Raw genomic sequence first — 247,092 nt, forward strand, 5'->3', positions numbered from 1 at the left:
ATTATTAAGCACATAGAGAGCTTTATAGCAACAGGAGATTATTAAGCACATAGAGAAACAATTGCCTAATACAATTACAAATAGAAAGCAGAATATAACTCTCCCATCTGCACTGTGGATCTCTTTTGTATGCTTTGAACTTATTCCACTATCTAACTCCCAGTGCTGTCACATGCCATCTATTCAAGAGCACTCTGTCCTTCTCACAAGGGAGCTACAGATGGGTTAAAGAGGAAAATTTTGCGCTAATATGAAAAACTAAGTGAAGAAAAATCATGCACTTGCTAAAAGCTAATGCAAACATTAATAATTAAAGGTACATCCTTGATATCATTCAGCTATCCAATTTTCATATATCCTCCTATCATTTTCCCCTTAATGACTTATAGCAGGGTTAGAGGAAGGGTACCTTGATAGAATGACAGAAAATATTTTGTCCTGTGGTTTTACATGGACTTTGTCTTAGGAGCCACCATTTTGTTTCATCTAAGTAACAGACTACATTAAAATAGTTGCCCCAAGCATTAGAAAGCCTCTTGATGAAGTATTTTTTTAAAAAATCCTGTCTTATAACCATAAAGACCTTTTAAATGGGTAACTATAAAATAAACAATGACCTCTCATTTGCTCAAGGCAGATTAACTTCTGGAGTAACATCTGAATTCAATACAAAAAGCAAATTCCCCCAACCAGGTATTTCCTGGGGGACTAAAAAAACCACATATATACATTGCTGCATTTCTGAATCCTGATATGGCAAGCAAAGCAGAACAAAAAACATCTGTCAGTTCCACACAGCGGTGCCCAATTCCCATATGCCACTCCTTTTCCAGACAAGAATTATTGTTTTAATATGATGAGCTCACATCATCTCTTCCACACTCAGTGGGCAAAACAAAACAAAAAAAATCCATCTGTATACCATGAAAGAACTAACCCTGACCCCTGCATGCAGCCTCACAAAATGGACTTTGTGCGAGCAGATTCTGTGGAGACCGGGGGAAAGCAGCTTTCTTTAGGCTACCAAGCAACAGCAGCAGTAACTGTAGCTGCTACTAGTACTTCTGGCAAAACCTCTCACTGCTACAAATTGCTCAATGCCATTGTCTGGTCAGTGGGTCCACATATCCACAGACCCTCTGCCTCTCATATGATTCTAACTCTTCCCTGAAATATTTCATCATACTTTTGCGAGGAGATTTATTCAATGATACACCACAGGTCTCTGCTTCTACGGTGTGCTTTCTGTTCCTATGGAAGCAGTAAAACCATTCCATTATCTGTGTTCAGAGCTTATCAAAGCCTGGGAATAAAGGTAAATGTTGGTCCAGAGAGCACCCGGATAAAGAGATGATGACCTACTGTCTTATTTTACACAATGCACCTTTGCCAGCACACTAGACTATGAGGGAAAATCATTTCAAATTGTGTTTCTAATAACTGAGGCCGCTGCTCTCTGTCTGAGAAGTAGAAGGAAAGGTGCTTTACCTTGAAGCAGCTCCATTGATAATACTTCTTTAGCAGGGGCAAGGTTTTGTGTCAGTATGAGCTCTTAAAAATCAGCTTGGAATCTTCAGGGAAACCCACTGGTCGCCAATTTTTCTTTCTGTCGAGGCCAGAATAAATCACTCTTCCTAAAAGCTTATTTCAGCTGAGTCAGAAGAGGCCTATTCTCCATTTCTAGGATTTTTACCTTCTAGTTCCCCATTTTCTTAGGTACCTTTATTTTTCCCATGAACTCAATGGATTGTTTTTGCTGCAGCAGAGCATATGTAGTTTTATGCTTCAGGTTAACATATTTCTGTAACACTTTACTGTTACAGGCTAATTGAGGTGTGTAGAAAAAGCTGTCAGCATTGGTTCTTACGTATCTTATGCCCATCTGAATGCTGCTTACACTTCCAGAGCAATCCCAAAAGCCTTCACATAAACATAAATCAGTCCCATGATTTCTAATAACTACCCTGTTAAAAGAACTTTGGGGGACTTATATATTTCCAAATGTTAATATGTAGATGAATCCCTTAGTCCAAAAGCCAAATCATTCCACTCAGCAAGGGATTTTTCCATCAACATTCATGTGCTTGAAAAGACACACAAGAATCTAAGCACCAGTCCTGAGAGGCAGAGAAGAGATACTTTTACTCCATTATGTTAGCTCAGGATAAGGGCCAAATGACTGCAGCCCTATCTAGATACTGTAAGATGAAGAGATGTACATAGCACAGAATTATCTCTACAGAAGTCAGTCAAACTTTACCCATTAAAGGCTCTGATGTGTAAGCCACAGTTCAGAATATGTTGACAGCAGCACATCAATGGTGAAATGATGAAGTAACACCATAGCTGTACCGTAGTTACTTACTCTTGAGAAAGTGGTTGCTGTAGCTAGGTCTCAGAGAACACACGAAAGCACAATAGAAAGGGTGGGAAATGCAGCCTAGCCAAGACCATAACTGTCCATCAGTACCACCTTTGGCTAGAGCAAGGTAGATCTGCCACACTCTGGGACCCAGGCATTGCTGTTCCTTTTCTCCCTCTATTTGACTAGACAAAGGACAAAAGTTGTTGTCAAGGTCTGTCAAGCACAGATAAAAAGGAGCAAAGTGAGATCCCTAGCTGGTGGAAGCAACAGAAGAAGCAACAGAGCTGACAGTAGCTCAACAAGGGGAAAGTATTATGGATGAGACTTTCTACCATATGAGTAAATTCTAACAGCATTAAAGACCAAAGGCTTCTTCCTGTACAAGACAAAGGCAAAAGGAAGAAAAATACATAAAAAATTCAGTACATGAAAATAGCTGCAGAGGCAGGCAAAATTAGTCCCTTTACACCTAAGTGCAACATCTATACTAGTACTAAAAGGCATCAGCAAATGCTTCTGAACACTGGAAAGCAATCGTTTATATTGTTAAAAAACTTCTTGGCAGAATTTCAGCCCAGATCACCTAGCACAGTTTCTCACAAGTCCCAAGTGTGGTTCAGGAATTGCACAATCTAGGGACTGGGCCCAACAGATGATCTGCAGGCAGCCAACAGTCTGGGAGGCTAACAGAGCTCAATAGTAAGGGTGCAGGCTGTTGCCTTTCAGCCTGCCTCGGTTGCCACAGCGCAGCTTTCTGAAGTGTCAGATGGCTTATCACTGTCCCATGCTGACTAGCCACTTTTCTTCATCTCCCCACCATACCTTCACCCTTAATACATACACAACATACATTTTCTCCACAATTGCTTTACTTCAGCTATATCATATATAACCCCTTCCTCACTCCCTCTACCAGTAAGCTCACAAAATAGTGAGAAGAAAAACCAGAACATTAACAGGACTCCTCCTGCCCTTAAATCATTCACATCATAGCACACATTACATCCCTCCCACCACCCAGCAACCACCATCTATTTATAGTGAGAGCCTGCAGATCAAAGAGGGGCTACTGCTCTGTATTCTACTGTACCTAAAAAGCACAGCTGCATGCTTAATTGGTCTTTAAGGACTACTATAGTAAAATATAATTAATGACAGATTTTTGTCAACTTCTGAAGTTACAACACTATGTGAGTTTCTGAGTTCACTTCATCAGAGAAGCACTCTAACCCTCTGTAGTCTTCCATAGTGGAGCAATTCACCTGTGAAAGCAGGAGGCAAGCAAAGCACTCTCAAGTCATTTACAATGCTTTGTGTTCATGTTTTCTCAAGCCAGTCTCATGACTTCAGAACTATGGCTTCAGTGAAGCACATACAGTAAATGCAACTCTGAGTGGTATCACTCATTAACCATTCAACATTTGGCAGTAGCAACATCTAGCTGCACTTTGTCAACTTCTGCAGTTTTATTTGGAGTAATCCAACAGCAAGGCTAACAAAATGGACTTTTTTACTTAAAGGCTAGACCAGTAATGAGTAGAAACCACTACTGGCCACCCACACACTGCCCAGAATCATTTCCTGGAATTTAGCTGACAACCAGCCACAAAACCCCTCTGCTTACAGCTCCTCTACTCCCAGAAAACCTCCTCACCATCTGCTCAGCTCCGAGCCACCTTGCCTCCTTTTTACAGAGGTATTGCAATGAGCCTCTGCATCAGTGAGTCAGCAGAACCCCTTAACTATCTCCTCATAAGTCTAGGACAAGACTGTGTATTGGTGTGGAAACAGTACTAATGTGCCGCAGCTCTCAAAACTTTTCCAGTTATTTGGAATCAGATTATAGATTTGCCTTCCATATCTGCCTGCAGGCATGGGGAGCGAGGACTACATTTTTGCTTTTACTCTCTTATTATGAAGTGTTTTTGCATGTGTGCTTAGTGCAGAGCATGGACTTGGCACTCCCTCTATGTGTAAATGAGATGGGAACAGCTGGAAAAGAGAAGGCCTGGAGAGAACCTTCACTCCATTCCTATAACACACTGGCTACAGCAGCCAAAATACCATGGACTATCAGGAGTCCTATTCCCCCAAAGCAGGAGGAACAGGAGATAAATTATGACTGCTTGAGTCACACTTCTTTCCTAAAGCCTTAAAGCTATATACCACAACACAGGGCTACATTTACAAGAATAAGATAACCTGTAGACACTATAAATGTGTCACAAAAGAATGAAAATGTTGTCCCACATAGAGAGCTCCTGCAGGCCTTTTCCAGGTTACTGTCTCACTGACATCAATGGGAGCTTGCCTGAGAAAAGGCTGCGAGCTCAGATCCATAAATAGGATCTCAAAATAACACATTTCACCATGGAGACAATTGTTCACATTAATTCTGTTCTTTTTAAGATATTAGCAGAAATTGCACAAGATCCTTCGAGGATTAAATCACATGCCTCTATATTGCACGTGGAGCAGAAGAGCTCAGTTCTTTCCTTGGTCCCAGTCACACTACACCCTTTGAGGCAAGGCCAGGATCAGCTGTTACTAGCAATCTGAGCTCAAAGAGTACATCCACACAAAGATGCTGGCCATACAAGAATGCTATTCCCGGTGCCATTCCACTATTCTGTTTCACGGAAAGATTTCCCTGAAACAAGAAAAAGGCCCTAAATTCCTCTTGTGTCAGTATTCTACATTTTTTTTTTTGGTGGGGGGGAGGTTGGTTGCTTGGGCTTTTTTCCCCCTCACACCTGCAGGAATCTTTTTCATATTTCTCAGGCCTATATGTGGTCATTTGCTGATTGCTTGCTGCAGCCAAATTTCCTCTCAGAAAAGAAAATTTAAAGTTCTTGGGTTTACTGCTGATTTTTTTTCCCCATCTACTAAATGGGTGACCTAAAGAGGAGCAACTCCGGTTTGCTTTCAGGTCCTCACATACTACCTGACCTCAGTAAGGGTCCTTTCTGATCCAAGCACTTTGATGCTTAGAAAGGACTCCTTAAGCAGTTGCATACAGCTTTGCCTTGGAAGGATTTGCAGGCATTTTCAGCACTCCTCACTTCTTTCAGTTTACTGGCACCACTAGTTGCACCACTGCTGAAGACTCCCTTGTGTATAAAGCCCTATGAACAATTTTCCCCCATCACTACTCTCCACCTTACCCCAACACATTCCTAGAAGCTCTCTTCTCCATTTCAAAAGAGGTATTTAGATGATCCTCCCACTATCACTTCTGTCACTAGAACAAACGAGCAGCTTCCCAACACGAAGCTTTGCTACGTGCACATGGCTGGTACAGAGAGGCTTATGCAGTAAAATGAGCTGCAATTCATACTTGGACTCCAGGCCTGATGCAGAATCAGCTGTGTTGTGTGAAACATACTCAAGAGGGTCCAGTTTGGGGAACACAAGCATTTGTAGCCAAGAATAATTAACTCAAATTCTGTCTAAGCAACTTATAAAATGCTCTTTTTCTACTGAATGCAACAATGAATTATAGATCGCTCTAACAGAGGAAGCAATTATACCAACAGATGAGGCCTGCAAATTATGTGATCTCTCCAGCAGAAACACGCTCACATTTAATAGAAACTTCCTGAAGACTAACCTGGTGCCAGGTACCTAGCCACCTACGTGATCCAGCAGTGCACTGTCACATCTGATACACTCAAAAAAAATCCACAGAAAAAAGGAAAAAAAAAAAAAAAAAAAAAAGAGGGAAAAGAAGAAACTGCTGGTGGGTTCTGGCAGAGTAACTGCCAACTGCAAACCGCTCACCGGCCCCGCGAGGCTGCTAAGGCTCGTCCAGCACCGTCCCCTCCGGCCGCCTCAGCGCGCGGCTCGCGAGCGTTACCTCGGCGGACCGTTAGGATTTGAACTCCGCCCCCCAACGGGCGGCGCGCGCCTCCGGCCCCGCGCGGGCGGCGGCAGCGCGGAGCCGCCCTCCCTCCGGGGCCGCAGCCCTGGCGCGGCGCGGCGCGGCGCGGGGCGGGGCGGGGCTCTCGCCCGGGACAGGTGCCTGGCTGGGCGGCGGGCGGGGCGCTCCCCGCCTGCTGCGGCGGGGGCGCGGCCGCCGCCCTCGCGCTCCGCCCCGCCCGCCGTGCCCCCTACCTTGCAGGCGCGGCGCCCCGCCCCGCCCCGCCGCCTCCCCCGGTCCCTGCCCGCCAGGAGGCGGGAGCGAAGGAGTTAAGGCGGCCGGAGGAGCCCCCCGCCCGCAGCCGGGCCTCTTCCCCCTGCCCGCCGAGCGCCTTTCCTGACGTCAGGCCCGTGCGCGGCGGGGCGGGCCGCGGCCGCCGGCGCAGGGGACGCGCCAGCGGGGCGGCGGCGGCGGGAGCCATCGCGGCGGCGGCGGCGGCGGCCCGGCGGGCGGAGGAGGCGCCGCGGCGGCGGCTGTGAGCGCCGGGGAGCGCGCTGCCCCGCGGCCGCCGCCCGGAGCGCCCGGCCGGCCGGCCCGCGGCTCCCGGCGGCAGCCAGCATGTCCGCGAAGGAGCGGCAGAAGGGCAAAGTGACCAAGGACAGCGTCACCCTCCTGCCCTGCTTCTACTTCGTGGAGGTGAGCGGCCGCCTGGGGCGAGCCGGGCGGGGGGCTGGGCGCGGGGGGCGCGGAGCGCGGCTCCCTCGGCAAACCCCTCTTGAGGCTCTGCCGCTTCCCGAAGTCGGTGGCGAAGCCCGCCGGTGCTACGGACAGCCGGCATCAATTCGCCCCCTCTCTGCAGCCGTTTTAAGTGGGAATTGTGGCTAAGAGGGGCTCGGAAAATGAGCTGAACCGTGCTACGTACACAGCATCCTCTCCAGAGGAGGACATGTTTCGTGACAGGCTTTGGGCAAACACCGATTGCTTTTTTTGGTAGAATATAAATCACGTTCGTAAGGGACTGCCTAGCAAAACAGAGATGCTTGCAAAATGGTAATCAGCAGTATGTTTTAACTGACCCCTGGATTATGTGCTTCCCCCACTAGAGCTAAAAATGACTGTTTTGAAAATGGAATGAGGCTCTCGGCAGGTCTTAAATAGAGAAACCTACCGCGGCTGCTCAGATGGTAGCAGGTGGAGTTGCAGACACTCGCCGCTCCTGTGTCACTTGGAGGCATGCAGCCTCCTTCGAAAGCGCAGCTGTTTACGCACTTCTCGCGGATCGTGAGGTCATGAAGCACTGTTTAAGCCTCAAAATCACATCACGCCAATTTTCTGTCTAATGCTACAGCAGTAAGTGTGAGGTAACTACACCTTATGGATGGGCAAAGTGTTTCAGATGACCCCACTTAGGGGAGTAACTGAGGCACTTTGAAGTGCTCAATAACTTACCTTAGAGGCATAGTGTGAAAATATTGTGAAGAACTTTAATGGTAAAATAGGGTGTAAGAATTAATTAAAGAAGGATATAAAATTATCTATGATATTTAAAATGTATAAGATATAAAAATACTAAAAAAAGGAAAATTGAGGGAAAACAGGAAAAATCTTATCTTTCAGATCTATTTGAAGTGCTTTGGTGGTTCTCTGGTATGCAGAAGGGGTCATGTCAAGATGGGATTTTAGGTAACAGTGAGGTCTTTCTGTTCCTTAGGCTGTCTGTAGTTACCAGGTCATGGTTAGGCACTAGCTCAAAATAAGTAATACCTAGTGTAAAGCTTTGCAGAGGTGGTTTCTATCAAGGTATCAGGCATACATCCTATCTGTGTAACTAGGCCCACTTAGGAAAAGCCTTTTGATGAAAAAATCTTGCTATGCCATATAACTTACATTAGCTTTGTACCAGAGGGAGAAGAGCTTGGAGAAGCCCTTAAAAAAGCTAGGGTCTCATCAGCCTTCCTCACTCTGTGGGCTCTCTTTCATGTTTTTAGGTTCTGAACAGGAAAGATCAATGGGCCTCACTCAGGTTGGGTGAATTTCTCACACAGGGGGCTCTGTAGAGATCCTGCAAGACAAAAAAAATAACAGTGCTGTTTGGTAGGCTTTGGTTTGGCCTGCAGCAAGATGGGTGAATTACAGACAGCAGCACAAAATGTGTGCCTGCTGTTCAAGAGTTGTCTTATGTAATATTAATTCCATACTTGTAGTTCCCCTAGAAGCTCCCTGTGGCTGTTACAAGGAATAAGACAAATGATTCTGCAAGTGATGAAGAAATTAGGCTGAGCTTTGTGTGTAGTTTACACATGAAGCATGTGAGTTCTCCACTCTGGTGTGGTCTCTCTGAGATCTTCAGTAAACTGTTCACAGGTAGATTTAAGAAGAGGTGGAGATCAACACTACAAAATCTCTTCATCATCCAGTGGCACTGAGAGGGAGTCGCCATCCTAAGGGCTCCCAGTGAACTTCTGGCATTTCTGTATTATTCATTCACAGGAGCAGAATTTAAGCCCTTCCCCGCCAGGACTGATTTATTGAACTGTGGAGTTATGTCTCCCCTTGGGGCAATATATATTTAGGTATTCAATACAAGTTAAAACAACATAGAGAGGAAAAACTAAGTGCAATACACCTGCCAGCATACATTGATGAGGAAAGTCTTTGGTGAGCTATCAGTCCTCTCCCATTAGTCAGCAGCAGGATTTGAACGCATTTCCCACATTCTAAGTGAGGATACAGGTCACTTGGGTAAAAGGATGACAGCAATTCAGATAGTATCTGGAGAGAAACCTTGTGTTTCTTGGGAACATCCACTTTGCATACATCCACATGTGCACTAATTCTAACTGGACTAAAGAGAATGTCTTCCTAGAGCTTAGTAGCAGAGAAGGATACCAGCACTTCAGCAGCATCAGGAGGAGGGAATTATGGCTTAGATTCTTCCACTGTGATTGGCTCAAGGAGAACTAGAGGTAGAGTTGTACCCCATAAAGAGAGATTTAATCAGAGTTAATTTTATTGTCATTCGAAATTCCCAAGTGTAATGGATGGAGGGGTCACCCTGTGTGGTTGACTGGCATTACTCTGTTCTTTTGCAAGCAAGAAGTTCCTACTGAGATCCAACAAAAGCCAACTATTTAGAAACAAAACTTAGCAACTTAACTAAGGCTCTCTAAATTTATATAACAGCACATTATTTTAAAGCTTTTAATTTCATGAACATATGGTTGAATGAATGATGGGAAACAAGCTTTCAGCCTCTTTCCTTTAAATGCCTTCAGTCGTTTTATGTTTTTTTTCTTCTGCCATTCACTCTTCTTTATTTCCCCTGTCCCATTTAGAGCGAACAGACCCTCCCAAGTCTGAATTGCAACTAAGCAATATATAACATCATTTTGCACACTCAAACAAGAAAATTAGGGCCTGCTCATTTCTACTTTGCATTTAAATACATCACAGCACACTGAGGATCTAGGCCAAAGAAAAAGCATATTGTTTACAAAATACATTAAAAGATGGTACTGGTTTTGCGCTCAAATACTAGACAAAAGGAAAGAAGTATAAAAAGGATTTTGGGACAAAGAGGAAATGGAAATTCAGCAGTAGGAGAGGGACATGTCTATGTTATACAAATGAAAGTTGTTATACAGTTAAGGAAGGAAAAAAAATCAGTTGCAACTGGTATTTTAGGCATGCAGAATAAGTAAAGACAGATTCTCTGTTTTAGAAGAACCTGATCTTTTGAATTAGCATCATACAAATACTTACAGCCCTGACAATGAGTTTTTCCACTATTATGATCCTTACGAATATGTTATGAGTGAGACTACTCTTACTAGTAAATATGTTTGTTGACTGGAACTTCCAGGAGTGATAAAATATGATTACATGAACTTCATGCATGCCAATTGATGGTCAACTTTAAAGGAAATACTCTGGGCCTGAATTTGATTTCAATCTAAATTAAGAATAATTCAAACTAACAGATTTAAATAACAAAGTTCCAGCATAAACCCAATATGCCCTTCTTCAGATCACCGTTTTCACTAGAGCTATTCCTCATTTACACAGGAAATCTAAAGAGCTTTAGAAGACACAGAAATAAAAGGGAAATATAAAAATGAAAAGAAGAAATGGAGCTTCTGAAAAATATATGGGGGTTATAAATGAGCATTATGAAATACAGCGTAACACATTTCTAATAATAAGTTTTCAGTTTCATGGTTCATAAAGTAAAACCTTGATGATTTATTGTATATATCAAAAGTATGTATTAAAGGTTATTTTAAAATACTCGGCGCACACTCCTGAGAGCTGAATAGTTTTAGCTTGCCTTATGTGGCATACTGCTCACCTGAAGTGTGTAGTAATCAGCACTACCAGGCAGTCTAGCCTATCCTATTTCTAATTATGTTTGTGGCTTTTAGGCTCTTGTAGACTGAGTGGATAATCTGAGCTTCATTTTCATAGCTGAGAAAGGAAAAACTTGCCATGGAAATTCAAACTCCCTCTGGTCTAGCGGAAATTAATTTTCATGGTAAAAAGTCTATAAGCCTCTGAGAGAAAGAAATTGGATATTCCTGGAAGAAGTTCTGCTGTTTGTTACCTGCCTGTTTCTCTTCAGCATATTCAGAGTATATCATGAATAAATTCATTTACAGATGAAATTTGCATGTCTCACATTTTAAATATGTGTCTGGAAAACTCCCAGGTTTATGCACTTTATGTTCCTGGGAGAATGGGCACACTTGCAGAGGCAGAACAGATAGATACATTTCTCCTTGGTAAAGGAAAACAACTGTCTCATTGAAGGTCCGTGGTTGTTTTTCTTCTTCACACACATGCTCCTGCTTCAGAAACTTTTGGTTTAAATCCTAGTTTTACAGAAGTTACTATGAATCTTGCTTTTGACTTCAGTGGCACTAATGCTTCACCTTCTGCCCAGGATGTGGGAATGCAAAAGCCCAAGTGTTGTCAGTCTGAGTCACTTGATGCACTTATTCTCCAGGTAAAGATCTGGCCTCTGAATGTTTTGTTCCTGTGGCATAGTTTCCATTTGTTGGTTGCTTAACTTTCAGGGAGTATGATAGGAGACATTTCAGAGAGAATGACCACTGCACATTTAAATTTGTTCCTCACCTTGTCCTCTAGACTCCTGTGTATGGAGCAGGCATACAGATAGAGGTAGCTCTCTTCCTAGGCTTTCCAAGGCACAAATGGGAATTAATCAAGCCTAGACTGCTTGGGAATGTGCCTTTCAATATTGGTTTTACTGCTTACCTTTGTTGGTCCACATATGAGCTGGAATTCTCATGACAGTGGTCCTAGCAGAAAGCAAAGATCTGTTATAGTTGTAGGACTCCAGCAGGTCATCAACTGCCATTGAAATAAATGCTGTGCAGTAAGTGTTCACTATGTCTCAGCACCAGATGCTCTATTTTCATTTGTTTCTAATACATACTGACAGAGCTAGGTTTGAAATGTCAAATGTTTGTACAAATCACTAGGTAGCTCAGTGCCACTTCTCAGACACACCTGGATTTTTTCAGCTATTCAGCCATGTGTGAACCACCACATTTAAATTATGCACTTAGTTACCTGCAAGTCTGTGTACAGGCATGACTGCAAGAGACATGACTATTCAAGGGAAGTTCAGTGATTAGAAGCAGCGTGTGGAGAGAACAGGTTATAGGTTTAAGTCTTCCTAAGAACAGGATGTTAGTATGCTAGTGTAAGAGCTAAACTACACAACTGTTTCCTAGAGGCACAAGGTAGTCATATTTTTCTCTATGTATGTTTTCTGTTATGCTTAAATTAGTCTTGGGGGGAAAAAAACTATAGAAGCTGAAGTTATCCCCATACTGCAGCAGGAGACTGTGAAAGTAGTGTAATACTTCCTACATACATTGTCTTTTTATCTCAAAAGAGTCAGCTATGTGTGAGGTAGGGGAAAGAAGAGAAATACACTTAATAGTCTGCTCATTAAGCTGACCTTATGCCATGGCTGACTCATAAAGGTAGATGTCAGTTTTATTCATAACACGGCATTAGAGACCACCCTCAAAACAGTCAGGGGCAGTCTTGGGCCTGAGACGACTGCTCGTTCAAAGCAAGAACAGCATTCATTGGCAAAGCCAACAATGTTGCAACCTCCCCATCATCTCTAGGGGTACAGAAGAGCTGTAGAGCCTGCACACTAACAGCTTCTGGCAAAAGATAAGCAGAAAAGAGGAATGAAACGGGAGGGTTCAGGACAGCGCTAAGGCTGTCACCAGAGAGAAAACTAGCAAATAGTGAAGTTGCACAAGAGCATGGGAGTAACCCCCGGAGAAGGGCTGCAACCCACAGGGTGGGTTGGTTGGTTGGTTTGCTTTTGGTATGCATGGAAACCAGTGGATTTGGGAGAGCAGAATAAATCATAGTATTTTGTAGGGATTAGCAGTTTTGTCTGCTGCAGATAGGTTTTGAGTAAACCTCTAGCTGAAATTTGGTAATGCTCTGACCTGAAAACAACCACTTTTTTGAAATGTCACTTTTCTTGATTCACCTTAACTTTACAGCAGAAATTTTGTAATGAACAGTCAGTGCTAACCCTAACTGCATTTTTTATAATTAGTTATAGATTATACTTACTCATTAATTAATTGTATAATTAATTACATAATACAATTAATCATCAGTTATATTTGAAGTCAGAGCAAAAAGAAAGGTGCTCCTGCTATTTTTTTCATATGTTGTAGAACTTCTGCATAAGGGTTTGCTTTATATTTATGTTCTTAATGAAATTGATATCTCTTAGAAGTATTTTTAGATTATTCCTGCCTTAAAATACTTTTGTTAACAATTTTATTTGCTTGCTTTCTCTCTGTGTAATTGCTACTTCATACACAGGTATGAAAACAAATAAGCACTTTTAGGATTATTATGTATTCTGCATGAGTTTGAAATTTCTGGAAATTAATAGGAATTTCATCACTTATACATTGTTTTGGTCTTACACATTGTGAGAGGTTTTCCATTAAGTCTGGGCAAAAGATCAAGAGGTTTGAGGAGATATACTTAGATATCTGTTGTATTTCTAAAGCTACAATCTAATTGGCAGTAGCAGAACAATTCAATTAAACTCTAAAATCAATGCTGAAATTAGGGATAATTTAATTCTACAAAAATGGTAATGAAAATAGATTTCTATGGCACCTGGGATACCAAATTGGGAGTTCAAATTAAATCCAACAGAGTTAAATCTGGGAGAAGAAAGACTATCACATCATACACAAAACTTAGATAAGGGTGAGGTAAAAATCCTTTACAGAAAAGACCAGTTCTTTACAGCCTTGAGCCAGATGAAACCTGCATCCAGAAAAGGTGCAAGAAGCAGCAGGAACTGGAGTTCAGAAAGAAAAATTAAAAAAAAAAAAAAAAAAAAGATCCCCTTCATATAGACTCAAATTTCAGAGTATGGCTTCTCTTTCAAGCATGAGGGGGTTAAGAATTCTGTTTAAAGCAAAACAAACATATCTACAAACCTAACTGTTCTTTCAGAACAAGCAGGGGAAGAGGGTAGGTTCCCCATTCTACACCCATCGTATACCATCTCTTAAAAATCCTCATGATAGCCTAGTCTACAATGCAAGTAAACTTGAGTCTTAATCCCAGCTCATCACAGCAGTCTTGGTGAGGGTCTAGTACTGGTATGGCAATGAGGACACTGCAGAAGAGCCCACAGATTGTAGAAAGCAAAGAGAAAATGGCAGCATTTGGGCAAGCTTGGACAGAATCAGAACTGGGTCCTTCTTATTTTCTTCTTTTTTTTTTTTTTTTTCTTTTTTTTCCCATCATAGAGATGGCTGCAAATGCAGCTCTGAGCAACGAATTCAGAGCAGCCAGCAGTCTCCCAGCCAGCAGCTGCAACAGGCAGATTTGAGCAGTGAGGAGAGCAAATACTCCTGTCCTTCCTGCTACATTCCATCTGTTTAATATAGCTGGTTCCCAAGGGTCCAATAAAAAGATGCAGGAACATTTGTTTTCGTCTTTAAATAATTCTATTTAAAGGCATAATATTGCTACCATGAAGAGAGCCCAATCTTGAACGAGCATCCATGTGTACCCCACAAGGAATAATTTGCAAAATCAGGGTCTGTCTCCAGTAATAAAATGTTCATCAGTTTTGAAAAAGGGAATAGGACCAGTCTGAATTGTGTGACAGCTGCAGCCTTTGCTGTCCATCAGTAACCTCTCTGTTAGTGTACATGACTTAATCAGAGAGAAACATTTCCTGCAGGTAAATACTATAATCAAATCTTTTGTTTTAAAGTTACTTCAAATATGTTGCCAGGAACTGACTCTGGTCCCACTAGAGCAAGTTTGGAATCAAGTTTCATTCTTGCAAATCGCAGTGCATGAAAGAAATCTGGTGTCTTGTATTAATCGGAGATGCTGAAGAGCACCTAGAACTCAGATGCTTCAGCTCTCACTTGCATTAGGTTTCATAACCAGGCTGGATAATTACTTAGATATATGAAAATAACAACAATACAAAATAATTGCTGGAATCCACTCCAGTTCAGTCTCTAACTTTTCTATGGACATCTTTTAGCAAAATATCATAAACATTTGGGATTACTGTAAGTTGTATCATTCCCCTGTCTTTGTATATTTCAAAGTATTCAGCAATACTTTCCAAACTAAGCATGAACTCAAATACCTGCTGAAGTTAACCAGAACCCTGCCAACTTTTCATGACTAATCTTCACAAGAGAAGTATGTAATACAACATTCATGTTCACATAATCACAATGCAAATATTACTTCATGGGGTTGAATAGAAAACAGTTGTGTAAGAAAGGCACCATTTTTTCTGCTTACCCTGTTCCTGAAAGATGTTCAGACATCATAGTAATGACCTCATTTCTGTCAAGATAAGAGACCTGTTCTCCTTCAAGTCTCTCCTCCTGTCTTTAGTGAAGCATACAGCAGAGTGTAACAGGACAACGGCCGTTGAAAACTGTAACTGAGGTTAGTAGTTGGGTAAGAACAGGAATACCTTGTCTCCTCCAACCCACCACAGGCCTCTTTTTTTTGTCTTATCCATCTGTTGTGCCTTGTCTTTTAGACCATGAATTCCTTGGCATGAGGAGTGACATTCATGATACATTTTAATAGACTCTATCACAGTGCTATGGCCTTGCAGTGCTAACACAATGTAATTAGTAAATAGACAGTCCTCCAAAGCACTTGGCTGAAATGAGGATAAACCGATGGCATTCACTAGGTATCTCTTTGAGGTGGTCCTGTTTATTTGCTTAATTATTTATAAAGATTCCCTGATTCCTAAAAGACAGGAGAAACACCAAGAGGCAGCTCCCATGCTCAGGAACTCCTTGCCTGCTGCAGAAAGGTTGCAGAACAGCCTAAGGATCTAACAGTTTCTTGGCCTCCACTACTTGGCCAGCCTGGTTCCCCATCGAAGTCTAAAAATAAGAAAAAATTTGTTTTCAAATATGAACAATCTGTTCTCCAAATAGCCTATCAGACTTCCATTAACCCTTCTCAACAGGCGGATTAATCATGCTATCTTTTTTCCACATTTTGCGGATTGTATCTTAGCTTCCGAAAGCTACACACGCACATGTACATACTGCTTCTCTCTTTCTCCACCTATCTTATTATTTCATATAAAGGCAGCTAAAACAAATCAATTCCACAGTCTTTATATTTGCAGCCAGTCTCCAGGAAAACCAATCAAGTCATTTTGGCTTGTGCACTGAGCAGTGACTTCAGTATTTAACTATGATTGCACAAGAGGCAATTCATTTTTCCCTCACTTAGGCTGAGTGAAGTATAGCCCAGGATAATTACTTTTGTAGCCCATATTTAAAGACCGTCTGCTGGTAGCCGCCAACACAGTGACACAGTGTAATACAACAACAGTAGTGTTTTACAGCACAGGATCCGGATATGAGTTCACTGATAAAACATAAAGCCTGCACTGCATTGTAGTAAAACAGAGAGGTCGCGTAACTGCATCTTGCAGAACAGAGGTTCAGATGTTTTACTTGACTGTGTGATGCTCCATGGTTGCACTCTCACAGAGCCTATGGATTTTAAGATGTTGCTCACTTGATGATTAAATATGACTCTCTGGTTAGTTAAATACTAGCAAATATACGTATCAGATGCGTAACTACCAGCATACAGTTTTAGAGAAAGGGACTTTATAGAAGCTATGATTTTCCTAGAGTTTTGCAATGCTTTCGTGTATCAGATTGCATATTTTTTCAAAATAATAAAGAAATTGTGGAGGCTTATTTATTGCCTTTCTTCTGGTTTGAGCCTCACTGTCACCATGGTGTCATTTAGGAAACCATCAGTATTTGGTTGCTGCTGACTTGCCTATAAATGTTGTTGAGGAGAGAATGTAGTTTTAGGGAAGCTTTGATTATTCAGAAAGCCTGCAGGAGAAGTGAGCACCTTGAAATAGAAGTGTACGGCTCTGCAGAGACACTGTGGGATGGCAAAGTTAAAGGTCCTACGTTTTAACTCCAGGGCAGGGGGTTCAGCGTTTCACTCAGAACAGCGAGGTGTGTGGCTGGTGGAAGGCCAGAGGCGAAAGTCAGTGACCCAGATGCTGAGCTGTCTAAAGGACAACTTTGTGCTATTTAGGTTTCCATCCACTCTTGTAACAGGACTTTTCCACTGTGGCTTGACCTCCTCCCTGCCAGACCTGAACTAGTAAGAATAGCAATAACAGTATCTGAAGAAGTAGAGGACAATTAATGCTGTTCCTAATGGCACACAGTGAAGAATGATAGCTGCTTGGCTGGTTATGCCTGAAATCTTGTTCTGGGCAAAAAAGGGAATATATAAAGCTAGCAATTTATTGTTAGTATAACTTATACCTTGACAGTCTAAGCAAAGAATTATTATTAGTCCAAGTCTAATTATCACAGGAAAATAAAGAAAAAAAATAAAGACTATTACTATATAGAAGAAATCTCAACAATAATAATAGCTAAGATTGTTATACACGCACTTTTTAGTATCTTTCCCTTTTCCTAGTGTTATGTTTACCCCTTCTCTGCCCCTCAAAGTCCTAATGTTGATGGCTGGTAGAGGAGTACAGCAAGTAATTAGCATCCCAAATCCTCTGTTGGGAGCAGTATGACAGCGATGGTGATCACTTCCTCACTCTAGCATTTACTTGGGTTCATTTTTATGTTTGCTAACAGGCTTTTACATCTTACTGCTTAGTTATTGGTCTGCCAGTTCACATTACACTCCAATTTACGGTATGTGGTGTGGTTTACATATGTTGTATATGCTTCTTGCATACTTCTTGTTTGTACTCTTTGTTACCCCTAAAATCAGTTAGATGATTTGCAGCTGCAGGTCTGAATTTCTTTAACTGACTAGTTTTGAGTTGTTTATAGTCTTAGTGTCTCCAGTGCCAGCTTATGCCCCAGCCCTTATCATCTCATGCATGTACTCTTCACTGCATCCTGTGTCCTAAAAACGATGCTCCTGGCAGATCAAGACAAGTTCAGAAAAAGCGCATTTAACAGTCTTCAGTCCTGAGGCCTTGCAAACTCAGTACAAGGTCTGTGGCCTATTAACTAGATAACACCATATGACTGTCAGTGAACTGTGCTGACACTGTGGCTCCTGGATAATCTGACTCCTCACAAGTACGCCTGGAAGAACTACCAAAGCCAGCATCCCAAAACGGCCCGTCCCTGTGCAGCAGTGCCGGGGTGATAACCTTATCTCCCACCTCTGAACTGCTCTGAGCCATCTCTTCTTTCAGCAAGCTGCGGTATGTGATTTAGGTCATGTGGCTTTTGGCCCAGAACAAGATTTGTTATATATCCCTTAGCTTCAGAGAGGTAAATCACTCCCGGGCTAATGGCTGGTTTTCACTTTGTCCTGCAATATGTAAAAAATTAAGGCTTTGCACCTCTTATTGTTCTCCTTACAAGATCTCTAGGTATTTCTATCCTTGGTGAGAATGATTTTCATCCTTGCTTCATCCTTGGGAATACAGATCATCTGTTTTTATGCTTGCACAATACCTTGCTCAATGCAGCAAGATCTTTACAATAAAAATTCTATCATCTATATTAATAACACAGTCCTGTGGCTTAAGAAAGGCTCTTTGTAAATATATAAACCCCAGATCAAAACTTTTCATGGTCCTCATTCAAAGTCTCTGAGCCAAAGAGACTTTGACCCAAATAGATCATATGGTCATATTCTACCTTTCCAGGTCTAAGTTACAGACTACAAGACACATTGTCTATTAGCCAACTAAGGAAGCAAGAGCATAAAAATTTATTAGTTAAGATATGTAGGCTGAGGTCGGGGGGGTTTACTATTCTAATTAGGAATAAGAAAATTCCTATTCCACTTTGTAATTAAAACAATACACATTATACCATCTAATTATATTCGACATTTTCAAGGTGTTGTGAGCTAAAGTCTGTAATTATAGAGCAACTGCTGCCTTAAGCAGAACACTCAATAAATATTCATATATTAAATAGCCACTTACAATCTTTAGAAGACTGTAGAAGCATTTGCTTTTCTTTAGCCTTTTGAAGATGCATTTTATATTTATATTTTTAAAAGGTATGAAGAAAAATGTCCTGTGGGATCTGACATACTGTATATAGCAAATTGACTATAAACCTATTCATTAGTATTGTAAGCAGTTATGTTGGGAATTTACAGTCCTTTAGAATTATTTCTTTTCTTCTAGGGGAATGGGTAATTAGAGTCAGAAATAATATGGTAGTCCTGCAGTGCACAGCTCAGAGGAGCTATAAGACAGAGAAATGCAATTTTCATCATTCCTTGTTTTATAGTTAACAATAAAATTATAGTTAACACAAACAGCAGTTTTTAAAAATGAAAGTTAACCACATCTCTTATTTTAATAACTCATAATTAAATATCATTTCCTATATGACCTATTTATGATAGTTCAGTATTGCCACTTAAAACAGTTGCTTATCTAAGAATACCATAATCAGAGTAATTACTTGTGGGTAAGGCAGAGGCTGTTGTTCCTGGAGAGGGTTTCCTTTTCTTAACATTAGAGAAATGGAAAGATAAACAATGGAGAAGAAACTCTAGGTGAAAAGTGACCCATCAGTCTTCCTGGTTTATGTTTCCATCCCAGGAAATGGACTTTTGGGGACATCTGGATAAAAGGTCATAATTTCTTAAAATAATATAATAATAATAATTATTATTATTATTATTATAAATAAATAAAAATTAAAAGGTAATCCTTTGTTATAAAACTTACTTTATCTTGCCCGTTTAGCTCATTGGAATAGGTTTGTGCCTTACTGTAAGAGGCTTTGCTCTGTGAGATCTGGACCCTGCCTAAGTCATTAAGGTATGACTTTCAAATAATTAATGATAGAAGATGTTGCAAATCCCTGAATAGTTAAATGCTGTTCAGGAGTGAGGTTGCACAAGTTCAAATGTGCAGAATTTCAGTGCCCAGCAGGAATGGTGGAGACTCCCTCCCTCCCCAAGCTGCTCGCGCACCAGGGGAGCAGCACGCCAGCCCTTGGACAGGCCTCTTGGCCCAGACGCCTCCAGGGCTTCTGTGCAGCTGCGGGGAGAAGGGCAGGCAGTGCCACAGCTGAGTTCACAGTGTACTCACAGACATTAGAAGGAACAATCTTCATTATTCCCTGAATGGGGAAGTCCACTTTGATCCCTGCACTTCTATGAAGTGACTAGAGACAGTCTGCACTTGTTGATTGATTGCGCGTGGATGCATTACTGTCAACAGGGACTGCATCCAGCATGAAGAGAGTAGTATTAAGTAATGCATCTAGCTAAAGAATTTGACTTCTTCCTGTGATGGACAGGAAGCGTGATTCAAATTAGTTAAGTTTTATACAATTAATCCAATATATTATAAATATATATAATGCACAGTATTCATATTATATAATGCAAAATATGCATTATATATTGTATTATATATTGCATATGTTTATTATAGGTTGTACTATATTATGCATAGTAATACATATATATATATTATGTGGTACAATGTTATCAGTCTAAGCAAGTCTATTTAGTAATTGCAAGCGTTGTGCTTTGCAGCTGCAGTTAAAAGTGAGGAAAAGTTAATGTGGTAGCCATCTTAAAAAGGAGGGGGAAGAAGATGGGCAGATAGCATCCTATTATCTATAATCTAGATATACCTGTCTTTGTTGCAGCAAGGAGATAGGGAGGGAGTCATTGCATCCCAGTGGAGAAGTAGGCAGTGATTGGCATCTCCAAGTAGACAGGATAATATGGCATCTCCAGTGAGGACTCTGAGAAATAAAAACCAAAAACTTACTTGAGAATTTACCAGACATTCGGTAAGAAGATGCAGGGAACTACCATAAGCTACTGGTTCTCTCTGAATGCCCCACTACACACGGAGGCAGTGCTGCCTTGCCTCCTCTCCTGTAAACCGGTGGCTGCAGAAGGCCACCTTTGCTGTTGTTTCCCTTGAACAACTTCCTTCCACAGAGACCTACCGGCACAGTCTGTGCTTTGTGGAGCTGGTGGCAAGCTGGGGTGAGCTTATCCCCAGAGGGGCCAGCTTCTGTCTTAATAAATTAATGAGTAATTGTGAAGGGTAAAATCACTAAATACCTAGAAGATAAAAGAATTGTGAACTATGATCATTGTGGTTCTATGCAGACTGAATCTTGCAAAAGTTTTTTGTAAGACAGAATTGCAAAAATAAACAGGTAAAGGCAATACACTATATTATCACGTATATCATAGATTCCAGGGAAGCCCTGGAGAGTTTGGGTTTTTTTTTTTTTCATTAAATGTTACTTTGAAAGTTAAATCCAATTGGCTTGTGTATAAACACTGTCATATATATGACAGAGCTGCTAAAGGCTCAAACAGAGGGTGATGATGAACAGCAGAGCACCATGGCCCTGCATGGGAGACTGCAGTCCTCAAACTTTCATTTGTAAAAAAAAAAAAAAGAAAAATCAGAGTTTGCCTGTGAATGATGCATAGATAAAAAGACTAAATTATGTGGGTTGATGATTGAATCAGGCATCTTGACTAGCTAAGTTGACAATAGGGATACTTGATTATCAACTCAGTAGTATCATGTATCTGGAGAATTAATTATTTAAAGATGGTAAAATGGATAATAACAAGCAGCAGTAAGACGTAAATAACAAATTTTGCAGAGATTAACAGACTATGTTGTCTTTGCAAAAGCATTGCTATTCCATTTCTGAAAACTAATTTGTTGCTTTCTTCTCTTCCTAGTTGCCAATATTGGCATCTTCTGTTGTTAGCCTCTATTTTCTTGAACTTACTGATGTCTTCAAGCCAGTTCACTCTGGATTTAATTGCTATGACAAGAGTCTGAGTATGCCATACATTGAACCTACACAAGAGGCTGTTCCCTTCTTGATGTTACTTAGTTTGGTTTTTGCTGGACCTTCAATTACGGTAAGTTTGAGGTGCCACTGTCACTTATTAAAGATTCTGAATGGAGCTTCAGCTGGCAGAAAGAAAGGTGGCTTTGGCTTCAGTTAGGTTACAGAGTGTCATCCAGGCTAACTACCTTTCTTTAGAATTCTAACCTCAACTTTTACCCTTTAGTAGCAGAAAAAGATACCCTCCTTAAAACATTCCCTGTAACACCTCTTCCACTCATGCTGCCCTGACTGTGGGCATTAAAGTGCAGAAACAGCCTTGTGGGCATCACACTTGCATGCAAAATAGTTTTAATCACTGTTATGCTGCACAAACGTTTGATAGAGTTGAGCTATTCACAGATACACCATAAATTCAACATTTTGCTGGAAATGGGAGCCTTTCATTTACAACCCTTAACATGCCACTTTCTTTAGAGGTAGCTCTTTTCAGTGGAAGTTATATTGGTCTTGTCAGTGGTACTGTTATGCTTTCCAAAACAGCACAGGGACTCTTCTCAATTGTGAGTTAATCAGTCATTAAAATCAGGCATAAAGAAAACTGGTTTAATGGCTTGTCCAAAGGGAGAACATGATTTCTGTAGAACAGAAACTTCCTGTCAGAATATGAGCAGTTTGGACACTATAGTAAGTGAAATAAAGTGTCTGTTATAAGTAAGTACAGTCCCTACTCGAATTGCTGTGCCAAGTTAAAATGAAATTTAAAGACTTCTTCTTTCTGTATCCTAGAGGGGATTCACTGCACCTGACTTCAGGCACCTCTGCTAGGAGCATTATTCTCATACCACTCCTCTTCTGCCAATGGAGAGAGAAAGTCACCTCCAGCAGGTGATTCCAGGCACCTAAAATCTGAATCAGTCTTCTGAAAGGGTTTCTCCTCTTCCATGACTGCAGTGACTGTGCTCCTCAGTTAGGCACCTCCACAAGGCCAGCTACAAACACGTCTAGCCCTGCTGCTAACTTCACCAAATTCCCTTGAATTCAACTAGTTTATTCCTTCATGACAGTGGCAATTTGCAATTACAAAATCCCTTAAAATGGGATGCCCATATGAGAATCATCAGTCACTGTCCTCCCTACAGTCACCAATGTGTTTTGTTCTTTTTAAAACTGAACTCTTCTTACTCTGATTTTGGTTTCTTTGGAAGCCATTTTGAATGGTTTTGCATAACTGTCAGACTAAAAACTGCACTTGCTTAGGAACTAGAACCTAAGAGTTATAGTGCTCCAGATATAGGCATTTGCAGCCAACACCAAATACTCAGAGAGAGTCACTGCTGACTATATCAGAAGATCCGACTGCCTCCTCTACTGTGGCAGTCTTGTTTCCAGCTTCTGAATTTTCCTCTTGTCATAGGCCTTGGTCTTTCCCTATTTGCTCCTCTATCACACAAGTTAATCTACCTTTCTGGTGTTTCTCCCTATGCTAGACATAAAGTTTCTCAGTTTCTTAAATGTAAAATACTGCTGATCTCCAATGGAAAAGTTTCATCTGTAAAATGACCAAATGGAGACAGATAATAGTAACTGTAGTTCTCATACAATAAAACTCCTTAAATATCCCTTATCACTGACTTTTCCAAGAGACTACCTTCACTATTTCAATTTTTCTGGGAAAGAAATTGAAGCAGTTAATATTATTAACAAAGGGTTAGCTAAGCTTGCCCATTGTATTTCCCTCCTTCCAAGCCTAGGGCTGTTAATACGTACAAACTTAATGGATAATTACAGCAGATTCTTCATAATTCAGATGTTTTAGCATCTCAATGCATAGTAAGCTTTTTGCATTGTCTATGTTACTTTTCTGCTGCATCTGCAGATAGACACAATGAATCTCCTCTTACAGGTGAGAACTGCCCGTTTCATTTCAGCATTTCAACACAGCCTGGATTCAGCCCTGTAGAGATTTCCAAGTTGTTGCACTATTTAACAGGAAGAACACTCAAACCTGAAATTGCAAATTTGTGATTAGTTCCAGGGTTTTCAGCAAGTAACATTTTGTTTTCATTTATAATCTCCTCCTTATTTCTAGTCTAAGCTTTTCTCGGGCTTCAGTCATCATCTCTTTTGCTTGGTGTTTTCAGAGGGCCATAAGGACAGAACTTTTGTTATTTCTGTGGATCTGGTTAAAACCCAGGCCAAGTTAAACAATTAGGAAGATCAGCTGGCCAGGTAATTAGAACCTGCTAGGGATTGCTAGGCGTGTGGCCAAGGCTGAGAGCTAAAAACCACCTCAGAGGCATTAGAAAATCTCTCCTCCAAGGCAATATTTTAAATACTACTCTTTAAGTGTAGAAGCATCAAATTTCAGCTGTAGATCAAGAACACCATTCCACTGAGCACTTTATACACATATAATAATAATAATAATGTCCTTCCAAAACCTTATGCCACTTGCATTCAGTTTCAGTGCCACCTTCTCACCTGCTCCCACTCCTGCTAAAGTGCATTAGTGAATGTTTACATATTGATACAAATCTTTTAAAAGCAAGTACTTGTCAGTAGATGACATTTGTTGTGTTATAATTATATTTCAGTCCTTTAAATTCAATCACTGTCTTCTGAATAACAGCTTCATTAAGTTAACAACTCCTTTGTCATTGCAGATAATGGTAGGAGAAGGAATTCTCTACTGTTGCCTGTCCAAAAGAAGAAATGGAATTGGAACAGAGGCCAATATTAACGCAGGAGGATGCAACTTCAATTCTTTTCTTAGAAGAGCTGTCAGATTTGTTGGTGGGTTTCAAATCTTAGTTACAAGAAGAGTCTTCCTTGTACATTCAATTATCATCATGCAAGTTTCTTTTTCTGAAATAGCCTTTTAGAACAGGGCAGGACTGTCACTGGCACAGATCTTCTGCCAGAAAAATGTTAGAAGAAACTGTCAAATGGAATGACAGAACAACTCCATATTCAATAATGCAGCATCAACACTCTCCATTTTCCCTTTCCTCTCCTCTACTACTGTCAGTGTTGCTAAAAGAATTATTTGTTTTTCCTCTCTCCCCCTCCACCTTTAGCTGGCTTTCTTTTAATTGTTCCTGCATCTCTTCAATGCATTATAAGATCTCAACCCAGCTAACAGAGTATTCAGGAATAGCATGACAATAACAACTTGTCAGAAACTGTCAGTAGATTTGACATGCTTTTTCTGGGATGTGTTTATCTACCTCTTAAAAAATGGCTAGAGCCCATCAAGTTAATGATAGGGAGGAATTTAGTGAATTGTTCTATTTTACTTTGCTTTAATTGGTATTTACTAAAACTGTTTTTGAAAGGGCAACTGGATTTTGCTCCCCTCTTACAATTAAGTTCCTCTATCACTGAGTGGCCTAAAGAAAGGTTTTCTGTGTTGTAACAGACTTTCATTAGAGAGAGCAGCCTAAGCAAAAACAAGGATGGGCATAATGAAAGCCAAGAAGGAGGACTATACACTAGGTTTCTGTAGGCTGGCAAGCAGGGAAGTGCTGGAGTGCGTGACAGAAGAGTTTGAGCTACATAACCAGGAAAGCAAAGAGCGGCAAAGACTTGGTACACAAGAAATACATCACAGGTGTGAAGGTAGCCAAAGCTATTGCTAGTTCTGAGTCTCCAGTGGTAAAAAAGAGAGCGGCTCCTCAGAGCAGTGAAGTACTGGGCAGCTGTGTTGTTAAAAACACCAATTTTAGTGGGCATATTCAAGGATTGAATGAGCACATGTGCGCATATAAATGGCTCTCCTTCAGTCAGCTCAAATTGCTTTCCAAATGTGCAGCTCCAGTGTATGTACAAAGACGCTGGAGAAGGCCAAGCCATCAGAACTAAATGTTAATTATTGACTAGAAGAAAACAAATTCGATTTCCTAAACGTAAGTAAATAGATCCTTTTTTTTTTTTTATGTTATTCTGCTCTGCAATAAGATTTCATTTAAAAAAATGAGTTTTCAGTTAAATCCTCTCTAAATCTCCAATGCTATAAGCCACCATATTGGAAGTCTGTGTCACCATGAATTTATCCAATTTACACTTACAAAGATCATAATAAAATTAACAAGTTCTACTGATTTCTTTCCTAGGTGTTCATGTGTTTGGTCTCTGTTCTACTGCTCTTATTACTGATATTATACAGCTATCAACAGGATATCAGGCACCATATTTCCTGACTGTTTGCAAGCCTAACTATACATCCTTAAACGTATCCTGCTCAGAGAACTCCTATGTTATGGAAGATATTTGCTCTGGAGCTGATGTCAATGTTATCAATGCTGGAAGGTTGGTTTTATCTTTCACTGTATACATTTTTAAGTATCCTTTGTTGTTATTATTTTCTGTCCTAGTTCCAAGACTTAATTAAAGTCTGTATGAGTTTTGCTGGTTTTTTAATAATAAAGCTGAGAATGTGTCTTTTTAGTGATGTTCAATTTTCTGTTTAAAGATTTTAGGCCAACAGGGGACTTTGGAAGCCTTTCTGTCAGATTGGGAAGCCCTGTCATGAGTAGCTAGTTATTTTCTCTGCTTCAGAAGAGACATAATTTTCTATACAATTATTAATATAATAATTCTATAATAATTGATGTTTCTAATGCTTTTCCCAGTAGGATGTGCATAAGTTCTCCATATCAACTGGTGAGAGAAGTTATCCAAGTACTTAATATCTGTATTCTATATACTGTGCATTACTGTCCTGGCATTTGGGGCTTAGTTTTTCAGGTTTGGCTTTGGGTTTTGTTTGGCTTTATTTGTTCTCCAATTCTATGCTTGATTAGATTTTTTGATACTGACAGCTATTGAGCAAATTCTTCATCAGAGAAAAGACCATAGCAGTAAACGTGTGTTCCCAAACACATGCCTCTGGTTTCACAGAATTCCTAGCTTGTGGTTCATCCTCCTCGGTCATTTAGTCTTTAGCCTTCCTACTTAGACAGCAACAGTAGAAATTAATATTGTTTGTAATAGAAGGTTTTGGAAATTGCGTATCTTTCAAGTTGAAATATAACCTACACTACATACCTTATTTTAAATAACTTAGATGTGATCAAATGGTGATAATTACTGATGACAGGTCATAGATTTAAACAAGGAATTTAGAGATTTAAGTCAGTAAGTTGCACACACACACACATGCACACACACACACATGCACACACACACACATGCACACACACACATATATATACTTGCTATATCCTAGATCAAGGACCTTATTACTGTGTGTCCTAAATATATGTACTACCCCACTGAGAAATCATAAAGCTCTTCTTTCCACTGAATATGATACCAGTCTTCCTTATCTTTTTCACACAAGGTTAACTTCTCGTCTATTAGTCATTTATATTGCATCCTTTTGAATGCTTTGCAGTCCTTCAAATTTTTTCCTATGCAGTGCTTTTTTAATTTCCAGCTCCCCCCACAAAAAAATACAGCAAAATTATAGAATGTTTGAAATGTTTGCAATTTCTGTCTCTAAGCTACATAATTTCTGTGTACCCAATTAGCAGGCATGAAGCTGTGTCATTTCTGTCATGTCTTCTCTAAAGCTCTGCACTACTTTCTTATTTTATATGCAGACACAGATGCTAGTTTCCATTTTAACTTTATATCTCATGATACTATATTTTTGTCATATGGATATTGTTAAACTGTTCTGTCTATAACATTAAGGCACCTCTCCCCCACTCTATTTTTTTTTCCATTAATTTCTATGGTTGGCATGCTTGTGAATCACAAAATCATTCACTACTTAAGTATCTTCCAGCAAATCTTGTAATCCATCTCCTTTCACTGGGACAAACCAATTTCACAGATGTCTAGAGACCCATAATTATTGCATGTTGTTTAGTTTTAGATGTGTCCAGTACGCTGAGACTTGTAATTAGCATTGACTAATTTGTTATATCTCTTCAACTTATGAATGTGGGCAGATTCAGAGGTGGCACAAAGGATTATAGCTTCATTTGGTCAACAGTTTGGTGAAAGTTATCACCAGAATTACTGTCAGCCTTCACTCCACTGTCTCTTTTCACATAACCATTTGCTATTACTCAGATATTGGCACCGAAGCCTAACATTTGCAAGCATTTCTATCTACATGGAGTCACAGTGAAATCAGTCTAGCTTTACCTGTGAGCAGGCATCTATCTTTGCAGAATTTTTTCCATTATTACATCCAGGTCATTTCATTATAATCTCTAATAGGGCATTTATTGCTACATCACTCCTAAGTTTAAATATCATCACTTCCCAAAAAACAGTTAAATTTGTTATAACAGATGAAGGCTAAGCAGTCAGTTTTTGTATGCTCATATTTCCTTACAAAGATGACCTTATATTGATATCTCTAATTCATTCCCATCATAGAGGGTATGTTTGGTATAATATTGTGGCACCACCCTCAGTTTCTCCTTAATTAAATTTTATTATATCTTCACTTTATTAAATTATTGCTTCTTGATGTCTGTCTCTACTTATACCAAGGTTGTCAGCATTTGTTACTGTTTCAATACTCCCTTCTATCATCTGTAACAGAGTTTGTGGTATGACTTCTCCAGTCCAGGAAGTTAATTTACTTTAGCAATTTCAGCTTGTAAGGCACTTGTCTTCATTTATAATTTGTGTTTCCTGGAAACTCTGGCTCCAGAAATTGCATCTAGACTTTCCTATGAAAAGTATGGAGAAGAATACGTAATCATCCAGCTGATTGTATGATTTAACTTTCTGCAACATCCCTGAATGTCCAGTGGTTTCCTTTGTTCATTTTTCCTCTGTTCAAAGAGCCTTTTCAACCATTTATGTTGAAATCCTCAATGAGTTCTCTATTCCCTGTCATTTCTGATGTTCTTGTTCAGTACAACTCTCTCTCATCTTTCTTCCCCTTCTATCCATCTTCAAGCACAAGCAGAGTGATACACTGTCTTCTGAGTTCTGGGCATGCTTTCTCTGAGACTTCTGTTTACCTTCTCAATATAGAGCCATACAGAATGGCTATATATTTTTACCTTGAATTATTTTCATTTTAGATTAATAGGTAACAAACAAAGAAGAACAAAAGTAATTTCACCATTAGAAAGCACACAGAGTGCATTTACTCTGTAACATGCTGTGCTTGCCCTAAAAGCATATAAATAGAAAGTAGAATAAATAGAAAATCAAGTGTTGCATAGTGACACACTTTATATACCACAGAAATGCTGTCAAATTAAGGTTAAGTTCTGAATGGTACTAAAATTCATAGAATCAAATCTACACATTTGCTCCACAGAGAGTGTACGTAGATTTATGCTTACAGTAAAACCTGCAAAGGGGAGGGGGTAGCTGATTTGTCATTATGAACATTTACAATCATTTCATGTCTTTAGCTTTCTGTCCTCAACCCTGAACTTGTTCCCCTTGGATTTCATTGTGAAAGGTTTGTTCAGATACAAAAAACGGAAAGATTTAGATCTCTGTCCTTATCAATGAAAAGGAATCATGCTGATTTTAACCTGGACAGAATCAAGGGCCTGCTGGAGCCATGGGCTCAAATTTAGGTCAGCAGCATGGCATTCACACCGAACTACATGCATACATTTAATTGCTAGTGAATTATTTAGAACAGACAAGGTAAAATGCGTAGGGAAGAAATTTAGAGTGCAGATGCTGCTTCTTTGGAAAAACGATTCCTTTGTCTAAGGACAAAGGACTGTATTTCAGTCCCTGCTATTTAAAAGTAGTTAATTTAGGTGCTGCTAGCAGAATGGCTGTAGGAACATGAAGCCCAGTTAGGACAGCAAAACACATCTGAGTAGCTAAATGACTGCTGAACCCGTTCAGATCATTCAAGTCCTTGGCTCTTCAGTGGGAGCAGAAAGCTCTCAACAATTTCAGGAATATACCTTGATCTTTGCCTTTTGTCTCACACAGTTTTGATATATTTTCATTTGCTCTCTTGATCTGCACCTCAGGAAGGGGCTTCATAACTCTTAAAACACCCTCTCCAAGTTCTTGCATTCCATTCACACCTACCAGGTTAGAAAGCTAGTAAAAGATAAACATGATGATGTAGCAAATAAGGATACCTCTCAATGCCCTGCATACCCCCATTACTAGAGCAAAAAGCAGGGCACAAAGCGTAAGTCTCACAGACTACGCAGTATCTCCATGTTGCCAGTGTGAGACATTTCAGGGGGGCAAAAGGGTGCTGCAAATCTTAAGCCTTCAGATTATAAGAGGTCTGTAGACCCACTTATGCCATTGGAGAAAAGGTCTTTATTTTACCTATCATTTGTGATACTCTCTTTTTTCATATTATTTCAGTTCCTGAAGTTAGGTAGGTCCTGATTGTCAAAGTGTATACATAGCTGATGAGTCCTTCCACTGAAAAGAGCCCCAGTGAAGGCTGTGAGAATAACCATAAGATCGAGGTCCCTGCATTAAAGAAGTTGAATAACTAGGTACTTACTAAAAAATGATTACAGAAATTTATGGAAATTTCTGTCTTAAAATCAAATATTCAGTCTTTCGTTCATTCACATTCTTTTCTTATTTCACAAAAAGACTTTCATGTTGAGTATTTAATTCAAAAAAAGCATTTTATTAACTTTGGTCCTTTCTCCAGACTATAGAAAAGAAATTTAGAAATGAAGTGTTAAGGATCATACATTGCTTAGGATGTGTAAGCTGAAAATGACTGTACCACCCAGTGTGTTTTTTTTTTTTTCCAAGTGAACGTTAGTACAGTACTGTTTTGAACTGAAAAGCATAATTTGAATCTCCTTCCTTGGCAGAAAGTCATTCCCTTCTCAACATGCCACCCTGGCAGCCTTTGCAGCTGTGTACATTTCGGTGAGTAATCAACTTTGTTCATTTTCATTTATACAAGAGAAAAGTCAGAATGTCATTTGCTGTATGTTGTAAAGTGGTGCCTTACCTAACGTAGTAAGGATATAAGTTCTTATCCTGTCAGTTTGACAGCAAAATCAGAATTACTAACAGCTAAAATAAAAGCAGGTTTCTAAGAATACAGTAAGGATATAACTGGTTCACACTCTTTGTTAAGAAGCAACATTATCTGTTGTAGTGGAGTGTAATATTAAAGTATATTTAATGCTTCATGTTATCCATGTATAAGATATAATGTGTACCTGTTTTATAGGGTGATAGTTTACCATTCAAATGAACTTTTATATGTTCTGCCTTTTTCTTTATTGCTGTCTTCACTTGACTCACTATCTTAAACTTTAAGAAGCAAACATTTATGTGATCTAGTTTTACTTGACTTCCATAGAATTGCAGCATGGATGAAATGGCACAACCACTTCCAAAGGCCTCCAAGGTGCTACCACAGAGCAAGTGACTAGAAAACAACAGTAACTAGCAAGGAATAGTAGGACATGCTGCAGGGATCACAGCTTATTTCCCACCTCTGACCAATGGCATTTCTGCAGTTCAGCGTCCCATGTTTGTATGAGTGACTCCTTATTTGAAGGGAAAAAAAAAAGAATTCATAATAAAAACTCATCAAACAACAACAACCAGTTAATAAGGTTTAGATAATGGAATTTTGTGTGTACTGGGAGTTTGCCAGAGTATATTTATTCTGTCCAGGGAAAGGCCAAAAGCTGGAATAATACTGATAAACCATCTCTACTTCTTGTAGCCTCCCTCACTTCATGGCCTCCAGCTGAGAAATGGTTCTCTAAAGCATCTGGTAGCTTTTGTTAGAACAGGATACTGCTGTCATCTGGCATGACATCTGCCTGCTGTATTTCAGAAGTGGTGACTCCTTACTCACATTTACAGAACATTTAAGCTCTGACTGTGAACAGTATTTAGGCATAAAATCCTTATCCTAATAAGCAACAATGCCTAAGCTTTCAGAAATCTGTCCCTTGTGATTTCAGATTTTCCTACAGTAAATAATCAAATTTAACAAGGATGTAAAACAAAATTAGTGAAACTGACTGTGCAATAATACCATATAATAGTGATCTATGTGTCAAAGAATGTATCAAAGAAATATTTAATGCAAGAAAAATCATCTCTTCTTGTGTAAACCTGAGTTTCTCTTCAACCACTTTTTTTTTCTATTCTTTTAAGATGTACTTCAATTCTACATTAACAGACTCCTCAAAACTTCTGAAACCACTCCTTGTCTTTGCTTTTATCATCTGTGGAATTATATGTGGTCTGACTCGTATCACCCAGTATAAGAACCATCCAGTTGATGTTTACTGTGGCTTTCTCATAGGAGGAGGAATTGCTCTCTATTTGGTAAATATAATATGGATGTAGTAAGTTTTAGAACATAAAATTTCTAAGTATATCATAGGAATACCAGCATGTTTTATGAAAATCTTTCATCATGGTCACATACAATAATTAAAGATATAGTAAAAATCTGTTAAAGATGACTATGTTGGGGTAGTTACTTCTAAAAATAAACAGGAAAAAGCAAATACATATTTCAATTTGAAGTGCCATCACAATGTGCATAGTGATGTATAATGGTCCAGCATTGTATACTGAAACAGCTCTAATATGATATACTTAGAGATACTCAGCTTTTCCACTCCACACTTTTTTACTCTACAAGAAAATTATTAATCAGTATTTACTGCCAGCCTGAATTTATATTGCCAACGTTAGCTTTATGATCTTCAAAAATAGTCAAAATTCAACTCAAATGGTCAGCAACGCAATTGAATAAACAGCTGAACTTGCAGGAAATCAAAGGCAGTATTACGCCTCTGTAGTTCTTTGGATCCCTTGGAGGAAGGATACATGGGAATGATGCAGGGGAAATGGGCTGCCCAGAACAGGTTACTCCAATGCTTTTTCTCTGTATTGGGTTGGAACAGAGGCAGCACCTCAGAAGGGCCCATAGGTAAGTCTCTCTGTATCCGTCAGTGGGAAACTCATCAAGCATTTGCCTTTGCTTGCTGCTCTCAGTATGTCTCCAACCTGACTGTTGTTGCCCTAGCTATTCAGCAGAATATCAACCCAGGTGCCTGAGAGCAATCAGGAACTTCTGCTGACAACATTTTGGGCTCCAGTGTGGGCAGAAGGGTCTTAACAGCCAGTTCATCCAGTTTTGCCCTCGAAGAAGTCAGTGATGAATTTTTGTGTAATGCTAAAATAAGATCATATCTTGTCACATTATTTTTGTGGAATGATAATCTAATCTTATGTGCAGATGGTCTACTAGGGTGACTGTGCGGTAGAAGTGACAGCAGCCGGGGCAGATAATAGAAACCCTATGAGCTACTTAAGTCAGTTTCTATGACTGCACCGTGAGCAGAAAAACACTCTCTGTTGGGAATATTATTTCAAATGATTAAGCTGTTGAAGATTTTTATAAATGGAGTTGTTGTTCCCATGTTTGAATTCCACAAACAAGTATGTTCTTTGTTAATCTTCTCCATATGCTGTTGCATGACAACATATATCAAAGAGGTGCATTGTTCTAGATACCCAATAGCCAGTAGATCTGTCCTGAAAACAACACATTGATAAGAGGAAGGGGAGAGGAAAAATTGTGAACTACAGATAACTCTGAAAGGAGTGTAAGGAATGTGTAAACTAATTGATTGAGTCAAGCATTTCAGCCTGTCATAAAATAAGCTCTCAATTTTTTTTAAATGGTACCATCTTATAAGGAGTCTGCTGAATTAGAAAATGTATTACAAATTAATCTTGTTACAGTCATGTACAGCTTGGAAAGCAATTGATTTAAAGTTGATAAATTGTTTTATCGTGTAGATATTATGTTACATGGTTATTATGCAGTAGAAAAGGCAGAACCACAGAGCAGAGAAGCTCAAGCTGGAACAAGATTCAATAAATCAGGATAGTAGTGCAGCTGTAAAATATCTTTAACTTGCTCAGAATACCCTAAACATTAATTTTGTTATTTTTGTAACAAAACATTCTTTCTTCGGCAGTATTTGTTGCCATATAAAACAAAGAACATAAAAGGAGGCTAAATATTTTTCTCATCTATTTATTGCCATGAACCATGTGCCCTAGTTATTATACTGAGACCACTTCATTTATACCTAGATGTATCAGAATGAGGACAGAATTTCAAATAAGAATAAGGATTCACTGGTGAGGAAAGGAAAGTGAATCTGTCCTGTCAGTTAAACTGGACTAATGCTACCACTCTGTATTTATTTAAAGGCAGAAGAGTATAATGAAAATATCTTAAAATGCTTCTTTTTCCATAATTGGTTGCTGATACTGCTATTCAAATATCAGGGTTTGTATGCTGTGGGGAACTTCTTACCAAGTGAGGAGAACGTGTTTCACCCGAATTTTCACAGAGAACCACTAAGGTCTTTTACAGACATTAGTCAAGACGCCAACAGAATCTTGCCCGGTAAAAATGGAAGCAGCAGCGATGGCATTGCCGCTCACCGTTCTGAAAGTATCCTGAATAGAAACCACAGAGATTCAGGGTCTCTGACTAACATCAAGAGAGCAAATGCTGATGTAGAAATCATAACACCACGAAGCCCAATGGGAAAAGAAAATATGGTGACTTTCAGCAACACTTTGCCAAGAGTCAACACACCATCCTTGGAAGATCCAGCAAGACGAAATGCAACAATTCATGCATCAATGGATTCTGCCCGCTCCAAACAACTGCTTTCTCAGTGGAAGAACAAGAATGAAAGTCGAAAGTTGTCGCTGCAAGTAATAGAGACTGAATCTGGCCAGTCACCACCAAGAGCTATTGAAATGAGATCAAGCTCAGAGCCCTCCAGAGTGGGTGTAAATGGGGATCATCATGGCCCAAGTAACCAATACCTGAAAATTCAACCTGGTAGCGTACCAGGTTGTAACAACTCAGGTCTCTCTGGTGGGCCAAGGGTCTCTATTCAGTCACGTCCTGGCTCATCTCAGTTAGTACATATTCCTGAAGAGACTCAGGAAAATGTGAACACATCTCCCAAAAGTAGTTCAGCTAGAGCTAAGTGGCTGAAGGCTGCTGAGAAAAGTGTTGCATGTAGAAGCAACAGTCAGCCAAGAATCATGCAAGTAATAGCCATGTCTAAGCAGCAAGGAGTGCTTCAAGGCAGTCCAAAGAGTTCAGAGGGAAGTACAGTTACTTGTACAGGAGCCATTAGATATAAAACCTTGACAGACCATGAGCCGAGTAGCATTGTCAGAGTTGAGGCCCATCCAGAAAATAACAGACCTGTAATTCAGATGCCATCAGAAGGTGAAGGAAGTGGGTCATGGAAATGGAAAGGTCCTGAAAAAGTCACCCTTCGTCAAACATATGAGCTAAATGATCTCAACAGAGACTCTGAGAGCTGTGACTCCTTGAAAGACAGTTATGGGTCAGGTGACAGGAAAAGGAGCAACATAGATAACAGTGAGCATCACCACCATGGAATCACTACAATAAGAGTCACGCCAGTGGAGGGAAGTGAGATTGGCTCAGAGACTCTGTCTATTTCCTCTAGCCGGGACTCAACACTTCGAAGGAAAGGTAACATCATTTTAATTCCTGAACGAGGGAGCAGTCCAGAGAACACCAGAAATATCTTCTATAAAGGCACATCCCCTACACGAGCTTACAAAGAATGAGAGAAGACATATCAGCTGGTCCACACCACCACAAATTAAAACACATCTTGATGCAGGTTCTGCTCTTTTTGTTTTGAGCTGATATTTACCTTTGATGTGCCAAATTACTGACCATCAGCCCAACTTCTGTTGAACACTGACAATGTGTAATGTGTATGAGCCTGTGCAAATCATGTGGTGGCGGGAAAAGCACAATGCCAGAACCTAACTAATGTGAAACACTTTCATGCAACTTGTTTCTTCAGACTGTAAATGTTTATCTGAAAATGATGATGTCAATCAAAACAATGGTCTTGAACACAGACACTTTATTTCCTGAATGTGCCAACTTTTTATTTTATTTATATTTGTGTCCAAAATTGACTGATTTTTTTTCACAGCAATGGCTGTATCAGTGTTATAATATTCACCTTTGCAGAGTTTGCACCAAAACTTTAATACAGAATGGTGCTGATGGTAACTTTAAATGTTTTAAAAATTTGCAAACTTACTAGACTCTACAAAACCATGACATATTGATGTGCAGTTACTTTAAAAGTAATATTGCTAATACTATGATGATGCTGGCTGCATTCATTTAGAGTAGGAAATATTTACAGCTTTGTTATAGTGGATCTGTCACATTCAAAGATTGCAAAGGTTTTGTGTAGTTCTTTAAGATGTCTACTGCAACAAAAATGTGTGGGTGACATTCCATTAGAATGGAATTACTATCCATTTTGAATAGTTTCGCTGCTATTGCTCAACTTTTGTTAAGAACAGGTGCTACTAATGAAGAGGCTGCTTCTTAGTGGGCTAACTTGTAGAACTGTTTTAAATATTGTTTTTAAAGGGGTCTTTTAAAGTACTAAAAGTAATTCAGATTTTGCATTTTTAAATCTGTCATTCTATCCTTCAGCAACCCTTCCATTTTTCTGTTAGTTTTTAACTACATGATACATGAAACTAGTAACAATGAGATGCACAATTGTGAAAGGTGAGCAATGAATAGATAAAAATAAATTACCACTTTCTGATCAGCTTCTAAGGACACCATAATTAATATTCTAGCTCACATTTAGAAGCAGTTATTCACCTCACTTGCTTAGCATGCCACAAGAACAATCACAGGTTTCACCCCAGTGACCATCATTTGGGGAATTTATGCTTCGCTTTAAAGATGAAATGCCTTGGTATTGCAGAATCCCTAAGAGTGTTGCACTGTACCTCCACTATTGTTCACCTCCCTGGAGATACCCTCCTTAAGCATTATATTTTTCCTCCCCTCTTAATAATATGGAGGGTGTCTGCATCTGAGAGAATATGTATTATTTTAGTAAAGTGAGTTCATAATATAAAAAAAAAATTACCTGCATAAATCTGTGTTGCCAGGAATTGATAAACTAGAGAACTCTAAAAGGAATAAGCACGGCACGTCCTGGGCATGCTAGAAAACAAACTCAATTTTAGTTTGGCTTGAATTTAAGTAACATAAACCATGAAGGAAGTCACTGGCAATGCTTGTCGAGTGCAGCTCCTCATTCTCTCCTAGGTCACTTCTACCTGAAGGAGAGCTGCATTCCGATGGTTTCCAGGATGGGGAGGGAATGGCTTTGCTGTCCCCTCACTGAATAGACAATAGCAGCTCAGGTCTGTCCTCAGGCTTTTTTAGTGGGGTGACTTGCTCCAAGTCCTCTTCTGATTCAGGGTATCAGAGAACCAGTTATCTACTGCATAGCCAGTACCTATCTACTGACTTTACTCCACAGACCTCTGAGGCAAAGGTGGAAAAGCCCACCATTCCCCAACCAAGCAGAAGGTAGAAGGAAGCATCATCCCATCCTAAGAAGGTAAATAGCACAACACACACACAAACCAGGAGAAAAAAAAAAGAGAGAGAAAGAATCCAAAACAAAATCCCAAATCAACCCTAATCCTTAGTAATCTCAGAAGTGGGAGAATGGTGTTTGCTAACCTGCAGAGAATTCAGAGGATTCAGAGTCCCTTTTCACAGAGAGCTTTATATACCTTCCCAGTTACACAGATGCTGCAGGCTTAGCTGGGTGCCATCAGCAACCCTGTCAAGCAATGCTTCCTTCACCTGCCCATCATCCACTGCTGTGGAAGAGGGTTAGACCTTAAAGAAATGACCACCCTTTTCCTGCTAGTAACAGACAAAAACCCCATCATGCATTTGATGTTAGGTAGGGGTGGAGTGCATTTTGCAGGCTACGTGTAAGGAAATAACCAGGAGGGTTGCAATTGGTTGTATATGTTGGATGTTGTCTCAATGCATGGTAGCTGGGAAAATTAAAGATACTAGGGGAAAAAAAATAATTTTTTTAGAAATTCTCAGTTTAGAAGTTTTCAGACTCAAGTATTTACAAGTCAAGATTTTTTTTGCTTTTTAAATAAATAAATGAATCTTTAGTCCTTGGTATTTAATACCAAATTTTTTACAAGGTTCCTAGGAATTACAAACACTTGACTTGGATTGTCATGAACAAAACCTTTTGGCTTGAGCTTAGTTCAGGTTCATAACAAAGCAGGTAGGATTAGCTTTAACAGAATGGTAAGACACAATCACTGTTGGCCTATCAACGCAGGGAAGTAAGATGCAATCATTTGTTAGTTTGTAAGTGCAGGGGAAGGAACATAAGTAGATGAACCTGGAAATAATGGAAAATTGAAATGGAGAATAATGGCAATAAAGCAAAGACTAGAAAATGTTCCCTCTGGCAATTTAGCTGTTTTGGAAACAGCAGGATTCCTGGTGGGAGTGTTTGTTCTTTATTCCTTGGTTTTAGTCAGATATATATTGGCATATGTGTTGCTTTTATTACTCTAAAACTTGCTGCACTATTTCAAGTGCAGTATGATATTTTTCCTAAGCTTTCCTATTTCTTAACAAAAGATTTTAAAGCACTTGTGTAATCATTGAAATTGTGTTCTTTACATAAATATTGATATATTCTTTTTTTACTCAAAGTGCCAAAGGCTACTGTTTTTAATAATGGCTTATCAAATTATATTACATTAGAGAACAGAAATATAATAATATATACATTGGAACTCAGACCTCTGCATGTATATTTGATATGGAGCCTTTTGTAAAATTACTCTTTGTTTACATTCCACTGATACCTTAATTTAAAATTAATCAGATAAATTGACAGGTGACATCTTAGTGTTCTAATTTTCTTACTTGCTAACAGGCACGAATTTCTTTGTTAGGCTGTGCTTTACTGAGAAAAGAAAATATTCAAAAATAAACTATGTTTTTAAATGAGAATTCTCTATATAAAGTATTGTGTTTATTAAAATGTTATGCAATGTTTTCAAATGGAAAAGAATTTGTAGATTGCTATAAATGTATTTTGTTAAATAAGTACAGATCAATGCTACTGTGTGAGTTTATTGTGCTAACATCATGAAAATAAAGATAAAATTCCTCACTGGTGTTCAGTCATTTCATCTGTGGTGAAGCAGAGCCCCATTCTCCCCAAAACTGTTTTTTAATATTAGGTATCCCATGGCATATAAAAGTGATCATCAGGTTTTGAGGCTTCTCACTATCACAGCTGTAAAAAGTCATGTGGATGATGTCCAAACAACATGTCTTGGTCTGAACAACATGGTACAAAAAAGGAAAGCAAGCGCATCAGGAACTTAAGGCCATGTCAGCAAACATCTACAAGCTTGTTCTGCAGGAGCAGCAGTCACCAGCTACCTGTGCTGCTCTGCCCTGATGTCGCTGCAGCACCCTGCCAGCATCGCGCAGGGCTGCTGGCATGGAGAGGCCCCTCCTCAAATTTGTGGAGAGAGGGCAGGTGTCAGGAGGACACCAGAGAGCCAGCAGCTAGGTCATACGACACAACCATCAGGTAATGCATACCTGATTCCTGGCAACCATCAAGAACATTACATGGAGCAGCTTGCTGTCAGAAACACTCTCTTATCTGGGAAAAACTGCTGCAGGATGCGATGGCACTGGGTGCGCGTGCGCAGGCGGACTCGCAGCATAGGCACGCTGGGGCCAGCTAGTGTCATGCCAAGCTGTGCTGGCAGATCTGGGTCACTTGGCAATCCCTGTCCCAGGACTGCCAGTTCATAACCATATGAGACCAGGGGCCTCAGGCAAGAGAGAGTTAGAAAAGGAATATGTTGCCTGTGAGTGGGGGTAGTGCAAGCACTGGCACGATGCTGCTCCCTCTGCAGTGACCTAAGGGGCTCCCTGCTTCTTGCTTAAGCTGGGGAAGGTAGGGGCCATGCCACAGGAGTAACCAGGTTCAGCAGAAGCCTCTCCTTTGGCCAGCAGTAGATGCTGGGGTGGCAGTGGGCTACTTGCCCATGCAGAAGGACGCCTTGAATGAGGCTGTATGAAGTCCAGCAGAACATCATGAGGGCCAGAGCTGAGATTACACTGTTCAATCGGTAGCCTGGGAAAGCTGCAGGGAGCAATGCCCCAGGTACAGGTCAGAAAGACCCTTTGTGGAGCCATCAGGGAAGGACTACAAAGCCCTGGCTCTCCCACACTTTCCAGGTAAGACTTTCTCAATAACACTGCAAGGCCCCGAAAGCGTGCCCAAAGCACCAAGAGAGGCCTGGAGCAATCTCCGGAGGTGCCTTAACTGGACAGGGATGGCAGCATGCCATTCTCCTGGTTGCATTAGGTCATGGTACAGCTCTTCTATAGTAATTTTGTGTCAAGAAATACCAACCTTCTTCCTAAACACACAAACCTAAGAACTAAATGCCGTCTCAGGGTTGCCAACATGAGACACACTGTCATCAGGCAGAGGCAAGACCATACCACACTGCACGAGTTTGTCACGTCTGAGGAAGTTACAGAAGCCGAGTAGGAGCAGAGGCTCCTATGAGGCACTTGCCAAAGCCCTTTTGCCTTTCCGAAGCAGAGCAAGATTCTGTGTCCTAAGGGGCCAGTCCATTTTTGGTCATGTAAAGTGGGGCAGATTCGCCCTTTCCCTGCACTCGCATCAGCTGAGTTTCTACCTTTATCCCTCCAAATCTAGGCCATTTTATTCACATTTTGTATTTGCAGCAATGACTGCATGAGGAGTAAAATAACAGTCCTGTTCATTTTCTCTGGATTTGCAATTTTATTTGTATATGTCCATATACAAATATCCTGTATATGTTCAAGAAGCTGATTTTGTATAAAAATTTGTGTAAAAAATCTTGTCTTTTTTATATGGAAAGACTAGAATTTATCCAAGCAAATCTCAGAGTAGATGTACATATCTGTGCTTGCCATATAGAGCCACTTTACAGCCTACAAAGTAAAACAGACCTTTCTGGGATATAACTAGTGAAAAGTGGTGTCTAACATCTATCTAATGAGTTCTCCTCAGCAATGCCCCTTTCCATGGGCTACAAAGGAGTCTAGACAATTAATTCAAATATTTTAAAAGGGAAAATTTTAAAGTTAGGTAAAAAGGAAGCCCCCCCCCCTTTGAAGGCTACCTTTGACATAGCAACTACATTGTAAATCCTGTAAAGAAATTACCTGTTTTGATAAACCACATCTTATGTTTTTAGACCATCCTGGCTACAGTAACACTATCACTAATTTAAGTGAGCTGACTCCCAGTCAAAGGTCAAAAAGTACGAGAGATTAAACTGAATCTTTTAAATCTATTTTGTGCTAGATTTTTAAAAAGCTTTAGAGGTCTTAGAGGTGAGAAGCCAAATGAGACAAGATTGCACTCTGTTTGGTATATATTTATGAAGACCTTTTACATGACAGATCAGTACACAGCTAATTTGGCAGGAACATTGTAAAACCGTTACAATCAGGTTCATAAAACTGTAAATAAAATGTCTTCACAAATCCTATAGCACAGGATGTATCAGGCATTGAAACTAATAAATGTATCAATATTGCACATACAAAAGGAAAATAAGGGAACTCACTACTCCAAACACACACGTGCAGAGACATACACACATGCGCACACACACACAAAGTTATGTATTCCTATACGTGTGCACGCACACACACACACACAAAGTTTATGTATTCCTTTCTTCAGGCTAGGCTTTAGAGAGAGAGAGAGCAAAAGCTAAACAGGTAGTTTAAATCTAGGAACAAATTGTGACAAGCTGTAACTACTCTTTCTAAAATTTCTCCACTTTGCCTGCAGTAAGCTCTTCAGATGCTCCATATATGCCTAATAACATCAGTTGATTGTATCTCATGTAGAAGAAATCTGTTCCTCCAGTGGCAGGCCATAAGGGACAATAGGAAACATGCATATTTCATGGCTTTACCAGCATACCGCTGCTAAAGGGAAGAGCTAAACTGAAGAAAAGTCATCCAGAACTCAGGCAAGACTGCTCAGACCTAGGCAGAAGTACCCCTTATGTTTGAGAAACACAAAGATTATTAATACTTAAAAAAAAAAAGAAAAAAAAAAGAAAAAAAAGGCTCTGCACACTGCCTGCCATCATTCCACTTCTACCTCTGCTGCTGGGAAGTGTCCATTTGTATGAGCCTGGATAAACTACGCACACAAGCTCCTTAAGAGCGGCTTTTATAAAAGTGTAGGAAACAGGACAATGCAGTCAACTGTCAACAAGAGTTTAATTAACCTGACATGTCAAAACGCACCCAATAAAAAGCCCCACAACGCTGCGTATCCGATCTTCTGTTACAACCAGCCTCGTCCCAGTCTTGTAAAGTTACCAGCCTGTTTCACCTAAAGTACAACTGCTCTTTCCGGAATCAAGGAATGCTCCGAACAAATAAAAACAAGCCACTGTGCAAATCACTGCAGAAACAGGGCTTTAAAGACAACATTTTGAAGCTCAAATGTTATATACCATTTTGTCAGTATCCCATTACATATAATTCTACAGTGAAGTGCAAACATATTTCTGTTTAGAATTATGGCATCATGTAGCTTTAGATTATCCAGAGGGAGTTCAGTATATCTATCTAGCTGATGCACTGAATTTTGAACCCACCAAATTCTCACTTCCTTAAAAGGATTTGACTATACGAAACAAAACAGTAGCGTAACAACTTACAAGGAGAGATATAAAGTCTGTTCTCTGTATTATTTTTAGGGTACAAAGATGATATTTGCTAGATAGAGAGACATACAAATATGTTATAATCTCCTGAATCTGTATTAATCTTTACTCAGTGCTGCCAGTTCCTGGAAGATTTCAGATGGTATCATTTAAAGGGAAAAAAATGATACATTTGAAAATTATTCAGTTTTGCTCTCTTCAGTGAGACCAAAATAAGGTGGTTCATCTAAACATAGTCCTACATGAATTTCACTGCATAACGGTATCCAGTGGCAGCAGGTTGCATACTAATGCTGCTTTGTATTAAAAAGCATGAGTTGACCTTATATAAACTGCAGTAACTGTTTCCTGCATTAATGAAAAGATCTTCCATCGTTCTAGAACAGGAAATTCATTTGTATTAAGCTGCTATTAATTCAAAAGTTCAGATACTCACATTATTTACACATCTCTGATACCAAAGACTTAGAACTTCTGCGGGCAGATGCCTCTGGATATGAATATCACAAATCTGTCATGTTAAGAGTAGAAGTGTTAAAAGTACCTTCAATCTATGTGTTTTTAATAAGATATATGCTTTCTAAATATGGAAGTAATTCATATTTTTAGGCATTTTAGCTGAGCATCCAGTTGATTCTGGAGCCTCTTCACTTTGCTTAGAAGGGGAAAGGCTTTTGGCTCAGCAGTGCTCGTCACTGGAAACATTATACCACCAGTGTCTACACTGGTTCTCCACAGAACACGAAGTCTATCTTCTCTCTATCCAAATCTGTCTTATTGCAATTGGTCCTAGCTACCTAAAAGGAGTTTTAAGAAAAAGAAAACTATCCTGGTTAGATTTACTCTTAGAAAGTATATACCAGAGTAAGGACTTCTAATTGAGAAGTTAAGACAAAAATACAGAAGTAGTGTATATTGTTCCTTTTCACACTGCCATCTGCATAACTTTGAAGGAAAAAAAAATATATATATATATATATATACATATATATATACACAGTGTCTCTTAGGCCAGTGAAGACCCAGGATTCATAACAAATAAGATTCTTTAACTACAATAGTAGACGTTGAAAACTTCTGTAGTTCTCTTACTGTTTATGTGTTAGCTAACATAATCACATAGTGTTTTCAAGATTTAAATTCCACTGAGCAGAAATATCCTGGTGAAGTGCATACTGTTGATTCAACCTGAGTGAATAAACTTATATTCATGTCTAGTTTCTGTTGAAATCTAACAGGGAATCTTCTAGGTGCTGCTGTCACCTACAGCTATGTCCAGGTAAGCAATCCTGACATGAGAAAGTGTCAAAATATAACATACACACACTGATGCATATATGATGGATGGGTGGATTACATTCATTTTTAACAGATTAAAAATAATTAAAAAATATTCTCTTGAAATGTCCAGAATTGTTTTATAACTGCCAGCAAGGTGTGACACTAGTGAATCCTTAACTGTCTTTATGTTGTTTTATGCGTGACAAGTGCAAGTCATCAAATCAGATGAAAGATGTTTATGAGCAGTCATAGATGTAGAACAGTCAGTTTGCTATATCTGGCGTGATGAAATCTGCTCTAAACTATTAGCAGCAAGAGGAGCAAGGAGACAATGCAATCATGCGAGCCTTTTGCCCTTAACAATGATAGTTCTTTCTTTGTAACAGCTGAGAAGTTCTTTGGTAGTGAATCACGTTGATATTCTCTTCTTTCACATTGCCTGCTTCTGTTTTCTGGAGACAGAAGTTCAGCAATAAACAGATGATCTTGTTTGAAGCTAAGAAACCACACACACTTCGCTTAGTATGACTACAGAGAATATCTGGACTTGCACAGGCTTCACATGGCCCTGGCTCTCCTTGATCCAGTGAAAGTAGCCGGTGCAAGGCTTCATGCTTTGCAAGTCATTAGCAGGAACAGACTGGGAAATGACAAACCAGAGTGGTAGCAACAAAGGCCAGCGATTAACCAGCATGGACATGACTGAGAGAAGAGCAGGAGATGACAATGAGGTCTGGAAACCTTACTGATGTCCAGTTTCATTTGTTCTCTAATTCTGTTAGAAATGTTGAAATCCAGATTTTTCTAAACCTTTATACTCCATGAAACTATCTGGCACTCCTCACATGACACTAATACCATGTCCTGGGTATCCTCCCTTCTTCTCTCACAAAAATCTGTGACTCCATAGAATAGGTAGTATTTACGCCTTTCTTTCTTTCACTCTGTCTTTACTTTTCTTCTTCCATAGAATACACACCACCTGGCAAGGACAAATCTCACCATGTGTTTGTCATTACACAGTGGAAAAGACAGTGAGTATAACCTATATAAACAGCTGTAATATGTATACCAAGAAGTGACCCAAGAGGCTACTGTATACCAAGCATTTAGGTGCTAGCAGTCAGAACACCACAGGTACTGCATAATCTGAGATAAACTACTATCCCACAGCCCACTGAGACTGTATTGGACCCTATAGTACTATATACTTTTGTCTACAGAAACAAAAGCTGACTGACACACCTCTGGCAAGCAGATGCTATTTCAAGGGAAGGACAAAAAGATAACTACGGAAGGGAAGTGCAAATAAGGTGCAGCATTATCATATGTAGCTTTCAAAATATTAAAGGATAGCATCTTCTAAGCAGATCAAATAATCAGCACTAACAAAACCATCAGAGTAAGCAGGGGCTAATTATTAACCCACCCTAGCAAATGCAAGTTGCAGCATTTTGTGTTAAAATTAAAAACCTTGAAATCAGAAACATTCTAGCTGGAGCACAGCAAATGTCCTAACATTCTGTCTCATTGGTCTGTCTCTCATACCCCTCAAATCCAATTGACTGACAGATAGTTTGTATGAGCATTTGTAGCACAGAAGGTCCAGTAACTCCTTTCAGAAGACCCTTCAGTCTGGCCTACTGTAAGAGAGGGGGGGAAAAAATGCATCTGTGTGGAAAGAACACCCAAATTCGCCAGAAATTAACTCCCATTAGCACTATAGTCAAACATAGCAGTTGAGATGGGCCAACGACTGTAACCACTCACTATCTCATCATTTTACTTAACATCTTAAGAAAAAACAGTGCGACCTCATTGGCTTATTTAACATCTAGGTCTTGTCAGACTATCTTAACTCAGGCTTAATCAAGAGTGTTTGGATAGATGAAGCTACAGAGCCAAGAAATCCTGAGAATGAGACATTTTATGACACGACATGACATGACATTTCTTCAGGGAAGAGTAAGGATTATTCCTCTCTTACTATTTCCCCAACAACAGGGAAAATGAGGGCTTCTCTCCAATTTATAGAAGAGCCTTGATTTCAGGATTGCCAGAAAATAGAAGCATCTGCTTGTAACCAAGGCATCTTTTGACCAGCACAGGACTTTCAGTTAAAACCCTAAGAACTTTTCAGTCCTTATGCTTTATTATGGCAATTATTTCAGATAAAAGGAAATTACAAATCCTGAGGTATGGCAAGGCTTTCATCACACCACATAGTGCTCATATTATAATCCATCCTTAGGAGGGAACCTGCTTGACAAATCCTATAAATAGGAGCCTACATAAGAGGATGAATAATTATTCATCTGCTGATAACTTCTGACAGATCATCCTTCCTATACAACTTAAGTGAAAGTCATAATCAGAAGGTCCTTGATCTGTTAATAGGGAAATGGCACGCTAAATTCAAGCTACCTTGAAAAATACTGAGAGCTCTAAAACATCAATTTACATTTTCTTCTTTGTCAGTGACATAACTGCACAGAGATGTAAGCAGCACACTGACATAAGACTGCCCTTTTTTCCTTTTCCATTCCATAATGTGCAGTAGAGTTATTTTCATTCTCATTAAATTGAACCCAAGTTCTCAAGCACTGCTTTCTGTCAAGGAAGTCAGCCACTCTGAGCTGAAAGGGTTAAAATGAACCATAATTAATTCAGTAAATCAATGAATTAAAAATAAATCTTACCAATTGCTACCACTGTTCTTTAGTCAGAATCTCTGTGTCGACGTCAAGTGGACAAGCAGATGATATTGGAGAAAAAAAGGCAAGAAAATCTTGCAACCTCTTACTACCATCCTGCTGTGTAATGACTGTGGAAGGCTTGCAGCTAAGAATTTCAGCTACTTTCATTCCTTACAGAAACCGAAGAAATTCTTAGGCAAGGCACTCAAATACCCCTACAAGTATATTCCATTAAATAGAGACTAGAAAAGGAAACAGATCTCCAGAGTAGCTTTACCTTTGTCCTGACAATTCACAGGGAGGGAAGGTGACTAGTGGTGAAAATGAGTAAGAGCATTTCTCCTTTTCCATGAGACCAATTATTTTTAGTATCACTGTGCTGCTGACAATTTTGGGCCTGCTACATAGCTCCTAAGCTAGCAGATCCAAAAAGATCAGAACAACACATCTCTAGTGTAGAGAAGGATAGTGTTTTTAAGAGATTTAAAAATACATAAATGCATTCTGTCTCTCAAAAATCTTCCACTGAAACCATGAAAAAACAACTTTAACATGTAATAAAGGCTTTAACCATGTGATATAGTCACATTTTTCAGATATTTATAAGAATCTTGTGGAATAACTCAGCTTTTTTCTTTTTTGTCTGTGAAATGACACACTTAAAATAACATTATAATTGTTCATATTCAAAATGAATCTTCCATGCCAGATCTCTGAAGAATAATGTTACTAAAAATAAATGTTACTAGGGAAACTGAATGGAACAGAAATTAGCAGTAGGGCCTGAATGTAAAGCCACTGAAATAAATGGGAACAGGATTAAACCACAGTGAAGAAAACAAATCTGTGTTCCAGAATTTCCTCCTTTCACATTTCAGTGATTTCTGTTCCATATTCATGAGGATATCAATTTGAATTGGAGTAATATATAACCTGTTAATAGGAGACAATTTCCTAAGATTCACTGTGCTCCATACTGTGAATTCAGCAACAGAGGCTTCTGCACAGACATTTGTAAGAGGCCTCTGGCCTGTTTTTGCTCCCTTCTCTAAGGCTACAGACTAGAAACAGGAAAGGGAACTTCCACTGAGGCAACACTAGAGAAGAGCAGGAAAGGAGACAGAGCTGACTGGATGGGAAACCCGTGAGGCACATCGCAGCTTGGACTTTACCTGCTGGAGCCCACCTGTGGAAGAAGTGCGATGGCAGGCACAGGCAGCAGGTGGCATCCTGCAGTGACGAAGAAGAACCCACGACCGGCTGGTGGATGAAGGGGGCCAACGAGTTGAATAACTGTCTCAGCAAGAACGCCAAAAACAAAAGATGCGCACAGCAAGAGTCTGCATGGGAAGGACGAGCGAGAGTAAAATCCAAGTTCCAGTGCTCAGGATGAGGTAGACACTGCAGAGAAAATTCAACTGTAAGATGTTCTTTATGCACATAAATACAAAGAAAGCAACAAGAGTAAATAGACCAACTGGCCTGATTGTGCAGTAGGGATTAAAGATAATCTAAGCGTGGCACAAAACCTGAAAGAATACACTGCCTCCAATGATAACAGCACCGAACAGGAGCCTAAAGGAGGGTTTAATTACTCCCACATACAGTGTAAACAAAATTGAAGCAGCACTATGATTGCAAACTGGAGAGGTAACTTCCACCCTGGAATCCCAAAAGAACTGAGTGATTACAGTTCAAATTTGCTAGAAAGGAATTTTAACAAATATATTGTCCTAGGATGATACTGCCTGCCTGGAGACTATCAAAATAGATACCTGTAGTATTGAAAAAACCCACAGCTTTCAAGGTTTGGGGAGGGGGGAATCATATCAGGACCATTTTTGCAGCAAAGATGCTAAACATAGGTGGTAGTATATTGAAAGTGCTCAAAATATTTGTCACTTCCAAAATAATAAATGGAGTATATAAATGGAGAACATACACAGGAAATGCACATCAATTCCAGTTCTCAAATAGCAAGTCAAATAAGCTATTATGAATATTTAATAGAGGACATATACAATATTTATAATTTATTTATAATAGAAACAGGAAATTAGTTTATAAATATATGAATGAGGACATATTTTGGACCGCCAGTGATTAAAATCAAAATTACTCTTATGTATACCACAGACTGGAGATATTTACATCTTATGGATAAATATCCCAGCAGATCTGGCTTGCATTTTTCACTGTTTCACAGATGATGCTAAAGCTCTGGAGCAGTGCATAATCTGAGTTGTTGAACCAGACAAGAAATTAAACTCAGTCTTACAAGTCACAGAGTAGATCCATCTTCTCCAGAACGTTCAGCCATATCAGAGGCAGTCCTGGGAGCCCACATCTCAGTTCATTCTCTCCAGTCCCAGGTGTCTTCTGTGGGAGCAGACACCATTTGCTCTTCTACGTCAGTGGTTATTTAACAGTTAACAGTCTTCAAGGCATAGTTTGCTCTCCTGCAAAGAGTAAAAGGTATTGTCCTTGAGAACATTATTTACCAACATGATTTTTGGTTCATTGACAGCTGCTGTTATTAATTACTTGGCTGACACTTCTAGGCCCTGGGGCTACAAGCCATAACTCTGCTTTGGAAAGGCAGAACATGAAAAATGGGTAAAATCACATTGAATAAAACCCACTTCATTTTGTTCTGTCAGTACTGGAAGAAAGGCACAGCTGAACACTGATACTCTCAGGAGCCCCAAAGCTCTATTCTTGCAACTCTAGGCCAAGCATACAGACCTCACAGATCTATTTAGCAGTATTCAGTAAACTCAGCAATTCTTCCACAAATTCTTCCACTGCAACATGCAGTAGAGATGATAAGCCATCTAAAATGGACAGCTCCTTTCACTTAAAAGGATTACTAAAATCTAAAGAAGTAAAAGAAAAGTGAACTGGGCAGAAACTTCTGAGCTTAGGCTCACGTCCTCCTTTTCACCACCCACTTCTGCGAAGCTTAGAAGTGATCTGCCAGCACACAATGTTAGACTGGGAGGAGAAAAAAACCTCAGGAACGTAGACTTTAGAGAAAGCTGTAGGCTTTCATGTATAGGTTACCTACAAAAGCAAACAGAATAGAAGGAATAGACACAAATTTCCCATTCATATATCTATCATACATAAACAGGGCCAATATTTCAGCTTCTGCAACTGCTGAAATCTCTGGAATTACCCGCATTTGCTTTAGCTGTGTCAAGCTTTACACTTGCACTTGCATCCATTTGGGGGTCAGGAAGCTCTGACCCTGCTGCTGGATCTCCGCTGCAGAAATGGTGTGCTGAGGCAGGGATCCTGCAAAGCCACAGAAACCTTGGTGTAAAGAACCCTCTGCAGTTGAGTCCTTGGATCACAGGAACTATGGGCATAGTCTGTTTTATACATGCACAATGAGTCCATAAGTCTCATCAGTATTTCTAGGGGCTGTGGTAACATAGATATCTATTAAACACTAATAATTACCATATTGTTATGTTTTTATTCTTGCAGTCAGGTGCATTATTTTTACTTTGAACTTTCTTGAAGTTTTTAAAGATGTCACTTCATCTTTAAGATAATCCTCTTTTATACATAAATTATTCAGCTTTCAAAATTAGAAGCAATAAAGAAATTGACAGCTGGAAAACAAAACTACTTGTCATTTCTATCAGTTTGAGTTTAGCAGTTACTGAAGCTAAGATATGGGATAGAAACATCCGAGATTTAAATCCAAAAGTATGAAATGTTTCTTCCTCTCAGCCCAGACATTTCCTTTCGGTCAAGGCAGGGTAGGAGTTTGGTCTTTTAAAAACATGATCCTACTCTCATGTGTCTGTGTGATTCACTGATAATTTGGCTATGATAAACCAACACCAGCTATTCCAGCTCTGAGAAGGAAACCACAAGAAGTAGGTTTGAGAGACCACACTGAAATCCTCAAATCTCAAAATACATGTACTTGAATCGAAATCAAAGACAGCTTTATTCAAAGTCCACTGAAGTCAAAGGAAACAGCATTTTAAAGGAATTTAGATCAAATCTGTCTGAAGTCAAGAGAGCTGCTCGCTCAATGTCATTTTTGTCATCAGCAGTTTTTTTTAATAGGAATCCAAACAATTATTCAGTGCCTGTATTTGTATTGTTGCAAATCTACATTTCTCAAAGTGATTTTGAGCTCTCAAGCTATGGTTGTGACTCAATCACAAGCCTGAGATTCCCATCAGCACTAGAACACTATTCTGAATCAGTCATCGTAAAACATCTACCACCGAGTGTTACAAGTCCAACTGTGTTTTAAAGACTGACTTGCATTAAAGAATCTACACAATAGTCAGAACTGAGACAAGGCTCCGTGCAAGATGACTGCGATATAAGTGAAAATTCCTTCCCACTGTTTGTTTCCATAGTTACCACCAGGAATGTTATGCAAAAATTAGCTTTTTTTCTATTTTTCCATCCTCCAAGTCTTCTCCATTCATTCCTTTTGCAAGATGATGTCAGGAAAAGCAGAAATGTACATTTCAGTGCAACATTTGCCCAGGGGAGTGCTCATTGTCCCCAAAAGATTTGTTCAACACATGATGAAGCCTGTACGCTATCTGCCCAGGTATGGTGATCAGAGCTGGGTTAACGCCAGCTCAGCTAGGCATAGCCATACTGTTGTTACACTTCCCAGCTGTAATGTGGACATATCAACAGGTTTATTCAAAAAACCCTCACCCTTAGTGTGGAAGTCATTTAGAATAAAGGCATTCAAGGAGCAGTCCACCTGGCTCTGATGGACACAGTATGTGTCCAAATCAAAGAATTGTTCCCGTTCTTGCACTTAAAATTCTTCCTCTCCTTCTTCTCCCTCGATCAGCTTAATTTTCTCCATCCTTGCTGTAATTTGAATTATGCTAACCTCTCCAAATCCATGGACTTAACCAGGTTACATATACAACTAGCTATGAAAAACATTGGCAAAAAACATTACCACATGTATTGGCTTATCTATTCATGACATCACCCTGGAATTTTTTTTTTTTTTTTTTTTTTTTTTTTTTTTTTTGTAGTAAAAGTTCTTCACTACTCTCAAAGTAGAGAGGAAAACCACAAAATTTCAAAATAGGTAGAAATACATTAGAAAATCTGGTTCAAATGTGCACCTCACTAGATATATTTGCTTTGTTTAAATCTAGGAAATACAAGACTTCCACCTCGCAAAAGCTATAAAATATTTGATCTTTGCACTATCAAATCAGATCTTTGCACTATCAAATCAGATGACAATGGCCAAATTAAGAATTAATTTATCCTAGCATAATCTGAAGCAACTTCACTGCATTCAGTGGAGCCTTACAAATTACAGCTGCTGTTATACCAGATTCATGCTCAATGATTTCATAATCACTTTAGTTCAGTCACCTAACAATTAAATAGTGCTGGCAGCTCTCTGAGCATTATTTTCACTAAAATGTTAATGAATTTTTGTTTTCTGGAATATGACACAAAGGATCACTATATAAGTGTAATCAGTGATTTTTAATTGCCTATTCATTTTACACTTATTTTTGGTTCTCAGGCCAGGTTTCTATTTCCAACCCAAAACACAGCTTAATATTGTTGTTATTATTAATCATTTGATCAGAGCTGTCATTGTGGTTTAAATTTCTTCAAGTTGATGCCCCAAGGTTCATGCATGCATTTATAAACTTAAGGGTAGATTTTCATTATGCATTATTGACAGCATTTGCATCTTTCATGTAATTACTCTAGCTCATACAAAAATATAGGCATAAGGACCTCAGAGTACAATATTTTACTTCCTTCGCTTTTAAAACATTTGTATTGACTGTCAAACTGGTTATTTTTTCATCAATTTAAATATAATTATTTTTGCAGAGACTCTATTTTATATTTATAAATATAACCACTTACTTTGGTTTGCCTGGCAACTCCTCTGCTTGGAAAGACAACAATAGGTGATTTATGTCTCCCTTCTGCGTGTCCCAAACACACCTCTTTGAGTGCCAGATATCAAGACCTGAGTGAGATCAGTTCAGCACCTTAAACTAAATTAAGAAAATAAAAAAAAAAAAAAAAGAAAGAGAGAGAACCCAAGTTGATCAACTGGCCACTTTTGAGTTGCATACAAATCTAAATGCTCACCTGTCCACTATACTTCAGTATGAAACGAGCTAAATTAATGATTTACATCTTATTTGTAAATATAATATTGCCCCCCATGGGTTTGCAATTATATTTGGCAAATGCTTTTGAGCATTGAGCATCAAGAGTAATCCAATATACTCAGCAGTATCTACTTCATCTCATTTTAATACACAAAAAACAAATATTTACTACAACCACCTTTTTGTCTACAGTACGGGCACTCGGCTGTTCGAAGTTTTAAGACCACATGGATACTTTGTCTCCGCTAGGGGAGGGAAAGGAGTTTGAAAAACTTCAACTCAGTTGCTGTGGTCCAACTTGTAAGAGACTGATACAACATGCTCATGATGATTCAGATATGTCCCCCTCGCTGAAAAGGTTAAACATTGAATACCAACAAGCTATATTTCTTCTGAGATTTTGTTTATAGCACAGGCAGTTAAGTGATGTCAGGAAGCTAAGTGTCTGATGGCTAGTTTCAAATGCACAACCTTCTCCATTCTTGCAAATTAATTAAGGCTGAATTTCCAACTTGGAGGCAGGTCACTTGCTACTGTGCCTGATTATATAGAAATGAACTCAATGTGACCGGTAGCACTGCTAGCATTCCCTCAGAAATCATCACACATTTTCCCCCTCCCCACTGGAACCCCTGTCAGATGTGCCCTACTTCTATGAGCTGTTCTTTAAGAGAAAAATAAGGTTGGATCTAAGCCAAGTCCTTAAAGTTTGAGCAATACAACCATAGTATTAGTTACTGAAAACCATTGTGTTCTCCAGCACCATGTAAAAACCAAAGGTGTCATTGCAATTAAAAATAATGAGATAATGAGGAAGTGAGCTTACAGCATTGCTGAAACATCTTGATGGACTTTAACTTTTACTGTCACAAACGATATAAATGTGTATAGTTGCAGGCAACATCTTGAAAAAAGTAATCAAGACCTTGTGTGTTTTCTGTGGCTTTTAAGTGTCGATGACCTGATGTACAGATGGAAGTTACCAATCAAAGGAAATGCCTGCAGTCATCTGCAATAAGCTGAGAGTACCAAAAGGAAAACAGGCAGATGAGAGTTTGCAACTTCATTTCATTTGATAGAATATGAATACCTGTAAAACAGCCGTATTTTTTTATTTATACATATTTACATATTTCATATGTATGTATGTATGTATGTATGCATGTGTGTGTGTGTGTGTGTGTGTGTGTGTGTGTGTGTGTGTCTGTGTGTGTGTGTATAAAATCTTTCTCTATTCTCCCATCTAAATGTATACTATGGGTCAAAATTATTTTCTGCAGTCATGTTCCAGTCATCACTGGATGCTGAAGGAATTCATTTCCATGAAATACCACATCTACAGCTTTTTTCTTCTCCATCGTTTGCAATATTGGTCTAACCCAACAGTTTCAAAGGACACTGGATTGTACCCTTACACAAAGCATTTAAACCTCTGCCAATTGAAGCACAAAAATCTCAGTAATTTCTGCATCTTTGTTGAACATCCACTGTTTCAGCTTCAGTAAAACGTTCACTGCCTTTACTGCACTAGAAAATATTCTTCTTTATATCCATTTTTGAGTCATGATTATATAGGTTATATGTATGCAGTTGGGAGACATTAAGTTGCATGAACTCTACCATTTGGGACAATTCAAAGCAAAAAATCAATTGCAAGTTCTTCATGGATTCAATAATCTTTTCATTCCATTGATACCTTTTTATTTTACTTCACATGAAATTGTTGGCAGGTTTTTTTGAGTCTGCACTGAGAAAATGAGTACTTGCATAAAACCAAAAGATTTGTTTGCATGACAGTATATTGCTGTAACTTTAAGTATATATTTAACATAAAGTTGAATAAAGTTTACCAAAAAACAAACAAAAGCAGGGGGCAGTCAGCTCAGCTGTTCCCTCTTGCTGCATTTTCTCTTTTGTTTATTCACCTGGCAAAGCACAAACAACTCTTTCTCAGCAAAATTTTGCCAATTTTATCTTAGCAGGAGGCCGGTATATTTCTGTATCATAGAACGTCTACATAGAACAATACCTACTAAGAACACTTGAAAACATGATATTTGTAACACAGTACAGACAATATATAGAAGAGGATATTACTATTTTGTGATATAAAATATCATTAGTATGCAAAATATAAAGTTATAAAAGAGACTGCAGCTTTTAGTACAAAATAGTCAGATCACAGCTCTCCAATACAAAGAACATTCATAGCCATCAATAGTCATAGAAAGAGCCATATGTTAGCTTTTCCAAATGGCTTAACTAAAGTTTATGAGAAACTGGGAGGCACTCTGCAAGAAAAACAAGCCATAGCACAAGTCCATGCAAATTATCAGATCCTGCATTGAACATCTAGTTGCACAGCCATCCTTATCTTTCCATAGCTACAGAAGATACAGCTCAAGGAGATGGAGACAGAAATAGCTTGAAGTGCCCCTTCAGTAGATCTGCGGTCTCTGAAGGCTGAGGCAAGGCTGAGAGCCTGTAAATCTAAACCTCACTCGACTTCTTGCACCAACATGCTCCCAAACCTGTCCTAGATGGAACAGCCAGACAACCTGGGTCCTCCAAACTAATACTCTGCTAAGCAGCTTTTTCAAGGCCTGTAAGCTACAGATTGAATCCAAAGAAATTGTGGCCTTAATGGCAGAAGCCAGGGTATGGACTATAAGACAGAAAAATAATACGTCACTTCCAAGTCAAGCTAATATTAAAAGGAAAAACGTACACCTCTATTTTAAATGTTTTGCTGACATTTAAATGAACAGAGTTAAGAGACACTTTCTTATTTTATTTTTAGGATATCAACATGATGAAATTAATCTTAAGGGTTATTCTGAACTGCTCAAGTAATATTATAATTAAGTGGTCTTCTATCATGCTATAGAGCACTGCACAGCTATGAAGAAAGATATATTTGCCTTTAAAAGTTCCTTTAGCTGTACATCAGGACTCAAAATGGCCCAACTCTGATTTGGCTGATTCCATTAACAGCTTATTTGGTACTTCAGAATGTAATAAGTTAAAAATATAGACATTATAAATTGTATTTTAATTTGATTTTATCTGTTCGTTATTTCAGATTGTAATTCTTATCTTATTTAAGGATACACCAAAAACAGTTGCAAGGTATAATTTGAAATACCTTTCCAAAATCAAGAAATCAAATGCTAAAACTGTAATATTGTGAATTTCCATTTGGGGGGAGAAGTTTTAAAAAGTTGTTTTGTTCCAAACCGAAATGAAAGCAAAACAACATCCTTCATGAAATGGAAATTCAGAGCGTTAACCAGCGCTATTCAGTGCCTGTGTAAGAGGTGAGAGTAGAGTGCTACAGAAGCTGTGTCATTATGCACGTCAACAAACAGCTGAAACACTGCTAACCGATATTCCACTTCCCTATATGACCAAGATGTGCACAAGCAGCATTGCTGCATGACATCTTGCATTTTATCACTTAATTAGGCACCCCAAAGAGAAAAAAAAATTATAACCGTTCATATCTGAATACAGTCTAAGTGATTTTCCAATTGCATTTGGACTTCTATTACCCTAAATGCAAGTCCAGACACTGAATATGTTAATGTATTCAAGTGCAGCAATTGTCGAGATTCCTCTCCTTCTGGAAAAGGCTACTGGCTTATCAGAAAGGATGAGAAAAATCCCATGACACCTAGCTTTTATTCTCTGCTTTTTTTTTTTTTTTTTTTTTTTTTTTTTTTTTTTTTTTTTTTAAGTACTGCAGTGCAGCGTAGTGGAAAAAGAAAGCTTACTGAACCTGACAAAGCCAGATTTCTCCTCAAGATCAAAGCAAATGTACAGTCTGCAACAGAGCAGCTTTGCCCTTCTCAACAGCCTAGCTTGATGAAGGGAAATATCTACAACATGTTCACAAAATGAACTGAGCAAAAGAACTGACTTCTGAAAAAGCCTGGATAGTCTCCAAGAGGGAAGGCACTGGTTGTTCACCGAAAAGTCTCTCTTTTTGGGCAGCACAGCAGCAGCAGCCGGGCTGAGGGCAGAACAGTCGCCAGCACATCCACCTGGCAGCTGAAATAATTACATCAACAAGTATTGCCGAGTTATAAAGGACACGGCAATACAAAAACAGCAACTAAAATGTATCCACCTACAAGTTTATACTGTCATGTACATTTTACATGTGCCTGACCTAATGCACACCACAGTAAGGACTGAGCGGCTCACTATTACAAGAGACATACAAGAACCAACACTCAAATCCAGGACCTACCTCTCCCTTTTACTCACCACCATCCCTCAGCATTCTTCAATTCTGTATTTCAGTAAAACTGGAATTCACTCTTTCCTGTTAACTATGGCTTGATACATACAGCACATGTCCCTGATGCACTATATTCTGTTTTCGCATCATTTATAATGTTCTTCGAGATTAATAATCTTTTGTGCTTGTGGATATTGTAATCGGGCTGAACGGAGGTTCAAAGCAAAAGCCAGATATGTCACAAGAATTAGTGCTAGAATGGCTTAGGGAGAAAAATCTCCCAAGAGATGGGAGACCAAGCAGAAATATTGATACAGTAACGTAAAAAACTCCTCAACTGCTCAAGTGTCCATGGTTCAGAGGATTCTCAAACAATGTCAATACACAAGGCCTGGATCAAAGTGGCTTGGTTATAATGCAGCCTCGTTCATGACTGTGATGTTTGAGACCAGGGCCAGGTTGAGGCCCTGGATCTGAGGCCTTGCAAGAACATCTAAAAACATCTATCATGCAATTTCCTAACAATTTCTATGCAATTTATTATCAGTTTGGTCATGGAAAGAAAGAACAATAAAAACTTTCTCCTTCAAAACACACAATACTGCTGCTCTTACGTTCTTCCTAAAAAACTGCAGCTGCCACTATGCCATTGAACACATGAAGGTTTCATATAAATCTGTCCTTAAATATCTCATACCTTTCTTCACAAAGAAGGCTGACACAAAGCTGTAATTTTTGTTTTACCTCTTTTCATCCATATCAGCTACAAATGAATACACTCACACAGACGTTTTGTGATACCTCTGATGAACTGTGCTACTCTGGTGGTACCTTTCACTTCAAAAAGCAAGCACAAAGCACCAAAAAGACATTAGGAATAAAAATGATCAAAGCGGACATGATATTTCTGTACTGCTCTTAATGGTTAAAAATTTATTATCACTCTCTTTTTACTTGCATTCTGTTTACTCTTGCAGACCAATTTAGGATTGCACCAAAATACTAATGTCAACTTCCACTTTCTAGGTCAAAATGAGACCTTGTTTATGGATCCTCCTGCAGAACAGCTCTAAAAGGCAACTTGGGAAACAAATCATTAAAAAGCTGTTCATGTTGTCTCATTTGAAGTAACAGCAATATATTAAAGCAGTTGTGTGCCTGACAAAGTAAGAGTTTACAAGTAAAGTACTTCAACCAGTTACCTATTTAAAAGATGGAGCTTTGTCAAAATACAAGCTGGATTAAAAGCCAATATACACTCTGCATCTCCATGATAGTTAAAATGTAGAACTCTTATTTAAAAAAAGAAAAAAAAAAGCAAAAAGCAAAAGTAGCAAAAGTTAGTTCTCCTAAAACATGTCTACTATGTCTCTGTAAGATGAGACAGAATTCCCAGAAATCTAACCAGTTCCATTAGGAAAAAATGCAAGTGACCAAGACACTCAGACAGAAACTATCCCAGTCAATCACACATTTTTGGCATGTGTTACCAGTGACTAACATCCTTATAAAATACAGTAACTTAAAACTGCATTCTTCATGTCCAATGTGCCCATGAAATTACACTGGAGTAACAGAAGATAACCACAGCTCGTGACTGCAGGAAATGCATTTGAATGTAGCATGTTGAGGATAGAGGATATGCCCATAACATGTCTTATTTTGGCCACAACATGGGATGATCTATGGGTTCACCTCAAACTTTGTAATAACCGAAATGAAATAGATTAAGAATAGCAGGAAAAAGAACAGATCTTTTTAAAAAATGAGTACAAGAAGTACAAGATGGGAAAATCCTCCAGTCTTGTTCAGTTTCAATACCAGAACTGTTAAAAAGAAAAAAAGAAATATCACCCCCCCAAAAAAAAAGCAAAAATAAAAAAACCCCCCAAAAAAACCCCCCCAAAAAACCCCCCAAAAAAAACACTTACAGCCACCCTGCAAGGAAACTTTGTGCTAGAATGAGGGGGGAAAAAAAAAGTCAAAAAGTCACAAGAAGAGCATGCAAAGGCATGCAGATTTAATGTTATTTCAGAAGTCTAGTAAGCTTCTACCTTGATGTAATCATCATCAGCTATTGTCAGTGCAGAGTATTAATTTAACGTGGGGTAAAGTGCCCAATACTAAGACTATTTATGCATTCTTTCTTTTCATTTTTAGGAGACATTTCAGAAGACAATTAATGAAACATTGCAAGAATTTCACAAGTAAGTTTGATACCTACTTCATAGGTCTGTATCTTAAAAATCACAGCTGTCATGGGATTCATTTTTGTAGTAACTTAACATTTACCATCTCTTAACTGGTCTTAGTTATGATTAAAATAGTTTCTATCTGTAACTAGCAGATGATGAGAACACTTTCACATGTTTTCATAATGGATGGACTGAAATCACACTTGCTTTCACTACAGTTTTGTCACTCCTATTTCTACATAGCAGAAAAACAAGCCAAACAAAGCCAGCATTTTCTTAGACCCACTGGGAAGACTTCTCTCCTAGTTTTGTTTTTATTATTATTATTACTCTTTCTCTCTCCATCTACTGCATCCCTGTAGCTGTCTGCTTCATCCTAACCCCTTGCTTCCCCAGCAACACTGAGGACCAGACTGAGTGCCATCATTTCCAGAAGTACAGCTCTTGGACGAGCTGTCATTCAAACAGGGAGACGGTCATGATTGAAAGTTCCCACTTTCTAGCAGATTATTTCCACACCATAATCTGTGAGTGCAGAGTTCTGCCTCTTTCTCTTTAGCATACTACATTTCTTCTTGCTTGTTAGCAGTGAATTTCACACTAAAATTATTCAAAACTTCAGACAAATCTATTCTAAAAAAGTCCCTCTTTTGCAAAAAGAAACAAAACCTAATTCACGATGGTCAGATATACACTTTCCTTTACCTTCTCCTTTACATTACAGAAAAGCCAAAAGACACTAAATTTAAAATACATTGTTTCTGTGGATGGCTTTTTTTTTTTTTTTTTTAATTTAAAACTTTATTCTGTTTTTTTTAGGGTGGATTCAGGTAGTTTTCCTTTACTTTTAGAATAGCACATACTTAATATGTTTATTCAGTGGTTCTAAATAAAACACACTCACTGAGGTGAGTTATTTCTTTAGCAGACCAGATGGCTCATTCAGATATGACATTTAATTTATAAAGTTTTGTAAGCACTTCCAGAGGGTTACACAGATACCATAATGAATCTCCATGGGCCCCATCCATGAAGGACAGGCTGCAGGCCCACATATAGACACAAACAGCTTGCTGTGAAATAATATACAGAGGTAGTCGAGCAAAAAGCAAAAAACAATTCATAGATACAGTTTTCCTCCAACAGTAATAAAAATCTTAATAGCTTCACATTGAAGAGGAATGGCTGAAAAAACAGAAACCAAAAAGCATTTTGCCAGCCCACCACAAGTGCACTTCTTCTGGACACATCTCCCCATTGATTATGCCTGGAAAAATGGAAGCGCAGCCGCGACATGAGTCTGCTCTGAGCTGCCGCGGTCTGCCACGCGCTAGCCCTAGGGAGAGGGTGTGAGGGTCACACACATGTGGTCATTAAAGTACAACATGTCACCTAAAATGAGACACTATTCAGTTATACAGAAAATTATATTGCTCAAGATACAGCCATGGTATCTGAGACTCAGCTGGGTGGCAGTTTACAGAATAACAATCCAAATACAAATTTGTACTGAAAGATTACTTTATGTTTAAATAATCCCATACTAACAATGTTGTGGAAATAAGGCATAGATACCATGCAGACTCTGAACAAGAATACCAATTCTCCTTTTTCCTGCACTTGATGCAGTCTCTCTCACTGTCACAGCAGGTAGCAAGAGTAAGTACCACACATTCTGAATAATATTTTCATAAACGACTAAAAAACATACAAGGCAATAGAGAATCAGATGGAACGGATCTGGGAGCACCAAGGATTTCAACACTGCAGGATTTCTCTCCTAAAATTTAAATAGAAATATGCTGACCAGTACTTTATCCGTATTAGTTACTTAGCGCATTGGAAAGTCTGTGATTTTTTTGGAACAAATGTCACCTGCACCTTCAGCTTTGCTCAAGCAGAGATCTTAAATGTCTTCTCTCCTGCCTTCTGCTGTAAGAACGTTCACGACAACAGCAGCCTTTCCTGGAAACAATAACACTAAAAGCATAAGCCTGACAGCTCTGTAAGGGTAAGTGCCTGTCAAACGCAATATGACAATCAGATATTCATCCATCCATCCATCATGACACAGCCTAAAATTATTATTTTTAAAGAAATCTTTGGTGTTGTTAAAATTTCTTTATGCAGAAACATAATTAATTTTTTCTAACATTAAAAGCTAGTTAAAAGAGAATTCTTACAGTGTGCACCTGTTCTTGAATCCGTATGAAAAGCCAGAATACCAAAGAAAAGACATTTTCCCTTCTGCGAGCCTGAAATGTGTTTTCTTTTCTCGTCCTTGTAACCACAGCAGAGAACAGAGCTAAAGTAACATTATATTAGGTCAGGATGTTTTAATAGCTTTCATTATTTCCTTCAAAGCCACAGTGGAAAGTGAGAATGTCATGTAATAACCAAACTGTTCAATCTTAGTAGTGAGGTATAGTCGGTTTGACCTTGACTGTTCCTCTGAGAGGTAACAATAAGCCCCCCAAGCACTGGTGAAAGGGCACAGGATCACCCTGATAATTTGAGAAAAACACTACACATCAGGAGGCGCGTTGCCTTCAATCTAAGCTGTCACATACTTCAGTATCTAATCCTAATTTTTATTGCATTTGGAATGTGTCACTCCCTTAACACAGTGACTACAGCTACTCCAAAACTCTCTCCATGAATGGGAGTCTTGCAGCTTTGCATACTATTGCAGTACTAATGCTGATAATGATTCTATTAAGAATCTTTTTTAAGAAATAGCATTAATAGAAAAATATAAGCCCATTTTTTGCAAGCAGAGATAAAAGAGAAGAGTACTTGGACATCTTTAATACTGATAGTTTTTACCTCAATTCCCTACAGAAACACTTCCCAACAGAGCCAATAATCTGCCAAACACTGTGCCTTTGACCACAGCTTTACTGAAAAATATATGAAAAAGCTATTATAAGTAACATAAATGAAAAGTGATAGCAGAGGAGGGGGAGCTGATAAAAAAGAATCTAGCAACAAGAACATGATTTAGGCTAGCTGCAAGTCCTGGAACACTTATTTTTTTTTCTCACCAAAAAGAACAGTTAATATAATATGGAGAGTGATTCTGATCAGAATAGAAAGAAGAAAAATTAATTCATTTTAGTCGATAAATAAACTTTGAGATTTTTACAAATGCTAGCAACTGCACTGTGTGTATGTGTGTGTGTGCACACCCTTGTGTCTTAAGAGTTAAGATTAAGTGCTCATTTTCAACCATCCGTAAACGGCACTGTAAGAACAGATTTTTCAGTTTTAGTGCAGTACCTTGCCCTAAGATCATCATGACTATACTGCACTTGACTGTGCGGTACCATGTTTGAAAATCATATACTTTATTATTTGAACATCATGAAGACAACTTTAGTACTGATAAAAACTTTGTAGTAAGCCCCTAAAATCTGAAGAATTCTAACAAGGAAGCCCAGTTTTAAATATTTAATTAGTAGGTTTGTTTTCCAATTGAGGAAAAAATATACATTTTAAGACATGGGCTCTTGAAAATGGGCTGAGGGCAGCAATTTCAAAGTAGAAATGGCAATGGTACAGAGCTGGTGTCCAGGCTGTACTACAACATGTTTAAACATCCAGACTTGGATTCATGATTCAACTAAAGGCAATTCCATTTTTCACTATTAATACCAATTAAGTGCAATTTCATTTTCTGAAGCACTGCATGCTTGCACCTTCTATTGAACTGATGAAAGCCATGGATAACATTTAGGTTGCTTATTTAGATATCTGAATTTGTATTAACTTCAAAAACAATGAGCTTCAAAGTATATTATAAAAGACTAGAAGGCACTATCTGAACTGGAATGGATCAAAAAAAGGAGGAAAGACTGGAAGTAAGCATTGTACAAGATTTAGTCATTACAGGACTTTCCCAGGCATTTGGCTAATGCACAATGGTTATGAGAGTGCTCAGAGAACCATATAGCCTCAGGTCTTGGGGGATTTGCTTTTCACAGTGGGCTGTCCCAACAAGCTCTCCTCAACTAATAACACCTCTCTGTCCCGTTTCTTAAAGATGGTACCTATGGGCAGCTGTGAGGGCCAGGGAGTAAAGACTTAAGGATTTAGGCTGATTAGAATTCACTTTAATCTTTAACACCCTTCAGTAAGGATTTACATAAAATCCTCTCTCTAATACTTTAATTCTAAGCCAAGAGGAACAAATTCTGACCCACGGAGTCCAGAAGACAAATTTAATCCATTTGAAGATTTGTCACACCTACAAAACATTAGCCAAGTTGCTGGTGTGAAACAGCAAAACTTTCATTAAATATTGTTTTTTGAGCAGAAAATTTGATATCAATCTGTCTGGGGACACACTGATCCAGGATATTTTGAAGAGAATCTATTTAAACTATAGGTCACGGAGCTGACAACGAGCTGACCCATAACAAGAAGTTCTTTTCTTCCACAGACACTAAAACCTCCTTGAAGAGTCATCCTCTTGCCAGGACTAGCACAGCAATAGCATGAGGAAGTGTCTAAAGGAGCAGTAAGAAATGGGAATAGAAGAGAGCCAGAACCACACGGGCTGGAACGCTGTATTGACACACAGACCAAGCACCGGTTACATCAGGCTTGAGCCCCAGAAGCATAAATAATTTCTGAACTGTAGCACATCTGGTATGTGTGAAACTTTCTTATCCTATCTCACTTAACCAACCCCTTATAAAATACTTAAGTAAATGCTTCTTAAGTGAATGCTTAAGCAAGGGGGCTGGGGCTTCACTTTTGCTTAGATGTCCTATAATTTAAGGACAAGTGAGGAACAACACTGACAGCTGATTGACTTCATGAATCAACCTAGGAGAAATATCTGGTGCAGCAGAATAACAGAAACCTTGGAACTAGTTCACAGCTAGCTTTCCACATAAAAACAGAGCGTGAGCCATGGTATGCAGCTAAACAATACGCAAAAAGAATACAGTTATAATCCTGGCCCTTGTATTTACACTAGCAAGAATCTGAAAACTCAGCAACATCGATTCATAGCAGTCCCAGCAGCTACCTCGAAGAAAGCGGTGTCACAGCTGTGCTGCAGACGCCCCCAGAAACCGCAGCGCCCCAGGGCAATGCCGACGGCCTCCAGCCGCAGCAGGAGCGCCTGCAGCGCTCCCGCGCCCACCCCTCACACGGGGCTCCGCCGCAGCTCACCCACAACAGCCGCTAGAGCGGGCGCCCAAAGCAAGCGGCGCCTGCTGACCCTCACGGGGGTGCTGACTCCCCTGCCTGTGGGCTCTTACCTCTGCCAGCTCACCCCAAACTCCCTCTGAAGTCAATGCAAAAATACAGGTTTATACAGAGGGTGATTCCGAGCTGCTAGCAAAGGTCTCGTCTCCACCGCGCTGCCCAACTCACTTTACTCTGCAGATATCAAGCACTAGCACTTTTATATTCAGGATAAAGGCACAGATTGTCCAAGATAATTCAGTACAGTGCCAGTATAAAAGCTTTCACAGAAGCACCTCTCTGAATAATGTCAAGTTTTCATTATAATATTTTGGCAACTACATCGCTCCAAAGAGCGACAAAACAGAAGGTCTGCTGGCTTTACTGAAGTCACTTAAATCACAAAAAATGTCTTATATTCTTTACAATAATATCAAAGTAAAAAAACAAATCTAGTATTAGTTAAATTAGAAATGAGTATGAGAGTAAACTTAACAGTTTTGGAGGCAGATGAGAATTATTTTGATCGAAGCATTTTCAATCAAGAACATTGAGTTGTCAGAGATGAAACATTTTGTGGAAAAGAGACACTAACAGATCTCTTAAATAAGAGAAATGGAAAAATATCTCCATAGATATCCAAATAGTTCTTGCTGCCATTTTCAAAACGCACAAACAACCCTATTTTTAGTTCAAAATTCCTTTTATAGCTAACAGTCAAAGTTGTAATAAAAAAAAATCAGGATCAGAGATAAAATTAAATATCCTAAAATCATTTAAACAAAATGTTTCAATTGCCTTGACTGATTTTTCCTGATTCTATGTTCATTAATATATCAAGAGTCCTAATTTCATTCTCCTAATAAAAGCATTTGAATACTAAACACTTCTCAAAGGGCAAAACAATTTCCTACTCTGTTGTAAAGAAATTGCTTTTATTAAAAATTGCTCTTCTTGGTTACAGCAGTATACAAAATCATGTTTCTCTTCTGTTCAAAAAAAATGCATCAATGAATAAGAACTCTGTCTCCACAATTATGCCTTTCATGGAATAAACATTCTGTGCGGGGGGGAAATTATCACAAACACATAATTGCTTCATTTCCAGTAGGTGAGTTGCCTGTAGAATATCTTATATACAAAAAGCTGCCTATATTGCTTTTCTTTTGCACTTGTGTAAAATGCACAACCATTAGAAAAAAGCTGATGGGGATAATGACAGGCAGGCTAAGCATACAGCAACTGGCAGGAAAAATTCTTTTCCAAATCCAATGTATTTGGCATGCAGCTCTTTGGAACACACATATTAGATGGCATTTATACTGGAAATCAGGGAAATGTTCTGGTAACAAGCACAATCTTTTACATTCTGAGAAAGCCCAGAATATTTATTTTGTACAGCCTGGTCACCCATTTCACAAATACTTTCTGCTAATATTTTCTGAGAGTTATCTAGAGACCCAACTGGTAGATATAGTAACATTAAAGCCAGGTAGAGGCACTTCAGAAACAGCTGAGAAAACAACAACTACAGAATCAGAAAACAGTTTTATTAGTGAAAAAGCACAGATGAGTTTTCAGATCCTTCCTGGTTTACAGAACTGCATGAGAAGTTTAGTTTTTAGAAAAAGACCAATTCCCTGAGAGCCTTAAGTTAATGTTTGACTTAGTACTTATTCAAGTAAATCAGTCCAAAGTTCTCAGCTGGAGTTTTCCTGCATGAAGGTAATGAACTCTATAAAGATTTGGTGGATTAAGCACATGGATTTTTAATCATATCTGTCTGAGTCCATACTGTAATTTAATTTGTATCCAATGTGCCATTCTCACCCTCCAAATCTAGCGTTTGCCATCCAGATGCTTTTTTCCATCTTTTCACTACTATTAAAAATAGATTTCCATACTGGGATCTCCCAACATGCTGTCTGCACTTGACAGTGTGCCACCCACACAGTTTTGTGCAAGTGGTAAACCTACAGTATTCATAAGCTCTCTGAATTGCAATTCAGAATATTTTCTACAGCAGATGTTTTTCCTTCATATTTAGTAAGATTAAAAAAAAAATCAAGCACAGATTAAAAAGAAAGATGATACTAATACAATTGCAGCCAGCTGAACAGTAGAAGGAAAATCTCCATTCAAAATCATCTAAGAGATCAGCACCCAGGACTAAGCCTAGACTCTAAGAAATGAGACCATCCTCTACCCCTACTTTTTAATTCAGCTGACCTGATTACGAGAGTGCGGATGGTCTAAGTTTTCCCAGCTTGCACCGCTCTAGTGGTTTAAGATGGCTTAAGATACAATGGCTGAACTTAGGTTTACAAAGCAAATAACCACAGGTGGGTTAACACAAGCGGCTTGTGCACCATGACCTATTCAGGTCATTCCTTGTAGGTGGCAGGATTGAGAAGAGCCTGTTTACCCCCCTGCCCTGCTCTTGAAAATGCAATCCACAGATTCTGCCTGATAACAATTTGTTCATCTTTTTTATATGACAATGCTTTTTTTTCCTCCCCTCACTGAAATACAAATTTTCAAAGAGTATAGTTTTCTGCATGCACTTAAACATTCATGAGTAAACATGGGCACAAATTTGGGGTACCCAGGATTTATACAAGTAAGTGCATCACTTTCTTCCTTTGGGGCAAAGCTGTCAGAGAATCAGCCAGATCCCATTGCAGATGAGGCTTAAAGTCTGAGACTCAAATCAACAATAAAATATGTTAGAGCGTGGCTTATACATGCCAACATTCAAAAACAACTAGTGTGTCATGTGTAGTTGACATACTACTATACACCGAGTTCATGTAACTGTGTTAATTTCTTTCTTTCTTTCTTTCTTTAATTCTAGCTACCTTTTTTGGAACTTGTGCAAATAACTCAGCTGATAGTGATGAACTTTTTAAAACTTCTGTTAAGACAAAGTATGTTAACTCATTAGAAAATGAATGTGGAACCATTGGTGACAGCAGTGGCAAGAGAAACTCCCTTCATAAATGTAGGGAACAAAGCACCCAGTTCATTTTGGATGCCATTTCCAGTTAGCCCCACAATCTATTGCTTAAGGAACCTCAAGAACACAGAACTGTAAATACGACCTGTAAGAACATTAGGACCACTAGAACTAGAAGAGGAGAGTCAATAATAAATACAGCAGGTAGAATATCATTTCAGAGATCACTGCAAAGGTCAGAAAGAGCCAAAGATTAGAAACTCCTGGGTGACCACATTCCCTGTCAGGTAGTGCTGGTCATTACCATACAGCTGTCACAGGGATTTTCATCTGCCACTTAGGAGGGATTTTAAGCAATGATTTTTCCTTCTTATGGTAGGAAGGTAAAAATACATTTAAGCAAAAACATTCTCTGCATAAAGTATCCATGTCCATCTCTACCGAAATTTTCACACAAGTTACTTGTTCTGTAGCTCAGACCTCTCCAGGCCAAGGGCCGAACACTGCTAAGCTGTGAATTAGAACAAGTAAATCTTTATTTACATTGAATTCAGATGACCAAAGTATTTTCAGTGCTAAGATGCAAGAGTAAAATCAGAGCTCTAGTTTAACTCCACTAGCTTCTGTGGCAGCTACATTTGTAACTAAACTTAGCTACTGGATTTTAAAAAATAAAGACTAGTACATTATGCCACTGCTTAACCCAACAGTCTGACCAAGAGATGTTAAAGGACATCAACAGCTTTAACTGAGACCCACAGGAAGTGAAGCCAAGTGAAGTGTGCTCTGAGCACAGTAAAGGAAAGATATGAGAAAAATGTGTTGAAACTGAGCAATTGACCTGTGTACAGCAGTCCTTGGTCCCTAAGTTCTGGCAAGAAAGTTACTGAAATGTTAAAGTAACAAGTAGTAGTAAAACGGTAGTGCTGAAAAACAGCTTGCTACTTGAAGAAAAAAAAAGTGTGCGTGAGAGAGAGAGAAACCAAAGGAGTAACCTTGATGCATACCTGACATTGTTACATGTATTGATGTAATTGCTACTTAGTTGGCAGAAAAAATTCAATATTCAGTTACTGTGAGTCAATTTTCAAAGACTGTGGTGTCTACTGCATGCACGTAAGCATTCAGGAGTAAACACGGGCACACACAGACTCTGGGTGCCTCAACAGACCCTCAACAGCACCATGCAGTGTACAGTCCCACCGCGCTTTTACTAGCCATCATAGGAATTTATGAGAACACAAGAGTTAAAAACCAAAAGGCAAGTACCCAGAATAGGGAGTCAGAAAAACAAACTCTAGAATCAGCTATCTGAAATACAAATATAGGAACACCGAACTGAAAGCACAGGCTCAGCCATTCATTTCATACGAATGAATTTCAAACAGGGCAGAGTCCAGCAAGTGCTGCCTACTGTAGCAATCAGGCACTCCAGTATATTTAATATTATTTGCTACAATCCTCAGAACCATTTTTTTCATCTTTTGCCAAAACTACAAACAGCACTGGTACAACACAGCAACAGCTGTGTCTATATCCAGCACAGTAGATAACTATAAAATTGTTTCTTTAAAGCCAGTGACTTGAATGGAACTGCAAGAGAGTATTCCTACTGCTCATGGAAAAATACAATATTCCTGTGCCGTGTACACAGCACTCAGTTTTCTAAGGCTTCCATGTAATTTCATTGTGTTTATATCTTACAGCCTACTTGTAAATACAAATATACTCAAGAAAAATGAGATATTCTGTGTTTGATCTTTGAGCCAAATCCATTCTTCACTTAGACAAGGCCCCTGTTGACATTAGCTGAACAAGGACTTCAGGAATTATCTCTGTCTTTCATCTTATCTTACAGATTTTATTAGAGCTGGCTTCCGACAAATATCGATTACTGTAAATAAATTTGATAATCCACCATGTCTCCACATCCAGTGCTGATGTAAACAGTTGCAATTCATTAATAACAGATTTAGGAAGTCAACCACTGATGTGCAACAGCAATGAATTTGTCTCTTTCTGATTTCAATACTGTTCTTTATCATTAAAGATATGATGGAAAAATGTCAGGCCTGGAGTGAATGTTATTTCCTATTTCACTGTTTTTTTTTTCACTGAGACTCAACCTGATCTAGAGTTAAAAGGCAAATGTAGAAGATTAAACATCAGTCATTACTTTGCAATACTTGAGACCCTAATTAGCAAAAGAAAATAAAAAAGAAAAGAAATAAAAAAATCTGCTACATTCAGGTACACCTAAGGTGCTAGGGAATCATTAAGACCTTAGTGATCATGCAGCACATTAATACCTGTGTTATGAGAGCAGTTTAACCAACACTCGCTCATGCACACTTCACAGCCAGACAGCATGTTAGTGTGAAAGGAATTACAAATCCAATAAGAAAAGTCAGAATTTTTTTTACATGAATTTTTAAAGTCAGTTTTGGAAGACAGCAAAACTCAGTAGTTTACTCCTTCCCTAAAATCAGAGCTTATTTAAGCTTGATGCACAAAAGAAAAAATATTCAGAGATGTTGAATATAAGTTTTCTACATCATTTAAATGCTGTTTCACATTAAAGAGCAATGTAGAAATATGGGTAAAATAAATCAACAGTGCCAAATATATTGCTTTGAACATATCTTTCAGCTCTGTTATATCTTCCAGTGAATCATGGCCCTTGCAACAGGGCAGGCTGGGGCCTGAGCAGCTGGGGAGCAGCTCTGCTGAAACACCCCCGGGGTCTGGGCTCGGGTTCTAGCCCAGCAAAAAAGACCTTAACAGGAGCACAGCCAGGAGAAGGAGGGAAAGAATTATCCCCTTTTTGTAGCTCTCGCTAGACTGCATCTAGAATATTGTGTCCATTTTGGGCTCCCCAATACTGGAAACACACCAACAAATTGGAGCCAGTTGAGCAGAGGGCCACCAAGATGGTTGGGAACTGAAGCCACATGAGGAGAGGCTGAGGGCAGGGGCTCATTCAGCCAGCAGACCTCACAGCAGCCTGCTGGCACCTGCAAGGATGCTATCAAGGAGATGGAGCCAGGCTCTTCACAGCAGCACATGGCAGGAGGACGAGAGACGACAGGCAAGAGGCTCAGACTAGATGTAAGGAGAAACTTTCCTACCATGAAGCAAGTCAGGCAGTGGAATAAACTGCCCAGAGAGGTCGTGCCATCTCCACCCTTGGAGGTTTTCAAGACTAAATAAAGACCCAAGCAACCTGGTCTTAACTTGCAGCTGACCCTGCTTTGAGCTGGAGGTTGGACTACAGACCTCCCAAGGTCTTTTACAACCTGAACTATTCCATAACCCTATGCTTGGCAATAGGGCACTATTATTACAAGGTCATTTCTTTGCAAACATAGTAAAAGCATCACGAAATTCTCTCTTCTATAACTAATTATGATTCTAATTCTAAAGGCTCAAAGTCCTCCTGAGCTTAGCTGGGTCATTAGACTGGTACAAGACACACTAGCCTGTATAGCCAACAACATACAAGGAAGTGGTATCAATAGCATCAGATCTGGTCATGTTTGTCTCCCCAGCCCAAATGGCCAGATACTCATTTACAGACCGTTCATACCAAGTGCTTACCACAAGTCCAAGTAAGGCTTGAGTTATAATGAGACATATTAACCATTCTGCTCTATGCATTTCTATCTATAACTAGTATTGCAGATCTGATCTGAAGGCAGTTACATGATTTATCTACACATTTTTCCCCCATCCCTTCATTGTCAGCCTCAGTGACCAGAATCTAAGAGCATTGATTCTATTTGATTTCCATTGCAAACATACCTGTTTAGTGACTGACGGGGTCCATTCCTGTGAAAGAGCTGCACATTTATCACAGATTTGTAATAAAAAAGTACAGCTTTTAGTTCCTACAGGACAAAAAGCAACTAGCATATCCATGTACCTATATTACCTACTTTCCCTTGAGCTTATACTAAGCACTGTTCCTCTTAGACATGCCATCCTGCCAAAGACCACCTAATACTTATTTGCTTAGAATTCTTCAATGTGTAGTTTGTATCATCTCACTTCTATGCGGAAGCTACAGCACTGACACTTTAAAATCCTAGGGAGACAAAAAATGATAAAATAATGACTATAGAAACAAATACCCCTCACAAGTGCAGTAAACTGTAGAAGAAATATCATTTCTTCTCATTCATGCCTGTAAGGATTGGCTGGGCAAACACAGGACTAGATGTTTGCTCATAATGGTTCTGCATGAGCTGCTGTGAAATAGGCTCTAGAGAAACAGGAATGAAGCTGAAGTGCTGTAAGAAAATCGCAGGTATTGTATATTTTATGTCTCCATAGAGATATCTCCTGGTAATGACTGGTAGGAAACAGCAAAGAACTACCAACTCTCTCCTGAATATTTCATCAGGAATGTCCATCCCAGAGCTCTTACCAAATATGGAACAATTCTGTTGAATTCATTTATAAAGTATGTTCAGTGAATTGCATTTCAGATTTACTCTGCCTAGTTGCCTAAATTAAAAAAAAAAAAAAGAAAGAAAGAAAAAGGAAAACAAAAAAACCCCAGAGTACTGTGTAAAACTCTGCCTGGAAGTATTCTCACTAATGAGCAGTGCTCTTCTACTCGGCTGACAAGCTCACATCTACTCACCAGTTTAAAAGAAATAATTTACCCTCCATTTTTTGTTAGTGTGAAATAAAGTGAAATAAAAGAATGGAAGAAATTAAGCTGATCCAGTGCTACAGAAAACAAAAGCTGAAGTAGCAGCTTAGGCTGGTAAAATTTTCAGGAGTGGGTAGAGATGTTTGCACGAACTTACACTCTTCACTGCCCATCTGATTTCCCTCCCTCCCCACTGCTGAGTATCAGTTAGCACCTCAGGAAAATGCAGTTCATTGTAAGGTTTTCATCAGGGAAGATTCTTCCTTCTCTTTTCATGTAACCACAAAGTTAACCAGTAGCAGCTAGCAGCTGACTTTTTTTTAGCCTCTACAGAAAACAGACACTGGCTACTAAACTAAAATGCCAGTTTGCTAAACAAGGATCAATTAAAAAACCACTTCCTAGCAATTTACAAGATAAACAACAAACTGCATTCTGTCAAAACATTGTCATGACAATAAAGAAGAAACTATCCAGCTTTGTTGCATTATCATTTATAATGGAACACAAGTGTAGATGCTATACAATCGAAATGAAAGAATGCAGATACCATCAAAACAGGTCAAATAGGGTTAAAATACTGCTTCCTTCCTTTGAAAGTATATTGCAGATCTTCCCTTGGGATAAGCATTCTGGGTTCTGACCGCTCATGTTCAGGATTCTTGTAGATCAAAAAAAACAAACAAACAAGTAATTAGCTAAACTCCCACCGCAACCATATGAATGGGAATTTGAGGACAAAATATTGCCAAAAACAGTATATTTTTCTTTCTATCTGCAAAAGGAAACAAGGATTTTTTACTGTGCTGGACAGACTTGTATAAAGACCTGCAGCAAAAACAATACTGCTGATTAATGTTCTGCTTAGAACATAATTTTAAGAATCTCTTTGAAGTGAGCCTTCTCTTACCATGAAATACCTTCAAAACACAGTGAGAAAAAGTAACAAATGAAATACCTTCAGGAAAAGTGAAGTAGGTCTTCTTACTGGTTGTAAAGGATAACATTTCTTTTTAGTAGCTGTGCAAAGCAATCAGCACAGATCTAAGAACATAAATGAATACAGAGAAGGAATATTAAAATACTTAAATGTGCCCTGTTCAGGCAGCCATAACAGTGTCTCTGGCATTTTGACTGTTTTTCCAATTCCCATATAAATAAGACTGCAAGTCTTTAAGAGTGACCTTGTATATGTCTTCATAATGACAACGTAAATGTGAACAGATGAAATAATTATCTTCTAAATTTCTGAAAATGATTAGGCCTTGCATCAAATCCAGAATACTATGAGGTCCTGGAAAGGCATATGGATTTACTCACTGTAATACTATAGAAAATGGTCAAATACCCAGACCTCATATACCACATGTCTATCATGAAAGGCTCGTGATGCTCGTTGCCCTGCACCTTCACTCTACGCCTGTAGGAATGCAGTGCGGCATGCATGGCCAGATCCCATCAGTTTTAAAGTATTTCATTCCATTTCATACCCCCTCTGTACCATTGCAGCCCGATAAAAATGTGGGAATTTGGACACATTTTGCACAGGAAGGGAGCATATGGGCCAGTTTTGTTTTGTTCTTTTTTCCAAGAGCATCTCCTAGGGAGAACAGTTTTGTGCACACTGCTGTTCAGAACAGCGTGTCCCAATAAGAAAAGATGACGCCAAGGGAAGACTTGTTTACTGCCACATAAAAAAAGATTTTAAATGAAGGCTGTTTTAATGGAAGCTATCATAATAAATAACAGCCAAGATATCCAAACTGACAGAAACATGGCCACAAAATTACTGAATTTAACAGCACATCATTTCTCAAAGGTTAAAAATGAGTTGGCAGATATCAAAGGAAAAACAACAAAAAAAGTGATGTGGCATATTGCATCTTTTTATGACAGATGGTTTCAAATAGATTAATGAGGTGAGTGCTGAATTTCCATGTTGTGGTTAATATTTAACCTCTAGCCAGCAGAAACCTCTGGACACCTCTACCACCCTCTACACCTGGGTGGTAAAGAGGCCTGTCTAATTGAACTTTGGATACACAGTTCTAATCGGAAGACTCTCTTCCTAAGGGGAAAAAAAAACAGATACTGGGAAGTAGAAAATAAGGTAGAGACACCTTGCAACTACACTTGCACGGAACTAGTTTTGTGGATTAACAGATTCTTTAAAGATGAAAAGACAAATGCAGCACTCTGTCCCCTGGAGGGCAGTGATTAGAAAGGACTAGGTGAGCTCATGTCATACTACATCAGTCAAGTGAAGAACAAGACAAGGACCAGTGAGAGAAAAAAAAAATCTTAATTTCTACACAATTTAAAATGAAAAAAAATAACCTTATCAAAAAACATTTCCAAAACTAAAGAAGCTTCAGCTACAATAATCAATCTTGTCAGTGCATTTAGGACATCACATCATTCACTTCTTTGATATAACCAGCACACATGGTATGTTGTCATAGCAAGTTTTACTCGTGCAAGAAATCCATTCCTAAACAAATAGGTTGTTACCAGTGAGGATAAGGAAGGTTCACAGAGCCATTGAAAAAATTTTCCAAAACCGTCAGTATTTTCTCAGTCTGTGCAACAACAAAAAAGATTTATTTAATGCTGACAAAACAGAAACATTCAAGACCCCACGCAGCACCTCTCTGATATTGATTCTTGCTGTTCATAGTAGTATAAAGTTTAAAAAGAGATCAAGGTGCCAAATCAGAGAGTATATGTGTTAGAATTAGCTAATAATGCTTTCTGATCATCAGTACATCCCTGAAATATCCCACGAGTTGCTTGATAGTGACAGACCCATTCAGCAGAAAACCCAGCTGTGGTCAGGAAGCTCGGAGTTGCATGAAAGCCCACGTTCAGTTTTCACTTGCCTGTTGACCCAAGCCCTCTTCCAAGAAGCTACTGCTCAGGGCCGTGTTATGATACAGGCTTCCCACATTAACAGGTCTGCCCAACATCCACTACCCAATGCCAAGCATTCTTTCAAACTCCAAATCCTATGCATTAAGGGCACCCACAGACACCCCTTTGAAATGAAGACTGAGAGAGACATGGCTTTTCCCAGATTTTCAAGTTCACCATCTAGTTTACTGGACACCTGGAATGTTCTACAGTTGGACATCCAGAGAAGCAGCTAAGATACCTGAAAGGTATAGTGTAAGACCCCTTACACTACACCTTTCATAAAATATAGCCTCAAAAAAGTGCATACATAGATTTCTCTGTTTGGGAGTGCAAACAGCCAAGTCTGTTCCTGAGACCTTTAAAACACACTACACGTCTGTTTCTACCTACCATTTGTTCTATATCCCGTATCTGTAAAGATGATCAGTCTTGCCTAAGTGTAGCATTTGCATTTGTTCTTACTGAACTACCTCCTTTTTTCGTTTTCAGATAATCTCCAATTTGCCAAGATCATCTTTAATTCTTACTGTCTTCCAACATCCTTGAAGTCTTTCCCAACATGATGCTGTCTGCAGTCTTAATAAGCATATTCTCTATTACATTGTCCAAGTCTGTCTAATTCTGGTTTTAGTGCCAAAGCTGTAAACCAAGAGATGCATCACTATGAGAAAGAGAGCAGAATCCATACACCTCTTCAATCTCTCCAAATGTTCACAGTTCTTTTGGCTAAGAAGTTACAGAAAAATACACCACTTTACAGTAGGCAGATTTTGTTCAGGCACTAAATATCAAAATAGCTGTAAGAAAAGACCTAATGTCAAGACTTGTAGCTAGAACAAATTAAATTGGGCTTATATGTGTAGAGTTGTAGGTTAAACACTTCAAGGAGGTTACTTATATTCACTCTTCATTTACATTTTGAAATGCTATTGGAAATGCATTGTACAATAACATCTACAAGAAGACAGAGATTAATGAGAGCAAATCAAATCAGAAATAAACAGTCTCTATGTAAATATTAAATATTCTAACAAAAAATTACCATTAGGCCATTTCATTTCACTATCTTTCTCCTGCAAATACTCTTCTCCTAGAATACAGATGGAGTCATACTGAAGTGACTTACTGTCACCCTGCATTTCTTCAAGAGAATGGAGAAAACGGTGCCTGATCATGTACTCTTATACTGTATTTACCTCCCCAGTATCTGGTTCGCAGACAGCCTGCATAGGCTATAGGTAACTCCACAGCATAACCTAATCTATGAAAGGGTGTCAGGAGGCATTCACTATTCTGTAGCACACTAGGTAAAAAGAAATTAAGAAACAAAGAATCTTTCTTAGAAACACAGTTAATGATCAGAATAAGACTCTTTGAAACCTAAAGAAATTTGTTAAAATTTAAACTTAAAATTTCTCATTATAGACCAGCACAAATTCATGCTGTGGCAATCACAGACAAAAAATACAGTCATGCAGACCTGGCCTACAGAAAACTAACTATAAATGGCTGAAATAACCAGCCTTGGAAGGACCCCTGCCTTGGTCTTACAATTTCCCTAATTAAATTTCTTGTTTTCTTTTTTTTTTTCTTTTTTTGACATGTATAGGAGAACTAATAACAAACATGCCACAGCTAGATACATCTTATTTTACAGATTATCACTGCAAATCAATAAAGGCGCTCAATACCACAGTCACAATCCTATTCCAATGCAATGAGTAGGGGTTTATATCACTGTCTTCAGGGCAAGCTACACAGTATTTATATACATATTACGAATAAAATGCCTGTAACATTTTTTTCTTGGCAGAAAAAGGTAAGAAACTCCTTAATATTGTACTAATATTGCCAAACAATTTGTGACAAATGAAAGACATACTCTAATTCAAATATAGTCCACTTATCTGTTCATCCTTCTTTACAAAGTCTTCATATATTCATGTCGATGGAAGGCTCTCACAGAAATTGCTGCATATTGTATTTTCGTAACTTTTGGAGACCAGATATATGCACATAATAGATACATACATAAATATATATACAAATACATTTTTTACATATGCTATCTAAAATATGTATAGAGTATTTTTACAGATTATAAAACGCAGGATGCTCCTTGACGACTGGCAGCATCTATGGCATTTGACAGATTTGTTTCATGTGCTCCATCTCAGCATATCCCGGGTAGACATTCATGAGCTAAAATAATTAGCCAAACCAGAATATACAGTGATTATCCAAAATGGTACTTATAATTCTGCTCTAATAAAAGGTGATGAGATCCTTAATGACTTCAAGCAGTAAGAAGGGACAGGGGGAAGAGAGCTAGAAGCTGTTCTCATTATGAAAACTGACAGCTCTTGGTTCCAATTTTGTCCCAAACTGCCAGACAGATTAATATTTTCCTTTCAAAGGCACATTTTTATAAGAGATTACATTTTCCTCTGAAAGCAGAACAGCTCCATTCAAAGCCGTTCCCATTTGTTGTTGCCGGTTTCTGCCTAGCTGGGCTGCAAGCCTACCGCAGCTCTGCGGATCTGTGACCTGCACTTCACTCCCTCTAGGCACTATAAATAATTTCCATGGAAACAGCGCTGAAGAGGATATCTGCAAGCTGAGAAGATATCTACAGCACTTCTGTTAGATTTATGTCTTGTCTTTTCTTCCCTCCATTCTTTCAGATAAACCAACATTAAACATATTTATTTTATAAAATACCGTACCACATAAAACTGAAGTTATTGAAGAAATAAAAGATATAGGAATATATGAAGGAGATTCCAACTCCACAACACATATGTATCTATTTTGGGATTATCGTCATACCCTGCATGCCCATTTCCCTGGAGGGAAGAGCACGTTGCACCTACACTGCACTTTCGTCACCCAGGGAAGGATTGTGCCTCACTCCTCGGGGCGCTGAGCTGGAACTACTTGTATACGTGAGGTCTTTAATGAAAACAATCTAATTTATACCTTCAGGAGGCAGAAAAGCAGAATAGAAGCATGTGAAATTGAAGCCACAGGGCCCTGAAATAACCCCCCGAGGTGCCCAAGGGAGGCCCTGGACGCTGCGGGATGCCCTGCAGCCCAGCACCACGCGAGCACATGAAACCTGCAGCTCTTTGGGCCTGGATCTGCATTTACAACACAGCAAAAGTCAGCTAACCTCCAGCCCCTTCCCCTCCGCGCAGGCAAAGGCGGCGCCCGCAGTGCGGGCAATAGCTGGGAGAGGATCTGGACGCCTCGCAGACGCAGGTGGCTGTGCCCGGCCCCCTCCCGCAGCGGCGGCATCGCGCCAAGGGCCGGGAGGTGCAGCAGCCTCCCCCCGCCGCGGCGGGCCGGGCACGGGGCTGCCTCCGCTCCCGCTCCCGCTCCAGCTCCAGCTCCCGCTCGGCTGCCTGCGGCGCAGCAGACACGGCAGCTCCATCAAAGCATCAGGGCAAACCTGCCAGCACAAGCTCCGAAGGAAAAATAACCACAACCGCTGCTTTGCTTGTTACTTTTCAGCATAATAATAGTTGTCACTGAACACGACAATGCATTTAAATAATCACCCTCGTATGCGTTACAGGAATTTCTGTAGCTCCTTCTCCCTTCCATGCTTCTCTTGCAGGATCTAAAATATTCTCACATGAGTTTCAAATGCTGGCTCTGAGTTTTTTTCTGTATTAAAATACAGTATATTCCACATCATCCTCTACAGCTTTACCAGCATTTCAATCTCTTTTTTATGATCCACAGTAGAAAACATCACCCTCACTTCAGCAAAAATTCCTGCGCTTCACAGTAGTACCAACACGATGGCACCAAAACAATGACTCAGGTTTCCACAAGCCACTCTGCTAAAGCAAACAAGGCTTCTTTAAGAAAAGATTATCTACTAATACATAAGCCATAAACTAAACTCATTGCATATTTTCAGGCTTTTCTTTGTATTAGAAATTTTAGAAAAATACTTGAAAAAGCCAAGATCTCCTGGAATTTATTTAACCAGAGTAGTTCAAAAAATATCAAATAGAAGATAATTCATCATAATAAACAACCGGTAATTACATCTTTTCCTATAGCTATTGAAGTCCAGAGATTACTATTCACCTAACATGTTTGACAGCTCTCAGGTCCAGTATTTAAACAAACAAGAGTTTCAAGATTAGAAAATGATTTGTTCTCAATATAAGATATCCTGAAGGTGGTTATTTTTTTCGACTGTTTTCAGGTCCCAACTCTGCTCATCAGAATTCACAGTGTAACTGGTTCAGGTACTAACATATTATTTAACATTCTGCATATTATTCAATTCTGTTCCTTGTTTTAGCATTCTAAAATAAGTATCATATAATACTTACCAATCTTCCCTCACAGAATTATCAAGAAGGTTAATTAATTAATGTTTCTAGCACTCTTGAGATCCTCAGGATATCCCAGAAGAAAACGCAGTACAAATACGAACGGCTTTGAAGAAAATTTGAACTAACTGACATAATCACCATTCAATCAAAGACATATTTTATACTGCCAGTCTTAGATTTTACTTAGTTTACTATTTATTTATTTAGGAAGAATATTTTCTTCCTAAAGTTACCATTTGCTGCCTAAATTTGCTTCCTAAAGTTACCAACTTCACTAATTTGAAATCCCTTATTATGCCTTCCTTTAGAAAAAGAAGCCAATTGCATTGATGACACATTAATCATAATTTTATCTAGGCAACATACGTGAAGCTAGATCATGTTTTTGCAATCACCTCTGTGCAAAGAGATGGACTCAGCACCTTTCACCTCTTTCATTCCTGGAAGCAGTCACAGGAGAGCAAAAAGGATGCATAACTATTTCTTAATTTGCTCATTGGGAACAACCACCCACAATAACAACATATACTTAATTTACCCTGATCCTCCTACCACTATAGTTACGTACCCTAACATTCAACCCCTTGTTTCCTCTATCAATCATTTTGAATTAACAAATGAGTAATATAGCCTCCTTAGGAAATACGATCCAGGTATTAAAAGAAAATAATTTTTTAAAAAATCAAGAATACGTGGATTAAGTAACAGTAAAAGTAAAAAACATGTATACTTCTACTCAACTGTGAAAATCAAATGCATTCCCATTTCTTTCTGACAGTTTTCAGAAGAAAGACAATCCTTTGATTTACTTAACATTTACAGCTGAATGCTCATGAGACACATTCATTTAATAACTGGAAAAATCATCCAATAAGAGAACTTATGAAGGATAGCAAAAGAAATAACTTCCAGAATCACATTCAGAATTTAAAATTGTGACATTTATCAGACTTCAAAAACTATTAGAAAAACGAGATAGTCTGTTTTTAAAATTCTGCATACCTGCTCTCAGCCAATAAGCTGTGTCTGTTCAAAAGAAAGTTCCCAGAAACCCAGAAAATGCAGTTTTGGTCAGTGAAATGTACACCCCCAGGAATGCAATGCAGTTATGTCAACGGCATACATGTATTCTGTATTCTCTTGATTTTATTTATAACTGAATCTGATGCAGGTTCTAATCTCTGTTGTATCCAGGGTAACCCCTCAGATTTATTCCACTAACAAGAATCTGATTTAGCTTTATAATTTGGAGTTTGGACTTACATTATCATCAAAGCATGCTTTAGCTATATTAAGATATTTCATTATCACACAACAGAACTATATTTGTCCAGCATGTAAATATTTACAAGACTCCAGTTCACATACTATCTGGTTTAGCTTATTATTTGATGTGGAATGGAGGCCAATTAGATATATCAAGGGGCTTTTATAGACACACATGCAATTGCCTTATGCTAAAAAATCCTTGCTCTTTGTTTAGTAACCACATCATTTTGAACTCAAATTCTGTGAAAGATTTTTCTGAATCCTACAATGTCTTTTTAATTAATAGTCATTGGCTGCATTTGTTTTGCTTTCTGTAAAGAATTTTAAGGTTGGATTTTATGTACATGTGCTTTCAGAAAACGCAGGCACCCCTGTGCAACACACAAGAAAAGCTGCTCACAGAAAGAACTGCATCATGCAAACACAAACCCAGTTAAACACTCACAGACCGTTACCAAGTCAACATGTGAAATCCATAATAACCAAGTAAAAAACCTAAAGCTGCACTTTGGATTACTAATGAAATCTGTTATGAGTTTTATTGTGTTTCAAACAAGTCAGGATTTTCTGAAGCGAATCTATTTGAAAATGTTTTGACTCTCTTTTGCCCAGTATCTCACACACCATTTCCAGCAAAACAAATTTAATATAAATGCTACTAAAGCTAAATGGCAATGATTTTATTCTTACAAATTTTCCTATTAGACTCTTAAATTTGCACAAATGTAAATGATCTTAGAAGGCAAAGAATAGCCTCACAGACCAAAACTTAAAAGTGGTTTAATTAATTTAAAATCAGTAACTTATCACTGAAATAGCTACCCAGTTAACCGCTCTGAGGTTAACTCGTTAGTCCTCAGTAACGAAATCCGGGGGGGCACCAAGGAGCTGGCCGGCTGGCCTCCTCCGGGGCGCGAGGCTGCCGCGTGCCCCGCGGCTCACCCAGCCTGCCCCTCGCCGGCGCCAACCACCGACGCCGACTCCCGTTTTGCACCTAGGCCGGCGACAAAATTTCCCGTTAACCAGTATATAGCCCCACTTACCAACAAGCTGTCACAACCCTCCTCCTCTCCATCTCCCCCTCCCCCCAAATTTCTCCCTCATTAAAGTTTTAGTTAAATCTTTCCATGGAAATTTTTCTTACCTAAAAAGGAAATATCCGAACACCCCAAAACTCAAGACCTTTACTTTTGGGGGCGAAACGCGAACAGACCAGCCTCAGGAGCGTTGCTTTGGCAAGAGGCCGCCGGCGGGAGCCGCGCTCGCCCCGCCGCGCGGCCGGCGGCCCCGCCACGAGCCCCTCGCTGCCGCGAGCCCCTCGCTGCTGCGGCTCCACGCGGCCCGGGAGAGCGAACGACCAAACGGTCCCTGGGGCTGCTTTATAAACTCCGCGTTTTAGTCTTCAGCCAAAGGTTTTTAGCTGAAAACTTTCTGAATTTCAGTTTCAGCCAACTGGGAAGCTCCTGCAAAAGCACTTTCTGAATTGTTCTGTGGAGGCAAAAATTAGTGCAAGACTTGTGTAGCTGTTCACACCTGCGGAAGTTACTCTCATTCTAACATACCTGAGGAAATTTTTCCCTTTATTGATTTTTTTTTCACTGTTTAGCTTACCCCAGGCCTTCATCTGCTCCTTGCTATCCCGTTCCTGTTGAGGGAAAGGGCTCCGACGGAGGTTCCCCCACCCTGCTGCGGCCCCTTTCGGTTGCTGAAGCAGCACAAAATCTGGAGAAAGCCGCAGTTCAGAGACCCCAGTTAAGGATGCTGACAAGTACTTCTGTGACAAATCTTGGATTTAATTTCTTTTAATAAGTTTTTGACTTTAGTAGCTGCTGAGGAAAGCTTAAAATATGAACAAATGCAACTATAAGCAAAAATGAAGAGAATCTTAATGTTTTTAATCTCATGGGGGGGGTGACATATGATGTTTCATGAATGAATGCAGCCAGTAATAACAATCAAACATTTCATTCTCAGTCTATTTATAAGACCATAATATTTTCAATACATTAAATCTAAGAGTTAGTTTTCTTCCCTTTTCCTATCAGACTAGAGATTTTTCATACAAGTGTCTACTTTTCTGCTCTTAAATGCAAGTGATTTCTGACTAAGTTTTAAAATGGCAATATAAAAACTGCTTAAACTTCTTGACGTGATAGAAATAAAACCTATTTATATCTCCATTTTATTGGCAAAAGAGAGATAAAATCATTTTTAGAAAACTCAATTTTTAATTCTGTTTTATAGAAGCAAATTCTGACCAAAAAAAAGTTAGTCAAATCTTTAAGGGGAAGTGACCATAATCTGAACCATAGCCTTTAAGACTAGCTTAGATTCTATCAAAATACATAGAAAATAACTAAAGATGTTATCACAGTCATAAAAGCATCACAGTCCAGGTGAAAAAAAAAAAAGTACGAACACAAATATTCTCCTCTACAGTACTGACAGAGAAGGTTTAGGGTGACTTAGCAGCAGCCCTTCAGTACAGGGCTATCGGGAAGATAAAACTCTCCAGAGATGCCTGACAGGAGAAGGAGAGACAAAAGGTACAAACTAAAATGGAAGGTTCTGGCCTGACATTAGGAAAATGATTTTCTCCACTGAGGACAGCGAAGCAGTAGAACAGGCTGCCCAGGGAGGCTAAGGAGTCTCCACCCTTAAGAGTCCTTCAAAACGCTGAGAAGCCTGGTGTGAACTCAGGATGGATCCTGCTCTGAGAAGGGGGTGGAACTGGATCCTGGGATCCCTTCCAACCTGCATTACAGAGTCTATGGGCATGCACAAACTGTAATTTCTCACACATACAGATTCCAAAGCACCCCGATATTATATATATATATATTCCCCTATATTTCTATTTTTTATGGGAAGAAACTCCAAGGATGCAGGAGAAACATGTTAGCGATCTCTGTCAGCTGTGGAAAGAATAGGCAGATCATCACAAACAATCATTGCACCATGATTCGGAGCTGCTACTTGTCTTCTGAGCTACATATGTTCTCCAGTACCACCCACTACTACATGAAAGTGCTGGTCTAAGCTTTGCCGGTGTGGACAGCCACCCCAAGGTTCACACACAGTATATGCCCAGCTTCTGTGCCACTGTTTACTCCTCTAAGCATTCACATCTTCCCCATCTGTTTTCAACCACTCTAACTCCCTGTTTGACATAACTGACCTATCTGAATATCTTCTCTCTTAAGCCAAATACATTACTGAACCATAAAGTCTAAATTAAAAACAAAACTCAAGAGATACTCTGTGTCAAGAGTGCAGTCTTTAACTACAGGTCTTAACTGACCCTCTTTCTTATGAGGGGCCTTTTGTTGCTGGTAGTTGCAGAAACTCATCCCCTATACTTGGGAAATCTTGTACTGACAACTTCCAGTTCCATTTTCACTGCCAAAGCAAAAAAGCAGGACAATTTCTCATGCTACCGTGAATGAAAACTCAGCTGTTCTCGCCATGCTTACTAATACTTGGTAATTTTTGTGTCTTTGGTAGCATACATGTAAAATCATGGCTGTAAGCAATAACATCCAGATACCCACAGGTTACAGCCACTGATTTCTGCTGTTACTCGCAGGTAACAGCCACTGGTTTCGTACCTCAGCTGTCAATTTGGAAGTCGATTTTATGAACAGTATTATTTTTACAACACAAACCTAGTTTCTGCAATAGTTTTTTCCACCTCACAGCTATTTGCCTGATAATTGGGCTAAATAGTCTTCAGTTAGGTGTCTTCTTTTTGTCATTGTACAAGCAGGTCATTGCCATATCTTAGAAAGTAGTTGTCTTTCTACATTATTCCAAGACACAAGAAACACTTAAGATGTCACAGTCCTTCTGTAATCGGGTATGGCATAAGCCTCAGGCTCCTACTACTGTTTTTTTACAAAGGACAATGTAATGCTGCAATCTTTAATTGTAGTATCTAGGACTGAATTTCCCTTTTATTTTCAAAGGATGGTCAGGAAAAATAATAGCTAACATGCTGCAGAGAGGATGTAAAACATCACTTTTTTTTTACAAGATGGGAAATGCACAATTTTTTTATGTAGATTTGTATAATAATAAAATGCTTGTTCAAATAAATCATATGGCTTGTGTGTGGGGACATACAGTATCTCAGACACACATCTACATGCAATACATATATTCAGTGAACTGGAAGCCAATCATTGTTTACAGACAACAGCAACAAGCTAAGCCCAGGAAATTCACTTTCAATCAGACATACTGCTGCAGAGACTGTAGTTTTATAGAAGCTGAAAAATAAATAAAAGCAGGGCTGTTGGGTTTTCTTCCGTCTTAATGACTCTGAAATTTTTATCTCGTCCTGCCCCCTTGTGGGAGCGTATGCCACAGGTTTGTTGATTTCAGAAAGGCAAATGGGTAAAATGCCATTCCAAAACAAACTAAATGGCATATATAGCTATTTGCAAGAAATAATACGAATATTACTTGCTCCAGGGAGAATATAATGAAGTAATAACACAAAGAATACGTTAATATTATACCACAAAAAGCTATATATTTTGTCTGCCAAAAATTAACAAAACACCTGCATTACTTTCACATGCTTTCATTTTGAACGTTACCTAAGAAGCAACAATGCTGCTTGCAAGAAATATCCTTTTTATTCTAGATGGATATTTAATATTCATAATTAAATGAGACTGGCTAGTAAATATATATATATATATATATATATAAACCTTACATAAATAAACATAAGATGTTCATTATTTGTGGGTGTTTTAGTAAAGGCCCAGGATATGATATTATCCACAGGGGGATAGAAAGTTTATTTGTTTATTTACAGATGAGATGAATTCTTCTCCTTTACATGTAAAATGATCAAAGATTGCAGAACTGCTATGGGCTACAGCTTGGTAGTGGAAAGGGTACTTTAGCTGAAAAAGTAGCAAGGATAAAGGCAGACTTAGAGGCCTTCAAAATGCTAGTATTTGCCACTCATTTATTTGCTACTACTTTACTCTCACTGAACGACTCCTCTCAGAGTTACAAAATAAGACACTATCAATACACTCAAATCCTAATTTACATCTCTTCAAATTATCCAGCCTTGTTTAGACTTTCTTTGACATACCTGTAGTGCAAACTCAATTCCTTCATCTCATTCCAGCTGAAGTCACTTCCATGTATTCAGGAGCTCCCCAGCCACCTCACACACTAGCATTTCTCTTGCCCTGAACTTCAGCTGCTGCAGACCCTGAACCCTACATGCTGCTCACTCTGTTCTTTCCTATACTAGGTCTGCTCAGGGAGTGGAGGGGAATCATTCAGCTCCCCTTGGGTCTGCAAAACACTAGCACTGCAGTCTCTAGCACACTTGAGCCTTTGAGGCGACAATGGTTGCATCAACCCAGGTGAATCAACAAAAATGATTCCTTTGGTATTCTCAGGTGTGGCAGAGATAGCCAAATCACCTAAAAGGGAGATTAAATGAGGGCAGAGACGGAGCCAGAAGAAAGAGTGGGATCTGCAGCTTCTTGAAGAGTAGTGTTGTGCAGGCTGCTGAGCCTGGTCCCAGGCCACTGCACCCCTGGCAGATGGCTGCAAGCAAACAGTAGAGATCCCGGGTCAAGTCCCAAACCAGCACTCTTTGCAGGTTCTCCAGGAAAGTCACAGAACCGTTTTCCTGAGCACTGCTGTAACACTTTCTCAGTATGAACCCTTATTTAGCAAGCTGCTAACGTATTCTGCAGGCAGTTCAGCCTCCAGCAGGTCTCGAGACACAACCTTGTGCACCAGGCACCTCTGGTCACAGTAATAATAGCAAGGTCAGCAAGCTAAATGGAGCACACTCACCTCCCCACGCTCCGATAATGACCAGGCCAGAGATAAGCTAGAACGGTCTCAGCAGCAGCCAGAGCTCTCTTCACCCTCCTTTTCTTCAGGGGCATCTGCTGTTGTCATCTGTCCAAGAAACAAATGAATACTCAACCCTTCCTTGGCTTCCTGCTGCAAATAGCAGGAGTCACTTTTTAACAAACATATATATGCAGTTTGGCAGAAGAGCTCTATTCTGATCTCATCCAGATATATAAATCAGGAGTAACTATGGGCATACATAAGTACAAAATACTGAAATATTAGAAAGGAGTAAAAAATAAAAGGATTTATGATTTCTATATGCACTGTGGCCTGGATTCTCAGCTGGTATAGATCAGTGAAATTTCCACTGCCTTCAACTTAACTGCTTTACGCTCAGCAAGAATCTAGCCATTTGTGATAGCTTTGGGCAAAGATTAGACATCTTACTGCAGTTACGTAACAATTTGCTATGTTGTCAATTTAAAGTTACAATTAGAATGGTCTTTCCTGCAGAAGCATACCTGTGTGCATGTGAAAATGCCCTAGGCTATGCAACATAAAGTTACATAATGGCTCTAACTGATCAAAAATGTCATAAGAAGGGGTAGATTACAGATGAAGATGATCTTCTGGCTGCAGAATAAAACAAGAATGTTTAAAGAAAGTTTTCCCGTGACTCTGAATTACCACAGTGCAACCTTTTCTCTACATATCAACCAAAGGCAGACTAATTTGTGCTCAGACATTCAGGGATTACATGCTTTTATGAACTGCATGCACTGGGATACAAACGATTGTGTTTTCAGTGCCATTTGACAGCTTATTTTAATAATGCTCTAACCACATAATAAAAACCTGATGAGATCTCAGTTTAGTTAAGTTCAGTTAAATTGCCAAGGGTACAAGTAAGTGCTACAGAATCTAATTAAAAAAAGGGTTCTCGCTCTGTTTTCATTGCAACACAGAAGGATTCTGGTACATCTCTACTGATTGTAACTGATTTAGCCCCTGATTTATATAAATTTATACTCTAAATAATTCAAATAAGGACCTGATTCTGCAACCCTTGTTTGTGTCAAATAGGGTACACTCAGGAGAATGACAACATCTATGTTGCTATTCTAACTAAACAGTGGAAATAAGTAAGTAAATAAATGAAGAAAGAACATTGAAAGGAGAGAAAGTGTCTTATTTTTTGTGATACTATAGACTATAAAATACTGCCATGATTAAAATGTTTTGTTGGGCCATTTGGCTCATAAGCCTCTTTCTTGGCACATTTTGGGGAGAGGCAAAGAGACAAGGCCTGCCTACTCACAGACTGTCTATGAATCAGAGAGCCAGAAGCCCAACAAAGCAAGGGCAATCTTCCTGAAGTAACCTAGAAGTAACACATCTCCACCCCATCTCTGGGCCACAGAGAGGATCCCTCCGAGAGTACCCTCAGGGTTACTTTCTGCTGGACCCAGAATGGAAGAAATTCTACCTAGTGAGCTGTGGGACTTCCAAGGCCTCTTTCTGTCACACCTCTCCTTTACCTGGTGTAGAGGAGCTGGACGCTGTGATGCTTTCATCCCCCAAAACATTGCTGAAGCCATGGTAGAAAGGCAGCAAAGCCTTTGCACACAGCTCCCAGTTAGGCTGCTTCACATCTGTGGTTCTGCTGACCAGATGAGCTGAATTCTTTTATCAAATCAACAGATACAGCTGGAGAAAGAAACACATTGTCCCTAACAGGTTTTCTGTGTCCAAAAGCTTGTCCTTTTTTCCAATCAACTGGTCTGACTGATACAAGGTATCACCTCTGCACGTCCATATTGCATCTCTACCAAGTCATCTGAATAACAGAAAAGCTTTGGCATTAGAAAGTAGATACTTTCATTAATGGATAGGGCTGGTCATTACCAGTGTCTTTGGTCTGGTCTGTTCCTGCTGCTGAAGGCTGGTCAGTCACCCTCATCTAAGCAGTGTGCAGCAAATTCATGGTGACACTTGTATCTGTCCCTTTTCACTAACATCATGCAGGATAGTCCCTGTGAGTTCACAAATTCTTTCACTCAGCCTGTAATGAGGAGGAGAGGGGGAGTGGACCTAAAGGAGAAAGATGTTTCAGTCATCTCGTAGAACGTGTGAAGAATTCTACAGAAAAGATTACTTCTCTATAACCACTAAATGGCTGAATATACTCTACAAAAAGATGAACTGCTTGGCATTCCAGTCACCCCACTGTGATATCATTAGAGGACTTGCTTTACTTGCGCAGGATACAGAAGTTAGCTAACTCCCAGACAAAACATTTAAGCTGCTTAAAGGAAAGAAGCAAAGTACACGTTTCAAAACCAAAAAATGATTAATGCATTTTCCTGCAGCGTTAAGCACAGCACAAACCGTAAGTGTGCCTCTGTGTGTGTGTGTGTGTGTGAGAGAGAGAGAGAGTACCAGTTGACTGGACAATGGAAAAAATAAAATAACTTCCAATCGTGCAAATTTTGAAAATCTATTTGAGCTCACATTCTGTAAGGCTGCATCAGACAAAAGATGTTACACTGTACAAAGCATATCACTAATATTTGTATTCAACATAGAAAGAAACAAACCATATCCAATTAAATATCACACTGCCTTTCAAAAAGAGAATGGAAAGAGGAGGCTAAGAGGGCTACCTGACTTGGCTCAGTGACCAGAAACTGTAAGTAAGGAACCTTCCTTGCTTCTTGCACATAACACTGATTTGCTTTTTCACTATGGACTGAGGTCTGTGGCAGAGATCTTGCTCTCTGCAGAATTTCAGCATCTGAAAAGACTCATTGAAGAGATCTTGTTGCAATGCTTAGTGGGGATGGTTGAGTTTTCCATGTCCTTTGACTCCAGTCAAGTGCTTTAAGCATTATGACCAAAAATTGAATGACCCAGTCAGAGAATGAAATATTCATAGTTGTGTGTTTTCCATCTCCTAAGCAACCACATTTGTCATCTTTCTTGTTTCTGAAGACCTAAAAGATAAATACGTACATTTTAATATTAAAGTTTGCATAATTATTTCCCACAGAAGGACATATGCTCCCCACTACCTGAGGAATTTTGTTTTTTTATCATGGCTTATTACTACTGGATGCTGGAAAGACATTTGTGTCATTTCATAGAAGAGGTGCAAAGAACCTGTTGACTTGTTTTAGAGAGCTGTCATCCCATTTACATTACGCTTTTTTAAGGAAAAAATGCCTTTCACTCTGGCTGGTTGTGGTGCCAGATTATTTAATATCTCTTTTGCCCTGACATTTGCTAAACCCAGAAGACAGTCCTGGAGCCCAGAAGACTTCAAGATTGTTACTGGATTTACTGCAGGATAGGAGGACCTGACTGTGCACTGTAAATTCCAGCTTGGTTCTCCTAACCCATATTTTTTCCTCCTGAGAGGGAATGTGAACTGCTAGGGTTTTGTCTTAATTCACGATGAAAAAAATATCTTTAAAAGAATCATTTGAAAGTTTTTCTGGAGGAAAACGCCTATTCCCAAATGACCAAAAAAGGCCTAGAAGATGCCATAGAGACACATGTAGAGACAGACTCCTATTTTTATGCACCTACTCCTTGATCCATGACAAACTTTTAATATGGTTAACACTTACCATCCACAAAGGGACCTTTGTAGCACAAAGGGATATTAAATCCTCTAATTTTATATCTAAAAGCTTACAGAGTTTCTTCATAACCAACAACCACTCAGTCTTGATTTGAAGCAGTCAAGCAATGGACAGTCCATCATCTCCTTCGGTAGTTTGCTCCAGTCATTAATCTCTCTAACTTAACAGGTACCACAATTACTATTTCTACCAGTACAGATAGTCTCTTCTTATGTTGCTGTTTGGTACATTTGTGCTTTCATTTATCATTAGACATCTACAAGCTGTATTACCTGAAAATCTAGACCTTCCCTACAATAATGAGGTAACTTTTATACCAGCATTCTGATATTAAAAAATACAGCTATTTTTAAGTAGCTGGTAAACCTAGGAGTGACATCACCATTCCTTCATTCCTGAGATGTCTCCAAGGGATAAGAAAAATCACTCCTTTACTACAGCAGTGATTATTTAGCCCCTGACAGGGGTCTGACTGTGCAAGGCACAGTAAATATATAAAATAATAAAGTGCCTTCCTGACTCAAAGAGATTACTCTTTAAGCATACATGACAACAGATGGAGAAAACCCTGGAGTATTACTATTGAATGCAGCAGAAGGGATTCTTCTCACAGCACATGAATTACACTGTACACTGTTGCTGTGTGTACTGAGAGTCTTTGGTCCAATACCGTACCTTGCAGGACTGGAGGCGGAATTAGATTTTCTTTCAGCTTTTGCAGATTGAGTGCTCCCTTCCACATATTTCATTTTACTGCTGTCAAAGTTCATTCTCACTGGTATTGTCATTTTTATTTTGAAAATGTTTACAGATTACAAGAGGCTGCAATGGAAAGAATCACCGACACAAACCTAGCGTGCTTTTCAGCAAGCAGTAGAAGGAAACTCTGCCTGCATTGCAGCCATGACAATCAGCACAGCCCACTGGCAAGACAACTTGTTTTCCTTCTCTGAAAGCAGCACAGAACATGGCTGCAGCAATAGTCATCATCCACTTCGGTATCTGCCCACTGGCAGAAGGAAAGGACAACTTAGCAACATCAAATATGCTGTGCTTAAATATGCAGGAACTAGAGTGTTTCTGCAGCAAGCTACTGACCTGAAAGCCCAGATGGTTTGTAAGTAGTACTGCTTACAAGCGATTTTCACTCAGGCCCAGCTAATTTAAGATCTGTTATGCTTGCCTGTACTGAGAGCAGCTTTTGGCATACCTCAAACACACTGCTTAGTGTTTTTCATTTTTGAGAGGCTTTGGTTTTTCTTATGTCTAACACATTTGAACTTTTATAGAAGGACTAATCAAACAAAAGAATACTCTGTCATAGCCTGTGGGTGGACCAGATGTGCTTCTGTTGATGCTGCTGAGAGATTTCTCCCAGTGGATTTGAATTGGGAAAAGGAACAGGCCATATGGTAGTAAAGATAATTTACATAGCACCTTTTATCACCAAATATCACAAAGTACCTTGCAAATCACCTATTGTACAGGAGGAATTTCACTCAGTACAGAAATGCAAATACCTTTGGGGTAAAACTTGGCAGATACATAACAGCACACAGTAACACTGTGAAACAACTTGGAACTAGCTGTGAAGTATAAAGTCATAGAAAACTGAAACCATGCAAGGAATGTAGGCTGACAAACTATAGGAACAAATTGCACAGTTTTAGTCTGTACAGTTTGACTCTCTTTAAAGCAAAAATTCATTAAAATTAATTTCTTCCTTTTGAAAGGAAATTAATTAAAATGATATGCAAATACAGACATTCAAAATAAGACACAAAACTGTGTTACTTCATACTAGTTTTGCAGACTTGTTGTGCATAGATGCCGTAAATGTGTATACATTATCTTATTCTGAATGTCCCAGAAGCTCAGATGATCAGGAAAAGTTACACTATTTTTAATATTGATCACTGTAAGGTAATATGGGAGACACTGACAATTTTTGGTACTATCAGGCATGTCACTACTTAAGTTAGAATAATCAAGAAAAAGCAACTGTTTCAAACGCTATAATTTTTTCTTTCTGTCTACCTCAGGAAAAGTGAACAGGAGAAAGAGCACATGATAGAGTCTAATATCTATTAGAGTCAACAAAGAAAATAATCACTTTAATTCTCAAATGAAACTCAACATAAAGTTGCTTTAATGAGTCCCATTTCCTGAAAATGTCACCATCTTTGCTTACCATTCTACCACTTCCAGACTGATGTTTTGTTTCACATGACATTGTCTTAAGCTAGCTAGCTTCAGTGAATACCTCTAGAGGTATTCATATTATGTTTATATGTTGTTAGAAGTCGATTCTAAATCGTGCTCAACAAAATAAATGAATATTAAGCAGACATAAAATATAATTTAATTTATGCTGTATATTTATAGATCTCCCAGAACAACCTCCCACATAATCATTCACTCGACTTAATAGGAAACAGGAAATTCAGTTTCATTTAACAAGATTTTGAGATTAGGTTTTCAAGGAACCCAGGAAGTTCAGCTGCCAGATCCTGTCTTTTGAATTCCTCCTTCTACAGAAGTGCTGTCATCTGCCTGCAGTAATCCCAGCCTGATCAAACAAAATCACAGCACCCTTAGCATCCTGTTTATCCTCATTACCTAAACCTAACCACAGTGGCCTTTCTCCTCCCAGAAAGGATCGAGATGTATTGACAATACTACTGATACTTTATTAAATGACCAGAAGGCTTGTCCTCAATGGGAGTACCAAGTGCATCAGCTTCCAGTATAAGTAACCTTCTGTAGCCCACAGCACAGCATTTTCAGCCTGGCCATATGACAGCTGCAAAACTTTTCCATATTAAATTAGTTGCTAACTGGGAACAAAGTGTTTTCTTGAAGCTGTTCAAGCGCTTAAAATTGACTGTGACAAGATACAGTCTTAAGATATTCCTATTCACTCCAAAGGAACAACAGCTGAGACTGTACACTATGAACACCAATATTTTGCTGCCTTGAAAATTATGGGTTAGAAGAGATGCCAAAGGTATCAGGAAATTCACATGTCTGAGGGGAAGCCATGTGCTGAGGTTCTGGGTGCTTACACCTGTCACACGCCTAATTCGTGTTCTTGGAAAATGTGCACCAGCAGTATCACTCCACAATTATGATGCCCATTCTCATGGTCATGTTTTGTTCACCCTCCTGATTGTAATACTTACAGAGCTGCAGACTAGCATGAACACAGTGCACTCAACCGCCAAGAGTGATCTGCTTTTTTATTCTTAAAGTAAGAATCAACATGCACTAAAAGGATGTGAAAAGACTATTATTAAACTACTTTTAAATATGTTTAATGGTACCATATGCTGACTCAAAAATTCCTTTCCTCCAAGACTATATAAAGTGCAGAGTCTAATTGTGAATGCTTTCATTACTGTGTTGATAGATGTACCATATCATTCATTCTTTTTCATAAAAATTTCACATAGACCAATGTTAATAAAAGGCTATGAAGAGAAAACTCCAATTTATCTATTTAAAAGAGCAATCTTAGCTTCTGTAGTAAAAATAACAATAATAGCACTTACAGTATTTTAGATTGTCCAAGTGTTGTATGGATATTAAGTAATTTATCTCTATTGGCAAGGTCTGATTTTAGTTTGTGTTGGACAATAGGTAACAAGAGGCATCTTACTTCTTTATTCCATTAAGGTATTTTTCCCTTCCCATTTTCTGCACATATGCCACATGAGGGCTCAGCCTCTCTCTCAATGGGAATTCCAAATATCACACACTGGTGTCACTGTATGGTTTGAATTTGCTTACACCAGCCACAGGAACCCACCTGAGACCTACTGCCTGTAAGATCTCTTAGGAACAGAAAGGAAAAGCTTTCTTCTGAAGCCTGCTTTTTTGCCATAACACTGAACTGTCCTAGGCATAGTTCCACAAGGGAATACCCCAGAGCTCCAAAGTCCATGTTTTTCTACCTCCAAAGCCCTTAGTTACCATCATAACTAATGGAACTAGAATAAGCCAGAATCATGCTTCCAGAATTCAGCGTTAGGGTGGAAACTCATGATGAACATGATGAACACAGTCCAAGGTGCTTACACACAAATGCAAGAAGAAAAATCATTTTCGTTGTTTTTTTCAGTGTAGTCCAATTAAGCAGGGCTTGACAATTCCTGCTGCGTATGGGAGACCACTTCCCTTGCAGGTAGCAGGAAGCATAGGCAAAGAGAGTTAATTCTGTTCCACTCACCAGGGTCAACTGGGCAATAACTGCAATTTGTAAAGCTGGGGCCTGTCACAACAGCAATGAAAGAATCTGCCATTACAGAAAATATTGCACTTAACTATCCCACATTCCCATCGCACCCAGAAACTAGGAAGTCAGTACAGTCATAGTTCCTCTTCAATTACACAGCATCTCTTCTTTTGAAGGGCTTCAGTAATGTAAACTACCCATGTTCCTGAAATTTCAAATTAAATCAAGAAGATGGATGAGTCTACAGATGTAAGGAGCATTAATTTAGTCATCTCTACTGGCAGAAGAGCATTTAATGTTCAAATGTATTTCAGACACTTATCTTTTGCTTATCCAGGAAACTTACTTCTATGAGTTTGCGAGGGGAACAGTGCCAACAGACATTAAAATAAAACCACTGGAGCTGCCTAGCTTGTAGCACTTCTCCCATGGTTGAGAACTACTAGCAAGCAGAGATGGAATCTCACTTCCAAATGCTACCAATGTAGAAGTGAGGCATGTCGAGGGTCCCCAGTAGCTGTGAATGTGCTCTGACCTCGTGTGCTGTCTCCCCTATCTCATAATAGTGCACGTCCTGAAGGGCTCCACCACACGCTTGCTCCTCTGGATCTGTGTGGCTGCCTCTGTAGAAGGACTTCTGAAAACCCAAAGTCCCTTCTGTGGTGGGACAATACAAACCAGTGGATCTAGAGAAAATAGCCCTTACCCTGTGATCATCTTGTCCTTTGCCTGTACCAGTAGACAGTGATCCACTGACACAGGTCTTAGGTCTTGGGAACTTTGCCACAGAGACGGCAATTCTCTATCACACAATCAAAGCAGATATTAGTTTCTTAGGTGCTCAAGTCAATCACCTTTGAATTAGATATTGCTTGTTAAGCTTTTCTCAGCAGCTAACATTCATGTGTGGCTTGTATTTCCTGTTATATCCAGTTATGTTCTGAAGTCTGTTTCAGAGGCTGCAGTGGTTACAGATTAGATTTTGATGACAAGATTTAGCAAGGTAGGATTTGTAGATGGTTGGACTTGCTACAAGAACCTATACAGCTAATGGGAAAAGACTTCTCTAGGTCTGAAGCAGCTGCTGAAATGATAAAGCAGAACTGTTTATCACTGATGCCACACAGGAAAGATTTCTGAGTTGATGTATTGCATAGCATATAAAAGATCAGCACATGTACACAGAAGAAATTCATTGTTTTCTTCTTCCCAACGCTATAAAACCGTGTTTCAAAAGCCACTGTTGAAATGGAGGATGAGATGGAAAAGTTGAACTCTAACCCCATCTTCAAGGACAAGCCTCTTGTTACTTAACTGACGAACTTTCTATCTTCTGTTGCATTCTATGCTGCCATCATCTGGCTCTTTTTATAAAATGCAACATTTTCCAAATCTCTGTCATCTCCAGGCCTGAGTTTTTACCTGGGTAGGAAAATCCAATGCTTTTCGTGAAGATTTTTCACCATAAGGATCTCCCTTTGTCCAAGCAGCAAGCCTCCCTCTCTAGCTACCGCACTCCCTGACTCTTGGCCAGGCATCCAGTTCCTTTTGCCTAGCTTAGCACTTAAGGTAGAGTAGGATGTTGATTTATAGGTATTTTCATCCTCTGACCTACTGTTCCGATTCCAAGTTCCCGCAACCATCCACCAAAGATTTCTTGATAGCAAGCCAGTGAGCTTTAGCATGCCAGCCACCAGGGTCCTGACTACATCCCCCAGCTCGGGGAATGCACACATACATCTTGCTGTGGACAGTGCCTTTCCTCAAGACAGCAAATGGTTGTTACCAGCTCTTTCAGTGATTCACTTAAATATAAACAAGTAGTTTATTTACTGTGAGGTAAATTATTTTCTGTCTGACAGGGCAATGACCAGGTGAGAGAATTTTTCCAGTCAGCTTATGCTGGCCAAAGAGCTCCCAAGCGATCACAATCATCACCTCCTTTCCATTTGACTGGCAACCAGATTCTGAAACACTGATTTGGCTAGAAATTAGTTTTCTGTTAGCTGCTAAAGCTCTCAGGGAGCCACAAAAACATTTCCACTAAAGCAAATGTGGGGGAGGGCAATACATACAGTAACTTTTGTCACATGTCTACATTGCAACAAACCGCTCTTGGTCCCCAGGAAACCCTTTTATATTCCAGCGCTTCCAGTGCATGTCCTTGTGTCTGCCCCCGCCAAGGCTGCCCGCCTGCTCTTTCTTCCCATCGTGCACTCCAGAAAGCCTGCTCTGCAGAACACACTCAGTTGCTCCCAGAAAAGGTGCTGCTTCATCTTTGTGCCAGAGGATTCACCCTAAGTGTCGTATAGGTAACCAGGTGAGGAAGGCAGGTTGACTGCCTGCCTCTGTGCTGCCCAAGCACCCCCAACCGAGCAGAACAGAAAGGCACTGCACAGTGCATTTCTGTCGTACACAAACTGCAAACAAACACACACAGCAGATACCTCCGCCACACAGCACATCCACGAGATTTATGAGTGAAGTTCTTGACAAGTCACTAATTGATCACCATAGGGAGACAACAGCATGAGGTTATTGGGAGACTTTCCAACACGCTTTTCTTCCTTCCTTTTCCTGAAACATTGCTCAGGAAAGCAATGTTGGATGAGGCTCTGTTGGAGCTTGGGATACACCTTTTTTAGAGCGTGGGGAATTACTGCATACAAAGGAGATAGTTTTGCCTGTAAAATTAGAATTAACAGTCTTGGGGCAAACCAGAGTAAACTGCATATGAACTTGAGGAAAACCAGGAAAGACAAACCTGAAAAAAGAAAAGAAGAAGGAAGGCTTGGTCTTAAAAACATTAAGAACTGCTGCTTGGATTTAAGCTGCACAGCTGAGTCCAGAGGAATTCTGCAGAACCTAAACTGAATAACAGAAATTTCTTTAACGAACAAAATAAGAAAATGATTAATACTGGACATGTAGAAATCACCATGCATTCTGCCTGGTTACTAACTTCAAATCACAGAGGGTTGACATTTTCGGATTCTCCGTTTGCTATTTATTTTTGTACTGACAGCTCAGAGGTGGGAGTAAGAGGCTGGAGGATACAACAGCTGAATCAAAGCTTCATTCTGAATTCAAACCTGAATTGGACCTGAATCAATAAACTCATGTCCTGAGTACCACTGTGTGCCTCCTCTAAATAGCTTCACTGACCTGAATACAAGATGAATGCCTTTCTCGCTCATCCTGGCAGAACCGGGCTGAGATTTTCAGATTCATTTAGGAATTGGTAGAAAATGCAATTAGGCTCCCAAGGCTTGAAAGAAGTCTCAGCCTAAAGCAGCAGCACAGAAAGCAAATGCAATTTACTCTGTAAATGTACTCATCTCGGCAGAGCTAAATATTGGAGGCTTAAGAAGACATCTAAAATACAGGTGTTTGCAGAGGATATATAGGAAAATCCTTTTTTGATCATATGTATCATCTTTGGCATTTATTTCTTACATAGCCAATTTTCCTAGTCTTGACCTGTGTAACTCTGGAGTAAGAAGAACTTTGAGAAGAAACATGAGGTGTAGCCATCAGTGTGCCACATGTTCCTCACTTATTAGCTTAAGAATAAAAAACAAAGAATGCTTCATTTCATTTTTCAAGCAGAGTCTCTGTGTTTCTGGAGAGTGCTGATGCCCTGTGATATCTGTGCAAGATAGCATTAGGACTGTACACACTGTATTCCTCCTTGCTTTCTTAATAAAAGAATAATGAGCTCAGTGGTGCAGAAGCAACACAACACGCTGCTATGAAGGAGACCTCAAAGCCCACTCAGCTGCTTCACTGGTGTGTGTTAAAATTAATGAGTTTCTGCTAGAGAACGAAAAAGGTGTCCTTACATAGGAATGAGATCTATGATCTTTGTACGGTAGCACAGCTGCTGAGCAGCATGCAAATCTGCACAGCTTAGTCTCAAATAATAAATTGCTTTTATCAGGAGAAGAGTGGGGACAGACTGAAGATACTTACTATTTGTATTGAAAGAGGGGACAGGAGAGCTTTTCATTTGCATCTTAAGCACCTACCCATTAGTAAAAATTGGATTGCAACTAAGGCTCCACCTCCCCCACCCCATTTATGGAACTAACAGAGCAAAAAAATGGCCATATTGAATGCCAGCCAGCACCTGAGGCTGCTAACTCAGCCACAATACTTAATGGGTCTTAATTACAGAGCCCCATATTTTTGTGCATGGGAACACATATCTAGAGCTCAGCACATTTCATTAATAATTTTAATTAACACATTCTTCACAGTGGTCTTGAGCTTTTAATGTTTCCCAGTTAAAGCAAAAGCAAAATTTTGAAGAATCTATTAGCTTGGTACATAATAACAGTATTAAAAAATGCAGTTTCATTAAGATTGTTCAGTTTTATCACAAATTCTTCAAGCCTTCGTGTAAGTGCAAAGAGGAATTATTAACATATTGCTATATTGACATCTCTTTGAAGTTTATTTCCTGCCTCTGAGTTCCAGTCATGGATCAAAAGGATTATTCAACATTCAGAATCAGAAATCAGAAGAGACTGGCACCCACCAGATCATTTGTTCAGAGAGCAGCAGTGGCCTGATGGCTGTTAGAGGACATCCTATCTGTCGATTGATAGAGTTTCAGAGGAAGAACTGCAGCCTTCCTACTGAGCACTCCCACCTCACAGTGACTCTTGCCTTTGAACATCTGACATGGCATACTTTGAAGGACCCTGAATCTCAAAGACATTGAGAGGCAGCTCTCAAAAAGCAGGTGCTTTTGCTGTGCCTCAGTCTGAGCCTTTCTAGAGTTCCCCAGATTAAGACAGCTAAAATAAATAGTCATTTTTGAAAAAAAAAAAAATCAATCTCATGAGTTAAGCACTGAGTCTGCCCTGACACCATTAAAGCCTGGAGCTTTTGAAAAGTAGATATGGGCCTTTGAGTTTCAAGTTACAAAAATACCAGAGAAGTTCAATGCAAAATTCAGTCAAAATTATCTTGTTTCATACCTGAACAGCACATCAAGTATTTCGTGAGTTCAGCACAAGCTGCTAGCTTGAACTGAACCTCTAGCTGGAAGATACTTTTGCCATAGACACTTTACCTAAATTCCATTGAATAAATGTCCAAAAATCTTACAGAAGATCACTTTCTTTTCTTAGATGCTAGAGACACATCTACCTCAGATATATCAATGAATGCTAGCTTCAATCATAGTACAGAATTGCAAGCACCAAATCATGGTAAAATCAGCAAACAGCTGACTACCTTACAACTGCCCTAGACTGTCCCATAAACACTAAGTATTCCTGTGTTGCTGAGGTATCTGATCACAAGCTATTCAGATGTTATATTTCTGCAAATTCTGTTCCAGACTTCACTGCAATCTATAAAGAACTCTAAACAAGCTTTTTCAGAGGGGAACAGAAAAAAAAGGGGGGGGGAGGAAGAAAAAACCTTGCAGAAGCATCAACAACACAATCTGCTAATATGGGCAGCTTTCCAAATTTAATTTTATTTAGGCTCCTGTGGCTATGATTTATACTTAAAAATCTTTGCTATGCTACTGATCTTGAACTCAGTGTTTCCACAATATATCTGCCTCAGTCTGCAAACCACTTCTGCTCTAATTTAATCAAATTCAGTCCATTAACAGTATGATGTACAGGGCAGTTATTTTGTTTACCTCATTAAAATAAAGAAATTTGCTGCACAGCCACAGCATTAAATTCCAGTCCATCTAGGAACATTCCATTAGGGCACCATTAATTCATCATTACAGAAATTTATTTTTCATTTAGTCTCGCTGTAGTTGAGTTCTCTCAAAAAAGATACTACCTGAATAAAGGTGACATCAGAAGGTCAGCCTCTATCACTTCCTTTCTGGGAGAAGGTTCCTGGGAAGGGAAGAAAAAAAGTGAAAATGAAGATGTCCCAGAAGACTCCAGAGTGTTAATTACAGGAGACTGCTCCATTCTGTCACTTCCCTGCTGCTGACAAATCTCTTTTTGCGTTTTTCTCTACTCTCCTACTTTTCTAGGAGAGACATGCCTGAAGTTAAGCTCTAGACCAACCTTCTGGGGAATATTTGGATTCTGGGGATATCCAAACCCAAACACCGTTGATCCTAGCCTCTCTAGTTTAGGCAAAGCAGAATCCCAGCACTGAACAATCGGACACGTATTCAGTAAACACAGACCGGGCTCTGCTTCTCTGGCAGAGAACTGATTTCCTTCCTCCTTCCCTCCTGTAACAGAGGAGGCACAACTGGATGTGCAGTCACAGAAAGATAATTGTTAAGCGACATTTCCACTTGGCCTCCCAAACCCAAAGAGACAGATACCCTGCTAAAAGGAACAACGCTAATAAGATGGAGGCCACGTCTAAACTAACAAGCAGCGGGGTCCACCAGAGATGGATCTGTTGAAGTAAACAGTTGGTGCTGAGGATCTGATAGCCACACTAGGAATGGTTGAGGGAGGGTTACCACAGACAAGACCCACTCAGGTGCCATTGCAGACTGATTGCAGCTGGGGAGCATTAAACAGACTCCTGGAACACATTTCCTCTTCAGCTGCACCTAAAAGAGATTCAATAAACGCACCCAAGACTGCTCCATGATGTGAATGAAAGCGTGGTTAGCAGGGATGATCTGACTGGCTTTAGAAGCACTCCTGATCTGAACTAAGACACTAATTTAACCACAGTGGAAGTACTCCAGCGTGAGGCATTCATAGCAGAGCATACAGAGAAACAGAATATGCTTTGCATGATGCCCAGAGACACACATCAAAATGGAATCAAGATGTGTCTTCCCAAGCAAGGTGAACCTACGTGAAAGACAAACAGATTGGTTCTTTGTTTGGCAATTTTTCAAAATACAGATAATGCAATATGACAATTTAAAGTAATTTTACTCCCTCTAAGAAGGAAATTTGCTTTTATATTTTAACTGAATAAGAACAGCTATTCAGTATGAAGTCACAAACCTGGGCACCAAAAGATGTGTTGGCCTAAATATGCTGTTCAGTAAACTAGCACTCCCTTTCTTTGTCCAGTGACATTTAGCTGAGAAAAATAGGGAGGGATTTTTTTTTATGGCTGAAGACCTTTAACATTGTCTGTAGCTAAGTCTTGTCACAAAAAATTAACTGCATGCATTTTGAATGTCTTGCTAGAAACAATATTCTTGTTTTACTGAGACAAATGAAATATAGTTACAAAACTTCAAAGTATCTTCTTTACAGCACTCTAGAAGAGGCTGGAAGACATTAATTACTGCATTTATTTGTTTGAAAATGTTTACAACACAATTAAAAAGCAGACAACTAATTTAGCCCAGAATCTTAATGCTAAGATACAAAATCAAATTCAGAGGGGAATCCCAGTGTTTCAGATGAAAGTTTGCCAGTTTTTCCTCTAGTAAAACGACACATAGGTGATCCAACCTTAAAGTGTCATTTCTTTCATACAGTACCAGACTGAACAATATATTATCAAACGTAACATATAAATTGATTTCAAGAATACTAATGTGCATATAAAAAATGTTATTATAATCTTATAATTACACTTCCAACTCCCCTTGTAAAGGCTGACAAGCCTATAGCAAAAAACAATCCAGTATGTATGTTTTGATAGATATTCAAAAAGAATATAAAAGAGAAATATTCAAAAAAGGTTATATTGTTTCTGTTGAAGTAATACACATGCACTTTTTAAATGAATTAGGAGTCTTTAGTTGCTCTGAAAATAATTGTCTTGAGGCATTAAGTATTTAACAGTTAAGCCTGAGATTCCCTCTTCCTTTCCTTCTGCTAGCTGCCATTTTGAGGTGTCAAGAAAATTAGCATTTGGGATAGCCTCCGTTTCTGTTTCTAATCTGATAGTAAAACCTTGCTAATCTTTTTTACTTGCTGGTTTCCCGCAAGCCATTCAGCAGTTATCCAACACCAGGATGTGTCACAGGCACACGGCTCCAACAGCTCTGCTCCACACCAGCACAGTGCTCGGGGACACTCAGAGGATGTCCTGGCAAAGCCCTACTGCCAACCCGTCCTCGCTGACCCCGTCCCACACGTCCTGCTCGAGCACTGTGGGGAATCTCTGTAATTCCAGGGAGTTCCCATAAGAGGGAGACTTTATCTCATGAGACCTTACAAGAGAGATACTTAAATATAACCTTTAGAAATTATTTTGTCAAGATACAATCCACACTATAGCCAGATATACTACCAATACTCTGGCAAGATTTAAATATAATATACCCTTTTTTAAGAAAATATTCTGAAAATAATGATTGGACACCTGTGCAATCTGAAAATCTTGCATAAAGCAGTAGGCATCCCACTCATAGCAAAAAAATACTAAAAAAAAAAAAGTAAAATTATTTCCATGTCAGTATTTAACATATTTTTCCTATCTTTCTCCTGAAGACGAATAGTTGTGGTTATATATAAACAACAGGCATGAGTTAAGAGGACACCTTTAAAGTTATGTTTTCAGTTCACTTACGTTTACCTACCCCAGCTCCTGGAGCATGAATTAAGAAGGAAGGCTAGGAGGTGGTGCTATGACATAGATCACTAGCCTTCAGCCCTGCTGGCAGGAAGCCAAAACCCTGGCACTAGTGAGTCTTGCACATCAGCAGATCTCCCCATCAGTAAAGAGCAGGCTGTGACAGCCTTATTCACAGCTGGCAGTCGTGTACTGCAAGAGTCACCCTGGGAAATGGGTATGGTGCTTGCAGAGTAACACTTGTATCACCCAGGACAAGTATCGTAGACTTGGACTCAGACTGGCACACAGCTGTTGTTGTGGGAATAAATAATTCTTGTGCTAACCTACCATTATATTAAGAAATACAGAACAGTATCCCAGTGTCCATTGAATATTTCAGCATCTTAGAGATTCCACGTTGTAAATTTGGAAAGAACTAAAACAAACTTGTCTTTTTATGATAATTTAAAGACCTACATTTCAGATTCCCTAACCCTTGAACTTAAATCTCTACTGCACTCAGCATACTCCATTCATATTTCTGACCTATTCCACAACCTGCCTGTATCCTTAAGCCTTTGTTCCTGAGGGATCTGCTTAGAGAAGAGGCTTTTACTGATTTTCAAGCTCTCTAACATAGAAAATGAATATCTGAGAGTGGACATTCTTTCGGCCAAATCCTTTGCAGATTCAATGCAGAAGTCGTCTGTAAAGGAGAATGATGCTGGATCCTGCACAGTCTGAGATGAGGCTCAGAGAGCCATGAATGGCATCCTGTCAAATATGGAGCCATGTTTCCTTTCATTCACCGCCCACCGCAGGATCTATAAATCAAGGTGTCATGAAAGATGACATGGGAAAATTGAACAGTTGCCATGAAATTATTGCTCACAAAGCATTTTTCCATATCCTATACAGCCTTCTCATAGTATCCCTAAGAAAACTGAGATGATGCTGTTCAAAACATTCCTGATCACAGAAATTCAATTTTAAAATGCGTTTGCTGTGATTTTTCCTGAAGACTGTTAATATATTTATTTAATTTATAATAGTTCATGAGATGAGAGGGTTTTTTCTTTTTTTTTCTTTTTTTTTTTATTATTAAAAATGACCTTTAAAACCTGCCTTGCACTTTTATCAACCCAGAAATTACAGTAAATCACGGTGATCTTTACCTCAATTGCTAATTTAGTTAGGCTTTGTCCAGAACAAATGCCAAAGAAAGGACTACACCCACTTATAAATCATGCAGTCTCAAGTGTCATATTTAGTAAGTTAAATATTTACTAGACTATAACTGGCAAGCAACACAGGTGGATCCTTTAGATGATAATTGATTTATTAGAGGAAACATCTTCAGCAAGTATTTCTTCGCCCTACCATGGGCATTTCTAAAATATCTTTCTCCATCTACTTTTCTTAACTGCATGAAAGAAGGTCAAACCTCAAAAGGGATGTGGGCATGAATAAAGAACAATAATACAGTATCAGAGGACTTTATCATCTCCAGCCGTACTTCTCCTTTCAGTCTCTACCTTGTTGTCATTTGCAATGTGGTAGAGACAAACGTGACGCCAAATGCAGTCTGATGCTTTTGTTTCTGCACATCAAGGACAAAAAAGGTAAGATCACAGCTTCTTAAAATCTATTTAGACTGCATATTACTCTTAAAAAATGTGGCTATCAAAATTTGTGTCTTTCCATAGTATTTTGATTTTGTACTTCATTCTGCTTTTTTATTACTTTTTTATTACTTATTTTAAGGAAAATTTGCCTAGTTTATGTATCAACAATTATGGTGTGGATTTGGATTAAGAGTTCTTGCACTTTCAGATATGGAAGAGAAGGATAAAGCACTATTCAGAGTAATCCACCATACATTCAATGCAAATGTGTGAGTTCACATTAGAAAAGCATCGGTTTCCAAGTTAGAACTATACAAATTCTAAAATATCTGTGTGACTGCAACTGTTAGTGGGAGACAAGAGGAAAGCAGGGAGAGAAGATGGAAAGACAGGTGAAGAAGAAAGGATAAAGGAATATTGAAATGTAGTTAAATTCAATCCAACTGTTCTGAACTTGCTTCTGACTTTTTTTGAAAATCAGTCTCAGTACTGTTTAAAGAAAAGTCATTGTAGTCACTGGAAGGATTTGACCATCAGCAAAGCAGCATGCACATCTTACAAAGATGCACAGATAGTGTGCTTTGGCTTTAACTTGAGCTACAACTTTTCACTCTCAGAACTAGAACTATTTATTTTAACATGGCAGTCTAATTAGCCAGTTCCAGATTAAACAGTCCATATATTCAGGAAAGGTAGCAAAAAGGATAGTGAAGAGAGCAATCACTGAGCAAGTGAGAAGCTAAAAACAAAGTAGGCTTTTGCCTTTCTTTGGGTACCTACTTAGGGCATCAGAGCCATATCCAGCAACGGGGTCCCTCTAAAGTCCCCCACACAGGGTTTTCTGTCACATTTTATGGGCCAATTCCATTACCAGGAGTTGCATTCTCACAGAGCTCATGTTTGACCAAACTTCTCAGCCTCTAGCCTTTATAATTTGTGGCCAGCCTCACTCACCCTCAGCATCAATTATTTTATCTTTCAGACATGCTGGCACCTCAGTCTTTAAGTTGCTGATCACAGATAGTTTCAGTCTTTCAATCTACTCTCTCTGATCTCTTTAGATTAAACCCTCAAACCACTCTTATTTCCATTTCTCTTCAAATTTTCTCTATTGTGTTTTTAGCTCCCCCCCCAACCCCTATTTGTCTATCAAATTTTCTTGCACATACAGCGCTTCTTTTAAATGCATGGGGGAATTACTTTTGCAAGGAAGTGAGTCTCCACCAGCTGTCTTCCTTTTGCTCACAGTCTACTTTAATATTGATGCTCTAAATTTTCATTTCAAAATGAACTCTCAGAAAAGTAAATTAACTAAAGTCATTTGTTCCTATGTTGTGGTAAATTATAATCCTCGACATCTACATTTTCAGATTTGTTTTGATATAGACATTTGCCACCTTTACAGAAATAAACAAATGATTTAGAAATTGTTTTTAAAATTACCCAATTCCTCCCACACTTTTCTCTTTCTCACTCATTTAACTAGGGCTGCTAGTATTCATTATTTTATTTAAATAATAAATACAGCATAATATATTGCATTTTTTTCCCTGATACGCTCAGTTATAAATTTAATTAAAAGTATTGCTACACAAATTACAACGGATTGTTATATCTACCCAGGAACGTAGAATCTCAGTTCAATGATCAATAAACATGCACTATGTACAGCAGAAGAAAAAATTAAATTATTACACAAAGGGATCCAATCACACTAGGTAAACGGACACAGTAATAAGAAAGGAAGATCAAAGCTGATAAATGAAAACTTCACTGGAGAGAAAGGTGTGAATTACTAGTACACTTTGCTGAACTCCAAATTAGCTGAATTAGTAGGTACGTTTACATGACAGAATTTACTCAGGAAAAGGATATCAGCATTATTTTAGACTGATCAGTGACAAAGTATTTCCATATACAAATATAGTCAAAAATGCAAAGATTACGTTAGTATGAGAAATCATTGGCACAAATTTGTCTAGAATGTTATGTGCTCTCTGTTCACTGCATCTATGGAAAGGATTTTGGAGAACCAGAACAGGCTTGGGAAAGGGTAGAAAAGACATTCCTCCCTGGAAAACAGAGGCTGCTAGGATCACTCTGTCTTAGAACTGATGCAGAAAAGAGTAGACAGAAAATAAGGAACGTGAGAACCTCCTAATCTGTGTGCATCTATTTTCAAAAGTGAGGAGGTGTCCCATAAAAGGTGGAAAATCAAACTTATGCAATGCAATACTTTTACACTCCCTGTGTAATCAAACTGCAGAACCTGCTGTCACATGACACTGTTGAAATCTAGGATTCAATATTAAGAAAGGGATTAAGTAGTCATTTCTGGAGCATTCAAGTATAATTCAGGTATCAGCTATGTAGAAAAAATATTTAATGGTTCAGCATTCAAGCCAACCATTAATAGCTACAGATCAGGGTGAGCATCACCAGAGGAGGCCGAAAGGAGGATTATTCCCCACCTGCCTGCTACAGGGCTGAGGCCGTTGTCAGCGGTATGCGTGCTGGACTGTCAGCGCTGGCGAGGGACAAAGACGTAGCTAGGTCGTGGCTCTCTTCCAAGCTGGCACTTCTGTATTCCTAAATTTGACAGCATTCAGCAGTCCAATAGAATTGAGACAACTGAATGCTCACATTACAGGAATAAAGAATGTACATTAATATGGAAATGTAATATACCTGCTTCTGCTCATGTTAAAATGTGGATTTAATACATCTGCAAAGTCTGCAGACTTTCATTTCACCCATATTAGAAATATCCTAAACTGGAATTTTTACAAGGAATCAAGAACACTGTTTTGTCAAGAGGAAAATAAGCACAGCAGAAAGAGGCTCTGTAGTCAGCAGAGGGAGACATGCTTTTTTAGAGAGCAACTCATCTATTTGAGGAATGGCGGAAGCACCCTCTGGATTTGCCCAACTCTAATGACTGCAGAGGGAACCCAGCCTCTATCATAAACCTGTAGCAAAAATTGTAAATAGAATTGGTAGAATGATACTCTCCTGCAATCTCCTAATCAGTATTGGGATGGAAATTAGTTTATTCTCGAGATGCCTATCTCAGAGTCAGACTTTGCTGCGAGAGAAATTTAGCAGATGCCAGTTGATACACAGCGAAGATTATCACTGACAATGGTTTTAGAAATACCACCCCCTTAAAAAATGAAAATAAATTCAGTCCGAGGCACAGTGAAGACTTAAGTCAAATTCTAGCAGCTTTAGTCCAACATTTCCATAGCTTTTTCCCCTCAAGAAAGGATCCCTGAAATTGTCCAAATGTCTCCATGCTCTTGTTGGCTGAAGCAGCATTGTAAACTCCTCTCAGAAATCTAGGGTCTAGATGAACACAAGGCTTTTCAGCTTTTCAGCCATGCAATAGTGGTATTCCTCTTCTACTTTACATCAGAAAAAATGCTTTTTAAAGATCACCTGCCATTATCATCCCTGGGTAGCGATGATCTCTAGCAAACCGTGACTTCGAAGAAGACATGTCTCTGACTGGCCTACACTGAACGGATCCTCAGATAAACCCCAGCACTAATTACGACACAGCAAAGCAAGTCACAGGTTCGGATCGCAGAAGCCATATTTGGAGGGGTCACAGAGGGAAGACACGCCACAACCCAACCTCCACAGCACATTAGAAACGCCCGCAGCCATGCAGAGACTTTAACAAGACACTTCTGGAAGATTTGACCTCACTCTGGAGCTCCCAAAGTGTTCATCTGCTGCTGTCACACCCAAACAGACAAACATTTACAGCATCGGGATTCCTGGTGGGACTGTGTCAGAAGTACGCAGAACGCAGCTATATAGAGCAAAAGTCAGATAGCAAATAGCAGAGCTGTGATTGCCTGGCACTGTCTGTATCAGCTTCAGGGTTCAGGCTAGGACTTGTACAAATCAATCACAACTAGCTACACAAATGAGAGCAAAGTTTATCTGCACACAGAGTAGCAGGAGAAGAAATCGCAAGCAGCAAACAAAATGCAAAATAGGCCATGTCATTAAAGGCTGTGAAGATAGCAGGGTTCAGAAGAAGGTAGGAAGACTGGGGTGTTGAGGCAAAGTCTGTACTGACGCAGAGTGACAGTAATAACAGCCTGTTCGGCTATAGTATATCAGTGTGATCAGTGGGATATCACTGCACAATTTGCAGCAGTGCTACATAGCAGGACTCAATAGTAGTAATCACAGTTCAACACCTGCCTTGCTGTTCCCATGTGGTATTTTCTGTAAAAGTACAAATTAACTTTATTTCAATAACTTTATTTATTTCAATCAGAGTAAGCTGGTACTCAGAGAACATGCTCCAGACTTAAGACTCATGAGCGCTTCTTGCATTTGTTCCAAGCTTTGGAACTCCAGAGGGATCGCTCAGAAAGTCACAGCTCTCAGCCCAGTATGGAAACACAGAGTCGGATTTTTCTCCATTGTACATTTCCATACAGGGACGCAGACAGTGCGCTTCCTAGCAAACACTATAAAGATGTAGTTATAGATCTTTTTATCTGTAGCTTTTCACACTTAGCTTTTCACGCTACAGCTTTACTTATCCTTTTGGAAAAGTTTCCTTTGTTTCCACTACAGACAACGTATTTCTCCTGTTCTATTTAATCCCTGTTTCTGCACACCTTAAAAGTACATTTGGTCATATGGATTACTAAATAGATCACAAGAAACAAGCTTCCCAAATGCTAGATAGCAAGCAGTGAGTATGAAAGGAAAAACTCTAACGAGCAGCACTTACCTATTAGCCACTAGCTAGGAAGATTCAATAATATGCCACTTCACCTGTTGACTAAGAGAGATTTCAACAGGAAGATTACCTAGATCTGGTAAGTAATGTTCCCAGCACAGAAAGGTCTCATGCTTAATATATGGTAATAACATTAGTTCAAAATTGAAAGAGCATGGAGCAATGCAAACAGGATCAAAATTATTTGATTATAGATTTATTGTGGCATAAATGAACTAAAATTCAGTTGTACCGTGCTAATTGTCTAATTCTTAAATTCAAATACTATTTTCTACTTCAACAACTCGAGCATTGAACAAAAAGTCAGTGTAGACCTCGGGACAAAAGGTAAATTTTTTCCTGGTTTACTTTATAACACTATACTTACCTTTGGCCTGTAATAAAATCCATGAAATAAGCATACCATAGCAATTCCCAGGCAACTGACAACAGGAAAGGCTTTGACAGGGATCAGCAAGCACTTCATAGGCCTCTTGTTCCTGTTCTATGAAAAACAACACACAGGAGCTACCGCAGAGTTCCTGAACTTCTCAAAATGTCTCCTGGGTGACCAGACATCAAGTGATGGCTGACTCCTGTCATCCCCTGTTCCTAAAAGCAATCATTTCTAGCATTTACACAGCCTATTTAAACATGCAAGTAAAGTTAAATAAACCTTTATGCTGGTTTCTTTACTTCTTCCCTTGTGATGTATAACCACAACCAGAATGATAAACAATTTGTCCAGTTGATGTTCCATCTCCATTTATTATTCTTGTTTTAAGAACAGAGAGATCACAAGATACTAATATTTATTTCAAATTGTATCTAGTCTATAGTTCATCACAGAAAATTTGACCATTTTTACATGTCCGCTTACTTGTAGCTTCATTTTTGTGGGTCTGTTTTCTAATTGAGGCATCTTGCGCCCAAAAATCTGCCTTAACTCTAAGTTATTTCATACACTGCATACATATGAGAAATTACTGAAGAGCTCAGCGTTTAACACCCTTAATGTACTGCCATGCCACCCTCTGGCTGTACACTGCAGAAAAAGAAGGAAGATAGCAGCCACGCAATTTTGGAAGCCCTAAAAATATTGAGAGAACAAAGAAGGGCCAAATTTGTAGCATCCTGAATCCCTATCCCTCAAACCACACAAGGCCCCTCTTTAAAGTATGTTACAGGCATCTCCAGACACTGTCATTGCACCCATAATGCCTGACCATTTCCCACATGCAGAATGGGATCAACCAACTGAAGTTATGTCAGAACATAGGATAAGAGTTCCTTGCACTTTAACAGCTCCACACGGAGGTGGACACGTGGCCCCTATGCCCAGTGCTAAAGTTCCTGCTGATGACTGCAGTGGAATTTGGGCGTGAATCCATTCATATTCCATTCCTTTAGCTAGTATGTGATAAGGCCAAGCCAACAATTCAGGCTACAGTCTTGCTTCTTTCTTAAATGCCTGCTTTTCCTGTTTGCCACATTTCCTTTTTCAAAAGGCCATCTCCTGTGGGAATAAGAGCTCAAGAAGCAAAATAAGAAAATAACCTTGCCCATTCCATGATGAGTTATTTAACGTACTCATCCTCCTCCACACTGCCGAACATTTTTCCAGCTCACAGCTATTCCAAAGACATATTCGAGATCTGGGCACAAACAGTGCTTTGCTTCTATATTTATGGTAAGATCTTATTTCTTTTTATATAAAGAGTGCAAATGTTTTCCATTTTCAAATAGATGGCAGTACAACTTGCCTCATTCAGAAGAAAGTTTCCATTACTCTGGAAACAGCTATTATTGGCAATGCTAGATGAGGAAACAGTGAGCTGGAAAATACAGCAACTGCTATACGAAGGAGAACAAATGGGGAAAACTAACAAAACATTTGCCTATCAGTTTGGGTTTGCCACCAGTTAGAGTTTAGGTGTGATGGCTTCCCAAAATCACATACTGAAAGGTAAGTATTTGTCTGCTACATACACCAGAATGCCAAGTATTTGTAACTTGCTCTAGCTTTTAAATGACATGTGCCAGTCCTACTGAAATCATTATAACATGATGCTAAAGTCATGATATCAAAATCTACCATGGGGATTGTCAGGTGTAGAAAAGCTAATCTCATTCTTCAAAGAAGCAGCCATGTTAAGGAATATGAGTAGAAAAAGTCTAAAGCTGGATCGTCCTACAGTATCAGGCGGACATTTCTACAAACAACTTCTACTACTGAATGTGTTAGCCCAAGAGTTGGATAAAAAAAATCAGTCCTTGCATTAAGGATGAAGATTTTTCCTTGCTAGTGATACTGGTTGTAATCTAGGCCCAAGACAGCAAAGATGTCAGGCCTATCTTCACTTTGGACACCAAGCAGAGTGGATGAGAGAGAGAGAGACCCTACTGAGTCGGCACTGCCTGTATTCGAAGTATCCTGTCTATTCTGTAATAGCAGAAGGAACCTCATTAAGTCTTTTAGGCATTGGGAGCCCTTTAAATGCAGCAATGGAAATAAAATATTGTCAGTGAAATGATCTGTATCCTAAATGGCCATCTCCTCATTAAACTACAGTGTACTGATGGGCCTAACAATGATTCTCAATTGTTTTCACATGATTTTTTTGGTACTTCACTGAGAACAGAGAAAAGGTGAAACCACTTCTTTGCAACTTTTGAACAAGCAGGAGGGTGACTCATGATGAATAATGAAAAACCATGCTAAAGACTGCATTCCATTAGAGAAAAGCTCTCAAAACAGGATTCTCCTGCAAGACTCAGCAGAGCCATTATACTAACAAACCTGGGATTTAATATAGCTGTAACTCTGCTAACTTCAAAGATATCCAAAGGATGGATTTTCCCATAAGGATTCTGTGTCTCCAGGCAGACACCTTGCCCTTGAATCTGCCCAGGCACAGCTTGCAACTAGATGTTTTCATCTACAAATACTTCCTTTTCTGGTGCTCTTTGCCTTCTCAGTGCTGGCATAACAGAGATCAGCAAGCTCTGAAGCTGCTCACTGGAGTCCAAAAATGTCAGCAAATTTAATAAGAGAAATTCCTTACAATATGACTGAAAGATAAGATTTTTTTTAATTACTCCTTATATTGCAAAGTGTTCTTTTCACATAATGAAACAAAAAAACTAAGTCTATCACCAGATTTACCAAAAAACTTTACTTAGGAATAAGATTTTTGGGATGCTTAAAGTAATAAAGGATGACTGATGTATACGCACATGGTATGTGCAAGACTATGAGCATAAAGACAGACATTGTTCATTCTCCAAGTGACATTTTTGTTGATGTTCAAAAGGTTTGCTTTCAAAATAAACAGGTTCTTTCAAAGAGGTTCACAGAATACACAGAAATTACCTTCTTTGAGGTGAGAACCGAAGTGCAGTAAAAAGTGAGACTTCCTATTTACAAGCAGTTTTTTCAAGACTCCCAGGTAGATCCAGGTTGTTTATTCCTATTATAACTCTACACCTATCAAAGCAGCAGACAATGATACCCAATATTCCTTACAAACTCCATGCTAGGGGTGTAAAGACTGTTTATGTGGCTTTAGAAAGATAACCAGAAGAAAAGCTATTTTAGAAAGCTACCCCCAGGAGCCTATGAATGAGCTAAAATCTTTTATCTGTCCTGCTGAAAATTACTTCTAGCTTTCCAGTTAATTCTGGGCATCACAAGAGTAATGTTCTTCTGGCCGGCTCCCTCAGTACAGATGAGATAAGCAGTTCAGCCAGTCCTTTCTGCAGCCCAGGCTTGGAATATCCCTGTAATGCTACAAAAAAAGAGAAATCATACTGCATAGTCAGAACCTCTTTGAATTTGATCTCTCCAAATAAGTAAAGCTACCTTTTTCCCCTACTAAGAGCAGACTTGGTACTGTACCTCAGTGGACTAAAGCTCTTAGGAGCTTTTTTTCTGGTCAACAGTGGAGTCAACAGCGGAATAGCAGGCCGATTCTCCGCATTATTTACACTCCCATAAACCTGAAATAACTTTGTCAAGGTTACACATGAGATTTGGGGGGTGTTAGGCTAGATCTGTACTGTTGAATATATGTAGAGAATCAGGTTCTATGTAATGAGATTCAACTATAATTAAGTCCTAGCCACACAGATTTGTTAATACTAATTTTGCTACGCTGCAGGTGGGAAGGGTTAGAATCAATAACTGTGTACTACGTGCTGGTACTCACATGCCTGTCAGATCCACAGTACTCAAGCACATATGAACACTTCCTTGGCAACATTAGTTTCATCCAGTATAAAAACATGCAAAGGGAATCGCTAGCAGCTGTCACAGAGAACCACCATCACATCAAGACTCCACAGGAGGGAGAACTATTTCTTACATTAAAATCCCAGCTCAGACATTGTCTCTCTGCTCTCACTGAGTTTTATGCAGCCTGAGGATTGTGTCATTGTGTTGTTTCCACACTAAGATAGTGTGTCATCCCATCTTTACCTGTCTGAACATAACCAGCTCTTCAAAGGCAGTATAGACCCTGCCAGGATCTGATGAAACATGTGTAGGCTCTACCCATCTACTTAAGATGGCTGACATCTACAAGACCTAGCAGGTTCATCCCTGGAGCAAAGCCAGTTTCTTCACTTCCTTTTTTGAAAATGCTTCCTTTACTCCAGCTGAACCAGTAATATCAGATGTGCTGCCACTTAACCTTTCCATGCTCCAACTTCTCTTACAAACAGTGATTGGTATGGGTTTACTCATTATTCTTACTGAAGCCACACTGACTTCTGCTCAATGTCCTTTTCGTAACACAATTTATCTGTCAGAATGAAATACAGAATCATAGAACGGTAAGGTGGAAGGGACCTCTGGAGATCATCTAGCCCAACCCTCAGCATAGCCCATACGGGGACTGAATCCACGACCTTGGCATTAGCAGCACCATGCTCTAACCAACTGAGCTAATCCTGCCCCCCTATAGTATCAGCTAAGCAAATCCTGACTCATTCCCAGCTTGGGAACTGAACAGATCATCAAAGAGCTTTCTAGCTTTGTTATTATATACCTGCAGTTGGCCAGCCAAAAGACTAAATTATAAATCATGCTGCTGCTTTAGCAACTTATTTTCTCACCAGCTAACTTTTTCCTAGTGTTCAGCAGGATCTCTGATTCTCTTGATATCTTCCTTGATATGTTTTCTTGAGGTTACTTTTGCAATAAGATCTCATCCAGAAGTTCAAGAATGCTCTATATTAATGTTTTCAGAGGTATAGAGCCACATTTATAAACTAGTCATTGACATGAAACAGTGCCAAAAGTAAGATGAATTCACACTGATCAGCAGAAAGTAGCAAGTTTCCTACATTTTTTTCCCCCCTCTGTTCTGCATTTCCCTTACTAGGGTTAATTTTTCCCACATCTTCTTATACAGCAGCCCACTGTCGGTACTACAGCCAAAACTCCCACAGTGAGGTACGTTTTTCTGCCAATCCCTGTGACTGCTAATGAAAAAAAATCAGTTTACTCTCATGTTGTGAGTGCTCAGGACCACAACTCATCATGCTCCATCTTTCCTATTAGATTTTATATCCTTTCAGGCAGTGTTCTCTGTCCTTTTCCAACCTGGATATTCCTTATAAAAAAAACACTACAAGCACCATAAAACATGCCACTATCTAGAATAAACAGGGACCATTGAGTTTAAATATGACTTATCTAGTTACAGTTAAAGGAGTAGAAGGCTAACTAGGTCTAGCTAATTCTTGATGATCCTGGTCACCCTAAGCTTACACACTATATCATTTAAAGTACCTTGAATACATGTTTTCTAACACTACACACCTTGCCCAGTATAACTACAGTCTGTAACGTTATCAAAAATGGCAGCACATAATAGGATCACAGATTCAAAGCCAAGCCTTTTATAAAGGCCCCTTTTATTTTCTGAGTTTATAAGTTCACAGGAGAGATCATCACCTGCCCAAGTGTTTGTGAAACTAGTTTATCTGGAACACAATATGCTTCAGCAGCCATAGAAGCCTCTGCACCGTGTGGGTTCTATCAGTGAACAGGTCTTCGAAAGAAAGGGGTGTATTTATGAAGGTACCTGCATAAGGGGACTGTCCACATTTGTGGATCTTACATTTATAGACACACACTTTGCTGATATGCACAGGCAACTAGGAAAAGCTGTTAGTATCTCCTCTCCTCAGTATCAGGTGGCTTGTGCCGTATATGCACCATACAACAATTATCAGCACTGACCACCATTCATCAAGGTAGAAGGAATTAAGTACCAGATTGGAAGCTCAGAAACTGACATTTTTCAGTCGCATTTTTCCTTTCAAAAGGCAACAAACAGCCCCTCTGAAAACAAGAGAACTTGGGTTTGCTCCTTGCAGGATAGCTGTTTGCTGCGCAGAGCAACAGACTCTCAGCATTGCTAACAGAGGCAGAGCTGCCAGAGCTCTTCTCTGCTCAGAGCGCATTGCACTGGGTCTTCAGAAAACTCTGCCTGTAAGTGTCACAACAAGAGCTGACTGAGTCCTCTTGAAAGTCTGACCCCAGTCACATTTGCTCAGCCCACCATCCAAAATCTTTGCCTTTGCCAAGAGCAGTTTTGCCTGCTGCAGCAAGACCCTTTTCGCAAAGATTAAGCTGAGGCACTGATACCACAGCAACATAACGGGGGGGGGGGGGGGGGGGGGGGGAGGAGGCTTGCTTCTGCCATGTGAAAGTGCTGTTCTTCCCTGCTAATTCATCTCCATGCCATCAGATTGATCCCTAAGGAAACCCTCAACCCAAGGAGATCAGATTTACCAGAAGCCTTGCCTATTATTTGCATTTTCCCCTCTGTATCAAAACCAGGAGGGAGTCTTGCGCACGCTGCAAGCTCTCTTGCAGTGCCATAATATGTATGTTCTATAAAAACGTTCTGTAGCCAATATAATAGGGCTGTAGCTGCTACTATAATACTGACAGATAATTGCTAAGGACACCACCTACCTGTGACAAATAGCAAATTCTGATGTGTTACATTTTTCAAATTTCTTCTGGTAGTGCAACAAGTCAGAAGAAAATTGAAAAAATATTGATAGGGAATTTAAAAATACTAGTGTGTTTTTAGTAGGGTCTTTTTTTAAAAAGAATAAGGCATACCTTTCCCAGATTGAAAAAGGATAGAGAACACCGACTCAGGAGAAGTACTACGGCAGCCCCTGGCTCAGCCTCCAGCCTCGCTGGGTGAAAAACGCCACTCCTCATCACCAAACCAAAAGCTGTCATCTGCTAATGCATAACGCCTGGTCTGTGAAGGGTACCGAGATGTGAGCTGAACTATAGCCCTGACTGAAGACAGCCAACTTGCTATATTCAAGCAGCCTCAGCATGCAAAGAATTGAGGAGTCCGCCAGGTAACGCTGAGACATTTTTTTGAGCGACGCTCTATCACATGACAGGACCTTCCCTTGGCAAACTGACAGGGGCAGGTTGCACTTAGCAAGTGCAGCTACTCCTGAAAAAGAATGGTGATATCATAAAAAGATTAGCATAGGAGACTCTGCAAGGGCAGATCACATTTCTAATGATGACTGCAGCACATTAGCCTGCTACTGGGTCTGCGCCACCCAGAATAATTCATCAGAAATAAGTTGGGAGACCAGCAGGGCACGGCAGCCTGCTGCGACAGAAATAGTACGGAATAGAGAGACCCTTTCAAACTCAGGCAGCTCATACCTTACGGTAAACACTTGCTTAAGACATCCAGGGTTCAACAGGAGACAAGCAGTGGTTCCAATATTCTTCAGGGCTAGGATGGCCCGTGCTTTCATAGCGCAGTTTTGGCAGTATGTCATTATTGCTCTGGTCGGTTGCAATTGTTATTTTTCATTAACATCTGTGAGCCAAAAAGGTTGCTTAAAGTGATTTTTTTCCAATTTCTACCAAATGACTAACTATCATTTAGCTAGATTGTGAATTCAGATCTCACTCAAACGGCTGTGCAGGGAGTTATTCCACAATAATTAATGGTACTCCCTCCTTTTTCTATACATAAAAAAAGAAAAAGACTTTAAATGAATTATTAGGAATTGTTCTTAGGATGTGTTGGTTCATTTTGGAGGTGAAAACTGTTTGGTTTGGTTTCTTGCTTTTCTCAGTGTTTTTACCATTGCCACAAACCATGCAGTGCTCTCATTTCTAACAAAAGCTTGAATAATTTCACCTGTTCTCATTCATCCAATGAAATTACTAATTACATGTAAAGAGGTAGATGTAAAGCTGAATGAAAGTTTATTGTTTGAGTGTGACTCTAAAATAAACTTAGTTTAAGGGAAGGGTCCTATTCACACCTGCACTCTTACTTGTGTCTGCCAGTCAATAGACAACCGTTTCTTCACACACACACACACACACACACAAAAAAAAAAAAAAAAAAAAAAGAGAGAGAGAGAGAGATGGCAAAATAGCTGGGGATGAGTAATGGCAGCTCCATGTCAGGGATCTGCAATATCCTTATTTCAGTAAGAAATGACCAAATAATCCTAACAAGTTTGATGGATCCTTGACTAAACTACTTTTGTATTATCTTGCCATTTTCCAGAGTGTGCTATGAAATTTTTACGGTTTTGCCGTGACTTTCACTATTTTGTCTTAGCCACTCCCCAGAAATTATTGTCCATGGATTATAAAGCCAAAGAAATTTGCTTTTGTAAATCTGCAGCCATGGAGACTGCACTTGGACCTTGCTGCATTAGCAACTTAACATCTTCATGAAAACTCTGCCTCTATTCCAGATTGAAGTAATTTCAACTTTCAACATCCAGTCACTGACTTTGATTATCGCTTAGCTGAAGTAAGAAGCCTTTTATTGTCAAATTTCTTTTACTTACGAACTGCCCCCCAAGGAACCACTTAACTTTCAGCTATTTAATTAGTTAAATAAATCAAACTCCTTCTGTAGAATATGGCTTCTAAACATTAAATCTTTCTATCATTTTTTCCTATAACATTCAGCTCAGATTTTAACATTTTTTCAAACAGCCACCAAAACTGGACAAACTATTTCCAACAAGAGTTGCACTCATTCCAAAATACAGAGAAGTATAAGTCTGTTTAGACCTACTCAGGAATCCTACTGATTTTTGGTAAGATCACATTAGCCATTCTAGCTACAGGCTTGCTATCAAAGCTAGTATTCAGCTGATTGTCCAGCATGACTCTCAAGATCTCCTCAGCACCATGAATTTCCTTGACAATGGAAATCATCTTACAGTGTTCTTGCATTTTTTGACTTCTTTCCTAAGAATATAACCCTGTATGTAGCAGTACTGAAATGAATGTTGTTTATCAACACCCAGTCAGCTAGTGATGCAGATCACCTTATGTCAGGTCATGCAGGGAAACTGTCTTTATTTCTTACCTCTCACAATCTGTGTTCTTGTGTTGACTATATGTAAATTTGGTTCTTAAAGAACATATCAATGAATATATTAACTCTATTACCTTCCAAATAGAAACATCAAATCAGAGAGACAGAATTTATTTTCCTTTTATTGGTGTACATTATATCACTTCAATGCATTATTAGGTCCTGTATCAGCCTAGCCAATACTTCGACTGGAACTGATGATGTTAGATTGACAAGCCAAAAGTTATCTAGGTCATCCTATCTATCTCTTTTAACACTAGTGCACATTTCCCTCCAGAATTTTAAACTATAGCATATGCTACAGATTAAATCACTATTGTTCAAGACTGCAATACTAAAGAATGGCTAAGAGAAAATGATTCCTCTCCATTCAAGAGAAAATGACAACTGGAAAGGATGGAAACCACATCCAGCGCTTTAGGTTCTGTGAAAGAGGCTATTACTGTCTTTGAATACCACAGGAGTTCAGTTGGAAAGTAACAAGTCAGAAGTCATTAGAAAGTCTGTCAAATCCTAATATGTAGTACTAGATGTATGAGCTGCTTCCTGACTGTGGAGTACTAACCATTTTTCACTTACTGTAGAACTCTGAATACTTATTCTGAACCCTTATGGTGTCAGGTAAAAAAAAAGAAAAATTAATTTCACTTTTCACTCAAGTCTTTTACAAAATGCTCTAATTTATTTCCTGCTTCTATATCACAAGTTCCTCTTGCAAAGGGTTTTTCTACAACAATGAAGATGGTTGCATTAAATAAGAATAAAAAATGCCAGCAACTTACAACTAAAGAAGAATTTGCACTGATGATTATTTTCTCTGTCAATATATTAATCCTAAAGCAAGACAGTCTGACTGAGATACCTAACAGGAAGCTATTGCCAACTGAATCAGACATTTTTAGATTCAGTTGCATTCTCTCAGTTCCTATATTTAAAAACATGTGCCGTAGATTAACAAGCTACGGAGTACAAAAGATCTCTTCTTATAATTTGATTTAAGTTGCATAGCCTTCCTACTGCATAATGGCACTTAAAAATCTCAACCAGTGTTAATACTATAGCATTACATTAGCTCTAAGCAAAACTAGTTTTGAATTATAATAATCATAAACTGTCATTTATATTATTCCTTTTGTACTGTGAGACTTAAAGGAAACATTAGAATTCATTTTCTTAGAACTGAAGAATACATATACAGCTGCTTGTTGTTTTTGAATTGTACATAAAGCCACAGCAAAAATGTTCCCCCATATAGTCACTGTCACAGGAAAAACACAAAATACTACTTTGACAAAGAATCTTCTATATGTAGGACTACAAAGGAGAATCTTCAGCTATTCCAATGCAATGCATTATTGTCAATGGATCTTGCAAATCAGAATTTGAAAGCAAAAAAACCCAAAAGCCTGATTAGATAAATCTAATTGTTTTTTAATTAAGCAGATTGGAGGCAGATGCCATCAGAGATTCTCTGCAAACTTCTAAAGTGATGAGATTAACCCAGGCAGACTACTAATACAGTCCACATATACAAGAGAATGCATGACATAGATCTCAAACTATTTATTTATCACCTCTCATACACATGGAAAGAGATGGTTGCTTTTTTAAGAATTGTTGTAAATCTTTTTATTACGCAAAAGATCCAATTATTTTGGATGATTAAATGATAAAATAATTGATTAACCAAAGCTGTGCAAACCAAAGAATTAAAATAATTCTTATCCCACTTTCATGTCTGAAGCTGAGGGTATCCAGGGATTAGAGTTACCAGCAGATAAACAGAAATACATGTTTAAAAAAACAACCAAACAGAAAGTGGATCTGAAAGTGCTGATTTGCACTGAAGGATTTGTGGCAGAAAAAGTCCCCATATATTCATCTTCCATACCAAAAGTTTTTGACACACTATACTACTGATAGCTTTAACCTACAGGAATTAGAAAATCACAAGTGAATCACACTTAAAAAAAAAAAGATTAACTAGAGAATTTAAAAAAACTTGCAAGAAGAGAAATGAGAAAAATTAAGAGCCAAGAAGTTTTGTTGAGTTGCATTTCTTTTAAAAAGCTCTGCATAACAAGAAAATCCCAGTAGCTTCATTCATACTGTTATTGTCTTATTATTCATATTTTTTTCAAAACCGGTGTTTAATTTCACCCACTCAAAGGGAGCTCTACAGCAGAGGCAGTACACAGCCACTATTGAGAACACAATTTAAGGGAAAGATGCTTACAAAAGATTTTTAAATGTCCTACAAGTGCTTAAAGCTGCTCTGAGGACTTCATAATTACTTAGTTCAGGGATAATTAAACTAGGGGATTCAAGCTGTGGTCAGTTTTGACAGCAGCCTGTCCATGCAGACTGAGCGCACTGAGAGCTGTTACCCTGGAGAATAGGGCCTTCCTCACCAAATGCAGACAGAGGTGGACAGATTTACTCAGGGTTTATAGGATTAACAACAGATAGGAGAAAGACTCAGGATTAGGCTAATGTCTAGAAGCGGGAGGAGGAAGTGAAAGAGGCTGACACTCATAGAAGGTTTTTCAGAAACAGATGTGTCAGTTCGGAGAAAGTACCAACCAGCTGGAGCTGTCAGAATAATAAGGCAATTAAGACAAAAAGCTGCAGTCAACAGAATTAGGGTTTGGAAGAGAACCTGTTTTTAACCCCCTAGGCAGCAAACAGGCCCATTCCAGTGCAGGCATCGCCAATTCTAACTGCTGATTTGCATATGCCAACACACAACTGGCAGTGTCAGCCCAGTCTGGGTCATCCCAGTTAAGGCAAGCATGAGACATTCACACAAGTTAGGGCACCCCATTCAACTTTGAAAATCCCCCAGCATACACTTTCACTTGGTTTTCCAGATAGCTCCCCCCATCATTATCTGAATGCAGCTAAACTTCTACGTGTTTTGGCAAAAACGTGTAGAAATTGCTTCTCATTTGATCTATATTGCACTTACGATTTCAAGCATGCATCTTAAAACGGTATTTTAACCTAGTTTCAGATAGTCAGTGATTAGCTCTCCCAGTAAAGGGAACTGGTTTCTGCAGCTCTCTGAATCTTGATGATTATGAAGACATTTGCTGCCTCTGTCAAAAGGTGTGTATCCCTTGAGATATCCTTTAATTGCAGAAGCTGTTCCATTTGCATGGGGGGAATTCTTAAAAAAATGCTAATTCATTTTTATTCTCTTCAGTCTACTTTGCTACTATCAATATTCAGAACAGGGACCTGAAACCATGGCTTATCAATACTTTGAGATATTTAAATAATTATACAATGTGTGTGGAACTGTGTGGAAAATGTAAGATGATCTGTATGATTAATAGGCATAAAGTTATCTAGATGTGATCAACACATACCAAATGAAACTGCATCAACTATGAAATAAATTCCATATACTCACACTGGAAAAAGAATCAGTCTACAGTAATATGACCTTGGTGGAGGACACTTCTTGGGACTAATAAGAGATAAGGTCCCTCAGGTGTCTTTAAGCCATCATTTCCTTCAGGTTGATCATTAGGTCCCAAAAAGTGTGTTCCTCTGCTAGCTAGAGGTCTAAATTGATGTTGTTAAAGTTGCTTGATATATCTAACTTCAGCTCTTCAATTTCTGAGCTACTGCATTAAACAACTGAACAATGTATCAGTGTAACAGTTATTGTGATTTATCGTACAAATTCTAAGCAACATCAATACAAGCTGCTGTCTCCCAAGAGAATCAAGCGTTAAAATGAACCTACATGAATATATACTTCATATAATAGAAGAAAGTGTATTTATGTAAAGGACATTCTTAAATCTCAGCACAAAAGATACACATATAAATGCACTAGTAACTCTCTGCTGATGCTTGAAATGTAGACTATGAGAAAAGATACTAAGTTGATACTAACACTAACCAGTGGTGTTCCTTCAGTGAGGAGACAGATTTGTTTGTGCATTGCTCATTCCTTATTTTTTCTCCAGAGGTTACAAGTCTGGGTACCATTGCTGCCAGTCCCCTGGAAACTGAGAATATAAAACTTGCTATCTAAGCATTGAGCAGCCACTACATAATGACAACTTTTGATTACAACCTTGAGCTGCATTGGCCAAAACACCTAAGAGAATGACCCAGCTAAATTAAAGGATTATAGCAGTTACTTCTGGAGTGCTCCTGACTTTTCCCTTGAACACAAAAGCTAATTGTGTCCAATCCAGTCATGATCACAAGAAAGAAATGAGGATTAAGTTTCTAATGCAAACCCCAAGAACTGACTTCCTGAAATCTCCTAACCGCATTGACACTGACTATAATGTCTGACAATGTATCTGATCATCATTATAGCAAGCTATTATAACATCCTGTGAAAGGAGAAAATACCTGCAAGCCCCGTTTCCAGATTCACACTATGCACCAAAACCCATCTTAAAAAGATATTTCACCTACAGGATATTTTCACAATTAAAAATGCTTTGCTAAAACCAAAAGACCATTAAAATGGTATCCAACTCCAGGCTTTGTGGGCTATCCGCCCTCTAGGTCCATTTAGTCAGTGAGAAATCTATACAAAGACCTTAAGGGATCTCCTATCCAACAAGAGCTCTCATTTCCTGCTTGCTAGGCTAAAAAGAAAATTTGCAAAGACACTCTTCAGAAATCACATCTAATTAGGCAGTGCCATGAGCTGCAGACTAGCTTCTCTTTCCTGACACCACTGAGTAAAGAATTTGTTCACAGCTGAGAAGATATGACAAGCAAAGAGCTCTAACATTCCCCAAAATATCCTTTCATACAACCTGCAGCCAGATTACTCTTTGAATTATTCATGGATTACAATAATATATTAACCTTTGGTGTTTGAAAAACCTATGCAGCCTTCAAAAAACAAAGGCTTCCCACACTCTGCTAAATACAGTGTCCTTCTTTAAAGGTGAATTTACATAAAACAGCTAACCTTACCTAACAGCTTACCAACAGCTCATTTTCTCCCTATTCTTCTTCCCCTTCCTCTGTTCTTCCCCCCTCCTTCATATTTTCCAGTAGTCAGACAGTTCCACCCTCCACCCTCTTCCTTACCACACCTTGCTACTCATTAGACTTTTCTCAGCAACGATTTGACTCACTAGTTTAGCAATATCCACTTTTTTGCTTGATTATTTATCTGTCAGTTTAGGGAGTTGATTCAGTGAGCTGACAGCTAAATTACCTGTGGGAATGTATGTGCAGGACTGAGGGAGAGGGAGAAGCAGGGTGCAGCACACAGTCATTATATTCATTCAGATTTCCCATGTAATTTCACTACCAAGCAAGCAACATAGTATCACTCACTTCAAAGGATCCACCTCAGATTCAAATGAAAACTAAGAGAAAAAGAATACCTTTCCAGTAAGAAAATACAGCTGTGAAACAGGTCTGAAATCCTGACAACCAAAATAAATCTTAGAAAGAAATTAAAGGAACCCATATTAGACCAAGCATTCTTTTCTCCTATTTAATCATTACTTCTCTGAGTCAATAAGTTAAGTTAATATATAGTGCTGGGGGAAACAGAAGAGAAGTGAATCTATTGAAAATTCTAAGATGATGACATAGTCTCACAAGTATCTGGATGACTTGAACTATTAGTGGTGCAGCATTCAGTATTCCTCCTGGTGAGCTTCAGCCATTCAGTCAGAATCTCTGTGTTATCCAAATGACCCATCCAACACTAGAAGCAAGCAGGGAATAGCTGAAGTTAACAGTGCGAACGACTGTCAAGTTGAGAGTTTTTAAATCAACCTATTTAACCACTACTTCCAACTAACAAACCCCTCAGGAAAAAATGTCTTCTTCACTGAACAAAATAGGCCTAAATTTGAAACAGGTGTTACCTGCCATAAATAATCTTATCAGCTTTGCAGACAATAAAGTTTTGCATAATCACATCATGTATTTTTTCCATTACTACTTGGAAAGGCTTACGCAAAACAAATTGTATGTGGGATATTTTTTGCCCACCCACAGGGCAGGATACTGAGTATCTGAAAGCACAGGAAGGATTGCCAGAGTCTGAAGTCATCATATTTTCATAGCAGTTTCAAGTTTCAGATAAATAGCTAAGCATACATGCTTACATATGTCAGTGTAAGGTCTCTCATAGTCCCTGGAATGCCTAGGTAAGGTAAGCCTAAGGCCTGCAAGACAGCTGAGTTCATCTAACAGCATACTACTGCCAAAAGAGTAAAATCTTCTCCTTCCTTCTCTTCTGCACATCTCCCAGGCAGAACCCTACTCCCTCCACCCTGATGCTCGTATTCCTCTTAGCCCTCAGTAACAAAGCAAAAGACATTCACAGAGTTGGGTTTGGGGGGATTTTTGGATTTCTTTCCTGACAGATTAGCAAATTAAATTAGTTCACAGAGTTGTTACAGGAAGGAAAGTGGCTAAAAAACATAGCTGGAAGTGTGGGTGGAGAAAGCAGTAATTCCTCTTTGCTCTGCTATGAGCTCTCGGGTAAGGTGCATCACACCTTGCAGAGCACCTGAGCTCCTCTGGGGGCTTGGGACAGGCCCTGGCCGGTTGTGAATGCCCTGCCGATGCCTCCAGAGGGGGAATCAGCTGATGTCACCTGCACAGATTCCCTTTTTCAGCCTGCTAAGGAGAGATCAGTAATTAGGGGAACTTGCTGAACGGCTTCAACAAGATGTGCCTTCCCTGCAGCACCACTGCAAATCTTGTCCCTTCTTCTGCATGCCCTAGCTGCACAAGTAGAAAGGTCTTCTCCTAAGGAGCACCTGTTTCAGATCTGCCTTCCAACTCCAATTATCTATATGTTCAAAGCTACCAGTAGCAGCAGTCATGCTCAGATAAATTACACTTCATACTAAACACCCACAAAAGTAGTTCTCCAAGGCCTTGGTTGTTCTTTGCTATTCTGTCTGCACCATTTCTTGTTATCCTTGTGATCTCTGAGAGCATCTAAAAGTAAGAATCAGATGAGTACATTTTCCAGTTTACACTATTACTGTGGTGAGCACAGTACCTGTGTAGGTTCTGTTTTATTCCCCAGCATTTGGCCCTAGTCATAGGGTGTTTAGTTGCAGTTAATGAAACATAATTAAACTGCACAACAACTAATGCTTGCTTCTCAGAGCCCTGCTAAAAATTCCCCATACAGTTGGCTGGGTAGGATTTAAAACTCCACACTATTCTTAGAAATGTGTATCTGCAGCAGTTGGGAAATGCTCAGTTGCAATCAACACATTCCACAACATGTTTAAGGCTGCGATCCTGAGTATTGCAAACTGTGGTTTTACTTATTTCAGTTTACACTACACAGCAACAACCTTATCTCATCCACACACCCAAACATATTCTATTAAAAATCTCACAATTAATATCACCAGAGTAATTAATTTTATAACTCACCGAGTTACAGAATTCATTGAATTACTTAAATGAGTGACGGAATACAGTATGTTAAATTTTATTTAGAAAAATTCCCACATTCAGAGTTCTACAAAACACTTCCAAAACATGTAAGACCAAGAATTGACAAGTGTCTGGCAACATATAGTAGGCTACAACTTTAACTGATTAAAAAATAATCAATAGACTTTGACATAGTCTACCACATAATTTTAGAAAACAGGGGTAAGATGATTCCTATTTAGCACAGTAGCTTATAGATTGACTGCAGTCATATATTGCACATTTATGCACATACATTGTGCATACAACCTGACAGTAGAGTCCATGCTGCGTTAAAAAAAAAAAACATTCCAAGAATTTTTCTATAATAGTGAGAGATATCTGACAGAGGAATTTAGTATAAAATATGAAGATAATGTTTTAAAAACAGCTGAAGGCAATGGCCAACAGCACTTTCTTCAGTTTGACTTTAAGACGTACCGTATTCACCGTTATGAATAGAAACAGGAAGGGAGTTGCACTAACAGGAATATAATATTTCAAAGCTTTTCCTCCCAGAGATTCAGTGCATATATATACACTCAAGCAAGTAAAGGAGGTAGAATTTGGCTTCGTAAAACCGTACAAAAGACAACACTCAGATTTTGTTTTTGCTTTAGTGAGAAAACCCAAGAAATTCATTGTGTTAAAAGACCTGCTTGATAGACAATAAAAATTTTCAAGTCTGTCTTCTCCAGAATTTGCCTTTAGGGCAAAATTTTAATCTCTCCCAAGAGCTAGTGGAGTATTTGTCATGAACTTCCTGTAAGATTCTAAAAAAAATATTTAAAATCTTTTATAATTCATAATACTGTATAATTTAATGGAGGGACAAGTAGCACAATTTTTTTCAATGTATCATGTACCTTTAAGCATACAGGCTAATAAACTCCAGATTCTGAGTAAAACCTAAGAGAAAAAACTTCAAGTTTGACCACATGAAAAGGGCCAGACAATCTCGCATCCTAAAACAGCTGTTAGATTAAAGATTCAGTGACCAAAGAAATGAAGGCTAGAAAGCTTCAGAGGAAGGAGCAACAAAAAGAACATGAGCAAGGAGAGGATTGACAAAGTCTCCTACAGAACATGCTACATACAAGTAGTCTGCCAGCCACAGTGACAGAGATGGGACTCCTTCAATCTACCAGCCTGAAAATATTTTTGAATTGGTTAGAAAAATGTAACATGCATAAAATTTACACATCAGTGGATGTAATATTTAAATCTGTATAGGTGTTCATTAAGATAACCTAATATATTTACTAGTTGCCAATAATTATTTACATTCCATAGATGGTTTTTAATTTCTTTTGTCTCTAGGTTTTCCTCACTCTTTTAAAGCTCTTTTTCTCTGCATATTTTAGATCTGACACAGATATTTTTCATGAAACACCTTCCAGTTTACCTCAGAAGGTGACCTGACGGTTACATAAAATCATATTTAAAGTGATGAGTGCTGCTTCTGATTATCATCCATTCCCTCAGCTTAAGGCTTTGCATTTACTGAGGGCCGAGTTTTCCACCACTAAGAGAAGTCTTGTCTGTCTTATGTTTAATTAGCCAACAAAAGTAGCACCAGGCTGAATCCCAGAAGAGTTCTTTAGGTGGACACATATCCTAGATGAAAGCTTTTTGCTGCTTATCGTGCAACTCTAAAGCACAGTTGATTGAACCAATTGAAAATACTTCGTAGACTAATGGTGAAAACGGCCTTCAGCTTTGAAGATATTAAATTAGCCTTTGAGTGAGACAACCGAACCTCACTTCTTTTGGGAATGCTGTGAAATAACATACAGTCAATGAGTAAATCTCTTCAAAAAGTCACTTTGGTGAGCAAGTACCCAAAGATTTTAGATATCTATTCAAATGCCTTTCATCTGGAATAAATGACATTTTTTAGATTTTCAGTTTTAATTTCTTGTTTACTATTTTTCCTCTTTAAAATGCAAAATCTTGTTTCTGGCTATGGAAGAGAACGCTTCTCAATAAGCTGAGGCATCCTGGATCCCAGGTTTAATTTACAGGAGGCTGTGGTAGACATTTATATTAAGGGACTTTCCATAAAGTTTATCTCCCCTCCATTTCTTTGCCATCAGAGATTCAAGGCCATATGCAGAGAAATACATAGTGGTAGTATATTTTCTCATTGTAAGAATACAAAATCCACTTTAATACCAAGTGTAAGAGGCCCCTTTTCTGTTCCAAACATGGCTACAGAAGGCAGTTCATTAACAAGCAAAATAATCAAATTAATTATGATGTACAAAACAGTGAGCCACAAACTCCGTAACCACTCTTACCAGAAAACGTAGGCTATATTTTTAGATAGTAACAATCTGATCAACTCCATTCACTTCAAACTCACTTTTTCAAACACATTTTTTAAAGTGTGAGAGCTTTTGGCCTTTTACCTTTAACCAATAATTGTTCCGAGAAGCAGCTGTTTACTCCTATAACAAATTATAATTCCTTGTATATGTATTAGCTTAAATTACTGATTTGTTTTGAAGGAAATCAGTCTGACGAATAAGTGTAGAATTGAGGATGATTTTGGTTGCAGACTACGCCAGGGACAGCTGCTGCAGTTCTGACATGGCAGGGTATCTCCATAGCAGTATTCGGACTATGCTCTAAAATGGACAACAGAATCTGCACTTTCAGCTGTGAACGTTCTTTGCTTTTTATTCAGGATGTTCCATTCTCACAAATTCCCACCCACCTCTTTGTACAACTTCATAACGCGATTCCTTCACCATTTGCTTTGGATTCTCATTAGGCAACCTGACTCCTGCACTAGGAATCCAGCACAAAATGGCAGTGAACGAATGAAGAGGTGAAGCCAAAAGAATATATGATCTGCACAACAGACCATGTGATACAACAAACATTTTCTGCATAACTCAGAGTATCAGTTCTACCAAATAAAAATATACAACTGCCAATTACAGAACATAATTAACACGTATTTGTTCCAAAATACTTTTTGTTGCTTAATCTTGCAGAGGAGGTAAATAGTTTCCTCTGGATACATTTCTGGCAAGCAAGTTCTGAAAATCTTATTCCAAGAATCCTGCAGACTGCAAGCACAGCTGTTTGGATTTACTGATCTGACAACATATAACATGTTGGATACTGCACTCACACTAGTGAAGCAGGCTTAAGGGCAGACAAAATGACAGCTGGTCCATTTCTTCTCCTACATGCAAATCGCATTTAGAACAGGATTAAGATAACTGGAAAACAATCTACTGACTGAACAACAAATTCTACCTAACAAGAAGATAAATTATTTAAATAATGCAAAACATTTAAAGCATGCTTTAAATACTTCCATAATAATGGTCATTTAAAAAGGGATGCAACATTCTAGAGATCGTCTTCAGGTTATTTCAAAATCTGAGGTGTTTACATTAGGGAAAGATGTGTTAAATTCTCTTCTGGTCTGCAAATGGGTAATTGTCCATAAGCAATGCTTTTAAAAATGTTTAAATGATTTTGGAGTATAATATTGGGAAAATATTCATAGATCACAGCAATTCAAAGGAAAGCAAAATCAATCCCATTGATTCTAATTTGAACTTGAAATACTGGTCTCACTCCTCCATCAGCTGAGGATAGAGGAATTATATCAGAGGACAGATTCTCACCCAAAACATACTACTTTATTTACGATGTTATTTGCTATTTTTAATAAGTAAATTACTAAATATGCTGAGATTCAGATAAGCCCTTAAATTTTAAGATGAATTCTACACAACACAATGATGAAACATACATATTTTCAAAATGTAATAAGTATCGTGTAAGTTAGTACAGCTTTAAAGGAAATCTATACTAACTTATGAAAGATCAAAGCAAAGGACAGTTTCTCTACTGCTATCTGTAGAAAGTATGCACACATTTAATTCAGTGGGTTGTTTAAACTTGTTCTCAAACCCATAAACTGACCACCTTTAAATTCCCATGTAATCTGGCTCTTGATATATTTTGGTCTCTTTGCCTTTGAACTCCACATTTGTCTTTCTTGTGGTAATGTTTTAATTTTGGGTGCTGACCAAATGAAGTATATATTAATATTTTTAAAAAAGAGAACAACTCTTAGCTAGAGAATTGACATAGGGTCTTTGCAAATTTGAACAAAACCTCAGGGTGGGTCTCAGCATAAACAAAACAAATGAATGCATCCTTAATCTCAGTATGGATGGGAACACTCTGCTTGGCTACATGAGCCAGTGATGACATAGTAGAAAGCTAGAAATTGAAATTAAATTATTATTCATATTAGATTCTGAGGATGTAACCTCACTATCAAGTGCTGAATTCTGTAGCATCTTAGAATTTGCCAGTAATCAGCCTGATTTGCCACCAAGATTCAGGTGACTCTATTGACCTGTAAAGTAAAACTCCTTGCCAAATCCTGCTAAGTTTAGTCATCTCAGAGAAAAAAAACATGCTGACCAACTCTCATGTTAGTGTCCTTACAGAGACTGAAGTTACATGATACTGAGGATACAAAGGGATTCTAGATTCACATTACACTTCAACACTGTTTGAATTCAGCTTTACTTGCTGGATTTCTTCCAAAATGGATTTTACCAGAGGCAGTTCCACTTGTTTTGCAAGCTTCCTAGATTGATTTTGGAAGGCTGACTCCCACTCATGTAACTAGAAAGGTCAAAATGCATGCCATCCCTCTAGCAGCATAATGCTGTTCTCAGCAAAAGTCTGCAGCAAAAAACCCTTCAAGTCAGCTCAACAGAAATCCAGCGTGAGAGTCACTGCATTTTAGATTCATCTAACACAGCACTGGTATTTTAGACTCATCTTGGTAACACTGAAATGGTGATCCTGAAATCCTTACTTAGACAAAGCTTCCCCTGAGTCCCGGCTAGCTGACCAGTAACATGCATGGATTAACACTTGCATTTAATGACAGGGCAAACTGCTTCATTTTTATTTCTACTGTATGTTAGCAGATCTGAGACATTCTTCCAGCTACAAATATAGAAAATTCAGCTAGGAAACCAAGTGACATCTCAGCAAACCTCATGCCTCTACAGCTCTAGCATCACAACAAGTTAAAACATGCTTGTAAGAAAGAGGAATATTTAATAAATTTAAGTTATTTATTTTTCACTACAAATATACATGAGAAGAACCAGAAATAGGAACATAACTAAAGTATACATCTACCGTGGTCCTGGAAGATTCTGGTTTGGGCATTTAACAGTTAAAGAGGCTATGGCATGCTAACCGAGCACTCTGAAACAAAGAGTTGGCAGCTTCTGAAGGAAAAGGGCTTGTGCTCCACTGTTCCAACTTGTCAGTCAACTCATGCCAGCGCTCTCCCCGTCTGCCTCTTCTACGCACCCTCGTTACATGTGTCTGTCTGCACTGCTCTGCTCATCTGCTCAGGGACGCTCTCGATAAGGCAAAAATTCTGCCTTCTATCTGCTCTGGAATCGGATCAAATCACCTCAGCATTTTGTAGCCCCGCCAGGAAGCTCTTTGCTTATGGTTTCATTCTGTTTTCCTTCACTACTTGTCTGTTTTTGATTTCTAGAATGGAGGAAGCTGAATTGCTGAAGGAAAGATTCCAGGCCATAACAGTAAGTGCTTACACTTATAACTTGCTATTAAAAAAAAAAAAAAAAAAAAAAAAAGGAACTAAAACTCTTAGAAGTAATTTATTAATGAGCTGCCATGTGTTTGCTGAAGAACTATTTATCCCATGAAGGAAAAAGAGAAAGCACTTATGGCTGTTTGAAATGGTTACTTTTTAATTCTGGTTTATAAGCTATTACCTCAGAACAACAGTTACCTTTACTGATTTTATTAGGGTTTGTATTTCATTTTTAAATTAAATTCAAAGTAGTGAAGGTACATGTGCCAATCACTACCAGACAGGCTAAAATATATATTACTATCATCACAACTGAATGCTTGCTTGAAGGACAGCAGGTCAAAAGGCAGCCAGAGAACTCCAAAATAAAACAATTTTCCTATTTTACGACAAAGTGAGAGATAAAAGATTTTCCTTTTTGGATTGTAGAGTTAAATAAATTGCTAGGTTATTGATAACCTAACTTATATAATGCTGTTTGAAAAAGTAAGAATGAAGAGCTTGGAATAATCAAATTCCTACCTGTCATTTTTTTTTTTTGGGGGGGGGGGCAGTAGAAGGAGAGCAATACAGCAAGTGAGATTTATGCTGAAGACTTCAGAAAACATTTTCAGTTCCTTTTCTAAAGGGAATTTCTCTTTGAAAATTTTTTTGGGGGGGGTTGCGGGGGGCCTCAGAGGTGTGGAGGTTCTATTGCTTTTTTTTTTTTTTTTTTTAAAAAGAATTACTAGTAATTTTTTAAAGGAATATATAAAGTTGATGCAACAAAAATGGCTGAGTACAAATTCTCCTCTGATTTTATTTCCCCTGAAATCTATTAGGTCACAGAAAGATTAAACAGAAAGAGAATCTGGCCTTTGGGGATTAAAGGAAAATTGTAGAAGGATCACTTGCTTATCATCACAGGCAATATTTATAAATATATATTGGAAATAAAGATATTTTTCATGCTCCTAGCATGATAACGAAATTAGCTGTGAAATAAATACTATCTGAATAAATAGTAAACAGAGTTTTAAAAAAATACCTTACTGGAATCGAATATATTAGGAAAAATGTGAGAACTCATAAATGGAAATCTAAACAAGCCAAATAGGATTTTAGGTTGTTTTTAAATATGCGGTACTTTAAAAAGGCCAGCAGGCCCACTTATCAAATTTACTTAAGACTTGATTTAAGTTCACAATAAGGCAATTGAAAATGTTTGGGAGTTGGAGGAAGGGTTGTTTGTTTGCAACTGTAGAGGTGTTTGAACCAGATTCACAACCTGGACTTTGTCACTAGTGCCTGGACTCAAAAGAGAGGAAAGGCTCTGGAGCTTCAGGGAAGAAGGCAACGCATGCCCTGCACCCTTTTATGCTTCCTGTAGCTGGCAGGAGGAATGAGGCCTCAGACTTGCTAATGCAGACTCTTACGCATGCCACTGGAGTTGGCAATCTAGTTATGTTCAGAGGAACACGGGAGAAGCATTTTTTAAAAACCTGTGACAGCTTCCACTGTCTTGAATTACAGGAAACAGGAAATCATATTTGGGCTCTGGCCAGGACTTCATTTCTAATACCTGCTGCATAAAGTAACTATTTGCTCTTTTACTTTGGTAGTTGCCCACTTATCAATTCAGAGCATCTAGCTGAAATACTCAATGTATTTTATCACACTGCAGAAAGGAAGAAGTCTAAAGAAAATGCAATTACCATCAGGTTTAAGCAGCTGCAATAGCAGCTGTCTGAAAAACAACACAATTCAATCTCAAGGTACTCAGCAGCTCGGGGAAAGTTTGTCCCAAACAGACAACATGCCCATGAATCACAAGTGCTACCCTAAAGACATTGTGTTGTGAAGGGATCTACTAGAGGTAGCACTGGGCAGTCAGGTACTCAGAGCAGCAAAGAACTGGACTTCTAAACTAACTGGTTTCTCTTGTTAAATGCCCTGCTCCTTTACTGTACCTGACTCTTGCAGAGCCACCAGGGCTTTTCAAGTTCTTTTTTGCATCTTCAAGCAGCAAAGCAAAAAGGAAAATTAATTATTTTTTCTAAATTTTTAATGTCCACATGGCTCTGAAAAAGAAACCTTTTTCTCTATTACGTGGCTTCCCCTTGCTGCTGATGTACACAAGAGATAACAAGTTAAAAATATCTAAAACATTTCTTTTGCTTAAGTTGTAGAAGCTACGATGTTTGCTGTGGCAAACACATGGAGACAAAATACCAAAGAGGAATGCAGATCTTTTTTCATCAACTCCTCTGTTCTGTGAAACAAATAAAGTTAAAGAAACACTTAAGGATTTGAATTATGACATTTCTGCAGTCTCATCCCATCAGACTGAGGTATCCATACCTCCAGACAAGGTCCTCTGCATGATCAAAAAGCATCTCTGGAAAACTGTATGAAAACGATAATATATTAGCTAACTAACACATTAGTTGCTCTGATGGCCTTGACAGTACATGGCATCTGCCATAGGACCAAGCAGACAAGAAAAAACACTGACACCACAATGGACCACTGACAGTCACATATTTGGCACACAGGTTATCTAGCAAGAGTCTCCTTTGTAGACGTTTCCCTTCCTTCCTGATAGGCCCACTTTGGTACATCTTCTCTGTACTCTGAGCCAGGAAAGACTCCTACAGATTTCAGTAGGAGCAACATTAAGGCAAACTCGTCTCCCCTTGACAGATGATAGAAAGGAAGGGATTAGGGTGCTCTTCAAAAAGAGTAAACTTAGCCATGTTAACAAAAGAGTGTGCTAAGAGAAGACTTTGTCTCTAATCTGATTATCTGCAGGGGCATGGTATGAAGTTCAGTAGAACCATGGACCCCTTGGATATCTTCTAGTAACAAACATTCCAACACATGCATAGTCAAAGCTTTGTACAGCAAAACGTTACTTGCAAAAAAATATAGCATGGAGTGCACTGCAAGAAAATGCCCTAACTTGCTTTTAAAAAGTATTCTGGTCACACAAGAAAAGTTCCTCTTACACTGTTCATTTCCCTTGAATTCAACTTCAGGTGTTCAGCCTTCAGCTTTCTTAGACTAGATGTGCATATACATATGATAGGCTATTTCAATCTACTTTTCTGGATAACCACATAGTCAAAGTTTATTATCAACTAGTAAAAATAAAATATATTTAGAACACTAAAGGATGAGTAGAAAGTTTTTGACATAGGAAATAGAGAATGCAAAACAAACAAACCTTTAATAAGAGGAAAAGAAATTTACCAAAGAGATTTCTTATTACACATAGCTCATTTAAACAGTTATTTGCACCTTCATGATTTCTCTGTGCAGTATTTTTATGCACCACTTCATTTCATTTTATCCAGAACTTCTCTACAGGGAGAAGATGATTTCCTTAAGAACTTAACCCTCCGTAAACATAAGCTCTTGTCATATTTTGCTCATCTAAGGATGGGTTAAAGGCCATTCATACAGTAAGATTATGAATATCTCCTAGTAAAGAAAGCTGTGAAGGTCAGGGATCAGATATGCACTGTCCCAAAAATCAGCATTGGCTGAGTAAAATTCTGTATAGCAGCTCTTAGATGAACATTCTTTAAAAACAGGTATTGCAGAAAAATTATGTTGTAGACTTCCTGAATCAATAGATATATTAAAGAATATAGACAAACCTCAATACCACTCCTAAGATGAAGGTAGCCAAGTATCCTGAGGAAAGATCCCTATATGCTGTCTAGTGTATTAAAGAGGCAGACTAAAACAATGAAGGAAAAGCTGTAAAATACAGATGATTTTTAAAGATTGCTATTGGAACTCTTCCGAACTTTACAGATAGAAAGAGATCACTGACACCTATTCACTTACTACCCCCCCCCCAGCATGAGCTCAATTGTATTCTGCCAGCCTGTAGCTTCTACTCCCTGCTCCTAAGTGTTTCTACAGCTTATGACCCCACTGCTAATTTCTGATTTTTAGAATCACATGAACCTAACCCCAACCATGCTACAGCTCTTCTTGTTTTTGAATTGCAGATTTTAGGAAAACAGTAGAGAACAACTCCCAGTCCCATGCCTAGTGCTTCCTTTTTATTGACTTTACACACTTTGTAAGCTCAACTGATTCCTCAAGTGCCCTGAAAGGGCAAACCTCCTCCTTTGTTTGTGAAGGGATTTAACTCTTCCCTAAACCATGCTTTTCAAAAAACAAACAAAAAAAACCCCACAACAACCCCTCCCCACACACTGCTAGCGAGCCCTATTTGCAATCTGTGGGAAAGGGAGATTAGTCTCTTATTGGATGACAGATGACTTAATTTACTTCCCTAAAAATGTATCCAGAAACAAGGGCAAAAGTTGCCATCTCTAATAATACAACTTTATAGCACTAAGGCTGATCAAGAGAATAGTCTGTTAACATAGCCTGTAAGTTAGTTGCCTTTGGTGTGATTTATCTCCCTCTGGCTGTTGAAGAAGTATTGAATCAGTGTTTAGTCTCATATAAAGGAGCCACAAGGATGGTCTACACTACCAAGGCTATCCAAAGACACAAGTGGCTCGAATGTTCTCAGGATTCAGAGACAGCTCACCCATATTCTTTTTAGTATTTGAGGTTTTGCTTTCTAAAGGTCAGCAGCAATGACAACAGCCTTTACAGACAGATTTCTTTCTTTTTTTTTTTTAATTGAAAGCTAACTTATATAACACATACAAATCACATTACACTTGTCTGTGTTCATTTTCATCATTTTCTTGTCACTATTCAAGTAATGAGAAACTTCTAAGCCCATCTTTATTCCTGTTTATTTCAGCTACTAGCCACAGGACGGAAATTTAGCATAGAATTTACCAACAGCCCATTTCACTTACTGATGTATCACAGTACCAAAACGTAGATCAGAATCTTTCCTCTCCTACATAACATGTCAGGTGCCATCAAATTTTAGGTCAGAGCCTTATTTTGCAGATAGGATTATACTTTAATATTATTTCTTCCTGTTTTCTTTCCCCCTCACCTCACCAACAGTAAATTCCTTTTAATTTGGAATCTCTGCTTTTGTGGTCATTAACATATTCAAACAAACTTTGGAAAAAGAGCAGTGGAAATCATACATGAACAAGACATTAGCTGTGGCTGCTGAGAATTCAGCACAACCTGAGTGTCATCTAAACTTTAAAGTAGTTTTTATTTACGTGAATTGACTTTGCCCTACAGACAATTTTTTAATATCAAGTAATTTCTTTAAACCAAGTTTTGACGTTCTCTTAATCTGTAGGACAAAAGAAAACTGCAAGAAGAAATTACACAGAAACGTCTGAAAGTAGAGGAAGAAAAACTGAAACACCAGCATCTAAAAGTAAGTGAAGAGTATTGTATTTATATAACTAGGAATAGCCTCGAGATGTTCAACATCAATAGAGGTTTTGGATTTTTCTCTTAAACAGCAGCAACATCAAACTAATAATGGTTAGATTTTCAAGTTTATGAACATTAAGTGAGAACAGTAAAACTGGCAGATCTTCTGAGGTTTAAGCCATGTTTTTACACTGAAATTTTCACAGCTTTTTGGAGCCTTACCAGGATTCTATTTGACTTTAATAAGCATCGTACTTTTTTTTTTTTTTAAAAAAGCACTTAAAAAAAAAAAAAAAAAAGACACACACACATACTTAGGAGCTAATGTAATTTGATCAGTTCTATGGCATAAAATGAGATCATAACCAGGAATAGTCACAACTGAAAATTCAGGCTCACATTTCAGACTGGGTGTGCTCACTCTGTAATCACACCACAGCAACTTCACTTGCTTCAGTATGTAGCACTAGACGTTCCACCTCCGACTAGAATCTTTCTCAACAAGAAAGGAATGGAAAGGACCAGGCAGAGATGCTTCAAACAGCATAGTCAGCACTGTGGTGAATGAATTTTCCAATAGTGTTTTTTTAGCCTAGTTTGAAAGGTTGTAGGCTTTTAACATGCCTGAACTCCATCAGTGCTACCTCGCAGATGCAGGTCACACAATGCCTTATTCCAGGAGCTAACAGTATTGAGCTGTGTCCTGGTTGTCTGTAAAAATAATTTATGCCTCTCCTAACATGCTGTAAGGTGAACCATCATATCTCTGGGGAAAGCAAGATCTACAAACTCAAACCCCTGTGCCTTCCACAGGGACTTGAACCTTTCTATGTTAGTTCAGCCTTGTTAAAGATTACAAGGGAGTTGTACATTCCTACAGCATCTGTAGACGTAGGAATCAGAATTGCACTGTATTGTCCCAGTACTCATGGTGTGTTTACAAACCACAAGGGCAAGTGATCACTTTCTAGCATTTAGGCCATTCCAAGAGTCTTATCACATCATGGTGTACATGGTGTATGACGTACCAAGGCTAATGTGAAAGTGTTTTCATACCAGAGCTATTACATAGGGTACAACACACATAACTTAGTATTGGGCCAGAGACACTTTACGATAGAAAGAAATGCTAAATTGTAGAAACAATCTGACAGTCCCAAAGCAGCTGTTCTGCACTGGCCTGTGCGAAGCATCTGCAGAGCAGTCTTCTCTGGGAACAGTGTTTGAACAATGGACAATTTCTAGCTGTTTGTCCAATTACGTCATGCGTCATTTTTTCAAAAGTGGCTAAGAAAATTAATGATGTTACATGGTATTTAGTTGTGAGCACTAGCAAACTATTCTAGGAAGAGACAAGAATAGCCATATTGTGTTATACCTACATTCAGGGAGTTTGTTTTCTGGGGTCTAACCTTATGCACACACAAAGCTTCTGTTGACTCCAATGGGCGTTATCAGTATCCAAGCCTTCAGTGACAGCCTTTCTGTAATTGTTATACAAGGAATTATAGGTTTATTTCTGGAAACAGCTAGACTAATTCAGTGCCAAGTAGGACTGAAATCTTACTTTTCTGAAGTCCTGCCTAAAATTTAGTTTTAAACATTTGTTTCAGAGGAAATTAACAACTGTGTTCCCTCCAACTAGGGAAAACTATTTTGTGGAAAGAGTTGTGCCAACACCAAACTACATGCATCTATTAGATCAGATGAAACCATCCTATTTAAACATCTACATGTATTTCATTGAAGACTTTCTAAAACACAACTGCCATGAAGTTGGAAGGGGATGCCAAATGACACAAAGGCAGGGTCAATGCTCAGGGCTTCAGTCTCAGGCAGTCCTTTTTTCCCTGCAGATTTCCTAGGATTCGCAGTTTCGTGGGAGAGAATACCATCCTGCAGGGCTAAGGAGACTGTTAACATTGCTCCTGTGGTCTGCAGAAAACACTGCCAGAGAAGCATCACAGAATACTTAACAAGCCTGCTTTACCCACAGTCTCTATCTTAGCTGAGTCAGGTGTGGAGGATTAAAGTATACTACATAGCAAAAGTTGGTAAAGCATATTTAACTGCAATCAGATCTCAGATACATCCTTGCCATCAGTATCATAGTAGTAGTATTGAAAAAAATCCAACTTAATGTTCATCCACATCATACAATTATCAAAGCTACACAGGAAAAATAAACAAACAAACCTTACATGGGAATCAGTCAGCTCACTGAATCTACATTACAAATAGAAGTTTTATGATTAACTAATACCCTTATGTGCATACTTCCTCCTCACTCTTAATAAAGTTTATACTAAGGTGCCAAGACTCCCACTTCTTCTCTAATAAAGTACTGGATGTATATTGCTCAGCTGGACTGACAAGAGGTAAAGGAGGCAAGGTTTGCATGGCTTACCACCTCCAACCTGCAAATATGATTTTTTTTCATGAATATTTCAGAGAACTTTGATTATTTTCAGATGTTGCTGTTCACCTTCTAGAGCAACTGTAGGAAGTAATCAGCGTACAGGGCCAGATTTTTCAAAATTTGAAAATACAGTTTAGAAATCCACCTACCTGTACACATACAAGACACCCATTTATAAACTGATGCTGTACACAAGGCATTCCTCAGACACTGGACTGGTCAGGACCTAATATGCAACACCTGGATTACTTCTACAGCAGCAGTTCAAAACATGCAGCAAGTCTGCTGAAACATCAACCCCAGCTCCACGTTTGGGGTCCCACTCTTGCCCCACACTCCCTCAACAGATGAGTAATCACTATGTTGAGTTTGCATTTCAAGTTCCTTGCAAAGTCAGGATGTAGAATTGCATGACTAACTCTGTAAAAATCCGTGTCCCCTCTCCCCCCCCCTCCCCCCCGTCCAAGACCTTATTTACAAGGAATAGTGGAAGAAACTTTTCACTTTTTATCTCTTTCTTTCAGCATTAATGTAATCCTATGACCCCCAAAATTGGGCTGAGGCTGCCAAAATGAGACTATAGCACTTCTGACTGCAGCCTTTCTCACAAGTCTGTAAAATATATGCATGTTTTGACACAGCTTTTCTGCTTCACTCAGGACAACCACCATGCTGGCTCCTCTTAGAAACAATAAATCAGCAACATTAAATCAACAGGTAGCAACTGATATGTCCTCCATCTACTGGGTAGACTGATAAAATACGATACTGTTAATGACTGTTCTTACGTCAATCCCAAAACACAAATCATTTTTAATATCTCCTCTTTCAGGGCACTGGGCCCTGTCAAGTCTCCAAGTGCTAGGTACAACACAAAAACATCATCATGCCTACAGTATCCAAAGACAGAAAATTATCGATTATCCTAACTTTTAAAGTACATTTGTCTGTATCTTTTCATCAGAAAAAGGCCTTGCGAGAAAAATGGCTCTTGGATGGCCTTAGTTCTCTCACTCCAAAAGAGCAAGAAGAAATGCAAAAGCAAAATCAGGAGGACCAACAACAGACTTACAGGCTGGAACAGGACATTCTAAGGTAAGGTAGTACATCTCTGCCTTCTGCCTAGGTTAGAGCGGTACTCTCTTAAAACCTACTTTGTAAAAGATCAAAATGTCAATAAGGGCTAAATACATGCAGGCTGATACACAGAGTAAAGCAATCTTTGTCATATTTCTGGACAAGTAGAACCAGAAAATACAGTATGCAAGTTTCAGTGTTGTGAGTTTTGCAAAACCGTACAGTATTTTGAAGCGTATTTGTCTTTCTGATTCCATATACACCTTTCATGTTACACACAAAACATGTAAGAAGCAGCGTACAGGTTTTGTTCTAGAATAGTGATTGCTGAATCAGAATTTTGGAATAGAAGTGCACTGTTTTGAAGGCTCTTCAATTTCACTAGATCCTGTAACAGCCCTTAAAACCTGACTTTTACTATAATACAGTGCTTCCAAGTATTACAAGCCATCTAGTCCCATGAGCAGTACTTGCCTCATTCTTACTCATCTTCCACACTGTTGCGTCCTAATTTCTTCCTAGCACCCTGTCATATGAAGGCCTTCTTGAACTTTTTTGTTAAAAAGGTATTTCTCCAAGTATCATTGGCTAGTGCCTTTCCAACACATTGGGCTAACTTTGAACTGCATAGACAGCATACATACAGCTTTTTTTAAAAAAAATATAGACATACTTCTAGGTCTTTATTAGCACAGCTGGCCCTTCCTGAATACTCTGAACACTCTTTCTTTAGATGTACAAAACTTTCATCATGCTTTTGAGACTTCTTCCTCTATTTATATTCAATAGCAACTTCCTTCATAGTTACCTCTTCCTCCACTGTCCTCCTACACTCTTTTGGCAGAGTTTCCACCAAGATTATCTCCTCCAGTTATTTCCCTCCCACTTACCTCCCTACTCCATCTCTGACACAAATGAGAATTCTCTTGTCTGACAGGCAGCAGCCTAGTGCTATTTTGTCCTATAATTACGCTGACTTCCTGCTTGAAAGCACTTTTCTCAGCAGAACAGCTTTTCAAGCACCTCTGTAGATTTGTTACAGTGTTAGGAGGTAGACAGTGCGCTTTAAAAACATCCCAGCAATCATAGCCCCATGTTGTGATTTGAGAGACATATCAGAGGGATCCATGAGACAGCGTGCTCACCTAGAAAAGGAGACAAGTGGAGAAGGACCAGCTCAGGAGCAAGCCTGAAATGGTACAAAATAGGTAATTCCCTACTAGCCCACAGGAATTCCAGCTCTTTGAGTGAAAGGATAGACTGATTTGTAAAGACCCATCGACGCTGAATAAGAGCTAGAGATTTACCTAAAAGTTCCTTTACATCCTATGAAGTTCAGTGATGGGAGACCTTAAAAAAAAATTTAAGCCTTGGAATCAGGTCAAGAACTGGATTTGGTAAATGGGCATGTTGGGGGAGGATTATTCTCCTGACATAACTAACATCAACACTGTTCTGGACATTCAGCAATTCCCTAGTAAGAAACAGGCGATGTTCCTATAGTGCAAGTCTACAAATATTTATACCACTAAAAGAAGCACTGTTAAACTCCTGACAGATTAACTGCCTTGGAAACACTGAAATACCTTAGCAGAAAAGGTTCAGTATATCCGGCACCTAAATCCTGTCTCTCACCTGATAATATACCTTAAGCACTCTGTGCTTGAGTCATTGTAATTGAGCTGTCCCAGAGCAACGCTGGCAGCAAGTCCCTTCTGTCCCACAACCAGGAAGATTTGGAACAGATGACTTAAAAACCTTCTTACAATATTAAATTCAGAGATTTCAGCAAAACTTTAAAATTAGTTTGACGTTCTCTTTGGAAGTTACTCCATGTTCTTAATAGTGACCTCCTGATGTTTCTAACAGGGTTGGTAAGTCACATACATAATGTCTCATAGAATCCCAAGTTTGTAACAATAGCTGTACGGTCTTTTGATATTGTTCTTGTAATTATTGTCCTATCTTTCTCCTCAGTTCAGTGGCCTTTAATTTCTATTTCCTGGGACACAACACAGAACTGAACACATACAGGAAATGTTAATTATCGAAATAAGAGCTGTAAACACTTTTCTTTAGTGTGACCTGAGCTTACCACTAGTACAAGCAGAAAAACAGTAATCTACGGGAGTTTCAAATCTAAAAAACTCCTTTAATTCCAAGTAGGCAAATCAGCATCACAATGTTCCTGCAGTATTTAGGAGAAATTAGGTATGAATTCTTTTCCTACACAGTTCCAGCTTCAACTACCTAAAAGCACAAATACTTTTTTAGTGTATACAGATGACTAAGATTCTGACCATTAATCAGCAATTAAAATTGTGAAATGATTTTATTTGCAACCATGAGCACTGCAGTGGAAAAACTGCAAGAAAATTTGATTGTAGATGTCTGCCATTATCCTCTTATTAAAAATATTATTCTTTTCCCAGAACATAATGTCACTTACTTTACTATACTTGCTCAACAAAACCTACAAATGGTTCTTTTTAGATTTTTATATACTATCCTTTTACAGCAACTGATTCTATCACGATGAACTTGGCACTTTACAACTGTTGGTTGTTAATAGTGTCACCCAACTAGCTTTGCTGCCCAACTGACTTTTCTTGCCTGTGACCTTCCCCTGGCAAGCTCCACTAGAGAGCTTCCTCAAAGTAGTTTCTAATTCTTGATACACATCCAAAACACTTCAGGTTTAGTTGGAGTGAAACAAATTAGACAATCACTATAAAATGACAAGATTAGTTGACAAAGGAAGTGCAACACAAAATGACATGATGTCTTCAATTTTACAGTAACAACCTCATAGCTCTGATGAAGCTGTACTTGCATAGCATACATTGATTCCTTTTGTTGGGAATCTGTTTTGTAAGAGAGCATACAAAAGAAGACCCAGTGGTGATACTCAGCACCAGTATTATAAAAAAAAGTAAATGATTCATTAACTACAATAGAGAGAATACAAGAAAGAAACCTGCACTCTGAAAGTGAGGATGAGCACAGAGATGCTTCTGATTACATTCCACCCTGCAGTAGAAAGAGAACTCACTTTTTCACTGCTGAAGTTCTAGAGACAGTTTAGAGACTTATAAACCTTGCTATCAAAATAAATGTTTTCATTATTAAGATACCTGCTCTTATAACCACATAATCTACACAGCTTACAATCTTGAGCTCGTGATACACAGAGGAGCAAGGCAAGAACATTTTATTTTACAGGTGGGGAGCGGGGCCAGAAGAACATACCTGGAGTCATGTGGAAACTGGTCACTGAGCTAGGAATTTGAGCAGGTTTATTCTCGTCAAGCATCTTTTCCTATAAATTATGCTTCCTACCACTGTTCAAAAGTTGTCTAACAAATGCTTCCAAAGACATATCCACACTGCACTCCAGGTATGATGTCTTGCTTAGATGCATCTAGCCCAATTTGAAACCAGCACAGACACAGAAATCGAGCAAAGAGGAGTTCAGCATGAACAGCAAAGTCCACCAAAAAGTACAAAATCAAAAGCACCGTGCAGTGGTGCTGTGCCACTGATAGTATTCAAGCCAGCAAAAACTCGCTCAACTACACATATGTGCAGTCACACCTCTGACCTACCTTGTAAGGAAAGACTGACATATTGATCATGTATTCACTTGTCATGCAGTGGCAGTAAGGTATTATGCAGAAGCTTTGTAGAATTCTTTCTGCTGTGCATTCAATTATTAAAATTTGCTGTTGAATAATTAAATATATTCTGCCCACCCCAATGGACAGAATTTCAAATTTATTTCAAATAAATAAAAATATATCTAAAGCATTTAAAAGGTTTTTGTAGTGCCCTTAGGACAGTCTTTTCTTTCTGCTTGGAAGACAGTTACCTGCAGTTGTAGGCAAATTAATTAAAATAGTGGCATAGACTTTTCCATTGCTCTCCTAAATGGGATCTCTGTTTTGAAACATTTATTTGGGTGTCCAATCCAGCTCATATAGGTCTGCTATTTGGTTATGATTTGGGGGTTGGGCGGGTCATGTTAAGATAAAAGGAGAGTTCCATACTTTGTATCAGTAACAAAACAATTAACAATGACCTTAACCACCCTGCAGACAACTAGCTCAGTGGTTACAGACAGGAACAGCATTCACAGTATCTGTTCTGTTCACCCTGTTTACATGTTAGAAGTCACAGCATGCCGAGTCAGCATGTTCTTGGTCAGGGTACAAGCTGAATGAAGAATAAAGGTATTCTATCATTTTATCATTTAGTTTCACAGTAAATAGCACTCATTCCTGATGGAATTTGTTGCTAAACAACATACTTAAAAATGCACAAACACCATGTTACTGAGGCCTGTTTAACTAGTTTGTATTGTAATACTTGAAAGCAGGCACAGGCTAGATAGACTCTAGAGCTGCTAAAGGATTTGACTCACCTCAACACACGTGAGTGCTTGCTAGGCTGCCTTTCCCTCTCAGTCTAGTATCCTCCAGGGAACTTTGATCTGCATTTCATTCTCAGTGTCCTTGATTTTTCTTCCAGGGTGGCAGTGATGCTAATCCCAGCAGATTAGCTGGTGGCCATCAGCAGTGAGAAAAAGCACTGATGAATTTCCTAATTCAGCTACTTCTGCTGCAGGGCAGCCTCCAATTCAGAATCTCAGCTTCTAAGGCTTTTTCTTTAATGCACACCTCCATCCTCCTTATGGTCACGTTTCAAAGAATGCCACTCAAAAACAGAAGGACAAATACCCAGAGGATTGTTTTAATACAGTATTTATGTCAGGCTTCCATTCCTCTGTACAACAAAGCACCACTGTCAAAAGGAAGCTTCTTATTGTAATAGCTAATGTAACTGCTAGACCCTTCCTGAACAAGTGCAGACTCTAACACTACACAATGATATCAATTCAGAGTATTTACAGGTTTCTGAAGATTTAAATTAAACACACCAGAAAGGGATATTCTGGCCTAACTTTTCCACTGTACAAATTAGAAAGGAGAACTATATAGATTGCATCTTCTAAAGGCTTCCTTTCAACAAATTCTAGGGTGCACATTCACAACAGTCTCTAAAAATGAACTGTAAGAACTATTTATGTATATGTGCAAGAGATACTTTTAAAGTCTAGATACAATTCTCATTGCATAGTATGAGAATTTTTTGCCTAACCACACTAAGTACAGGATCAGTCCTCTTAATTACCCTATGAAGTGGGTATCATTATGGGTGTGCGAGCATACATAAACTTAAATACATTTCTTTAACTCCCAGATAATCGTATGGAATTTTTCTCTTCGAGTTTTTTGGCGTTTTATATACCTTTTCAGAGTTGTTCTCCTCTTCTTCCATCTATGTGCCTACGTGCATTTAGAGTCCAGACTGAAATAAACCCATAGCAAAAGTTAATGATTCTATAGCTCATTATGCTTGTATGAGCTTTTAATGCTTAATTTTTGTATTATGACAATATTGCAATCACATCTTATAGAATATATTGAAATACTGGGGTTTTATGCAAATACTATTCTCTAAGTAGTGCAGAAATAGGGCATATGGTCATTGCATGGGTTTCTTTTATAGACCTCCAAGAATATTTAATCCCCATTATCATAAGCTCTTAAATTCAGTACTATAATCAATATCTTTGAGTAGGGTCTTAAGGGCATCTTGCAAAGTGCAGGGCTAACATGTCAAATTCTTTTACTTTCATCCTAGATACTTTTTTTTTCTTTTTCCTCCCACAACTCAGTTCTGAGGACTGATAAATTCTGTGTTTCAAAAAAAAAAAAAAAAATTCTCATTAACTGCTAAAAATCCATGCAGTATGATACTACTGTAACATTATATGCTTATGAGTTTAATAAGGCAACAGCCAGTGTTACTTAGGCTCTTCAAGCAGCACACAGACAGAAATAGATAATGCTCCTCTGCTAGCCTGCATTCAAGTATTCTGGTTGCCTACTGCTTTAAAGAGAAGACAGATTAGTAATGTTGACTTCAGTGTGATATTGTACACCTTATCATATACTGAAGAATAAGTCAGAACATAACACATCTTTTTCTAGCATCTAAGTAGTATAGTCCACCACTACTTTTTTTAGTAACTTTGGGTCAGATAATCACAGAATCAGTAAGATTGGAAGGGACCTCTGGAGATCATCTAGTCCAGCCTCCCAAAGATTTCCTGTTGTTGGTTCTACTGGGGCTCGAACCCAGGACCTTCAGCGTGTAAAGCAGATGTGATAACCAGATCATTCACTGATAACTCTGTTCTGACTAAGCAATCACAGATACCCGTTGCAATTGGCTACAATCATCATTTTAAGAAATGGACTCAAAAACATTTCAAATTCGAAAGGTTTTGAAATTTTCTGAAGTTAAAAAAAAAGTTCTCTCAAAAACTTTTACGAGAAGAGATGAAAGACGAGTCTGAAGCTACGGCACTCACCTACTACACAAGACCCTCAGTTTAAGTCACAGTTTAGAGTTAAATCTAGACTCGATTCCACATGACCTTCACGGGAAATGATCTGCTAACTGCTAGGCTACAGAACAACTTTCTATTTATAAACCCAATGAGTATTTAATTATGCAGAATGGAACAGCATTGACTATGAAGAGGAAAAACAGGATAAAGAACACCTGTTTAAAGTCAATGCCTTACTCAGATCTGAGAAAATAATTTCACTGATAGCCGCCTCCATATAGCATAGTGCATGAGGTGATATACTCTAATCCTTTACATATTACAAGTTATAAGAACCTTCTTCTGATATTTTTACAGTCAAAGAATGCACTATAGATCTATAGTACAATTGCACATACAAAAAAAAAGTGAATAAAGTCCTAGATTAGTTTCCTATATCATAATTACACAAGGGTAATCATGTTTCTTGAGACAACGCATGAGAGAAAGAATCCACTTGAAGATGAGGAAATCCTATGGGGGCTTATGGTTCTTCTCCATTTTCTCTTGAAAAATAAGTTAATTTCAGTCTCTGTTTTTGAAATAGTTTCAGAAGAAATCCATAGCAGGTACCTTTTAGAAAACTGAGCATAATTCCAATTTCACAATTGCTCCTGAGGTATTTGAAATCATAAGCTGATTTCATTTTAGAATGAAATTTGTCAGGGTGAGTGGAATCAATCCTGTTAACATCCATATTCAAAATGTATACAATATTAATTGATCATGGTATTGAATTGTGATTGCAGACTGGAGAAGGAAATTGAGGCTCTGGAAAAAGAGGAAATGAAAATCTCTGCTAATGAAGAAGCTATTTTAAAGAAACTTAAGTCAGTTGAGAAAACAACGGAAGACATAATAAAGGTTAGTGCAAAAGAATTCCTCATTCATTCATCATAACAGTGATGTGAACACCTAGTGTTTAGTACTAACACTTAACAGTAAAAGAAGAACTAGCTGGATCCTGTGAGAGTTCATGAGCTTTTAATACGAGACAAGAAGTTATACTGCTCAAGTACCCAAATGTTTCCATACTCTTATTTGGAGGGGAGAGGGTGATTCATATTATTACTTATCTATAGTACATCACGAAAAATAGCACTGCTGTTGTCACCAATCAGCAACTTTGAAACTCAGAAGATAAATACAAGTAATGAGTACAGAGACTGACTTATTTGCACTCCTTCAAGCTCTCTGTCCAGCTAAACTTAATCATGCTTTCTCCTGACTCCCTGAGATTATAGGAAAATGCGCCTTAGTCATCAACCTTTGTCCAAAAAGTCATTTTGACATTTGAGAATCATCTTAAGCTCTTTTTTTTAAAAAAAAATATATATATAATGTAGCAGCTCACTTCAGTTCTCCAGTTGTTCTTACACATACATGTACATGCATTTTAAAAATAAACAGAAAGATAAATAATACTAGGGAGCCAAAGTAGAGCCCTTGGTAGTCTTTGAAATCAGCTACTTTGGGCCAGAGCATAAGCCTGTTTCATTAACAATTTCTAATGACTAAATCACAAAGGGAAAAACAGGACATACTGCCAAAATAGATGAGAAAGCTTCACTTCCCCACTTGCCACACTCTAAACGTTCTGAGAAGTCTCCACTCTAGGTATACCTCAGTATAAAACAAGGTCCACGAAAAGCTAAAACTATCAGGTAAAGCAAAACACTGTCTAGAAATTATTTTAAAACTGACTAATCATCTATATTGTTATATGGTTCTCTTTTCTAGTCTGTGAAAGCAGAAAAAGCTGGAGTTGAAGAAGGTAGGTTTAGTCAAAAATCCTAGTAAGTTTCTTGCACAAGTTAGTAGAAGCATATTAAAGGCATTGTGGCTCTTATTTATCTAGAGACAGCAGACTACATATATGCCAATATACCTGACCTTCCAAAGTATTTCAGGCCCTCTGCACTCAAAAGGGCAGGACATGCTGCAACAGATGATGATGAAAAGAGAAAAGGTAACTGTTTGTTACTAACTCCAAGGGTACAAATAATTGCAAAACTTTCTTAAAAAACTTAAGCTAATATGCTTTTAGGACAAGAATTACAGATATGGGATAAAGTTGTTCTCGTTAAACTGTTATCATTAACATTGTCAAAATTGAAACGTAGGACATAGGTGTAAGCAACATACCACTGACAATGTTTTCAACATCAACACTATCTTCCAGTACTTCATTCCTGTACCTATAGCTTAACTCTGTAAGTAGTTCTTTCCTTTGTATCCTATATTACATATTTTCTATCAGCAGTTATAATCAGAGTAGATACTGTTGCCCAGTAGGTATCACCTAACAGCTACAAAGCTTCCTACCCCAAGTGCCCAAGACACTAGTCTTGCAGCATGTGGAGCTTTATCAGTTGCTGTTGCCCAGTATATCTCCTGAAACCAAGTTTAAACCTGGCCTTCTCAGTCAGAATCACATAATGAGAACTGGCTCCTCAATGGCTGATTTTTCTTTCAGAAGTATCTTCTAAACAAAATATTTTTTTTTTCCATTCCAAAGTTTTGACAGAATGGATAGAGGATTCAAAATGAGAACCCAATATAACGTACTTGATAATTTATTTTAACATTCATTCTCACTATCAGAATTCTTTCAAATTATTTTCTGTGTCTGTTGCATTACCAGCTTTTAAGTATGTTTCTTCCAACAGCATTGTTTGCCATGGAAATTAAAGTTGAAAAAGACATGAGGACAGGAGAAAACACAGTATTATCAACCATACCTCTTCCCTCCAATGAGTTTAAAGAGACAGGAATTAAAGTCTATGACGATGGCAGGAAGTCAGTCTATGCGGTGTCTTCAAATTGCAACACAACACAAAATGGCATGGATGAACTTGCTCCTGTTGAGGTGGAGGACCTTCTAAGGCAGGCAACTGAAAAAAATTCCAAATCTCCCACAGAGTATCACGAGCCTGTATTTGCAAACAAGTTTTGCAGGCCAACTACTCCTCAGAAGGATAAATTAGTCCCTGTACCAGAACTGGAAGACCAACAAAAGAGGGACAGGAATGGACTTAGCAATCATCAGACAGAATTCTTCAGTAAAGTAGAACCCTTTATGCAGCAACATAAAGAAAATGGTCTTGATCTCCCAAAGGTCACACCACCAAAGTCTCCCTCTCCAGTACTTCCCCAATCAGAGAAGAAAATACACACTAATCCTGAGAACACGATGATATATAATGAAAAAAGAAACACTGCACGTGAGGAATTAAAACCTTACCAGAATACAAGAGAAAAACATCACGAGGCAAACTCTTTAAATTCCTGCCATCTTAATGAAGCGTCTCCTCCATCTCAAGAAGATGAGGAAGATGTTCATTACAGCATTGTCCAAGCTGTACCATGTTACGTGGATGATTCAGAACCAGTTACAATGATTTTCATGGGTTATCAGCGTGTTGATGAAGATGCAGAAGCAGATCAAAAGTTGACAAGATACGATGGGGTTATCCGAGCAGAATTGGTCATGATCGATGATGATGATGAAGATGATAGCAAATCTGAGAAACCATCGTATCACCCCATTGGCCATTATAGTCAGGTTTATCAGCCTCTGAACAGGCAAAAAAACACAGAAGTCCCACAGACAATCCCTGCAAGCAGGCTGGGTGGGAATCTGAACACAGCACCTCACAAAAATTCTATCTCCCTAAGAGAACAAGAGGAATGCTTAAGTTCACCTACACACCATACTCACCTCCACAGCCAGGTATCTGGAGATGGTACTGAAGATCCCTCATTAACAGGTAACAAAGAAGGAAAACCACATCGCTGCTGTCTGCTCATGTAGCAAACTAACAGTTTTCTATTCGCTAGCAACTATTTTACTTTGCTGTTTGAACTGTTTCACAGACTAACGTGCAACTACCAAGCATTTCTTTGCTTGTTTGTTAACAAATGCCAACTGCATTTTGCTACTGTTGAAGTACTTCATCTTTAGCAATGCACTAGTTACCATATCAAAATTTTGAAACCATCCCAGAAAATCCATTTCAGTAATCTTCAAAGATTAAATCAGTGTCTGTCTTTAAAATGACAATTAAAAGTTCCATTCATGCTACCTCAATAAGGAGGGTAGTTTTAATTTAGTACTAGGTAGCTAACGGCATTGCTTCTTAAGACTGTCCTAATTAAATTTATTTGTGCCTATCTACATTCTAACTACTTCCCAGATAATCCAAATTGCGCCTTAATCAGAAAAATTAGCTTTACATTGCATTCTTCTGGAAACAGTGTTGTCTACCTTGCCTTGATAATGTTCATGCAAGTTTTAACATTTGTTAACTTGATTTAGACATTTTTATAATTTCTGAATGACAAAACAGTTCTCCTCCCTACATGTGGTTAGCCAGTATAAACTGTTTTTATATTTCTTTCTAGTCTTTTAAGATCTTTCTTACTGCAAAGTTTTATTATAAAAGATTGGAAAACAATAGCAAGGTCTTACAGAAACAGAAATTTTTATAACTGTATGCATCGAAATGCAATACAACTAAAATGCATTTAAGCATATTTACAGAGTAGATTTCAATCAGGAGTAATATTCCACTTCAAAGAGCTTTGCATTTGAGTTACAGCAAGATCAGACATTCTGATCCCACATTCTCTCCTTGCTCCTTTCCCATACTACCTTCTGAAGAATTTGAGGAGTTTGGTAGGAAAAGTGCAAGTTTTGGCCCTGTCTAAAGCCACATGGGCAGTCCAGCATGTCTTTATATTATAAGTGTATTCAAAAGAGAGGGTGGTCTTTGGATCACATAAGGAATTTCAAGTATTTTTAAAACAATATGCCCTGATTAGGAAAAACCGCTCAATATGTATTCTCTAAAGATGCTATTGGTTCAGAAATATCATCAACCGCCTCATTCAGTCATGCACAACATAGCCTGAAATACTCCAGCACTGCTCAGCCTTTCTGGTCAGTCAGGCCACTTAGCTTTTCTGTCATCTCTCAGGACCTTTGCTTCCCAATTCTACCATCTGTGCACTTTGCTGTGCCCTCCAGGACCAAGGCTGCTGCCAACAGCTCTATGCAAGCAACCAAGAGCGGAAACAGCTGGCTGTGAGGAAGATTAGTCATTTCAGCAACTGCTCCAGCCCTTTGTCTTGGGGACACTCTCCTCACTCCCCCATAACACACATACATGCATATGATGGAGAAGGGACCCTCCCCGCAAAAGCTGGTTGCTACCAAAACAACTCATTCATCCTGCAGCCTGCACTGTACATGCTCCTGAGCAGATCCTGGGGAAGAGGGTTACAAGGAGTAACTATAAGCTCAAAAAGCCATTCTGGTGGCTACGTACATACCATGAGATACAAGCTGAGCACGTACCAATCTTTGCTTACTTTTAACTCCTGAAAGAAGCTTCTGGAAATTCTTCCTTCCTCTCCACCTAAGAAACAATCCCTGAAGAGACTGGGTCCTCCCTTTTTTAGGTTAGTAGAAAATAAATGCTGGCTCTCAGAGAAAAGGGATAACTAAATCTAGTAGAGGCATTTGAGGATCTGTTCTGTTGATTCGTATTTGGTCTTACACACTATTCTACTAAGGAGAAAACAGTCAATTAGGAAAAAATCTGGTCCCAGTTAAATCAATAGGAGTCCAGCAACTGTTTCAATGAAGCCAGAAAGACACCTCAATGTTCAGCACTGCCTCCAAGAGAATGTCTTGAAGTGCCCAGCTGAATCTGGAACTAAGCCATACTCCTCTTCTCCACCCCAACCTTTTTATTACCAATTCTTGGGACATTTTGATCTGTGGAAAAAGCCAGGAAATGACTCAGTTTCTCCATGCAGTCTTGTAATCTTACCGGTACTTCTAAAAAGGAAACAGAATCAGGAAAGCCTCTTATATCTAGAACAATGCATGACAAAAAGCTATTTTTTAAAGGAAAAAAAAAATCAAATCAATCACTGAAGCCTCAGCACAGCAGGTTCACCCTAACAATGTCAGTGAAAAGAGAGGAGTTAGATGATGATTTTTGGTACCTATTATTATTAAAGCAAAAAGCAGTACAATAGAAAACAAGCAATATAATAGAAAAGTAATCCTCTTAGAAATGTAAGCTTTTGGAAGCAATTGCAGCATTTGAATAAGAAAAATAGGCACCAAGGGCTCTCCAAAAGAAAACGGGAAGCAAGAAAGCACAGGACATACCAGGGATAAGGTCCCTTATGTAGCAATCTTCCTTTGGGAAAGTAGTGAACCTTCAGAGCAAGTTACTGCAGAAGTTAATGAAGGCCAAGGACAACTAAGCAGCAGAGGAAATGTTCCAAGCACCAGTCTGTACGCAGAAATCTATAGAATTGCATGATTTACATCATTTTATATAGGAATGATTTTCCTTTACTAAAGAATCAAGACCAAGACATGCATGCCTTCAGAAATACCAAACAGAGAAAAGGATGACATAATGCTACAATTAGGACACCAGTGTTGCACATTAGAGTTTATTTTCTTTAAATTTCAGTCAAATTAGACTGCAAGTGTTCTGAGAATCAATACTCATAAGGGAAGAATACTTAGGGTGGAACAAAGACTAGACATAGTGAGATGAATGAAGAAGGGAAAACTGATGCTGAATAGGCTGGAAAATCTCCTGACAGCATAGAATAGTGTCTCATGGGAAAAGTGAAAGTCTAAGGCTTTTGGCAGGTAGCTAGTCTAGATGAGCTAATTGTTTCCTTACCACTCGAAGTATTGCAACCTTGGAAAACAAAATTGCCTAAGCTCCATTTATGTTGAAGAAAGTAATGTGCAATAAAACTCTTTAATACAGAAAGTGTGGCACACCACACTTTCTGTAATGCAGAGAGCATGATGCAGCCAATAGTCCAGTGACATGGTTTTAAACTATCTGACAGATTTTTCTCTTGAGCCATAGCCAGGATCCTAATCCATCAAAATTCCTTGGTCTGCAAGGAGCACATAGAGTCTTTGTAAGAGCCAAGGTTAACGTCAGCAGTCCTGATATAAGGTTACACTCAGAGGCTTCCATGACTTGTAACAAATTTCAGCATTTGTTGACCTGCATAAATCAGTAAACAGCTGCCTTGACCCATTTCTCAGTACAGAAAACTATGCAGGGTGAAAGGAATAGACCTGTGCTACTTTGAGTGACTTTCCAAACTAACAGGTCAGAGGGCTGCAGTGCTAGAGCTTGTTCTTGTTGCTATCTCAGATCAACATCATGGAAGGGCAAACCTTACATATCAAACAACAGCATCGTATTGCTGTTCTGGAAATAACCTTAGGGTTTAATCATTTGCCTTGTACTGTCATTTTCAAATTAACCTACATTACATAAAGCTACAGACCACAATCATACTAATGTTTACACACATATTAAGTTACTCCATCAGACTAAGCAGGAACATGACCAACTCCTACACCATATACCACTAAGTGGAAAATTTTCTGTGAATATTAACACAAAATAAAGGCTTCCAAGCAGTAAGAGCTCTCACTTAAGAATCTGGTTTAAACAAAGTTTTTTTTAATTATTCAGGCATCCTTTCAATCTGTCGGCATCCAGTCAAGGACAATGCCTGCTATGCAATAGCCAAAGTAACACAAACCAAAAAATGTAGGGAAGAGCTATGCTAATTTTCAAATAGTGATAACGAAGTAAATTCTTAATATACTGCTTTATTGTAAAGTTACCAGAACTAATGTCTTCTACTGATTTCTTTCTGTAACATTAAAACAATGCTTATTCTGTCGGATTAATCACTGGAGGTATGTGTATTCTTCATTACTCTTAATAAGGAGATTTAGCACCAGAAGGTTAGTCATAAAATTTAACGGCATTTTTGTTTGTTTCCTTTTTGCAGCTCTGAGGATGAGAATGGCAAAGCTGGGCAAAAAGGTGATTTAACAGCTACAATGACATGGAAGTAAACTTTATCACTCAAAGCAGAATAAAGCTAAGAAGAGTTTCTTCAACATACTCTTTTGAACTTTAATGGGTTTTTTTTCCTCCTTTATTTTATGCATCTGGGTTATTTGCCTTTACATAAATTAATGAACATTAACAGACTTTTAGATCTGACCAACTGCCACATACATGCAAATCAAATCTGGGATTTTGCTGAATCCAAGGTAATGGGAAGTTTCCCAAGACTATAAGTGCAGTGTATATGCAAATATAGAGATACGTGCATACCTGTCCCCACAATAAGGAACAGTGTTGCTATATACACAAAACAGATAAACATATCTCCATGGAACTTTCCCAGGACATTCTTTCACTTTTAAGTGAAATCTAACGGACTTTTGATTGAAAATGCCATCCCAGCATTTTTCCAATAAAAAAACATCGGTTAATGAAAAACTAGACATACAAGATAGGAACAAGAAGTGTAAATATAAGAGACTGGTTTCCAAGCATACCACCCTGGCCAAAATTTAAAGCATTCCTTTTTATGTAACAGCAAACCAAAAATAGCAAAGTCTGCATTTAAGTATTTAGATGCTTCTAAAGCACCACAGTCCAGTCATCCTTCTATTTTATATATGACAATATAGCCATCCTAAGACCTTCCTTCCTCCCCACATTAGGGCCTCTCCCTACCCAGGGCCTTACAGATTCTGTGCACAGTACCACAAACAACTTAACCTCCCAGTCATGGCTTCACCTGCCTGCTCATTACCAGTTGCCAAACAGGTAGGCACTTGTCCATCACTAGAAAACATTGCTGAACACACAGGTTTTGGTTGGCCAGAGGATCTAGAAGCCTCCCATCAGAAATACTGAGCTGCCTATAGCTCACCCTGCAACTGCAGAAGATCTGCCATGAGTTGCTACCACTGCTGGGTACAGCTCTCCAGCAAAGTCTCAAGGCTCCTACCAAGGAAGTCAATTGCTATGCCTTTGGCTATTGTAAATCACTAAACAGATACATCTCAACTTACATTATTCTGGTATAGCTGACTCAGATTTTATACACTAGGAAAAAAAAACAGCTACAATTTTTTTCTTGCTGGCCTTCCTCATTTCAAAGCAGGAGCCCAAAGCTACCACCTCCCACTAAGGCATGATGCTAGCAATTTGCTGACTCGTAGCCTCTAAAGAGTTGGTGGCTCCCAGTCTGTAATGGGATAGTGAATCAGGTAATCAAGTTTTTGAATTTCAGTCATGGATGGTTGCCTGGAAAGTGGAATAATAGATAAGGACAAATAAATGCAACTATATTATACTTTCCCCATGTCTCTCCTGTGTTTCAGTTTCTTTCTTAGGGGCTTTTTTTGGCTTTCATCTGTTGGGTTTTTTTTTTTTAAAAATCCTGTTTTCAGACAGTTCAGAGAGCAAAAGTGAGTTACCTTCAACCCCTATCTTTTTGATTTGATTGAGTCTCCTCAACAAAGGCAGATCTATACTTTTAATCAAACTTAGATGACCTGGATAAAAGGGCAAACAGGCTCCTGCCAACATAGTATTATTCAAAGCAGTTTAAAACAAAGCAAACAGTGACTGTGTACTAAACTGACAGGTAAAATTCACTAGTGATACATGAAAACTAACATAAAAAAGACAAATAGAGAAGGGCAGTGAGGGTCATGAAAAGTATGAAGTGGCTAAATTATCTCAAGAAAGCTGCATGGAAGAGTACGCACATTTGTGCAGAGGACAGTTTACATACATGACAAAAGAAAACACGCCATAATTATTCAAACAAAAGTTTAAGCACAGACTTCAAGTACGCACTTCTTTATGTCTATCTGGATGAACTATCTTGAATTTAAAGATTCAGTTATTTAATTTGAGAATATTTGTGATTAATTTATGAACATTTCTTCCCATTTTGGGCATCCTCTATACATCTCAACCTCACACTGAAAAATTAAAGACAAAAAAACAAAAAAGCTGTTATTTGAACAAGAGCGCCACATAGTGTTATAATTTGTAATAGAAAACAAAAGGTAAGTAATCCATCTCCAACCTTTGAACCCAGGAAAACGAAAACCATTGACACCATTACAGTGAATACAAGTAAGTCTCTCCGTCTGGTGTTTTTTTTTTTGTTTTTTTTTTTAAAAAAACACAGGAAACTATGTTCAAGATGTGAAAGAGAAAAGAGGCACACGCTTTTTTAGTTCATTATGCAGTCTGTACATCTACTGCCAAAAACATTGACTTTGATTAAAGCAAAACAACAGTGAATTCAGCTGCAGCTGCACTCATTATTTGAATCTTAGTTTTCATCTGACACACATGACAAAAATAGAATTTCTGCATAAGACAAAGGCAGATGACCAGTATTTTGAGGCTGCATATAACAACTCAAATACAATTTCCTTAAAATAGTAAGCTTCTTGTGGTGACGCTAATCATGAACAACTTCCTGCTTTACTGGCAGTGTTTGCCTGTCTAGAACACAAGAAATATGCTAATGTTGATTCATCATCACAAGTTTAACACAACAGTAAAAGAACACCAAAACCTGCTCTCTCTCTCCATGTGAAGAAGTCCTATTGACTTCAGTAGGATTCTTTTTATGAACTAAAGCAGTAAGTATTTTCTTCTAAACAATATCTTAAGTTACCAATCAGTGGAGAGGAGAAAGAATACAGCAGCCACCAGGGACTCCAGAGTCAAACCACCCAGCACCTGTTTTTCTGCTGATATCCACAGGCAGTGGGTTTTATTTTATTTATTTTTATTAAGAATACACACAGAATCAAGGAATTTTGGGAGAGTCACTAGAAGACAATCACACATTGCTTCTATTACTAGTCACACAGAAGGAGAAAAAACTCCATGCATACATCAAACTTAACAACGCTTCCAATCAAATATAGCAGAATACTGTATAAGGCTTCACAAACTATACAATGCTGCTAGTACTGGGAAAGAAAAAATTTTATCCAAAAAGTAAGTTTTTCATCTTTATAACCTAGTATTAAATTTGAAACAAGAATCTTCCCCTCTTGACAAAAAGCAACTCTGTACAAGAGAGAGCAACTATTTTAACATTCATTTACATAAGAGTTTCTCCAGAGGACATGTAGATAGCTTTTGCTTTAGAAAATAAGCATTTACAAAGCAAACAGATAATCCATGTTTCCTGTTATGCAAGGCTATTCTTTTTCCAGTTTTTACATGACAGTTTTCATCTAAGTAAAAGAGACAATAAAAGCTTGAATTCAGGTACTTTGATTCAAGTTTTAAAAACCCTGTATTAACTGCTGCAGAACAATACAGTACAACCATCAAATTACAGAAAGAATGTAATTGACTTTAATTTTAAAAAGCCATCAATCACATCTAGAATTGAGAGATTTCCTTTTATAAACTCATAGTATACAAAAAAAGTCCTCCAAAACCCTGATTAAAAAAAACACCACACAATAGGGATTTTTTTCCCACCAACAAAAACCCGCTTGATCAATCTCTCAGCCTAGGTTTTGCCGTGGCTCTTCATAGTCTCCCCTTCTCTATATACAAATGACTTTTCCAGCTGAGAGGAAAGTGGACAATTCAACTTACACTCACTCATAACCTACAGCTGCTGCTTATAAGATTAATCACAGCTCTGTACAAGCTCCTATAGCTAACCTGGTTACTGGAGCAGCCAAAAGGAAGATACAAGACTAGAAGCATTGGCTTTTTGCTTGCTATAGAACTGCTTCTGCAACTAGCTGCATTATGGATTTGGGGATATGAAGAAAGAGGCAGAAGATAGACAGCTTAAGTGGAGAACATCACTACCGGACCCACAAGTATCAGTATTTTAGACCAGGCTATCAGTAAGCAGAAGGATGTTGCTGAAAAGTCTGTGCCAAGCCAGGCTTCATTTCCCACTATTGTTCTATCCAATTTTCCCAGCACCTCTTTTCCTCAGTCAGTTTACTAACACCTGGTTGAAAATACATTCCAAGGTGTTAAAGCTAAATCAATACTGTCAGGATTATCAAGAATAATGAAATGTAGAAGCAAGCTATTTAGGGCTGCAAGAACAGGTGTACTGCTTTGCCTGCAAAGCATTGTACTGCACGGCATATTAAGGGTGCACTTCAAGATTCTGTTTAAAGAGTTTCCTTCCATAATTAAGCAAATTAAAGAATATCTCTTTCCTTTCCTTGTACCTAGTTCATATTAGATAAATCTTCTAGTGACTAAAAATGCCCTCCCACACATTCTTATAAAGACAATTAAGATTCCTAGATGTGCCACCTCATTTAATCCTGACAGAAGCTAGTTTTCCTGAAATCAAACCAACTCCTGATCTCCATTTTACTCAACAACGCAGTCAAATACAACTGTAACATTACAGAGCAAACATTTTCACTTCCGTTTAGCCATCAAGTGGCATAAGTTCATCTCACTCATTCAGAAAAGTAATTCAGAAACCACAAGTGGCCAGAGACAGTAAAATACAGAAATCCATACATACCCTATGATAGTTTCTTTCTGTTTGGGTTTTTTTTTTTTTTTTTTTTTTTTTTGATCAGCACAGCTAGTTTATCCTGCACTTGTATTGCAGATATGCTTTCTCTTTATGGTTTAGAAGTACTAGGGGAACAGAGCAGTGTTTTATGAGTGATGTAAATGGTGGCTTTACTGAAGGACTGAAGTTTACAAACTCATATGCTTGTATTTGTACTGCTCTTAGAACAGAGAGAATAGTTTTTGCATTTAACTGCAAAGATACAGGACAACTTTGATCTAATGCATCAACCTGCAACTGTGACAGTTTTTCACTACGATTTTTTTTTTGTAATGCTCAAGACTATCAGAAGCAGCAAGCTGTCACATCGCATGCCATTAGAACACAAGCAGAGTGAACAGATATGATAGATCTGGGATGAGTCTTTTCAGTTTTCTCATTAATAATAAAAGATTTAGGGAATTGACTATCAAAACTGTTTTCAGTGCATCTTCTCAGACTTCTTAACTTATAATAGGCAATCAGTTAAATTAATGCACTTAAAATATAAACATCATTCCTTACTCAGGCAAAGGCTGCCACTAAAAATCACATCAGAAGACAGCTTTGGCATGACTGTAGGATCCTTCAATAGATTTGAATGCAATTCTCCCTAACACTGAGCATGACATATATGCACTGTTATTCTTCAATTATACCTTCAGGGAAGTGCGGAGGAGAAGTTGTAACGTAAAGAATTCCTTGTTTTTCAGTTGCATAATATTTCATTGCAAAAACTCTCAGTGACTTTCATGGATGGACTTATTTCAGATTTGGTTGATTGCTACCAGGAAGGCAATGAGGAACACTATATTTCCACAAACATAGATGGTTAACACAATCCGTTTAAACAGATGACCCTGTGAAAGAAAGGGGGGAGGGAAGCCATAGAAGTGTCAGTCTTTTTATGGTTTTAAACAACTAATCATACCATCTCATAGTAGTATTTACAAAATGATGACTTGCCTCTGCTTCTGCAGATGTGAGTGACTGCAATATCTGTACTCTGTCATCCTCTATCACTTCAACTGTTAGTGGGAAAGAAAAAAGTACAGTTAGGTCTGCTCTTAAGAGGAGTTTAGTTTTATATTGCAGAATTCCTGATTCTATAATTCAATCTTATACAGTATCAAATTAAAGAATACATCTTAAACCAGTTTTTGAACAGCACTGGGAAGACTCTCATTTGGCCGGTCATGACCTGTATTATGTTCATAGCACAAGCGATTAATGCTTTTGAGTTGACCTGGGGTGGGGGGGGGAAGGAAGAAAGAAAGAAAAGAAAAAGCAATTTTTGGCTACTGTAGTGACAAAACAGTCTCCTCTTTTTCTAGAGTGAGTAATCAAAACACTGAGTTCTGAGCTGAACAAGACATTTGTTTGATCTAAAACCATTCCCTTTTCATTTTAAAATAAGTAGATTTCATAAAGAAGTATTTTCAATTAACCAAGATAAAAATAGTTATTGTTGAAACATTTCAGACAAATTAGTCTATTTCTAAGAGAGTATTAGTGCATCTCAATTTAAATTCACATCTTCTCTAATTGTTCCTTTTCCACAAGCTACCTCACACAATCTCTTAACTAATTCCCGTTCTTCAGTTCTTTAGATGTGTACAGGTCATTTACATGTGCAGAGCGATCTCCTTTCAGAAAGATTTTCCAATGAAATTCTGATCCGCTACTATCAGTCTCTTCACTAGACATACTGGAGTCAAGATTTTACCTTAGTTCCCCTGTTCAATCACAGTTTCAAGTGTTTGTGCTTAAGTTTCTGATCATTTGTCTGCATCATTTCACTCACACAACAGTCATTCATACCAGCAGTTCATAACAATGTGTTCAATCTATCCATACATATTTGAGGAAAAAAGGCCACCATTTAAGATGGCATTAAAAATGTCTTCCTATAACACTTCAGTCTTGAAAGCTGATTTAGTCCCTTACCACTTTGTACAGAAGCATCACAGCATTACTTGAGAGAGATCCCCCCTCAGCTCACAAGTTAGAGCCAGTGAACTCATGCGAACAGATGGCCAAGTTGTATTTTTGCATTTTGCAATCCTCAGCAAACAAGTTAACAAGAGCTTTGTCAGGTTTGTACCTTTACGTATGAGACAGTAGCTGTGTATTTCCAGAAGAACATCGATCCCAACGTGCCAAGCTACAAAACCAATCATCGTATAGGTGTCCCACGGGTCTGGTAGGTCAAGCGCTGGTAGATCCATTCCCAAGAACATAGTCACAACTAGCCAGTAAAAACAAAATAATAAAGACATCAAGGATGCTGCTCCAGGGCAGCTGACAACACACACACAAACACCTTTGGCAGTACACTTCCTGGCTACAGGTGCATGGGGAGTGTGGTGAAGGTGCCCATCCAGCTAGAAGTTCTCGGAGGGGGAGGGGGAGGAGAGGGGAGGGGAGAAAGAGGAAAGGAAAGAGAAAAAAGGGAAGAGAATAGATGGGAAGCAGGGAGTGAAGGAGGAGGCCAGGTCAGCTTTCAGCCCGATCAGTCCCTTATGCAGTCACAAACACTAGCATTTGTGACTATGTCAAAAAGACCACAGCCACCTGAACTTATAATGCTTAAGCTGCTTGTGGAAGTTTCTCTCCAAAAATGGAAAGACAACCAGCTTAAGTTTCACTGACTAAATTTCCCCTCTCCCACTAAGTAACCTTGAATTATTGAGGTATGTTACTGTAAGAACAATATCCTCAAATTTTACAAGAGGAAAAGAGATTTGAAACGGGAATAAAAATAAAACAAAACACCAGATCCTTGTAGCAAAGATTTACCCCAAATTTGTCTACAATCTCTGTTGTGTTACTGAGCCACTTGTTGCCCTAAAGCTGCACCAGACATCCATTTAAAACCCACAGAGAAGGTGGCCAGCAAGAAAAGAGACTATCCATAGAACTCATGTTAAAAGCTGGAAGCCATGAGGTGAGAATAAGGCATAATTTTGAACCTTCACTTGAAATAAGTACATACAGGGGTGAACATCAGCCAAACATGTCAAATATGTAATCCACAGATCACAGGCAACTAAGTCATTTGAAGATTGAAGCAATCTGCCTCATGCCACAGGAGATCACATGAGCTAGAACTCAGCAACTGAATGTCCATAATGCTAAGAGGTCTAGGCACTTTTAGGTGAGCAGTAGCCCAGCTTACAAACAAAAATCACTTAAAAGGGAGTTACAACTATTACCCCTACTCACCAGCTAGTATTCTAGCTGTTGTACCAGTGCTCCAGTGAAACCAGTTAAACAACTGCCTCCTATAAAACAAAGAAAAGCATTTCATTGATCACTCAGTTTGGAAAAAAAGATCTCATAGAATGAAGATGAGGTACACAAAGTAGGTAACAATACAGAGAGTTTTGATAAAAATGGGCATGTTTAAGTTCTGTGCATATGATTTAATAAGCTATAGTTTAAATCTTAATTTAAACAGTAAGTATTGAGTACCTCGGTGCATGTGGAGATGGTCTGAAACCTGCCATAAGAGCCTGAAAAATTGCCAGGGCCATCACAGTACAGCCGAGATATGGATGAAAACCTGCTTGCTAAACAGAGGACATTTTTCCTTAGTGTCATATGTATATAAGGACAGAAAATACCCTAAAGTTGGAGAGTTTAATTAAACTTGTACTAGCGCTTTATAGTGGTGGAACAGCTTTGTATTTATACCGGCAGCAGCTACAGGACACAATAACCTGCCCCACAGCTGGATGCAGTTAGTTCTCCTTGACAACAGGGAGCTGCTGATAAGCCTACCTATATAGGCTTACACACAGGTTTAAGTTCCACCTTTTTACTGTATGGAGAAATCCTACCAGCTGAATAGCAAATAGTAATATGACTGTAGCAGCTGTTGCTCTGAGCTATTCATCCTCAATCCTGCTTCTTCAGGAATGGCCTATTTCTTAACTCTTGCCAGTACTGGTTTCTGTTCTCACCCTACATATTCTAATCTCACCTTAAACATTTTACTGAATTTCCCTAGCTCCTGGGGAGTTCTATCTGGATTAAATCACTGGATGCAGCTGCTCAAGTCCAAGTTCATAACACATTCTTACAAGAATTGAAGGCAAGAAGTTTACTAAGCTGGTAAGTCAGCTCTCCCAGTCTCACTCCCCTCCCCAATCCAACTTCTCTGAGGAACTGGAAAGAAGGCTGATTCAGTTCATAAAAAAAATAAAAATTAAAAATAAATAAAAAAAACCCACTGTGAGTAAGGACTTTATTTGGGAGAAAAGAGGAAGGAAGAAAAGCATAGCTGACCGAAATTTTTCAAGTAGAGCAAAAGAAGGCAACATTCCTCTTGTGTTGCTAGGTTTTGAAATGAGCTTGCTTCACAAAAACAGCTTTCATCTTAATTTCCTTGGCATTAGCCATAACATAATATATGTTAAAGCCAACAATGGATCTACTACTTGTACTTCAGTGAACATTAAATTTAAAGGCTGGACCAAATGAAAGTTAAAAAAAAAATTAAAACAAACAAAAATCCTCACATACTTACTTTGCACCAACCTCCTCGGTATATAAAAGGCAAAACAAAAGAAATGCTTGTGCACATGACTGTGGTTAACATAAGCATACGATGCACCTAGAAAGTAAAGTTTGTTTTTAGAAACTTTGCAGCTTTCTCAATAGAGTATTCAAATTTGTAAAGAAAAACATTCCCAATTCTCCCTTTAGAATTTGTCTTTACTAGTAAAGTAACTAAACTTCTGATTTACAATTATTTAGTCTTAAAGGACTAAAGATAGGTAATAACACAGTAAGGCTGGTCTCCTATCTCTTTAATCTAGTAGGTTTTAATTCTGTTTACAAGAGAGCTAAAACATACAGCTAGAGACCTGGAGGATATTTTGCCCACCTGAAACCATATCTCCTTTCCAAACAGGAGTGAATGAGACCAGACAGGTTTGAAGAATCGTGCAACAATAACACCAATGCTAACTGTAGTAACCCAGGCAACAAACATCAGAGCACCTGAAAATGGAAAGGGGATAGGGAAAACACGATCAAAGTAATTTATCTGTACATGAATACAGACTAAACCGTTATACATTCTTTGAAATTGTATGCATATGGCCAGAATTTACAAGTTTTTAATCACCTAGTTCAGACTACATTCAGCAATCACCTGGTTAGAGGGCAGAAACATCCATATAAAATAGAATTACAAAATGCCCACATAATGTGACAGAACAGATCCACTGACTGTGCATTTAATGCACTGCAGTACCACTGGCAGATAAGGTGAGAGTTACAGTTTTGTAACCAACTTAAAAGGCAGAGGATGAAACATTTGTGACAGGCTTTCACTGAATGATAGAGATCGAATAATAATTCTCTCATGGACTTGACTCAAGTCAACTATCATAAGAAAAAAAAATACCCACTATCTTCAGTGGCTTCAGACTACCAATTGAGGTAGTTTAAAATCTTTCTAATTTCAAATAAGCTACAACACAACTGAAAAAAAAACAAACAACATCAGGAAGCAGCAAACAGAAACAAGTCCTAATTATCAACTTGAAATGGAAACATAAGCCTGATTTCCTAGTCAAACTGAATCTTTTAACTCTTTTCTTGAATAGCAAAACCGACAATTAACAACTTCACCCTGTTCTTACAGTTTCAGACCTTACTAGCTAACAGTATATTTAATGAATACCAGAAACATTTACTCTGCAATAGTGAGGAAAACCTAACTGTCCAGTCTCAGTGGATGCAGAACTGGAAGTGGAAGGTAAAAGCTGCTGCTTACCATGAGCCTTGATAAGTTGGGGTGAGCGGGAACCTCCAATATCCTGTGGGAGTCCTGTGATATTGTACATTCCACTGGTGATCAGAGGCTGACGATGATGTTTGTATATTAGTCCCCCTAAGCAGTGATGTGAAGTGGTTTATTTATGGCTGATGAAAGTCACTGCACTTTTAAGACAAATCTATTCCTTATTTACGAATACAAGTCCTACTATGACCACTGTGCACAATCATGCAAACAGAACTTCTGACATGTAATACAGCAAGAATTTGGCTTGCAAATCAAAATTTGAACCCAAGACATCACCTAAGCTTTTTTTAAAAAATATTTATATTTATATATTTATATATATATTTATATTTATATATACACATAACATACAAGAAGCAACTCAATCTTTGTTAACAACAACCTTCTTCACTACACACACACTGTAAAGAATAATTTTCCATTTTATAAAGTTATGGTCAGTTCTCTCAATTAGTTAATGGTTCCTAGCATCAAGTGGGTGTGCAACAAGCATGAATAAGTCTACTTCAGCCCCTCAAAGCAAACTCGTGAATCCAGATGACTGGACTAAGTGCTTCACTCAAACTTGAAACTAGAGCCCTTATTTCAGATACTAATTCTCAGGTAAGCCATGTCTTGCTTTAAGGTAGGTACCTCTTGTTTAGAGATGCTCAAAGAAAAGCAAGCATTTGTAAATCAAGTTTACCTTCACTAGCCTCCCCATCTGCTAGAAAGATGTAGTAACTGGCATCCAGACTAAACCTCCCTTTATAAGGAGTAAAATGAATATTCCTTCTGAAAGAACATTGAAGAACACCATTTGCAAGTCTCCAGGACACATCTTCAAGTGCATTCTGTGAAATAGCAGACTTAATTAGTCTTTTCAAACAACCAAACGGAATTCTTTATCACCTTTTGGCAGCGTTTGGGCTTGTTTCTATCTAGCAAGCAAAACTAGCATCCCATAAACGTCTATGTCATGAGATAAAGCTTTTCTCATGTCTACACTGCCAAAATGTCCTTTTCGCTCCTATGTGTTTCTAGATAACCACAGTACAAAAGCAGGGGTAGATCTTCATCTCCCCTATTTGTCTTTCAAGATTAAGATAAGTACTTAGAGTAATTAAAAATACCCTGCAAACGTCATTCTCCACAGACCTGTTCAGCTCTGTGAAAGCAGCTGAAAGGTAAGGAACCACCACAACCATACAGACGCACAAGGGTAAGAACAGTAGTTCTGAACAAGATGATGTTCTATTGAGATTCCGGCTTATTCTTTTGCTCTATCAGAGCACTCTGGTAAAGCAGGTTATTTCCAACTTATAATTTCAATGTTTATTTTTCCTACTCCTTCTGCTGCACTAGGACAAACAATCTGGAAGGTGATTGGTTTAAAAATAAAGAAAATAAGTCTTGCAAAAGACAAAAGCATCACTGGAAGCAGTGATCTGAGGGAAAAAGGACTTTTGCATACTAACTTAAAATGTACACCAATACATTAGCATAGCAACATAAGGTTGGAGAAATTAGGACACATTTTTCTTGCTCACAACAACCATCACCCCTCCTCTTCCAACCTTTAATGCAAAGGCATATTCCAAGCTCAGCACTAAAGTGAGACCATTGCACCAGTAATAACATACACAAAGTTACTCAGCAGCATAAACTTCCCACCACATGACTGTTTTTAAAATGAGGCTTACAGACTCCCAAATGAAATATTTGGGGGGAAGAAAGAGCTCAATCATTCTCAGCATAAAAAAAAATATGAATCATGTTACTATTTATGGTTGTAGTGAAAATCAAAGGCATAAAGCAGCAACATACCACTAATCACTTCCAACCTACACTCATGCAAAATTCTTAGTTGTATGCAGATGTACCTCTGAATCCAAAACAGGCGGACTTCGTCCCTTCAGGTAGGCACTGCTTATGCTAACGCGGTGGTCCTCATTAACACATAGATATGCATTATCACCGCCCTAAAGAGTTTAAAATGTAAATATATTTACAAGTCCAATAAAAAAATCTGTAGTAGCAGTCTCCAAAAGCATTTTGAGTTAATTGATGCAGCAAGCAATGAGTTCTGGTCAATGGTCTAACAAAAGATCTGAGAGAATTCTCACATGAAGCTATTATTTGCCACCTTTCAAACACCTCAGTGTTATAGGGAGAACATATCAAGTCAAACAGATGTCACAGGTAAACTCTAGTTTCCCCCCCCCCCCCCGAGTCTCTTCCATATTATCAGAGATTTCTTTAATCATTTATAGGTTCTATTAAATTAATCAAATAAGACAGAGATAGAAGTTGAAGTTATTAATAAAAATAAAGCAACGCTCCTTAAAGTTGTTTGTCTCATACCTGTAAAGGCACAAAAAAGTGTTAAGAAACAACTGTTCTCACATCAGGGACACGGACATAAACAGTATTTCCTCTGCACAGCTGCTACTATGTATTCATCAAGAGTATTGTCCCTTCACTTTAACACCAATTAGAAAAAAAGGCTCTCTAAAATTTTTAAGATTATAGAAACAATGCTGAAGCAAAAACAGTTTCTAAAAAAAGAAAAAACCACTAAAAGCGCCTGAGGCAGTGGTGTTCAGGCAGAGTCCTTCTGGCTAGGCAACAAAGAAAGGCTTATCTAACTGCAAGCTAGTCTGCTACTGCCCAATTATAAAGGCTAGATTCTGCCAAGATAGATATCCATAGTAGAATTCTACCCCCCCAAAAAAGTCAATCCTGAGCTTAAAAGGCCATCCGTACTTTCTACAGCACTACAGAGGAGGTTACTTTGTATGACATACAGCACCACTTTGGTTTTCCACACAGATAGGAATTTAACTTTACTGCAATCACAAAAGTGACTACAGGAGAATGGGACACTCACCATCCACTGGTCATGGGACAATGCAAATGCTAAGTATCCTTCACTGGGACCACTCATCTCAATGAGTACTGAGCTCCTCTCTCGTTGAAAGGATAAGAAAAAACAGGAAGCACTTTCAGGATCACAGCTTGAAGGATTCCTAATGCAGAACTTCGTATTTCCACAGCCTGATGCATTAAACTACGTAATTAAGCAAAAAAGCAAGAAATCATCAGATAAGATATATTTCCCTCTTCCTCCTCCATTTCTACCCTATTCTAGAAGAAAACATACAAGGAACAGTAAAGAAGTCTCATCTACCTCCACATACCAATCTCTTAAGCCATTTCTACAATTACCCCAGGAGTAGTAAGTGAAACTATGGTGAACTCTACATTGTAAGTTACTTAAGATGAAATTTCACTTTAAAGACATCATAGCAGAAATATAATTTTGAAAAGGAAGTAAAAGTTTAAAGAAAGTTCCTTCAGTCTAATTTTTTAGAGAGGTAAAACCAATTGCTGGATGGGGAAAGAGGTAAAAAGAACATAAAATCTGTTTTGTTTTTAAAGTAACTATTCTATTTTAACTATTTTAACTATTTTAAAGTAACTATAGGCAATGACGTGTTATCCCGATTAAAAGCTATACTGTGACATCAAATAACAATGCTTGCTCAATCCATTAAAATTTAAGAATCTGTAATGGAAATCAGTAACACAGATGAACTCATACATGGAAGTTTGAGGCTGCAGTTATCAAATAGGAAGTAGAAGTAAGGATACATGACTAAAGCACTTCCAATGTTCTTCCCAGGTATGCATAACTTTAGCTGACAATTCAAAGGTTGATAGATCACTCGAGACTTAATCTGTGTGTGACAGATGATGTTTAACCCACACAAGTCGCGCAACTAAAGCAATACAACAGTAAATGCCTACGCGCTTAATCCCTGATACATAAATTACTCATCCATCATCTTGCCCTTTATGCCAATCCAGAACACAGACAAAATTTCGGATCGTATCAATGGGCTTTAATTAAATCCCATTGATGGCAAGCATTAAAGATGACATTATTTGGCTTTAGAATTACTTACTGGCTTTGTTAAGTAAGAAATTGGATGTGAAGTTGATACAGTCTCTGATGTTCTGTGCAAGGATGTTGTTGGCGATGGTGCATTAGGCTGAGAAACAATGGCACCAGGAATCTTTACCCAGAAAGTCTTGTACTTCTTCACAACTGTGGCTCTTAAAAAATAAGTGGGGGGGGGGGGGAGAGAAGAGAAGAAAGAGGAAGAAAAGGAAAAAGCTTTATAGTTTGTACAGTGTGTTCGTTTTTTTAAAAAAAAAAAACGACCCAACGCACACAACCCAACGCACACAACCCAACAAACAACACACACCACAGACCATACACATACCCCTTAATGCAGGGGCCCTAAAACACCGTATCATTTAAAGTAGTAAAATATCTGAAGCCTCCGTGGAAAAGTAATTTTTAAACATCCCACCACGTGGACTTCTGGATACAAGAAATAGATTTATCCCTGTGGCACAAATTGCAACCTCAGGAAAGGGAGCTGTTTGCTTTACACTTGAGATTTGCATAGCTTTTACCCATTGGTTTCAAAAAACTAACACGTAACATGATGGTATACATACGATTTTTAGACTAAAAAAGAAAAACAAGATTCTTAGCACGTATGTTTGCTCATATGCACGAGCAGTAAATAGTCAACTAGAAATGCAAAAGCAATCTGTTTCATAATTCACTTCTACTCTCCCACAAAAGTCAAAGTGATCAACTCCAAGCTTTCCCTAAGAACCATCTACACTAATGCAGAGTTTGAAATGAGCAAAAGACGTTAGATCTTCAACTCCTTGGTCTAAATATGCTTCTTAGTTGCTAGCCCATATTTACAGTAGACGTAACGGTACAGGTTTGCTTTATTTGTATTTTAATAAACTAGAAGTAATACTGGGTTTACTTACAGAAACTGTACATGTTTTGGTGCATCTCCAGGAGCAATCCAATAAACTTTCACGTATTTCTTCTTTGCTTTACTTGTGTGACTGACCGCTGAGTTCTGAAGGTGCACACATATCAAGAGTTACACAGTGGAAACACACCAATGAGATTTCAGCTAATAGTCATCACACAAGCTGCAGGTAAATCCTGAACAGATATTTCACTACTATACCCCACAGATCTAGTCCAATTAGCATGAAAAACCTAATTTTCACCCATCAGTCGTAAGTAACTTGGATGAAGACCACCACTGAAACTTATACAAACAGCCAAACCTGAAGAGAGAACCTAAACTAGTGTGTCAGATGACAGGAGGCAAACTAGAATTGGTCTTGGGGTCAGAAAGTTAGCTGTGTGACACAGTTACCACGGGAGGAGGCATGCAAGTGGTGGAAAAAGTGGAGAGAAAACAAAACAAACACACACACCCACATCCAGGCAGATTTTTTGAGAACTTTGCTTCACCAACTCAGATGACCTGTTCATAAAGCTCAAATGGGTTGCTGAAAACCTAGACAGAGTTGACATCTCTTGCACACGAAACACACAACGCAATTCATCAAAAACAGATGTTGGAGATGGTGATCTAACCTGTTATTAAGAAGGCTCCACTAACAGGAATGGACAGAGCAACACCATGGCTAACAGCCTATTCTAGCGTTTGTTTTCCACAACTAACCTAAACTTTCCTTGCCACAAGTTAAGGCATTTTCTTCATATTGGGTCCTTAATAAGTGTGGAAAATGATTGATAACTCTCCTTTATAGAGCAGAGGAAGCATGTCCTCCTCTTTATAATGCGAGATATAAGTAATGATGATATACAGTCAGATGATACTGCAGTGAGCCATGCCTCCGAACTGCAACCCATATGAACTTCTTGAGATACTTACTGAGTTCAAAGAATATTAAGCAGGCTAGTTCTGCCTCATTACAGATGTAGTCTACTACAAATTCCTTAGTGTCTGATGTCTCATTTTAAGACATTATACTGTACCTTTGTATGGCCACACGTCAGAAGCTGAGAAAGTCTCTGGTCAACTAACATAAAAGAACCAACTGCAGGGCTATCCAAGTGTTCTGCATCTCGCGCCTGTATGAAAAATCCTTCAAAATCCGGCCCAGACAGATTAACTGAAGCAAGAAGGAAAATAATAGGCAGTTGAAATATTCTCCAAAGAAAGAATGAAAGATTTCAAGACTCACCACTGAAACATCATCTTACAAGTACTGAATGGCTGCTATAGGAATCATCTGAACAAGATTCAACTGCTTATATAGCTGAGTAAAGACATACTACAACAGCTCTATGACAGACTAAGAAAAACAAATTAATCTCTTCAGCTATAATGGACACAGTACCTTCTATTTTGTCCCCTGGTTTAAATTCAGTCCCATTTACTGTAATAATGTGCTCAGGTGACAGCTGGGGAGAGCTACCATGATGAGGCATCATGCTACTGCAGACTTCTCTTATTTTTCCGTTTGGATAACCATCCAGAGGTCTACAGAGGCAAATAAACATCCAAACAGCAAAAGCAAGTCTCGACAGCTCCATCTGGAAAAATAAGAGTCATAGGCAATGAAATAGTCACCCTCAGCATTTTAGATCTCCACTAAACAGAGAGAGGAGTCTTTGTCTTTTTGTTTTGAATATATCTTTAAATGCGAGTATTCAACTGCCTTTAAAAGAGGTAGCTGAATACTCACATTTAAAGATATATTCAAAACAAAAATATGCAAATAGAGGACACCAGTCCCAGCTGCAGTAGCTCTGTGTGAGTAATATATGCTTCTGGTAACTGCCAGATTTTGCAAGAATGTTCACAGATATTACATTTTAGCCCTTTTTACAGGGCTGTATAATTGATGGATCCCTCCATGAATTTGATAGATTCCTCCTCTCCCAGAGAATTTTGGCTATATGATTTTTTAGATTCTCCTTGCTTGTGTCTCTCTCTTTTATTAAAAAAAACAAACAAACAAAAAAATCCAAGTCCTTTAAACATCTATGTAAATGCACAGAACATATGAATCTCAAAACACATTTTATTGATTTACAAAGGTCCACAGAACTGAGGAACTATCCAGCTAACATCCAAGGTGATGAGTTCTTCTCTGGAGATACTGAAATTGCCAAGTGTCAGAAACACGGAGGGTCTTTTTTGTTGTTGTTTTTGGGTGGGTTTTTTGGGGGGGCATTTTTTAAGCACAGTTACTACTGTGATTGTTTGCAAGACCACAAACCAGAGTTAATTCTAGCTTTTAAATATGCAAAATAGTGGGAAGCGGGTATGAAGAGTTAAACAAAGAAATATGAAAGCTTACTGCCAACAAGCACAAGACTCTTCCTTGCAATCTCTTTTTGGATGTTGACTTCCAGACAATTATTAGAGCAGTATTATTTAACCAAACTTTAAGGGAAGAGGGTACATGGGAAACTTGTGGAATAGCAAATATGAAGAGCCTAAGATAGTAATAAGATTGCACAATCCTAACATCCATCATCTAATGATTTGCTCTGTCACAATACTGTTTTCAAGATAGCTTGTAACTGTTTTGCTATTTAGCAGTATATAGTGCTTACAATTGTACACTACTTACAGAAAGCCTTACCAACAAGAAGCGTTTGCATGTCCAACAGGCTGAGAGAACAAAATGCATCTTTCCTTCTATCCTTAGACACAAAAAGTGGATTATCAGCCCTAGCGGTACACGTACCAGGCAAATAGGCCTGCCTTCTGGAGAGGACAAGTCCATCTTGTACCAAGTGATAAGAAATATCAGGTTATGAAGTTCCCTGATAGCACACATGGATGTGAAGATAAGAAGGGAATAGAGTCATTTTAGACTGAACCTTGATATCTAAAGAGCAGTCAAAGAAGAGCATGCCTTAAGGCCTACTCTTAGGCCTCACATGCCATAAATGTAAGGCAGTCTTACACACTCGTCAATAATATTTTTCTAAAGTTTCTACACATTCAGTGTCAGAAATGCATGTTCAGATCACATTTGTACTTCAACGTAAGACCTCCTTAGTAACTTCATGTCAGCAAATGCAAGAAAATCTATGGGCTTTTTAGACAGTTACATTTCAGGAACTAGGAAAAAAAAACATATTCAGTTTCTCCTCATAAATATTCAAGAAATCATGATATTATTAATACCTTCCGGTTTAATTAAATCTTGCTTTCTAGTCCCAATTCCTCTCCAAACTGTCAGAAATCTAAGTCAACATGATTTTGTTCAGACGCTGAGTAGGTAAAAGTACAGTTCAATGCAACAGCAGCATTAAGACAGCTTGCATGAGTACTGATGAGATCTTCAGAAAAAGCTGCTGCCAAGAGATAAAGCTGCATATCACAACAGAGACAAGAAAAGGAGTTTAGCATTCTTCTTTAAGTAGCAAAGGACGTGGTAGAGATTTCAAACAAAACAAGAAATGTTCCTTGGTAGACTCATCTGATTCTAAAGTTGATGGAACGTAGGAGAGAAAAGGAAGAAGAAAGACAAGAAGAATGACAACTAAGGTAGAAGTCTAAAAGAGGTACTGTCTATACTAAGAATATAGTTTTTTTACAGGGTTAACTGCAGAAACAAGCCTTCTCTATGTCCTTTCAAGGATGTGGGCTAGATCCTATACAAGATATTTATCTATCTAATTAAAATTCAACCTTCCTCCAACAAGTTATTCATTTTCCTTGAGAAATCCCTATTTTCCTTGAGTTTGGATATTTGTTCTGGCACTCCACATTCTACATTTAAGGGGACGAAGATGCAGAGGGAAGGCAGGAAGCATTTTTACAATGCCAGTCATTCTGTGGTTAGCTAAAGATTCATTTTGTCTTTTCAGAAAAAAACAAACAAACAAAAAAAAAAAACACTCCTAAAGTGTTATTGTAGGTACATACACCATATAATGAACAGGTCAGCATTCTACAGAAGCCAAGCATTAAAAATTAATCCTTATCTAGTTCCTTTGATTGAAAGACTCTAGACTTTAACTCAAATGTCATAGTAACACCTTTTTTATAACACAGCAGTATTTTTATAATCATATTTAAACTCAAAGTTTGAGATAAACAAAAATACAAGTTTACAACTACTTATTTACTGACTCTAAATTGTTAGTGTCTCATTGTGACCCCTCCTCTTTCTGTAAAGGTCATACATACTCTTTAGCCAATACTTGTTCAAAACAAGCCTCATATCGATCAGTTAACAAGATAGACAAGTAAAAAGAATCTGAATATACAGAAAGGAAGAAGGAAGAGAGAAAAAGTCAACAAGATGCCTAGAATTTCCTCATACGAGCAGTTTGAATTTTTGCTTTGGCTCTGAAGTGCATCTGTTACAAGAGCATGAAATAGCATTTCCTGCCCTTGTGATTATGATGTTCTTTGGTCAAGTGAAGGAAAAAGTGAGTTGGTCTGAAGAGCTGAGCACGTATCATCAGCAGCTCAAGAATGAACAATATTAAAAAAAACCCTAAGGAATTTATCTAATCAAATTCATGAACCAGCAATAAGCATTTCTGAGAAAGGACAAAGAAAGGTATCTTTATACCCTGGCTGAAGATTGATAAGCAATTATATCTATTACCAGCCAGTCAGATACTTGCACAATGGATCTTCTGTTTTGTTTAAGTTAACAAGTCTCCACACACACACTAGGCACTGCTAAGCACTAAGTTACTCCAACATAAGCAATCATCCTTTCTTCTACAAGATTATATGGTTTCTCTTTTCTCTATAGTTCTACATGTTACTTGCTTTCATGCAGTCAGATGAATGACTGCATTTTCCGAAGTTTAGCATGCTATATCCTAGAACACAGGACTGTCACAGAGACTCACAGGAGTAACTAGCATTTATAGTAGTCTAATTAGTCATTTATATAGTCTAATTACATACACATGTTGAAGTATCAATGTTGGTAACAAATGCATATACCATATACTGCAGAACGTAAGCAACTTTCTTCTGGTATTCCCTTTGCAGTAAGACCAGAGGAAAGTAAGACAACTAAATCCGACAACACCATCCATAAGTACAATCAAAAATAAAATGTTGCAGGATTAATGGTATAGAAAGTCTTCATTACAGGAGGCTATGTTCAGAAAAGCCTAAGTGTAGCATGTGAATCATGATTAACCTTACCATGAAGGAATAAATGCCTTTTAAAGAATAAAATAAAGAACAAAATCTTGTACCAAGAACAACTTTGAGGTTAATTGAAGCTATTTTACAGAACTATTCCTCATTCTATTATTTTATTGCCCCCAGAAAAATGGCTCAAAAACCAGGTAATTTTTCTTTAAATAAAAGTGGATCAGTAGATTTCAGTGAGATCTTTTACAGTTAAGACAGAGTAAAGACTGAACATGAACTGTGTTAAAACCTTAAACCATGAAAGTATAGCCATTAAGGCTAGATTCAAAGTGAGAATCACTAGTGAGTATTCAAACTTGAGTTAATATAATAAGCTTGGAAGAAGTAAGAAGCAGCTTTGAACATAGTGACTTATTTATAATCCTTTTAAACAGGACAACTCCTTGATGGCAGCATACAGATTAGTAGTCACTTAAGTCCCATTTACTAAAGAGGAATAGGAATAACTGACTTCAAAGTTAAATCATAATGATGCTAAAAACACACAAAAGCTATTTCTTGCAGTATTCTTCCAACAGACAACTTTCTAGCATTTATCTTGACTTAATATCATTTAAGCTCTGTCTGGAAGAACAAAAGGGAGTTTAAGGATTTTTGCACTACCCAGTGATCTGTTTTCCAAGACAGAAGCATTTCTGTGCAATGCTTCTATGTTAACCAAGGCCTGAATACATACAACTTCCTTGCTTCCATCTGGCACACATGAGGTACCACACCATGCCACAGCATGTAAATGTCCCAGCCAAGACTACAGGGGTGTGCTGCGGAGCATAGCAGCTCCATAGCTGCAACACACTCCGAGAGCACAAACTGTCTGTTTTGCTTAGCCTGGTACTATGCAAAAACTTATTGATGTGTTACATATATATGACCTAACACAGCTGTCTTTATACATAGATTAGACACTATACCATACTACATCACTACACTATGAGAGAGTTACTCAAACCACTACATGTTCACGCTTATTTACAAGGGGAAAAAAGCCTCAGGACCCACTAGTTCAAAGCATGTCTACAACTTTATTATCTCCCTCCCTCCATACTCAGAATTTAACTTATCTCCCAAAAGATGAGTAAGGTTCAGAAAGAAAGCTCCAGAACAAATTAGTTTTAAGAAAATTCATCATTATCAGTATCATTCAAACAGTATTTCAAGAGTCATTCAACTGGGCAGGAAGAGAGCACAAAAAGAGTTCTTCATACTTACCAGAGGGCACGGCATGACAAGAACACTTATGTGATAATTTGAACACTAAGTAGTTAAAGGCCAAAAACAATTATCTGCGGCTTAACCTCAAAAGATATTGCCTGCAAAGGCAGATAGTAGAGAAGAAAAAAAGAGGTTTACCACAGTAGGCCTCTGCCAGCTTCTGTAAATGACACATGCAGTTGTACTGAATTACTTAATTACTTCAGATTGACTAAACATTTGGAATTTTAGATGACTGGAGTCACCTAATGCATACTGTGGTAATCCCATTTGCCTCCCAAGGAGGAAGGAAAAAGATACAACTGGAAAAAAAGTAAGCAATTTCACTGTCTTTTAGGTGGACTCATTTAATACTGGCCCAGCAAGCTTCCAAGGCCAGAAGCAATTGCATTTTTCATTAAGGAGGGAAGGAGAGAGCAAGTGCATACATGAGAGTTAATGCCTTCAGTTGACTAACTTAGCAATCTAATTTAGGTGCTTACTATGAGGTTCAAGAATTGACCCCAGAACAATTGAAGAATTAAATCTAAGTAGTTGTTTCTCATTTTTGTACATGTTGTCTACGAAGAAGGGAAATCCTCTGTATGTACATAGCACTGGCATGCTGTTTTTTCTGTATTGCCAGCTCCCTCCTGAAGACAGCATGTGGAAAAAGAAAGCACAAACTAAAGTTGTATACCTTCCCAGGCCAATTCATGCATGTACATAAAAGACTTCTACAGTCCCTGCAGATATCAACAGCTAAAAAATACCCAGTTCCTTAAGTGCACAACGTCCATGCACAAACATGGAATTTCTTCACAGAAATCTTTCAGCTGTTTGAGAACTCCATTAGGTGCAGAAGCCTAGTTTCAAAGAGGGATGGAAGAGAAAAGGCAGGATAAACTTACTACCAACTCAAAAGTGCAAAAGCCATCATGGCCAGAACTTTTCTTCTGAGCACCATCGAACAAGTCTAATGGGAAGCGAAAACAGGCTGTCTAAAGCAGGATAAGCCATGTTAACAGATAGTATTTGTGCACATGATACTATGTCATGTCCCTTAGGAAAGATATTCTCACAAAGCACTGATAGTTAAATGCCACAAGTAGGTTTAATGAAAAGTTCACCCTAGTAAGTAGGTTTAAGTACTTACCTTACAACTATTCCTTCTCTTACAGTGACTGAGTAAAGTTGTCATTGGTTCTGCTACTTGCAGTAGGGCAATCTATGTAACATTGTACCTTCTTCTATTTAACTTGCATCTAATAGCATTACCCTTTATCATACCCAGGATCAGAGGAAGTACTTCTGAAACAAGAAACAGTACATACACAAATTAAAAACAGAAGAAAAAAAAGAAGCAACCCACATATTTGGAGAGATCCTTTTACTTCAAGGATGGATTTTAAAGTTACTTCTCAAGTCCACAATATCCTACAGTTCACCTAAGGTAAGTTGTAGTGAAGCTCTAACCCTGCAGCATCTTGTGCTGTCACAAACAAGTACTTTCACAGACCTCACCACAGTTTCATGGTAAGTCATTATTTTAAACTATCTTCTGGTGTAGTGAAGGGGGGGGAATCAAAACAACAAAAAAGTCCCTCTGTTCATACCTTCTTTCTCAAAGCACAAGTTGATACACTTTTGCAGCATGATTTTACAGCTTATTACCCCTATTACTTATTACTCCATACTAAACAGGCACTTCATTATAGAATAGAATAAAGAAATCTTAAAGAGATCTAAAGAGTGCTCTCATTTTCTGTGGTTTTTGTACTATACTTCACTCAGAATGAACAAGAGCCAAGGATTTTGCCCTCTTCACTTATTTGCTTTGACTATTTAACTATCTTCCAGGCAGCTGCTCTGCCCATAATCAGTTAAGGACCTAGCCTTGCAGACTTTTATCTATATGATAAAGCCTCAGAAAAACAAAGTTGTAGATAAACTTAAAAATGACATAGTTTTAGTTACCCCAGCAAGTAAAGGATCAACACATTTACTGTATTAATTACAGTGTGGCCACTTCCTACACACATTAATTAAGAAACAAGAGAATAAAGTAATATTCATAAAACATTAAGAAGCAAACAAGATACATGAGCAACACGGCATGGTCTTCAAATGAAGTAAGCCATAGCTCACATTAGTGAACACTGCTTCTTTAACATCTCAAATTCATTAAGGCAAGCATGCCTAAAAGTTCTCTCAAAAACAATCCAGAAATGCTTGGATGAAGGGCACTACAGTTACCCAAGCCGTTTAAAAACCTCACCGTGCTTTAACTTGCTCCGCAATTGCTCCAGATGCTCCGTTAAGCGCAGACAGTTTCCCACACGCTCGCGATACACACGCTCTCCGCGCTCGCTACAGCGGGCTCAACCAAAGCGCTCCCGACCTGCCGCCACCGCCCCGGCTGCCGCCCGCGGTTCCCGGCCCGCTCCGCTCGCCGCGCAGGGAGCCGCCGCGCCGCGCAGGGAGCCGCGGGCCGGGGCGGGGTCTCGGCCGGCCCGGGGGCGGGAGCGGGCACCGCGCAGCGCCCGCTCTCGGAGCGCACCTGAGCGGGGGCACCGCCTCCACGGTTAGCAAGGCTTCAGGACTCCGCGTAACTCGCTGCCCCCGAGCAATTCCGGTCCCGTCAGATCTGCTGTGGGCGTGTAACTGCTCAGCAGTCTCCAAACAGGGGAAGCGCTGATGCTTGTCCCGATTTTGCAACTGCAGTCTTGCCCCATAAGCTTCAGCGAGGCATCGCTTCACTCACCCTGCTATTCCTGCGCCTAAAGGCGTTCATATATACACACGTGCAAAATCAGGGGCTTCTTACCAGCAGACCAGAAATGTACTGTATGCAACTGCAGCTTCTTCTGCAGGCTTCTTCTGTAAGCTTTATTCTTCATTTTATTCTAAGGTCCTCAGTTGTTGCCAAAAAAGAAAAAAAAGCACAAAAGGGCAATTATTAACTAAAACTGCAACTGCACCACATACAGCTTATCTAGATGAGCCCCATGTACTAGAACTACAACTGGGAGCCTCATGGCAGCACTCTAATCAAGTCTAGTAAGTCTTACCTGGTACTTCACAGATTTTTTTTTTTCAGGGTGAGGGGGTTGAGCAAGGCACATTTAAACTGAAAATATCTATTTAATATTTTCAAGAGAATTCTCACTGAAAAGTCAGACACTTTAATAAACCAACTTAGTTGGCTATGTCTTCTTTCTTCCCTTCACAGGAAAAAGGGGGATTTTACTCCTCCCACAGTAGAGAAATACCTTCTGCAAAAGGGGAATTTCACTCCTCACACACAACAGAACTACTGTGCTCATGTTTACAATATGTCTTGTCTGGAGGCACAATAATTCAATTGCTTACTTCTGTATTTGAGCAGGTCTAGTGATCTCACTACTATTAACTTAGTCTTATCTTCCTAAAAAGTACTATCTACTATAATAGTGCAGACTTACCAACTCTATTTTTTCTTTATAACTTCTTTGTTAAGAATTGACAGTGTGTTCTGAAAGTGTGTTCTGAAATGTAAAGCCCACGAATGCAGCTCTTGCAACTAGTTTCTTTAATCAGTTGCAACTTCACAAAACTTGTTGTGGGTATATAAAGTGTTTATTAACTTATGCTTTCTCCATCATAGTAACTGTGTTTATAGATGTAGCTTTTTAAATTATTGATAGGTTGATAGTAGCATACATACATACACACAAAGTTAATGCTTTACTAGCATTAATAATCAGAACTGGAAAAGCTTTTAAACTACTGTGAATGATGTGCAGATGGTGAATAGTGCTACTAATCTTATATACAGAATGATGTTCTTTTCTATCTTTCTACACCATTTCTTCAAGTCTGTGCATTTAGACTTGGCCCATTATATGCAGGAGGTAGGTCTTTCTATGAAGATAACTGTCCTGACACCTGTATTTACTGATCTCCCTCTAGTGTATTCTTTGTTACTAAGACAAGGCTTCAGCATTTTCCAAGCTTTTCAGCCTAATTGGCTTAGCTAAATATGTATTTAGGAACAATAACATTATCTTGGATAGAAGAAGCCTTCCTATCAAAGCAGTTTTCATAATGCTTTTTTTTCCCCCTTAAAGAGAGGGGGATCTTGAGTCATAGAAACAATCCTCATTATCTCAAAGGAAATAAATGAAGACAAAAAGTCATAATGTAGGGTGACATATTTTTTTCCATAATTAACTTCATTCTTCTTCCTTGAGCTTTGGCACTGCTTCATACTAAATAATTTTGTCAACTGATTTACCACTAACTAGATTTACTTCTTTCAGTCAATAACCCTAATTATCCACATGATGGCATTAGCCACTAAGTGAAATAAGGTTTTCCACTTCTAATGACTATACAGAAACCTGCTTTCTTTTTCTATCTCTAGTCTGACTCAGCAACAGCTGAAGTGCATACACAATAGCTTTCTATCAAGAAGCCCATATCTTTGCCTTAAAGAGAACTTTTTAAAAAAAAATACTCTCTTGCTAATACAAATACCAGAATTAATGTTGGTTGCTAAATATTAATTTGAGTCAGGTCTGTACAGGCACTATGATATAATGACCACCTGCCATGTTTCCCAAAGGATCTCTGCTTAATTCAATGCACAGCTGACTTAGCTCAGTTAATAAAAAGCAACTCTAAACAGCTGAGTAACAGCAATTCCTAACTCCTGTGAGTTCATGTAGGAAACACTACCCAGCTATGAGCAAGTTACTTCTGAGTTCCAGTTCTAGGCTAACCAAAAGGTCTAACTATAGCATTTAAGGTAAGTGTTAAGTAAAGACTCTAGATTTCTAGTGCTAACACTTGGTGATGATTCTGTTGAAAATGTTGAGTTAGGTGCATTAGTTGCTAGAAAAGAAAAATTAGATTTGTCAGTCTGAAGTTTAGCTTTATAGCATTCTAGTGCAAGCCACTCTTGTATTATCTTCCCTGCTTCTGCAGTGCTTTTTAACTTATGTACTGTAGTAAAATGGAAATACTGATTGAAAGGATGCTTGGGACTGAAAATGATTTGGCAAAAAGGAATTTATTCTAAGGTATGAAGATGAGAAATAGATGAGAAGCATCTTTTAAAATAAATGCTTGCTAAAGTCATAAATCTGGTGAAATACTGTCCTTGTGCACTCTGGTAGTCTGATCAAGTTACCATGGCTCCAGTTCTGTACGCACTGAAAGATTACAAAGCCAGGTCCACTGACCTCAGTGTTAGCTCCCAGATAACCTCATGTTATGTGAAATGATTACCTAGTGTTTGATTCTTCTTCCTTTTTCTTTTTAATCAGATGATCATTTTATACAACAGTCACAAGTCCAACCTTGTTTAACATTTGAGCTTAAAGATCTGCCTGGGTAAGACATAGAAGCTATGATTTTAATGAAAAAGGGAAATATCCCTGGTACTCTAACTATTGTTTGATACAATAAAGACGGAGCATCTTAAACTGGAGTGTGGAAAAGGCACCCTTTAAATGTTTATTTTTGAGGGAGAAATACTAAACTGAAAGATGAGTTCCACTTGACAAAACATTACTGAAGTTCCTTTAGCAGGAGATACTCTGAAGTCTTAAATCTCAACATATCTCATTAGTGTTAACTGGCAGTGATTCAGCAAACTGGTGTAATATGTTCTCCTTTTAAGTTGAAAATTGGTCCAATAAATTGAATTTATACTTGTTAACTGGTGCAAGAATACCATTCATGTATTGAGTTTAAAATTGTTTGCCAAATCATCACATTCTCTGAGGAGCATTAATATGATATTAATGAAATGCTGTTAGATAAAACACAGTCAAATCTGTCTTACACAATTATGTGCAAAGCTACATTAATTACAATAAAATATTAGTTGGATATCTTTATAACTACACTCATTGAGTTTTAAATTTTTCATAAAAATTATTAGTATCAGTCTAACTTTACACAGAAGTTGACACAGAGAACAGTTTGTTTGAGGCCAAACAGTAAAAGAGCAGCAGAGCTGAGATTGAAAACCAAACAAAAACATCTCTTCAATCAAAAAAATCTTAATGACACCAGGGTCACATTTGACAGGTCAAACAGATACTGCCAAGCAACTAGAGTAACAAATTACATATGCTAGCATCAGATTTCATCTCTTACCTATATAAATGTTTATATTTCAATCTACTTTACCCTACCTATCAGGCTATTTCAATCTGTTTTGGTATTTGGAAGGAATTTAAAGAAAGATAGGCTAGACGTAATTACTTCTATGCTCTGGTCAATATTATCTCGCAACATTAGACTCTAATGTCCAAGGTCCAAGTATAAACTCTTGCTGTGTATACAATGTAATACTACATTATAATAATATTTTTTTTCTAAAAACACTACTTGTTTTCAGCCACTGCACAATTAAGATCTAACTCACAGAAAAGGATATAGTCTAATCAAATTGCAAAGGTATGGTTTTAAAATAAATAGAAGGAGCTTTCTTTTAAAATCAGGTTTGCATTTCTGAATGAAATTACCCATTAGAAGACAAAGATGGTGACTTGACACCTTTGAAACTTCCTGTTGGTTAAGTAATAATAGTGTTACTTCATAAATTTACTGCTGAGGAGTATGGGGCATTGACAAAAAATTGTGCTATCACTTTAAATTTTATAAACTTGCTTGTTTCCTGCATACAGGCCAAAGAAATCTGCTTTTAATTTTAGGCAGAAGTTCAGTTAAGTTCTATGTTGGCTTCTATTGTTGGTATCAGGAACTATTACTGTTATTTAAAAACCAAACAAAAGAGTACTGTCATGCAAGTATTTTAAGTTCCTAAATATTACAGTCATAAACTCTGAAGTAGGCAAGAGCAATGTGACCTGAGTGCGACCAGATATCCAACGATCAGGCTTTCTAAACTGTGCTGAGGCCACTGATGGAATAAACAGTTCCCTGTTTCTCCTTTGCAAGAACAAGTGTTTTGTAATACTGCATGGCAGAACCAGAACGGGGGCGAGGAGGAATGCTAGGAAGGCATATATCAAGAGACTGAGGAATTCTGGTATTTATAGGCTTGAAAAAGTTGGAAAACTATTTCCTGCTAATGACACTGATATGGTATCCACTCTTATTTTGAAGCAACTGTTAATCCTTTCCTGTTGTGGTGTTTAATAACATACACAGAAAAACTGCAAGCTGAACATGAAATGCGTCTGTGAAGTGCACCATTTAAATGCCAGTATAGCAAACACTATGCACAACTGCTGCAGGCTGTGGCCTACACAATATCTGTAATGCTAAATAGTAGCACCTAAGCCCTGATGTTTTGCTGGGGTGGTTCCCATATGCAAAAAGCAGGCTCAGTTTACCTCTGCTCAATTAATGCAGGCCCAAAGGCTCCAAGTGATGTGCCTGCATATTAGGTGATATTGATGGAGGAAGATTGAGGCAGCCTGTTCTGCTTTCCTGGTTAAGCTTGGTATGTATTTATTCAGCCTGCTTTGTAACAGTAAGATTTTTCAAAATGAACTGAAGGCCAATGAGATGATACTGCTCTAACAATTAAGTGGCTACATAGTATTTAATGAACATCAGTCCTGTAGTGGATCAAGTCCTTCATGGAGATCGATGGCTATTTTAGCTGCTATAACAAAAGTTTGTCAAAATAGTGTTTCACGATTTGGAATTAGGAGCCTGTATGTTAGTTTGGTTTCCCAATGACTTTTGTTTTCAAAAATTTAAAAATCCTTTCTCATAAACTTGGATGCACTTCAAAATATGCCTTAATGTATAGCACAGTGGAAATGTGTGCAGCACAAACCTAGTAACTTGGAGAAATGAAACATCCACATTGGTAAACTTCAGTGGCCACGGTAAAATTGCCTTGAGTAATAATCCTTCTGGTTTTCCTTGCTTTTGACAATGTATTCAGCTTGCGCTTTAGGAAAAGTACTCATGAAAATAGCCTAGTTATGTAGGCATTACTAGCTCTTCTTCTCTTAGAACTGTTCACTCCATGTGTAGCCCATGAGATTTCTAAATCCTGCCCTGCTCGCAGTACGCAATAGCAAGCCTGGAGGAAGAGACACTTTGCAATTTCTTTACCACAAAATCTTGCACAAGTCACTTCTGGATACTGAAGCCTGCTGAGGACCACAGCAAAGAGATGGTCCAGCTTCCTATCAATTATGTACATCTACTTAGTTCCTACTCCTTCTGTACCTATTGGCACTTCATGTATTTCCCACCCCTATGCTGTATCTCCTCTACTAACACATCTCCAGTTGAGAGATTAACAAACCGATAAATTGTGCTTCTGGCACATGCAAGTCTGTTCTGTGCACAAAAGCACATAGGCTAAGGAATAAGGAGACCAGGAAGAACATGAAAGAAGGGAGAATCTCTCTAGGCCCCAAGGAAACATCCATGTAGAATAATCCAGTCTGAAAGCAACAGATTCAGCTGAGGCGAACCGCTCAGTGGGGGAGCTTTTCCTAGAGATTTTCCCTCAGTCTCTCTTAGGATCTTAACAGTGTAGGGATTCATAAAAGCCTACATGTAAGGCTTACAAGCCATGTAAGCCCTTCACTTACACAGACATGAAAACTTTCTCAACATCAAAAATGTGAACTGTAATGAGGGACAAACAGATTTCTTAAAACATTTGGAGGGAGGGGTGGGTGAAAGCAGAAAGATTATCTATCAGAATAGGTAACAAATACAGTGGGAGGTGAGCAGAAGTGCTTCTATAAACATTAATGCTTCTGGACTGCCTAAATACATTTTAATTGGATGAACATGTCACAGCAAGCAATGCAATTATAAGGATATGCATGTGGTAACTGGGAGTGCAGAGTTGTATCTAAATTCTCTTTTGCAGTCTTAATTTGATGCAATATACTACCTTTTCAAAAAATAAACAGTATAACCTAGTGACTGTAAACTGAGAAGCATTTTTTTTAACGTAGGTCTAGGCAATAAAAATAGACTCATTTTAAAATAAATAAATAAATAAATAAAAATAGACTGACCTTCTGAGGCTGCAGGGCTGACCTTTTCAGCGGGGTGCAGTTAAGGGTTTTGGTGGTGAGAGGCTTACAGCGACTGTGACAGGTATTGCGTTGTTACAGCGAGGCTAGGCAATGGCAAGGGCTGGCGGGGGGCAGTGTTTCAGCTGACAGCGTTCCTCACAATAATGGGGATCTTTTTGCTTTGTTTTTTTTTTTTTTTTTTTCCTTCTTGACTGCCTTACACCTTGGCCACAGAAACATCCTCAGAGCTGGTACTCTCGCCCACACGCTATATATAGCGCTTGAACGCTAGGCGACACCACGCTTCTCCCCACAGGCAGCCATGACGAGCGACGCGGCCCCGCCCGCGCGGCGGCCGCTGCAGCGGCGCGGGGCGGCCCCGGGCACGCGCGCCGGGGGGGCGGGGCGCCCCTGAGGTAACGGCCCGGCCCGGCCCGGCTCTCGCGGGAGCTGCGCCGGCGCCGCCGCCCGCCGTGTGCGGTCACGGCGGAACCAATAAAGTTTGTCGCAAGAAAGGGGGCGGTAGCAGCCGCCCTGTGCCGGGCCCCGGCCTCGCGCCTGAGGAGCTGCGCGTCGGCCGCTCGCGAGGGCGGCGACCGAGGGGCCACACGCAGGAGCGGCCGCCGCCCCGCGCCCCTCCCCGTCCCCGGGCGGCCCCGCGCCGCCGCCCCGCCCCGCCGGTCGGGCAGTGCGTGCGCGTCGCCGCGAGGCGCTTTGAGGCGGCCGCAGCCGCGGGGCCGTCGCCGCGGCGGGGTCCGGTTGTGCTCCCTGCCGGCAGCGCTGCCCGCCCGCCGCCGGGGGCCGCTGGCGCGGAGGCCGCCATGCCCGGCGCGGGGCATACGCGGCTGCTGCACCTCGGCGAGATGGAGAAGCTGGACAAGACCCTCTTCAGGCTGGAGCAAGGTGGGCGCGGCGAGGGCGCGCGGCCTTACCGCGCCCCATGCGCAGCCCTTGCTTTAGCACGGGTTTGTCCGTGGCGGGCTGTGCCCGCTGCCGAGCGCGGAGGTGGCTCGGGCCGGCTCGTCGGGCGCCCGCAGCCCGGCGCCGGGCGCGCTGCGGGTGCAGTGCGGCGGGCGTCCGAGGCAGCCCCGCAGGGCAGGGGCTCTGCCCCCATGATCCGCACTTCCCTGGCCCGTAAAGAGCCCTCGTTAACCCCGCTCTGCAGCGTGCCCGCTGACTCTCCTTTTTAATGTTAGAAATGGGAAATGCATCAACAATATTAACAGTCCTGTTAAATCTGAGGTACTGTTTGGGAATACAGGCTGCTTCAGCGCCTTCCAAATCTTCCTTGCCAGACAACTTTCTTAAAGCTGTGCTGTGTTGTTACTGTTCTGGCCGTGTGCTAGCCAGAACCTCTATTTTCAGAAAAACCCGAGCTCTGTATTTGGTCCACTGTCAGACTGGTCAGCAAATTCAGCCCATTAAAAAAAAAAAAATAATAAAAAGTTACTCTTTTGCTGTATCATTTGAAATGGTTATTAAACCCTTGTTATTTGCGTGAAAGTTTTCTGGTTGTAATTACCTTTTTTTGCCATATAAAAGACCTAGAAGCTTGTGGTTTAGTATAAAAGTAATATGTTGGTTCCTTGCTTATATAAATGAAAAGTCTCTTTAAATATATTGTGTTCAGAATTTTCTGTGTAATCTAGAAAAATACCATTAGTGTACAAATGCAGAGTTTAACTTAATCTGTTATTGATTTTTTTCCTTTGAGTTATGTAAATTTTCTTGGAGAGAGTCACAGAAAAGTCTGTGGACTTCAAACATCTAAAATGCCTCTGCTGGCAGCAGTCTTGGGGAGGGCATAGTTCATTTGAGCATGGCATTCCTGATGTCAGTGTAACTGTTACAGGAAATAAGATATCAGTGGCATATATCCCTCAACTCTAATTTTAGAAAACCCTGTAATGAAATGTCAAGGCAGTACTAGAGAGAATTGTGCTCACCTTCCAAAAGTGATTTTTCGTGTAAGATTTTTACAGTCAAATGAGCTTCATTTTACCTGACGCTACTTTACATGGCTTCTTTGATGCAGTGATGATTATGTTAATAAGAGAAAGTATGGGCTTGTTGATACTTCCATATTTAAATGTACTCAGACAGCTGAACTCTGATATTAGAGCTGCTGTGATTCTACTTCATAAGCAACTTTTTTTTCCAGTTTAAGCGAGTGGAACTTAACACTGTCGAATTCTTTTAAGACTTTGTCTTTAATTATTTGCTCTTACAGATACGCAGATTTCTTTTATTCAAAAGTCTAATTTTGTAGACTGGTTGGGAACTAGGTATATTACTAATCAGTTACATGACTGGCACATAATTCAGTAGAAGTTACTGTGCAAGCCCTTAAACATCTACATGAAAATACCCTGTGATAACTTAGCCATGTATGTGATGAAGGCCCTCATACCTGCAGGTAGAAGTGTATTCTAAGACCTGTTGAGTAAGCTTAATTTTTCACGTTCAGCTGAACTACAGAAATAGTCTACTGAACTGACTACAATCCAATTTTAAGTCCTAATATTCTAATTGCATTCTCTCTATTCTTGTTATCCTAAGCCTAAATACTGTTCTTTCCAATGCACGTATGAGCCGCAGGACTTGTACAAGCTCCACAGAGCTCAGTGATTTAAAGGAAAATGTATTTGTCTGCTGTAAATTACATGCAAGTAAACATCATTTTACAGTTTAAAAACATGAATTTAGAAATTTAAGATTTATTTTTTATTTATTTACTACTATTATGTATACCGACACCTACATGGGATTGTATGTGATTTGGTAACTCTCTGCTGGTTTTTGTTTTTAAGACTTTTTATGTGGAAAAGGGAAACAAAATGGAAAGGAGATAAATGATTCTGTATAAGAAAAGAAAAAGAACTCTGTAAATGGAAAGGATAAGAAAATAGGGAGAGAAGATGCTGTAGAAATATGCTATCCTGCAGAAGTTCTTGACAGATATGTTGGTGACTTTTCTTCCTAACATAGTTTCAAATTATGAACGGTTGTTACAGAGTAGAAATATCTAGTCCTCCTAATAAGATGTCTTTAATGTCTTTAATTTCTTTCTTCTTGAGGTTTTGAATTACAGTTCCGACTGGGCCCAACTCTTCAAGGAAAGCATGTTACTGTGTATACTAACTATCCAGCTTCTGGAGAAGTGTTTGATCGCCACAAGTTCAGGACATTATCGTGGCACAATCCTACAGGAAAAGAAGATGACTCTGACAAATATTGCAAACTGGATCTCCAGATTTCTGGATCATACCAGTATTATTTCAGTCTTGGGTAAGTGAAACTTTTTACATACTGAGAAATGCAGTCTGTTTCCTATTTCTGCATAGATTTTTTGACCTGAAGAAATACTGTTAAGAATAAAAACATTTTTCTCCGTTGTTAAGTGCAATAGTGGGGCCTATTTAAATCTGATGAAAGACAACAGTTGTGGTGGTTGTCTAATACTTTCTGATGCTGAGCTATTCTGAAGAATTTACAGAAGACATTTGATGTCCAATTTTGTATGAATGTTTGGAAAAGAAAACCAATTTTGATGTGAGCACCTGAAAGATAGGAGCTGACAGTTAAATTCCCATAGACTAAGGAGGATGTTTAGCTCAGGTCTCTTTCTTTAACAGGATAGTGCTCCAAATGTAACGTAAGTCCATGTAGGAAAGATAGGCAGTCATGCTTGCTTTCCAACCATATCCTAAAAGCAGGAACTGGTAGACTGTCCCCAGGACAAAAACAAAGGCACCTCACTTTTGAAGGAGAGAGTTTAAAGTTCTGTATCTTAATTTTACTCTTGTAAGCACTGTTGTATGTCCAGTAGACAGATGGTGCTTAAGAGGTGAACATCTCTGCAGTGTTTTAGCCCTGCCACATGCACACCCTAACTGCTGAAGTAGGCATCAGTGTTTTTAAAATAGGTGCGTTTGTTGGCTTCTGTTTCTGAAACTGATTTTTACAAGCGGTATTTGCTATGTCAATGACAATTTCATTAATTTCTCCTAGAAATGAGAAAAGTGGTGGAGGTTACATAGTTGTGGATCCTATTTTGCGTGTTGGAGCTGATAATCATGTGTTACCTTTGGATTGTGTTACGCTCCAGACATTCCTTGCTAAGTGTCTGGGACCTTTTCATGAATGGGAAGATAGGCTTAAAGTTGCAAAAGAAACAGGTAATAATGATATACATACTAAGGGATATAGTTTCTTTTATCTTGTGGTTAAAAATCAAAATTACACTGAAGAACTTCAATATAAACAGTTTATTTATCCTTTAGTTTATAGTTTAAGTATTTCCCACTAGGTTCAGTTAAATTAACAGTTTAAGTCAGTGGAATCACAGAAATATTTGCTTAAGTGCAAGAATTTGGAATTTCCTTGTATGGGAAATCACTTTTTCATTTTATTGGCTTAGTTTCAGATGGATATAAAAGTTTGTAGAGCTGAGATGTGTGGGGTTTTTTTATTTTGTTTTAAGACAAGTATTATACAGAATATATTGAGAGGAAGATTCAGTTTAATTTATGCTAGTTATTCCAAACATTAGCTTTTAATACATGTTATGACTGTAATTTATTATGCTTTTTGTCAGGGAACTTATTTTACTGAAATGTATTTTTCTTTTTACTTCAGGTTACAATATGATTCATTTTACGCCACTTCAGAAACTTGGACTGTCTAGATCATGTTATTCATTGGCTGATCAGTTAGAAGTAAATACTGAATTTTCAAGCCATAATAAAAAGTGCACTTGGAGCGATATAGGCGCTCTTGTGGAAAAAATGAAAAATGAATGGAATATGCTTTGCATCACAGATGTAGTCTACAATCATACTGGTATGATTTCTGTGTGTGTGTTAATAACCAGATTGGTCTAGTAATTATATTACATTATTTCCCTTAATTTATATCCATCTGTTATGGAGACATAGCTGTTATGAATGCAAAAAGAATTCTGTATCATTAATTAAAGAACGAATAGAGGCCTTCACAGAGGGCATTCATGATCTTGTGCATGTCTGCGTTTTTATCATGCTTATTTTTATGATCTGTAGTTTACAACTTGTGCACAAATGAACGGAATCTATATTATGAATTATTTTGTGGGTAAACATAAATGAAGTAATTTCTTATTAAACAGGGAATTATAGAGAATTGGGCTTTAAAACATTCTCACAGTATCAAATGAGAACTTTTTGCACTTTAATGATTGGAAGTCCAGTTTCTTTCACACTATTCTCTACATGCTGGTCATGCTTGAGATCTTGTCCTCTTTTTCCAGTGTATATTTGTATACTCTTGAGGCAAATGGTTTTATATACATCTAAGTTAGAATTAGAGTCTGAAACGTATTTGATATATTTAGAAAATACAATGCCACAATACTATGTGGTCACGTTTGCGTAAAGACTGTCATGTTGCCTTCATAGCTGGAAAAATTAATCAGGATGGAGAAGCAAACTTTTTTTTTTTTAAGTTATACCATGGTGAAGGAATAAGTGTCTTCTAACAGGATAGAAATATTGAAATAACTATGACTTTGCTTTAAATCATTAAGCAAGATATATCTGATGACTTTGCTTTTGTCTCTAAATTTTTTAAAATATCAGTAAGTGTTGATTGCTTTTCCCCTCTTGGTTGTTAGTAATGAAAAACTCCAGTGAAGTCTGTAGTAGTCAGTTGTAAATCCAGAGTTTTTGCTAGTACACATGAGAGAGATGGTATAAGCAGAAAGATACATTGATAAATATCCACTTAAGTGGTAGTGGTACGTACCTGTGGAGGTAGATTTTCGGGGGGGGGGGTTGGAATAAGAAAATAGCCAAAGAGTCTGAGTTTCTTTTTGCCTGATCAATTAGGTGGGAATCTAATTCTACATTTACTGTGTTTTTAACTGAAGACCAATTTCTGGTAGCTCATTCCTGCACTTTAGGGTGATTTAAGCATAAAACATGTTTCATAAATCTATTTGAATATAAAATAAATGATTATTTATTTCGAGCAGATTATGAGTACTTGCACATGCTTACTAATTCTGCAGCATGGTTGCATTAGAGGCTTAAAACACTGAGTTGTCTCTCAGTAAATCCTCTACTGCTGATAATTCCAAGCAGCTGATGAGCCCTCAGCAAACACTGGTCACTTTTGTTGGTTGGTAGTTTCTGCTTTCTAGCTGACCCTGCTGTATGCAAGTGGCAATGTCAAGTCAGCTAGCTTAGCTTGAATATTCAGCGGTTAAGACCATAGTGTTTGATTTCTTGCATTAGAAGGGAGCAGAAAAAACTTAGACTGTAGGGAATGATGGGAATTGATTTTTTTTTTTTTTTTATATATCTATGTTAGTCTATTAAAATTAGCCTAGCTTTAAAAGTAATGAGAAATGCATGTGCATGTTAAATATAGATACGCCTTTGGCGTGTTTGAGAGAGTATCGTAGATGAGCTTGAAAACACTGGTAACTGCATACACTTGCTGTTTCTGGGCTGCTGTTTCTTTCAAAGTGTTCACTCAAAATATTACATTGGTCAGCATTTACTTCTCAATAAGAGAGGAAAATAGAAAGTATTTTTTTCTTTTCTGAGTTTTCAGTGGCTTTAGCTGAAATAAATTTCTGTGTCATTAAGAAGAGACATCTTAAGTTAATATTTTGGATTAAAGGGATGTATTGCCCTTTTAGAATTTTATTTACTGATGGAAGACTTTATAGTAAATCATTGTTTTTGCTCATCTGAGCAGAGTAAGGTAGCTCTAATTTTTGGAGAAAAATATTTTTTCAGAAGTAGCATATGTATATATTTAAAAGAGAGAGAGAGATCTGGTTGTCCAAGGCAGGTTTAGCTCTGTTGGTTTGAGTGTGGTGCTGCTAATGCCCAGGTCATGGGTTCAATCCCCTACGGGGCTATGCTGAGGGTTGGACTAGACGATCTCCAGAGGTCCCTTGCACTGCTGCCATTCTGATTCTAAGAACACCCTTTAACAGCCTGAGCTTAGTATTGCTTTATGTAACTTTCAAATCAGTAGGATGCATTTAGTTGTAGATGGCAGAATTCCATGTTTATAAGGTCAAACCATTTGTGGACATTTAGATCTTCATGCCATGTTTTTAATAGTCTTGAGCTGTAGTATAGGCAGGTGTTTAGAAGAGCTATTCATAGTAGAGGGTGAGGGAGTACGCTCTTCTTTCCCTTTGACATTTTTGTTTGATCTTCTTTGAATCAAGCAAAATTGTTTTTCAGTTGTTAACGTGTCCACAATTCCAGAACAATTACTGACTCTTTCTTCATGTTTCTGATACTGTAACTCATTGAATATTTTCCTTGAATTTGATTCTATTGTTTTTCTGTTTTTCTAATACAATAGATTGATGATATATTTCTCATAGAACACATCTTTAAAAAATGTTTTGTAAAATTTGAGTAGCTTTTATTACTTCCCCATGTCCTTCTTTTTCTTTTTTTAATCATTTAGATTTTTAATTTCAGAGATTCAAAAGAACTTATGGAAATTATTATTTTTTTAAAAAATGTATGTTTAGGGTAGTTTCATAAACACAGAAATTAACTATTGAAATTTTTTTCTTTATTATATTTAAAAAATTAAAATCTTCTCTACCATATATGTATTTACCTATATTGCTCTGTGTACACCACTGTCTATATTAGATTACACTCATTTGCAAGCAAAGACTCCTTAACTACTTTGATTTAATTCTTCCTATTCAGCATAGCCTAATTTTCTTGGATTTTTGGTTTGTTTTGGTCTTTTGGCTTTTCTTTTGGTGTTTGGTGGCACTATAGGGCAAGTTACAAAACAGACATCAGAGTAGCATCTAATCTGAAATAGCGTTCAATTTGTGGGCACCAGAGAGTACGCTCATTTCCTTATGTGAGACCCATTTAAGTACATTTTTCATTAGTTTTGTGTGTGTTTGTGTATGTGTTTTGTATCTTATGGCTAAGAATATAAAATAGCTTAGGCCATCTTAAATCTTGATATGGAATGTAGCATTTGGCCTTTAAACACATACAGAGATTTCATATCCATTGCTTGATATTTCCTGCAACAAAAATGTAATTTTTCTCAGTATTTTAGAATAGGTGGTACTACTGTATATTTTTTTTACATAACTTCCTGCAGTCTCCGTGACCAACTGTTGCAAAAAAAATAAATAAAAAATTAATATCAACAATGCACACTTCTGCATAGGCATGACTTTTCTGTTGGCTGAAATAAATGAAAAACTTCAACTGAAATGTGAACTAATTGTATGTGCTACAATATCTTAAATTCTCTGTGTTAAGATGTTTGCATTAAAAAAAAAAAGTATTCAGGCTATGTTTTTTTTTTTTCCCTCCCCCTGTTTTTATTTTTTTTAAATAAGCTGCTAACAGTGAATGGCTCAGGATGCATCCAGAATGTGCCTATAATCTTGTAAATTCTCCTCACCTGAAGCCAGCTTGGGTCTTAGATAGAGCTTTGTGGCACTTGACCTGTATGGTGGCTGAAGGAAAGTGTATTGATAAAGGGCTTCCTCCTTTAATTGAAAATGATCATCACCTAAATGTAAGTAAATAAGAACTAAACATACACTGATGAACACTAAACAGATGAATATACTTTAATGTTGTTTAAGGGTTGTGGTGATACTTTGCAGATATATTTAGTAGAACAATTTTTACCCCCAAACACTTACTTTATTCCTTAAAACATCATATGAGTGCTCAGTGTTTTTTGATCACGTTAATTATCAACATCATTAACTTACAAAATTTTTATCTTTACAGTGTATACGTAAAATAATCTGGGAAGATATATATCCAAAAATTAAACTATGGGAATTTTTCCAAGTGGATGTTAACAAAGCTGTGCAGCAATTTAAAACTCTTCTAACTCAAGGTAAAGTATTTTGCCAAAGCACGTGAATTCCTTATTTATAACTAGGAGGATGGAGTTCAAGAAACTATACATTAGCTTGTTAACAAGCTGGAGAAGAGCCCCAATTTTTGCTATGTGAGAAATCTACTATGCTGAGTTAAACGTGTGTGGATGCTTTGAAAGCTAATAAAGCCTTTGAAGACTGGGCTAGGAAAAAATTACTAGAAATGAGGGGGAATAAGAATGAGTTTTTTGCTTGAATCCAGTATGATAACTGAGAACGGTTGTTTTTGAATAGCCAGCTCTGACATCTTAAATGTTTCTTTCCCTTTGCAACCCTCCAAAAACTCACATCTTATGCCAAAATGGTAAAAGTTTTTGTCTTCTAAAGGTGTTTTCTATTTTTACTTAATGATGACTTTTAAAATTTGTTCTCAGGCAAAATGAGCACTAAATCTGATCGAAATCAACATCTTCAGATAGTTCAGGATCCCAATTATAAACGACTTGGCTGTACTGTAGATATGGATATAGCATTGGCAACTTTCATACCACACAGGTATTGATTGCATTATTGATTACAAGTTAAAATTAGAAGTGAAGTTAAATTTGCAGAACCAAAGAAGGTAAAATTATGTTCAGAGATGGAGGGAAAAAATGTTTTTCCACTAATTTTAATTATGTGTATTTACTATGAAGTATTTTAAAGATGAATTTTTCTAATTGTTCTCTGATGTAATTTCCACCTGCAAAGCAATGGACCAGCTGCAATAGAAGAGTGTTGTAACTGGTTTCGCAAGAGAATTGAAGAACTGAATGCTGAACAGTACAGACAAACTAATCACCATCAAGAGCAGGTCTTATAGTTGCTGTATTTTAATGCTGAATTGTTTTAAATTGCAAATAATGAAGGTTTTTTCCTTAATAATGCATAATTTAATTATTTCTAGGCTATCAACTGCCTTGTGGGGAATGTAGTTTATGAACGACTGGCTGCTCATGGTCCTAAACTTGGTCCTGTTACTAGAAAATATCCTTTAGTTACCAGGTATTATCATTTTTCTTAATTGAAAACTGTTAAATTCTATACAAGGAAGTGATTTCAAAGCTCTTTAGAAGTAAAAATTCATATGTACAAGTGCACGTTTTTTCTCATGTACAGTGGTCACTTAATCTGTGACTGTCTTGTTTAAGCAGAGATGATAACTGATAAACCTGTGAATTCCAAAAGCATGATACTGTACTCGGGACCCACTGAAGCTTTACATAGTGCAAATTGCTCTTGTGGGTGGAAGAGAGGTGGAATTAGGAAAACCTATACCTTTCATGTTTGGTGTACCTGATGCTACTTGTATGTCTGAGGGACTGGGGTGTTATTTTTGCACTGTCAGCTGACACCAAGATAGTGGAAACAACTGTCCTTCCTCCTTTGAGATCTTGTGAAATAGAAAACTGTACATCACTTATAGTCTGGCAGCTGCTTTTTATATCCATTTTAGCTAAAAGGCAGTTTGTGGCAGATACTCTAATTTCAAAAGTAATGAATTGCAGTCAAGGTTATCTTAAGTTTTGTTTTTTTTTTTTTTTTTGGTTTGGTTTGCTTTACTTATTGCTTGCCTATGTATTCCACAGATACTTTACTTATCCATTCAAAGAGCTGATTGTGGAGGAAGAAGAAACTATGATACATCAGCCAGATAAGGCTTGTTATTTCATGGCCCATAATGGTTGGGTAATGGGAGATGATCCTCTTAAAAACTTTGCTGAACCAGGTTTGTAAAGAACTTCAAATCATTTTTTAAACCTTTATGATACTTTAGCCAAAGCAAAAGAGGATTTTGTTTAGTCAAACAACTTTTTTTTTTTTTTTTTTTTTTTTTAGGATGTATTCTTCTGAAGTTACAAAAAGCTGAATAGTGGACAGTTGTTCAGTGTATAGCACTCTTACTTACCCTTCAGCATATGAAAGATTGAATACAATAACTGGGATTTGAGGTGCAGTTCTGCAAGATTTTAGAGGCAAACTATCAGCTCTGTGCCGCTGAAATGGGGACATCATGCCTCTCCCCACTTGCCATAGTCTTTTCTGCTTACTGTGTACTTTGTTCCAACACCACTACTTGTTAGGCTTCCTATTAGCTACTTGGAAGGTGGCAGAAAAATATATATATATATATGTGTGTATATAAAATAAAAATGCAATAAAAAGGTGTTAGTATTCTGCTGCATCAGTGAGCAATAGCTTGCTCCTAGAAAGGTTCAGTGAGTGCCACAAGAAAAGGCAGTTGAGAGGTGATCGCGTAAGGTGGTGTAGGGATGGGATAGGGAGGAGCAGGGAAAGAGGTGGGAGGAGAAGGGGCTCTTGCCTCTTCTCTTTGTAGCAGCAGTGAAAGAGTAGGTCACCTCAGCTACCCATGGAACTGCACTGTACTGGAGTGTCTCAGCTTAACTTTATAGGTAGAACAGTGTTGATAATAGCACTGGTATTTTAAAACTACTTGTAGTTGTACTCTAAAGAAAAAGCTATATAATGAATTTCTGAAGTATTAGCTCTTAAATAGTAGTTTTATATTTGAGTGTATTAAGGACTATGAAGTTTTTTTTTTCATTTAAGCTTAAATGTTTTGGAGAGTTTTGAATAAAGAGTACATGCAGGTACTTTCTTTAGATTGTTTTCAGTTAGGGAGAGGGTTTTAGGATTTGTTAAGGTAACATTTTGACTCTTAGCAAAATTAAACTGTTTGGGGATTATTTTTTTTTCCTTTTTCCTAACTGGTGCTTTAAGCAAATTGTTATTTAATCTGTAGTTTTTATGTCAGAAAAATATGACCTAAGTTGATATTCTACGCTGTGTTGAACCTCAGCTACAGCTCAGGACCAAACTGTCTTCCTCTGCAGAGTCTAGATTCTCCTGGATTGATCTAATGTTCTGTCCTTTTTGTAGCCTGTGTTCTGCTTTAGAAGAGGCCTATCCTCCTCACAAAGGGAAAGTTTGTTAGTGACCGAACTGAAAATGCTGATGTCGATATTAAATGGAGAAAGTTTCTTTGAAGTTTGCTATTTGATAACATTACTCAAACTGTTTCTCCCTAAAGGGAGACATACCAGTTGGTGCTATACTATGTCAGACTTGTCAGTAGGGGCACCTTCAGCATCTGGTTTGTAAGACTTGTGGATGATCAAGGAAATTTAATCCAAATTAAATATGGGGACTGCCTGTGAGGATAAGATAGGATATGAATTTGCCATGTTTTAACATATTACATTCTTGATTTCTTTTGGAGACAGTCCTGATGTCCAGGAAGAGTGAAGCTGAAAAATATTTTGAATGTGTTCATTTATTTTCAAATTGAATGAACTAAAGACCAGTTTAATTTTAATTAAAAAGTATCCATCCAAAAGTTTTGTTGAGTCTGCTTTAGAAAATAAGTTACAGAAAAGCTCATATTTATAGGTTGTATATTGATTGTATCAAAAAGAAAGCAAAATCAATAGTAAATAAAACTAGAACAGATAAACGATAAACATTTTCATATACACCAAAATGATTTGGGGACTTCATCCATTTAAATAGTCTAGATGCCTAAGTGCTTTGGAAACATGCCTTACATCACCAGGAACTACTGTTAACAGCAAATTAAACCTTTTAAATTACGGCTGTGACAGTTTATAGTAACACAGTTGGGTTTTTTTTGAATTTGATCATTATAGCCATCTGAATTATGGATGATGATGTTTGTTTGCTGCTTTATAAACTACTAATTCTGAAAAGTTTCTAGAGCTGAAATACCATGATTTTGAATATACCACACCTGCTGTCCTTTTTTTTGTCTTTCAGGTACAGTAGTACTACTTTGAAGAATTAAGTGGAATTTGAATTCAGAGTGAAAAATTACTTCAGTCTCAGTATAGATTTTGGAGTAATCTGAAATTATACATTAGCGTGGGGTACCTAGGTTTCAAGATAACATGGGTATTGTTAGAATTCTTACAGTTTATCACAATGTTTTCCTACTGTTCAGCAGTAGAAAATGAAATGCCACATCTTCGTTTTGATGCATGTGCTGTACTATAGCTTAATGAATTCTTTTCCCTTACAGGATCAAATGTTTATTTGAGGAGAGAGCTTATTTGTTGGGGAGACAGTGTGAAACTGCGTTATGGTGAGAAACCAGAAGATTGTCCTTACCTCTGGGCGCATATGAAAAAATATACTGAAATTATTGCCAAATATTTCCATGGTGTTCGTCTTGACAACTGTCACTCAACACCTATTCATGTAGCTGAGGTACGCAAGATTAAGCGCACTTGTGATAAACCAGGCTCTGGCTATGAAATAAGTCCTGCACTACTGCTACAAAATCTGCAGAATCCACATGGCAGAATTCAGATGTGAATGAAGTTTCTTCACAACCTAAACAAGGTTTCTTGACTGATGATGTTTAGACATTGTCTCAACTACTTTAAACAGCTAGCAAGATGGTATAGGTATTGTATCTTCTCATTCTCTCATTTAGCTTAAGAATTGCAGAACTGATAGGTTTAGTTAACTACTTTCCTCAGGTAAACACAAACTTAGTGGCAATCACTGCTAGTGTCCAGTATGTTGCTTTTGGTTAAGAATTAGTGTTTTATTTGGCATATTAATTTCTATATTATTGAATTAGTGGTTTACATTCTAGCACTTAAAAGTTGGTGAAGAATACCTGCAAAAAGTTTAATCTTAACAAGTTTCTTGTTAAGATTTAATGCTTATTGCAGGTTTGACTGCATCCCAAAATCACACTAGAAAATCAGTTTTAAATTGATTTGAGTACTGCAGCTTAGTAGCACTAAGTGTCTAGCTTAGTTCCAGAGCGTACCTAAATCTATGAAGAGCTCTCTTAAATTAGCTGATGTGTCCACACAAGTTGTAAGTGACTCTTCAAATTCAGCTATTTCAAAGCCACTGATATTCTTTCACCTGTTTTTACTATTTTTGAAATGGTAACTTTGAAGGCTTTGACTAAAGTCCTGCAGAAGTTTCTTATCTTAAAAGGCACCTGTCATTGAACCTTGATTCTTGCACTTCAGGTTATTTTAAAAAAAAAACAAAATTGTAATTAACTTTGAGTATTCTAGGAACTTATCAAAAAACTAAGTAATCTCTGTAAAATACAAATGTTTTATGAATGTTACCTCTTATGCTTCATTTTAATGAACTGCATATATTAAAACTCATTTATGTTTTGCTTAACGTTCATGTTAACGATTGCATATACACCAATGACAATGGATAACTGCCATTAAAAATGTGTTATGATCTATAGGAGATGCTAGCAACAGCCAGATCAGTCAGACCTAATCTTTATGTGATAGCTGAACTCTTCACGGGCAGTGAGTACATTGACAATATCTTTGTCAACCGCCTGGGAATTACCAGCTTGATTAGAGGTACAATAAGAAACTGAGTTATGTAGGGTTATGCGCGATTGGAGTTTTTAACATGAAACTAACTTTGGTATGCTTTTTTTTTTCTTCTTACATATTTATCTTCTTTGCTTATGCAATTATCTTTCTTCCTCCATGTTCTTAAATTCTGTGTTGTATCTTAATTTTTGATTTTGCTTATGTGTATCATCTTGTGTATAATCTTTTCATTCCTTAATTTGGGCTTTCTGTTTATTTCTGCTGCATGACGTTTCCCCATTGTCCAATCCTTGCCTAGCTTTGAAACTTGTCCCTTTTTGTGTCTGCCTTTCCTCTTTTTGTGGCTTTTTTGGCTGTGCTTTTTGCAGTACATGCTGGACACAGCTAGAAAATTGCAAGCCAATTTGTATGTAGTGGCTGAACTGTTCACAGGAAGTGAGGAGCTGGACAATATCTTTGTGAATAGTCTGGGCATTACCTCCTTAATAAGAGGTAGGCTTGCTGTGTATGTAGTTTTCTTTCCCACCAGAGGTTATAGATGACATGCTTTATACAAAGAAGAGGTTCCTTCTAAGTTATGTGCTTTGATTATTCAGTAGGAAACTAATGGGTACAGTCTTTGTATTGTGACTTTTTTTGATAATCATCAACAAAATGCAGTATTAGCTGACAATTGAGAGGAGATATCCTACATTAGTTTGGAGAAGGTTAAACATTTCTCTCTTATTCTATCAAGAGAAGTTTTAGCACACCTTTGCTAGGCAAGTGCTGTATCATGTCTCTTGCTAATTGATTTTTGTTGCATGGGTTTCTTAAAGCCTATTAGGAACACATTTTAGATCTCTTTGCTTTTTTTCCCCCATCCATTTCTAACTTGATATATTATAATAAATAGCATACTTCCGGTTTGTGTATCCACATTAGAGAATAAAATCAGTGCCTCCCTTCCTCCCTCCCTCTCTCTCTCCTTCCGTTACTGAACATACCAACAGAAAAATGTAAAATGTTTAACATCTCTGTGCATGCTATTCTCTATGGTAGTTATACAAACACTTACAGATTTTGTTCTTTAGAGGCAATGACTGCTTATAATAGCCATGAAGAGGGAAGATTAGTTTATCGTTTTGGAGGTGAACCTGTTGGCTCTTTTGTTCAGCCACGTTTGAGACCTCTGATGCCAGCTATTGCTCATGCACTGTTTATGGATATTACACATGATAATGAATGTCCAATTCAGGTGAGCACTTACAGGTATTACATTTAATCTTTTCTAAATTGATATTTTTTGAACCATGGGAGGGCTTGATGTAATCTGTATTTGTTTGAGTGGTATTTAAGAGAAATGTGTTTCAGATCTTTAGGTTTTTAATGCAATGACTAACATTGTATAACAACTCTTGCTGACTGTCACAATTTTGTCTTTTAAGGAGAACAGTATACAAGTGTTTAATAATGAGCTGCTGTAAGTGGTTCTCTGTACCTGTTCTCCTTACCTCCTGCTCTACAGAAGAGAATGAGAGAGAGGATAGTGGGAATCGGAGTGCTTATTTTTGAGACTTTCTCTTACGTTGTTTTTGTTAATATATCTGTAGTAGTTTTTCAGTACCATGAGTGAGAAAATGATGATTATATGATAAACGATGAGTTCCTCTGTTAAATTGAGTGCGTCTTCTGCATGCTGAATGCGTATTTGGGAGAGAATGAATTATGTATGTGATTCATTTTGTACCTGTTTATTTTTTAACCTAGCACCGATCTGCATATGATGCTCTTCCTAGTGCAATGATTGTTTCCATGGCATGCTGTGCTACAGGAAGCACTAAAGGCTATGATGAGCTAGTACCACACCAGGTCTGTGATTACAATTAATTTTTAAAACATTTTTTTAAAATTGTAAATTTTTATTCTTGTCTTGGGATATATATTTTAATGTCATTTATTTCAAATTCCATGCAGTTGACTAGCTAACATTACTTTGGATTGTCTAATTTTACAACAGACGTGAATTGATTATGTTTAAAACCTCCAGCCAATTTTCAGAGTGACTGATACTTGCTTAAACCTTAATTTCTTTACAGATTTCTGTAGTATCGGAAGAGAGGTTTTATTCAAAATGGAATCCAGCACCACACCTGATTTCTGGTGAAGCTAATTTCCAAACAGGAATTTTGGCAGGAAGGCTGGCTATAAATAGGCTGCATCAGGAGCTGGGGGCTAAAGGCTTTAATCAGGCAAGAAGTGAGAATGATATTGCATTTTCTCAATATTTATTTTCTGAGCGAGCACAGTTGTCAAGGTATGTCTTCTCTAGGTATATGTGGATCAAGTTGATGAAGATATAGTGGCAGTGACAAGACACTGTCCTAACACACACCAGTCTGTTGTGGCTGTAAGTCGAACTGCTTTCAGAGATCCTAAAACTTCCTTCTACAGTAAAGAAGTACCTGAAATGTGTATCCCAGGTAATCAGATTTATGTTTGAGATGACAGGTATATAGAAAATTCAGTTCATTCCCACTACATACTTCTAACTTCTCATACTGATTTTGCATGTTTGAGTGGTCAGTGTGTAACACACCTTTTATGTATGTATGCACTGCAAGTGATTAAAGGGAAAATAACAGACTTGAATCCTTCAGGCTTTTTAAAGGCACTTGTATTCTGAATACACTTCCTGCTCTGAGCTCCCCATAAAAATATCTCTTTGTTTATTGATAGTTTTTGTTGACTGTTCCTGGTTATGAAATGTTAAGAACTAACAGAAGATGATTGATTATCAGGAGGAGAAGGGGAAAATTATTAGTTGTAAAGAGTTATGGTGGAAAAAAGGCAAAACCTCTCATGGTGTTTGTGGGTGTTCAGTTTTCTTATAAGCAACTATTTTGGGGTTTTAAAACACAGCTTAATAAGAAAAAAGTCATAGTGCATAATTTAATATGTAGAAAATATATGTATAGAAAATATAAATATATACTATTATATATAAAATAGTATTAATTCAGCATGCAGTGATTTTACTATACTTTATAGTAACAATATATAGCAACTTGTACATATTACCTGATAATGTTTCTGATGAGAGATTTTCCACAATGGCTTTTAGGTATACCCAGTTTTATTTGTGTGTGTGTTTGTGCATGCATTTTTGTTTTAAAGTCAGCCATGCTACACATTAAGACATGCACAAGTGGCTACAACATTTTGTACCTCAGTTTGTAAATTATTCAAAGGATAGAGGAAACTGAAGAGTTTGTATCTTGACAGAAGTTGTTATACTTTGAAAATAAAACATCTGTAGTTGCAATTTGGAAGCTAGTCTATTACGGAGTCTGCTAAAAGATGATAGAGAAGTTAGAGCTGATGATCAGTAAAAGACTCATCCTAATTCAATCCATGATTAATTTCATAAGTAATTTATTACAAAACAACAAAATTGCAGTTTTAAATACAGCACAGTGAATGTGTAATGAATGTTTATGGGATGTTTATAGCACCTCTCCACGTGTTTTGTCACATTTGGTGGTTGTTTAGTTGCGCAACTTGTACAAGTGTTGTTAGTTGTAGATTTGTATTTTGTGGGAGCTTTGTTTATTGTTTCATGTTTTCAAAATAATCAGTTTCCATATGAAGTATCTTAACTACAACATGATTTATTTAACTTTTTACAGGAAAAATTGAGGAAGTAGTATTTGAGGCTAGAACTATTGAGAGAAATGCTAGTCTTTACAAAAAAGATGAGCATTTTATAAATGGATTGCCTAATTTCACAGTGGAACTCAGAGAACATATCCAGGTAATTAGCCTCCTTCTTCCATGCTCTGATATAATATCATTTATGATGTTTCATATAAATTTCAGTTGCAAATATGTTTTCTTTTCTAAGATTAAAGACAGTAAAATTATAAAGCAAGCTGGAACTGCCATAAAAGGGCCAAATGAATTTGTTCAAGAAATAGAATTTGAAAACTTAACACCAGGAAGTGTAATAGTGTTCAGGTACGTTACAATAATTGCCAAATGGTTGCTTTAGTTAAAATAGAGCAATAGGATTTTTTGTTTTGAAAACACTGAAAATAGAGTAATAGGTTTTCTTGTTTGGGAAAAGTTACTGGAGGTGCTAGAATTCTGTAAGCTATGCATTCATGTTTCAGAGTTAGTCTTGACCCAAAGGCACAAGAGGCTGTTGGTGTACTCCGAAATCATCTAATCCAGTTCAGTCCTCATTTTAAATCTGGAAGTCTTCCTGATGATCGTTCAGCACCAATATTAACAACTCTATTTTCTTCGTAAGTATTCCTTAGGTTTCTGAAGTAGAACTGTGAATATACCACATAGCTACAGTAGATGTGAAGAACAGTATGTAAATTCAGAATATTTTTTTCATTACTATAAATAGATCTAGATTGTTGAAGTGTAAATAAAAAGTCTAAGAGTTTTTATGTGCGTAATATTAACACAAGTTAATAGAAGATTCTCAGGCTCTGTTCAGGTTCTGTGTAAATGCTGCTTAAAGTAGGTTTCCCAGCATAGAGTGCTTGTCAGTGTTGGGGTATGTTTGTTAGGGATCAGTACTTAATCTCTTAAATCTATATTTCTATATACTCAAACCTCTTAAATCTGTATTTCTGTATATTCAAACCTCTGAGAAGAATTGCTGAGAATTGCTGGAAGGTCAGATTCTTAATTTCCAAGACTTAGGTGGTGAGCAAGTTGTAGATATTTAATGATTTTAACAAAATATGAAACTAAAGTTGTTTGTGCAATCCTTTCTCTATTAGTATTGTTTTGGGACTTTATTCCTCCTCTTTTTATTTTATTTATTTATTTTTTTTCCCAGTATTGCATCTAAACTAACTTTGGCTGACCTAAATCAAGTACTGTATAGGTGTGAGGCAGAAGAACAAGAAGATGGTGGAGGTTGCTATAATGTACCAAACTGGTCACCACTGAAGTATGCAGGTCTCCAAGGTAGTAATCTCTGCATTTTTTTCTGTTGAGAGGAAAAAAAGAAAATAATTTCTCAATTTCAAACCCATAGTGCTATTCTGATTTGCACCACTGTTCCCTTCTTTTGGGATTAAAAAAAAAAAGTATGTTGTTTCTGCTTAACCACGCTAATTATTGTTGTACCCTAAGGAATCAAATTTTGGCAACATATTAAACGAGAACCCTCTTTTTCAATAGTCTGGGCTGCAAAATAAGTCTCAACATACATCTTAACAGCAGTACTCTTGCATTTAAATTTTTTTTTTGTTAAAAAAAAAAAAAAAAAAAACTCCAGTGAAAAATCACTTTAATTAAACCTTATGCATTATCAGATTTCAGATGTGTAGATCATTTATCAAACATGAATTTCATTATGCTACTTCACAATGGGAGATTTTGGTGACTGTCTTGAATGTACAGTACATCTTCCGAGGAAACTGCTAAGTGAATTGTATCCTAACAGTCTCTGCAGCTCAAGAGAAATAATACAGTTAAATCCAGTTAATGCTGCTATTGCTCTGTAGGTATTAACTCTGAAAATAGCAATTGCTGTTTGTGATAATTATGTGTCCTGTAATACAGAGTTGGGTTTGTATCCTCAGGGTTGATGACAGTAATGGCAGACATTAGACCAAAAAATGATTTGGGTCATCCATTTTGTGATAATTTAAGATCTGGAGATTGGATGATTGACTATGTCAGTAATCGTCTGATTTCACGTGCGGGAGCCTGTGCAAAAGTGAGTAAAAATATATATTTGGTGACTTTGAGGTTTGAAATTGCTCTTTTTTTTCCTTTTCAATTACTGCTGTATTCAAATTCAGTCCATTTATGAAGTATTTCTTCTAGACAGTTAAAACATTGATGTTTTCTTCTTCCCTCTCCTCAATCCTATTTAAGAACAGCAGCAAAAGGGAAGTGAAAAAAGTGTAGGGCACAGGAGGTATTACCAGCTATTGCATCAAGAACTGTAATGGTCCTTTCTTATTTATTCTTTACTTTCCCTCTTATTTATTCTTTACTTTCCCTCAAATAAAAATTACTTAATGTCTTTTAAAGTAAATATTTCCAAAAGAGGGTCTGAATACTACAGGGGCATATGTGATTATGGTAAACTTATGTGAAGATTGCATAATTAAGCACTACTAAGTTAGGAAAAACCAAAATTCATATTTCCTATTTTACCTGCATTACAATAGTCTTTTGTTTCTTTGTCACTTTTTATTTTTTCCTGCAGGAAAACTTTGTTTGGGTGTGGTTTTTTTTTTTTTTGTTTGTTTATTTTTTGTTTGTTTGGTTGGTTTTTTTTGTTCACAAAATGGAGGCGTGCTTTGGGTAATTTGTATAGTTAGCATAATAAAAAAGGCTGTAGCATTCTTACTTTGTTTTGGTACTAAACAAAGTAAGTTTATAGTGATATAAAGTAGAAGAAAGGGTAAAGTGGTTGGATGGCCTACTGAAATGAATGCTAAACCTGACTTTGAAAATAGGAGCTTGTCTAGAAAGGGAGTTTGTGTATACTAGGTTGGGCTCCAGATTCAGTCCTTTTCGGAGATTATCACTTATTTTGTCTGTTCATTTTTCTGAATTCTGCTAATGTTGCCTTCTGCCTTGCAGAAATACAAAGTGCCAACAGCTATACTGAAGTCACATGGAGCTAAATTTTACAATTCTGCTGTTTTATGTAGGTTTTTTTTCCCCCTCTTTAATTTTCAGGTTAAAAATTTAATGTTATGTTATATATTCATATGTGCTTTGTTTCTTATCTGTGTAGTGTTCATCTGCATGGTTTGAATCTTTGGTGGCAGTGACTTTGTAGGAGGTTGTCATGTTCTTCTTTAATAGTACTGGAATGAAAAGAGAATTATTTCTCAGGTGTCAAATACTTGCTAATGACACAAAAAACAGTGAAGCTGTAGAACCCTCAGTCCCAGACCCAGATCTGCAGGTGTTTTCTCTAGTGGCCCTATGTAATTTAGCCTCGTGATTGTTCCCTTAGTCCCTTGCTTTCTCTGTTCAGTCCTGTCTTTTCCAGTAATCAAAAAATCTGCTTACCCTACTTGGTTCATAATGACAGCTTTTGAGTTTCAGCCTTATTGGCTTGTATAATTTGGATATAATGCATTTAAACTGTCATAAATTAGATGGATCCTGAGTGCACTTGTTTTTGAATCCTCGTGTTATTAACATGTAATATTATTTTAATAGGTTGGTAAGTGGTTGGAGGCCATGTTTGTCTACTTAAAGAGAATTCCACGTTACCTTATCCCATGTTACTTTGATGCTATATTAGTGGGTGCCTACACAACACTTCTGGATGTGGCATGGCATCAGATGTCTGGGTATGTTTGCAGTAGTAGAGATCTGTAGATATCTGTATTCATTGCACCTTTTATATTTTATCTGCTGGAGAATGCATTTAAAATGTTTCCATATTTATGTTACCCAAAAGAAAAGGGTAAAATTTGTTTTGAAAATCAGATCCATACTCTAATGGCAATGGTTTAGAAGGTTGAGAACTCAGATGTCTCTTGCAGGTTTGAATTTATAACCACTGCTGGCAGCACACAGTAGAAGGATGAAACCTTAAGCCAGCGTTCGTCTGCTTGGCTTAGGAGACACTCTTCCTACAGTTTTAACGCAAGTGCAAATGCTTCCTTAAAGCCTGGTGGCAGGAGGGAAATACAGGATTGTATTTGATTTTGATGCCTTGTTCAACATTTCTTTAACATAGTTAAATATCCTTCATTAACTGAGCACTTTGCTTAGCTTGTAAAAGCCATGCTTTAGTCTTCAGTGTCCGCATCTGCTCTCCTGTTTGGAGAGCGAAAGGAAACGGGTTTAATAGAAGATTTAGTCTTGTTATGAACTTTCTGAACAGGCTAGCATTGTTTTGTAAAAAACAGAAATGTCAAAACGGGCCAAGAGTTTGGTATGGCTGCCATATCATGTAGGAAGTAGTCTGTTTTGCAGAGGAAAAATAAATAATGTTTGGAGGTGAATCTTCAGATCTGCGTGCAGATATCTAAGTACATTAATTTCCTTACCCTTTTCCAGTGAAGCTTTGGTCATCCAGCACTTTCATTAGCATTAATAACTTTAAGACATAACTTTAGGCAGCCATTTCTTCTACTTATTATATTTATTACAAAACTTGTCTTACGTGAATGAAAAAAAATCCATTTTAAAGACTGCTGTTGCTGAATGCAATGTTATTTTAATATAATTACATTGAATTACAGCTTTGTGCAGAATGGATCAACATTTGTTAAACACCTTTCACTGGGTTCAGTCCAGATGTGTGGGATAGGAAAGTATTCTTGCCTGCCAGACCTTTCACCTTCCTTGCACGATGTTCCCTGTAGGCTGAATGAGATTACAAATGAGAAAGAACAATGTTGTGTTTCCTTGGCAGCTGGTAAGTGAGGACAACATTAAATATATAAGTCTTAAGAAACACTTACACTGTTTTCAATAACTATTAAAATCCTGTCTGTTGTGCCTGGAATTTAAGTGTCAGCAGCCATGTATAAAATGTAGGTACCAGTTCTCTTAATTCTCCCCCTGTGTTTGTATTTATTGGTAATGGCTTGTCCATTTGAAAATTTGGAGGTTTTATCTAGTAATGCTTCTTAGGGACAACCTTTTTGCTATTGTTCTTAAAGACTTATAAGCATTTTATTTAGAGATACATGGAGATCCATGTTCTCTTTCTTTCCAGATGATTTGATGCATGTACATCCCAAAATAGATTTTTCTCTATCAATTTTAGATATGAATTTAAGAATTAAATGGAGTATAACTATGAAATTATTTATGAGTTTTCAGGAAAATGTAGGAACTATTGATAGCAGACGAAAATATCCTCTGGTCTCCAAAAGGGGCCAACAGTGGATGCTTGGGAAAGAGTGTGAAAGCCGAGTCAGCAGACTGATTATTTTTCTAAATGTTCTGCCAGCATCTGGCAGTGTCTGAACTGGGGTCTTGCCTATGCCAGAAGCATTATCTTCTGTATTTAGTATCTTAGAATGCATTTTCTCAGGCCCAACTGTGAATTGGCCCATTCCTTTTTTGAAGCTGTAGAAACTTCTAGCGTTTTCCACATTCTAGCGCTTCTTTCTCATTGTGGTCTTTTTCTTTTTTGCTGCCTGTCTTTTTTCATCAAATTTTATTGTTTGTAGTTTATAGCTTTTAGTAACGTTCTGTTTGCCTGTTTTACTGTTGCCCAGAAACACAGAAGGAACACTGTTCCTTAAACTAAGCGTAGAGGTTAATTAAACTAAAGGGTTTGGGTTTAATATTCCCTTCACATACTCACTAGTTCTCTGTGAGTGTTTTTTTTTCTTTGTTGCTTTGTTTTTGTTTTTTAACTCTTACATGGATTGTTATTCTGTGACTGCTTTGGACTGATCTGTAGGTGATTGAGGTTACAATTTTGTTCTAGCAAGTATGCACAACAGGCTGTTTTAAAACTAGCGCATTTTTTTTGTTGTTGTTTTTAAAATGAAAAAGTTTAAGCGGAGGAAAAGCCAAGGATGGACTTTACTGTAGCAGTTACTATGCTTTAACAGACAGAATCATTCTAACAAGTTATAAATTTTAATAAAGAAATGTTAGTTCTTAAAAGCTGCTGGAAAAGAGCAGGATTCCCTTTATAGTGGCTGAGAAGATTTAGTTTGAAGCAATTTATAACTGTCTAGTCCTTCTGTGCTACTCAGATGGCATAGCTCTAGTACATAACCTCTTGCCAAAAAACTATAATACATCTTGTCTTAGTTCTAGTCCTTTTTTATTATTAAAGGAGTGGCATTTGGTTACATTACAATGTACTTTAATAAAAAAAAAAAAAAACTTTAAGAGAAATTCTATAGCATGATTTTGAAGTTCTATATAGATAATTGTTTTAAATATGTGGAGTTTTACTTCTTACCAAGAATATTATCTAGAAAACAATTTGTTATAATAAAAATAACTCGTGACTATATAATAACTTCTCCATTTGATTTATACCTAAAAGTGTATTTGGAGAATTTGGCCATACCAATAAATGAGATGGACAATGATATTTCTTTTTAGGTTTACCTCACTTTTCTTCTGGAATTTTTCGCTCTTGGGGAAGAGATACCTTTATTGCACTAAGAGGCTTAATGTTAATTACTGGACGATATCTAGAAGCAAGGTAAGACTGCCTGACTCTTAGTTCTTACTATTGTTGGAAATTGTTCTGCAGGTGTTAATGTAGTCAGTAAAAAGGGATGCTGCCAAAACCTGCAAGAAAATGCAAGTTGTTACAAACAAGTGCATTCTTGGCACTAATGTGAAGCTGATACTCCAGTTCTGTATAGATAAGGTAGCTTAAGTGCATGTAACACACTTGTCCTTGCTTGTCCTTACACAAGCTGATGTGCTTAATGTGTATTTAGGGTTAATGTGTGCTTTGTTGCTGCGTAATAATTTTGAAATTACTGCTATATGAATTTGAAGTAAAAATAGTATTCCATATTATGGAAAAAAGTAAGATAGCATGTATATTCTGCGATTTTTGGTGACTACTCATATTTGTCTACAAGTACTAGAGCTCAGCTAACTATAGATTCTTATAATCTGATATCTGTATATGTAAATGTTTAATCTGATAATGAGCAAATAAAATATGAGCCAAGTTTCTTGACTTGATAGTTCCATTAATCCTTTAATTTGGATGGCGTGAACACAAAAGTGAGTTCATCACATCCTATGAAAAAGCAAGATACCTTTTTCATATTAGCAGATGTTGCACCTTTTGTAAAACAAACTGATTTAAAGGTATTAATGTTGCAGTTTGGCGGGGGGGATAGATGCATTTTTATTGTAAATATAGTTCATACTAAACAAAGTCATTTGTAGCTTTCAACAGCAAAGTTTTCACATCTGTCATTAAGATCCTGTTTGTCCCCTTGACTTACCTTACTATTTAAATATACTTTTATATTTTGTACTTAATCTGGGACAATAATGGCCTTGTAGGTAACTTAAGACTATTTTTTTTTCTTTTCTTTTATTCTAGAAACATAATTTTAGCATTTGGTGGAACTTTAAGACATGGCCTCATTCCCAATCTGCTTGGCCAGGGAACACATGCCAGATTCAACTGTCGTGATGCAGTATGGTGGTGGCTTCAGTGTATCCAGGATTATTGTAAAATTGTTCCAAATGGATTAGACATTCTCAGGTGTCCTGTTTCTAGGATGTATCCGAGAGATGACTCTTCTCCTCAGCCTGCAGGCACTGTGGTAAAGATGACTTAAGATTTTAAAAACCTTTAACACAAGTACAAATTTTTAATAGAAGGATGTAATGTTTATAGCAATAAGAATCTGTTGCTTTTGGTGAAAGTTGATTATAGAGCAAGAATTTTGTATTTTAGGCACTTCTCATTGTCTCTGCATCACTTTATTAGACAAGTGAGAATTGAGGGGGATTAGAGATGAAGAAAAAATACCATCATTTTTTCTTCTAAAATTTTACTTTGATTTTTATCTGGAGAAAAACATGTATATTAAAAATTCTAATAAAATTTATCCCATTGCAGTTGACAAATAGGTTACCAAAATACTAGATGCTTTTTTTTCTTTTCTTTGAATTAACATAAACTAAAGTTTAAGAATTGCTACTATTTGCATGTTTGATAGAGCCTTTCTGCTTATTTTTTATCTGGCCTTTCCCATATCACCCATTATCTAGGATCAACCACTTTATGAAGTAATACAGGAAGCAATGCAACGACACATGGAAGGCATAAATTTCCGAGAAAGAAATGCTGGTCCACAGATAGATCAAAACATGAGAGATGAAGGTAACAACTATATAGAACACTGGATATGGTTTTCAAAAAATGAAGATTACATTTTATTTTATTTTCTCCAGCTGTTGATCTTTTTTTTTTTTTTTTTTTTTTTTGAAAAATTAATTGCATGTCTAATACCACTTAATGTATTCATTGTTTGGTTTCAGCAATTGTTTTTGTGCTGTGGAACAAGTCATCTTTAAATTAAAATTCAAAAAGTACAACTACATTTAGGAAAGCCCCTCAGATCTCCTGTGGGCTTTTTTCTTTTTCCTTTAGTTAAGAGATTTGGGTTGGTTTGTGTGGAAGTTTTGGGCAGTTTTGTTTTGTTTAACATGTGGACTTCACATGTGATATTCTTGCTCTGCAGGTTTTAATGTAACTGCAGGCGTTGACCATGAAACTGGCTTTGTCTTTGGAGGGAACCGGTTCAATTGTGGCACCTGGATGGATAAAATGGGAGAAAGTGACAGAGCTCGTAACAGAGGAATACCTGCTACTCCGAGGTACAAAATCCAAGCTCTTTTTTTTTGTGGGAAGGGAGTTGTTTTTTGCTTTTTTAACTGAAATTCTGCCAAACTATTACATCCTCCGTTAACATATCTGAGAGATTCTCTCATGTGCTAAATAGTTTTGCAGTCGGTTTTACTACTAATAGGTTAATTTCAACTTTCTGATTTTTGCTTATCTGAAGAAAAAATGTGTTGGAAAAAATGTAGCTTTCAACCTGGACTTAGCTCTGTACGCAGAATCAACTTTTGAATTCAAGTAGTGAAACATAACTTAGAAAAACTGTGTATTTGCAGTACTATATTACTGGGAAATGACCATGAGTAAGTTTTTATAGCAGATGTCTATTGATAATTGTTTTGTAGTTTGAATATTTCCTGTTTAGATTTCAGAAGTATCTATAATATCTATTTAAGACTGAAGTCAAGATTAAGTGTTTTAAAAATAAATTCTTTACTGCATGCCAGCAGATTGGTGCACATATTCTGGCTTGAGCTTAAGCATCAGTTTCAAATCAATTGCTAGCTGAGAATGAGAACCAAAAAGAAAACACATCTTCTTTTGACTGTTGAATGTTTATATTGAGAACCAAGAGAAGTCACAGGACCTGCCCTAAAGAGGCTAAGCTTCAATGATACTGGAGAAAAAGTGTGTGTGTATGTGTTTATAAATACTATATGCACGCATATGTGTGCATGTATGTATGTGTATATATACACACTTACTTTAACATGCAGTAAATTTCAATATGATACAATATGAAATTATGTGAAAGGTGCTTCTGTGAATAAGTATCCAAAAACCAACTCCTGTGCCTAGTAGATTCTGCCACATTGATTTCAGGTGTTGCTTAGTAAAATGAGCCCTTGATTTTTTTTTTTTTTTTAACTTATGTTGAAGAAAAATCTGTATAACAAGGCGTAAATGAGGCACTATGATATGCTTATGGAACCAGTTAAAAGTCCACCTAGACTGATTGAAAGGAGGCCAGTGAATGTGATAGAACAAAGGCATGTGGTTTCTGTGCCTGTCCTGACCTCTGATTTTGCTTGCCTGATTATAAACTTTCAGGCTGAACTAGAGGTAGTGAACTGTCATTTGTCTTTTGTCATAAAGGAGGTAAGGTATCACTTTTTCTCAAGCAAATAGTTCTTCATAATGACAGAATTATAGTAAAAATAACAGCTCTTCAGAAAGTTTTGCCAATTATCAGTATGTCTCCAATGCTTCTCTTTGTGGTATTTAGTAATAAAACTTTTGGCAAGCCATTTTCAAGGCTTTTCAGTCTTCTAAATCACTTAGGATTTGCGTTTATTTTATTTACTTGATTATATTTTTGATAGAGGATCTATTCTGCTCATTTTCAGACCAGTTTTCAGCATTTAAATCATCTGTAGACTGTGACTATAGTAGAAGGGATTTCATTTGAATTATTTTTTTTCTGCTTGGATTATCATATTAGATAGCTTGTTTATCTTCCCGATTCTACTTTTTCCCCTTCTGCTTCCTTCATTAGAAAATGCATTCAAAGCTAGTAGGAGAAATTTGAAAGTGGATAATGATGCTGTGGATGACTGGTGCTCTTACTTAGTAATAAAAGTTAGTTTAGGTTTCAGTTTCTTGGCAAAGTTTTAATATATATATTAAGGAAAACATGATTTTTTTTAAAAAAAGATCCTGTATGGTGGAAATAATATTCTCATGCAGTGGAAAATGCCTGGAAAAGACATGGAAATGCATGTGCCAAATACTTAATAGGCTTGTTATGAAATTTTCAGACAAACAATTAACTTTTTTAATCAGGTATGGTATGGACTGCAATTACCAAGGGGAAAAATAGTCTCTAAATATACTGGTATCTGAAAAAAAAAATGTAATTTTAATAGACTTCCTAAAATAATTCTTGGGCTTTATGATTGTTGTTCTAGAGATGGCTCTGCTGTGGAAATTGTTGGTCTGTGCAAGTCAACTGTTCGCTGGCTGCAGGATTTATTTAAGAAAAATGTGTTCCCATACCATGGAGTCACCATAAAAAGACATGGTAAACAGGCACATTTCATAACTATATAATCACAGTATGAAAATAACTGAAACAGTGAAATACTGGCCGTGTACATCAAAGATAATTGTCAAAGCATTCAAAAAGGTTTAAAGGAAGAGGAGAAAAGAGAATATCTTGTAGAATTAAGATCTCTCATTACAAAGAAATTTTTCAGAGTCAATACTGTCGTGCACCTATTTCAAACGCTCTATTTCATATTGAGTTCTGTGTTCACAAAAGAATTTGGGAGCCGAACTACCACTTCCCAAATGGATGTCTGTGATAGGATTACACTTACAGTGTAGGAGTGAATATACATGCTGTATGAAGCAGTTTTACTGTTTAGTAAAGATAATATTGGGTAACAACTTAATGATTCTTTCTATTCAGTTTTAGAAAATGCAAATGTAAACTGCAAACTGCTTCATATCTGTCCTAGACAGTCCAAGTCTTTAGATCATAAAGTTGTTTGTTATTTCAGGATTTTCTAAAATCTATGGCTAGAGTAAGACAACTCTGAACCCACCAATACCGTAATATGTAGATGTAAAAATAATATTTATGACTTTACTTCAGTTAACAGAATCGTAAGCAACTTTTTTTAGGTTTTATGTGAATGTTTGTACACTCCCTACTGTTGTTAACTTGCTGTAATTAAGATGAGTTTGATTTCATTTGTAACCAGTGAATCCATTTTAAAATTAGCCTTAATTTCTATTCATAATTTATGCTTTGTCTCTTAAAAATATTCTTAGTGTTATTTCCTATCACTTAAAATTTGGTAGTATTGTCCTTTTTTGCTGTATTGCAATTGTTGTTTATTTGTTGAGAATAGCAAGTAATACTCTTTTACCTACTTAATACAAAACTGTTGGTTCTTTTATAAAATCAGTGCTTATCTAAGATGTATGCAGAGCTTATTCAGAAGGATATCCCTAGCACAATTCTGCTAACTATAACGTTCTAAAACTTAAATTCAAATTCTTCTGAAATAAATACAGTTCTCCTTTGCTAATGCCATCACTAATTTTGGCAAACCGTAGTGGTTGTAAGATAAACAACACTTCTTAAAATTTTATGTACTAAACCATTTTGGTTCTTCACGTAAAGTATTTTGCTGTCTACCTGCTTGTCTATCAACTTGTAAATAATAATTTTTTGCAGTGCTACTGTGGCCTTCATTGTGTGAGGAATCACTTAAGTGCAATTAAAATTAGGCAAAACAGTAAAATTGGCATAATTGGGTATAACCTCAGTTGCTACGACCATGGCCGTTTCAGAAAATAAAACCTGTATGTAATATATTGCAGGAAAGGAGGAGACTATCACATATGATGAGTGGAATAGAAAAATTCAAGGACACTTTGAAAGGTTGTTCTTTGTCTCTGAGAACCCAGCAGATCCTAATGAAAAGCATCCAAATTTCGTCCACAAACGTGGAATTTACAAAGACAGCTATGGAGCTTCAAGTCCATGGTGCGATTACCAGCTTAGGCCAAATTTTACAATAGCAATGGTTGTGGTAAGTGAGGAAAAATGCACTTCAAAGTATTTTCTTTATTGATTTAAAGTTAAATTTACGTGGCATTATATTGGGGAAGACTAATTTCTTAAAATAACTTTTGGAAGCATTTTTTCTCTTTTCCATATTTTCCATCTTGATCTCTCTTAGAACATACTCTAAAAATACAGCCCTTGATAGGATATGCAGTGTGTTTAATGTGTATTAAGGTTGATGATGTAGGGGGTGTGTTTTATTTTGGGTTTTTTTTTTTTTTTTAACTTCTCAGATTAACTAAAAAAGCATGGAATGTTTCAGGTTTGTGTTTGGGGGTTTTTTATGGAGGGTTTTTTTTGACTCCTCTTTCTTGGGCTTCTTGAAGAGATTAAATATACTTAGCAAAGATGATTCAAAAAAAATCAATAAGTATCTCACACAGTGATCATCTACTATCCTCTTGCTTACTCTGGCTCATATGTGCTAGAAAAGTAATTGAAAACATATAACTCTGCTTGAGCTAGATAATACAATTGCTACACTTTGTGATTCTTTTTTTTTTTAACATTCATTTAAGCAGTATTTTGCACATGTATTTACTGATTAAATCTCAATTATCTTAGGCTCCTGAGCTGTTCACCCCTCAGAAAGCTTGGAAATCTCTGCAGATAGCAGAGGAAAAACTACTTGGTCCATTAGGCATGAAAACTTTAGACCCAGAGTAAGTATAGTAGATATAAGAACAAGTGTTAATCACAAAACCAGATAATAGAAATTATTTGATGGGTGAGTAAAATAAGGCTGTAATAAATACTTCAAGACAAAATATTTTGCTGTTCTAAAAGTCCATTCGATTGATTTTATTTATGTAGACATCATTAGGTGTTCTTGGATGCCACAAAGCAAGCATGTCAAATTTGGTATTATAAAAGATGTTGAATTTGAGTTTGATACATACTCGTATGTATGAAATAGTGTGCATCATTACAGTTTGATTACAAGGAAGAAGACAAAATTATGAATACAAGTCATTCTAAGATGTTAACCATTTTTCCACTAGTTTATTATTACTATTATAGTATTTGGAATTCTGTTGTCATGTAAAATGAAGAACTTGATTGACTTGCATAAAATAACCATCATAAAACGTAAATGCTGTAATTATGACAAATTTGACTCTTTTTTGCTTTCAGATATTTGTGTAATTTGTCTTAATGCCTTGCGTATTTCTTTTTTTTTGCAGTGATATGGTTTACTGTGGAATATATGATAATGCTCTTGACAATGACAACTATAACGTAGCCAAAGGTTTTAATTATCACCAAGGACCTGTAAGAGTGTGTTTCTTCCATTTCAGAAACAAATGTTCTCACTTTTGAAAACTGACAACTACGTAGTAATTATCTCTTACCATTCTTTGCTTAGGAATGGTTGTGGCCTATTGGATACTTTCTTCGTGCCAAACTGTACTTCTCAAAGTTGATTGGTCCAGAGATTTATGCAAAAACTGTCGTTTTGATTAAAAATGTTCTTTCTCGCCACTATGTTCATCTTGAAAGGTAAGACACCAACTAATGTGGATTCAAAATATTTATTCAAGTTAGTGGTATCCAACTGCATGTAAAAAGTACAGATCTTGTGATATAAATAGCATCGATTTTCTACGTAGAGTTTACCATTGTGGGTTGTTGCAGATCTCATGCTTCCGAGTACTGCTAAGATCTAGTACTACTTAGATTTTGAATTAGTAGTATTTACCTTCGTGAAGACTGAGGGAAATAAAATTTATATAAAAACTTAGAGTATGTTTTCTTACCAAAAAAATGACTTTCAGGGAAAAGCGTTATGTGTATGTTCGAAACATTTTGACTTTTAAAACAACTTGCAGAGCAAAATAGTGGGGGGGGGGGAAAGATAGTGACAGGTTAAAACAGTGAAAAGTTTATGCAAAATATTGTTAGGATTTCATATGTTATAAATGATCAAACTAGTATGACTGTTTCAGAATCTTAATAGTATTATTACTCTAACAAGACAGAGTAACTTGCTATAAAATTTTGGTCCTTCTTAAATGTTACTGGGCATTTTGATTTCTCCCCTTTAAAATACATTCTTCCTCTCTATTTTCTCTATTTTTCATTCTCAAGGATTTCTAAAACAAAACAAAGATACTTCCCCTGGCACCTGTTTCATATACCCTGTTCTTCAAACACTGAACCCAATACTTCATATTTGAAGTTCATGCATGCATTTATTTGTACCTATATGAGTAACTCAGTTGATTTGGGTAGGACTTGACGTGACAGAAGGGTTTGTCTGTCTATATGAAGAGGAAAAGAGACTTTTTTCAAACAACTCTTTGTCTTGCCAAGCAACTCATCCAAAAAATAAGTTGGTTATGTAAAAGAAAGAAATAGTAGTGATGAAACTTGGTAGACCTGATTTCTTTGTTATTGGTCTGGTTTTTACCATGTTTTGCTGAACTTTATTTTACATTCAGTAAAAACAGTCAGCATTTTTTTTTTTTTTTTTGCATTTTCAGAATTTTTTTTAATCTTTCATGAAATATATTTACAAACTGATACTATACTTGTCATTAAACACCTTGAATATATGGTCATAAGGCATCATGAGTTAAAAGCAGCAGTCATGACAAGAATCCTATTTGCCTATAGCGTATGATTGTTGGTTACCTTCTTACAATGTTTTAACTGAATGTTCAGCTATAATTTCTTAATACAATGGTACGCTAGGATACTTTCCAGCTGGCTGCAGTAAATACTGCAAAATATTCATCCGTGATTTAGAACTACCAAATAACTTTTGGTTTGATAACATTCTTGGGTTATTTTATATTACTACTTTAGTATAGTTGTACTCTGTCTTTATTTCATTTATGTACAGAATTTACAAGTTTTTATAAAGAATTCATTTATAAGAAATCATAAGTATTTCTATAATTATATTGTTTTCTTTCCCCCTGCATGGAGGAAAAAAAAAGGTTTATGAAACTATAGCATGTTACAACATAATTGACTTTCTAGCACTATTGCTAAGTTTCAAGCATAGTTGAAATACCATTATCACAAAGATTACAGGTTCTCCCAGCTGCAGAACTATCTTGAGTGGGAAACAGGAAGAACATTCCAGTTGTGAAAAGGTTGTAGCACAAGCTTATATGTTAATAGTATCAAAGAGTCCACTTTTGAAGGAGAGAGATACATGCAAATAGCTACAATTCCCAGCTGCTGAAAAAGCTGGAATCCTAACTCAGTTATTGCATACCATGTTGTGTCTGCAGGGAAAAAGGCTCTTTAGAACAGTGTTTGGCTTCCTACTGAATCGTCATCTGAAAGATTTTATAAAAAAATGCTGTTTTAATTTCAGTGTGCAATCAAACAACAATATTTTGTTTTTCTTTAATCAGGTCATCCTGGAAGGGGCTTCCAGAACTGACCAATGAAAATGGCCAGTATTGTCCTTTCAGCTGTGAAAGTCAGGCATGGTCAATTGCTGTTATCCTTGAAGTCCTTTATGACTTGTAAAAGCTGCTTTTGATTGCTGTGGTGAAACTTAGGCTGTCTTCTCGTTATGGGGCATAAATGGAGACTTGGATCACACTGCAATGGAAGTGTCCTGTTCTGCACAATCACTTAAGCTGTGTCTGAAGTTTTAAAAATGCTGAATGCCAGCAGCAGCTATGCACTATACCTGTGCATTTTGGGGGGCTTTTTTGTTTTTATTTTTTTTGAAAGTCTGGCCTGACAATAAAATAAGCTGCCACGCACACTTCATGCAGAAACTTTTACAAAAGAGCAGTTTTAGAAATATGCACAAGCTTATTTTAAGTAACTTTGATTTTTTTTTTTAAATTTCCAAATTAAAATCTTATATATAGCAAAGTTGGATGGTTGTTTCCTAGACTAAAGATAGGGAAAAATAGCTCTTTCAGGCTAACACTGGAGGTGATCTTTTTTCTTTGTTTCTTCAAAAGTAAAGCGTTATTTTGCACACACATGCTTAAAGGTGAGTAGACTAACCTATAGCTCCGTGATTTTAGTATGCTTTTTGCTATGGCACCATAGACTGATGAAGGCTGAACATGTTTGTTGTTAAACTGTATTGGGAAGGGGTTTTTTGGTATGTGTTCAGTTGAACACTGCACTGTGTAACCACAAAAATAAAGTTTAAGAATATAGTAATAAACTAACCTTACAGAGTCATATATAGAATTTTCAAAAACTTTAAATTACTTGGAGAGTGATAATGCTTGAGCAATGAAATGGTAATATCCTGTGCTCATCCATTTATAAATTTATTTAAATGTTGTGGACTATGCAGTCAACTTATTTCTTCTTTTAAATCTGTTTTTTACCATGAGGAAATCAGAAGAAACATGCACACACACAGTCTATATGTTAGGGGAGGTCAAAGGTCCAGAAGTCTATGTTTTTGGCCTAACTTCAGTTAATTAATCAAAGACACATGGTCACCTCAGCCCTTTATCGATAGTAAAGTCCTGGCTCTGTTGAAGCAGGTGAAAATAAGTATCAACTTCAGTGGGGAAAAAAGAATTCACTTACTTCCACAGAGAAGAGAAAATGAAGTTTCTAGGCATTCTGAACCTAGATGCTAAATCTATGCATAGTTCTTTGGGAATGGCTTTCAGGTGAAATATGTATGTTCTTTAATATTTAAATATGTATATGTCTTTATCCAACCTCATTTCTGTGTTCCCAAACTGAAGGGTAGTTGGTGGGAGTGCATTTGTAATTCCCAACTCTATCCATATGAATCTTCTATCTCAGAGGGACAAATGGGAAGAAATTGAGGCTGAAAAATAACATTTTCAACATCACAGCAGGGGAGAAGCAGAACTAACAGTGCATTTCTTAATGCTAAAAAAACATATGCTGAAAACAAAAACTTGCCCTGCGTTTTATTAGTTTGTTATAATTACAGCCTGTGTATGTTTTAGTACCTCTGTAGTTTGAACTTTCTTTACTCTGTTTAAAATGCAGTGCAAGTACACTGCATTTAATCACATTAATCACATTCAGATGAGTGTGTTTTGGATGTATTTAAGGGCAAGTTAATAGACTGAAGATAGATCTTTAAGACATGGCCACACTATTTATTTGAAAGGTTAATAATAAACTTAAGTGTTTGAACTCTGGTCTTAAAGTGTTCAACACTTAAAAGTTACAGTTAGGAACTCAAGTTTTGTACTGCTATAGTAGATAGCTTGGGTAACTTGCTTTCTTACTTGACAGAATGCATGAGATGTCATTTGGTCAAAAACTTTATCAAAATGTCAGCAGCAAATTATTAAAAATATATATATGCTTTTTATATATATGTGCATTAACACAAAACAGAACTTTCCAAAATTCTCAGTGATACTGAGGTTTATGTCCCACTATTTCACTAGTCATTGACTGTTTTCCTAGACAGTTATTTCTAGTTTACTATTTCAAGGTACATTTTATTGCTAATGTACTTCAGAAATTTGGAAGAATGTGGTAGAAGAAACTGTTCTGATGTTTGATTAAATAATTTAAAAGTGGAGCCAAAGAATTATGACTATTGAGGGAAAAAAATTCCACAAGATGTCAACTTATATACACTGGCAATAACACTTTCATTGTTGAAAAATATCTGGGGCAAATTATTAAAATCTCCTCACTTTATCATAGATAACTTTGGAAAGCTTTGGAAACTGCATAGTTGATACAGAGTGCATATTTCTAATTTAATAGCATTATAAAAGAGAAATCACTTGTGCTTACATAATGCCTGTTATGAATTTTTTAAACATATGTCCATTTATAATGTGCTTCACTGATTAGTGCACAGTTTTAGTGACAGATAAATGCTTAGCTGACTGTAGCAATGTATAGCAAAGTATAATGTGTAGCGAAGTATGACTGTTGTGGATTTTTTCTTAATCACAAACCTATTCAATAGTTTCAGTCAAGCTGTACAATTTAAAAAATTAAGGAGGAGGAAAGCAGTGTTAAATCTAACATTTTGAGCTGATAGTCATCTAGATAAACTCTGTACCCGTCATAATCCCCTAAAAATAGCTGACTTTATAGCTTTTGGATTTTTGATCCTGAGCTATTTTTTCATTAATATCATTATGTTCCTGTAATTTTTTGAGTAATATGAAAGTTATAATCAGCAAAATATTTTTTGTAAGTAAACTAAAGAACTGTGGATCCATTGTGCACCACTTGGTGTTTCTCGACCTGCATGCAATCAAGACCTTTTTTCTCTCAGCTGAAATAGATTTTAACTATTACCACTGTTTTTATTCAGTAAGTAACATATTCAGAGATTATTAAACTGAGAATACAAATAATATAATGTATCATTCTAGCACTGCATGTTGTAATGTAAAATGGAAAGACTGTTGCAAACTTGTATTTTACAGGTCTCTTGTCTAGCACAGCAACCACTGATTTTAGAAGCAGGTTCATTTATTTGAGCTGCACGAAATAAAACTCTTTTATTCAGTTAGTTAAGCTTTTTTCATTGTAGCTTAAAGAAAAGTCAAGTGTTATGTAAAGGATGATGCTCGTTTGACTCATGATTATGTAGTATTTTTAAGAGCTGAGTATTGTTGGCCGTACTTGTTAGTATTTGACCTGAGGAGTTCATGATCTTCTCTCAAGATGTGTAAAACTGCAAAATCCAATGTCAGCTGTCTCAGATCAGAAAAGCTCCAGATGTCCCTTTCCACATGAATTATTTTGTGGTTCTAATTTTAAGTCATGGTGTTACAAACCCCCCAAAGAAGTCAGCAGTCTTGAGAGCTGCAACACTGTTGTTAAGTAACTTTCTACAGGCTATTTCAAGGAGTGTGAGGAGGAAATAAATGATTTTCTTTCATTTCAATGAGGAAGGTGCCAACTTCTTTAATTCCGTTTCTATGTATGACCCTTCAGCACTAAGTCTGAGGTTGCATGCTTTACTTCCTCAAAACAAAAATTGAAATGTCTTGCATTCAACCTGTGACTTCATTACTGCTCCCTTTCTCTCAGCTTTACCAAGACCCTCCCCATGTCTTCTGCGTGTTTGCCTTCATCGGGCCCTTCAGGAAAGGCTGCTGCGGGTGGAGGGAGAAGCCTGTGTCTTTTAGTGCTTCTGTTTTGCTCCGTGTGCAGGAAAGGTGCAGGGAACGTGAAGGTAGAAGAGTCCTGAGTCTGCTGCTGTGTTTTCAACTATCCTGTCAGCAGGGACAATTTTTCTCCTTTTTGTGTGTTAGGTTCTGCTGTATTTTCCTGTCCCATCGTGATCCTAAGTACTTCTGAGTTACAGTGAGCTTGTCTGCTAGTTCTTTGAATTAGGATTTTTTTTTCTTCTTCTTCTAATAAATAGTTGCCTCAGGAGGGCAATGAACTGTTTGCTTATTATTTGATGTTTATTTGTTGTTTCCTGACAGCTTGGTTTTAGTTTAAATGTTGCCCCTGCACAGTTTGTAACTGCATTACAGTTTACAGCTGGTAGGTGAGAAACGGGTAATATACGGTGAACTGTGCTGAGCAAGAAGGAAAGAAATACCATTGCTTGTGAGATAATAAAACTTAGATTAACTTGTGAAGTTTACAAGAAAGTATTACTTGTTTGGTATAGAAACTGTTGAAATAGCAGCAAGAACCTTTGCAGTTTTTTTTTTTTTTTTTTTTTTTTTTTAATACAATGTTTTACAGGAAAGCTGTACCCTGCCATTAGTTTACTGCTTTGTGTTACAGAGAATAGTTTTAATTTTTCTGCATTGCTTCCTAAAAGCAAAGATTTATGCCACTGGTGGTTTTGTCATACGTTTTGTTAGAATTGCCCTATTCCATCATATACTTAACATGCTTCAACACAGGATTTTTTTTTTTTTTTTTTTTTTTTTTTTTTTTTTTTTTTTGTTAAGGAAGTCATTCTTGTTATCCCAGCGTGCAATATTTTTCAATTAGATGACCTATAGAAAAATTGTTAAGGAGATGCTGAAATGACGTTTCACTGAAAATTATGGATTATTTTCCAAGCTCTGGTAACCTGAGTGCTGCCGCCTAGCAAGCCGGAAGGTTAACTGAGGGGAAAAAAACAGATGAAATGTGGTAAATAAGTAGATTTCTGCTAAAAACTCCTCTTGGGTTTGAAAATACCACTTAAGGAAACATCTTTTGCTCCGGCTGCGTGGCCGTGCGGCGGAAGGCGGCGCTAGCAGGTGGGCCCCCATCTCCGCCCGCCGCCGCGGCGAGGCCGCCGCCGGGAGCCCCGCGGCGTGAGGCGGGGCCGAGCGCCGCCGCCGCCTCGGGTGCCGCCGGCCGCCCTGAGGCGGGAGGCGGCGGCGGGAGGGGCGGGGCTGGTGTCGCGCGGGGGCCCCGGGGGGGAGCGGCGGCGGCGGGAAGGGCGCGGGGGCCCCGGGGGGGGGGAGCGGCGGCGGCGGGAAGGGCGCGGGGGCTCCGTTCCCTCGGGGGCGGTGGAGGGCGGATGCCGCCGCAGGCCGCGCCTGCTCCCGAGGGGCCGCGTGCGGAGGAGAGGCTCTACCCGAAGCGTCTTTTCACGCGAGCTGGAGCCCCCTGCAGCAGCCGCCGGGCGGGCGGCTTGGGGAGCCCTGGGGGGCACCAGCGCCCCGCTGCCCCCGGCTGCGGAGCAGCAGCTGCCCGGAAGGCAGCGCTTACTGACTGCGGCGACCCAAGCCCGCGGCAGAAATCTGTCATAAAACTGCGTAAGTAGTTGTGTAACAGCAACGACTACGTTGTGCGGTGCCTGGGTGCGACACCTTTCAGGCTCGGGAGCGTTTTGTTGTAATTGAGCTCCAAATCTGGAAAGAAAGCAGGTGAAACTTTCCCTGCTTGGCAGTAAACTTTTTTTTTTTTTTTTATGTGCCTTTAATTCGTAAGGAGAAGGGAGGTGGATTGCTGATGAATATTTGGTGGTTGTTCAAACTTTGAGACTTAAAATGCTGCCATTTTAATGTATCACAGAATCAATAAGAGACCTCCGGAGATCATCTAGTCCAACTCCATCTGCTCACCTAGGTGACCTAGGGTCACCTAGCACATTAGACAGGGTTGCATCCAGGTGGGCCTTGAACATCTCCAGAGAAGGAGATTCCACCACCTCTCTGGCCAACCTGTTCCAGGGCTCCGTCACTCTCACACTGAAGAAATTCCCCCTCACGGTCAGGCAGAACTTCCTGTGCTTCAACTTCTGCCCATTGCCTCTTGTCCTGTCACACAGGACAACTGAAAAGAGTTTGTCCCCGTCCCCTTGACACCCTCCCTTCAGGTACTTGTGCACATTGATAAGATGCCCCCTCAGCCTTCCCTTCCCCAGGCTGAACAGGCCCAGCTCTCGCAGCCTTTCCTCATAGGAGAGATGCTCCAGCCCTCTGGTCATCTTTGTAGCCCTACGCTGGACTCTCTCCAGTAGCTCCATGTCTCTCCTGAACAGGGGAGCCCAGAACTGGACGCAGTCCTCGAGATGAAGCCTTGCTAGGGCTGAGTAGAGGGGCAGGATCACCTCCCTTGACCTGCTGGCAACACTCTTCCTAATGCACCCCGGGATACCACTGGCCTTTGTGCCTACAAGAGCACATTGCTGGCTCATAGTGATCTTGTTGCCCACCAGCACTCGCAGGTCCTACTACAAATTTTTTAGGTATACTTGTCAACTCTCTGATTGTTGTTTTGTTTTGATTTTTGAGAGTTCATAATCGTATTTCAGTGTACTTCTGAGTCAGGCTTTGATAAAAAAAAAATGCAACTTAATTTTATATAGTGATGGGAAACATAAGATGATGCCTTTTTATCTGTTTTAATGAAACGAAGATACTTATTATCACTCAGGATTCACAGACATTATAAATACAGAGTAGCATAATGCTCTAGAATGCTCTGTTATGTGATAACTGAGGAAGTATTTTTGCATGGTTTTTTGGTTACAACCACATTAAGAACTTGGGAAAGCTGAAAGGAAGGGTACTTTTTATTGCTAGCAGCACCTCAAAGGAGGGGCTACTGCAAAATAAATGATCTGTTCTTACATAGAGTACACTCAGTAGCTGATCTTTCAAAGTCCTTTTACGTCTTTTGACCTGTTTGTACAGCTGTTGTCCCTAGGAACTTTATGTGTAGCCTGGATGTGTAGTGTGCACTCTGCTTATTAATACACAAAGTAAGTATAGTTAGAAATGCAAAGATAGGCTAACAGTGGCATGGCTAGCATGCTGGAGATGACCAAAATAAGGAGGGGGTATTGTTTTAGCAAGAGCAGTGACTGGAGGTCATTAGTAGCCTAACTGTTGTCTGGAGAATTTGGAGAGGTTACTATATACGTTTTGTGGATATTTATGGATGATTGTTTTAAACATTATGGACCAATATTAGAAAGGGTCTGATGTGAAAGTGTAATAACCTCGAAACTAGCACTGTACGCTGGCTGGAGAAGAACATCTCTAGAAAATTTGAGATGCTGTGTTCTGTAATGGTAATGTAGCTTCTTATCACAGCTGAAAAAATAATATTTCCAGCTTTATAGCAGAAGGTGGCGCCAGTTCCCCATCTTCCTATAAGACTGGGACATGACTGGGCAATTCAGTTCTCCATTTCTTCCTTGTATGTGTGAAAGTATTTGTTACATGGATATTTTTAATAGCATTCAGTTTGCACACAGCATTTTTATAGGATAATCAGTTACAGTGAGGCTAAAAATGATGAAAGTGTAATTGAAAATAACTCAATTGCAATTTGGAAATATATAAAATCCCTTTAAGTCTCCATCTACTTTTCCATAAAACATTATAGAGTAAAGAAACAGTGACTCCACAAACAGAGGTCTTACATGGTCATTCTGTGCCAAAAAGTCCTAGCTGTTATCAGCATGTTATTTAAAAAAAAAAAAAAAAAAAAAAAAAAAAAAAAAAGGAGGGAGGGAGAGAGAGAGAGAAAGAAAGGTGTCAGTGGCACTTTTATATCAATGAATTCTTAACTATTTTCTGGAAAAGAAACAATGACTTAGAACAAGGAGAAGCGCATAGTGCTTAGGCTTAGCTGCATGAATTTGCTGTGAATGCTTTTACTGATTTTGCCTAGTAGGAAGTATCTGCAGGCCTGAGATTTTTGTTGTGATATAGTTAAATACAAATAATTCTAATACTCTAGGAATGAAAACAGGTAATGGAGAAGTCTAGACAAGAATATCAGCAGTAGGAAAAGAATCTAGCCAGGCTTAAGGACTTGGTAAGAGAAGAGTATAAAAATGTGATGTGAAATGATCATTTAAGTGACTCGGAACATTTTATGCAAAATACAGTAAAAAAAAAAAAAAAAAAAAAAAAACTAAGTGTGTAGCTGAAAAAAGCAAAGTGCATCTGTCATTCCATTTTGAGTGCTAGCCATTGGTTTTATGTATTTTTAGTGGGCTGCAATTTCAAGCAAGTTATTCCAGTCTCTGGAGTTGTGTTAGACCACTACATTTTCTACATAATTTTGTAATTTGTAAAGCCTATGATCAGACTTACTATGACATTTATTAAAAGGTGTTCTTGTTTTCTTCTAATGTCTGTCTTCTCATGTGTAGGACTGCTCCGGACCTCTTCCTAAGCATCTGAAGACCACGTTGGTACATCTGGTGCAATGTGGTTAGTCCAGAGCTCTTCCTAATGATGCTCTCCAGGCATCAGTCAGATGTTTCTTGGATGCTCTTCTGGGTGCTGTCCAGGGTTTCTCTCAGAACCTCTTCAAGGCAGGCTTCTTAGCCTGTTCATATGTTTGTCGTCTTTGTAAAATAAAACTAGAGAGAATACAAATTATAATTTAAAAATAATTTCTGCATTGAGATTTTCAGAGTAGTTGTGGGAATTCAAATCACACTGTTAACAAGATAATGAAGTACTGTTCTAAATAGTCTGAAAAGAAATGGTTCTAAGATTTTTGTCTAAATGTAATGCTACATCTGAGGACTCAAAGTAGCATTTGGAAGCTACATCTGTCAAACAGTTTAGCAATCTTGTGCCTAATTTGCAAACAGTTGCTGTAGGTGTTGTACTGTCAAATGATGGTGTAACCAGATATTTTCACTTATGTGACTCCTTATACAGTGAATCTGAATCTTCTCTCCTGTAGGCAACAAATCCCTTCCATTTTAATACATAGTGTTTTCTGAGCCAAATTCTGGTATTTTAAGGAAAAATGTAGTAATTGAAATATGTATATTTTTACAAAGCTGCTTATATAAAAATTGTTATTTTAGGAAATGAACCTTATGTATCAAAACTTTATTTTATTCTTAGCAAGGGTACTACCATGCCTTTTCTTTCTCTATACTTTTGAGAAAGCAGTTAAGAACACAAGATTACTATTTTTCTTGTCTATAATGTGATAGAATGTTTGTTTTGTTGCAAGTACACTTCCACACCAGAGTTAGATGTGATTTTTTTCTTGCATGCTTGTTTTTCACTTTTACCCATCTCTTATCCTGTTTTTCACATCTCTCATCCTGTTTTTTCTTGTATCTAGCTGGTGTTTACTGGCTTTTCAAATTTTTACTTAGACTACTACTTTTATATTCCGTATGGAGAACTTTTAAATCTTCTGTTGTGAGGTTAACACCACATTGTGCTTCTTCGCCCTTCCAGCAGAATACTCTGTAGATCTGATTGTCTCTACTAAAGAGTCACCTCAGCCTCCTCCCTCTCCTCTGGCAAAATGGAGGAGAGGTTTATTAGCAGAGAAGTGCAACGCTTCCAGTTTGCCAGGTAGGTGATAATTGCCACATTCCAAAGAGATTACTACAGCAAAACCCTCACAGGTACACGTACTTCAAGTAAAAAGAAAACATAGCTTCGCTTCTGGAGTTTGTTGATTTTTAAGTTATAAAACGTGTTTAATATGATGCTTGATACACTTTAACTTGGTTGTTTCAATTCTCTATTGAAAACTCAAAGAAACAGGTATCTTATTTCCTAGGATGGTTAGCTTTTCACGGTAGTTTTCCCAGTCATTCCTAATACAAAGTAATTACTATATTCCTGGCCACTTCCTTTTCCTCACCTTCCTATTTTCTATTACATACCTATAATTATTATTGATTATACCTAATTCATTGTGCTTCCGAGACATAATACCTGATTTCTGCCTCTAAAAGTTTATAATCTCACACTTAGACATAACATCATGAGTGATAGTAGGACACAAGGGGACAATTATATGGAAGAACAAGAGTGACCACTTCAAAAAACTGCGATCTTTACCATAGTTAACAAGTTGGGTGTTTGTAATTAAGTAAGCTCTGAGTTCAAAGTATTTTCATGGCTAGTACATGGAACGGAATACTACTGGTCTGAAGTGGTTTGTTTATTTCAGAGAAATGTATTATCTTATGGGCAGCTGTATTTCTCCAATGTGTAGAGCATACATACCTTATTACTGTTGTAGACTGAATGACTTGCATACATCAGGGACTCCTTTCTTCCATTTCCCATCAGGATTCTTATGAGTCATGCTTCCCTGTGAACAGGTTCTGTTTATATGTTTGTCCCTCCCCTGTTTGGAACTGTGTCTTCATCATTGTGCTCCTTTTGGCTCATTTCTGCTTTTTCTCTTATGCTTGAGTGTCTTTTTGTGCCTTACCTTGTATTTAGTGCTCTGTGATAATGAAACAGCAGAAGGAATCAGATTTCTGTGTACTGTGTTCCCAGTCTTTCAAAAAACAGATTCTCCTCCTCACCAAATGAGGAGTTGTGTGTATGCCCATGTTGTTATTTTATCTAGAAAATCAGATGTCATTGTCAAAATTTCATTCACTTTGCTATATCTTGAATACTGTATGGGAATCCAAAGTACCTGACAGTGAGTACTTGAGAAAACAAATATTCCCAGGTCTAGTAACAATTACATTGTCTTCAGTTTGTTCTCTACCCTGGAGAACTTGGCAGTGTTCCAAGGCCTGGTTTGTGTGTTCAGACTCGGGGTCAAACGTTTTGCTAGAAGGACCTGAAGGGTTTCAGTACTGACATTGCAAGCCAGAAAGACAGTTCACACAGAAAAACTGTTCTCTCTGAATGAGGTGTGTTGCAGGAAGCTGATTAAGAATGAAGAAAGTGAAGAGGTCAAAAAAGGAAAGGTTAAGAAGCCTCAAGTAGTATAAATGCTTATCTTTATACTCTAGTCCTTTGATATCTGTACTATCTGTAACAAGTGGTCTGGGCAAATCTGGCTGTATAACCACTTGTAATACTGCAGGACATGGAGTATATGATCTGTTCTGAGGCTTTTTATGATAAACGGAAGCCAGATGCTTTTGTTCTGGGATAAGTAGAAAAGAGGTAGGGGAATTACTATGTTAGTAGGCATTAACAGACTTCAGCTCAGACAAACAGCTGCAGATTGGTGAATATAGATGTGCCAGAAAACACAGCTGTACTAAATTGAGGAAAGGATTTTCTGTCTCCTTTCTCTCCCAGTAACTTTTCCCTAAATCAGTAGGATTTTAATCATCAAAGCCTTGAGTATTTCCAGGAAATTTGGAAGTAATGGGATTACAGGTTCACATTTTTCTTGTTACAAAGAGACAAAAGTACCCTCAGATTGAGCTTTTTTACTGCAAAATGATAGGCTAGCTTGTGCTATAAGAGCTAAATGCCGTAACTAATAGTAGATGTTGATATTAGATAAATGGTTGCACATGTATTTTATTTTAAAACTTAAGGTTAAAAGGTTACAGAGATCGTCTTAACATTATGAAGATCCTTTTAGGAAGTGCTTGATGCCAGCTGCTATCATTTTATTAAGTAACATTGTGACATTGATACAATATTTACCCCAAAACAAAATGTTATATTTCAACAAAATTTAGAGAAAAGCATAAATTAACACTAAAAGTGTGGTAAATTAAACCTGCATTTCTGCTAACATTTAATTCAATTGGGTGAAACTTCTCTGATATTTCAGCTTCCAGAGAGTATTCTAATACAATCTAATTTTTTTCACAGTAGCAGGGTTGGCCCAAAATAATAGCAGCAAGCTCATGTCCCAGGTTATGATGTTCTTCATTATTCTTCCCTGTCTCACAGAAAGCACTTATTTTCTGAGTCTCTCTAAAGAGATGTATTCTAGATAGTGGCTGATTCTGAGAGAAACTCATTATTTACTGTTACATTAGCCCAGAAAAGAAACTGAGCACTTTCAAAGTAAAGATAAAGTTACAGTCAAGGACTGGAAGAGGTGTTGCAACAGCTAACAACCTCCATTTTTCAGAGGTTTTCAAGACCTCACTAGGCACAGCTCTGAGCAACGTTGTCTGACCTTGTTTCTGGCCTTGCTTTGAGCAAGAAGTTGGGCTAGAGATTTCCTAAGATTTCTTCCCACTTGAATTACCTGTGATCCTTTGACATTTTAACCATTAGGCAACTGTTATCTGCAATGTGAATAAAAACAGAAATACAGTATTAGGTGCATTAAATGTGCTTAAGTATGTTATTATAGTAGGTATAATTAAATAAGGGATGTCATTGTATCCTAGGTAGAGTGCACTACAGGAATCACTAGGCAAAATGAGTCTGTGCTGGAGTTAAATTGTTGTTGGATTTCTCACTTTTCTTTTAAATTTATTTCAGAAAAAAATCCAAGTTTGCTTTATATTTTGAAATAAAACGGAAGACATTGTTGCAGCCCTGGGAAATCAACAGTCTATGGAAAGTAAGTCTTTTCAGTAGAGAGGTTTCAAATTCACCATAAAGAAATGTTAAGAATTCTGAAGCAAAGTTGTTACCCAGGTATTCTTTATAGTGTTCATCTGGGCAGTTGAAGGAGTGGCACTTCCTCTGCTTCTTCTGCCTTTGAAAGTGAAAAGTCAGTACAGTCCTGGTGATGAAGCACCACAAACACATCCTGTCTTGATTTCTCACTGCCAGGCAGAGTGAAAGGTAGGGCTTGGGAAACTGTCAATGAATACCTGTGAAAACTCTCTAGACTCCGACCGACTGACAGCTCCTGAGTGGCAAGATACTCATCCAAGTCCTGGCACACATAGTAGAGACCCTGGAACAGGAATGCACCTTGACAGTAAATCAGTATTTCTGCCAAGGATGGGGTGATAAAAACAGTAACAGGCCACCATTTTTGTAGGTAAGAATATTTGTAGATTTGGAGGAAACAGAAAAGTCCTTATAGGAGCTGATTTTTTGATTTTTTTTTTTTTTTTTTTTGAATAACTGTATCTGCATGACAGGATATGCATTGTCATCTTTTAAAAATGTTAAGTAGAGTCAGCTTCTGTAATCTCATAAATAGTTCTGAGCATCCAAAATTCTAGGAGACAATCCAATAATAATTACTGTAAATTGGAAAAAATGTCTATAGGTTTGAGATTTATTTGGCTTATGAGAGCTCAATAAAGATACAGCTAGAATTTGTCTTTCCTCCTCAACCATTTTATACACTAATTTTAAAGCACATCATATTAGTATTGTGGTCAGTATGATTGCTTGCACAGTGGTGTTCCTTTGGGTAGATTAGAAGTAGCTTATAAACAGAGGATATAAAGAAATTATTAACTGTCAGTAGCAGCAAATCTTAGGTATGCTGTGATGTACTCATGTCTTAATCTGAAAGTAAAAAATATCTCACATCCAAGAAAAGATCAGGTGCTCTAGTTCTAAGTCCTTCAGAAATCTTCATCTATATAAATGAAGTAGTAGAGCCACCTAGCAAGTTTTTCCTTCTGCTTCTAAAAGGATGAAGATGTGGAGCAGAAATATTTAGTTTTACTTTCAATTCCCCATATAAACATGGTCAAATATTGATCTGCATCAGAATTCTCATAACTTATCAATACAAAATAAGCATATTGTGCGTAGTGCCACAGGTAAGTGCCACCATCAGTGTTCTTCTCCATCATCATCTTAACGTGTATTTCCTCTCATCTAACTTGCAAGTGCTTTGGGATGAGTCTGCTTTTGGAACTGCAGAAATAGTTTGGATAAAATGTTGAAAATGAGATTATGATTCTACCCCATCCAATCAAGCCCTTGGAAATAAATTAGTATCACAGGACTGATTTCAGAATAGAAAGCCAGCTGCTGAAGTGATAATACGTATTGCCCAAACTTGCCACACCTAACTTTTAGTTTCCCAGGTCAGTAAACAGTCATCTTTGTGTATAAGTGTATCCACACCTCTCCTGTTCCATTAGTTCTGAGTATGGTAGGGTCCTTCATCTAGATTGGCAAATAGACTGAAGCAGGCACCCTCTTATTTTCATAGCACTAGGTATCACTTTGATATGCTCACAAGTAGAGAGAGTAATTACCAATGATTGTACGACCAGTGACACTGATATTACTAGTTCCCAAGCCTCCTTTTTAGGAATCTGGTTTTATTCAGCCTCAGAAAAAAAAACTACTTAAAATTTCAGCTCCATTATATAGTTTCTTTCACACTCTACCTAACTTTTTATATTTTTTAGCAATATTTTTATTAGGAAAAATACTCTAAGAAATATTTTTAGATTCTGTACTTAGATATTTGCTTCTAGCCCTTCCAATATTTTTCCAATAGGTTGCTCTATAGGTAGCTTATGGTTTTCAGTCTTACCAACTGAAAGTGTATTAGACTATAATATATGCTTTCTAGAGTGGTTTTTTTTGAGCTTTAATTTTATATGATCTATTTGCTTTTTGCATTTTAGGCAAACAATTTCTTGATTTTCTTGAAGTCCCCCCCCCCCCCCCCCCCCGTTAATGCTAAGCTCCAAAATTAAGTTGAAAATGTGAAAATGAAGCAGGAAGTAACTCGGGAAGCAATCAACAGTCCAACTCAAGATTAACGCTTTGATCTAGGACTTTTGAGTGCAGTGAAGAGTTTACCCTCTTGAGCCTTAATTAGCTTGGAAAACAGCTGACGTTTATGGTCTTAGAAGTATCACCAATTCAGTGTGAGTTTCTGGAGCACAGAGTCAGGAAAGAGTAGATATCCTTAGGGTGCTGCAAGATCTGTCCCTAAAATTAATTGAAGGGCAAGCCTAATGAAGCTATTCAAAACAGGATATGGTGAAACACAGAGCACTCCCTCTTCAAATAACTCCCTCCTGCTTCTACATATCTCTTATGTTCTCTATCAAAATAAATAGCTTTGGCTGCTTGGAATTGAGAGTGCCACTAGTGCTGCATTTTCCATTTTGGTTTCTGGATTACATTGGCTATTAAGTACTGGAGACCGACTTATCCTATATAGATTTTGATCTGTCTTATCTTTTTGTTCTTTTCCCATTTCAGGTACTATCTCAATTGTTATTCACCACTCCTGTTTACTTAGATGAAAATTCAGGGAGGTATTGGACCATTATTTCTTCAGGAGTGTGAGGATTAAACCTGCTCCCATGTTGCAATACTAAACTCACTCACAGTTGCACCCTGTTCCAGACTTATCAACATGCTGAAAAATGTCTAGCTCAGCAGTGCTGCAGCCTGCATAAGGTATCTTGCTCTTGTATTATCTGGAAGTCCAAAAAGCTGCATTTTGTGAGATTTCTGATACACAAGAGAGTCAAAAAGGTGCTGATTAAAGTAAGAATATACCTAAAAGTTTCTCTTGAATAAATCTGAGCTTATACTTCCTATCTTAGCAATAAGCGGAAGAAATTTGCTATAGTTTATTATTACTAACATTTCTTAAATATATTAGCAGTTCTAAGAAATTATTATATAACTGTAAGAAAGGCCTCTCCCAAACACAATCTAAGATTTGGGTGTTAAGTCCAGTTTGTCATTTCCACAAGCAGCATTCCAGTAGCTATTTCATGGATAACATTTTAAGCCCAAAGCCGAAGGAATAATTACATTTTGGTGGGATATCATATCTGGTGGGAGGGAGTTGCACAGCAGGGGACAATCCTCCTCTTGTTTAGCTAGGAAAGTAAAAGCACTGAGATTTGATCCAGGATTGCAAATTCAACTATACAAAACCGTGAGATTTAAAAAATAATATTCACTGTTCTCAGTCTTTAAGATACTGATGATGGTTTGTTTTTTTGTTTTGCATAACTAGAGTGAAAAAGAAAAGCTGATATATAATCACGTTTCTTCAGAGCCTAAAGAAAAACTTGCAAAGTTTGGAGATTCATTAATGAATCGTGAGAACTGACAATGCTGTGTTGCTCAGATAACATGGAAGAAGCCTGTAAGTTGGATTCCTCCAAAGGAAATTTACCCAGATTTCTTTTTTTTTTTTTTTTTTTTTTTTTTTTTTTTTTTTCTGTTCTCCATTTACATAAAACTCCCTCAGCTTTCTGAGGAACTTGTATACCATAACTAGCTTGTATATCTATAATGAGGAAATGAAGATGGAGCTTAACATTAACCAAGAGGCCAGAGTATCTTGCGATGTGTCAGCCATCATGATGATAATTTCAAAGATGTCCTAGTTCCTTAGGGCTCCAAGTCATCACCACACAAGTCAGTATCAGCACTTGAACTTTGAATTGCACCCTTCCAACAAAGCTAAAGGCTATCTGCAATTATAAGAGACTTAAACACTCTCAGAATATAAATTATAAATGGATAAAAATTTAAGTACCTTGCAGCTAACCACACAAGTATTACCATTTGAGGTTTATTCTAAATATGAATTATAAAGAAAGTTAATTTTTCTATTCTGAATTTATTAACCTCATACCTTACACACATGAACTACAATGAAAGTTAATTTTTATGCTCTGAAATTACTGACTTCCCACAGTTACCTATTGAACATATAATATTGATATAGGAAAAAGGAGCAGATTGCACTCTGAGGATAGGCTATGCCGTTGACTGACATCTATGACTTTTATGGCTGTCAGTTATCTATGACTTGCTCCCATGACTGACTGTATTAGGGGCTTATATTGGAAGAATAGTAGGAAGCTTGTAACTTTCAAGGACTGTCAAAGTCTCAAAGGACTTTCATTGCTATACCAAAAGCTGAAGGGGCAAGAGCTGGATGTGAAGGCAGTGGTTAGTATTCTTCTTATATTTTTTAGTTTTACTTCAGAGTCGCTTGGGATACAGGCCTGAACATTTGGACATGTTAATCTGGAAATTCCATAGCATTTACACTTTCTACTTCTGGTACTCAGTCCAGTCTCAGTCCAATGGAGAACTTGCAGGTTTCCAGCTTCCTCAGCTTCCTGCTTCCCCTTTTACCTTTCTCATTTCAACCCTTATATGCTGCTACCTTCTGAGCAAGGCACAAGTGTGTATGCAATTAAGAGTTCCACAGTGTTAGCCCAGTAGTTTCCTGTAGCTGCACACTATGGTATATTTTCTATAATTTCACATAGTTCAAATTAGATAGAGAATCAATAGGGGAGTTTGAGAATGATCTAGGTAATCTATGCAATATTTCTCCTTTTTTTTCCTACTTATATATCTGAATATATATCAAGAACAAAATTCAGGAGAAAACTAGTAATCTGAAATTTCTTCCTTAAATGTTTTAAATGCCACTTTATGTTTTCCCTCTTTACCTAAACTTGTCATACACATTCTTCTTCCTAATATATTTCTGAAGAATGGTTTATTTTATATATATATATATATATATATTACATACTAATTGTATAGTATCTTCTTGTCCCTGTGTAGTCCTTCACAGTATGTTCCAGTAGAGGAAGTAGGCCATATTTTAATAATCTCCACCTTGCCCATTCCAGTTTATCCACTCTCAGCTATATATCTTATAATGCCTACTTCAGTCATGCCAAGCTCACATTTTTCTGCAATGAGTGTAAGGTCCTGCTGGCAGGCACTGCCTTCTGAATCTGAAGTAGGGCTCTTATTCTTAGTTGCAAATGTCTATATTGTTGTTATTGACAATGGTAGATTTGTACAGTCTAATCAGTGGTGCCAGTAAATGTATTCCACTTGATGAAAGTGAAAATCTGGAATGTACATGGCCTAATTTAATTTTAAAACTGCAGATTTTAGAGTATAAACACATACTATACAAGCACCATCTTTAGTAGATGGTCTGCTCTATGTGTTAGAGAGGCTTTTGCACAGACTGCCATAAAAGGATATAGTGACTGTGGTGAATAGGTGAATCTTGTTCTTAAAATTTGGACTACAGTTAGTCTAGGAGCTTTCCAGTGACTTTCTACTGTTGCCTGCAGCGTGTCAGCTATGGTTTGTCAAATGACAGCTTGTACTGAGCACCTTACACGGCATGAATATTAAATTAATCCTTGTCCCCAAGGCTTCAGAGAGCACAGAAATGGGTAGAAAGCAGTGAGACTAGGAGCAGTCCCTTCCTGTATTCCTACATATAAGTTAAAATTTTAACATAATAGTTCATCATTTACCATCTGCCTAATGTTCTAAACCCTTCTAGTAAGAGTGTGATATTCATCTACTCCCAAGGGATACTGACAAGCAGAAACAAAGACAGTTGTCCTATGTCACAAATTCTCTTTGAGCCGCCTTTCTTGTGAACCTCAGGACTTTATATAGCTATTGGGGATTCATCTGTACCTTTTTTGCTGGCCATGTGTGTTAATTCTTCTCATAACTTACCTGTAGATACAGCTTCTTTGTTCTATTCAACACTCACTTGTGATGAAGTTTTTGAAAGTTAGCATAGTAAATGGTAAATTTTTCTTCTTTTCAAACTTTGACTACCAACCTATTCGCTGTGTGCTTCCCAAGATGCTGGTTGTAGAACAAATACCCTGACCTGCTGACCTGCTGTGTGGGGTCTAGCCACTTCCATGTTGTAACAGGTCTGCTATTCTACATGTTTTGAATTAAATCATTTTCTAATGGAACACAGAAGTGCTGCTACCCACAAATCTATTTAAATGGTATCTTTTGGCTCAGTTCAGCGTTGGTCACTTTGCAACCATACAGCAGTTCAACAGTACCCAATCTGATGTTGTGGTTTCTGCTGTGTTAAAAAATGAAACCATGAAATGTGACTCAGGTCGAAGAAGATCTTTACTGAGCTCTCTATGTCACTGTAGAGAGACTGCAAAACAGTTTAATGGAATCTGAAAAATCAATCAGCTAGCAATCTGCCCTGTGTTTGATAGCATGATACTACAACTTTATATTTCTCTCAAAATCTCCTGTTATTTCTGAAATATGAATCTCCTGTAGACAGATAATATTTCCTAAAGAAAATTCAATAAAATTTTAAGTCACTCTGAATTGAGTGGATTGATAGGACCAACACTACAGTTTCTGGTCCTCTACCATTAGAAGACTTTTTCTCTGCTATGACTGTAATAATAGTCTTAGTAATCCTATGAGAGCAATGCCCTACTTTCGAGAATGTGTTCTGTAAACAATGACACAAGAATAGCTTTTTTTATCTCGCTTGTATACTGTGCTCTCAAGTACAGAACACTGTTCCAATTCTTCATTATATAGTAACGTACATTTGGTGAAAGTGAATGCTTGCTTGATTTCCTTCTTCAAATGAGAAGGTGGCATGTAATTTGCCGTTAGTCAAAGTATTGGTTATTGACTAGCCTTAGTGAATTTGTGTATATCTAGACCTTTTCTAAAGGTACCAGTTATGGAGAATCAGGTTATATACCAACAGTGTGTATTTACCTCAAGTGACTTCATAATTTGAAGAAGAAAACACCACATGTTCACAGAGATTATGCCAGCATTAAAACATCACAGAGGATTTTGGTAACCAGTGTTAATTTCTCATAACAAATGAAATGATGATTGGAATGATGGAAGCAGAAACATCAGTTTCAAGCTGTTTCCCAGCAATAGATTACCAGCCATTTTGTCAACATAAATTGAGTTTGTAGAAGATAGGCATGACATTTTCCTTCTTAGGTTGGCCAAGAGAAGTATAGAAGTGCATCTGATAGTGCACCCACATCTGAATTAAAGGAATGTAAGCTTAAAGAAAAACTAAGATCGGAAGCCATGATGAGAAGGAAGGAGAGGATGAGACACTGGGAAGAGGTGAGCCTCTGGAAAGTTAGAAGTACCCAGCATGTTAGGTGACATTTTTTAGAGATGCTAAGAATCTGCAATTCCCATTGGCTTAGTCGATTAGACATTCTTTCACAAACGTGCTCAAAATCTGTAGCTACGTTCCCATGTAAAAATACGTGACTATCAGATTCATTAGTTCAAGAATCAACATCATCTGTAATATTAGAAGAAAAATCATCAGGAAACTAATAATCTGTACTATACTATGATCTATGACTCTGATGTGGCATGTTGTGGGACGTACTGGTCTGTAGCAAAGTCCTAGTCTGTAGTTCAAGGCCACTAGACCTGTTTCTAAATCTTTTTTCAGGTGATGCTTAGAGTTAGATTCTCAGATTAGAGAAAGGATGTATCATTTTCAAGAGAAGATACTGCTTTTGACAGATGTATGAGATGTTGACTATTTGCCTCAGCTTTGTTGGAGGAACAGTGTGCACATATAGTACAACTGAAGTAAAACTCAAACTTCTTGATCAATGACTCACTTGATTAGCAAGGCTTCTATGCATAATGCGGAGTTGTGATACTGACGTTACAAAGTGACTCTTCTAAAGCCTTCCCACAAAATATAATCATGCTCTTACTGACAGCACCTTTATTCCATTCAAGGAGCTCAGTGCATTTCACAACCATTAAGCTTGCCAATGAAATAGTTAAATATCATTATCCCATTTTTCTAGATGAGGCATATAGAGATTAATGACTTGCTCCAGTCGCACAGGAAATTGGCAACAGAGCAAAGAATAGACTGCAGCTCTCCTGCCTATGCTTTTGCTTGTAAAATAACTCTTTATACCCAAAAGAAGAAACACTGAGCTTTGGAAGAGCAGTACTAATGCATGAACTGAAAAGATGGAATCCTGAGTCAGTGAAAGAAAAGAAGTAAAGCAGCTCTGCTTATCCTCTACTAGTATAATGGAGGAAATGAGCTATTATTGGTATAGGAATGCTCCTAAGTAAAGACAGTTGGTAAAGAATGCAAAAGTCTGAGACCTGAATTTGAAGAAGGAGAGGGGAGGGAAGAGGATTTCAGCACATTGATGCAGCCCCCATCTCCAGAAGTGTAACATGATCAGCAGAGAAGAAACAGGTGCTAATCTGGGCTTTTGCCCTGAACATCCCGATTCATTCTTCATCTTCTTGATTGGCTGTGTCTGAGTCTCACCATTTATGTTCAAGCTGAGAAAATGTATTGTGTTCATTGTCTTCTGTGTGGGTCACATGCGATGATGGTGTTTTTTCTCTTTCATGGTGTGGGGGAAAAGATACAGGCGTTTTTGTGGCCCATCCAGAAATGGTATCTGTGCTCACTCTTTTACTATATGTGATGAAGCCAGTGCTTAACTGGTGACTCATGGGGCTTGCATCCAGTTTCCCAATTTACAGTTTAATGCAGATGAAAGAATAATGTGTGTCTCCTGCCTTGGCCAGCACAGCTAACCTCTCCTTATAGGCTGACCAGTCTTCCACAATCCGCAGTGACTGTTTTGTTGTTGACCTCGTCTTTTTGCTTCAGAGTTGTATATATGGTCTGTCATGTTGATAAGACCTTATGAAAAGATACTGGCATACTGTGGAAAAATTTTTCTAAAATGCATATTGAATGCAAGTTAACTTAACGAAAGTTAAAAGTAAATCGGATTACTAAAGCTATTTGTGCTATCAGAATCTTTTTGTCCTGTTTAGTTTCAAGATGTATAATTTAACAAATGTTTTTAAACAGTAAAAAAGAGAATATTTTATTGTTGTGTATCCAAAACAGCTTTGATATAAGAGAGCCAAGGTATTTATTGAAATTCAGGAACAGAGCAAGTGAAGTATGAAAGATGAGAAGAAAATTCTTTACCTAAAACAATGTTTAAGCAGCTAAAAACATAAAACAAAGCTCCAGTTCTGCTTTAACAGGAAGAAGAAAGGGATGTGCCATGTACTTAAATTTTGCACTTTGAACATCACCTAAACTATGTACACTAGTTATTTTAGCATAGAAGCACACAATGAAAGAACAACTTACGAAACACATCACCTTAGTTAAAACAGAAATACACATAAATGCTTACAAATTAAAATACAACAGATTTTTATTGGAAAGATAGTGTAAAAGTGAAATAGTTTAGCTTATGGCTTTTAATTATTTTAAGATTATTGTTGCTGTTATTGACTGTAAGACTTGTAACCTTCAAGGATTAAATCTGTGGTATTACAGTGTATACATTGTGTGCTATTCATGATTTGTCTGCGCACGTGTGTGCACACACATACTGACATGAGCTTTGTGAAACTTTGAACTGTCTGATAGGCATTGCTAGAAAAGGAAAGTGGATTTTGTAAGTGTAGGAGTAGAAATTGGGAGTTTTACATCAAAGGAGTCCATCAGGAGGAATTCCTGGCAAAAGTGGAATCAAGATAAAATCCAGGAGATAATCAGGAGTCCTAAATGAAACAGCAGGAAAGCCGTTACCAGGATTCGTGTCCAGTGTGACTCCCACCTGGGCCAACACCTTCTTCAGAAAAGATTAGGATAGAAGGTGATACTCATGAAATCTTAAAAGATGCTGGCCTACACAGAGAAAAGGGTTGAGTGAACTATTCAGGGAGTGTCACCGAGTGCTGACAAGAACTGACGCATACTGTGAATGGCAGCAGACTTTCTGTATGACCTTGGTCGAGTCACTTAATCCCTCTCTGACTTGATTTTCTCATCTGTAAAATTAGGTAGTAATAATAATACTTCACTGCCTCAGAAAGAGCTGCGGGGATTACTTCATTATTGTTTGTAAGGCATGTTCAGAGACTAATAGACAAGATCCAGTTGAGGTGTTACTATTTATTGTTGGAAACCTGCACAATATCAAACATCTTGTTGATCATGCTCTAGAAAATATATTGTTAACTGGCTATTCCTTGGAGATTTGATTTTACCAGAAACCACATGAGCCCATCATTCCTTCCCTCATTCCTCTCCTTTCTTTATCATAGAATCATAGAATTGGTAAGGTTGGAAGGGACCTCCAGAGATCATCTAGTCCAACCTCCCTGCTCAGCAGGGTCACCTAGAGCATGGTAGACAGGGTTGCATCCAGGCAGGCCTTGAAGATCTCCAGAGAAGGAGACTCCACAACCTCTCTGGGCAACCTGGTCCAGTGCTCCGTCACTCTCACAGTGAAGAAATTCCCTCTCACGGTCAGGCGAAACTTCCTGTGCTTCAGCTTCTGCCCATTGCCTCTTGTCCTGTCAAACGGGACAACTGAAAAGAGTTTGTCCCCGTCCCCTTGACACCCTCCCTTCAGGTACTTGTGCACATTGATACATCCCCCCTTAACCTTCTCTTCCCCAGGCTGAACAGGCCCAGCTCTTGCAGCCGTTCCTCATAGGGCAGATGCTCCAGCCCTCTGATCATCTTCATAGCCCTATGCTGGACTCTCTCCAGTAGCTCCTGTATTCAAGTAGTTTTGCATATGTTGGTAGGAAAAATGAGACCACCTCTCTGCCTAAACTTTCTACTGGGTTGTGGCTTCAGAGAAGTGGATCCTAAGTGTCTGAGTTGATTTTGAGGACCAAAGGACCTTCTACTAGTGTGAGTATCTCCCTCTTGGCCTAAGGGATTCTTAGAAGCTGCAGCTCTATGGTTATTAATACCAGATCAGTTCACTGTTTGATCGCGTATCTGTGCAAATTTCATGGGGATCAGGTATGGACATGCAACAACCTTTTTGTCAAATTAACCAAAATTAATTTTGTCTATCCAGTCAGAATTTTTTGAATGTACATCAACAAAGTGAATTTATACCAGCTGGTATAGCTCTACTGTTTTTAACCCAGTACTGTTGGATTGCTGGACACTTCAAAGCTAAACATGTATCGGTGAACCATAGTATTGAAGTATTCTGGATCCACAGATACAAATTACAGAGATTTTCAATAATTCTAGTAGGTGGTATGTCTAAGAACATTTAGCTTCCCCATGACTGTAAAAGCAATGAATTTTTATTGTTAATATTAAGGCTCCAGGTTTCATTTGGACTGTATATGTCTGTAGTCACATCCCTTTTCTATAATATGTTTTCCATTCTATAAATAGACTTTTAAATTCTTTATTTAAATCTGAGTATAGAGTCTGAGAGTCTGGTAAATAACCAACAAATGGTAGTTAATCAGAAGTGACTGTGGCTCATATGAAGTATTGCATATGTTTGCAGCTACACCCAAACACTCACCTTAAAAGCACATAGGGACAATACTATGTGTTAGCTTGCACAATGCATGAGATAGGATAACACAATGTTAATATGCCATTGCTGTTCTATTCGCTTCTCCTGTCATTTTTTTCTCCTGAGCTGCTTGTAAGTATGTAGTATTGATAAGCTATGCAGTCTTTTTCACCTTCATCTCTACGCATTCCCTTTGTGTTCTTTCATAGTTAAGTGAAACTTTTTTTTTCCCCCCAAACTCACAAATTCTCATGTAAGGCTCTAAGTGACATCATCTAACTAACACTTTCAGGGTGTAGGCCATTATTGTTATTTATAGAGCACCAGACCTAGGAAGATGTTGGCGGATCTTAAATCGGACCAGAAACATGCTAACATTAATAAAGACAAGAAATTAAAGAAAACAAGGAGTAGAAATATTTTAATACAGGAGAAAAGAGAACTTTCATACCTTCTTTTTTCTAGAAAAACAAAATATAAATTACTGCTTTGCTAGATTATCTTAGCTGCACGTTTTTTGAGAGTACATTTAATTTATTTAAATGTACACATTATACTGTGTGTATTTTAGGTGGTTCTCATAAAGCACAGTTTTAATGTAATACATATTGCTTTGAAGAGCAATGTACTTAGCTGTAGCCAGAGCTGTTCTGAGCAATAAGGAATTCTAGTGTATGTGTGCTGATGTATCTTTAAATACAGAGTATTAAAGCATTGAACACAAAGTATTAATGTTGACTTGAAGACAAAAAATATGGCTATACTTAGGTATATAGTTAGGTCTTAGAAATAGGATGTAAGTATTGACAAACCAGTATAATGCAGTTACTGAAGAAATACTATTAACTGTATCTTTCCATATAATCATTATGATAAAATTCACTAAGCCTAGTAAGATTCAGCAGTAAATTTAGCCTACAGAAAATGTTTAAAAATAAAACAACTTCAGTTGAGTACTTTCAAGTATTAGAAAGTATGCTGCAGGACTGTAGCAATTATGACATCTTTTTAATAGCCTTAATATTGTACATCGAATAAACCACTGGATATAAAATGTAGGATATAAATACTGTTTTAAATTGCAGAAAAATCCTTTTGATTTTAAATATCTTAGGAAAGTAAACTTAATTTTTAACATTTATAAGGAACTTTTCTTGGCCTTCCCCCTTTGAGCACGGAGAAAACAACTGGGAGAGCTTGGTATAGTAACCGGCACTTAAGAGGAAGCAAGGATGTTTGATGATAATTCTTTTCTTTGTCAAATTATGGAAAGTAGCGTTTGGAAGAAGTAATTTGTTTTTCTCCCTTCCTAGCCATTTCTGGTGTTTCATAGAGTCAGTATGGTGTTCTCAATGGAAGATATGTATGATTATAATCTCACTTGTTCGTATCCTGAAACTGACCTTTAACAATATGGGTATATAAAGTGATTAATGTTTTACTTGACCTACATGTTTGTATACAACCTTGCTCTTGAAACAGTATATTTCCGTAGTCTTGTGGATCACATTCTAGAACTTGCATTTTTTTTTGTGCACTTTCTCTGGAACAGTTTTGGAGTGCTGACTGTGTTACCATTCATTTTCTCCCAGAGCTCCCTTTTTATCAGAACAAATAGATTATCGGCTTTGCTGCAAAGTCCAAGGCTCAGCAACGTACAAATACTACATACTGGAAACATCACAGCAGTTTGATAAGGATATCAAACACTGGTGAAAATAATCCTTTCAGCTTTTACCTTGAATTTTTTGTTTATTTTGACATTAGTTGAAGATCTGTTATGCTTCCTAGCATTTCCAGTTGCTATGTATTTTACCAGTTTAAAAAGACTTTTCAGTGTAGAAGTTGCAGAGAGCATGCTGAAGGTTTTGGTCTCTCTGAAGGTGACAGCTGCGAATCCTGGGGTCAGTGCAGACAAAGGAAACAAAGGGCTGTGCCACAGGCTACTTGCTCTAATTTGGTATAAACAGCTTTTGGTAGAAACAGTATCTCTAGAAAACTGTGCTAGGATTTGTAGTCCCTCCTTCAAGGAGTTACTCTTTTGCTTAGGTGAGTAGATGGCTTTCTTTTCTTCCACCACCCAGCTTTTAAAGTTTCCATTCTCTGTCCAGTAGGAATCTTGTTCCTCACGGATTTCTGGACTCCACCCCTCTCCCATGTTCCCTGGCTTGTCCCTAAAATCAATTGACACCTTTCGCTGCACAGGTCTAGTGTGATTTTTTTTTCTTTTTTAAGAAAGATTTGCCAACATGAGTTGCCACACAGTGAGAAAATCTCAAGCAAAAATGTACCTAGGAAATCCCAGACAAATAAGCACTGGCAGCTTTCCAAGCACCAGGAAAGTCCATATGCATATAGCGTAGAGCTGATCTGCATGCACTTGTAGAGTAGTTTCAGTATGTAGTAAACTTTGAAATCAGTTTCACCAGAGTGAAGAAGTCACCATTAGTTATTTAATTTACGATCTCAGTATTTATTATAATTTATGATCTCAAAATTATCTTCACAAGTGTGAAACCTAGAATATTTTTAGTTGGCAGCTCAGGAATATAGGTGTATTATTACTATATCAGTGTCTTCTGGTTCTTTTAGTGGAAATGCTGTTACTTTGAAATAAACCACAAACATTATGTTGTGTATGAGCTAAGACACCAGATTTACAAGCCCCGTGTTGCAGGCTATAGGTCTGAGTCTTCACCTGCTTATTCAGTGTAGTATTTTATCAGTGTTATAGGCAGCATAAACATACTGCTTATCCTATCTGTGCTTCTTTATAACGTTACCAAGATTGTAGCAATTCGTGGTCTGTCATTTATATACCTGCATGTCAAACCAAATGCTCGTGCAGTACTCAGTGCTGCTCAGAGCTGACTGGAATGATAGCTCTGATCATGCCAGTCACCAGTCACTATCTTCTAGCTGGTAGTGGAGGCATTGCAGCCTTTCTGCGGGCATTTAGTCTTTACAGAGGCACTAATCTTTATGCAAGAAAGGTCTTGTATGTATGCGTTTGTAAGATCCCGTTCTTTGTTTATTTGCTTCTAATGTGATCAGTTGGTACTGCATTTTTATTTGATTTATTTGACTACGTTGTCAGTATTATTGCATTTGTGGTATGTAGCGTTCATTTGTGTTGCTATTCATGACGTTGGTATCAGTGCTAATTTTGGTGGTACCATAAGGAGAGGAAGATTACTTACTATCTGTAACTACCCACTGTGGAAGAGATTATAGTGTCTTTCATAATTAAATAATGTAAATAACATATTTCTCACTAATTAAAGCTGATTAACTGAAAGGGAATTCAATTAGTTAAATACATTAATTTTTAAAAAAAATAATGTTCCTAAAATGCCATCATCATTTTGAATTTCAAACACATTTTAAATGTGCTAACATAAAGAAGCTGAAGAAGGTTTTTGTGATGGTCTTTAGTTCATAGATTTCTCAGTGTACCTGGTTAAACAGACGTGTCAGTTGTATGTTGTCATGCCCTTTTCCCAATCTTCAACAGAGAATTTATGAAAATACTTTTGAAGAAGAAACCAGTTTTGCTGTTAATGCAAGTCAGATGTAATAACTTCACATGTTTGCCACAAGGTACAGGAGATAAGGAAGCCTCATTATGATGATTTGAATTTTCCATGTCTTTTCCAACCGTGTTACGAGAGTGAAAAGCTAACAGCAGAATACTCTGCTGTCAAGTGAAATAGACTTGTATAGAATACTTAATCTGCTTACAAAATACCAGTAAGGCTTTTTGTGTCGCGTAATTGTGTCGATCGGAATAGGCGTATTCGTTCAGGCTGTCCCTCTGGAGAAGCCTTTGCTATGGCCTCGGCGTGGTTGGAGGTGAGAGGCGCATGAGTCATGGGTGAGGAGCGCCGGGCTTCGCCCATCCCGTCCCATCCCGTCCCATCCCATCCCGTCCCGTCCCGCCGCGTCCCGGCTCCAGGCAGGGCCCGTCTCATTGGCTGCGCCCGGGCCCCGCCTCGGCTCCCATTGGCGGAGCCGCTCGCCGCCTCCGTCTCTTCTGGGCCGGGAGGCCGCGCTGCCGGCCGCAGCGCTCCCACCGACCGCGGAGGCGCCGGAGGATGCCTGCTCGCCAGCCCTCCGTCGACAAGGTGTGTGGCGTGGGAGGTGGCGGGACGGCCGTGCGCTAGCTGGGGGGCTCCTTCTCAGAGGCGGAAGGGTGATGGCTGTTCTGGAACATGTAGGAGGAAAACACTTAAAAAGAGTGGGGTTGGAAAGGGGAATGGAGGACTGGACCTGAAATCATTGGCAAAATGGATTGCCAAGTCCTCCTTTCTCAAACTGCAGATAAGTTCTTACAATATTAATTAAATTCTCTATATTTAAAGGCTTGTAGGACAACTTTTGTCTCTGTTCAGAAGTTTACCCAAGGCTTTGGAGAAGCAAACCACCAAAATATCTGTTCCTGAGTCCACTAGGCTTTGAACAGGATAGGGTTAAATAACTAAATAGCACCCAAGGGATAGTTGTTTGCCTGAAATCTTATTAAACTGCTAAGTGTGGAATAAGATTCCCAATGTGGAAGCTTGGGTACTACAAAGATGAGGGCCATGTAGGCTCGCTAGAAGAAGGGATTATATTAGAAAATAGGAAACACACTAAAATTTTTGCATCATACGAAAGCATCGTAGACTCAGGTGCAATTGGCTGTT

At 38.1% G+C, this 247,092-nt stretch overlaps 4 protein-coding genes across 26 annotated transcripts; 3 read left to right on the forward strand and 1 right to left on the reverse strand.

Annotated features, from left to right (window-relative positions):
• The first annotated feature begins 6,839 nt into the window (after positions 1 to 6,839).
• Positions 6,840 to 38,558, forward strand: PLPPR4 (phospholipid phosphatase related 4). The gene is made up of 7 exons (XM_062582154.1): positions 6,840 to 6,920; positions 21,528 to 21,713; positions 24,307 to 24,436; positions 25,756 to 25,951; positions 30,442 to 30,499; positions 31,754 to 31,927; positions 33,914 to 38,558. The coding sequence occupies exons 1-7, from the start codon at positions 6,843 to 6,845 to the stop codon at positions 35,249 to 35,251; spliced, it is 2,160 nt and encodes a 719-aa protein (XP_062438138.1). The 5' UTR covers positions 6,840 to 6,842; the 3' UTR covers positions 35,252 to 38,558.
• FRRS1 (ferric chelate reductase 1) lies at positions 8,259 to 185,380 on the reverse strand. 22 transcript variants are annotated; one of them, XM_062582149.1, is made up of 29 exons: positions 185,048 to 185,380; positions 178,861 to 178,939; positions 177,190 to 177,344; positions 171,034 to 171,229; positions 170,669 to 170,805; positions 169,636 to 169,730; positions 168,741 to 168,891; positions 167,663 to 167,842; positions 166,656 to 166,754; positions 165,479 to 165,626; positions 164,764 to 164,880; positions 163,867 to 163,982; positions 163,507 to 163,593; positions 162,450 to 162,547; positions 162,201 to 162,259; positions 161,080 to 161,223; positions 159,942 to 160,003; positions 159,635 to 159,835; positions 145,373 to 145,432; positions 144,486 to 144,778; positions 99,736 to 99,794; positions 88,707 to 89,036; positions 87,582 to 88,134; positions 86,038 to 86,145; positions 52,165 to 52,298; positions 48,542 to 48,722; positions 47,436 to 47,664; positions 20,444 to 20,557; positions 15,211 to 15,228 (listed from the first exon to the last, which is right to left on the reverse strand). In XM_062582149.1, the coding sequence occupies exons 3-18, from the start codon at positions 177,232 to 177,234 to the stop codon at positions 159,743 to 159,745; spliced, it is 1,827 nt and encodes a 608-aa protein (XP_062438133.1). In that variant the 5' UTR covers positions 177,235 to 177,344; positions 178,861 to 178,939; positions 185,048 to 185,380; the 3' UTR covers positions 15,211 to 15,228; positions 20,444 to 20,557; positions 47,436 to 47,664; positions 48,542 to 48,722; positions 52,165 to 52,298; positions 86,038 to 86,145; positions 87,582 to 88,134; positions 88,707 to 89,036; positions 99,736 to 99,794; positions 144,486 to 144,778; positions 145,373 to 145,432; positions 159,635 to 159,742. The 22 variants fall into 22 exon arrangements, with proteins under 22 accessions (XP_062438116.1, XP_062438133.1, XP_062438134.1 ...); XM_062582150.1 differs by lacking the exons at positions 178,861 to 178,939; positions 185,048 to 185,380 and adding an exon at positions 178,594 to 178,827; XM_062582148.1 differs by lacking the exons at positions 178,861 to 178,939; positions 185,048 to 185,380 and adding an exon at positions 178,312 to 178,478.
• Positions 130,948 to 154,495, forward strand: PALMD (palmdelphin). Its single transcript, XM_062582153.1, has 8 exons — positions 130,948 to 131,233; positions 136,490 to 136,570; positions 139,953 to 140,083; positions 147,269 to 147,383; positions 148,260 to 148,293; positions 148,378 to 148,488; positions 149,189 to 150,289; positions 154,380 to 154,495. Exons 1-8 carry the CDS (start codon positions 131,189 to 131,191, stop codon positions 154,421 to 154,423), a joined length of 1,662 nt encoding a protein of 553 aa, XP_062438137.1. The 5' UTR covers positions 130,948 to 131,188; the 3' UTR covers positions 154,424 to 154,495.
• A 429-nt stretch (positions 185,381 to 185,809) lies between the features above and the next one.
• On the forward strand, positions 185,810 to 222,613 carry AGL (amylo-alpha-1, 6-glucosidase, 4-alpha-glucanotransferase). 2 transcript variants are annotated; one of them, XM_062582128.1, is made up of 33 exons: positions 185,810 to 185,950; positions 188,125 to 188,335; positions 189,059 to 189,225; positions 189,686 to 189,889; positions 193,434 to 193,615; positions 193,837 to 193,948; positions 194,366 to 194,486; positions 194,682 to 194,784; positions 194,878 to 194,975; positions 195,560 to 195,699; positions 198,028 to 198,215; positions 199,237 to 199,360; positions 200,410 to 200,573; positions 201,086 to 201,187; positions 201,415 to 201,567; positions 201,648 to 201,798; positions 203,005 to 203,129; positions 203,220 to 203,332; positions 203,488 to 203,622; positions 204,174 to 204,304; positions 204,925 to 205,061; positions 206,531 to 206,664; positions 207,565 to 207,740; positions 209,399 to 209,501; positions 210,369 to 210,594; positions 211,046 to 211,157; positions 211,519 to 211,654; positions 213,587 to 213,699; positions 215,010 to 215,221; positions 215,821 to 215,918; positions 216,441 to 216,528; positions 216,623 to 216,756; positions 218,625 to 222,613. In XM_062582128.1, exons 1-33 carry the CDS (start codon positions 185,869 to 185,871, stop codon positions 218,740 to 218,742), a joined length of 4,593 nt encoding a protein of 1,530 aa, XP_062438112.1. In that variant the 5' UTR covers positions 185,810 to 185,868; the 3' UTR covers positions 218,743 to 222,613. The 2 variants fall into 2 exon arrangements, with proteins under 2 accessions (XP_062438112.1, XP_062438111.1); XM_062582127.1 differs by lacking the exon at positions 199,237 to 199,360 and adding an exon at positions 199,705 to 199,828.
• The last annotated feature ends 24,479 nt before the right edge of the window (positions 222,614 to 247,092 follow it).

Source organism: Rhea pennata, chromosome 8 (genome assembly GCF_028389875.1).
Source record: "Rhea pennata isolate bPtePen1 chromosome 8, bPtePen1.pri, whole genome shotgun sequence".
In the NCBI taxonomy this organism is placed as follows: Eukaryota; Metazoa; Chordata; class Aves; order Rheiformes; family Rheidae; genus Rhea; species Rhea pennata.

What these genes read in the sequence shown, in the direction of transcription:
- FRRS1 (XM_062582132.1), bottom strand. Translation starts at nt 172,335, where the DNA reads ATGCATTTTGTTCTCTCAGCCTGTTGGACATGCAAACGCTTCTTGTTG. An exon ending in CGCCTGTTTTGGATTCAGAG is followed by an intron (nt 165,627 to 166,655) that starts GTACATCTGCAT and finishes GCTATTTCACAG; the next exon opens with AATGCACTTGAAGATGTGTC. An exon ending in CCATCTCCACATGCACCGAG is followed by an intron (nt 162,260 to 162,449) that starts GTACTCAATACT and finishes TTTGTTTTATAG; the next exon opens with GAGGCAGTTGTTTAACTGGT.
- PLPPR4 (XM_062582154.1), top strand. Translation starts at nt 6,843, where the DNA reads ATGTCCGCGAAGGAGCGGCAGAAGGGCAAAGTGACCAAGGACAGCGTC. An exon ending in CCTGCTTCTACTTCGTGGAG is followed by an intron (nt 6,921 to 21,527) that starts GTGAGCGGCCGC and finishes TTCTCTTCCTAG; the next exon opens with TTGCCAATATTGGCATCTTC. An exon ending in GAGGAATTGCTCTCTATTTG is followed by an intron (nt 31,928 to 33,913) that starts GTAAATATAATA and finishes TTCAAATATCAG; the next exon opens with GGTTTGTATGCTGTGGGGAA.
- AGL (XM_062582128.1), top strand. Translation starts at nt 185,869, where the DNA reads ATGCCCGGCGCGGGGCATACGCGGCTGCTGCACCTCGGCGAGATGGAG. An exon ending in TAAAGTTGCAAAAGAAACAG is followed by an intron (nt 189,226 to 189,685) that starts GTAATAATGATA and finishes TTTTTACTTCAG; the next exon opens with GTTACAATATGATTCATTTT. An exon ending in GCATGGCATCAGATGTCTGG is followed by an intron (nt 206,665 to 207,564) that starts GTATGTTTGCAG and finishes ATTGAATTACAG; the next exon opens with CTTTGTGCAGAATGGATCAA.
- PALMD (XM_062582153.1), top strand. Translation starts at nt 131,189, where the DNA reads ATGGAGGAAGCTGAATTGCTGAAGGAAAGATTCCAGGCCATAACA. An exon ending in CAACGGAAGACATAATAAAG is followed by an intron (nt 147,384 to 148,259) that starts GTTAGTGCAAAA and finishes TCTCTTTTCTAG; the next exon opens with TCTGTGAAAGCAGAAAAAGC. An exon ending in TGAAGATCCCTCATTAACAG is followed by an intron (nt 150,290 to 154,379) that starts GTAACAAAGAAG and finishes TCCTTTTTGCAG; the next exon opens with CTCTGAGGATGAGAATGGCA.